This window comes from Strigops habroptila, chromosome 8 (genome assembly GCF_004027225.2).
Source record: "Strigops habroptila isolate Jane chromosome 8, bStrHab1.2.pri, whole genome shotgun sequence".
Classification (NCBI taxonomy): domain Eukaryota; kingdom Metazoa; phylum Chordata; class Aves; order Psittaciformes; family Psittacidae; genus Strigops; species Strigops habroptila.
This window is the reverse complement of record NC_044284.2, coordinates 23589756-23876236: the sequence shown is the minus strand read 5'-3', so window position 1 is coordinate 23876236 and position 286481 is coordinate 23589756. Positions and strand designations below refer to the sequence as shown.

Genomic DNA, 286481 nt, shown 5'->3' with positions numbered 1-286481 from the left:
CAATCATTCTGCAGTAAGTGAAGGTCACTTTTTTATGTAATGTTTTCAGCCTTTCGAGGAAGGATGTTTACAGCATTTTAAGTCCCCCTTGGAATTTCAGTCTGCAAGAGTTATAGTGCCTGGATCTGACAAAACTTGTTATGTTTGGTTTGAAACTGTCTTAATAGGGATGCTTGCTTGTTGTATCCTGGTGACAGCATCCGAACAAGATTTCAACAGTTTACTTGTTAATCTGAGTGCGACTCGACAGCACTTAGTTCTGTGGCTGGAATTTGGTCCCCAGCAATTGAAACTGAACTGCTGTCTGCTCAATATAGTTTTTCTAGTAACTGATGCATCTAGGTCAACAAACTGACAGGCATTGCTCATTTTACTGCTTGGCAAATATTGAACTAAGGTCTTCAGCACTGTAACACTGTTGACAATTGCAGGATAATGGCATTGTCCTCTTTTGTTACCATGAAGTGCATCTTCGAGTCCAATTCTGGCATAACACACTCTGTAAACAACAAGGGATGTTGTGATCTGGAGTCCCAAGTGTTTGCTCTGACAATATAAACTTACTGCCTGCTCTCTGAAACCAAACATCCTGTCTCTGCCATGGTTACTTCAAACTGATATTGAAACAAGCCATGCTCTTCCTGAAAACACTGGAGGGCAATGGCATAGCTGCTGTTGAAGGAGCTCTTTTCTCTTTTTGAAAGCTATCTGTACCACCCTCCTTTATTATGCTGTAGGTCTATGTTGAGGAGTCCAGATTAGGCTTCAGGAAGCTGAAAGTGAAGAATAATACTTGGAATTAAAAAAATCACTGTGGATTACTGCAGTTAACGCTAGTCCCTCTGGAAAGGAAATGTTATGTTGCAAGCCTATCAGTTCTTTCTTTTCTACAACAGCATGTAAGAAGAGACAAAATGGTTATGAGCCAAAACACAGCTGACAGTTCCAGTGCATGCATCCTGTTACCTGAACAGAGCAACATGCTCCTGGCCTCTTCCTTGTCCTCTCCAAAATTAAACATCCCCATGACTTATGTGAAGGTCCAGGGTCATTTCAGTGCCAGCCTCCATAGTTTCAATTCATGGTCTCTCCCTTCTGCTTCCTTAGCATCTCTGGCTTGCTCATTTGCTAATGTGAGTCATTACTCTGGATCAGACTGGAGTAATTCAGCCGTGTGTGATTCGGGAAGGGACATGCCCCAGAAGAATGGTGTCATTAACAAGATTTTTTTTTCCATGCTACCTTTGGTGTTTGTTCACTTTGTTATTTATTTCATATTTAGGTCAAGGGTGAAGATGCAAACAGATCTGCCTTTCCTTTGCTTCACATCTCTGCTTTCACCTACGGTTCATCTAGCATGTGAACTGCAAGGCATCTTTATTTCGGCCAGTTTGCAAGTTAAAATAGTAGAGAACCTAAATCACAGTGAATCTGTTTGAAAAGTGTCTAACTGCACATTTGCAGTTACAGTATTACATATGAAACATTAACCCAAATGCTGTTAGGAAGTGAATCTGCAAGAAAGAGCTTTCACAGGCAGTTGGACCCTGCTTCTCTAGACTGGTGCCCACCAGTTGCAGGATTGGTCCCCTCCACAGATGTATTCAGAAATTAATCCACAGCTTTTTATACCCTCAGTGAACACACAAATAGATATAGCATGTGCTGTTTATTGCCTTTTTGGATTGAACTAATGGTGTTTCTTTTTCCTTTGTGTGTCAGAGAAAAACCAAAACAGTTTTGCCTTTGAGGTTAATGCAGTCACATGCTAAAAAGAAGTCTAAGCTCAAAGAAGAAGGAAGAGGCCAGCGTGGATTTCACCACCAGGTGCTGAAATGGGGCAAGTCCTATGATATACTGTTCACATTTTGCCATGTTGCAGACTTGTCTTGGGTAATTCAGAGCTGAGGGGGGTGGTAGATGGGGCTGTAATTGTGCTCCCAGCAAAGAGGAAGAGGCGAAACTCCACACTTCAGGAAAATACCACCATAGTTCTTCCTATATTAGTTCAGAGTGACTCATTGATCATGAGGCTGGAAGCCTTTGTGGCTGATGTCAAGTGATGGCTTTTGGGGATGATTCACCTATTGTCTATAAGGTTCCTTTTACTAAACAGCAGCTGCTGAAGCCTGTATTCCCCTAAACAAAACTGTCTTGAACTTCCAGGGGAGAACAAGGCCTTCACTGTGTTGGTCGTGACTGAGATCCCAGCCAGGAGAGAGAAGTCAGACCTGTTTCTTGCTTTTGCAACAGCAAGTGGTTTTGGTTTTGTTTTGTTATTTCCCTAGTGATAGCTGTGAAATGGACAAAGAAAGTTAGCAGCCACCAGCCCTTAGAGAGAGAAGAGCCTGTCTGTCCTGTAAAGCTGCAGTATTTTTGCATCCACCTGCAAATGTGGATGGCAGAAGTGGCTGTTGTTCTGGCTGAGCCAAAGTTGTGTACAGCAGAAGCTGATGTCCCGGGCACTGCCCAGTTCAGGTGTCTTGGTTTTTCACATGTTCAAAGCTGATACTATCCTTTTTTATACAATAAGTTCAGGTCATCTGATGTTTTGCTTTTAGATGACACACATCCCTCTGCACTGTATGCTAGGAAAGAGGCTTGCAAGTAACTTACATATCCTGGCATCCCTTCTGAAGGAAGCAGTTCCCAGAAAGGCTTAGCCAGAGCCTGTGAGCTATTCAGGTGAAGGAAGCAGAGGGAGAAAGGACAGCCTGGTGCTTCAGTAGAAGACAGTAGCAAGTTCCTGTGGGCAAGGAAATGACTGCCTCCTAATGAACAAATTAGACTCTGTGTGAGGCAGCATCTTCTAGCTTCCGTGCTAGCAGGAGCTCATCAGGCCAAATGTAGCTGGCAGCACCTCTCCACCCTGTTGAGGCTTTGGAGTAGGACTTTTTGCATGGTAACAAACTACCATTCCTGTACAGGTGGACCGCTGGTGCTGTTGTAAAAACGGTCAAGAACATTATATATTGCCATTTAAAATACTAGTCTATATTTATTTAAAAGGTTTGGTGTGTTTTGGTTTGTGTTTGCTCTTTGGGCACTGCTTATATGTATATGACAACCTGGGACTGCCTGTATTGACTAGCATCAGTTCATTATATCTGGTCCTTCAGAAACTGTTGGCTTCAAATGTATTCTTCAAAATAATCCAAAACTGAATCTTAACCCCAAAAAAGCCAATTTTTTTGCTAAGAAAGTATTTGAGAGCTAAACTTTTCTCCTGATAAATCTGAAGTCCAGTTCGCAAGTAAAGAAGCTCTAGAGATTTGGCATTTTCACTCTGTATTCAGCAGCAGCAATGAAGTCATCTGGGGTCAGCCAACTAGCATAAGAAATTTTATCATGTTGGTAATGACTTTTCAGCCACTGATAATCAGGAGATACATGGAGATATAATAGAAAAGAACCAAGTAGTCTTTAAATGGCCTCCATCAGTTCTACCTTAGAGAAAATGGATATGTGCATAAAGCCATATTCAGAATGTATTGTAAGCATTCAGCTTGGAACTGTTGGCTGCACCGGTTGTTACCTGCACAGTTGATTTTTAGGATGAGAAGTAGCTAGAAATAAGACCTTTTCTCTATTAAAAATGTTCATTCGTGTACCTCCAAAATGTATGGCAGGAGGGTTTTTCCAGAATTTGTCAGGTTCCTTGGGCCTGATAATTTTACAGTAAGTGCTAATGTGAAAATTGCCTTCTGCCTTACAGAAGCAGTCACTGAACAAAAGCTTCAGTGTGACCTGAATGAAGTATTTCTTGGAGTTTATCAACACCTGATCCTAGACATTATCAGAAATACTGCTCAAGCGCAGCAAAGTAAAACCACAACTCTTTTCCAACAGCCAGGGAGAAACAGGTTTGTGTGGAGCAGAGGACTGCTCTGGGCAGACAGATCTGCAGAGAGAATAAGCATGGTATGCCTACTCTTACTTGCACTTACATAGGGCTATTTTGGACCTCAACAAAGCCCTGGAAGAAACTGTTGTGTTTTAATTGTGCAAACCCATGTGGCTGATGAGAAATAAAAGGGTGGCTTTTTTGCTGATTGGAATTCTAAAACCAGTGCTTTGGCATGGCCTTTTTCTCTGGAAATGCCTCACTGTTGAAGCATACTGTATTTGAAATCCCCTTTCTCTGAGATCTTCTGGAAATAGCTTTCCTGTATGTAAGGCTTAATTTACAGTCAACACACAAAGGGATCCCCTTGGAATTGCATCATGTTAGATGATAGAGGACTGAGGGGGTGTGCAAAATCGAAGTCAAAAGCCTTTTAGCAGAACGATGGCATAAATTCCCAAGTGTTTGTAGAATTCCTATTCTTTTCAGTAGCTTTGCCAGTGTTCGGGTTTTCAGGTCTGCCCAGAAGATCATTCCTGTTAGGTATGCTTTGCTTGGTTATCAGTGTGATAGTGCTGTGAAGTTTGCTTGTAGTTACTCTAATGAAGAACAAGGGCAGAATTAACTTGGAAAAGATTGTGCCAAACACCCACGTGCAAAACAGAGGGGTTTAGGTGGTAATAAAGGGAAGAGGGTTGGCCAGCTAGCTGTATGACTTTGCAAGCAAACATTTTCAAGATAACGCACATTGATTTCATATATAATGAGCTGAAAACAGACCTGTATCTTATCCTGAGATACACCTGAGGTGAATTGTTTGCTTGGCCAACAGGAGAGAGATTCTGCGGTATAATGCATACCAATGATCATCTTGGGGTTTTTGTCAACATTAATCTTGGATTTTCAAGGTTGATATTGATACATTTTGATAAGGTCAGGGTGCTCTGACTTAAGTGAAGTTTTTCCTGCTGTTTGTTTCCACTGATTCTGGAAATCAAAGGAGTTCAGTGATCCTTGGTGTGAAGTTTTTGAGCCAGTCCCAGATTTTGTGCTTTTTCTTGTTTTTTTGTCTTTTCAAGGTCAATTTCCAGTGCAAGATGAATACATCATAAAGAAAAGTATTTACATCTTAGATTTCTTCATTATTTTCTTGGGCAATTTAGAGACATCAGAGAACAAGTAAAAATCTATTAACTGCTTGTAAGCCATTTGCAAGTGTTTCAATCCCTACTGCTTTGTATTTCTAGGTGGTAGGACCAGAATGGGTCACTGTGATCATCTGCACCAAACTTCTAACTTCTGGCTGGCCTAAAAGGGACCTGCAATAAAGAAACATTGAGGGCTGCTTTAAAAATTCTCTGGTGGATCTTGTCACCAGGTAAGTTTGCTAAGCGTACTACAGTCACTGATAAGTATTACCACCCTACTTTGACTAAGTTTGTGCTGTAGCACTGAGATCTCATATTGCCTTGTATCTGCCGAATCAGGAGCTGTCTTGAACTGGATGTTTTCCCCCAAAGTATTAATTATGATTAAATGTTGAACTTGGAGGTTAGTAATTCTGTTCCCTCCTTGCCTAAGCAAAGGTATTGAATCTGGGTTTCTAAGGACACTCTCCCAGCTTCAGCCAGAACACTTCATGCTCTTGCTTTTCCGTGATAGAGTACTCTGTGCCCACTTTGCTGATGGAAACTAAGAGTGGCTGAATGCAAATGCAGCTCTGCAATACTGGCTGCTGCCCCTTCACTACCTGACCCCAGGCCCAAGATCATGGTCTGGAACTGGATCATGGTTTTACATCTATTGTGGCCGTATCCGGCTGGTTGCCATCCCTTGTGGGATAGACCTTGTGGTAGGCATTCCCAAAGGCTGGTGAGTTCCTTTGTGCAGTTAAAAAATCCTTGCTTAGAGCTAATGATTCCCCAGAGTCCCACCCTGGTCACCTGAGGGTGACTGTCAGGTGCGCCCCTTTCATCTCTGACTTTTTCAACCCAGCTTGCAGGGTCTGGCAGAATTTTAGATCACTTTTCATTCGGCATTAGCACACATGAAGTAAGAAAGTTTATGCCTGGATGCAGTTGGTCGAGGTCTGAAAGTAGAAAATATTAAATCCAGGCATGGAGAGCTTTTAAAAGAGCAGGAATTTCATGGAAATAAAAACAGTCTAGTCCATTAAGTTTCTCTCGTGGACTTTTATGAGGACAATTATTAATACTGTTGAAAATTATACTCATGAAACGTGTTAATGGGAGCTGTGCTGGCTGCTGCCAGAAAAACTGCAACCTTTACAGCTCATTTGGAGACAGAAATATTCGTCAAAGTAGCCTACGGGGTGCAAAGGTTTGCATGGTGCGGGCTTAGGCTAACTTAACATATGCCCTCTGTAGCCCTGGTATTGTCCAAAACCTAATGCCCATAATAAAAGAGAGAAAAATTGGACCCCGAGTGGCAAGGATTGTAAGCCCTTGGAATTCTTCTAATCAGAGATATTCAGCTATTTTTAGTTTATAATGTTTAGTCAAATAGCAACAATGATTTTTCTTCTTTTTTCCAACTCAGCTGCACGGTATGTTGGAGGGGGTCTTGATGGCCTGTGACCTTGCCTTTATGTCAGTCTGTCACCACTGGTCTTCAAAGTGCAGCTTAAAGGATCTGAGGCTTCTGTGTGGCCTTGATGTGATCTGCTTTCCTGGTAAAATTTTTCATTAACGGGTGCTTTTTTAAGCTGGCTGGAGCTTGCTTTGCTTGCTCTGTGAGATGTTGCTGGCTCTGGAGCTCTCCTAACCCCTGCAACCAGGTTTAATAACCCTGTGTGGCCCGTATTTCCAAGCTTTGTTTGCACGGTGGATGCTGCTTCTGCGTGGTGGATGCTTCCTGCCCCATTGTACAGGCTCTCTCTTTTCTCCTCCTGCCTCTAAAATCTCTATCAAAGGTTCTCAAAAAAGGAAATGTTTTTTGAAGTACAGTTGGTTAGATACAGTGACTGAGCAACAAGCCCATCCATCTGTGCAGTGCTTACCTGCCTGCTAATGGTACTGCCCTTCCCTCCAGCCTGGATTCCTATCGCTGCTGTGCCAGCTGTAGATTTCTTCTCCTCTGAATCTTAAGAGAGAGAACATACCTAACAAAAGAGCAGTCATGCTGTATCATACCCCTGGTCTGAATAGCCCAGTATCCTGTCTCCAACATTTGCCAGCGGCACATGCCTAGGGTAGACTGAAAAACAGGACAAGTTTGCATGATACTCTGTGGTCTGCCAGCAACTCGTGGTTCAGGAGCTTTTTCAGCCAGAGCTGTAGTCTCTGTATTCAATATAACTTAATGGAGTTCTCTTCTATGTCCAGAGGCCTTTTTCCAGCAGAATTTTAAGCTCGCTCCTGTCCTTTGTATTTAACAAAGGACAAAAGTCCATTCTGGGGATATGTGGTTCGCATACATGATCCCTGCATTTGAGAGGCTTTTTGTGGACACCTGGAAGCAATTTTTAGTGATGCTAAAATACCTGTCTCATTCACCAAAGGAAAGCTGTCTGTTTATACATCCATGTCTAGAGCAAAGGAGTTAGGTGCTCCTGTGCAAAATGACTGGAAGGGCTGAGTGTGAAAAAAGCCTGTCATAGCTGTGGCTGGGTCTGGGAGACACTGACTTTTCTCTGACATGGCAAATAGTACTGGCTAGTTCCTCTCAGAAAACCATGCCGTTCCTACAGTATGTTCTTGCAAAGAGGCTTTCTCACTCTGACTTTGCTGCAGCACAAAGATAGACAGCCAGTCCTGTGTATTTTGGTCATCAATAAACATATAGGACAGCAGGGATTGATAGACTGGTGTCTCTGCTCAGCCAGTTCCCCCAGAAATAGGCTTCAGCTTCTTTGCTTACACTGCATTTGGTCTCAGCCAGTTGGGAATCCCACCGAACATGTCTGGAGAAGTCCAGACTGGTTACTGGGCATCAGTGTGGGAAGATGCAATCCCTACCTGTGAAAGAGGATGCTGGGGCCCCTCTTATTGCAGACCTGACCATTGGCACACAGCAGCTCTTTTCCCTCCATTCCAACAGAAGGGTCTGACAAACACTAACTCTAAATCCAGGAGATGGGAATAAGGACACCTCCAAAATGTTTGGTTTGCTTTAGTGCAGTTTCTGTGAGGGGCAGGCCAGAGCAATTAGCAGCATGCAACAAGATGTCTGCTATGTTCATTGGAGTGTGTTTCTTTACTGTGTGTCAATACAAACCTAGAGCCATTTTTCAGAGTTTGCCAATGGCTATAATTGAAAAGGCATGAATTGCCCTCAAGAGATTCCCCACTGTTCTGCATTGTTATCTGCTGGATGGCAGCTCTATAGGCCATGTATCATTTTTTTTTTTCCAAATAACCAGTTAATTACTAAATAAAACAACCCAGCTTTCAAGCTGATTAGCCTAGATTAATGACCAGCAGCATGTTTCACTCTCCTCAACAATTTATCATGGAAAAGAACTATGTCTTTAATGATTTAGGTACCTGGCCTATTGAGGCTTGCTCCAATCTGTACAGGCTCCAATTTGATTTAATTGCTCTTCTTAGTTTGTGACCTGGAAAAAAACAAGTGACAGCTCCCATTAGTGAAGCCCAGCTTGCAACTCGCTTGCAGTGTTACAAAGGCTCACTGGGTGTCTTTCTCTGCTGACTTCATTAAGAAGATATATAGAGGTCAAGTGTCACTTTGGCATGGAACAAGTACCACGCTGTTTATCACCTGAAACAGGTTGAATCAACCTGTGTATTTTATTTAAGTTTATATTCATTCTCTTCTTCTTAAAGTTTCTAAGAGATGTTTTTAGAAGCTCCTTGTTTTGTTTAAGCTAAGATTGAATTTACAGACTCATCTTAAAGGCATTAATTGCAGTTCGTTTATTGTTACTCTGGCATGAAAACTTTGGCATTACACTCCTCTACAGTTATTCAATAAAAGATCTTTTGTTGTAAGGGCTTATTCAGGGCCCTTGAGTTTGCTTCCTAATTAATATTAGACTTCCTCACAGTTGTGCTCCAGAGTACAAACGCTCACTTCCCAAGGATGTTGCTGTAGAGGCACATTGAATGTGTCTTTAAGTGCATCCTGAATTACTGACTTATTATTGGGCAAATCCCTGAAGTCTTCACTTAGCCAAAACTCCCACTTAAGACAATGGGCCTATGGGAGTTGTCTCATCATTAACTGAGCTCCAGCAGTTGTCTGGCACTCAGTGAACTAAGTCATGGTCACTGCCCCTGCGAGTTTACCATCTACATTAGAGACAAAGACTAAACAAGGCTGAGAAGATAATGAGGCAGCATGAGCTGGAGCTGTGCTCCTGGAGCTGGCATTGCAGTTTGTTCTTGAGGTGTTTGTGAAGGGGCAGGGGGACCACTGCTAACATTGTAATGATGTATGTCCTGGGTTCAGCTATAGCAGTCATTTTTCTCCTTCTTGGTAGCTGGTGCAGTGCTGTGTTTTTTAACTTTCAGCCTGGGAACAACGCTGATAACACTGATGTTTTTAGTTGTTGCTAAGTAATGTTTGTTCCAACCAAGGACTTTCTCAGTCTCGTGCTTTGCCAGGGAGGAGGGGAAGCCGGGAGGAAGCAGAGACAGGACACCTGACCCAAACTAGCCAAAGGGGTATTCCATACCACAGCACGTCATGCCCAGTATATAAACCGGGGGGAGTTACCCGGAAGGCCCAGATCACTGCTCGGGTCGGGCTGGGTATCGGTCGGCGGGTGGTGAGCAATTGTATCCTCTCCCCTTGTTATTTCATTAATCATTATTATCATTGGTGGTAGCAGTAGTGGTTTGTATTATACCTTAGTTGCGGGACTGCTCTTATCTCAACCTGTGGGAGTTACATTCTTCCGATTCTCCTCCCCATCCCTCCGGGAGCGGGGGGAGCAAGGGGGGGAGTGAGCGAGCGGCTGTGTGGTTCTGAGTTACCGGCTGGGCTCAAACCACGACAATGTATAAGGCAGATTTTGGCATGAGCTGTTGCTAACAGGCTCTTTCATTGTGCTTTTCAGCAGAGAGGCCAAAACAGATTAAGTCGCTGCTATGTCCTCTCCTTCTAGGGAGATTTGTGGCCCTCCTGGGCTGGGAGCCGCTGGCTGCTGAAGGAGGTTGCTTTGCACTGTCTTGTTTTCTATCTATCTGAGGGAAAAGTACTGTCAGGCCAACACTCTCTAAGGTTTTCAATCCCTGAGGTTAAATTGCCTGGTGGCAAGGCCAGGACAAGCCCATCACAGACACCTGGATAAATGGTTGTGTGGTACTAAACAGTCTCTAGGGGCAGGTCCCTGATATTGGCTGTGCAAGTCACCAGACAGGTTACCTGGGGAGAGCTCTTTTGTGAGGAACAGACATAGCCACCATGTCAGTAACACTGGGTCAAGTGGCAGGAGCACATCCTGCCCATATCAAGGCTTACTGCATGGTGCTGGTCACCCGTGGGGGCCAGGAGGAGAAGCCTGAAGGACTAAGGGGTACTAATGGGCTGGTAAGGAGGAGAAGGATTTGGAGAGCCACAGAGTACTGTGGGGGGGTAAGCAGGCTCACAAGGCAGCCACCTAGCCTAACTCCCCTTTTTTTTCCTGCTATCAAAAGCATAGCAGGCCTAGGAGGGGATGGCTGAGACTGCCTGACATACATTCACGGGAAGCTCAGAAAAATCTGTAACTGTTTTCTTCCTTGCCACAGCAACTGTTATTGGTAATCCTTTTTGCAAGAAAGCAGGATCTTGAGGAAAGCTGGATGGGATTAATTAGTACCAGTGTCAGCGTCATTATCAGTGTCCTAGGATTTTTGTCAAGTGTGCCATAAAGATTCCTGCCAAGCCTACAAGAAATCTCTAAAGGTCCACAACCCCTTTGGTCTACCCTCTGTATAAGCCTCATTACTGCTGTGTCCCCTCAGTGCTGCCCAACATGAACACTGAGCTCTCACAGTACCACTCCTGGAGAAGGGACTCTTACCCCTACAGAAGAATCCCTTGCAAAGAAACACAGAATTATTTCATTTCATGTAGTCCTTACCACTACTCTCAGGGGAAAAATATGGTACTAGGTACAAAGTCAAACAAGGGAAAACCAGGGCCTGTGTAGCAGAGAAAGTCCCTGCAGTCAGCCTTGGGACTCCTTTTGTGCCATGGATAGGGACATGAATGTACCTCCCTACCCTGTGGCTGAATGACCCTTAGTATAGAATTTAACTTAATTGAGCAATCGAGGGTTGCTGGTTTATTTGCCAACCAGGTATGTGAAATATCTGCAAAATGTGATTAAGTTTCCAAGTTTTTCACCAATCTTTATATTCCTATAGGTAGAAACCAATACATCCCTATGGTCTGACCCAGTGCAGAGAAGCATAGTTCTGTTCCCACAACCAGTCCTTTCCTTCAGAGTATTGGTGCAGTCCTCATTCCAGAGTAGTGGTAAGAGTATTCTCAAGCTGTCCTCATTCCTCAGGGCTATGAAGCAGGACAGGAGACTTGGATGAGTGCTGCTGTTAGCAGTTGCAAAGCACAACTGCTTGCGGCTATGTCTGACGTGGGTCTGTCTTAATCGCCTTGCAATGGTCACAAAGCTTCATCCCTCTGACCCTTTCCTTCACCAAATCCCTCCTGCTGCTGTGAGCTATTTGATCATGCTATGAACCCAGCTGTGAGTGAATGCGGGCAGGTGTAAAGCCCTTTCCTAATCCCTTGGCCATGCACCTTGGTTCGTATGGTACACTTCGAACATGTGCCTCAGATTTTCATTTCGGGAGGTAAGAGCTGCTTCTCATCTGTACAAACTGGTGTCTTACTCATGCCTTTTGAGTTTTCCTAAAGCAGCCTAAAATCTCCTAATCCTCCCTTTCTACCTCATATTTCCTGCTGGTTGCACTCATGGGCCCTGCTGCCTAATGATGGCTCATTTTTGTCACAAGAGAAGGTGGGTGTTTGCTTTTATAGTGAACGTAGCTTGCCGCCAGCTGACAGAAGAGATGTGTGACAGCCGATGTTGTACCCAGCTGTTGGTGTCTGCACCATTTGGGTTAGGACTGACACAAGGGATGCTCAAGGGCAACAAGTCACCTTTGTTGCCTGCAAGCAGCTACTGGTGCTGAGCAGTACAGACCTCTCAAGGGAGAAAGATGAGAAGGGGATGTCTCTCCCATTTCAAACCCTCTATTGTTACTAATGGGGACAGGTCACAGCCATGGGAATAAGGCATGAGGCATTGATTCATTGAGCTTTTTCTTGTAATGCTGTAGATCTTCATTAATGTTCCCAGTTGTGCTTTCTGCTGTTCCCAGGGGGGCCACTTAATGACATAAAGAGCTTAATAAGGAGAAGCTGTGGTCACAGCTGAGGGGAAGGGTCTGACTTACTGCTGCCAAGGGTTGTGCTGTTTATCGCACACAGCATCGGCCTCTAAATATTTGTTACCACTGGGACTGAGAGAATCACTTTGCAGAGAAGGTTATCCAGTAAATCTGGCAGGGCAGAAACAGACATCCAGAAGGGAGCATGTCTTAGGACCATACTGGTCTTTAAGAACTTTTGGCAGGTGTCTGGAGGGGGCTATTTGCTGTTATGAATTGTGATTGTGCATTGGCCATGGATATGAGGTCTTATGAGCCATGCAGTGAGGTTTTCTGCTGGAGTGGTTTTCTGCCTGTTCCATTCCCTCTCCTGTGGAGATCCCAGAGATCTCCTGTGGAGAGCACAGAGCTGGGCTCACTGCTATGGAGCTGAGGGAGCCCAGAGTTCTGGGAAGGGTGCCTGAGCAAGCAGAGGGAGGACTTAAACAGGTTTGCTAAGCACTAACCTTGCCAGTAGTATTTCAGCTGGACAAGTTTACTTTCCTGCTGGAGCTTGGACAGGCAGATTATCCCCAGGTAGGTTATGATAGTTCCAGATCTGAAAGTCTTTTCTTCAGTGGGAGAAAGTCATTGTGTGAAGTCACAGCTCAGATACGTACTTCAGGGTCTGTCTTCTGGATATCCACCCCAACACCCTTCTAGCAGAGCTCGTTGAGCCTTTCCCATTATTCAGGATACCTTCACTGGGATATTGGTGTGCAGGTGGTCAAATCTGCAGCCAGGTAGCAGTGGGGTGCTGAGGACTCTGGCACATTAAACATGGCTACAAGAACAGTTTTCATCTTAGTGTGAATTGATGCTCAGCATTTAGTGCAGAGCAGGTGTTAATGGAAGGTCACCGAAGGCTTCTCTGTAGCATAATTATGGAGCTATTTCAAGCTTTCTTCTTTGGTTTTAATGCAGATCAATGTCGTAAATCGTCAAAAATCATGAAGTGAAAGTGTCCGTGAGGCTGCTGGACCACCTGCCTTCCAGAACTGCTTCTTGCATACTAATTTTAGAAATTCATTACCTGAGACTCAAAATTCCAAGTGTTTGGAATGCTTTCCAACACTGAAAGCATTACCAAAGGATAAAGGTCGGATCACACCACTAGCATAAAAAGCATACAGATGGAGTTGCTGCTGGCTCTGCAATGTATAAACCCTGCGTGCAGGCTGCATGTGCTGATTCCCCAAATAACACGGTTTCTCATGCCTGTTCGCATTAGTCACCCAGTCACTACTCTCAGGCTCACATCTCTGTATGCGCAAACTGGGGCATTGTATTCATCTGATTTGGGGCATACTTAAACTCTCATTCATTTCTACCCCATATACAGTACATCTGTCCCCTTGATTAAGAGTTAAAGGATCTTTGGATAGATTGGCTTTAATAACCTCTGCAGCATCAAGCTCTCATTTCAGTAAGTCCCACTTTCCTCTTGCAGTTCATGCTCTCTAACAGCTTTCTTTGCTCTTCTTGCCTTTCTTTACCCCAAAATTTAAAGGTACTTTATTTAATTTCAATATTCTTATTTTTTTTTAGGGGAAAGACGCGTTTATTGATTTAATGAAAACTGGAACTCTTATCTATGCTTTTTATCCTAGTTTGCAGATGTGGCATCCAGATAACTTTTGTGCCCTGGGATTTGCTGCGAGTCTAATAGCAGATCAGAAAAGCTCTCCCTGTCTGCAAGGCCCCCGCAGCAGGGGGCTGGTGATTTACTTGGTTGACAGGCATGTGTGTTGCAGCACTGCATGTCATAGCTCTGCTACATCCCTTCCACACCAGGCATCCTCCCATCACCCTCCTTCCACTCAGGTTGCTGCTCTCTTGTTGCTTAAACGTTTTTATCACAAGGAACAAAAGTAAGTCAAAGGGGAATTATTTTTAAAATCAGGACTAACCCCTAGACTTGGTGGGGCTCCTAAAACAGGGATTCCCTTTGCTGGGGCAACCGTAATTTTTCTGGGGTGGTGTTGCTATAGAGATGGTGTCCGATCTCTCTCTTAATATTGCCCTTTTGGAAGGGCCCTGAATAGGCACTGAGGTAGGTAAATTTATGCAGTGACACCGAGCGGGTGATTTTATTCTGACAAATTCCTGCAACGTTTGTTTCCAGGCTTGTCTGAGGGCCGGGACGCAGTGTTGGGCTTTTTGTCCCACGTGCTGCCCTTGCGGGTTCGGAGTTAATGGAAGCCTTGTTCGGAGCCACTGGGGCAGAAATTTTTTTGCTGAGGGAGACAAAAGCCGAACAGGCCACCTCAGAGGTTGCTTTGGGAAGGCCATCCCTTGTGGGCTCTCAAAGGAAATGGGAGATAACGCTCAGCCCAGGAGAGTCATCCAGTGTTTTCAAGCACCCTCTGCTCTGCCCTGCCACCTTAGGCTGCACATCTGCCTCTTGCAGCATCTTTTCCAGGCTGGCAGGGATGGGATTTCTCCAGAAGACATTAATTATAGTTGTTTATTTCACAGCCTGGCAAGAGAATAATTGCCAGCATTGTGAGACACAGTCTGATGATGCTGTTGGAGAGGGATGGCTGTGATGGGGCTAGCAGCAGAAAGCAGCAACAGGAAAGGAGACAACATACTCGTACCCAACCATGGGGCTGTGCAGACTCATCGCAGCACAGTAGGGCTGTCTGCTCAGTTCTGATTGTACCAGCAAGTACAACCAGGAGTTGAGCAGGAACTGAAAAAACAGCACCAAGGCTGCCAGCACCAAGGCTGCATGTCAGCAGCTCTCTCGGAGGTTTTGTTCAAGGTTCTGGATATTTGTATGTTTTCTGGGTGCTCGTATGTTCTCAGGAGAGCTGTAGCTCCTGGAGTCACTTGGTTAAGACAGATCATCTGCTGCATTTGTGGAAATATATTTATTCATGGGGTCCAAGAAATGTGGTCCAAGAAACCAAACACCATGAAGGTGCCCAGTGAAGGTACCGTGGGATCACATCACACAGGAACAGGATCCTCACTGACCTCCTTCTAACCAGACCATGCTCAAGGCCCAGCTTCTGCATCTTATCACCCTTGGGGCTGTGAGCACAGGAACAGCAAGGTCTATTAGGGCAGCTGAAAAATCCTTGAGGGTAGAAACAGGTTGCTCTGATGCAGAAGACCTCCAAGACAAGACTGAGTAAACCACTTTAAACCTGAAGTCAGGTTGGTAGTTCTCCATGTCTGGTGCTCTGCTTTCTGGGGACAGCAACATTTCAGCAAAAGGGAAATGCTTTCAGCATAAATTTATCAAAGAGTGCAGGATCTTCAGAACTGAGCAATGCTTTATCACTTAAAATATAGCCTTTCAATTCTACAGATTTATAAGAGAGGAAATAGTTTCTAATGAGTTAATTATTGGATTTAATTTGCTTCTGCTCTGTAAGTGTCCTAGTTTTTTTAAATGTACTTTATAAGTTTAGGGGGTTATTTGCTAGCCTGCCTGAGAGGGACAGTGTTTTGTGGTAAGTGGAATGTGAAACAACTTTTTTCTATTTAGCAATACAGTCAGTCATATCACTGTTCTGGCTGGGACTGAGCGTCTCTTGCAGTACAAATAAGCAGATCAGTCCAATTGGATGTTGGCATTTTTAATGCAACATATTTGAGTATTACATCAGTTGTGGTATTGATGCAGAGATTATTAATCAAAGGCAGCCTGTGGGCCTTGATCAATAGAAGGCTCCAGGCTGCTGGGTTTTCTTTTTTTATTTCTTCTTCTTTTTCTCCCCCCCACACCCCCGCCCTTTTCTCCCTCCTCTGCTTTTTCCTCCTCTCCTTTTCCTCTGCTTTTCTTCCATGCAAAGCTGCCATTCCAATGCTGCTTTTTTACAGAGGGAGGTACCGATTCTTCAGAGAGATCAGCATGTAACTAGTTGTATTCATACAGGAAATCAGGGTTAGCTCCATAGGACAGTCAGGATATTCAGACATACTCTGTAGTGTATGAAATGCTTTGAGGCATGTCAGGAAGAACAATGCTATAGAGGTATAAAACATGGCTATCATTAGGAATGATGTTGTGTGAGACAAGCAAGACCCTTCCTATTGTTAATACAAATGTAGTAAAAGCAAACTGGAAAATAGAAAAGGGGAATGTCTCTGCTTAGGTTTTGCAGTGGCTGCTGACACAGAGAGGGGAACAAAGCCATCTCAAGTGTCAGCTAATCTCTCCCTTGGACTATGCGTTTTGTCAGCCGGACAGCGGTTTGGCAAACACTTGTGTCTGTGATGTGGCATGTATTCACGTGAGTTATACCACTGACCTCAGGGAGGCTTCTCACGTGCAGAGGCTTTTGCAGAATGGAGACCCTAACCCAAGGGATTTTGTCGGGGTTACTAAGGACTTTTCCTGAGTCCCGTGTTACGTGCTCCTTTTGTTTTAATGAAAGGGTTCGTTCTCTCTAAATATACATGCATAACTCCTGTTTGCTGTTCTGGGACTGGTGGCCTACAGAGGACCGGGGGACCTTATTTCTGCTTGCACAATGTATGATTCCTTTGTAATGCAAACCTAGCAGAAGCAGAGTTACAACTCCAAACCCAGATTGTTTACAACCATATAGCTAAGCAAGAAATCACTCTCAGTAGCACTTAGCAACATTTTCAGCCCCTGTAAATAATCCCCAAAGCCACACAGCACTCTTATGAAGTAAGTCTGACTGGATGGCTCGGGGATACTGTGCTTTACAGATGACACTGTTCTACAGCCTGGAAGGTTTAAAAAAAAAAAAAAAAAGGAGGGAATAAAAAAAAGCTTTCTAATATAATACTGCCATTTAAGAGAAATCAGAACTGAAAAGCAGCTGTCACACTTTAATTTCCTGGCTAATGAATGACCATGAATCCATTCTTTAATGATTCTTGACCCTAGAAACAAAATGTATTAGCACTCTCAGATTTTGCACAGTAGTGCTAAATGGGGCATGTAATGTACTAATTTAGTGCCTCTTTAGCATAATCACAACCTACACGCACAGCTACATTTCCTTGGCAGGCAGCTTTCACAAGACCTGCAAAGAACTTACGTAGGACATTTCACCCTATTATTCATTTCACTGATGCCTGAAAATCAATATATGTGATTTTTTTTTTTTCCCCTGTCCTGTCCTTCTCCACAAAAAAGCTTAAAATCATCCATTGGTATTCATGGGGTGATTAAAATGCCAAGAATTCTGTGCTTTTCTCTACCTGCAATGGGGAGATATCTGGATTCACTGTGTGTTTAACCTGTGAATCTAAAAGCCCACAGAAGCCATTGAGTTTGGGTATAAATCCTACTTTCCAGGAGAAATACAGAATAAACTGCACTGGTCTAAGGCTATATTTAACATATTACTTTGAAAGAGGCACACAATTAATAGTTCTGGTAAAATGAAATTTTATTTTGAAAAATACAGTCTTCAGGATTATCGTCCTAAGAATAGATGTTTAGTGATGGCTTGGCTTGACTGTCCCATTCAGAAGGAAAGCAGCCTGAGAGCTGAAAGCACTCTGCTTGGTAATTGCTGGCTTCCTGGTTTTGGCTTTCCTTTGGTCCCTCAGGCTTTTGGGACACAGAAAAGCACAGCACAGTTATCTTGTGATATCTGTAAGCCAAGAACATTTCACTTAAGCATCCTTTGAAGTACCTGTGGCATGCCTTGTTCAAAAACTTCTTCCAAATTTTTGTGATATTTTTATTTTTTATTCTAATTTTAATCTCTACTCATGGAATCACGGAATGGTTGAGGTGGGAGGTACTTCTGGGGATTGCCTATTCCAACACCCTGATCAAAGCACAGCCAGCTATGGCAGGTGGTCTAGTACTGTGTCCAGCTGGGTTTTTAATATCTCCAAGGATAGAGACTCTACAACCTCTCTGGGCAACCTGTTCCAATGTCTGGCCACCCTCACGGTAAAAACGTATTTTCTTATGTTTAAGTGAAACCTGTGTTTCAGTTTGTGCAATTGCCTCTTGTCCTTTCACTGGGCATCATTGAGAAGAACCTGGCTCCATCATCTTTACACCCTCACAGCAGATATTTATACCCATTGATAAGATCCCCCTGAGTCTTGTCTGTTCCAGGCTGAGCAGTCCCAACTCCATCAGACCCTGAAAGTTCAAATGAACCAAGAGAGCGACTTTGGGTCGTTCTTTGCATTGTTCTAGCCAGGGTTTTCCCTTCCTCTGTCATCTTCCCTCTGTAAATTATTGCCCTTTGGATAAGCCCTTTGGAGGTGACATTTCCAATGCACTTTTGGAGAACATCGATCTGGAAGGAGCCACAAACATCCTGAAGATGTTATTGTAATACCACAATAGGATCCTTGTAGAGTTTGCCTGGTCCTACCTGATTTACACAGGTGCTTGGGGGGGGCCACAGGGATTTTGTTACAAGACCAGATGCCCCATTTCCACAATGCAATTAAGCTACTTGTTATTTATTATATTAGCTTTTACTTGGTCTAAATCATATCAGGCCCTCTGCAAGGAGTTTTGCATATCTGTGTGGTCTACAGCTGGAAGAGCACTGCACGTGCTGTGCTCCTACACAGGGTTTGTCATGAAATCGATCCTTCCTAAACCTCATTATCCCTTTGCATACGTGCAGCTCTATCTGGCCTGGGAGCTCAGGTAGTCCCTGCCTGCAGCCCCACATGGGATCAATACAGACCCATAGAGGCATCTGGGGGAGACAACACACAAGCAAACATACCTTGCACTGGAAGCAGACTGTCTTTGCAGTTACGGGAGAAGGTGTGAAGCTCCACACCTCTTTCCACTCCTTGAGTGTCTCAGCACTGCTGGAGGTGTTTGGCCAATTAGCATGGCAAATCCCTTTCTAAATGTTTTCATTTCCATGTGTAGGCTGTGCTTTAGAGAGAAAAACCTGGAACCACGCCAGGCTCTTTCCAGAAATTCAGGAAAAGGAAATGGGATTGTTAAATCAAATAGACTGTGCTGATCTAGGAGTTCCTAGGGCAGGCTGTACAGGCTCACAGCGCTTGTCTCCACTGTGAGTAATGTCCCCCATGTAGAGAGGCTCTGTCTGCAGAGAGCACCTTGCAGGGCTGGGGTCCAGTCAAGCAGCTGTCATGACAAGTGTAAGGTCTGCTCTTGGTTATTCTTGGGAGAACCTGGAGAACAGGCCAGATCACTCTATTACCTTGCATTTCCACTTCATGACTGAATGCTCAAGCAATGATCAGAGAATCATAGAATAGTTAGGATTGGAAAGGACCTTAAGATCATCTAGTTCCAACCCCCCTGCCATGGCCAGGGAAACCTTGCACTAAACCATGTCACCCAAGACTCCATCCAACCTGGCCTTGAACACTGCCAGGGATGGAGCATTCACAACTTCCTTGGGCAACCTGTTCCAGTGCCTCACCACCCTCACTGTAAAGAACTTCTTCCTTATATCTAACCTAAACTTTCCCAGTTTAAGTTTGAAGCCATTACCCCTTGTCCTATCACTATAGTCCCTAATGAAGAGTCCCTCTCCAGCATCCTTATAGGCCCCCTTCAGCAACTGGAAGGCTGCTATGAGGTCTCCACACAGCTTCTCTTCTCCAGGCTGAACAGCCTCAACTTTCTCAGCCTGTCTTCATACAGGAGGTGCTCCAGTCCCCTTATCATCCTTGTGGCCCTCCTCTGGACTTGCTCGAACAGCTCCATGTCCTTCTTACGTTGAGGACACCAGAACTGTACATAATACTCCAAGTGAGGTCTCACGAGGGCAGAGTGGAGGGGCAGGATCACCTCCTTCGACCTGCTGGTCATGCTTCTTTTGATGCAGCCCGGGATATGGTTGGCTTTCTGAGCTGGAGTTTAAGACGGCCCGTGTGAAAACCTTGTGTTTGGTGAAAAACTGAGTCCTGTTGCCCCCCCAGATAAAACTCTGACTTCTAGGGAGGGTCATCTGTGCTCAAGGCACAGCACAGTGCAGTATTTGATTGATAGTCATTCTCAGGGCTTGGTGAGTTGTCCCAGCTGTGTCTGCTGCTTCCTAGCCTGGAATTCCCACAGATGTTCAGGATGAGGTCTCTGGGCTTTGTGGGGTTTGAAGGAATCAATGCAATTTTTAAGACAGATTTCCTATATGTTGTTAATGACATTCCCAAACTGCAGAAATACAAGATATAATTGCTGCATCTGAAACTCCTGAGCTGCATTATTAGCAAGAGGTTAACAAGCATCAGAGGTCACAACTGTTGCAGCTATTTTTAATGACAAAGATGGAGAAATTGCATCTCTCCAGAGATAATTCATGAAGAGTAAAATTTATACTGAGTTGACAAGGTAGCATTTTTTCTTTCATCTCCAACAATAATTAATGTTAAGCCTTAATTACACAAACACTTATAGATCATAAGGAGGTTTTTTGTGATATGTGCTAAATAAATTAGTATTAGAATAATAAATAACTAATGCTGCCTTGCAATGTATACACAAATTGCAGCTGACCGTTGCTGTGGAGGTAGAAACCAGCTGCTTCTTACTGATGTCTGTTCTGCTCTGAACAGAATCAAATCTATCTACTCCCGTTAAAACCCTGCTTTTGTATACCAGTTTTTAAGGTGATGACAGTATCATCACATTGTCTGCAAGCCTTGAAATGCATCTGAGCCTGAGGACTCTCCAAGACCCATGGGTGCCTGTTCAGCAGGGCTGGGCACCTGTTGGTAGATGAGTAGGGAACACAAACTCCCTGCTGTACCTGGGAATGGGGTGGGAGGCTGCAACCCGGCTTCACAGAGCCCAAAGCATTGTGCTTGAGTGATGCCCAAGGCTCTGCTGTTGCTCGGGGGCTGGTACCCTCTCAAGAGGATGAGGGGAAGTTGTGCTGAAAACTGGATTGTCAGATGTGTCTTTTAGAGCCGCAGGCTACAGAGCCCAAACTGGGGGTCTCTGGGCCAGGACCATAAGAAAATCACAAGCCACAGATTTAGGATGAGGTTTTCCAGGCATGTTCTCCCCCTTGTAGACCCTGTGCTGGAAATTTCAGTACCTTTGACAAAAATAGGCTCTGCTCTTTTAGTAGCTGGACTCAGGCTTGGCCCCATCACACTAACTCAAACCTGATTTGCCTGCTAGTCCTCTCCCTACTGCAGTCTCACCCAGCAAAGGACCAGCTTCAGCTGATGGTGAACAAGTGCACTGAGATGTGGGTGACCATGAAGGCACTCTGAAATGCCACAGCCAGCCCAGAAAAATGCTGCCTGTCCCTATAGCTGGTGGCTTGGCTTGGAGGGTGAAGGTGGGAGGGAACAGAACAGCACCAGGGCCATGGGTGAGGTTCCCTGCTTGCAGCACTTACAGCCCTGCAAGTACTCTGTGTGATCCTGGGCCCAGCCCAAAGAAATACTCAGAGCAGATGGTGCTGGAACATGCCAGTATTTTGCATTGTGAAAAACAGTGTGTGAACTGGCAGCTTTTCATTGAGCTGGAAAGCTGGGGCTGAACCCTGTTCTCAGCAGAGATTACTCAGGGCCACCACACGTATTGAGGCATCAGCGCTCACCCACTGCAATGCTACACTCCTTTTTTTCCCAAGAAAAAGTGGATACTTTTGCGCATTTACTGTTATTTGGGAAACCTGGATGTGATTTCCATGGAGTGTTTCAGATGCATCCCGGTAACTATTTAGGAAGGTAGAAACAATATCCTGGGGTGCTCTGAGATCCCCTGGCTGATGCAGCAGATCCCTTAGGAGATGGAGTTGAGTGAGAAGCAGCCATTCTTACCCTATGTGAGCTGCAGCCCAAAGAAGTGGGTGCCCTGCACCCCTTCCTGGGTGGCATGTCTGTCCCACTCGTGCTCTCAGCAGCTCCTATATGTATTTGTGACAACAGAGGGCACCAGCGGCCCTTGCTAATGCCGGGCTCTGCCCTGCCTGGCTCCCCGGGACATGCCGGGCTGCTCAGGGCCCCGTCGGACCAGTGGGAGGAAGCAGCCTGCAAACCAAACCCATCCTGCTTCTCAGGTTGGAGCACCGAAGTAGGTGGATGCGCGGGGCTCGCTCCCACAGGGCCTGCGCTGGAGTCAGAGATAATGAGCAAGTGCAGAGAGCGATGGTTTAGATGCTGCTGGTGATGGATGGTGTGTGTCAGTGCAGTGCACGCACTGCATGGACGTGGCTGGGAGCAGGGAGGGCTCACACCCAGGAGGAGGGCACCTACGAGCCTTTCTGAAACCTCAGATGGTCATTCTGCGCCCAAGCAGAAGCCACTGAAATGTGGGAATTTGATGTTAATCTGCAATGAAATGGTGCAGGTCAGAGGCTAGGCCTCAATCTTGCCTGCATTACACCAGAGTTCAGCCTTGCTGACAGCTGTGTAACACACAAGATCTGCCTGCAGTGAAGCCTGTAGGGACAGGCCCAAGCCAGCTCCAAGCTGCTTCACTCCACCACTGGTGCCAAAGTAGGAAGTAGCCTAGAGCAGGCAGGCTGCTTGAGCATGAAATCTCCAGCAAATCTGAGCTGCTGAGGTTACATGGTTAGCAGTAGGAGAGCTGGTCCTTTTAGAGTTAACCCCTGTAAAGTGGGGAGCAGTCTGGGCATACACCTGCTCCATGCAATAGGAATGGGGCTGCTTCCAGTCTGCTCTGCCCCTGATGTACAGATCCCCACTCCTTCCACTTACGCACTTAGGTTTATCACTAAACTGCAGTGTCAAGAACTGCAGGTGCATTCAGCTCCAGGATGCTGGTGGAGGGATGCAGAGAATTTGAAGCTGTATTTGTTACTTTCCTGAAGCACAGCTATCTAAGCAGGTAAGCAGCAGGCACTTTCAGTGATAACCCACTGCTTCTGATCACTATATTATACAGCAAAATAATCAGGGAGTAGAGCAACAAAATACAGGCCCAAGCACTTCTGGTGAACAGCCCGTTTAGCAGAATGTCTTGATTTACTACTGTTGTGAAAGTGGAAACAGGCAGTGATTTTATTCCTTCTTTCCTCCATGCAGTACTGGGATGGGGTTCATCTCTGCTCTGGTTTGTGGGATGTTTTTTCTTTGTTTCATCTTACTTTGTGTGAGAAAGATGAAGGGAGAAAAAACAATGATGGAAGGGAAAGGGCTTTGAGCAAAGAAACAATGCATCACGCAGTGCTGAAAATGTCACCCAATATAGTGACATTAACAGGACTACTTGCAAGAAAAAGAGCTCCTCACTCAGTTTAATCCTTTGAGTAAGGGTTGAGTGTCTGAGCAGATGGATCCTGGCAGGATCAGCCCAAGAGCTGTGCATATGAACCATAATCTAGAGTTTGTACTACGGCCCTGGCCTCTTCAGTTCTGCAAATGTGATATATCTTGGTTGTTGCAGCAGGACTGTTTGCACACCAGCAGATTTACTCACATGAGCACAGGACACTGAACGATCTGTTTATCCACAGCCTACAAACATGAAGGTCCCAAGTTTCGTTCACTGCCAGGGGACATGTGAAAGCTTTAAGTGCATGCTATGGAGATAAGTAGAGACATATGCTTTATGCCAGGCCAAGATGTTTTTATAAAGAGTTTCTGGCCATGTCTGGTAAAACATTTAATAACTTTTCTGCCAGCAGCCATAAGGCAGTCAAATATTTAAAAGCAGTAATAAAAGTTCCTGTGTGAGTCAGAGTCCTACAGAAATCCTGCTAGTGAATTTCCCCCTGGTAACCTGCAGGACTAGCAGGAAAAAAGTACCACAGAACTCTGCTGGTATGAAGTATTTTTTAACAAGTCCTTGGAAGTGGCATGGAATGTCCCTGCAAAGCCCCTGAAACCAAATCCTTGGCTATGTGAAGCCTAAACAGCGATTCCAGTATTTTTTTCTTGAATTCCTATAGCCACAAATCCTATTTTACTCCTAGGAATCACAGAGAGGCCAATTTCAGTGTGACCTTTAAGTGGCATCTCACTTCCTTATAGAATAATATGCACAAGTGCATATTCCTTTAACCTGGAACCCAGCATACTTGAATGTCCATACTACCGATGGAGCAAAACGCTGCCTGACATGTGCATGGCCTGAGCTCAACTCACTGCTCTCCCTTCCTGCCGAGTTCTGCTCTTGTAGTGTTAATGAAGTACTACTTCTTTCCCTTTCAGTCCTCAGGTGATCCCTTTCTGCTTGGAAACTGCAATGAGACCCTGGACTTTTTTGTAAATTAATCTCATTAAGATCCAAGGCCGTGAAAGCTTCTCTGCTAATTCTCTGCTAAAGACCTGTTGGTATCCAGAGTGCCCTGGTGTGGCTCTGTTCTGGGCAGCAGTGCTAGGAGCCTGGGCAGGGCAGGCACAGGTATCTTACAGCAGCTCAGAGGCTGGCAGATGCAGGCATTCACCCTGCTCTTTCTCACCTGCTTGAGCAGGAGATGATGCTAAAGGAGGGAGGAAAAGAGGAGAGGAGGGGTGATGCTGATGGCACCCACCTTGGTGCTTGGGTACTGTGCAGCCTCTATACTGAAGTAGAGCTGGTTAGTCTCTGTTTGTGTTTTGCAAATTGCTTCCACACTGCAGTTCAAGTTTGGTTTGGATGCTCTCTGAAGTACACGGAGCTGATCTGGGAGCCCTGCTTGGCCTGATTTCCCCCTCCCTGGCCCAGGACCTTGCCACTTCTCCTCCAGCTGAAAATCTTCTGGGAGCTACCTCTGTTTCTTTGGTATTTCCACTGCTTTTGACCACCAAAATGGAAAGGGGAATGTCATTTTTTCCCCAACAGAACATCAGGAAATGTTCTATTTCTGCTTGGCTGTAAAAAGTGGGGCAGTTGGTGGGGAAAAGAAGTCTTTCTCAGAGCTGCTTTGCAGATCCTCCACAGGCATATTATGCCAGTGTGATAGCATCAGCACAGCACGAGACACCTGACGAGAGAGGCTTTGAACTACGCAGAATCAGGTTCCCAAAGACATGGGTTGCCACCATGCCTGCTGGGCTGTCTGGTCTGTCGGCAGAGATGCCTCCTTAGATGTTCTAATTCTCTGTCCTGTGCTCTAACTGCAACCCCCTCCTTCTCTTGCAGAGTAAAGCCTGACACATCCTGCCAGGTCCCCCTTCCCTGCTTCCAAGGCTGCTTGGTGTGAACATGTGGTTTTTAAACAACCTGCAGGCAGGATGAAGACAATTGCTCCCCCAGTTGTGTGTGGCAGCAGCGCTCCTCCCTGGGCATGGAAAATGGATTTGCTGCCTCTGGGCCTACAGAGGGGGCCTGCGAACCACAGCACGGGTGGTAAGGCTGCTGCTGGCCAAGGGAGCTGGGGGGGTTTTAGCACCCAGGGCAGGAGACAGCCTCTCCTTCCTCATGGCCTTGTCTCGGGCAGAGAGCCCAGCTCCCACAGCCGGCCTGGCGAGCAGCCATCCTCCCAAGGTGTCCGACCTCCAAAGACATGCCTGTGGCAGGCTGTTTTGAACACGCAGCAGAGAGAAAAGACAGCGGAGAAGTGTCTGATTACCCACCTCAGCCTCCTCCTTCCCTCTTCTCTAAGGCAGGAGGTCTGCCCTCCTGAGTGTTGGGAGAGACTCTTCCAGGGAGGGTTTGACAGGGCAAATTTATTACAAGTCTGTTATGACTTGCTGGAAATTTGGGTAACACTTGGGCAAAATGCTGTCAACGGCTGCGTGCTTCTCTCCTTGGAAACCCTGGAGTGCTTTTCTGGGCTCAGCTGGCTGCCACAATTCAGCCCTGCCAGCAGCTGAAGGAGTAGCTAGGTTTCCAGAGCCAGCCCTCCCTCGCAGCATGGGGATGCCTGCACACAGCTTGGCTCAGGGTCGCGCTCCCTCTGAGGATGGCCACCATGCCCTGAGCGGCTGCAACCTCTCCACGTCAGCATGGGTTAGCTGGTCAGAGGTGTGATGTTCAGCAGAGCAGCAAACAAAAGCAAGGTCCTTCCACCTTCAGACCGTCATAGAATCTCTTGAGCAATTCCGTGTGTTTATTTCATAATGATAGTGTAGCCCTGGGTCTTGTCTCTTAGGTCCTCACTGGTGCAATCCCTGGCTGTTACATCAGAACAGTCAGACCGATGGGGTCACGCTCCCTGGAGGAGGCAAGGTGCTGATCCAAGCTCTAAAGTTTGCATTTGTCTCCATTTGCATTGGCATTTTCAGCTGGAGAAGTGCCAGGGTCCTGGGGTGGACAGAGGGGATTTAGGCTGAGCAGGGCTACCAGATCACCTCCAAGTTTGTCATCTTCTATTTAAAATCATGCAACTCTGGGATGGCACTGGTGACCCCTACACTCGCTTCTGGATGCACACACGTTGCTCCTGGTGAATCAATAAAGTATACCCTAGGACAGGTAGCATGGGGCAAAGCCAAGGTTTTTTAGGCAAGGCAAAAACCTCTTTTTGTCTGTCAGATGCCTCAGGGGAAGCTGAAGTGGACATAAACAGTGGAGCAGCTTGCAACTGTCTGAGAAGACAGCATGCACCCCATGCGCAAGATCTCATTCCATCATCCTCAGCACCCCAACCTCTTAGCACCAGCAGGAGTGGATGGTGTCATAGATGGCTGCATAATCATGTTGGTCACCTTTTGCTGATGGGATGTACAGATGCTGGTGTTTACTGTGTAGTGGGGAATTCATGTTCCAAGCAGTCTGCAGGGTCATGGTGATTCATGGGGAACAGGAAAACCTAGGCTTATCTTCAGGGAGAAAACTGCTGAGCTTCAGGTTTCAAAGCCCTTGGTTCAGTGGAATTACAGTTTGAAATCCTGAGAGGGTCAAACAAGGTCTTTCTTCCTCTGAGACAAATGGAGTGTCATGCACTAAACGGGGTATGATTCTCTTTGTTAGATGCTGCGTTGCTTTGAAAACGGCATGGAGACAAATCTTAGCTTTCTGCAAAATAAATAACTGCATCATTTATCAAAAAAGTTTGCTTTCAGAAATGTCGCCACTCTTTTGAGACATCAGAGACTCCTGGGAATGAAGGAGACCAGAAGAACACAAGATGCCACTTTTCTTACTCTATTTTATTTGACATTTCACTCTTTTTGTTTTTTTGCTTATTTGAAAAAGCCCCAGTGAGGAGTGATCCCTGGCCATGGCATGTCCCATCGAGCAGACTCGGTGGAGTGTGACAGCAAGGATGTGTGCTGCCTGACTCACCCCTGGTGAGGTGGGGAGCAATAGGAACGCTTGCTCGCCACATCCTTGCTGACTGCAATCACTCTGATGCAGAACGAACTTTGAGATAGCTCTTCCCCCCATGGCAGCAGACATCACTCATCAAGGCCATCCCCAGGTTTCTTATAGTGGAATATATGGCTCCTTGGATGCCGTCAAAATCACGGCATCAGGACTGATCAGTGGTGAATAACCAGCATGTTTCTGCCTACTTAGCTGAGATGACACATCCAGACCACTGATACTGGCTGAAGCATGAAGTCTCGTGCTCATTTCTTACAGAGCATGCTCAGCTCTGCCGTGTATAGCAGTGCATGCAACATAGGTATGCTGCTCCAACAAGGCACTCGTCAAATGCAAATGCTACCACAGGTGAATTGCTCTTCAAAATTTCTACAGGGAAAGATATGTGCAAAAGAGTTGGGCAAGGCAGAGAAACACTTCTGAAACTTTATATTTCTCTTCTTTTAAAGCTGTCTCTGGTGTTCAACTGTTTCCACACACTCCTTGTCTAGGGTAGAGTATAATGCACCGGATGAAATGTGAAAAAGCAGCCACTGTATTCAGCATGCTCAACAGTAATTTATTTTACAGTATGTGCAACAATATCTTATTTCGTGCTTGACATAGCAAATATTACTAGTGTCCAGCCAGCACCTTACTAACTTTCTAAAAGCAGATGAAGCAAAAAGTACTGCAAGCTGTTTTTATGTCGTCTATGGGATGCTCTCAGTGCTCTGCAAATGCTTGGGAGTCCTAAGTAGCGGGCAGGAATTGTTACATGTGGGAAAACAGAAGTGAAAGAGTTTATGGCTTCTGTTTTCAAAAGCAGTCTCTAGTTTTGGGTCTCTGTCTTTTTGGTGCCAAACTCTGAGAGTTTTTAATGTTCTGGCATGTGTGCAGAACAAAGAGCAACTGTTCGCTGGTTTAACTGGTTTGACTTGTACACAGCTCCGTTGAAAAGGTACCTTAGTGTGCAGTCTGTGTAGCGCAGTGAAGAAGCAGATGTTCCCTCCATCCCCGTTGCCCATCAGGTCTGGATTTCAGAAGCGCCCCAATCGAAGCCAACAGTGTTTGCAGTGTCCAGTGCTGCTGAGAGCTGGGCCAGGTGTGAGATCAAATGTCTGGAGCGGGGCATGTAACATTTTTTCAGATGTGCTTCTCGGTGATTTCTTTCCAGACACATGCGGGAAGTCTGTGGTAGAGCTGGGAACAGAGCCTGTTCCTGTGCTGTGAGAGGCTGTGTGTCTGACAAGACACAGGCACAGCCCAACAAAGTAAATGTTGTGATTTCATGACTGGAGCTCAATGGCACCTGACAGTTGCACCAGGGGAATTTTTTCCCCTGTCTCCAGATTCACAGGCATTCACACTGTGGCTAAAGCCTCAGAACCTCTGAAATTCAACAGGAGCTTAGTTTTGAGTCAGTTGCACCACTGTGTCTTCGTACTTGTGTTTCTGTGTGCAGCTCAGTTACCGGGTAGCCTTAATAAGGAAGATAGCCAGGCAGGAAGGCTCAGGGAGCTGGTGAGATACAGGTGAAAAGCACTTCATAGGGCTGAGCTTAATAACAGCTTGCACTGAAGAGAATTTACACCAGGAGGAGGCTGTTGACTCCAACAGCATGTAATAAGCTGCTTCCTGGGCTTGGCAATGGAGTGGAGACTGAGCTTACGGATGGATGATATATGCTGTGGCATTGCTTGCTTGGTTGAGTTGTCTGGAAGAATCACACCTTTCTTCTTTAACTCCATTAATTGAGGTTATCTCAATGAATATGTTGGGAAAGCTTGTCATAGTCTATGTTTGAACACCATGTCTGCTGCCGGTGCTGGCTGTGTGGCAAACCCTGAGCACACTGCTGGGATTGCCAAGCCTGGGCTATGCCTCGCTGATGTGTCCACAGCAGGGCAATACTTGTAAGGGGTAGCCACACCATTGTGGTGTCGACTGCACGTGCAGCTCCCTGCTGGTCTTTGCAATGTTTGGATGAGTGCATCTCCACGGTGCAGATGTTTCTGGCTTGCTGTTTGCATGAGTTCATGTTGAAAGCTTGCTTTCTCAAGACATTCACTTTTATTTGTTTAAAATGTGCTGTTTCCATAGGTTGCACCTGCTTTCAAGGATACCACCCAAGGGTAAACATGGAGAAGGCACAAAGCCAGGATCACAAGTGCAGTTTCCATGGGAAATGCAGGCAGGTATATCTGTACATGTAATAAGATGCTAGGTTCTGGGTGTCTGTTCTATTCCTCTGCTCTGGGATGTGTTGAGGAGCACGCAGCCTCTGGCAGCAAAGAGGGCCCTAGTCTCCAGAGCAGTGAAACAGCTTAGGTGGCTGAGCTCCTTAAAAAAGAGCAGTTGAAATCACATCTCAACCACCCCTCTGCCAGCACAGGTCAGGAACTGTGCCTTTTCTTGAGTAAAATTTCAGCCAGGCTTAATTTTCTTTTCATATCTGTTTTAGAAAATGCTAAATATTGAGCTGTCATTTGGCAAAAGTAACGAGAGGAATTTCAGACTGAAAAGCAGGACTCGGGCTTTTCATTTAGAAGGGAAACTGGGAATTTTTTGCATCAAAATCGCTTTCATGGAAAAAAGTTGTTGAAGAATATTCTGGTTGAAAGTATTTCAGCCATCTGCCTTAAGGAGGAGGTGAAAACCCCTCAGACCCTTCCCACTGTGAATATGCCAGATTTTCTGCAGTAAAAGGCTAGCTCTTTCACCTGTGGTTGAAGCCATTTTTTTGTTTTGGTTTGTTTCTTTTATCAATATCCCCATCACTGAAACATGTAAACACAAGGAGTTTTGGGTGAAACTCTAGCTGATAAGGGGCAGGGAGCAATCATGGGCTGGCAACAGGCTGGAATCAGTGACCTAATCAGCCATTTCCCTCTCTAATTGCTATGATTCTACAGCTTAAAGAATTACACAACGTGTATTTTAGTTGGAATGAGATACTATTATTGAGTAAAGTGCATAATAATTGTGTTTCAGGAGGTGAAATAAACGTCTATCACCAGGCACTTTAATCCATCATTGTACTTTGCTGAATTACTGAAATTGCACTGCATTCAATACTAAAATTACATGTAATACAGTGATTGCTGAACTGACACTCACAAAAAGGATGTCTAGTACCTACATTTGTTTTCCTAATTGACAATTTTAGACTTTGATTTAGGGAGGGAGGAGCACCCACAGCCCTGATTTTGGTTGATAGGAATGGAGAGCACGTAGCTCCTTACAGAGGCAAAGTCTTTTAGCATGGATGGATCCTCCCTCTCATTTGCTATAGCTTTCAAGTCCTCGCTTAGGTCACTGGATAGATCCATTTTGCCCACATTTGCAAGAACATTAGATTTTGATACAAGCCTTTCTCCTAATGATATACCACTTGCTTATATTGCTTTGCAATTTCTTCACTGGTCATTCATTAATTAATGCCACATTTTGCAGACAGGGATAAGTGACCTGACCAGGCATACTTAGTACAGAGGAAAAAGGCATGTTTCTCATCTGGATCTCCAATGGCACTTTGGAGATACTGCAACTTTTGTTGTTTCTTCTTCCTGCAGTCCCTCCATCCTGCAGGATTCTAGTTGGCAAAAATCAAAATTAAAATCAGAGCTCTTGATTTCAGCTCCTGGATATGATATTTAGATCAGGCCCACCTGGAAGAACATTATTGTTTTAGATAGCACTCCAAAGATGTTAACAAACTGTATAATTAACTGGTGCTAAACTAAACTCAGTTGTTTTTTTAGACTTGAGCTAATGTATGTGATCACATGGGAGAATACATAGAATTTTTTTCCACAGGCTAAGCGATATCCTTTTGCAAAGGTGTATACCTCTTTTCTCATCAGACTGAGCGAACAGCTGAAGAAATATCAGTTTTATACAGGGAAAAACATTTTGCAGTAATACAGAAACATAGAAATGATCATTTGATTATAGTTTACGAGAATTTTATTACTGTCTCCTGCCCTTGGAAAATTGACTTGCTTTCTGAAGACCAAAACCACTTTTTTTTTTTTTTTTTTTTTTAATTTTAATCAGGGGTTTTCCCAGCCTAGCTGGGACTAGAACAGATCTTTAAGAAATTTAATTGCAAGATGTTAGAATTTCTCTTTGGAAGAGAAACACACACTCCATCCAGGAAACACTGAATTTAAATCCTCTCTTGATGTTTCCATGGCCTCAGCTAAAGGGATGAAACCTTTCTTCATGGCAGGTGACATAATCTGTAGGGTTTACCCACTCTTTTAGCAAAGTATCAAATGCTTTCATAGATGTTTTTCTTCTTTTTCTGTACATGAAAGAAGATGTGAATGTCTCCTTCATCAGCAGTCACTATATAACATTCATACTGTAAGGTCTATTAAAAAAGTTTCAATAAGCTAAGCAAATATGAGGAATTCTGATGGGGAGGAATTAAAGCTATCCATTTTTTTCTTCCAAAATAAATATGCAAGTTAATCTGAAAAAGTGAAGAGTGCCAAATATTCATCCTACATGTTAAAGTGACTCATGGCAAAGGCAGACAGTTTTATAGTGCAATTTCTTGTGCTGGAAATGGATAGCTTCCAAGTGACAGTTATGAAAACAATTAGCTGTTCAAGGATAATCAGATTTGTATGAAAATGTAAAGATAAGCGATTTAGCTGTGATCTCAGATAGAAAGTGACTGAGGGTGGTGGGCTATATTCCATGGTAAAAATCCCCTTTCTTTTACTAAATGGCACTTTTGCCGAAATGTGCTGGATTCAGGCAAGTAACGGCTCCCTTGACTTTCATTGCTAGGATGACACATGACTGATTTGCATCATTGGAGATCCTTGCTGATGGCTGAACTGCTTTGCATATAAATGAGACCTAACCTGAACAGCTGTTCAACTGGTGGATATGAAGGATTTACAGTTCTGGATCAGGTCCCTGTTCACCACCAATGGAACTCTGCTCTGGGCTGCTGGAAAGCATGTAGTGTTTCATACCTACATACCTGGAGCTTAGGCAGGGACAGAGGATGGGAGTTCAGACGGCCACGAATGTCTTGAAGCCTTTTTACATTTTAAAGTTAAAATGCTCACTTTTCAGTCTTGCACTCTCCATTGAAATTATCATGCACATGGTGGAAAAGTGAAGTGCTTTTTTACTCTCCATGTGTGGCACAGGTTTGTGTGAGTGCCTAGAGAATTGATGCTATTTGTAAAAGATGAGCTACAAAGGTAAGGACCCAGCCAGCCAGCCTCCATCACGCCCAGGTCAGCCAGGCTTTGGCTGCCAGTACTCTGTGGCCCTATGGATTTGCCAGCCCACACATGGCTCTGGAAATACGTGCACACCCCCTATGCCTGTACAGTGCCAAGATGGTTGCACAGGCTGAGATAGTCAGTCATAGGAATTGCACTGACAGCATAGCAGAGGCTCATTCTACATCTTAAGATGTTGCCTGTGGCATCTCACAGAGCTTTTCTGCTACCTCCACAGCCCGCTCATCTCCAAATTGCCTAGCGCTGGGGGGAGCAGCTTGAAGCCAGGAGAGCCTGGGGGATCTCCATTATTCCAGTGCCTGTCTGTATCCGTCCAGGAGTCATCTTCGATCAAAGTGGTTGTCTTTGTATTCCTGTTCACTGGACCTCTGCGTGTGGTTGGTCATGTGTTTCTCTTTAAAGTCTGCTCTATCTGCGCTGCGTTTGCAAATACACTTTGTGGAGGAAGTGGGAGAAAACGTGATGATGATGTCCTGACCCCAGCCTCTCTTGAGCTGTGTGGGAAGGCCCCTTAGAAAACCCTTTTTTGTGATATTTTCAGCTTAGTTTCTGAATCCCCAGAGACCTGGCTAAGACTGGTAGGCAGCCAAGCCTTGGGTGACTATTCATCTGCCTGAACCCTCCCTAAAGATTTGCCTGTCTGTGGAACAAACCACATCGTCAAGGGCATTGTTAATGATGTGTTGGAGATAAGAGTAGCTCTCAGCCCTGGGAGACCCAGAGAGCCTTTAGGCAGTTCGGATCCATGGCCAAAGCACCAGAGTTATATATCCCTAGAGCAGAGGTGGCGGTGCCCTAAAATGCAAGGACCAGAAAACACCTGCACTCTGCTTAATGTCAGAGGTTTCACCACCAGTAGTCAGATTCAGAAAAATATTTAGAGGGCTTCCAAGAAAGCATTCATAGACCTGGGTGTACAAGCCTGTGAAAGTGGTCTCCTGGCAATGTTCTTAAATGCACACAAAGCATCTTGGTCTTGAAACGGTGCTTTAACACTGCTTATTCCTCCACTGAAGCTGGCAGAAAGGGGAATGAGCACTATGACCCCATCAGCTGTGTAATAAATCCCTGATGATACGAAGGCTCTGATATGAAATCGGGCACTTGGTATCCTTGCAGCAATGGCAAAAAGTCCTTCAGATGCTGCTTACTGTGGAGGCAGAACTCGACCTGTTATAAACACATCCTCTTCCTGAGTGTGGTTGGTTTTATCTCCAGGTTAAGAGGATGTTCAGATCCCAGATGGAAGAGGAAGCTGTTTGGCTTTCAGAGCTTTGTTTACTTATAAAAGGCCTAACAGACATGGTTGTTAGGGCCCCCTAGGAGGTCTTTCTTATGAAGCTAGGGGCTATTGGATTAGGCAAATGAGAGCCAGAGATTTGCCTAATAGCTTGACAGGCCATGAGGGATTAGACTCTTGTGGGCTGGTGTAAACTTGTGGGACAGAGGTACTGTGGCATGGGTCTCTTCTTAGCTGTGGATAAATACCTTGTCAATGTGGGTTAATCTTGTTTGCCTTGTCTTCCATAATGCTGCATTACAGGACACAAACTCCGCCAATTTAATCACTGTTGGAATTGAATTGTAGGGTTTTGTTTCATGCACGTACCTCCTCCATTATGCAGCACTTTCAGCATTACAGGGGTCAGTCATTAACTCTAATTTTTAACTCACATTGGTTCAAGCTGCTGAAATAGTTGCTCCTTTGGGACCAAAGGTTCAATTGCAGCTAGCTGAAGGCAGGTCCCTCTGGTGAGACCCCACTGCTGCCCTGGCATGCCTCACTCCATGTTCCTTTTTCAAACACTGGTATTAACCATGTCTCTCCCTCCCCAGATGACCCGAATACCCTCCCCCTGAGCTGGAATCCTGCTTTGCCATTATGCTGTGCTCAAGGCAGTATGACAGCACTGGAATGGCACCCTATGAAGCCTGATGGACACCCCCAGAGAGCACCCACCCCTCTCTGGCATACTCTGACACCTTTCATTTGATTTGAATTGGGAATCAGTGGTCACTGTCATCAAAGACAAATGGGCAGTTAGCAGCAGGACTGAAGTGCCAATGCTGTTAAGGGAGTGTACATAAAGCGGACATGGGACTCCTCTGCTCCCAGGTCTCTTTACCTTGGTCTGATGGGGTAGAGGGCTGTGAGTGTACACCATTTATAGAGCCTCATGGCTTCTGCTGCAATTCTCACTTCTGCTCCTGGCCAACCCAGAGAAGACCAGTTGCCTCTGGTGGGCTGGGTTTGCTACCAGGCCACAGGCCATACTTGTCTTATTATGGTGTAGGTTCCATCCCATCCAGCCCCAGGTTTATCACACTTTTTAGATATCTTCACATTTCCTCACTCCACATCTTCCCCTTGTCCTCCCTACAAGTACACCGAGAGCCTAGCAGCACTGGGTCCAACAGAGGAGCTGGGGTCGTATCACCTGCAGCCACTGAGGGCACACAGCCTCAAGTCTTGCTTGATGGATTCTTGTTGAGGCTGAGGGAGCCAGGAAGATTCACTGCAGCACATCCCTGGGTCTGGAGGCAGCCTCCCCCACAGCTGATTAGCATCTGCAAGGCGCTGGAGGGGATAGTGCAGGTGGGAGGAAGACTCAAGCAAGTCCCTTCTGCCCCACAGTCTTGCTCAGTTGTGCAAATGGCCCCTGAGTTCTGGGGGGCCATAAGCCCAAACTGCTCCTTAGAAAGCCCAGACCCTCCTGGCACAGCCCCTCGGCCCTGTGCCCAGTGGGTGGCAGAGCTGCAGGGAACGGGACAGATGGGAACAGCATGTGTCAGTGGTGCTGAGTACCAGGTGACAGCTTCCCATCGACAGTGACAGGGGAAAGGCTGCCTTGTGTGCACATGCTAATGGCAGCCACCTGGGCTCAAATACTGCAGAGATGGTGGTGTGAAAAAGTGCTCTGGGTCTTGTCCCTGACACCTTCACTTGCCCAGCAGAGAAAAACTTCAGGTGCCAAAAGGGTTGTGAATAGAGACCTTGCAGGTCCTTTACTAACACATCCCCAAGACAACAGCATCGAGTCTTCCTGGGCGGATAGTGAGACCAGAGCAGTGAGATGTTGTGGAGGTAACAGCAAGACCCTCATCAGCTGCACAAGGCATGGTTGGTTGTGCCCATGGAGTGCTGGGCCAGGTCAAGCCCTGCGGCTTTCCCTGCTGTCCCACTACATGAAACACCATCCACCTCCCATCTACTTCTCTGCATCTTCCTTGCCTTACAGGGCATGGGAAGATCTAAATTATTACGTAAGCACAGTGGGGAGAAGCTTTTAGGAGAGGGTGTGTAATGGGGGATTTTCCCTCTGTGCTGCAGACTTCCATTGCCTCCCTGACTCTGCTCTTCACACACCACAGCATCCAGCCCTGGCCAAGACTGAAGGTGGGAACCCAAAAGCAGGCCAGCATGGAGCCCGAAACACACCAGGGCATCCACGGTATGATCTCAGAAGAGCATGTACCAGCTTATAAATGGTCCGTGGTGTATGACCTGGCAGAAGGAAGCACAGCCCAACTCCATGGAGGTGGCAAAGGTTTGGGACAGAAGCAGTAAGAAGTAAAGTTCACCCTGCACATGCATTACTGCCTGCACTTCTTCGTGCTACAGCTTCGTCATGGCTGACCCAGGCTTGGGAGAACACAGCTGGGAGAACAGAGCTGTACTGGTTGACATTAGCTCTGCTTAGGGCAGAAAGGCTTCATCTGCTGTGGGCCTCCCCTGCTACGAGGCAAACACTGTCGTCTGGCTGCAGATTGAAATATGAGCTAAGCGAGCCTAAAGCTGCACCCTGCCACAGGCTGGCTTTGCGTGGCTTTGGAGACAGACGCAGAGGTGGTCTAACGCACTTTATTACTGCTCTTTATTACCAGACTCCACTAATGAATTCTACTAATGCGCAAAACCCAGCATGACAAAGAGGCCCTCATTTTAATTCCACACCCTTCCTTTCTTCTAACCCCTGTAACATTTCCTGCTGTAGCTGTGTAGTCCTGCCTGGGATAGACAGCACAACTCACAGATGGCAAAAGGTGTATACTCCTGAAGTGAGCTAGCTGTGATATATTCCTGAAGTGAGATCCTTTCCAAAGATCTCACTGCTGGTCCTTGCATGGGGAGGAAACATTGCTCTTTAGCATGCCAGGAGCTAGCTTGCATTTTGGCCTGGAGCTCGTTTAAACCATGTTCTCTAGTAGCAGCTCCCTTCTTTGCAAGGCAGTCCCAGAGATTCCTGGGTTTGGGCAAGAGGGCAATTGCTATCTAGCTGATGGAGCTGTGCATATCGCTTAAGCTCCCACAGCCATCATTCCTCAAACACAAAGCTTCTGCCACCCTTCCATCCCTCAGCACAGGAGCCTCATGGAACAGTGCCATGAGCTTTTGCACAAAACTGACCCTGCAGGGAAAAGGAGAAGGAAGGAAAGGGCTCCTGGTGCCCTGGGCATGATGCTGGGCAGCCTAAGGCACCTATCATAAGAGAAGTCAATGTTTCTTCAATCTGAGTGCTAGGCTTTATAGAGAGAATAAAATATCATGCATAGGGCTGCTTATATATTGCCTGTGACTTTCGCATGTCTTAATTTAAGAGTTTACAAATTGCGTAGTCCTGAGCTAACCTTTCTGCCAAGCAGACATCTATTGAGTTCCCAGAAGGAAGTTCTTTGGCCTCCTCCATCTGTACTGCCCAAAGGTCTTTAGAAGAAATACCCTGGGAAGAGAACCTGTCACACTATCCGTCACTGAATGCAGGGCTCTTGCCTCTTGCTGTGCCTTTTAGCGACCACTTTGTTCTCCAATTCCTTTTCTTTAACTGGCTCTGTCTTTACTTATTGGAGCCCTTGTACTTAGACAAGATACATATTTTGCATAATAAAAGAGATTCCTAATAACCAGCAGTGCATCCAGCTGCTCCCTGTCTCTTGTTGCTGAAAATTAAAGAGATGTAAGATTAGGAGCTGAATGTCTCTGCATCTGGGGGTCCTTGTGCATAGTTGGAGATGAGAGTTTAAGATGTGCCCTTTTCCCTGGAATAGCAATTTAAGAGTTCAAGAAATGACAATTCCTAACAAATCTTTCTCCAAAGAATCTTGCTTAAATACTTTAAATCACACTGGATGTGTTCATTTTTGCTCTGAGTTTTCTTGGCTTCTCTTGACTGCACACTCCAGTGTAATCCCAGATCCTTCACTGAGAAATGCTTTTAAATGCTCCATCCCCACCTACACTTTTGGACCCCTAAGGGAGACAAGCAAACAGAAGGGAAGGTTCACTGCAAGCAGAGAAGTCATCAATTTTCCTTCACCACAGGAGACCTCAATGGAATTCAGCATCTGCAGGCTCTAGTGCTGTATTGCCTTGAGTAACTCATGTTCCTAGGCATGGTGTCCAGGCAGAACCAAGTCCTGGCCCAAAGCAATGCACATCAGTATTTTCTTTTCTTGGCATGCCCTAGTCCATCTCTTTACAACAGGCTCCTGACTGCTCGGCTTCATCTTAGGGTGGCAATAACATAAAGAGGCTGTAGTAAATGAATTTAATTTGCCTCCTGGTCTAGCAGCAGACCGTCTTGGGTGAATGGTCAGAGCTTGTATTTAAAAGCTCACTGCAAAAAGTAGTATCCATGGCTGATTGAGCTCATGGTGTATCCTGTAAATCTGTGCTTCCCTGCTGTATTTGAGAACACTGGGTGCTGGGAAGCCTTGAGAACTGTAAGTGGAGAAGGAGCCCCATTAATTCCTGTCTAGACTGGCTTCTGAGCCCAGGTCTCAGAGATGAAAGGGCACTTTATTAAGACAGGGCATAAATCCACCCTGCCAACAAGTCCACACTCCTCTGGATTATTTACACCTCTCTCCCTCCTTTTGGTCATTGCCTGTCCCTGTATAATCTACATTAAAGTTCTGACAGGATTAAGCCAATATATCTTAAGCTTTAAATATCAGTCTCTGTGTGCTTTCGTTTTCACTATGTCACAAAAAAGACTTCATGTTTTACAGATCGACTGAAGAAAAAAATAGGCGTCTAAGGAAAGGAGCTGCTTGTTATGACTGAGAGATAAAATGTGTGCTTAGAAGATTTTATTGCAAATGTGGCCTTCGCCGCACCTACAGCTCCTTTCCCTGGTGCGTCTGGCCCATTGTGTCACTAAGGGCCAGCCAGGGGCTGTATGAATGGAGCCATCTGGGCTTTGAGCATCACCTTTCTGGATGAGGGGTGACAGCCCCGTGTCAGGCTACAGCCCCTTTCTTATGCAGGACTGTCCTCCCTTGCAGTGATATGCTCACCTGCTGTGGACCAGGACTGAGGGGGTGCAGAGGGCATGGGCGGTTTGGGATGGAGGCTCTGAGGAAGACAGGCTGTTTTCCTTCAGAGATCTTACAACTTTTGATTCCTCTTGTGGTTTTGCTCCTTTATTTTCTATCACTGGAAATTTCCTTACTTTGGAACATAGGTTGTCTGTGGGTTTTTTGGTGTTTATGGAAAGAGCTGCAGCACTGTATGTGCATAGTAGATCCTGTCATCTCATGTTTGTGTGAGCTTCCCCATCTCCTCTTGCAGCCAGGCAATGAGGAGCAAACAGTACTTATGGCAAAGAGCCTCAGGAGGATTTTGGCACTAATATATTTTTAGGCTGAAAATGTAAAATGTGCAGTCACTCAGTGCATAAGTATCTCTGAAACCCCTGGCTCACATGGTTCATTTCTGGTGTAGGTCCTGTTCAGCCATAGGACTGAGGGGTGAGGGGTATAGCAATGCGGAGCATTAGTGAGGTGGGTGCTGTGCACTAATATGAAAGGCAGGCAAGGTGGCTATAGCTACAGTTGGCAGAACTTCTGGATGATGGAAGAGCTGCAGCCTGCAAGGGGCCATCCAGGCACTACTGCAGGACTGGAGGTCCTGCTTCCCAGGCATGTGTGTCACCAGCAAGAGGGCAGACCAATTCTTTGGCAAGAATGTCTAATACTTTGGATTAATTTGTTTGAAAGAAAAGATGAGTTCATAAGCACGCTCAGATGCAGGACTGCCTTCCTGTTGCAGGCCCTATGCATTTTCACTGTTACTTGATATATCCAATCTGATAATGGCATGTGATGATAGAGCTGCACAATGCTTAGAGCTGTGTGACTTGAAGACGTGCTGCAGATACCAGCACATTGTAGCATGGCAGGCTAAGGAAATGATGAGTGCTGTTGAAAAGACACTCTGAATTTTTGTGCAGCCAGACAGAGATCTCCATAGTGTCAAAGTCTGCTCAGGTCTGCATTTCAGCTGACTGCAGTACTTGCAACCCTTTTGTATTCATTTTCTGTTGCATTTTTAGCCAATGAGCTTACTGGCATCGTCAATTTGAAGTCATTAGCAAATGTTTACCTAAAGTGAGTTTGAAACCTATGAAAAGGACCATTTGAAGTGTTTCCAAGATTTGCACTCATTTGGCCAAAGAAATCATGACAACTGAGTTATGTGTCAAATCTAACATAACCAGGCTGCTCCAACTTTGAATATCAAGTGTTTGCACTGAACTTGAAAAACTGTTTCCAAACCAAGCCTCAGCCAGACTACAGAAATATTTCAAATGGACTAAAAAAAAAAAATAAATCAAAAGCTGTTCACATACCTGAAGAAAACAAATCACCAAGTATATTAATCAGGGGCTTACTTATTTATCACTTTCTTCAGCAGCATTAAAGGTCAGTATCATCTTCCCCATTAAACACCCAGCTTTGTCCCTCCATGTGCTACAGCAGCTGGCAGAGCAGGTAAAATACCTCGAGTTTTGCCTTTTTGACTTTACTGTGAAGTTTACTGTTAGAAATTTGGGGGCTCAGTAAACAACAGTTATTAAACAGTTCCTATCCTTTCCTTTCTAGTAGCTTTCTCTGAGCTGGAAGGGCACAGTATAATCCTCATACCCTTTCTGCTTGTACAGAAGAATTTCCTTTTGTCATCTTTTTCATTCCCAGGTTTGTGTCAGAATGGACAGAGGGCTCCAGAATGCAATTGAGCACAAGCCTGAATAAGACAAGAGCCTTATTGAGCCTATCCCAGCCAGGAGCCTGTTCCCCCACGTGCCTGCCGGACACAAGCCATCATCCTCTGTGTGGGGAGAGCACGTGGTGGCTGCTGGATGCAGGGATGGGGCATGCTGAGTTTGTGTTAAGGATAGAGCTGGAGCAATAAGCTTTTGTGTAGTAGAAATAGCCCACAGAGTCCCAGCATTACTTCCCACTGTCTTTCCTTTGGTTCATCAGTTTCAGTATCTCAGTGGGTAGAGTCAGCAACATGCCTTAGAAGCCATCTGTTAGTCTGGCCTGGGAGAGGAGACTGAAATACTCAAAAGTAGTCAGTATAGGGAGAAAAATCTCTAGAAAGTAGCAGATTTTTTTCATTTTATGGAGCATATTTTCACATTTCCACTAGTCTAAACTCACCAGGAATTTTAGCAGGAACAGGCTCAGTTACATTAGTCTCTTGCTTTTCCAGCTTTTTACACAGAAACCCTTGCAACAAAAGTGAAAGATGGCATATATACGTAAGGACTAAATCGCTATTTACCTACATGACTTTAGTCTGATTAACAGTGTCACTAAATCTTTATGCTCTCTGTTGTAGGCAGTGCTGTGTTGGCAGTGTGTGTGGATACACTGAATAGCTTGAAATTGGGAACTGTTGGCAGTGGGCTTGTCATTGTGGTACAGAGCACAGCACAGCACTCTCAAAATGCAAGTTCATTAGCAGGACAGGTGGCCCAGGAGGACCTTCATCTGTCCCTGATGATATCTGAGCTAGAGTGTTTGACAGCACTGTGAGTGCCCCTGCATCTCCACATGGTAGTTGGCTTCACTATAGACACGTTCCTTGTAAGTATTTTGAATGCCGTTCCCAAGCATGAAGAACAGAGGTTTTATTATCTAAAGACTTAAATACATCCTCACATAAGGGCAGCAGACGGGCTAGTGTGGATCACAGGAATGAAAAGCTTTCCCAAAACCTCTGTCTGCTGGATGTTACACTGGTTTACTTGCATGTACCTAGAATCATCTCTCCTTTCTGCAGTGCACAGCTCTCCAGCTCCTTACAAACCCAGATGAATGCTTGGGTACCTCTGTTCTGCAACAGCTGGGAAAACGGCAGGCATTTCCCATTAGAAGTTGTGAAATAATTTTTAAAATGTAACATTTGAGCAATAAATGGATACAAATATAATACTTTCCCATGAAACAGAAGAAATGTTTTATAAGCAACCATCCTTCATCAGATAATACTACTGAAGAACTCCTGCCAGCTGGCATGTGTACCATCTTTTATTTCCACCAGGAAGTAGGGAGAGAGAAGGAAATGGCTCCTTCCTTTGAGTTCCATTCAAATGGAATCCTCCAGGAGCGGGCTGACATGGAAAGCCCCACCACCTTTGTACTGGAAAGACACTGCAATCACCTCTTCTAAAACATTAAATAAGATATGGGGAGAATTATCCACAAGGCACAGAATTGTAGTAAAATTTTGCTATCTAGCCAGGTGGGGAGACATTTTTCTTCTCTGTTTAACTTGCCTGATATTTCCTTCTCCTGGCATTTATTAATCTGACTGGTTAACCATTGAGTCCAGCCTGAAAACAGATGTCATCACAAATCCTGTTCTCCATGACGGACTCGGAAAAGGTTCTGCTTGAACAAACTCACTTCTGTTTTAACTCTGAAGGGCAGAACTAAGTGCTGGAGATAGATGTTTACTATGAAATTAACACTAAAGGTTTCCTGTTTGGAGCAGCCAGGATTTCCGTTTGTAGACAAGCTCTGTTTTGACACAGCCCTTCAAAATTCATCAACAATTTGGGTGCTTCTGGCTATGCAGTATTCATTGCACCCATTCTATTCCTGATAAACAGATTCAGGAGACCTAATCACACAGGTAGTATATTCAATAACCATTGCTCTTTAATTGTTTCTGATCTTTATCTCTGTTTCCCCCAAGGGTTTTTTTCCTGTGGGAGGATCAGTGTTTCTCTTTGAAATGACTTTTCCTCTCAACATTCATCATTCTGGATTGTTCAAGTGCTGTTTCAGTGCAGAAGATGCTCACAAACAATTTGTAGCAGCTGCTTTTTTGGAAGTTTGCTATTTGCAGCATATGATCCCTCACTTAAACCACCTGACATTGCCTTTCCTTTCTGACTGAGCACAAGACCCCTGCACGACACAACATACTTCTGGGAGAGCCAGGGTTGACCCCAGACCTCCTGCTTCTTGTTTCATGTCTGACCCTGCATGAGCATTTCCAGTGTGCTGCAGGACCACAAAACTGTAAGCAAAATCTGTGAATGAGTAGGGAGAGGTGAACCACAGCCAGGTGTGATTTCCAGGTTGGGGGCTGATCCCAGCTCCAGTGGGATTGTCTGTGCTCCTGGGGACTGGCCTTTCTGCCTGGGAGTTTTGCAAAGAAAGCCTCAGAGCACTTGGAAGATGAACCTGTGTTTGGGATAGAGGAACAAGTTAAAAATAGCATGAGGCAGACAGAAAAAGGAAAGCTACAGACTGTTTCCATCAGCAGAGGGGTCATGTCCTATGGCTTGTGTGTGTTTTTTTGTAACATGGCAATAATTACTAGATAGCTCTTCCATTTGCATCTGATTATTAAGCCAAATAATGCATACATTGGCCTGAAAGTGATTCACATGCACAATTCTTACTATATATTGGTAGCCAACAGAACTTGTGTCTGAGGACCTGCGAAATCTCATGTTGCAGTCGTTGTTCCTGCCTGACACACTCTGTGAGTCCTAGTTTTTAATCTCTGCTGGTCCCCACCTGAGCAGTTCCTCGCTGCACACCTGGGAGCCCCAGCTAGGCAGGATGCAGCCAGGGCAGCTCTGTCAATATTGACTTTGCTGCAGGCTCTGGAGCACAGCGATGGTTATCTTGTTCACTAGGTAAGATTCACCTCATTAGCACAAGCGTCTTTGAAGCCATTAAATACACATAATCAATGGAGTTGAAAAGGAGGGAGGTGCTTTCAAATGGAGGCATGTTATCACCCCATGCAGGTTACACAGACCAAGATCTGCACTTGGACCGGTGTACTGGGCGATAACTGTGAATAAGACTTCTGCAGGATGGTCTCTGTCCACCACACTTGTTTGCTTCCAATATGTCTCCTCCTCTCCCCTGCATTGTGGGTACAGCGGCTTTCAGGGTTTTCTTTCCTGGTGTGGCTGTGCAGCCCTGCTTTCCCAGGGATGAAAACTTTCCATCTGTAAATGTTTGCTTTATGGGAAGGAGCTTTTTGCACAGCGTGAAACTTTCCATTGTATTCACAGTCAGTTTTGGCAAACCAATTCAAGGTGAAAAAATCCTGTCCACAGGCACTGGCACCCCGCACAGCCAGTCCCACTCCTCGCCAGAGCGAGGCCCCGGGCAGGAGTGCTGCCAGGAAGGGGTAGCACAGCCCAGCCTTTCAAGTCTGCCCACAGAGCTGCGCTGCTCTGAGGAGCAGGGTTATGTTGGCTCAGGTCATGCCAACTGGAAATTCAGGAGAGAGCCCACTGATGGTCTGGCCTGCTGTGTGCAAAGCCCTGGCTGCTTTCCCCAGCAGGGACGGGAAAGCTCACAGGTAGCAGGATGTGCACAAGCCAGCTGTGCACAAGCCAGCTGTGTTCCTGGTAATGGAGGGAGCTTGTATTTGGCAACCCCTGAGTTGCCAGAGGGATGGGCACTTATTTCCCAAGTGAATCCCGGCTCCTCACAAGTCTCTTAGCTCCCCCTTCTGCCAGTGCTTCCCAAATTTTTCTGCAGGATCCACAGTATTCACAAGGCTGCTTCCTAAAAGGGCTCTGTATTCACTGCATTTATCCTCTGCATGCTGAAATAAAAAGTGGGAACTCTCAAGGAAGACAATTACGAGCTTATGTTAATGCAGAAAAAGCGTTTGCATGGTGTAAGCAGGGTGAGCTCTTGCATAGTAACATACAGTGCTCTCCATTCATTTAGTGTTGGGAAAGCACAGGCCACATGGATCTTGCTGGCCTTTGACTGTGCCTGATGTGAAGGGCTGTGTTCAAACCAAGAGGAGGGACTGCAGCACTGGAAAATCAGGGCCGTTGGTGTGACATGTTAAGAGTAGTTGATCTCACCTGAGATGGGTGAGGTACACAGCTGTTCTGGCTACAAAAGGCAACAGGGGAGCAGCCTGGCTACAGAAGGGAAATGGTGTGTTCTAAGGTAGGCTTTTCTGGGGAGGGGGGATTTCTGTCTTTGGTAGCACTCCAGGAGCTTCTGTGTTAGGGATGAGAAGAAAGGGAGGTGAGATGAGGGTCTCTGAGATTAGATTTAGGGCAGCAGAAAAGTGATGGACTCTAATGAGAGGCTCCAAATAGAATATAGAGATAAACCTATGTGGGTGGCATCTGGCCTAGGACTGACTCATAGGTGTCTCTGGAGATACAGGGCTTCTATCTCACTGCCCTCTCCTACTGCAAATTGTCTTGTGCTCCTAGAGAAAAGGCTCTGAGGAGAAAGGCTTGGGGAAGTGGATGTGTTTGGATGAAAAGAGAGGAGTCAGGGAGTTATCAAAAGCTTTCTTGAGATGAACTGTGTTCTGGTGGGTGCGCAGTTTCTGTGCTCATCTGACCTATCCTACAAGGTGGTAGCATGACAGTTTCCATGCTGCCCAAAGCAAAATGAATGCTGATAGCCTTATATTGCTTTCTTATATTATAAACATGGGAAAGCAATATTCATGTTAATAGCTTGATATGGGACTTAATGTTCTAAATTAGAACAAAATACCAGTGCCTCTGTTATTAGGAGGATTTTAGTAACCAGAACAGGTTTAATCATTGAGTAGATAAATCTGCAGTTGGATTAAAGCCTAATTACCCTGTGATGAATCACTGTAATATTTCATACAAAGCATGAGGTTTACAACCAAGCCTAAGCGGGGAGGTCCATGTTGTCAATTGTTGTACTCGAGTCACTGATGCACATTCCTATTTTAACTTGATTCTGGTGCTTTAAAGGAAAGTAGGGAAAAGAAGTAACTTACCACTTCTGTCAAAGCAGCACAAACATATTTTACTCTAGCTTTTATCCAGCTGGAAAATAAGCTGCTGTGTTTTACACTCTTTGCCTGCTGCAAGCCAGAGGCCATTTTGGGACTGCATTTACACTGCTGTCTAAAAGCTTGGCTGTGAGTCTGGCTGGCTTGGCAAAGGCTAGAGCAGTGCTAGGCAAGCTAGCTTATGTGGTGACCTTAGGGCTGTGCTGCTCTTGCCAGAATCAGTTAATTTCCATAAATGCCATTCCTCAAGGTATTTTTGAGGGGCTTGTTGCTAATGACCTGCTGGCTGTGAAGTCCTTCCTGCAGCCACTGGGTCAGAGGTTTCTCTGTGATGTCCAAGGGTAAAGCCCACAGCTATGTCTTTGCTAAAGCTCGGAGAGGGAAACGTGGCCCTGGACTTACCCTGTTTGCTAGGGGAAGCAGATTATGTTTTGCTGGGTTTTCCCATTAAATCCCTATCTCCTAATAAAATACTACATGGAAAAATTCATTCTTTCTGCCAAATTTAACAGGAAATTGAGAATAAATATTTTACTTCAAGCTTGCTTTTTAGCAGCCCAGGCTTTTTCCGGGGGTAGGTAGACGCCTGCTTGGTCTATCCTTTAAGCCAGTCTTTGCAGAGCAACTTACTGCAGGGGACTGAGCCCTGCTTGAGACCACACTGGAGCCAGGTTTTCTGAAAGGGATGCAACTCCAACTGCTGTCACACTTTTCCATTCACCTTCTACAGGGCTTTTCTCACAGCTGAGCTTAAATATGAGGAGAGGAATATAAGTTTTGCCTCTGAACATGAAATTGGCTTTGTGTAATACCAGTTTGGGGCAAAAAAAAGAAGGTTTTTAGCCCTGGTTGTATTAGTAGAGAGAGATGCCAGGGCACTGCTGTGCTGTAGGAAAGGGGCCGAACACACAAAAGGGGGTAAATGAGCTGACAGAGAGCAGCAGTCACAGTGTGGCAGCTATTTATGAGCTCTAGCCTGGGAACAGCTCTGAGAGGAAGGTCTCTGCTGGTCTTCAGAATTGCTCAGGGTATGGCAGTACTCCTCATCTGTTGTGTTTTGTAGAGAGAAAGGAACAGCCATTAAAAGTGATAAAGAGTCTTAATGGCAAATGGGAAGCCCAGATAATAGAGTTGGGGGGAAAATGCATTTTTTTTTTTTTTTTTTCTGCATCTTCCAGAAAAATATTTTTAATTCAGAGAAAAACTACTGATGCAGCCCAAAAGCAAAGGAGAAGGCAAGTGGTACACAATGGGGTAAATAAACTATTCTGTAATAGCCTTGTTAAAGTAGCAAATGATGTTTTTTACATGTGGATTATTTTTTTTTTTTTGCGTAGGTGGCAAGGAGGCTGATGTGGGAGAGGTCATCCTGCAGTATGAGAGGAAGTCCCAAAGACTACGTGGGCCCATCCAGGTCTTTTGTGAGGTTGCAAATGGCTGTGGAAGCAGCCAGGGTATGGGGCAGGGCACAGCAAAAATTTTGCCAGCCACCCCCAGTGTGTGGCAGTGAGTGACCTGAAGGAGAGGTGATGGTACCTGGTACCATCCACATGTTCTTGTAATCAAGGCTGAGCCAGAGGTCATGTTTTTTCTAGCTGAAGGGAAAATCGTGCCATGTATTCAGTTGCCTCTCAGTGCCTGCTGGCTCTTAAACTGGGTGTTCAAAAAGTGCACATGCAGTATTTTCACCAGATGAGCAAAAATCTTCTCTAAGCAGATAATATTTTACTGCATAGCATCATTTTAGACCTTTCTGAGAAAGCTTCATCCTGGAGGAAGTCTCTTTAGTTTTCCTGTTTGTTTCTCTTCTGTTGCCTGGTGGAAGCAGGCCCACATCTTCCAGAAGACACCATCAAGCTCCACAGGCTTGAGGAGGCCTCTCATTTTGGCACATCTCCCAAGGGGCTAAACCCAAGGCAGCATTTCATCTGCAACACTATTCCAGGGTCCTCCAGGTCCATGGGACGAAATCCCAGCGATCAAGCCCATCTCCTCGAGCCTTTTTGCTCCTCAGCTGAACATGTGGCTTGTCCCCTCACTCCATCAAGCCCAGAAAGCCCATCTCTGGCTTGCCTGTGTTCCTGGTTCTTTCTCCTGAAACTTCTGCTTTGACACCACAGGTCTGTCTTGTGTAGCAGACCTACATGAGCCATGATACAGGATCTTAGCGCAGTCCCAAACTTTAGTCCTGTTGAATGTCCCAGACCAAACAAGCACCCTCAATTTTCACTTCCATAGCATAACAGTTGCTCAGCTGTAAGAGAAATGCTAAGAGAAATGGTGGGAATGCTTTCAGTTCCAGGGACACTAAGCAGGAGTGCTTACTTTTATATAATATTTTTAAAACAACCTATAAATTCATCCATGGAGACAGAATTCCCTGTGAAGCTGTAGCTTCCCCCCCCCCCCCCCCCCCAAAAACCTGGAGAAAATGCTTTGTTGGCTGTAGCGATAGGACAATGGGTGATGGGTTTAAACTTAAACAGGGGAAGTTTAGGTTAGATATAGAAGTTCAGGAAGTTCTTTCCTGTGAGGCTGGTGAGGCACTGGAATGGGCTGCCCAGAGAAGTGGTAAATGCTCCATCCTTGGCAGTGTTCAAGGCCAGGTTGGACAGAGCCTTGGGCAACATGGTCTAGTGTGAGGCATCCCTGCCCGTGGCAGGGGGGTTGGAACTAGATGATCTTAAGGTTCTTTCCAACCCTAACCATTCTATGATTCTGTGTATCTGTTTAGAGAGTTGAAATCCTTCTGTATGACCTGCAGGTTTCATCCCACTATGTTCTAGGGTGACTTTCACAGGCTACAAATGAGACTATATCAACAGTCTCATATGGACGCCAGAGAGGTAATTATAGCTATAAATGAAATGGTATTCCTACTGTGACAGCAGTAAAATGCAAAAGAACAGCTGAAACCAAAAGGGGATGAATATCAGAAAGAATGAAAAGTAAGGGGTTGGAGGGATTTAGACAAATGCACTAAAGGAGGCATCTTCCTCTGAGGGATTTGGAAATCCAACTAACAGCTTCATCAGGGAGGAACAGAAAAGAAATACTGTTGACTAAAAAGACCTGGCCTTTTTTGTTCTCTAAGCCCACATCAAGGATGATTTAGGCACCTTTCTAGAAGAGGGAAAATCCTTTGGCTAACATTAGTGAAACCCTGGATTTACGACATGCAGCTCTGCAAATCTCCATTTTCTGGCCAAGCCATCCTTGGGATTGGCCTGTATGAGGGAGAGTGGGAATGCTGGGGAAAGTTGCTTGTAGAGCTTTTCATGTGGTTTCCATGGCTGGAAAAGTGTGGCTGGGTTCCCTGCCTCCTTGTAAGTGGTCAAAACAGCTGTTTTATTTAAAGCGTCGCTTGAACTCTCAGATATGTTACGGGAAACCAGCATGGCAGGGAAAGAGAGCAGACCACATGCAATGTGCAGCTCTGGGAGAACGTTTCTTTTGCTTGAGGATCTTTGCAATGGACTAAGAAGACTTCATGCTGGCAGCCCTTTGCACACTGCAGGTTCCTAGGATGCTAGTAAGAGATTGTACGGATGCCAGTCCATACATGCTGCACTGGGATCTGAGCTGCTGCTTTTGTTTCGTCTGGTTTGGTTTCACTGTCAGATGGGAACAGGCACTGATTTGCTTCCAAGGGGTAAGGTCCATTCCTAGGTCTCCTTATTAGGGCACCTAAATGCAAGCCCCCACTGAGATACCTGGAGATGTGCTCAATGTTTTCTTGGTCCTCAATAACGGTGACCTCTAAGGCAGCAAATGAAATGTATGAGCTGGAACAGCATGCATAGCTCGATGTTGGGGAGAGAGAGATGCATCAAGTCAGGAAACCCCAGGAGTCCTCCAGAAACAAGAGTGGCACCCTCCAGAGTGCACAGGCAGTATTCCCTGAGCATGGTGCTGCTGGCAGCTGCTTGCCACAGCCCAGGCAGTCATGCTGAGCTCCCCTGTGCCTGCACCCTGGTCTGCCCATGTTCCCAGGAACAGCATGCTGGACATCTCCGGGTGCCGACCCCAGAGACAGCTCCTGGGGCACTGCATTGTATTGCAGCACAGGGCTGCTCTGCCATGGGGCAGAGCCATCCCTGTGCATTTGCTGCTCCTAATTGCTGATCTCAGCAATGACGGGGTTTTTTTCTGATTGCTCCTGCTCTTGATGTTTGTAGTTAGTCACCCCTGGGGGTGAGCAGGGCCCCCCACCAGCAGTTTTACTGCTGATCAGTCCCACTTGCTCTTGGCTGTGCTCCCCTGACTCTGTTTTCCCTCATTCCTACAGCTGTGTTTGCAGTCTGATCTGTCCCGCCGAGTCCCTTCCATAAAGGAGCAGGAAGGGAAATGAGGCAGGAAGATACTTTTTACCCAGCTCTCAGACATGAAGTCATCAGGTTATTTGGCTACCTAAGTCAAGCTTTCTTGAACTCATTGGCAGCACAGGACACAGTCTTGACAGACTGGACTTGCTCTTTCTTAAGCAGTGCACAATGCCCCTTTGTGCGGGGTTCCTGGACCAGCCAGGTTAGGTTTTGTTTGACAAAGCCTCTTTAAATTTCTTTTTTTTTCCTCCATGGAGTTGTGCAGAAAAAGATTTCTTTCTTCTTTCACTCAGACCTTGGCCCTGAGTTTGTGCAAAATAGGTCTGTGACACTAGAGCTAAGTTTCAGGTTTGCAAATAAACCTGTAACCAAAGCAGTCTGGGCATTTTGCAGTCAAATTTGTGGACAATAAAAATGTTATGATTTCAAACCTAGGGAAAAAAAATGGGGCTGTGGAGGCAGAGAATTACAATTTACTCCAGCATCTCCTGCAAGCTCTGTGTAGAAAATTACACCATTGCTCTGTGTGCAGCTTTCTTGTGTGTCAAGTGGCATGAAGCAGTTGCGAGATGTCTTTCAGGAACGGTGTAAACCTCTCCCCATGTTTCCAGAGTGCCTGAGGTCCTCTCGTAAAGAGGATGAGAAAAGTGAGGGGGATGGAGGGAGTTTCCTCTGAAACAGGGAATCCAGAATGAGAAACACATTCAGTCACTGCAAATAGCAAAAACACACGCGCTTTGATTCCAGGAGCCAGACCATGCATGCCTCATGTGCAGCTGCCCAGATTTATGTCCTGTTATCTTCTGAGGCAATTACTGGAGTTTGTTGTGGGGATCTGCATGAGTGATGCGCAGGTTGCCCACATAGCCTGGGCTTCTGAGAAATGACATGGTGCTCGCTCCGCCAGTGCTGGCCATGTGCTGCGGCTAGGAGCAGCTGTGCTGGAAAACCAGCACGGAGGAAATCACAAGTTAGTGAGTCACTGAGGCTGCTGCCAGCCTGTCAGGAGTCTCTCCATAACTCAGCTTTCATGTGCCTCTGCTTCTGCTCTGCAGCAGGCTCAGATGCCACCTTGAACAGCAGAATAGTTGCTAGCAGGTGAGGAAGGAGTGGGAGCACATGGAGAGACAGACAGACCTGGTTTTCACTCTCTGGTCCCAAAGGTAGGTGAGCGCTGTGGAGGGGAGAAGTCGCCCTGGCAGCCCTGACCAGCACTTCCCATACAGCCTGCAATGCACCCCTGGTGCACCCCACCAAAGCTCAACAGAAATGTTGCCCCATGTCCCTATGCCCTGCCCAGGGAAGGTGCTACTTGGACATGGCCAGGAGCACGCTGTTGCCAGGATACTTTTGACCAAGCTGCAAGCACCAATATTGAGGTCTTCCCAAACCTGTCTGTGGCTTCGGTCCAACTATGAAGTCCAAGTGGTTCAGGCTTTATCTGTGCGCTGGGACACCACTTGCTGCTGCTCCGGCCCAAGAACACACTCCTGTGCCTTGGGCTGGACTACCTCTGTGAGAACCAGGAGAAAGCCGTTGATGTAAGTGCATTAAACAGGCCTTCAAGCAGAAGCTTTGCAGCATGAAATGCAGGCTCTCATGCGTTAAACCAGACAGCAGAGTAAGGGCTTTCCTTTCCAAAGTAAGGGCTGTGCTGCCCATGGCCCCAGGGCAGAGGTGCCTCCTACACACAGAGGAGGCTTCTGAAGACCCAGCTGGAGAATAAACCCCTGTGAGAAGAGGGTAGTGTTGTGCTGCTGGGCACAGAGCTGGCAGAGACAGTGCTGCTGTCTCCTCCACTGCTTCCTCGCTGTGCTGGGGACACTGGCTACAGCCCCGGGGCTGCCTACAGCTGCTCCTGCCTGTGCCCCAGAGACAGCCCCAGCTCATCCCACCAGCCCACAGCTTTAAACGTCTCTCTTCCTTAATCCCTAACAAGTGAGGAGCAGGATGCAGAGCAAACCAGTTCCAAATGTTTGTGCTGGGGGCTCTGGGCTGGGTCTTCCTCACCTTAAAGCCAGTGGCAAAATCCAGAGGATGCAGAGGTGCTAAAATACTCCCTGGCTGAGTATCCAATGATGTTTTCCTTGGCAGTGAGAGGGGGTCCATAAGGTGCAGTTTTGCCTGTGAGCAAGACCAGGTATTTTCAACATCAAAACAGACAAAAAAGCGAGAAGCATTTTCTACGGAAACACAGTTGGATAAAGCCTACATTTGGGATTTGTGCACAGAAATGCTTTTACTGCTTTCTTTTACAAAAATGAAGCAATAATTCTTGTTTTGGGGCTAGAAGCTTTTCAAGCAATGAAACCATTCCCTTAAAATCTCAGTTTTAAAGCAGTCCAATCTGCCCCGAGTTCTTGGATGTGTTCTCACCACATTTTTCAGCTAGGTCTGTGTAGCACATGTTCCCCACAACAGCAAGTGGAGGGATTGCTGCTGCGCTGCCCAAGAGGCAAGAAGGGCTGGGTGATCTGCCCAGCACTCCCTCCTAGCCTTCCCCATCTTCAGACTCAGTTGTGCTCATGCCAGCAGTGTGCGCTCAGTTTGCCATCAGAGGAAGATCACCTCCACGCTCTGGATCTCAGCTGGTGACAACCAGGGAAAGATCACAGTGCCCAGGAGAGATGCTGAGGAGGACACTTGACAGCAGGGTGAATTCTTAGCCAAGAGTAATGCTGCCTAGTGTTTCTGTTGTTTGATCAAGTATGCTATAAATTGACACTTGGACTTAACTTGCCTTAACTTCCATGTGTAAACTAGCTCGAAGTAGACAGGTCCCTTGGACTGCTCAGGGATGCCTCCAGATGAGCTCTGGTGAGTCTTGACGAAGCAAACTCCGTATTTTCTACCTGCTCTGTCCCCTCATGGGAAGGACTCACCAGCATTTCTTCAGCTGCCCAAAACTCCACCCAAAAGCCCAATTTGAGACCTCCAGGTTTGAAAAATTTGGTCTTACCTTGGCATGGCAGCAGGCAATCTTCCCAGATGATGTCGGAGATGCTCATGAAGTATAACCAGGTCGCTTTCCTCAGTGACTGCAGTAGTGCTGGCTGACATTGTGAGTTGGTGGCTGATTCATTGAAAAGACAGCACAACCAAAGCTTGCAGTGGCTGAAGCCATTTATGAACTGGGATCACATTCTGTGGGTAATTTGGGAGAAAAGAAAAATATGGAGAATAAATGTAAAAAAAGAATATAACAAACATACTTTTAATTGATAAAGTTCCAGGTATTGTGTTGATCTGTTGTTCCACTGTGAAATGTCGAATTCCCCATTTTTGAATGAGCTTAGTATTAAAAAAACCCCACTATAAGTGAAACACACAAAAAGGAAACAATCTTTTCTCTTGGATTAAGTGTTCTGTCTTGACCAGGTATGATTGAGGTTTTCTTGCTTTAGATTTGTTCAGTTTGCTGTCTTGTTTTGGAAAGGGATAAAAACCAAGCCACCCCCCCACCTTTATGCTAGATACACCCAAAAAGAGAGCTTTCCAAGCTAAAAAACATTTTCCCCTCTGTCTCTGCTGTGACCTTCTGCAGGGGCCCTTTAACATGGCTGCCACCTCGCTGTGGGTATCTGCACTCCCCTGGCCAATGCAGGGCTGTAGGACCCTCCCAGCTGCAGCCGTCTTCTCCAGGGCACGTGGCTGGGACACACAGTGGGAGGAAAGGGAACTGGCTGCCATGTGTCATCCCTCTGAAAGTCTCACCACAGCCCACATCGAGCCTGGAAACACTTCTCACAGCTCTGAGTAGCTGTAATTACTGTGTGCTTGGGTCTTCTTTTGTATTAGCTGCTTACTTTTGAATTCTGCTCGTCCCATTCCCTGTCCCAGTAGATATGGTCTCCCTCTCCACTCAGTGGCTGCTTCTGCTGCTCAGTAGATGCCACTGTCTGCTCTGGGGTTGCTGCATGTCAACAGAGGTGACAGCTGAAAGCATGGCTGGAGGACAGTCAGGGCTGCATGGGTAAGATGAAAGCTGGGTGTCCTGGCACCCCAAGGCCACCTCCTACATGTCTGTAGGCAGCAGTACAGGTGATGCTGGTTAAGCATATGACTTCTTGGTGTGAGTTAGTCTTGATCTTCTTACTGAATGCTTACACAGATGTCCTCTGGGCCTTGTGAACATGTGTCCTCAATTGATTTTCATAAGCAGGGCTAAAGTAAAACACTTTTCCAGTTGGAAAAGGAGATGCCTGGTATACTCCAAGCAGATTTTCAGGCCATGTCTGCTCCTATTCAAACTCCTAAGGGCAAATTTTTTCAGCATGCAGAGAAGCAGCCACAGCTAGTGGGACAGCTAGCACAGAGATGTTGGCATCCAACACCTAAGGGCAGAACAGTTTGGGTAACATGGATTACTCTCCCATAGCATCATCTCCTGGAAACTGGCTCAACACAAGTGTTTGAAAAGAAGAATTTCTCTTAGGTGACCTGCCTGGATGCAGACACCTGTAGCTCTTTCTACACTCAGTACCCACAGAGGGTTTGCTGTAAGAAACATTTGGGTGCTGATGTCCAAGACATTAGAGCATCCTTCTTTGTCCCCCACAGCTGCATTAACAAAAAGAAGGAATCCATTCTTTTCAGCCATGTTAGACTTTAAACTGCATAATCCTAAAAGACACCTTGATGAAGATGAAACTATATGCCTCACGACTCGAGCCAGTCACTGCCAGTAATTCAGATGGGATCTGTTTGGGGCAGATCTTCCCACCTTTGTATTTTGTGAGGCTTCTTTCTCCTCCTGAAACATCTGAGCTGGCTCTCAGAGTGGGAGCTGTCGGCCTGGCCCACTTGAGAGATGTCTGCAAGCAGCAGGTAAAACCCATAGTCCAGGAAGGACTAGGTGTAATAAGTAAGACTGGGACATTGTACACTACAGTCTCCTCATTATAAGTGCTTCTCAAACAAACAAAAATAGATCCAGGGGATAGCTCCCGTCCTGCCTCTCTGGCTGGGGTCACCCTGTCTGCTAAGGAAAGGGCTAGAGTGCATTGGTAGTGCTTTAAGGTCAGAGGTTATAGGGGAAACTTGCAATCCAAAACACACCATGGTACCACTTCACATTTTGATCTGAACTGCCAAATTCTGGAGGGATTTGAGTAATATGTCCTGCTTCCAGGCCATCTTTAGGATTTTATAATTTTCCTTTGAGCTAGAAAGCCAATCAAACAGCTGATTTAAATGGCAAGTCCACAAAGGCAAGGGACCAACGGAGATCTGGTGAAAATGTAAATAGCCAAAATCTCAATCTCTCTCCAACATGCCTAGAGCTGTTAGCAGCAAATACATGAGAAATGACCCCTTGTCACTCTCAACATACTTCTTACTGTTGAAAATTACTGAGCATGCCACCTAATGCTCTTTATTGCCATCACTCTGATTTCTAATTTCTCTGATCCTAACCTCTGGATTCCCTGCAGCAGGGCAAGGAAGAGGGTATACAAATTAGGAATTAAAACCAATGAGCCAGCCAAGGCTGGCAGCCTGTTAATCAATCTCCTTCAGCTTGCACTGAAGTCAAAATCGCATCCATGGTTTAAGGTCTATCTCCATTCTACACACTTCAAATCCATATTTTGCTTGCTTTCTCATACCCGAAGGATGGCAATCTCACTCAGAGTGACTTGTTTGCCTTTGAGCAGATGGTGTAAAGTGTTGCCCGTGTGATCCTGCAAAGCAGTCACACAACACCCCAGCTTTGCTCAGCAGAGTCCCCCCTGCCTGGTGAAGCCCGTGCGGTGTGGAGATCAAAGCCAAATCTTCTCCTTCACGACTTTCCTGTTACAATTTTTTTTCTCTCTTCTACTTTTTTTTCCCCCATAATCAGAGTCTTGACTCCTTTTTCTTCCATATTCAGGTTTGAGATCAAACAGGCCAGACATCTGCTTTGGTATTTTTTAAATCATTTTAATGATTTAATAATTTCTAGGGGAGAGGGAAAAGAGGGAAATGAAAATAATGACAAAGCCAGAAAAATTACACCATTTCTTTAATTCAGGCACAGTCGGGAGTGCCTGTTCTTCCCTCTTCTTTTTTTTTTAATCTTGAGGAAATCATCATGATGATTGCAGCTGATGTACACTGGCAAAGCATTTAAGCAGACATGTGCCTGGAAGCATGAATCACACCTATTTTCTTCTTTTAGGAAATATGTTATAGTGATTAAGGCTTTTTCATCTGAAAATGCAAAAAACCTGTTGCAAACACCTCATCCCTTTGAGGCAGGTAGAGCTTGTGTGCTGGCCGGGCAAATGGAGGTGGAGAGTTTGGGTAGCTTTCCCAATGGGACACAGGGAATGACCAAAAGAAAATCAATCTCCTCTTCAAAGATGGACAATATTGTCCCTTAAAAATCCAGCAATTTCTCTCAACTGCACCTTATCTGGGGATGAATTGCTGCCACCACCCAAGACACTCAGCAGAGGCATGATCTCATGCCACGCTTACCCTCCCTCTCTGAATTTTGGGAGGATCTGACCCAGATATTTGAAGTCCTTCCAGTATTAATGAGTCACAGGCTGAGGTTGTGGGAGGAAGAGCATGGCCGGGAGGTGCGAGGGGGACAGCCGCCACTATGGGGAAGGAAGCAGTGCTGCTGGCTTTATTCACAGGTTGCCTGTGTGTTGCAGGGGATCTTCAGCTTGCCACAAGGTCTCATTTTTCACTGTGTGACACCATTCACACTCTGAAAGTTACAAGCATCTTTGGGTTATGTATCAGCACTGGGCTGAAAGATTATGTGCAAACTTATCCACTCTGCTTATTTTCAGTGAGAAGGCACTCAGCCTGCCAGCCATATCTGGGAAGAGGTGTTTTGGTGAAGAGCGGTGGATGATGAGAATTTAGGATGTCATTCTAGTTCCCTTATTTAAATTTAAATACATGCTAAATGTTTTGTGATTATGGAGTGGTCACTTGAATGTACACACTACATACCGTCATCTTGCTTTCATTTTGTAGTGTAAAAGTTAAAAAACTTAAAGCAGAAAAGTTGATACAAACACAGTATCCAAATGTGGTCTATAATCCTCCTCTTATCTGCATGCCATTGCTCAAAACAAATGCACTAATGTATTTTGTGTTTCATGGTTATGAGGATAATCATGGCCCTGAGGATAACCAAATCAGAATCAAATGCACCTGCAGAAGATAAGGTTGCTGATACTGTTTCCCACCCTTTCCCACTCTGGCTGCTAGTTTCACTGCAATCATATTTATTACTCTCTCCTAGTTTCATTGCTGTTTCTTCAAAGATTGCTTTTCCAGATGGATAGATTAAGTATAGGGTTTTTTTAAGCTGTACGCTTTGCAGAAATGAGGCTCGATGACAAAGCTGGCAGTCATAGATGTGATCCAATGAGTGAGAAATAGCAGGGAGAAGTGGATTGCAGTCTCTCAAAGGGAGGGGAATTCCTTGGAGCACAGTCTATTGAAGTACCCCTGTCTCCACCTTGCCTGCCCTTTAATCAAGCGATCATATCAGCCCCTTGCTCCTTTCAATGGGGGAAAATTTGCAGACAAATTCCTGCCAGCGGGATGTTGGAGGTTTCCTGTGTGGTGGGATAAAGATACCTGTCACCTCCGTCCAGTCCTGCCGCCGGCTCACACTGGGAGCATGGCTGGGGAGCCCCATGCTGGCTGCAGGGCCAGTCCTTTCCAAATTCCCGTCAGAAAGTGAAATAAGACCCAGCTCCCCAAAGGCTCAGCAGACCCATTGACCAAGGCAAACAACTGTGTAAGTGGTCCCATATGCTGTAGGTACATTAGAGGGACATAAATTGTGCTTTGTGCTCGCAGTGGTGGTGGTTTGCCCCTGCTGTGGAATTGCTCTTGCCTTTTATTTATTGGAGGGGCAGCTACTCTTCCCAAAAGATGTGAGAATGGCACTGCAGGTCTGAAAACAGGATCTTCCCCAGATGATTAGACAGAAGAAATATTTGAAATGATGAAAACAGCAATGTTTCAGGTGGTGAGCACTGCTGTCATGGGGTACCTGCCAGGCAGCAGCTCTCTTCTCCAGTCTTTGTCCCTCTACCGCTCCCCCATCACCGAATGAAGATTGTATGGGCATGGATAAACAAAGAGCCTGTTCATATGAGGGAAGTTCTGGGCGCAGAAAGGACTGAAAGGCTCAAGATATGGCGAGGCTTAATGCCGTAAATCTGATTAATTTACCTTGTGACAATCGTAACAAAAAAGCGAGGGCTGGGAGCTGGGGTTGTGACTGACCTTTTGCTTGCCCTGAAAGGCAGCACAATAGGGGCTGGGGCTGGTCAGGGGAATGACCCTGCCTTTCACTGCTACCTGCTGCTTCTGACAATGCAATCAGACACAGCTTTCGGGGTGATGAAAAACACCTTCCTGCCAAAGGCCCCTTTTACCCTCTGCCCTGGACAGGGCCAGCCTGAGGGTGTTTGGCTTGGGCAGAGCTGGCTCCGCTCAGTGCATAAATGGGCATCACTCACTAATGTTAATATCCACAAGACAAAACTCCCTGGGGAACTTCAGGGTCAGACCCTGCATGGACATGTGCATGGCTATGCAGGAGGTGTAGGGGAAGCCTGTGCTGGGCTTCCCTGCAAATAGCAAAAGGCTTTTGAGGGCTCTTGTCCTGCTGCTGCATGGTGCAGAGCCAAAACCCCAGCCCGCAAGCTGGGATGACCCTATGTGCACAGGAAGAATTTGCTGTACCAGGGAGTGCCCTGGCCACAGCTGAAGGCAGCAGCTGCAGGAAAGAGTTTTTCTGTGCATCCGCTGGAGAGCATCTTCCTTCCCTCATACTGCCTGATGAGCACAGGATTTATTCCTCTCTTGTCTCTTACTAACCATGCCCTAAAGCATACAAGGAGGGCATGCACTACTTTCAGTAGCAGCAACACATCCTGGTAGGAATGCCTGGCCTGGAGGCATCCCAGAATAGGAAACAGGCTTAAGTTTTGCTCAGCAGAAGTGTATTTATCTGAGAAATTAACCTTTGTGGACAACACTTGTTCTCCAGACTTATCTTTGTCTCCAGCACCTGTTTTATCCTGAGCAGCAGCCATTCCCACCAGATACAACTTCTTGCTTGATTGAAGCAGGACCTGAGAGACCTTCAGGTGGGGGACTGAAGCTGGGCATGTGCTCCTGCATCCAGGATCATCCTGGCCCTGCTCCTCTCCCAGGAAAGGGAGATGGAGTGATCTTGTACTCCTTCACATTTCAAGCTCTCTTCTTTACACTGCAATGGTTTGGCTTAAGTTGTTCTCACAGAGTCTCTATCACAAGGAAAGTTTGAGGGATTTCACAGTTTACTTTAGATTTATCAGCTTAAAAAAAAATAAAATATTAAAAATCAGGTGGAAAAAAACCCTCTAAATCGTAATTGGACCATATACCAGTCAGGCAAAATCTATTGTCTGCCTTTAAATGCATTGGCTGGTATCTCCTAATATGCATCAAAAATAAATAGTTAATAAAGTTATTTTGACTGGGACATCTGCTGCAATTTTTGGTTGTGGAGGCTTAACTACAGAGTAGAGTATCAAACTTTCAGAAGGTTTGGGGACAGAGATTGATTGGGGTCACCAGGTTATTTGGAATAAAATCACAACCCTTATCTCCCAAACGCAGTGTCCAATTGATTTTTCCTGGACCATTACACACCACACACTGCCGCAAAGCCCAGAAGGGGAGTGGTAGAACATCACGCTTCTCGACATCCCTCTGACAGGCTTTTTGGGAGACACAGCTTCTCTCCATAAGGACTGAAGAATGGGTGATGGAACTATTGTGGCAAAGGCTCAGCTGTTTTCCAAACTCGGGCTGTACCCAGAGAGGTGTTGCTACCCCAGGACTGGGTTTGCAAAGCATCCAGCCACACGTGGTGGGCCTGGGTGATTAAAAACACCAACTACTGTTTAGACAAATTGAGCATTTCCATACAAATTGCTGAATTCCTCTTCTACCAGCATTATCAGCCTGCAAAACTGGGAAGAGCTTCAGTCAGTGAGCAGAGCTGGAAGAGATGGGGATGCATGTGGTGCAATTTGCTTAGCAGGAAAATACTCTAAGGTTAAGGAGAGCTCTTCATACCAAAGCTGTGGCTCATTATCTACCAGGTCCCAGGCAGACTAGATTTGCCAATCAAATAATTTTTAATCAAATTGCCAGCACTAGCCCTAGCTGCCCTCTTCCCATGCAGCTCAGGGCTTTGTTGCCCTGGGGAAAGCAGGCTTGGACGTTCCAGCCACTCATGATCATCCTTTGCTGCTGAAGCTCAGGCTTGCTACATGGGTTTTCTGGCATCCTTGTTTGGTCAACGAGTTGCCCCCCTTTTCTCCAGTCTCCTGATAGGAGCGGGCTGGGGTGCAGCCTCCCCAGGAACAGGTTTGTGCAGACCTGGGTAAAGCCCAAGCTGGGAGGGGTGGTTGGCAGAGCAGACCCACTTGCTTGGAGCCCTCTCAGCACGTTTTGTTCTGCAGCCCCTAATCCTCCCCTGTGTGCTTCTTGCTTTTATGGTCTCCCACCTACTTCAGGTTTGGGGAAAGCAGCTTTCCCTTGTGCCTCCATTGATTTACCAGCTCCAGGGTATGGCCGTTGCTCTGGGAAATTGGCAGCAGTGACATATTTGGGCTGAATTTTGTTGTGTTCATTAGGAAAAGTCAGCAAACAGAGTTGAGTGCTATGTCAAGTATTGCCTTTGACTTTCTATTGCAGCCATTTGGGGACTGTTTTGTCCTTGGACTGAGAAAGCCTCTGTTCTGGTTGAGCCTTTGTCTGAGATGTTGGAGGTAAGTCTGAGGAGAGACGTCTGAGAGATCCTGTTAATCCCTTTTTACTCTCTGAATAAGAAAGTCAAGTGTTTTTTATAATAATAATAATTTGAGCTAATAAGTAACATGCTGGCTGGAGCTGCAGCTGCCTGGGGTGGAGCAGATTTGTTTTCTCCACCTAATTAGAAAGCCTTAGCTAATGTCACACATCTTCACTTGGAGATTTTCTGGAGAGGTCTGGACTCTCACAGCTAAATCAGTGCTGGCTTAGGGTTCAGGCAATAATGCTGGCTTCCACCATCTCGGAGCTTAGCCTCCTCCCTTCATTTATACCATTCAAACCCTGTTCTGCCCTTGCTGCTGAGCATTTTTAGGAGGACTTAAGGCTCTGGTGTGGCTCCAAGGCAGGACACCCACCCATGAAACAGCCAGGGGTGCTTTGTGAGGGTAGGTTCCTCTTTCTGTGGGTAGAAATGTTTATTTTATTATGCTTTTAATTCCTCCACGCTGTGTTCCTACCTCATCAAAATGCATTAGATAACTAAATCTTTGTGAGGGAGGTCTCACTTCCTTTCAGGAATAATAATTCTTTAAGTCTGTGAGAAGATTAAAAGTGTGGTACTAAGTAAAAAATCATACAGCTGAGGAAGGCAAATGCCCATGACTATGTTCATTAACAATATTGTATATCATCTAAATGAAAGAATGTTTAAAGGCTTAACGATTTCCTTCTCACCAATACATGCTGTTCAGTGCCAGCTCAGACAACGAACCTGTTTTACCTCTGCCCTGCTTTGACGGTTGTTTTGCAAACACTTGAGGAAAGTGTTCAGATTCCTATAAAATTGATTTTTGGTGGAAGCTGCAGAGAAAAAAGCCAATATTTTCTACTGAGTGACTTTTACAATAAGATTAACTTCACAAGACCTAAACTTTGGCCCTCGCTGGCCTTGACAATGCCTCCCTTTTAAGAAGGTGATACAGCTATCTATAATTAGCCATGGCGAGTTAATAACTCATCTGTTAATGTCCAGGCTCACAAATGGAAGTTTTCAATGTACAAGGAACCAAGGTTAGGCCAACAAGGATAAAATCATGTCTATTTTAGTTTAATGGAATTCCATTTCCATTGTTGCTGTATTTTGTTTGGGCAGTCAGATGGATAGCTGGGCTTCGGGACTGCTTTCGGAAGGGTTACGGTTTCCTGCAGTGCAACAGCTTGGGCTCCTTCCACGAGCCTCTCTGGCCATAACGTCATTGCAGAAGATGGTAAGAGCAATATTCTGCACTCTTCTAAGCTTGACTTCCAAGTTGTCCAAAGCTTTGTTGGTGGTACCTTGTTTAAATATCACATTACCGCTTTTAGTATCCCCTGAAAAAATGGGAATGAACAAAGCAGAGGTCTCCAATGCTGGGTCGGGGTACTGCCTCTCACGGCCAGTGTGGGTCCTCACCCTTCACTGCAGCTCAGAAGAAAGGGCCTCTCAGTCTGCATTCCCACTGTGGTAGGTGGGGGCCCTGCAAGGACAAAAGCCAGGCTTTTAAACATAGTCCTTAACACTCTTCTGAAGAGATGCTGTGGCCTGGTTATTACTTTCTGCCTTTCAAATCAAAGATAAAACCAAGGTCCTGGTGCTAGTGCATCCTGGAAAGATATTCAATCTTTGTTTAAAAATACCCCCAGAGCTTTGAGGCATTTGGCACAGGACAGCTGAACTTCAACTGGCTTTGAATAATCATGATTTTCAGACACCTCGCCTCATTCATGATGAAAACCAGCACATAAGCCACACAGTGCTGTCAAATACAATTCCTACTGGTGCTAGCACCGGTTCTAGCTAGCAGTGAGAATTGGCAAAGACCTCTTGTCTTGGTAAAGACTGTAATATTTAGTTGCATGACAATCATTAAATACCAGAAGTGTCCATTTTTCCATTTTAAAAATTAAAAGAAAAATTATATGTAAAATCACACCAAAACTGCCCCTTTCCCTGAAACTTTCTGCTTTAACATTCTCTTGAAAAATCTCCTGCCTGGCTTTAGCCATGGGAAAGAATTTTCTCCTTAATGTTGTTTTGGTCAGGAAAAAAAAAAAAAAATAATCTTTGTTTGCATGACTAGGTCTCAGTCATGAAAAACCGACCCCAAAAAATGCTGCTAAGACTTTCCTCTGACTGTAGAGGCTCAAAACTGGGTATGTTATTTGAGAAGATGTATGCTTGAGTGGAGTGGGGACTGGAGGGATTTGAGGAAGGAGAAACCCCTTGGAAGCTCCTTGTTTCTCACTGAGTGTTTTTGTTTAGTGCAGAGCACTTGAACCAAGTGAGGTGCCGGAGGCCGGGATCGTGTCACATAAGGCAGTGTGTGCAAGCCTGCCCTTGCCAACACTGCCTACAGGGAACTCTGGAAAACAAAACCTTTCCCAGGCCACCACATCCCTGGATGGGTGGGAAGCTACTCCTTCCCCAGTGCCATCCAGTGGGAGCTGAGGCCATCTCAGGAACAGGCAGTTTTGGGTCCTCTGCAAGGACTAAGCTGTTGTCATCCTACATCCCCCAATGCCCAGCCTGTCTGTGAGTCAGGCAAGCACTTACCAAGGTTTTGGATGATTCCTCAGTATTCTCAAAACCTCTTAGGCTTGTAAAGCCAGACCAGGAAATCTTGTAAGAAATGGATTTTCCTGTCTGAATCTCAGCCAGGCCTGTTTTGAGGACTACCTGGAAATAGCTGGAAGACAATCTTGGAAGAAAGATTTCCCACAGCTTGAGCCCTGGCTAGGGACTGGAAGCTGAACAAAGATTAAATCTGGTTTTCTCAAATTTTAGGATGTCCTGGGATATGTAGAAGAGTGAGGATATGAAGACTAGTATCTCCTTATCGCTTTAGGCTGGGCTTTCTGAAAGGCGTGAGTGTCAGATGAACTCGGCTCCCCCATGTTCCTGGGACGTGAGAGGTGAAGTCCACGTGGCTCCTCTGGAAATTCCCCCACATCCTTGGGCACAATGGGGGCTTTCAAGTGGTGATTCCCACCTTTCTCCTTCTGGAAACCACATTAATTTTCCTCATATAATTGTGCTTCTCCTGTCTTGGCTTCAGTCTTTCCAGCACTTAGTCCATCTTCCTCTTTGGTTGCATGGTGAATGCCAAGCAAACTACCCTCGCTGGAAGGATGGAAAAGTTGGTCTTTTTGCCCAATAAAACCAGAGCAGCTTTGAAATCTTGTTCCCAAACCTTCCTGCCATAGCCTGACAACAAAAGTTAAATGTTAACAACATAGGTAGAGCTACCCTCATGGAGGCTGGTAGCTGTTGCTGGTTTTTCCCACTGGGAAAATACCACCAATGGACAAAAATTGTAGAGGTTTTCAGTCATTTGGCTCTGGTAGGGTACCAAGCATGCAAAGTCATTTGTTGCATTAAGACCAACCTAAGCAAACTAAATTGCAGTTTCCATGATTAATATTCAAAGCCACAGATAGGAAGGCAAAAACAACAGTTCAGACCTAAGCTGTAAGCATCTGAACTTGAAAGACGCCCACCAATCAGCCTTCAAGAGCACTTTTGAAGCTGCCTGTAGAGAAAATAATTAAAGAGATGAAAGATACAGTGACTGATAGTAATAAATCACATGCGTCTGTCTTTGCCCTCTCAGTGAACATAAATCACTTTTGCCTTTAAAATACAGCAACAAGCATTCTTCCCAGATTGCTTAGAATTTATTAGACAAGGTCATTAGAAATGTATTAGGGCAAAATCTGAATTTATTAACTGAGTTACTTAATAGTCTGATTGTTAGGTTAGTGATGGGTATATGCTAGAGGTGAGAAGGAAGACAGCCAGGCATGCAGGGTTACTTAGGCAGGAGGTGCCAGCGGCCCCAAAGGCAGACCACTGGGAATCACCCCATAGTGCAGTGAGCATGGGAGCAGTGATGTAGCTCTCTGCTGTGTCCTGAGCTCTGCCGATGGGGTGTCTGAGGTGGTTTGTAATTAGCATCAGGCAGGTGTTTTTTGCTCCTGGTAATTGGCTTAAAGTTGGCCTGAGCAGCTTTTGAGAAGGAACCTGCAGCTAGGCTAGTCCAGAGCTTGTTTTAGGCTTTTCTGTGTGTGCTAATTTGGGAGGGCAGTTGGGAAGCTGAGGGTCAGACAAGCTCAGCTCTGCTCTGGTCCCTGCTGGGACCAGCCAGCAGCGCACGCATCGCTGCAACTGCAGGGAAACTGTCTTCTATGGGACTGGACAGGTTTGAAGTCAGCCGAAGTTTTGTGTGCGCATGCAGGGGGCTCTTCTAGCCTTGAGCTTTGAAACATTGAGGCTGAAGCTATGCTGCAAGGAGCTCTCCTCATTGGGCTGCCAGGCTCACGTTCCAGCTTGAAGGACACAGTGCACTCCACAGCGTTGCTCTTCCCATCAGGGACCGTCTGCTGGTCCAGGCATTTCTGGAAGGAGCTAAACCCAACAGACTCATTTGCACATGTCCTTCTCTTCCTCTGGGACAGGATGAGGGAGGAAGCACACAGCAGGCCTGACTCACAGGCACCAATGACATGTCTGAGGTTTTGGTTCACCAAAGGGTGGTCACCATGGCTGCTGCGAGAGCTGGGGAGTGCTCCTGTGGTGTTGCTGGGATAGAGTGTGCAGCACCCACCTGGGGCTGTTCAAAGCAGCACAGAGCTCAGCTCCTGGGATAGAAGAAAGACTCCAAATATCATATTTAGCACAGCCTTCAGCTCACTCAGAAGCTGCTACCATACAAGCATCTGCAGGCTCCAACTGATAAAACCTCATCACCTGCATCTTCTACTCACTCTTTTAGCTTAGCCAAACATAGCTTTGCACTTGTTCAGCAGGCAAAGCCTCTGCTGAACAGATGCTGTCAGATGGGCTAACATCTTCCTGTGAGTCATGGAATGCACAAGTGGAGGCTTCCAGTGAGGACCAGTTCCTCATGGAATGTTCAGTTCCTTGAAACAACAGCTTTTGCTTAGTTTTTCTCCATTTCCAGGTAGAATTTGGAGTCTCTTCTTCCTCTTTCTCTCCATGCTTGTTCTGCCTGCCCATGAGAAGCCAAGTACCCCAGGAGTTAATATATGACAGACTGGTAGATAACTCTCTTTGAAATTGTGGGTATTTTGCTTCGTGGCAGACTTCATGGTTAGACCCCCGGATTTTTCACTGCGGCATTTTTTCTCTTTCTCCCTGACACTGAGTAGCTCCAGAGTAAGGAAGAAGATAAGAGGAGAAAATGTGAATTTAATGACTGCAGTGACAAACCTTATTAGAGCAACTTTATGGGGGGAAAATGTCTTGCATCTTCACTGCATAACAATGTCCTGACAGACATGATGTCATTGCATTTTAAAAGGTGTTTGAGTTGGAAAATCTTTTCAGCAGCATTTTAAGAGGCTGTTTAAATGATTAATAAGGTTTATGCATGTGATTTATTATTTCAAAATAAAAAGGTACAGAGGGCATAAAATGTATTTGAAAGGGATTATTGTGTTTATTAATGCTACAGGTGTTATATTGCCACACGTTATCAGAATAAATATGCTTAACTGTAAGAGAAAAATGTAGCATCTGGTCAAATGTTACACATCTGTATGTGTAACATAAATACATGCTCTGACAATTTGTGCTGAAGGAAGAAGTATCTGGGCAGAGTATTATCATAAAATAACACAAAAATGAGATTTCATCTGTTTTCCCTGCTCACTAGAGATATGCCTACAGTATATGTGATGTATATTTTGATTAGGTGCATCCATTACAGCTCTTTAATGGTGTTTATTATTGCAAATCTGAGAATATTTACCTAATGGACAGTATCTAAATTTCCTCCAAATGGGGCTTGTTGGAGATGAACTGTTATTCTCTGCTCAATAGGCACAGGGAGGGACAGCTGCTATGAGTGAGTACAGCACATGACCGGTACCAAAATCACGGTCGACTTTTCAGCCTTTCAGTTATTTTTCTTTGAAATTCCTCTTTCCCACATGTCGTGTCTACCTGCAGGCACAGTCAGAGTTTTGGCAAAATCCTTCTTAACCAGAGTCCCTACTTTTTTTGGCTTAAAAGTTCAAAGAAAGACTGACTACCTTTATTTCCAGTGGAAGTTTTTATTATGGGGAAGTTTTCAGTGGCAAAATGGATTTTGCTCAAACAGAGCTTATTTTGTAGATCTCTGAATCACAGGGAATTGGTTTAAATTGTTAGAAATGAGAAGACTTGGGACATTGACTCCTTACTCTCTCTTCTTATTAACTCTCTGAAGGTTACAAATGCCCATGCAGATATTCCTATGCTCCATTCGAACACTGTCTGGTCCCTGGCACTGGCTTGAGGGTCTCTGTAGTGCCATGGTCCTTGATTACTGATGGCTCAGGAGTGCCCCAGCTGGGCTGTGGCATTCTAAACGCACAGGCTGACTTCAGAAACCTCAAAACTTCACTTCCCTTAGACTCTCCTTCCCTCCTGTGTGAAATGGGGATAAGTATTTTCCCTGATCTGAATGGCACTGAGATTAAGCGTCTAGGTGAGAAGTCCGCATTCCTCCTCAGGACTTACTTTCTTTGTGTTCTCTCAGAGGACACCAAGATGCCTCCTACCTTTCTTCCTTCTCCATCCTGGGCACCCTGGGAAGAACTGCTCAAGAACACATCACTGCTAAGCATCTCCACGGCATCTGTCCCTGCACAGTAACTTCTAAAACTGAAAGTTGGCCATAGAAGCAGAGCCTCTAAAGGAGATTGGATTTCTTTATCTATAAGTGTTTCATTTTCAACTTGCATCCCTTGGGCAACAAGTACTGAGCAGGCAGTCACCTGTGTCCTGGAGGGCTGTGGTCCCCTCCTGCTGCCCTGTAGGTGCTCTACCCCACACCAAGGGCCCTGCTCATGTTGCCAACAATGCAATTTGGCATCTTCCTGGCATTTATAACTTTTATTAAAATAAGCCCAAACGGAAATTGCATTCTGCCTCCTCTGGGGTTTCCATGGAGCAGATCTAATTATCTTTCTCTAATAGCACTAATTGGCGAACTTATAGCCCTGGCTGTTCAGCCCACTCCTCCACACTCCCTTTATCCCTTGCACTGCCCTGGCCTCTTGGGCTGGATGGGATTTTAGCATGGTCTGATAGTTTGTGAAACCACTTTGACTTCTTGCCCTCAATTCGCTCGCGCTACCTGAGCTCCCCGACCTGTTGACAGAGGAGCTTTTCTTTGTCTTTGCAAATTGACACAGCTGCACACTTCGCAAATAGACTCAGATGTTGAGCTTTGGGCTGAATGGATCCTCCAGATTAGCGCAGGGAAGAATTAGCTTTAAAAACGCTAAGCTGGAGCCAGCAGCAGGAGAATGGAGTGAAGCTCTTTATCAGGATTCACTGCCATAGAAAGGGGCTCCCTGGCTCTGCAGTGATATTTACGCCCCTTTGGGGAGGACATTCCTGGAGCCGATAGCTCATCATGACCCTGTACCATGGACTGGAGTTAATTAGCCTACTGTATAATGGGGAGATTCGCCTGGAGATTACATGGGGTGATCTCTCACCACACATGCTGTTTGCTGAGTGGTTTGGAGCTCTTGGCAAGCACAAAAGCACAAATGCAAGCAGCAGAAAATCTGGCATGGGAGGATTGCTGCCACAGTGCTCAGCAGAGCTGCAGGCAGGGGCTGAGGCTGAGCCCTGCCGGGGTCCCGTTCTCCTGGCATCCTGCTCCCCCATCCTTACTACATACATGGATATGGGGCATGTAAGTCCTTGCAAAGCTCTTTTGCAAATGGCTTGGAAAGTTGGCCACAGAGATGAATTTGCCAAACCTGGAGCAACAGGGTAGAAATGAAAGGTGATGGTCAACTTTGCCTTGCAGTAAAGCCAGGCTGTGAGCAGGGAGAAAGTGGCTGTCCCGGGCCAGGCAGGGGAAGCCATCTGCCTGCCCTGCCTTGTCTGGAGGCGAGGGGGGCAAAATCGGCATTGGAGGCAATTAACACTGAACAACTTGTTAATGATTTTACAGGAGGTTAAAGTAAATGCCTCAAATAAAACTATGGGAGACCTATAATTCTACATGGCTGTAAATATGTATTAACTTAATTGCTATCAGCAATTACAGCTCAGTTTGGGAACAGTTAAAAGTGGGTGCACACAAAAAGGATTATCCTTAGAAAATGAGTGTGCAGATAAAAGGTATTTAATTCACATTAGCTAACGAGCAGAAGTAGAGGTGCAGAAATGGCATCCCCCGTGCTTTACAGTGCTCATAAAGGGGACAGGGAGCAGGCAGGCTCTGTGTCCCAGGGCAAGCAAGGGCCATGTGTGTGCCCGGCGAGCTGAAGGGTTGACACTTCCAGGAGGGTGGAAGGGAAGAGCCTGGCACCAAGTGAACCGTTTGCCCCTCCGAAGGGACATGTGCCTGCTTGAGTTACACCGTCATGCTCAGTTGCTTCATCCTCAGCCAGTTCTTGAAGGGGGCTCAGGACCAGCTCCCATTACCCACACATTCTGCTCCTGGATGTTATCTTCCTCATTTTCTCCTTGGGCCTATGAGCTTGTATTGCCTGTGGCTGCAGGAGCTGGTTGGACTTGTTCGTGATGGAAGGTCTGCATTTTGCCCAGAAATGCCTAAGCTGGCCCCAGGAAAAGCAAGAAAAACATCTCTCTTTGGACTGAGCATCTGTCTCTCCTTTTCCTGGCTTGTTACAGTGGTTTCTCACCCTATCCTTTAAAGATAAATGTCTGACTTCCTGTTAAATGTGCCCTGATTCCCTTTTCTGGTTTTGAGTCTTGTTAAAACATTCTTTATTAAATCGAATATTTATTCTGTTTCTTCTTCCTATCATGACTTTCAGATGTATAATCAAACACTTATTTTTCAGGGTTGTGCAAAATCAGTTGAGCTCTGCCAGAATGCTCATTTCTGCCTTCAAATAGTTTTTGTGACTCTCTTGGTACTCGCCAACATTTCAGCACACTGTTTGCAGTGTGAGCACCAGAAGGTGATAAATACTTTGTTGTGACAGCTCTCTCCTATCTGTCCCAGGACCTCCTTGGTGTTTAGCCACAGCAGCAGCACTCTGCTGGGGCCAAATCCTTTCAAGGACCAGAAAGGCCTCAGTCCTCACCCTGAGCCCTCCCTCACCTGCTGGTTCCCTCTTCCTGTCTCAGCTCCCCATCTTTCATTAACATATCTTAAATATTCATTCCTCACTCTCTCTGGCATGCTTGAAAGCTGAATTTTCAATTAAATATTAACTAGTGCTTAAAAGCCAATCATTAGTGAAAAGCATTGGAATATTTTGCCCTCTGCATCTGTTTCTGGAGAGCTGATTCTCTCACTAAACCAAGTGGGAGTTGCTAGTGGTGGTCGGTGATGCACAGAGCATCTCCCAAGCACATCCTTTGGTATCTGTCCAGCTGCCTGTGGCACATGTGGACTCCTGCTCCACAACCCAGGCCTGGGTTTCAGACCCCCTTGGGGCAGGATTGCTGGGGTCTCCAGGGCACCCCAGGCTGAGCCTGAAACTGCTCCTGTTCTCTGAAGATGCAAAATGCCCTTTCTCACAATCCCCAGCCTTTGAGACTTGGGAGCAGAGCTGGAAACCTGGTGAGATAAAGCTGCTTTTTGATTGCCAGTGCTTTTGTCATGCACTGAGGCTGCCAATACGATTGCAATATCCCTCATCAAGTGCCTAGCCCAACCTGCCCATCTGGGCCCAGAAGAATGAAATGCTGCCTGGGAAAGCACAGGAAAGTGGGGGACGAGGCTAACAGACCATTCTTGTAGCCCTGGAAAATTGAAAACTTAAAACCAGGCAGGCTTCAAGAATGGGGAAAGGACGAGGGATATCTGGACACTCCTGGGTTATCCTGACTTTCTAAACTTGGGCACAGGCAGCCTTTTCAGGCTGGCTGCCTAAGTGTAGGTGCTGCTGCCCCAAGACCTGCCTCTTCCAAGGTCCCCAGCCGCAACCCACTGTGCTGTAAGCACCAGGACCCACCTGAGCACCCAGAGGTATCCACTCTGATAGAGTGACCTTACCAGCACCTGTAAGGCATAGACAGAAACTGGAAAGCTCGGACTCCCCAGTACACGCAGACATGTTGGTTTACTGTCTTACAAAACACATTTATCGCTACAGAATGTGACTTTCTCACCTATCTGTTTTTGCTTCCTGATCTACATCTTCAACTCCAGCTCTGTTAACTTCTGTTCAGCACTGCTTTACTGTTAATTATCCCTGCAAATGACAACTTCTTCCAAAGAGTCCTGCCACCATATCTGGTAAGAAACCTGTCGTGGGAGAAGCTTAGGTCCGGGCTCTGGAATGACATTTGGTGCAGCAGCAACGTTTGAACGCAATGGTATTTCCTTTTGAGCAAAAAAAAGGACCCTTCAACTTGTTTTCTCTCCCTCACTCCCTCCTCCTGGAGGAGATATTCGCCAAGAGCCACAGATGGGATCGTTTACAGTTTCCTTTTGAGCTGCCTTGGCCCTTTCAGGTTTTGTTTATTCGAGCTGGGCTCTCAAACAAGGGAGGGTGGGATAGGGAAGGCCTCCCTTCCATATTCCAATTTGGATTGGGGTTGCTCAAGTTCCCCATCTGACAGAAGATGATTGATGAGAACAATGCTAGCTGTAAACCTGGGAGGGTTTGGAGACCAGGCGGCTCTGCTTTTTGCAAGGCCTTAAATCCTGGTTGTTGGAGCAATGCAGGGAATGCCATCCTGGGGTAATTATAAACTGACAACAGGAAAAGCTACTGGAAATGGCAGGCACTCCGGCGTTGTGGTGGGACAGCTGATGGGGTGGCTGGGGATTTTTTGGTTTGCTTTGCTTGTGGAAACATGCACACGTGGTCCCGAGCTGAGGTCAAAATGTGCTTACGGAAAGCAGAGTCTAGAGATGATGGGGAGATCCGCAGCAGAAAATTGCCTGGAAAGCTGCTGGAAGAGCTGGGGATTGCCTCAGAGAGGAGGCTGCAGAATCTTTGGCAATTTCCCTGGCGGCAGTGGGCTAAATACACACTTGTTAAGAGCATGGAACCAGCTGGCAACAGTTCTAGTCCACCCTGATGGCCAGAGGTTCCCATACCCTCCTCTCCTGACAGCAGCTCTTATTGCGTAAGTGCCAGTCTCAGTTTGCCCAAAGCAAGGCTTGGAGAGAAAAGCCTCCAGGAGAAGACAAGATCCCCGTTTGACTCATGGGCCCAAGCGGCAAGGATGGGAGGCACAGGGGACTGCCATTGCATGTGAGTCAGAGAAGTGGCCCTGCTCCAGGGCTCTTCAGGGCATGGTTACAGGGAAGCTAAACTTTAATCTGGTTTCTCCTTTCCAAAGAGAGGATGGCTGGCATGGACTGGTGTGAGTTTTCATTGCTGCAGCTGAACAGACCTGTCCTGGCATTAGACTTGCTGAACTACAGGGTGTGTGACCTGGGTTAGGTCTCCAAGAGCTTTATTCAGAGCTGTAAGCACCCTGAAGCCTCTGAACTGGAAATTTAACAAAACCAGGAGAGCTGGGCTAGAAGAAAGCAGCCAGGGGTAAAGCAAGGTCCTAAACTAGATGTACTTAGAGAAGTTCCTCCAGTTAGACTGGATGACTCCATGGGGCTGGGATGAGAAGGAGGGGATTTCCCCTCCCTATGCCTGTGCTGCTGGTTTAAATCCAACCACAACTGTGCGGTAAATAGGAGTTACCACCCGGCTGCTGCGGGGTGACCTGTGTGCAGTGAGTCAGTGAGCTCTGGCCACACAGCCCTGCAGACATCTGCCGCAGAGGAAGCCTGGGCTGAAAAGCATATTTTCTTTGGGAATGTGCTCTCAGCTGGGTGAGCCCTGCAGTGGTCTCTGCACACCAGCACTGCAGTGGCACCCTGGGATGCAGCACTCCTGCACCCCAATGCTGCAGCTGCATCCCAGGATACAGTGATGCTGCACACTAGTGCCAAAGACACATCCCGGGATGCAGCCCTCCCTGCACACTGGAGCTGCAGCAGCATCCCAGGATGCAGCTCCGCTACCCAGAGCAACAGCAAGTTTCTGCATGTTGCAGCTCAGCAGTCAGGATATGCAGGCCCAGCAGCAGAGCAGCATCAGTGGGACCATGTAACTAGAGTACCCACGGTTGAAGAGGAACCAGTGTCTTGTAACGCTGCTGAGCAATCTGTAACCAGCTAAAGAGAGTCATGGTGCTGCAGTTGGTCAGGCTGAGCCTGCAGCAGCTTGGGCACATGCGTATCTGCCTTAGTGACAGTGGAGTTACTCACAAGGGAGCAAGGTAAATGTTTGAATACAGGGAGGATGCTAAATGTCTGACAGTTCTCCAGTGTCTCACAGAGCTGACAAACAGAGAGGGTTTTGAGCAGACATTTGAAGGGCAGAGCAGGTTTTTTACAAGGAACTTCCTCTCCTGGGCAGATGGGACAAAAGGGGATAAAGCCAAACAAAACCGCACGGCTGCTTATTTATCACTTATATTCAGGCGAGCTGAGGCATACACACCTCCCACTGTGCAGGGGCTGCACAAACACATGAGGAGACTCAGGTCCTGCCCCAGAGTTTCCAGTCTAAAAAAAAACCCCAAACTTGGAGGAGTAGCAGCTCTGAAATCTCTCTGTAGATCTCCATCTGGTAAAAGAAGTGCAGACAGGGGCATGTTCTCTCCACATCAGCTGCACAGCGAGAGCGGCTTAGATGAACTCTCCTGGCTGGTAATAAAATGATTTTACATATGTAGGAAGCAGGATGTGCAAAGCCCAGGAGTCTGATCTTGTTTCTGAGATCAAACAGAGTCTTATTGTACAGGGGTGTGGAGCTGATGTAACTGTCTAGTGTGCCGGACACAATCGCCGTGGTTACGCAGCTGGACCGGAATAAAGCAAGTCTGTATCTGAACTCATTAATTTTTACAACCAACTGAACCGCTCTGCCTTTTTCTTTTGCCTTTTCGGTGGCAGAGGACCGTCACACGGCAGCGGAGGGGCTCCCCCAGCCATTGGCCCCTTGCCTGCAGTGTGGCAGGAGAGGGCTGGCATGGTGGGGAGCAGCCAGACCTGTGTGGCTCCCCTGGCCCAGCCGCCCACCGTGCCGCTGGGGATGCTCAGCCAGCTGCACGAGTCCATTGCTGAGACAGGCCAGGAGCTGGGGGGATTAGGGATGAAAACCCAGGCTTAACAGGAGCAGAGCTGTTGCTCTGTCAGCTACAGGTTATGTCAATGTTTCCATTAGAAGCCCCTCTGTGCAAGGTTTGTAGCTTGGCTGTGAAAGTGCCCTCAAGGCTGGGCTCTGGCAAGCCAGGGAAACCCGCGGGTTTCTGCTGAAATATTCAGTGCAGCTGCTCCCATGCTTGCACATTGCTTTTCACCACATGCAAATCAAGGGGCTCACTCGGCAAGCAGGACTCGGCACGCTGAGCTTGGGAGCACCAGGAACCCTGTGTGAATGGTCCCTGACTGCCTTCAGTCACAGTGCTGTGTCCCCGGGGCAGGGCAGGCAGGGTTGCCTGGCCAGCTCTTGCACCGTGGGATCCCAGGCTCCCAGGCAATGCTGCAATGCAAACAATGAGGTAAATTTACCGAGAGGCAAACCAGGGGTGCAACACCAGAACCAGGGGCCAGGGCCGCTGGTGAGCTGTGGCAGGATATGGGTGTGGGACTGGGACTCCTGGTCACTTCTGGCCATTGGACCAGGACCAGGAAGCCACCTCGTGCTCCTTTGCAATAACCATCCTTGTGTTCCCATGGTGGCCCTCCCCGGGAGCCCAGCCAAGCATCCCGGTCCAAGCTGATACACAGCCATGGCCCAGGGATGGCGCCAGCCCAGCGCTTGGCAGGAGGATTTTATGCAGCAGCCAGAGCCCTGTAAGAGGCTCCCCTGGCCGGCAGCATGCTGAGCCTGGATCTGACCGTGCCCTGGCTGCTTGCTTCCCGTGGGGGTGCTGCCTGGCCATGGGACAAACACACACCCAGGCCTCCTCCCTTCAATCCAGCCCTTCCCACTCCTGGGAAGCTGCTCTTGACACATACACGTTTGCCTATTTTAAAGTGCTGCCAAGAGCACTTGCAGGATGAGATTTCACTGTGAGCATGACGTCCCGGGGCAGGCAAGACTGCTTGCTTCCCTTGCTCTTTCTGCCTTGAAGGCTGGAAAAGAGGAGAGAGAGAGATGTCAGCAAGTCTCTGAGAACGGTGCTGGGCTCCCCAGTGGCACAGCCATCAGTGCTGGCATGAGTGGTGGTCCACCTGCCCAAAGCGACCCTGGCTCTTGCAAATAAGGGATGGGTCTATAAGCAGTCCCTGAGAGGCAGGGAACCCCGAGGGCGTGTCATGGCCCCAGCCTGTGTGTTGGGAGGATGCTGGAGGGATGCTGCTTCCCTGGCAGGTGTGCAGGGAGATTATGAGGGGTTGTAGATGGGGCAAATCTGGTAAAACTAGCAGCATCCATCAGCGTCCTGTAAGGGACTTGGCAGCCCCCCACTAGCAGCGGGAGGGTGAGAGCCCAGGGCAGAGCCCGGCTCAGCCTGGGGCAGGCAGCAGGAGGGCAGGGAGCAGGCTCCAGGGGTAAGAGCTGCAGCACCAGCCTTGGGACATAAAGAGAAGTATAAAATACTAAGGAATAAGTTTCAGCTTTTTACTTCCATGAAATCAAAGCATCACCATTAGATTTATAGGCCACACTGAAGCATATAATGCATTTTAGCATACAGTCTCAGGCTATGACACATCCCCAGACAGGCAGGAGTGGTGCAGCTTGGGCAGGCAGTGAGGGGGAGAGGGCACAGAGCAGCTTCTGGTCCCAGTATGCTCAGGGTTCCCATCCCCAGCCATCCCACTGGACTGGGCTCTTCACAGGCAGGCTCTCTGCTGCCCTGCCATGTCCATGCCTCTCCAAGCTGCAGGCTCCACTCACCCGACAACCAACAGAGAGAGAAAAAAATGGGGGGAGAAGAAAAAACCCAACTCCTTGCCGTTTTTCTGCTACCTTTCCAGTATGCTTGAGTTACCATGGTTAGTTTTCCACTGTTCTCCTTGACCCTGCAGCTTTCCCTTATGAGTTAGTGTCCTGGAATGTCTCTTTACGAGGTGCCTAGAGAAGTAAAGCTGACCTGATGCCAGTGCCCCCACACTGAGGACTTTATTAGTTTTTTAATTTTCTGTCTGGGTGCTCTCACTTGCCTCAAACTTTCCACAGCTGCTAGGATTTGTTAACAAGGGAGGTTCGTTTGTGTCCTGCCTCCCCTTCCCCTGCTTGGTGAATTGGTGGTGTTGGTGTGCCAGCTACTATTTTTAATGCCTTTTGGGGAATTTGGGGAGATCTAGTGGAAGATTTTGCTTGTGCAGAATCTGCAAAGATCTCCTGAAAACCAAAAAAGTCCTAAAAGAAATGTGGGCACCACAGAGGGGAGCAACCAGCATCCTGACGGAAACACAGGACATGGCAAGTGGAGTCCAACCAGGAGATAGATCGTGCTGGGACCAGGAAAGCCAAAACCAGCCACATTGTTGCTGCTGGGATGCAAATCCCAAGAGTTAAGAGGTTAAAATCATTTTGGTTCCCCAAAATGCATAAATGCTTAAATATTGGAGTGGAGAGAGCCTCCTTCTCTCCCACACTGGAAGGGCCCCATGACGCTGAGCTGTAGGCTGAAGGGTGATGAAGCACATGCGGATATGTGCTGTATGGTCAGGAGTGAGGATGAGCAAGGCTGAAAGAGCAGAGAGAGCCTGCAGTATAAACATGCAGAGGTCCAAAAGGGTACAGGGAGGGGAAAGAAGGGACAGACTTTTAAGGCAAGAGGAAAACTGGCCAAATATTTATTTGTCCATAAAGTAAGTTTCCATAGCAATGAAGTGCTTCACAATATATTTCCCAAACAAGCCCAGCCATGCGGCACGCAGGCAGAGCTGCAACAGGGGGATGTGACGCCTGCCTGGGCACTGAATCCCTGGGGATGGCCAGTCTGGCACAAGGGGCTGCCAGCCTGGCACAGGGACACCAGCAGGGGACAGGGAAGGGATGCCCCTTGGGGGACACCATGCAGATCCAACCCATGCCCTGGGGGTTATTCCTGTGCCAGGGTGGAGGTGGAAGGAGTAGGTGGATTTTTAAAGCTGTGTGTGTCAGGACATCTCAGGGTCAGGTGAGTGCAAGATGCACAAGCCCAACCAGGGTTAGGCAGGCAAGGACGAAGGACGTGCTGCCCCAAAATGCTGGGAAGACAAAGAGGCTGTGGGATGGGATGAAACGCTGGCTGCTGCCGAGGAGCTGGAGATGCTGCCCAGACTGGCAGCAGCCTTGGGTGAGCAGCACGGACCCTGTCACACCTGGTATGTGGCTCTGGGGTTACGGGGCACCTTGAATTCATCACTGAGCAAGCAGCATCTCCTGGGCGGGTGCCAGCAACAGCAACGCGTCCACGCTTTGCAGCTGGGGCAAGTCCTGCATGGACCACACAGACAGCGGATCGCCTGCCCTGCGAGGCGTAGGGGGTTTCCCACTCCATCCCACCCCAGAGGATGGGATATGGTTGGAAGGGGCCTGATCCTGAGCCCTGGGTTCCATAGGAAGCCCTCCCCAGCTGCCTCCTGCCTGCCACTCTGCTGTGTGAACTCGGCTGTTGCCTGACTCCAAAATATCTCAGCAGCAGCATCAAGCACTGCTCCCAGAGCTCGTGCTTAGACAAATGTCACTGCAAATAATTTGGCACCAACACACAGGGACATAAATTCCATTATTTTGATGTCAGCTGCACAATTTGTTCCTGTAACAAGGTGTTTTAACCTCACTTCATATTCATTGTTCTGCCCGCTTTGATTTTACTGTAAATGACTGAATTCGCTTTTGATGTGGTGCCAATGCCCCATAAATCTTGACACTCACTGTAAGAAAGGAAAGAGCCCTCCCCACTGTTTGGTTTGCAGAGAGTGGTGGTGGAGGCGGGGAGGGGGAACTGCTGGGGCACCAGGACAGTCCATGCAGGGATCCTGCGGAACCCAAAGCAAGGTTCGGCTCTGAGCATCCACCTGATTTTTCCTGTCAGGGAAACAGAACGTAAGAGGGGAGAAGGCGGTGGGGCCGAGGAAGTTGCAATCCCTCTTAAAACCACGAGCTGCGAGCCAGCTTCATTCAGAGATTCACAGCTCCTTTGAGGACCCAGCCGGCACTTACAGCTTGCAAGAAAACCCCAGACCAAGCGTGATTTGTGTGGTTTGAGGTTTCATCCTGAGCTGCTTTTAAGTGTTTCAGTTCCCAGCACCTCTTCCAGAGTGTGGTGGAGGTGAAAAAGCGCTATAAAACCACCCCCCACAAAACCCACACTTAACATTTCCAAGCCCAGCAGCACTCGGGGGACGTAACCTTCCATTACTGCCATTGCCCAAATTCCTTCTAACCCCAGCAGCAGTCGTATCAGGCTCCTGCTTTCCAGCCAGTAATGCTGCCTCGTTTTTGTTCCTCATCTGCCTGAGTGTTTCTGCCCCGGCTGCCTGGTAATGCTGCCTGGTGAATTCTGGAGGTCTGTCTTGCAAGACATGCTGTTCCCTGGAGCTGCCTGCCCTGGAAGTGCGAGCCCCCCACCCGCACCTGGCAAGGATTGAGGTGCTGGCCCCAGCGCTCACACCAGGGTGAGGGTCGGACTCGTGACCAGCAGGAAGCTGTGGCCCTGCCACCACTGAACAATTGGTGGAAAGGGGCCGTGGCCTTGGCCAGCCTCCTGGGATGGGGATGGCTGCCGGCTGGTGAGGGCAGGGCCTGTGCTGCCTCTGCAAGGGGGCAGACCCAGTCCTGCCCATCTGCATCCCGGCCAGGTGCCTTACCCTGGTGCTGCCACACACACATGGGCTCCTTCAAAGGGAAAGGCTCCTTCCCCCGGTTGTGGCAGAGGAGTGTGGGAGCACAAGGAATTGGGGTGGTGCCTGGTATCAGGTGCACAGTGCACAGTGCCTGCTGTGCATGGTGCATGTTGCATGTTGCACAGGGCATAGTGCAGTGCCCATTGCAGTGGGGTACGCAGTGCACAGTGCAGGATGTGCACAGCATGGTGCATGGTGTGCAGGGTGCAGTGTGCAGCGCAGGGTGTGCACAGCGTGGTGCATGGTGTGCGGTGCACGGTGTGCAGCGCAGGTTGTGCACAGCATGGTGCATGGTGTGCGGTGCACAGTGTGCGGTGCGCAGTGTGCAGTGCACGGTGTGCAGCACAGGGTGCGCACAGCGTGGTGCATGGTGCGCAGTGCACGGTGTGCAGCACAGGGTGCGCACAGCATGGTGCATGGTGTGCGGTGCGCTGTGTGCGGCGCAGAGTGGTGCCTGGTGTGCCCGGCATGGTGCCCGGTGCGTGGTGCACAGCGTGCGAGGCACAGTGCAGGCTGTGTGGTGTGCAGCGTGCTGACCTCTTGCTGCCTCTGGCCCTGAGCAGGGGCCAGGAAGGGAAGTGCTGCCGGTCCTGCTGCTTTCATCGGAGATCTGGAGCACCGAAGCCTGCCCAGATCCTAATCAGTGTGGGAAAGCAACGGCAGGGCCTGCTCTCGCCCTGGCCTGCTGGAGATGCCTTTTATTTTCATAAGCTTTATCACAGCCCGCAGCCCTGATAAACCACCGTAAATAAACGGAAGGGAGCGTGGCGGCTGGCCAGGGCCACTCGCAGACGCACGCGCTCGCTGCCGCCCCGCTCCCCGGGGGGACGCCCCATCACACGCCAACTTTCAAAGCCTTCCTTTTATTTCTCCGCCACCTCCCGGCGCGGGGAAAACCACATGGCCCCGCCATCGGGGACCGGCCAGCACCCGCCGGCAAATTCCTGCCCTGCCCCAGCCTCCCCCGTGACCCCAGCCTGTTGCCAAGCCGGGGTCCTGCTTCCAGCGCTCCGCACGAGCCCTCTCAGGGCCATGGTAGCTCAGGATGTGGCAAGCCCCCACCCTGGCACTGGAGGAGGGCAGTTTTGGGAAGGTCGCATCCTCTCCAAGTGACAAAAAGGGGGTCGCATCCCACCAGAGGGCTCAACCAGCAGCAGATCTCAGTGCTTCTCCCCAGGGAGAGATCCTGCTGAATTTGAGGATTGCTGGGGTTTGCTACAAGTTACCCCTTTGGGCCGTTTCTTTCCCTTTCTTTCTTTTTTTAACTTTGCTAAAAATTTTGGGTTTCGTTTAGAAAAGTTTACATTCTTCCTGGAGCATGGAAAAACAGGATCCAGGGGTTTTTTTCCACACTGGCTCCGCAGACTGACAAAGGCAAAAGTTAACCCTTTTCCATTCCTGTTTGGAGTTGCTGCAGGTAAAAGGCATCCCTGCTCAGGCTGGCTGCTGCCCCACAGCTCCCGGCAGTTGCCAGCTGTGTGGTGCCCAGCTTTCCTGTAGCCTTATCTTCCCTTCAGCATCTTTCTTCCATTGCAGGCAGGGGCTGGGGGCAGACGCGTTTGCTGTGTTTCATTTTGCACCGTGACTTACGGCAGCTAATTTTAAGCCATACTTTATCCCAGCCTTTGCAGAAAGCAGCTTGCTGCAGCTGGGTACCAGGTTTTTGCTTCTACACGTGCCTTCCCTCACTGCAGTAGGACAAGCTGCCCGGGACCAGTGCAGGAGGGTTTTGGTTACTGCTGGCTTATACCTAACCTGCCTGCACTGCCATTTGTAAGGAAGGCCACCCAGCTGGTGCTGACAGCTTCTGCTGTTAAACCCACTTGATTTGATACAGAAATGGCGCAGACCACAGCACTAATTAAAGGTATATAAATTTCATGCCACATCACGTGCACCAAAGCTTTGGCTGAGCTCAGCTGGTCCAGTTCACTCCAGCCAAGATGTGGTGGGTGCCCATGGGTGGCTGTCATCTGCGTTTGCCCAGGCACTGCAGGGTCCGTAGGGCTGCGCAAGAGCCTCTCCTGTCTGCACTTGGACAGTCAGCAGCATCTCTTGGGGCTCCCTCAGTAGCTCCAGGGCTGCAGTGGAGGCAGCAGCAGGCAGCAGCCTGGGGGACATCCTCCCCTGCCAGCGTCCCTTCTCGCAGGAGCATGCCACAGCATGCTCCCCACCTTCTGCAGCTTCCTCCTGGCTTTTCATCCCATTTCTCCAGTTTGCCACAATCCTTTTTCTGTCTGCGGCCCCAGCCTTGCATGGCATGCAAATTTAATAAATACGCTCTCTGTTTCTCCACGCTGGCTGTTAATGGGAGTGCTCAATAGCACTTTCCAGCCCCACAGTGAGCCATTGAAAGCTGCTCTAGAAATACTGTCCCCCTGCTCCCTCCGCATCCATCCAGCAGCACCCATCCTGGCCCTGGTGCCCCACCACCCTGCGGGCAGGGCAGGCAGAGCACCCTGTGCCTGCCTGCAGCTCCTGTCCCACAGCCACTGCTCCTCCTTGGTCTTCAGGCTTGTTATACCCCGCTGCTGACGGAAATTAAATTGGACTAACATAACTCATTCTTGACAAAGCCATGTCAGGTATTACTCATCTCTGTGCTAACTTCCAGATGCTCACAAAACTTCCTTGGATTATTCATGCCAGCATTTTTCTGGGACGGGAAATGTGATGGCTGGGCTGCAGCCCCCCATTCCTCCTTTGTCCATTGGTAAGATGGGTACAGCTGGTCTTAGGGTACCAAGAGAGCACCTTCACAGTGCTCTTACAAGTACCACTGATGGCTCTAAGATCCCAGCAAGGAGTTTGAACCTAGTTTCCTCCTAAGGTGGGTCAGGCCCAGCCAGTCTGAAAACACTAAACACGACATGTAACACTGTATAGTAAAAAATTGAGGGGTTGTTTCTCCTACTTCCACGATTCTTTTGCCTCTGATAGAGGCATGTTATGGTGAGACTGAATCCTTCAACTATTACAAATGAGAACTACTTTATTTTCCAGGCTTACTAGAAGAAAATTTTGCAAAGACAAACACACTGACTTTCTGCAACTGTTTCCACTCTTGGAAGAACATCCCCTTCTGTCAACAGGAACACTTTCCTGTTGGATGTTCCAGTTACGCTCCATATAATCTTTCAGGAGAGAATCTTTAGATGCTCTGTTCCTCCTTGTGTAATATCTTGGCTCTGGGTCTTGGCTCTGTTGAAAGCAAAGTAGTTTGAGGGCTCTTGGGGCCTTGAAGGATGTGGCCCATGGGACAGCAGTGGAAACCATGCAGAATTAAGGCTAAATTTATGAGACTCCTTAGGAGGGACATTCAAAAGCTGCTGGTTTCTCAACCAGGAGTCCTCCAGGGGAGCTGGGCAGCATGGCGTGCTGGTCCACCTTGCAGTGACCCTGCATGAGTGGTGGTCCACCTGCATGCCAGGTTTGTGTCCACAGCATGAGCCACCTCCATGTCCTCACCCTGGATCCCAAGGGACTTGGGATCTTTCTGGAGGTGTCCATTAGCAAGCCAAGCTGAGACCCTTCTCCGATGTCTTGCCTGTCTGAGAGCCTCCAGGGATGTTTCAACAGGATGGGCATTAGCCACATGACCAAGGAGCGTCCTTGATCTTTCCTCCCTGGGGTTTTGTTCTTTAAGGTGCTGGCAATGAGAAAACCCTCGCCATGTCCTTCCCCCACCCCACAGAGTCCTTTATAAAAATAAAGCTCCCAAAATAGCCCTAGACAGTGCTTGACATTTGCCAGACAGCTGCTCTCGAGAGCGCTAGAAAGGTTATGGATTGCTCCCTGCTTCGCTCCTCCTCCCACCCCACGACTGCCCGCGTGAACCTTGGAGCAGGGCCAGGTTCCATGGGAGTCCCATGGTTTGGAAAAGCCAGATTTGATTTGAGAGGGAGCTGGGACGCTGGGGGATGTTTGTGCATCGCTGCCTCCTGTCCTGGCTGGGCAGCTCGGAGCAGAGCCGGGGAAGGGGGACTGAAAACCCTTGTGTGAGCTCTGCCCATGCCTGAACTGGCAGGATGCTGCCGCAGAAGCCTGGTGTCTGCAGTGCAGAGTTGTCCCCACCTGTGAGGTGCTGGGCAGCTTTGCTTGGTCTTCCAGGTGTCTGAAAACACAGAGGGGCTGCCCCATAGTGTGTAGCTCCTCCTGTGCAGCCAGGGATGGGGTCACACCTGCCTGCAGGTCCCCAACAAATGCACAGTCAGTCCGGGAGGCCAGCAGTGCCTGGGAAAGTCATGACATGAAGGAACACTTGTGAGTCAAAGCCCCAGCTCAGGTGTAAGGAGTCATGCAGCCCAGGGAAGGAGCAAGAGGGTGGGAGAGCTGCAAGGATGTGGTGGTCGGTGCTGGAATCAGCACATGGAGAAGGATGCGGGGACACGGTGAGAGGCCAAAGGAAGGGCCCGGCCTAGTGATGAGAGGCAAAAGGGACACAGCTTAGTGAAGAGAAGGTTGAAAGGCAATTTAAGCACCTGAAAGAGTCAGGGGAGACCTTCCTTCTGAGGTGGCACTGGCCTTGTGCAGCCTGGAGGGTTTATCATCTTCCTTGGGAACACCCAAAGGGAGTTGCTGCTGGGGTCAGGGCACTATCTGTGGCCAAGAGGGGATCTGAAATTGCGCTGGAAGTCCCATTCCGATGGAGCTTGACTGGTGCGTCTTGTAATAGGACAATGTCTCACCATGGAGTAGGAGGAGCCTCTGTTTTGTGGGGCTGCTGTTTTATACAGTGAACAGAAAGTCACAATCTGAGCCTGAAAAGTGAAAGACGAAAGCATGAACTTTTAAATTAAATACATAGAGAAATACTTGTAATCCATGATCTTAACCAAAATGAGAAGTCAGCAGCAGCAAGAGATGACCCATTTTTTTAATTGAGTAACCAAATAAATATATACGTGTATTTTAAGCGAAAGAGTCAACAGTCTTTAAATAGAAATTAAAAAAAAGCATACAGGCAGGAAGGATGTTTATCACTTAGGACAGAAGAGTGTCTTTGAAATGTTAAATGCAGTAAAAATTTGTCTTACACTATACAAGTTAGGAATAGAGGCCTCAAATAGCAGCTAAGTCCCAGCAATTTCACCAGGCTCATGCTGCGCTGAACTGTAGTCAAGGAGGCAACTAGCCATCAGGGAAAGGTACAGGATCACTGTCAGCTCCATTCATGACCTTACCAAGTTTGGGAGATATCAAATATCATGAGGTCTCCAGGTGTGGGTTTGTTTTCCCTTAGCACAACTGTGGGGCTCACTCCTGCACGGGGCAGGGCTGTCCCTGCTCCCTGGGCAGCCCTCGGGGCTCTGCTGTGGCTGAGATGAGGAGGTCAGAGAAGTCACGGGAGTTGGTGGGTCTGGCAGAGATGCGCGGCCCAGAGGAGCCCCATAGACAACCTGGCTTGGCTTTTTTTGGCTTTTTCCTCCCACTTTTATGTTGACGTAAATGAAGGTTTCCAAGGAAGTGCTGGTATCGGCTGAGGCCGTGCTGCCAGTTTTCTGCAGGATCTGTCTTGTTTCCTGGGACGTGAGACTATTTTAAGGACTCTTCAGATCTCTGAGAAAAGTCACTTCTAAGATGTTTTTCTGTGCCTGTTTCTCCAGTGTGCACACTGATTTGTCCCTGCAGTTTCACCACCCAGCAACTTTGATGTCTACAAGTCTGCCACGCTCACCTCTGAAGCATTTCCCATCACATGTCTGGCTGTTTATACCTTCAAGGCACGCAGCCACCCTTTTCTGTTTAAGGACTGACTTGACCACATCAGTAGAGCGAGAATTTCTAAAAATAGATGAACTGGCAAACTTCACAATCTGGAAAATGACATGCTTTTGAAATCTCTGGAAAAGAATGGATTTCTTAAAGTATAGTTTACAAATACTGATTTCATTATTTATGGTAGCTGTAAAGTGCGTACAGAAAGCATTGTCCCATTGAAGAAGTGTGTTACTCATTACCACAGCTTTAGCATTCCAGCATGTTCCTCAACTGAAATTTAGCCAAGAGAAAAAGATGGGGGCATATACAGGGGCAGCCTGGGGGAAGCTGCTTCTTATTTCATGTTGGAAAAAGGCGATGAATAGGAGAATGGGAGACACGAGGGGACTGCCAGAGCCTCCGCTACAGTCTCTTGCAGCACCAGACCAAGAGGGCAATGCAAAAAAATCTAAAAAGTAGCAAATTAAGAGCAGAAATGAAAAGGAAATAGATTTTCATGGAGTGAACACCTGGTGGGCTGAGGATGGAGCTGGGTATCAGAGCGGCGGGACACTTCTCTGCCTAAGGTGCTGGGGACAAAACCCATGAGTTTTGGAAAGAAAGACTAATTTGTGAAGCACCCAGAGGATCTCAGATGAGTAGTTCTCCTCCATGCTTGCACTCAGTGTCCTCTCCTCCCATCCCTTGTTGGTACACCAAAAATTTCTCATTTTTGCTGTTCTTCCTTCAATATTTTGCTCAAGTCAGCAATCTCTGACATTTCTTTTCTTTACATTCTGTTCTAAACTGAGACTACCTCTCTTCCAAGTCTTTCGAAAAGCTCCCAGTTTGCCCAAGAATCTTTCTCAGGATCCCAGCATTTTAATTTCTCTAGGATCACTGTTTTTCCTCTGCTACTATGTTGTCCCTCACGCACTCCACTTTTTTCATTCTTAAAGCCAGTGGTAGCCAAGGGAACACACTCCTTTTTATGCCAGCTGTCCTGGTCTTATTGTTTCTTTTAAAAGCTTTATTGCATCATTGCTCTCTGCTCCTCTCACTATTTCCACCAGTGTATTTGTAGACACGGGTAAGTATTGCAAGACCGCCTGCACCTGTTCCTCCAAGTTCTCCTTCTTCTCTGCATCTTGCCCTTCTGTGGAACCCTCTTGCAGGAATTCCTTGCCCAGGCTTGTGTTTCACCCTCAAGCTGTACCTTTGGAGCTCTGAGACCATGCTCTGAAGTCTTGGCACTGCAGAAGCGAGAGGTTTCTCAGGAATGTTCTCTGTGGATTTGAGGTCTGCTTCAACTGTTACAGCCATGTATAGACATATAAGTGTGTACATGTACATATATACACACTGGGGAAATTTCTGACATCCCACCACAATGGCAAGCGATTGGAGGATAACATCTTGGCACTGAGGATGGTATCCCCAGCCCTTCTGCCAGTGCTGGTCCTCTGTAGGAATCCTCCTCCGGTTGCTGCTCCTGAGCATCTGCACGGTCCTTTGCTTTGAGAACACTGCATCTGTTTGGTACTCAGGGAATGCTGAGTCTCCTAAGTCCTTGTTCAGACGCTGTGTCAGGGCCATCTGCATAGTGGTGGCTGGAACTGGGATCTTCAGGACTTTTCCTGTTCCTCCTTCAATGCATGTTTACTGGGAGGTGCGTGAACACATCCACAGTGCCCCGCTGTACAGCCGAGAGGAGGCTGTTCCTCTCACGTGTTGAGAAAATCCCTGCTGTTAGAACATACTCCCCCTAAAACCTTTTGGGCTGTGTCCTCAGCTGCTGCCTCCCATGGTCAGTGTGGCAGGGCACATCTGCCCTTGGCTCTCACTGAGCTAATCACACAATGGGGCACGCTGCTGGGAGCTGGCCAGGGGGTAAGCAGCACTCCTGTAAGGAGTAAGAAATTAATGCCACACTATAATTATTTGCTTTCTGATGTATTTATAAGTTTTACATCTAACTGACATTTTATGGCCAGGCAACATTACAAGAAACAACAGTTTCCATTGCTCACTGCCCTGGACTTTCATGTCTTTTTTGCTTTCCTGTGACATGTTTGCATGGCACAGGGTGCTGGCCCCTATGGCACAACCCAGGATTCCCCAGGAGCTGAGCAAACAGATTCCCACCACACAGAGATGGACCTCACCTCCAGCCAGTCCCTGAGTGAAGATTTTCTGGCAGTAACACCCCCTTAAAGGTGTCAATAAATCTCATCCCAGAGTGGCCCACTGACGCTGCATGGAAAAAGCAAAATAAAAATGACTGTCGAGGGGACAAAAGCACCTTCTTGGCCCACTTGTGAAGAGAGATGACAAGGTTTACAATTTCCCAGAGGAGGGGAATGTGCACAGCTCCCTGAAGCAGGAGCCACATGCAGCACCCCCCTGCCTGCCCGACCCTCGCATGTGGCCCCATGGCCATCCCAGTTTCAGTGTCAGCCACCAAGTTGCTATCCTCATCCCATGCCTCAGCTGACACAGGGACAGCAAGGACTTTGCACCATCTGGGCATGGGGAAAGCGTGACCAAGGGACAAATGTCACTTGTACGCTGATGGCACCAGACCCGGAGGACACAGACAGCTCCTCCGGCAGCCCTGGCGCGGCTGTGGAGGGAGGTAAGAGGACACCATCCCACCACTGACAGCTCCTGGCACCAGCCGCCTCTCCTTTCTCCTTCTGACTGAAATTTTCCAGCCTGCAGGTCCTGCTGTGGCCTGGGCTGGGGGCAGATGTCACACTGCAATTGCACCTTGCAGAACGCTGGACTAGGAGCATTCTGGCTCTGCTTCCAGGCAGCATGACCCCAAAGCAAGACCTGTCTGCATCCTGTGGGCAGCCTCACCCCTGCACACTCCAAGCCTACAGAAGGTTTTACAGGGGCAGCTGCATGCTGTGAGAAGGTGTCCCAGGGGATCAGTGACTCCTTGGGCTCAGAGAAGCTGGGCTCCAGCCACTCTCAGTGCTGCTCAGATGCTTGTGGCCAGATGGGATGTAGACTCTACTGCCTGAGCATCCCCCTCCTCCTTCTCCTGTGTTCTCCTCCCTCTCTGCTGCCTTTCACACACCATCCTCATTTCTGGATGCTTCAGAGATGCTGGTTCCCTCTGCCTGGATTTGATCTGTGCCCGTGTTTGAGCTGATATCCAACCTTTCCCTCCACTCTGCCATCACGGTGACACATGGGGGCTGCCTCACAGCTGGAGCAGTTTGCAGCCCTGCAGAGTTACAGCCCACTGGTGTCCCCCTAGGGTCCAGGGTTCTGCAAGGGGTTATGACACAGGCAGAGGTGCATCCTTGATCATGAAGCTTCCCCCCACCTTTTGGGGCCATCCTGATGTTGGGACTCTGATATGCCAATGTGCATTACCAGATGACACATACGCACATACACATCTTCTCCCTTTGCTCTGAGAAATGGCTTTGCATTTAAGTCACTTCTTGCTAGCTGCAAAGCTGCTGCTGCTCCTGTTCCCCCATCACCGCAGAGGGGGCTCCATGTCTGACATCCCACCACTCTATGCCTGAGTCCCAGCAAAGACAGCTTATAAACTAAAAAGGGCTTCTCAAAGCTTGCCTTGCAAAGCCCATTGCTCACCACCAGCTGCAGACAAGCTGTGTGTGTAAATGGAGAGAGCCAAAGAGCAGCCGGAGCAGCACGCTGAGAATTAAGGGAGCGCAGGCGAGGGGGGTGCCAGGGCCTGTGGTTTGGTGGGAGAGCCAAACCCACCACCAAACCTGCTCCCCAGAGCCCCTGGTGTCAGTGTTACTGTGCCAGAAGCTCTGCAGCTTCTGCTGTTCTGGCAGAGATGAGGCAAGGGCAGCCATCAGCAAGTCTGGGGTGTCCCACCACCCCACTCTCCTGGCCCACACAGCTCCTCCCGGCTCAGGGACAGGGACCAGCAGGTCCGGGGGGGTCTGTGCTCTCTTCTGGGGCCAGGGGCTTTGGCCAGGCAGAGGTTTGTCCCTGCAGCTTTTGGGAACAGGGCCTGGGACCAACAGGGAAAAAGAGGGGGCAATAATGTTTCTCTTTGGAGGAGAGCTGCTGATTGATAGGTGATTAATGGCCATGGCCAGACCACTGTGCTTGTGCCATCTGATAAGAGGCCTCCTGACAAAACAGACCTGTTGCTGGGGAATTCATCATGCCTCACTCAGCAGCTATCAGATAAGAGTGGGGCTGGATACATCCCATTCATCGTCTTCATTCCCTCTTCTCCACCCTCTCCTTTCACCCTGTTTGCCAGAGCGTTTCATTCTCAGAAGTAAACTGCAAAGGCACTGGGATGCTGTGCCATGTGCAGGCAGAAAGATACAAGGCTGACCTGCTTTTAGGGTTTAGGGGCAAGTGTTTCCAGTCCTGTGCTTTTTATTTGTCTGCTTGTAGGCCTTTGCCCTCTTTTTTCTCTCTTTCCATGAAAATCATTTAGTTTTAATCCAAGGAGTCACACTTATAGTGAGAGGGCATCTCTGGGGGTAGCAGTGTCTGATCATGCATAACACACCTTTTGTGAGTGAAATGCTGTTGGGTGGCAGAACTGGTTGTGTGTCAAACTCTGCCCATCCCACAGGCTTTCAGCCAAAACCCAAACTTGCCACACTTTAGTTAACGACTTCTTTTTTTGCCTCGTACAGGGAGGAGGGGGTTTTTGGGAGACTGGTGCTGTGGACCCCACTGGCACATGGTCTCTGCCACAGGGCTGAAGGCTGTGCGTGCTCATGTGTCAGTGCAAGCCAGACCTCCATGCTGGGGATGGGTGCAATCCCAGATCAACAGCATTGGAAAACCCGCTTCTACCAATGGGTCCCAGGAGGGGTACCCAGGGCCCATAAATGGCCCTGTGAGTGTTTTAGGGCAGCAAGCAGGGAGGGGGCCAGCTGGGCTGTGAGCTGCTGCTGGGCTCAAGCTCTGCTGCGAACACAGGCACATCTGATAATGCTGCAGGCTTCACAAGCCTTTCAGCCCCTTCTCTCTTCCAGCGCAGAGCAGACTCAGGCACCCTGCCCTGCCTGTGCTGGGACGGGGCAGGCTCCCTGGCCCCACACCCAGCCATTGCTGGCCAGGCTGCCAAAAAGACCCAGATTTCCAGCAAACCTAGTCCTATAGAAACACATATATGTACATATATATACATGTATGCATGTCTAGCTGGGATATGGTGGGGGAGGATATGCCATCACGGATCTTCAGCAACCCAGGGGTCAGTCACAATTTCCTTCGCTGCAGGATGAGGAATGGAGAATGGACCCCAGCCAGGGCAGGGACTGCCTGGGATGTGCCACCACAGACCATGCACCAGTTCCACGCCAGGACACTTCTCACCATTCCTCTTCAAAAAGGCTTTTGCAAGCAGTGTCCTGGAGTGGATTGAATTAGAGCCTAATAAAGCCGTGGTAATTTGCAAACTAGAAATGCTCCAGAGTGCCCAGGACTCATTTATTAAAGTCTTCCTCCTCCCTTCGCTTCCCCTGGAGTTATCTGGTTGAAGGTAGATGAGCTCTAGCCCTGCTCTCCTGGCTTTTCTTCTGCACCCCTGCTCCTGCACTTGCTGTCGCTCTCACATTTTCAGTTTTCTCCCATCCTGGAAGTAGCTATTTGCACATGATTTTTTGAAATGCTTTCAGATTAAAGATAGGACTAAAGATTGATCAAAAAAAAAAAGCATCAAAGAACTATTTTGGTTGGAAATTTTTTTGGCATTGAAAAAGTAGTTGTTACAGAAAGCATTTGGTTTTAGGGTAAAGCTTTCAAACCCAAAACAACTTTTATTTTTTATCACACTAGTATTTCAAGAAAACCAGATTTTTTAAAAGATAACATTTTGAAGCTTTTTTTCCTTTTGAAAATAAATTAGAAACTAGAGTAGGAAATATTCTAAAAAATCAAAACTTCTGTCTCAAATGGTTATTGTTTACCAGTTAAGCCAAAGTCCTTCCTTTTCCAAAGAAGCAACAGCTCCCGGGAAGGTTGGGTTGGGCCCTCGTCACAGCATCCTGCTCTTCCCTTGTCATGGTAGGACAGTGATGCTGAGCCCCAGACCTCTCCCATGGCCAGCGGTGTCAGGCAGCTCATGGTGACACAGTGCTGACATCGGGGAAACCTGTGCAGTTTGGGGAAATAACAGTCCCTTGCTCCCTGCATGGGCAGAAGACCAGCCTCTTGGCGAGAGCAACCCAGCATGGGGGCTGCAGGGTAAGGTGGGAGCAGGACCACCAGTGCCAGCTGGGCACCCGTGGGTGTCTCACCACGCACCTGAGTTTTGCAATTCCGGGGTGGCCCAGGGGCTGCTGTCCTATTTGCCACCCTGGCCCTCCCCACACTGCACAAGGCAGTGCAAGAACTGCTACAAGGGTTTTGATTCCACTGCTGGGGGTTCAAGCTGCAGCACCCTCTTGGCTGGGTTTCCTGAGCTGCCTTATGGCAGCAGGTGCCTTGAATCTGAGCCGTGGGCTGAACTGGGTGTCAAGAGGTTGGGGTGGCTCTGCCATCCCAGCAATGTGCCCGCTAAGCAAGGATCAGCCGTGAGGAGAAACGTTATCCTGACGGGCCCTGCATGTGCTCAGCAGCTAAGGTCAGCGCAGAGGGGAAGCTGCCGGAGCCCTCGGCCCGCCGGCAATTCCCTGTCAGCATTTTAGCTGTGCTGCCTGCCAAGACCTGTCTCCCAGTTGGCTGAAAGGGAGGGAGCTGTGGGGATGTGCCTGCAGCGGTAGGGCCGGGCTGCATGGTGGCACCTCCGGCAGCAAGGGAGGACCCCAGCCCCACGCATGGAGGAGGTGGCTTGGAGCATCCTGGAACCAGGTGATGGAGGGGAGCCACAACAGGCAGCTGGCTGTAGGAGTCCTTACACGTTGCACCAGTGCTGTGCAAAAGCCAGCCAGGGCACACTGCAGAGCGGTGAAATGGGATCAGACTGTGGGATTGTTTTGTGAGAGATTTAGGGTAAAAAATGGGCTCACACACACAGCCAGCAGCCCCAGCATATACCTGTGCTGTAGCTCAGCCCTTGCATGCACAGTGAACCATCTCTTAGTTCGCTGGTAGGGGATGCGTATTTAGTTGCTGCTAAGAAAGCACTTAGGTATCTCCTGATATGAATTGGGAAAAGTGGTTAATTCATCTTTAGGGCTCCTGACAACCCCTAGCACCCCTGAACACCCAAGTTATGAAATTACAAACTATCCATCATCTGCCTTCTCCTTGCCCCCGATTTCTGAGCCTTTAGCTGACGCTGCTGTTCCCTTTTTCTTGGGATGGCTCTGCCCAGCTTAGCCAGGCAGAGGCTGTCACTGATAATGTTTTGGTGGCCCTAGGTGCTTCCAGGCTCCTCCATGAATGCAGGGAAAGTTTAAGCAAGCTAATTCTCTCTTCCCACCTTGGCATCACATGAGAGTCAAATGTTGCCCAGCAAATATACCCAGTCCATAACCACAGTCATTAGCACTTATATACATGTATGCACACACACTCCAGTGAATCACTGAGGGGGGCAGGCCAGACAGAGAAGGGGAGCCCTACCTGCCTTTACAAGGGAGCTGGTCCACCACTAAAGGGATGAGGTGGAGTCATAGCAGAGGGCTGATTAAACCTCATACCCCCCATTTCTTCCTTCTTCCAGCGCAATCAAACCTCTGCAGAGTGACAGTAAGGCCAAGACTCATTTGAAACTGGGTTTGCAAGCCTTGGAAAGATTTGTCTGATACATTGTGAATATTTGACTGATGTGTTTGGAAAGTGTAACAAAATCCAAACCAGAGAAGTGCTGCAGGAGCTGTTTGCTTTTCTTCCTCAGCTCTGGCAAGGAGAAACTGCTGACCCCAAGCTTCCAAGTTCAGTTCCTCCTCAAGAGAGCTGCTCCGTTTCAAGGGCTTTCAGGAGAGCAGTTCGGGTCTATGCCTAATGCCAACAGCAAACATTTTCTCCACTTGAGAGGCTGTGTGGGGATACTTGCAGGCAAGCAGCAAGTGGCAGGTGCAGCTTGCAAGCAGGGTCTGCCTCCGCTTCAAACGGGGGCACAGCTTGGCTCTACAGCAGGTACATGTTGGATGTTGTCCTCACAGCAAGGAAGGCTGCGAGCCATCACAGCTGTGGCCATGCAGTGGAAAAGGTGCCCGTGGAGTGCTGGAGCCCCAGAGTTTCTCACTGTGCTGGAGCTTGTCTACAGCCAAGGGCCGGAGAGGCCACGCTGTTGTCCTGTTTGCAGAGATAAGCCCGAGCCACCATGTTCAGTCAGTGCCTGGGTCAGAGTTTTCCCAGAGTCTGGGAGCGTTCGCATCCTATGTTTGGTTTGGCCCATGGTCTCTAACACGCCATGGCCTCGTTTCGTACCCACTAATATCATTGTCTGTCTGTCTGCAGTACAGTCACAATTTGCACGGGTGCAATCCAGGAAAGACTCCAAATTAATTGTATTACAGCTTTGGTTTGTTGGGTCAACAGGTTTAGAAGGGGCTGAAAGCACGAGCTCTGCTGCTGCCTGACCCTCCGAATTTGTGTAGCTCTGACCAGGTAGTCAGCATCGCTCTTCAAAGGTTTCTGAAATAGCAAAAGGTGCACTGCAGGCTGACTGGAGTCATAAAGAAGTCAATGGCAGGGCAGTATCAGGGATATTCCAGCTCTCCACTGGCTGGGGAAAAGGACTGACTCTGCCTCTCTTCTTACCTCTTAAAGCTATCATTGGCAATGGATGCATCATAACATTTGATTAAATACAGCAAGAGCTTTGGAATCACATCTCTGGTGAATTGGGTATGTCAGTGTGACTGTTGGCCAAGCAGCATGTCCTAGGCACTGCGGTGTCTGGGGAGCTGGCTTTGCCTCCTGAGCACAGGTTTTACTTTATGGGACTAGGAGGGTGATGTTGCTTGGGGCCTGCAAGGACAAGCTCAGCGCTGGCCCCAGCAAGGAGCACCAGGGTGGCTGTACTAGCAGGTACTGAGGGCACATCAGCATCTCTTGGGCAAAGCGTCTGAAGACCAAAGTGGGATTTCAGACTGCAGCCATCCCACCCTGCTTGTGCCGTTATAAATACCTAGGCTGCCCCGACAGGAGCTTCCAGTGGCTCTCACCGACCCAGCTCCCCAAGAGCAGGCAGGGCACCCAGTCACTGGTGCTAATGTGGGCCAGGAACTATGGCAGAGGTGGACCTGGGGCTGGCAGCACACCTTCAGGACATGCTGTGGGTTGGGGACTGTCATCGTTCTGCCTGGTCTGGGTCATGGACAGGAGTAGGAGAGTGGGGCAACACCGCAGCAAAGCAGAGGGCAGAGAAGCTAAGAAGCTTTATTTTAATTGATCCCAGTTGACTGAGCCTGCCAAGTTAATGAGTCCCCAGCAAGAAGCTTTAACAGGAGCCTGTGGCAGGCTTAGGAGAAGGAGATGAAAATGAGGGCAGAAATAGATGCTTGTCTGCAGAGCCTGATCGGCTGGGGCCAGTACGGCAAGGAGGAGCCGGGGAGTGCTGGCAGCAGGCGTGGGGGCTGCCCTCCCACTAAGCCCCAGCCCTGTTCTCCTGTGCCCCAGGCCAATAATTAATTCCCCGGCAGGGGGCTGGGGGGGGGGGGGGGGAAGGGGATGGGCTGTTCCCCACCCGCTATTCCGCTTGGTCTTGCTTTTGTTTGAGTTTAGAGCTGCCAGCATGGGGGCTTCTGCAGTGAGGCAGCCAGCCACTCCACACGAAGCCGAGTGCCATGCTGGGGCTCCAGCACCAAGCCCCTCCAGGAGATGATGTGCTGACAGCCACTGCAGCACCCGAAAGGGCTGTGGTGAGCATGGAAGATGCTGGAGAGGAAGAAGGGTCTGGCTGTTCCCCCAGGAGCTGGGTTGGGGGCTGCAGGAGCATCCCCCCATAGCACCCAGCATGTCCTGCCTTCCCCTTGCAGCCGGGGACAGGCATTGCCTCCGTGCTGGAGCCGAGGCCGAGCCCCATGCCAGGCTGAGTGACCACGGCCAGGGCGCTGGCCGGCTCCAGGCACCGCGGGGCCTGAAAGGGGCCATTGTCTGCCCAGGGCTTTGAAGACGAAGACTCTTGTACAAGTGCCAGGTGGTGCGAGCCGCGGCATGGGGGCAGCTCCCAGCTCCCCGGGCTGCTGCTCCTGCTGTCAACACGCCCCACACCCTTCGTTTAGGGGGAAAAAGCCAAACAGTGTGGGGGAAAAAATGCTTTCTAAAGGGAAAAAAGGGCTGCTGCCCTTCTTTCCCCACCCGTGGTGGCCGCGGCAGGCGCCGGGGGTTCAGATGTTCTTTGCACCCGCGGCGCTGGGGGTTGGCAGCGGATCCGCACGGAAACGAGCAGGAGCAAAGCGCCGTTCCAAGGGCTGCAAGCCCCAGCTCCTGTTTCTCCCGCGGCGCGGCCGGGCTGGGGCAGGGCAGCTGCTGTGAGTTCACTGGAGCAGCACTTTCCCACAGTCTGGAGAAGTGACACATGGCTCTCACACATTCCTGCGCCGGCAGGCTCGGCCGCGCTTGGCCAGGAGTCAAGGCAGACGGAGGGCTGCCGCTGCTGGGAGCTGCTGATTAGCAGGTTCCGACTTTGGCACCAGCCCGGCCCTCAGAGGGTGAAGGAGACGGAGGGGGCAGAGCAGCCCTCGGCTCCGGGGTGGTTTGTGCAAGCTGCTTAACTCTTTGGAGGCAGGCATTGTGCGAAGCTTTCCTCTGGGGATTTTGCTCTGCTTTGCCTGCCTTGCCTTTGCTGAGCCCGCAGCGTGCTGCTCAGCTGCCTGCGCTCCCTGCCCGCAATGCAGGCGTCTCCCTTGCGCTGCCCCATCACCCTCGCATCCCCTGGCATTTCCCCCCGAGCACAGGTGGGATGTGCTTGCAGGACGGTGTTGGCGCCCAGAGGAGGCATCTGAGCGTGGAGAGCAGCGGGTCTGATCCCGCCGGACACAAGCCCCACTTCTCACATCCTGGTCAGCTTGTCCACAGAGCCTGGCAGGGGGTCAGGAGGGCTGGCAGCGTCCCAGTGCACCAGTGGGTGCTGGGGCAGCCTGGCAGACCAATTGGAGAGGTGTCAAATGATCTCCTGGTGCAGGAAGGAAAGGACACCCCCATGTTCTCCCCAGGATGGCAGCACAGAAGCAGCTGCCCAAGGTCAGGGTCCTCTTTACAGGCAAGGTTTGCCCTCTCATGAGCCTAAGGTATCTTTTCTGAATTTGTGCTGACTTCAGAGCCTCATCCCATGCATGGGGGGAGGTTTGGGGTCTGAGCTCCCGAGCCCATGGAAGACTTGCACGTTCCCAGAAGAGCCAGGAGGACCCTTCCCCAAAGGGTTTTGGCAGTCCAGCGGCTCGCAGCCCAGTCTGCAGCCAGGAGACTGGTGGGCCTGGGGAGGATGCTGGACTGTGCCACAGGGAGAGCAGCAGCAGCCCTTGCCCGGGGAAAGGCCGTGGGGGTGAGAGGTGTTACCCAGGCGCACTCGGCACCTGCCCAGCCCTTGCCGCTGCAGGTGAAGGACCTGGTCACACGCCAGCACTGGTGATTCACTGTGTGGCATAACCAGCATCAGCCTCTTCTGCTGGCGGGGTTCAGGCTGTTCCCAGCCTGCCTCCACTGGGGCCTCCATCCCACAGAGCTGGCAGGGGTCCCGGGGCAGCAGCTGTGGGGATGGCGGGGGGAAGCTGCTCCTCACCTCTGTGCTCAGGCAAACCCTCACTTGCGATAACATCAGTTTCCAAACCCTGCAAAGGCTGTGATGCTCATTCCCGTGGAGCACCCACAGCCTCAGCAGGAGCCCAAAGCAAGGACATGCATGCCTTGGTCCCCACTGCATCACATGGGGGCTCAGCTGGCTGTGAGGAGGGCAGAGGAGGCTGGGGATGGTCTTTGCCTGCCACCCCCTTCCTGTGTCCTGGGGGAAACTCCCAGGATCAGCTTTAAGAAGGATGACAGTGTTTCACGTGCTAAGGGTACCCTGTTCTGCAGTCAGGCCAGAGAGTTGAGCAAGTTGATGATGCTGCTGACACCATGCTGGCCTGGGCATCCTTGCCCCACTGCCACATTTCAAAGCCCTGCCTGGCACCCATGGATGCGGCATGCTGAGTTCTCAATGGCTCCTTGGGCTGCTCCAGCTCTTGCCCAGGTCCCCATGTGCTAACACAGCTGAGCCCTGACCCTGCTGCCTGAGCATGGCTGCACCAAGGTGATGGCAGCTCCAGCTCTGCCCCACTCTGCCGGTGGGAAAGTAATTTCTTGCTTGTTTCCACTCCTGTTTTGTGTATTCAGGCCACGAGTTCTCTCCAGAGCCTGGAGCAGCTCCAGCCTTAGGTGGGGTCTCTCGGTACTGTCATGCAAAAGCTGTGGCAATCACAGTGCTACACCACCACCACCACCAGCAATTGCATTTACAAGTTTCCCAGTCCTCCCAAAAGTCAAAGGAGCTGGTTTCATGCCTTCCTCTCCCCCTGCTCACCTTCGCTTGCTAGTTTTGTTTTATTCCAGACTAACCATGACCTCCTCAAAGGCTGGAAAGAGCTTTTTGCCAAACAGCTGGAGGCAAATCTGGAATGGCCGGGGTGTTCCACACGATGCAAACACTCTCTTTTATCTTACCTAAGTATTTCTGCTCCTTGCAATTAGCTGCCTGTCCTGTTTGCTCCCTATTTCCCTGTGGTTCCTCCCAGCAGCCCTGCCTCAGACACATTTTGCCAGAGAAGCACATCTCCATGCCCTTTAGCTCTCCTGGCAGCTCTCTGGCGGTTGTGGGTGTTGGCCCTGCATTCCCACCCACCGCAGGCACCAGTGAGGCACAGGGGCCAGCACTGCAGCTTGCAACAGCCCGAGCTCTTGGCTGCCTCTTCTGCAGTGTTCCCTGCAGGAGCTTCTTCCCCTGTGCTCGTTACAGGTGACAGTCACGAACCAAACACCTGTGATGTCTGGGTGATGGTTAGATATTCCCCAGAGGTGAACCGGCTCCCTGGCAGGACGTCCGCGAGTGTTGGCTCCTGGAGCTCTGTCTCCTCTTTCTGCTCATCTTTACAAAACCTCTGAGAAAAACTGAGGGGAAAATAGTTGAGTGAGGTTGTGTCATTATGGCTGTGGGGGTATCTAGTCTCCAGCACCAAGCTTTGGGGATGGCAGGCTCCTCCAAGACTTGATGGATACAGCCTGCCTTTCCGCTTTCCTGCATCAGGAGGAGGCAAGAGCATCCCCATGTTTTTTCAAAAAGATACATTAAAAATAATAAAAAAATCAGTGCTCCCAGTGGCACCACTGATTTGATCTCAGAGAGGGTTCATTTGCCAACCATGGTAAAGGGGACCACAATTTTCAGTCCTTCTCAAAATAGCAAAGGAAGCAGAATAGCCTAAAACCCTTCATAGTATTTGCTTTTACAAGAAATCAGATAGCAGGATTGCTGCTATATGAGTGCTACCGATACATCCTCTCCCTGCACTTGGCTGTTACCTGGCCATTTCAAATATTATTTTTTGAAAACCACTTCCATAAATCAACAAACACAGCCTAGCAACAGCAGAACAGCCCACACAGCTGGAGAGGTGGTGGCCACTGCCAGTCACTGAAGTAGAACAAACTAGCAAGTACGCAAAGAAATGCGATTAATGAAAGACAGACCACAAAGCCTATAAAAACACATTTCTTGCTTTTATGAGACCAAAGCAACTGCATAAAAAGAGCACACGAGCCCAAGATGCCCGGATAAGGGAGGATGAGGATTGCCACTGCCCTGTAAAAATGAGGCACCAGGATCACCTCCCTGCACCTCATGCTTCCTGCAACCCCCCAGACGTGGGGGAGAGAGGCTCTACCATGGCATGCTGAGCTGACAAGGACACTCATCCCTGTCAGAGCCAGCTGGGATGTGGAGAAGGGCTTCAGGGGAGAGGCACAGACAGAGAAATGTGAGTTAATCACAGTGGTATAGCAGTGCTCATGAAAGGATGGGTGTTGCTGGGTGTCCGGCACTGATGCGCTGGCACCACATGGCTGAGGGGAGGATGCCATGGCATTTCATCACTTGTCTCTCATTCACTGGGGCCTCCAACCTGCAGAAATGTTATTTTTGCCTCCCCAGGCACTTCTTTTCAAGCTAAAAATAAAGTCTCCCAGCAGCGGAAGGGAAATGTTTGTTGTCACCCCCCATTCAGCTTGGTAGAGACAGTAACAACAGTGGCAGATCCAGTGCGGGATCGGCACGACACCTTCGCTTCCTGGGGTAAATAAAAGCTACTCCACTTCCCTGCCACTGCCATGGCCTAGGCATGGATATTAAAAAAAAAAAAAAAAAAAAAATAAGGAAAGAAGAAAAGAAGAAAAGAAAGCCCCTTTTTCCACTCTTCCAGGCAAGATCTCCTCGGCAAGTGCTGGCAAAGAAAGGCATCTTGTTCAGGGGCTCTGAAAGGCAAGATGAAAGGGGAAACCTACATTTTTCAGCCCAGCCTGTTTCTGACATGGGAAAATAGCGCAGACAAGAATAGATAGCTTGTTGGCTCATTTTTTCCTTGACAGATTATCTGTGTGAATGCACCGTATTAAACTGGGAGTAAGACACCAAGATTCCCCCGCCCTCCCTCTCCCCCTTCCCCAGCTACCTTGAGGGCAGCGAGGAGTGAGGAGCTGTGATTTCTGAGTGTGCGGGGCACTGGGGCTGTGAGGGCAGCCATCCATCACCGGCCACCTCTTTCTGCCACCTCTCGTGTGCTCAGCAGCCTTCTGCCCACACACTCAGGCTCCTGCATGCCCTAAAAATGCAACCATAACTGTGCCGAAAGCTAAGCTCAGGTTAGGAGGAGCTGTGCTGAGACTAAGTTAGTGACGCTCCCTGCAAAACGTGTCCCAGCAGCACATGTGGGTGGCGGCGTTGGAGCAGGACGTCTTGTCATGATGGGATGGGAGAGGGTGACCCCAGCCACCAGCAGCCCACAGGGGTCCAGGCTGGTGCCAGCGATGCTCCCAGGTAGCACTTGGGTCCCCGAGGGAGTTCATTTTGGCTCCACATCGCAGCTCCCTCCCATGGTGGCTTTTGCTGCACTTTCGGTAGCTCAGCAGCCATCGTTTCTACCCCGGCGCCGCTCGGAGCACGGGTCATTGGCTGCGGCCGGCTGTGTGACCCACCAGCTCTATCACCCGTGACAGCTGCTCTCCGCTGCCTGCTGCGGGTCGCCAGGCACCGGGTTATTAAAACAAATGTGCAAGTGCCACACTTAGGGCTCGAGGGAGGCTCATACCAGCCTCCTGCCCGCCTGCACCCCGGCTGAATCAGGTTTTCACGCTGCAAAGCAAATGAAAATGGCCCAAGCAAGGGCCCTGAGGCTCCCTGCAGGGAGGCTGGCACTAGTCCCATGGGCAGTAGGGACATGGCACCATCAGTCCTGCTGCTCCCATCAGCAGGGTCACGCTTTTTGCTTCTGTTTATAAATGAATCCCTGTCAGAGAGCAGAACTTGTGGCTGCATTGCCCAACCCCAGGGATATGCACCAAAAAGCCTCACTTGGGCCAAAAGCAACACACTAATTAAAAAAAGTGCAATTAAAAGTCCAGTGCATTTTGGATTGCCTTTGTCCCCTTCTGAACCATTTGGGTGCTGTTGCCAGGCTTTAGCCCACAGTTCAAGGAAAGAACTAGCAAAGGGCTTAAATGATGGCTTTCCCCTCCTCACGGGATGCCAGCAGCGTCTGCAAGCCACCACCCCTCAGCTGCAACAGAAAACCAGGCACCAGAAGCACTGAAATGCTGCCACTGAAGCATGACAGGATGGTTAGGGAACGTGCCTGGCCGGCCTGTGGGTCACTGGGAAGATCCCTCCTCCTCCAGCACCTGGGACGCTTTCCTGGCTGGGCAAAACGCATCCTGGGTCCCCCTAGATCCCACCACCCCTTCAACCCCCAGTGCTGCTCTGCGCTGCCCCACCAGCCATGCAGCCATCTGCACGCATGTGCGGGTGCGTCTGCCCAGGCATGCTGCAAGGTGCTGCATCCTGCCCGGGAAGCGTGTGTGCGCGTGTGTGTGTGTGTACCGGGAGGCCTGTTTGCATATGAAAGTGGCCATGTGCTCCGGAGGGCTGTATCATTTATTGTATGATCTTATCTGGCGCGTGCCTCAGCCGCCCTTTCCCACACTCTGCATGCTCTGCTGCCAAGGCCCCGGGCTTAGCCTGTCAGCATTACCCGGGCTCAGCAGGCAGGCAGTAATTCCCTGAATAAAGAAAACATTTTAAGGTTTGACAAGTCCAGCATTTGCATGTCTGTTTTCAGAGAAATAACCATCTCAGGGGATTAAGCCCTTTTTTTTTCCCATCCAGCCCAAAGTATGAAAACATTCTTGACATAGTTGCCTGAGAAAAGGATTTCTATAGAGTAAAATACCTTGTGTCCTGTGTGAGTCCAGTGATTTGCTTTGGGGGGAAGGAAAAAAAAAGAAACAGAAAGGAAGAAAAGAAAGAAAAGAGACGCTCCAGTCCAATAGATTGTTGGTTTTAAAGTGGGCGAAATGCGCCAGCAAGCGCTGTGGATCCCAGGCGACGCACACACTGGGAAGGATTTGCATCCCTCCGTCACTGCCCACCTCTTTGTGCAGCACCGGCAAAGCCTGTTGACTGGGCTCCCCATGGGGCTTGGGCCACGCTGGCTTGCAGCATCGCTTGTGAGCTGAATGAATCCTTCCCAGCTCAGCAGCCCTAGCGTGGCAGGCAGCTGCCTGGGAAGGAGGGCTGGGAGGTCTGGGGGGCTCCCCGGGGCTCCAGGGCTCAGCTTGCTTGAGATGTGCCCTGACCATGGCTTTGGCCACCCATGCCAGGCACGTCCCAGAGAAGCACTTGCTCACTGCATGGCTGAGGCAGGGGACGCACTGCTGCAGGAAATCACCAGCCCCTGGAGGACTGGGAGCGGGTCATAGAAAAGCAAGGTGGCCAGGTTTAGGGTGCTAAACACTTATTTATTTACTTGGAATAAACTGGATTTACAAAGGGCTAGTCACCCTTTGACTCCAAGGAGGAGGTCACGCTTCATCAGATTCGGGCTCCTCAGGATTTGGCCCTCTGGTGCACTATTTGGGGGCATTGTGAAAGGCCAGCCTTTGCCCTGGTACCACCTGGCAGCTCTGCACTGGCAGCTGCCTTCAGAGCCTTCAAGCAAGAAGGTGCACACGGGAATTACATACATGCCAGCCCAGGGTCCAGGCTGATGATGAGCATCCTTCACTCCTCCGGGCTCTCTGTCGTGGTGCTGCTCACCACACCTGGGATGCTCCCAGCCACACTGGCCACTGGCTCCCATCCTGCCACAGCTGTTGATGCAGCCTGGTGTGGCTGTTTGTAATTTGTCAGACTGCTTTGCCTTCCTTCCCCTGCCCCGCCACGAGTACACTGGTTTTCTTCACAGCTAAATGAGGCTTTAAACTGGGGGATAATACAGCTTTAATACGGAGAGGCTTAAAAAGCAAAAGTGAATCATTTCTCAGTTCTCCTTCCCGTAATCTCTCCCGGTAACATTAATTATGAGTTTGCGCAGAGTGCCCCAAGGCAAGCGCTGCTTTCCCAGGACAATTAAAGTTACTTAATTATTAAAAACCATGTGTGCTGTTCCTGTGCGTTCCCCAAAGCACCGTGAGGCAGGCGAGCCGCCGCGGCTCACACACTTTCTCAGAGCAGCGATTGAAGCATCTGTGGGAAAGTCTGCTGCTTTGTAATTCTTCCGGCATAATCTCCGCAAATCCCACCCCTGTCCCGCACCCCAGAGGGTGAGCGATGCCGCAGCCAGGCCTCTGCTCGCGGCCCTCATGTGCGGGACAGCAGCAGGACGGCAGTGCTGCGGATGGCAGGGCGCCAGGCTGCGGGCAGAGGAGTGCAGGGGGCTGCCTGTGGATGCGCCTTTGCGGGGGTCAGATGCTGGTGTGGAGCTGTGGAGGATGCTGAGCTCTGCTGCCTGGTGCTCCAGACTCAGAGCAGGGCTGGCCAGCCTTATAGGCAGCAAATGGCTTTGCACCAGAAATAAATAGCTTGCCAGAAGCCACACCAAGCCCTGCTGCCCTCCTGCCTCACTCCACTTGCAGGTGCACCAGGCAGTGCATCCGGCACTCACAGCCCAGGTGCCCAGGACAGCCCCGGTGCGATGCAGGGGCAGGTTTGGCTTCTTTTTCTTCCTGACTCAAGATATTTTTCAATTTGACAGAGAAAAGCTCAGTCAATTCTTGCTCATAAAGCCAGGGAGGGGCGAAGGCGCTGTGCAGCAGAGGCAGCAGTGGCAGGCTGGGGATGATTTCTGCCCAGCAGCTCAGAGCCAGAGAGCATGTCACATGGGAAGCAAAGCACTAGGGCACAACTCTGTGCCCGACTCTTTGCATCTCAGAAGGTGTCTCTTTGTGCTCAGTTCAGCCTCATGGTCTGGTGTTCTGGTCACTTCACCCCTTTCTGAGGCCAAGGATTGACAGCTGGCGGTGCATCAGGAGCTGAAATAACCTTGCTTCTGTGGGAGTGGTGCCAGACCCCAGCTCCCCACTGGTGAAAGTGGCAGGTCTGGGGCTGGCGGGGGAGCAGGGCAGTGGGGCGGTGTGAGCGAGCTCATCCCAGCTGCTTGCTGGTGTGTCAGGCTGACTCAGAGCATCAGTGGGTGCAGCTTTCCCCACCTCATGCGCTTTTGGCTGCCGCAACAGCCCGCAGCAGAGGGTTCCGCAGCTGAGCAGTGCCCAGTGAAGGCAAGGGCTTCCTCCTCTTTGCTTTGGATTTGTTCTCACTGTTATTTGACTGTTCCCAGTTTGATACTAGCTCTCCCTCCACCTGCCACTCTGGCTTCTGGGACCTTTATCATCTCCCTTCAGCTTTTCCAAGCTTGTGTGACCTGGACAACTGATCTTTCCTCACCATGCCTCCAAACTCTACTTCCAAGCATCCCTATGGTCCTTTATTCCTGTTACATCCTTTATGAGAAAAAAGACCTTCACGTAATACTCAAGAGGAGAAGGATCCCTTTAGTAGTTCTCTATTCCTTCCATAATCATGCATTACGCTTGCTGTCCTGGCTCTCACCCAGGATTGCTGAAGGGAAGGTCAGCAGTCTGCCTAGCTAGTTAGGTCTGCTTTTCTGTGGGTTGTTGCTTTGCCTTTATCAATACTGAATTTCATCTGCCAGTTTACCAGCCTGAAGTTTAACACTGTGAGCTCCTGCTCCAGCTTTACAGTCTTTTAACCAGCTGTTTCCTCCCTGCAAGGCAAATGTCCCTCCAGTCCATTGCGCGTTCAGGGACTTTTGGAGAGGTGGTGAGGCAAAACTTTTGGAAGTGCCACTGCCCCATGATGGGCACATTGCTCTGCTCCCCATGCTCGCTGACCTGGCTGATTTGCGAGGCATGTCTTCCTTCTGCAAGGTGGTGTTGAGCCTTCCCCAAATGCTGCATTGACCCAGACTGTTATAGATCACTTCTCTCAAATTGCCCATGACACCCCCTGACCCCTCTGGCTATGGCTAGTGCCACCTTCCCCGCTCTGCCCCAGGCTGGCAGGAGCAGCTGATTACCAGCCCCAGCTGGGCTGGCATTGCCTTGTCCCAGACATGTGCCACTCCACAGCTCCTTGCTTTGCTGAAAGACATCTCTGGCAGGCCCCTGCCATGGGGTGGGCCCCCCGGCACAGCCCCATAGGAAGGCTGCCATGGGGCACTACCTGAGCATCTTCCCTGATCTTCAAACCACCCTTCAGCTTTCCTGATGAGGCTTTGCCTTCCTTGGGTGCTCTGTTCATGCCTCCATCATCCACAACCTGCACTGGCTGGCTGGCTGGTTTCCTGTTCCTGGCAGGTATGCAAACATGCTTATTTTCAGCTTTAAATACCTTTAGCAAGTTCTTCCTCGAACTTTAAATCACCTTTATTGTGACTTTACTTTTAACTTGCCAGTGTTTTGTTCTTTTCCTTTTCTCACATTACAGCACCACATCTACTTTTGAAGGCTGTCTCCATCACTTGTTAGCTTCTCCCTGCAACTGCTGGGTTGCTTTTAGGCCCTTCTCAAGTCGCCAAGTGAGCTGGGGGCTGCACAAGCCCCAGCTGCTGCTCAGAGTCACGCGAGGAGAACAGGGCAGCTTGCCCCAAATACGCAGTAGTCCTCTCCCCTCCAAAACCCCAGCCACCCCTGACTTCTGCTCCACATACAGTAGAGGCTTCTTCCCCCCCTGTTACAAACTCAGGCACTTCTTTCCTTCCTGTGACAAAGCCAAACCCGAAACAAAGATTTTCTCCAGCGCTGCCAGCAGCTGGTTTGACTCCTTGAAGTAATCGCTGTAATTGACCCTTGCAGGCGCTGAGCGCCATGGGAGCGGGGCTGTTCATCAGGCTGACAGGGTGTGAAAACCATCAACTCTTTGGCTGGGCTGGCTCCAGGCCCTGTCAGGCTGTGCCGGGCTGCCGGCAAGCCCCACAGCCATCTTCAACCCTCGGTCTTGGTTGGGGGGGTGCTGGATGGGAGGAGGTGAGTGGTGCCCTCATCCTCCTGGGCATCCCCATGGCACGTGGGGAGTGGGGCTGGAACGCTTTCAAAGACAACCAGCTTTCACCCCAAACCTGACAAGTTTTGGTCAGCAGCTCCCTGGACCCCCAGGATACGGGGGTGGACCCAGCTCAGCACTGTGGCTCTGCACTACCAGCAGCATTGCAGTGTGCATTGCTGTGCACCATCCCTTCAGTGCAACCCACATCCCAATCCAGGGTTGCTGCTGTTCACCATCCAGGGTATGGAGCCTCTAAGTGGCTTTTCCTTAGGCAAGGGACATCTTCAAGACATAGAGCTGATATCAGAGGTGACGCATCCCCAGTGGGGATGCAGGGACTAGCTGCTCCTCGCCTCTGCCTTCAGCACCTCCTCTGCAGGCTCAAGCTGAAGAATGAGCTTGTGCTCCTGTGCGAGTAGTGGTAAATGAGGACATGGAGATATGGCACAGGGGACACTTGTCCCTCATCAGCCCATGCCAGCTCATCCTCACATGTGGCTCAGGCCCCAGCGAGCGATGAGGTCGTTTTCTGGCTGCTGCCACTCCCACCAGGAGCTGCTCCAGACCCTCACAATCCCAGTGATCATTTCAGCCTCGCTTGTCTTCCTGGCAGTTTTGTCGTTCCCTTCTGCAGTTTTCTTCCTTTCACTCAGCTGCATACATGTAGGAAGCACATTGCCCAGCTGCCCACCCTCACAGGCAGCCCTGGGGGACAGGCAGTGGCTCCCGGCCCCACACCAGCCTCCACATCTCACTTTCCTGGCTGGGGAAACACATTTTGCAAACAAATGCTCCCTTTTTGTGTCCAGGTCACTGATGAAAGCAGACCAATGTCCTCCCCCAGACCCCCAAGAACAACTGGCCGCCCTTCCTCATTCCTGTCCCTGCCCGTGCTGCAGCTTCTGGGCTGGATTCTCACTCCTCCTTTTCAAAGAGCATCTTCCCGCAGCATGAACAGCACTGCCATGCATTGTAGGGGCCAGCAATCAACTAGCGCTGCCAGGTCTAAAAATGGTGTTTTAGAAGCAGATCTCAGATTAGCATGATGGAACTCTTTATCCCTGCCTGCCCTTCAGTCTTATTTTCCATTTACACCTCCTCCTTTAACCACCTTTCTTCCAAAAGGCATTGAACATGTTGACACGAGTGAGAGTAATTTAAGTAACCGTCACACTGTGGGCTGGGATTTCATGGGATTATGGCTTCCTCCCCCCCTATATCTCACGAACACACAAGATTTGGGATCCCTGGCTGCTGCATGACTGTGGGAAGGCAGTGGGAGGAAGGTTCCAGATGGGACCTGCCTTTGCTGACCTGCAAGTGTGTCTCCTTCTGGGACAGCACCAGCAAACCTAGTTAGCAGGGCCAGCACGGGGACTTCGGTGCCTGCTTTCCCCTGCTGCAAGCAGCTCATGGCTGTTATCCCTGTGCCTGTCCAATGTGGAAGTCATGGACCTCTGCAAACCCCTGTGTATCTCACATTCCTGTGTCAGCAGCATTGGCTGTGGTGCCATGTTTGGTACCCAGCATCCAAAGGCAGATGTATGTGTGCTTCCCCTGGCTGCCAAGCACTGGGGAAAGGCTGTCGTGCACCAAGGGTGTCGGTCTGGTCCTCTGCTGTGACTGCGGGACAGATCTGCTCTCCCTATCCTCCAGAGGCCATTTGCTTTACGATCTGTGAACATCAGGAAGAAATGAAATAGCAGTGGAGAATTCCCTTCAGCAAAGCTTTGATGGTGAAAAATGTGCTGTTGGGTTGTCTGTTCCACAGAATTCAGGGGGAAAAAAAAAAAAAAAGAAATAGAAAGATGAGCAAAAGAAGGAGGAAGGAAAGAGAAACCATCTGCTTTTTACAGGAGTTCCTCACCCACACACTCCATTGCTGCTGCTCGGAAAGCCTTTTCTCCTCTCCCCTCCGTTCCTGTGCAATCAGATAGTCCCCACACTGCCCCTGGGTTAATTGAAACCAGAAGCCGCTGTCACTTCTAAGTGTTACAAGCACAGGGACCACGAGGAGCTCAGGTGTTTTAGAAAGGATGATGTCAGTGGGGTCTGTGATGAAAGGCCCACTGACAGCCTGCAAGGCGATGCCGCAGGAACAGCCGCAGGTAGGGGCTCAGCTGCGGCAAGGCTGGACACGAGCTCGGGGACTGCCCCATCCACTCCCCATGCTCATCCCCATGCTGTTAGTTTTAGGGCAAAAATAGATAGATTTTTATAAAGAAAAAAAGCCCAGTGTGAAGAGAGGCTCTGGATCCCTTCCCGGCAGGGGACAGCTGGTGACGGTGTGTGCCCAGCCTCCCTTCAAAGTGCGGCGAGTGGATAATCTTGTCTCAATAAAACCACCATCGTGTCAGGGTAATCAGCAGCCGTCAACACTTTAATGGCACTGGCAAAGCCCCAGCAAGGTCTGGGGGTTATCCTGGCTGCACCATATTCCCACGGGAAAGGTAGATAGCAAGCTCCCTCCTTCAGGTACACATCCGACGGCTGTCAGGTGCCATGGGGCACGCGTAGTGCTGCCGGCGCCTCTGCTGCAGCTCCGTCTTGGTTATTAATGGGTTCTTTGCTGCCTGCAGCCGTGCCTCCCGGGCATCCCTCCTGCCAATGCTGGAGGTGACAGGACAGGGCAGGATGGGACAGGACAGACGCCTCGCTTGCCAGTGGGCAGCGTAAATCTCGGCTTCCCAGGCGGGGCAGCTCTGTAAACCGCAGCAGTTTAGCACTGGGTTTATACGCTTTACATTTACAACAGGCAAATTGACAGATTACGCTGTGTACACAGATTGTGTAAACTGCTGTCGGGTGCTGCCCCGTGCCCCTCACCGGGCGCCAGCACCTGAGCCTTTCTGAGGGGATGGGAGGGAGACGGGGGGACCTGACGGCAGCACAGCCCACGGCAAGCCCAGCACACTCCCTCATACCCAGCCCCGCAGCCTCAAGGGCAGGTCCGGAGGAGAGCGGGGTCGGGGGGAGCACATTGATTTAAGATGTGAGAAGGTCAAAAGTTTTCTCTAGCGGGGTTGCTATCACAATGCTGAACAGTTCATCCCCCTTTTTATCTGCCCCAGTATTTATTGTCCATGAGCAAATACTTGTGTTTTTATAAATTCCTTTAGAGTGAATCACCCTTCTCCTGTTTAAACCAGCAAAGACCACATCAAACAGTATCACTCCATCTAGAATTAATCATTAATTTGAAGTATTTGACAATATTTTGCCAGCATTATTTCTTCCTCTCCCCAATTAATAAAGGTTAAGCCTCGGTACCAGCACTTTTCCAGGACACTCGTGCATGGCGGTGTCACCGCAAGCTCTCCGGCCCCAAACTCACCCGGGGCAGCACAGGCACAGAGGTGCAGGTCGGGATCCAGCTTCCAGGCAGGTGTAAGTGGCCTCGTTGCTGCCTGCTCCTGGTGTGGAATGCGCAGCTGAGCCGCCATGCTACCTGGTGCGGCCACAAGACCCTCCATCCTGCAGCCGGGGAGCTAACACACACAGGGGCTGGTGTCAGAACCTTTCTGCTCTCTAGCAAGCACAGAAAGGCTAGTCTGGTCTAAAGGATCATAAAAGGACATGGAGCCTTTCTCTGCCTGCTCTTGCTGCAGCCTTTGCAAGCACAGTTTCAAATCAGGCCAAAATGTGATCTGAGATGCATGCATGTGGCTTCTATTCACATGAGACACAATCCAGCCTTTAAACACCACATTTTGTACTTTGGTTTTGTTTTATGTCTCAGGCATGTGTTTTGCTAGGACACTGCATTTCATTTAAAAATTATTTTTGACAAAGCCTTATGGTTCACAAATTCCTGCACGGCAGGTCCTTCAACACAATCCTGGATCTGCTGGCCTCTTCGGAGGGGTGGCTTTGCTTCCCACTCACAAACAAGCCATAAAATGACCTTGGTTTTTCCAATGTCTTTGTGGCAGGGCATTTTCCTGACACTTTTCTGACATTCTACTGAAGCCTTTGGATGGTTTGCTATCTAGCTTGCTTGGATGCTTTGCTATTTAGAGAGCATGGCTGGTTGCTTAAGTCATATGGCATTGCTTCTTGCTTTCGAACAGATGGGTAAAATGTATAAACACACAACAGCACATGATGAAGGCAAAATATAGCCTGCTGTCCACAAATAACATACAGAAGGAAAAATCAGGTATGGTAAGCTGGCCATGCTGACACCACTCAGGCAGGGCGAATGAGCTGTGGGTCTCTTGCGTTTCATGAGCACGTTTAGCTATTAATCTGGGAGTTAAAAAGGGCAGACTTGGGACCTTTTAGCATGGTTTCCACATTGCAACACTCTGCGAGGTCCCCTCCAGCTCCCCTTGCTGAAACAAGCTGTTCTCCAGGCACCTACAGCAGATACGCTCCAAATCCACAGGTGCCTTCAGCTCTGCGGAGAAAACAGGGACAAGCTTCCAGGTGTGCAGCACAAGCAGTGTCTTCTCTTGTCCTCTCTTGCCTGTGGCATCCAGAGTGTTTATGTCACAGAGGACAGAGAAGTCACCTCCATGTGCTGCACTCCTGGCTGCGGCCTGTGCTGCTCAGGAGTGTGATGGAGATGATGCCAGGCAAGGAATGAGCATTGTTACCTTGACTCTCTCCAGCAGCAAGATTGCACAGGCTGTCTCACCTGTCATAAAGCCAGTGGCCAGGGCTGCTGCTTGCCCAGGAGGAAATCACCTGCCAAACTCTCTCCAGATTTACACCAGAAAGACCCTATTTTATTGCAAAAAGAGCAGGACAAAGCACTCTGTAACAATAGACTGGGCCACTCACTGTGACACCCCTTCAGCAAGCATCCCTGCCCACTCTGGCTGCTGGCATTTCTCCACCGGGTTTATCACTGCATCAGCTATGTGAATACACCTGTTTTATGGCATGAGCCTTTCAGTGGACTTTCTGAAAGACGATGATGGGCCTTTGAAGGTTTGGCTGATCCTGTTTCCTGTATGCTCCTGAGCCTTGTATACATTTAAATTTGACTTGTTAACTTTATAAGGATACTTCAGACTTGTATTGTACTGAAATTGGCTGGGATCTCAGTATCTCACTTATTCCCACGTACTTTTTTCTTAGAAATGCTTTGTAGTCATGTTATTGCTGTTGGGAGGTTTGGCTTTAACAGCCTCCAATAAAGATATGAGCCTGCGAAAGGGCACCAGTAGCCCAAGATTATTCAATAGCAGCAACTGAAGTGCAGGTGCCTGCTGTTTGCCTCTTCCTCAGGGCAACAGCAGCCAGTCCCAGCTCTGACACCCAGCGTGGCAGCGGGCAGGCAGCGGGCAGGCAGTGTGCAGGCAGCAGGCAGGCAGCAGGCAGGGCTCCTTACACCCCAGAGGATGGGACCTGCTTGTGACAGGCACCAAGTCCTGCAGCCTCCAGTGCTGTGAGCAGCGGCATGCACGGACAGCAGTGGGCTGCAAAAACCCCCTTTGCTGGGTTTATTTGCCACTGCTTCTGTTTGCATCCTCGTACAGAGCTGAAGCCTCACCAGTGCTCAGGCAGCGGCACTAACACCTCCCCTCCATCTTCAGAAGTACTCCCAGCCTCTTAGCCGTCCTGCTGCCAGCTAACACTGATGTGAAGCCTCCCAGCCCACCGCAGGCATCCCCGATTTTTGTCTCTACATTCTCTCTTTGCAAAATAATACTGTAGTATCTAAAAAACTGCACCTGCACGAACCTAGGTTTGCTCCTCTGCTCTCTGTGCTGCTCCTGGAGGATTCCCGCCTTTTCCTGTGCTCCCAGGCAGCCTGAACGCATTTCTGGAGCAGCTGATGAAAACACTGCCCTTCGATGCAGGGAAGGAAGGACAAGGCCCTTGAAATCTCATTTCGGGACATTTCGTCATTTGGATTACATGTGAAAATGTCATTTCATACGACATTCCAGATTACTTATCAAATAATGATCTGCCTCTTAATGCCTCGACGACTGGAATCTGTGCAAATTAAATTTTGTACTTGCAAATGTATTTATTCATTACGCTTAGCAATTAACTCATGATTTAAGTAATTTAGATGTAAATTATCCCCTTGTTTATAAAATAACAACATCCTCTGGGGGACAATATTTTCTATTACAGCAATTAGTAGCACATCAATTCTTGACTTGCGTGTTAAAGATTTCCACCTTCCCCCCTCTTGTATTAGCTCGTATGAGAAACACAGTTCTTCGGTGTGGTCTCCAGCTCACAGCTTTGGACTAGCACACGTGTGGCCATGTGTAACCAAAGCAAATGGAAAATGCACGGGAAGTTTCCAAAAATCCTACCCCTTGCTAACGCATGTCCAAGGGGCTAATGGAGGGGTTTGGCTGCAAATCAGCAAGAGAAGGAAGAAAAATGAGGGAGAAACCCATCCCATCCTAGCACACACCCTGCTCTGCTATCAGAATGCGTTAATTGAGGATCTCAAATCACCACCTCCCACGTCAGACGTGAACACCCTGTGCATGAAAATAAACAAAACCCCAACAACCCTGTGTCCCCCTGGCGCACCGTCCCGGGTCGCCTCGCCTGCCATCGCGGCTTAACTCTGGTGTAATTCAGGTGGCTCACCAGGACTGCCGCAGGCAGGAGGCAGGGCAGGATCTGCCTCCCTGGAGAGGCAGCAGGGATGATGCTGAGAGTGTGCTGGCACCCAGCTTAGCACCAAGCCCTGGTGCCCTACCCACATGTATGAAGACATGTGTCTTCATGAGGTCGCTAATACTAATAACACATGATCATCCTGATATTCTTGATAGAGCTAAAGGACTAAATTTAGCTCTGCTATCACCTTGAATAATGAATATTGATTTTAGGAATGCGGCATTCAAATTACATACACATTAAAATATTAGCGAGATAGGCTAATTCTCTCCATAACTCTGCCAAGCTAAAACAAAACTGAAGACAGTGGGGAGATCAGGCGCCACATGCAAATGATTCATCGTACTCTGGATTTGTCAGAATCCATCTACTTACCACTTCAAGAAAGACGCTGGCTGTGCAAAGGATCTATTCTGCAGAAGCAACACAGTGCACCCTGAAGTATCCTGTGTTTTCTTGAATAAATGGATACAGGAATAATGGAAATGGGAGGGCTGGCAAGCTGTGACGGATCTCATCTGTCGAGGGGAAATGCCTGGTATCCCAAGGGCTCTGGGACCAGGTCAGATCAGGGGGGCTGACACCTCTTTACTTGCCCTCAGCAGGGCACACAGCCCCTGTGCTGGCCATCCTGCCTGCCTGCCCTCACTGCCCTCAGCTGAGTTTCCCAGGGCCAGGCAGGGCTGCCTGCTGCAGCACCTCCCAAACGTCCCAAATATTATCTTGCTGCATCGCTATGGTTGCCAGGGTTTTGAGGATAACATGCAGTTTACACAACTGCTCTCCCCACTGCCAGTTCGTGGCATCAGGAATAAGAGAGGATGATCAGCTGGTGAATTTAACAGAAAGTTCCGGGTCTGTGATCAGTCCAGGCTGCCTTCTTGGACTGATTAACGCCAAGGAGAAGGAATCATGCTGGGAAACGTGACTGATCACTCTGCAGAAGAGCACAGATGCTGAGGTCAAGGGCTGGCCCTGTGGGATTTATGAGCCTGCAGATGGTGAAGGTTGAGTCCCCAGGGAGCTGCATGCCATGGCTCCCACCTGCCCTCGGCTGTGTGTGCCAGCAGGGCAGGGGGAAGAGGGCAAAGGGGCCATGAGGGCTTGTGTGCTGGGACTCGAGGGCACTCTGATGCACCCAGGCACTGTTTCCCTGCACTGAGGGTGGCTGGCGAGGCTCCCACCTTGCCACGCTCCCGCGTGTGTCTTCCCATCCCCAGGCCGCGCCAATCCAGCTGTGCACAGCTGGGCTGCAAAGCGCACTGCTGGTCTGATCTGACTTAAAAGCCATGTTCTGGAAAAGCCTGCGGGGCTTCTTACAGCCACGGCATGCCAGGGATCACATATGGCTCAGCACACAAATGCTGCAGGCTCAGGGCTGGACTCAGTGGATGTGGAGCTGATGCACACCCACCTTCGCCTGGAAGCTCTCAAGAGGGTGCCTTCTACCCCGTGTCTGGGTCAGGGACATTTTCTGTATAATTAGCCTCCTCCAGCCCCACCACTGCCAAACTCAAGGTATTTTCATATATGGACCAAGGCTCCACAGCTTGCAGGGTCTCCCTGTGTGCTCTGCAAGCACACAAGCACCATGGCTCCAGCACAGAGACAGCAGCCACAGGCAGCAACACAAGTGGGATCTTATTAAATAAATAACTTGGCTCTCACTACCAACACCTCCCACCACACAGGGAGAGGATGACAGCTGAGAGACGCTCCTTCTCCTCTTTGGAGCACAGCAGTGACTGCGCATTTATTTCTGATTCTCTGAGGGATGCAGCCTCAGCCGTATGTCCCTCTGCCTGAGGCTGCTATATCATGTCAAAGACGCTGGCTGTTGTGCTGGAGCGGGACTGCCATGCCATGGCCAGCAGACCGCAAATTCGTGGTCCAGTGAACTCCAGTCATGTCACATGGAAAGAGCATCTCTAAGAGAAGGGTATGAGGCAGCTCCCAGCCTCTTGCTGGCAACTGCAGTGGCAAATACAGGTCCAAGCCTTGCAAACAATTTGGAGATGCTCCCACTGCCTGTTCCCAGCTGCAGCGCCTGCCAGCACCCAGCCCTCACTGCCAGGGGAGGACCAGGCTGGAGCCGGGGCTCTGCAAGGGCACAAAGGGGAAAGCTGAGGCTGCACCATTTCATGCCCATTGGCACATGTGGCTGCTCCAGCCCAACCAGCAATCTCTGAAGTAATGCCGTGGGTATCAGGGCAGGAAGGGAATTCCCATCCACATGGGTGGCATTTCACAGCTGCCAGAATGCCCTCCCCGCCAGCAACCCGGCAGCATTTCCTTGGTTCAGCAGGATAGGAGCCTGCCAAGAGGAATCAGCTTAGCAAGAGGATCCAGGTATCCTGGCTCTTGTCCCAGAGCCCTCCTCAGTGCAGAGCTGTGCTACAGCCTGTGCTGGAATAGGGAGATGAAAATGGTTTTTCAATGCCTGTCTTTAGTGACGCCAGAGTTTCTCGGAGCGGTACTTCGCTACTCCAGCAAAACTTTGGCCGCTTCATCCCACAGCTTCCCGTGCCATTCCCAGGATGCCTGCCTGGTAGTGTGGGCAACAGAAGGAAGGTTACCAGTTCCTGGAGCCCACACATGCCCTCCCAATGCAGGGAGTGTCATCATAGAAGGGCCAGAGCTCCCCCACACCCGGCCTGACTCACACAACAAGGACTAAAAATGAACAAACACTTCAGCCTCTCTTCTGCAGTGGCAGCTCAAAGAGCTCGGCTCTGGCAAAGCACATCCTTGCCAGGGGAGCAGCTGCCATGCGAGCCACCCGAGGCTTGCCTGCCAGTGCTGGCATCCTGGATCCCAGCAACCCCTTGGGAAATGGGTCACCAGTGGAAAGGAGAGTGCAGGATCTGCCATAAAACAGGGCTGCTGTCCTACCCAGCAAGCTGCTCCTGCCATCAGGAGGGCTGGGCAGTGACACTGCTGCATGAAAGCTGCCCTTTTTACCATGAGGACTGTGTGTGTAGGGGAGCAAGGTCTATGAAAGCTTTGCTTCAGCTAGGGAGCTTTGTCAGGAAGTCAGTTTGAAAGTGACCTTGTCCCAAAGATCTGCCAAATGTTTATGGAAAGGAAATAAACCCTGAAGCCTGCGCCCAAAGTTTCTGAGATCACAACTCCCAGGGGAGCTGGTTGGGTACGGATTGCACAACGGCTTCTGGGACGGGAATCACGAGTGGAGGCATGTGTGCGGGGCTGCCCAGAGGAGACATCTGTGCCAGGAACATGTCCCTGAGACGCAGCACTTGTTTTCAGCCTTCAGGGTGGTGATGGCTTTGAGCTGCAGCCAGGCTAGGTTTTCAGTCCATGACCCAGAGAGGAAAAGCTTGGTGTGCCATTCCTGGGCTCCACTTGTACCCCAGCTCTTACCAAGCAACTTGGTTTCTATTTTCTGTATTCAGGATCCTGCAAGCTTTGGAAATAAAGGATCACGGATCTCTAGAAGAACATTTTTCTCGTCTTGGCTGCTTCCTAAAGGACCCAGAGCACGCACAGCCAGCCCCGCCACCTCCTCACCTCCTGCATGCCGCACCAGTGGCAGTATCCTATTTTATTCCACCTTCCCACCCCTGGGCCTGTGCCCAGGACTAGTCTAAATTTTCTCGCCAACATATTTTTCCTCTAAGATGTTCTGCCAGTCAGTAATGTCCTAAAGGTTCTTCCCAAATCTGTTTTGGCCAATTCCCAATTTGTAAGCCAAGACGTCTGCCTGAGCAAAGAAAAAACCGTTGCCAGAGGACTGTGGAACAAGTGACATGCCAGTCCCTAGTGCAGCCCCTTATTTTGGGGCTTCAATCCCACCGTGACACCTCTTCCACAAGAAAAGGTAGGGCTGGAGAAGCCTAGAGGATCTGTTCCAGGCCCCTCCATGGCTACAAACCCCTTCAGCACCCCCTTCCAGCCTAAGCTTGTCCTCAGACACTTCATTTCCAGAGACATCCTTCCATGCAAATCCTCCCCTTCCTCTCCCCATCCCCAAGGAATTCACGTGTATACGCGCTTCCTTTTGAGGACCACGACCTTTGCATGTGTAAGGCATTTCGCAGCAGCAGGCAGGTGGAGGAGAAGATATAGAGCGGGGGCACAAGTTGATCTATGGATCCACTTGCGTCCCCGCTCTTCTGTGGATGCCCGATCTTCTGTGGATCCAAGAAGCCTCCACAGAAGCGGGTGCTTTTGGAGGCCCAGTGCCCCACAGCCCGGCTCCTCACACACCCCAAAAGCGAAACCCTCCCCATGGGCTCTGCAGCGGGCAGCGCCTGGGCTGCGGCAGGGTGGGAGTCCACGCAAGGGGAGCTGCTGCCTGGCACTGCCCAGATCCCCGGCATGGGCCAGTTCTGGCGACCCCGAATTCCAGCCTGTTCTCGGTGCCTGCCCCACTCTCATCCCCCAGAGGCACTGACTTATTGCCAGCAATTAGCTAGCAGATCCTCGGTGACCATAAACTGCAGCCTGTTCTCCCGCTCAGCGAGGAGGGCCCGGGCTGCACAGCCCCGTGCTTCCTGAGCCCTTTGCAAATCTCCGCAGGAGGGAGAACACCATCCCAGTAATGGAGATAACGTTCTTTTTAATGTTTCTTTATTTTTACCCCAAATATACATAAATAGCAGCATTAGAAAAAACACTGGTCCACCAGAGAGCTTCGGAGGCTCTCCAGAAATGTATTGCAGTTTTCATGCTAATGAGTTCTCTCCGATTTCCCCATAAAGGTGGCTGCAAAAAGGCGTTTTGGTAGTGCCTTCCCCGCACAGGCTTGATCTTTTCCTCACTGGAGTTCATCGGACTGTCTGGCTAATTGAAGCTTACGTCAAATACTGCTCGTCTGAAGTTAAATCTCACATGCTGAAGGCTGCTCTTTGTTTTTAAATCAAAAGGCTTGTGGCTCCATCAAGGAGCGGAAAGAAAGCCTGGATTTGTACTTTTCTGCCGTTTTAAACATGACACTCTCTCTTTTATTTATTTTCCTTTTTTCAGGCTCAGCAGGCAAGCCTCTGCAGGGACGGGGACTTTGCGCCGGTGAGATCTGCAAACATGTCTCTCCTTTCTTGAACTTTATTTTTCTCACGGTCTCTGAAAAGGCGAGATCGGGTGATACGTGTGGGATTGGCCCTGTACAGGTGCAGATCAGGTACTGGACTGGAGGAGGTGGAAAAACATCACTGTGTGTACTCAAAGAAAAAAAAAAAAAAAAGAAAAGAAAAGAAAGACGGAGAGAAAGGGCGAGTGAGCACATTTCTGAATAGGCCAGGTCTAGCTCTTGGCAGGATGACTCAGGCTTAGCTGGCAGACTATGGGAATAGGAGTGTGAGAAAGTCAGTCAACCGGAGGGGAAAAAAAAGATTCGAGTCCCCAGGCAAAATACTTTTTCTTTTTTTTTTTTTCCGTTTTCCTCTCCCAGGTCACCACAAGCTGTCCGAGCCGGCCGGGGCAGCCCGAGCGCGGCCGCCCGGCACCGCCCCGCGGTTTCGCCTTTGCCCGGTGCCGTGAGCGCACCCGCGGCACAACGCGTGCGAGCGCGGGGCGCGTCGCCCACAGCGGCGGCTCCCGCAGCCCCGCCCGCCGCCGCCCCGCAGACCGTGCCCGGCCCCCGTGGCACCTGCATGCGGGCGGGGGCAGGCGGGCACGGCAGCGGGGGCCGCGGCAAGCCCCGCACACGGTAGCCACCACAGCTGGGCGCGCCCCAGCCAGCGCCCCGGAGGGCCGCGGCCCCCCACAGCGCAGCCCGCCGCGGGGCCGGTGGCCAGCGCCCCCCGAGGGGAGCGGGCGGGGCCGCGCCCGCCACGGGCGCCAATTAACCCGGTAATTAGCGCGGAGCTCCCCGCGGTCCGGGCCGAGCCCCCCCCCCGCCCCTTCCCCGCCCGTCTCGCGGGCGGCGCCCAAGGGGTTAACCGCGGCCGCCCGCCCGCCCGCCCCGCGCCATTGGCCGGCGGCCGCCGTGCGGCGCCCAGCCAATGGGCGGGCGCCGTCCACGAGCGGGGCCGCGTGCGGGCGGCGCCCATTGGCTGGGCGCGAGTGTGGGAACGGCGGCGGGGGACGTTTCACACGAGCCGGGCGCGTGCGGCGCGCGCTATAAGTAGGGGCGGCCAAGGGCGCGCGGCACCCGCGCCCCGCCGCCGTCCGCAGGCAGCGCGCGCACACCCGCCCGCCGCTCCCGGGTGCCCCGGTCACACGCACATCCCTACCCCCCCACCCCCCCGCTGCTGCCGCGGCGCCTCTCCCGCGGCGGCGGGCGCGCAGGATGCCGGCCGACCTGATGGAGAAGAGCAGCGCCTCGCCGGTGGCCGCCACCCCTGCAAGCGTCAACGCGACCCCCGACAAGCCGAAGACGGCGGCGGAGCACCGGAAGGTAAGGGCGGCCGGGCCGGGTTGCGCCGAGCCGGGCAGCGCCGCACGGAGCAGCGCCGGGCGCTCACCGCCGCCTCTCTTGCAGTCCTCCAAGCCCATCATGGAGAAGCGGCGGCGGGCGCGCATCAACGAGAGCCTGGGGCAGCTGAAGACGCTCATCCTGGATGCGCTGAAGAAGGATGTAAGCGGGGCGGCCCGGGACCGGGGCGGGGGGCGCGGGGAGGGCCGGTGCCGCCGGGCCGGTCTGAGCCCTGCCTATACCCGCAGAGCTCGCGGCACTCCAAGCTGGAGAAGGCCGACATCCTGGAGATGACAGTCAAGCACCTGCGGAGCCTCCAGCGAGCCCAAATGACTGGTGAGTCCCGCAGGGAACCGGGGAAGAGGGGCTGGGGATATCGTGCTCCCTGCCTGCATCCTCAGTACTGAGGGTACCTGGCTCCACACCTGCATCCCTGGTGATGGGGAGACTGTGGTGTGCCTGTATCCCTGGTCCAGGGGGACACTGGGGTCCCTACCTGCACCTCCAGTGCTGACTGTGCTATGTACTTGCACCCCCAGTACAAGGGGACTGGGGGTGGGCATTGTGGTCTGTCTCTGCATGGGTCCTGGAGAGCACTGAGAGAGGCTGCAGTCCTGGCTTGAGTCCTCTCTACCAACAGAGCTGTGTTCCCCACCTGGATCTGTTTTGATGGGGTGGGAGGCATAAGAGCCGCAGGGGAACTGTGTGCCCAACCTGGATCCCCGGTACTTAGGGACATAAGAGACTGTTTGGGGTAGTCTGTTCCACACATGGGACCCTGATGCTAATGGACTTGGTAGCGGAGGGGCCATGGTCTCCATCTGGATCCTTGGCACCCAGGAACACAAGACACCCTACTAGAAGGGCTGCACTCCCTTCCTGGATTCCTGGCTCAGAGGGGCTCCAGGATGCAACACCAGTGGGCTGCGTACCCCCATTCCCTGTGGAGCTTGCTGACTGCTGTGCGCCTCTCTTCCCTCTGCAGCTGCTCTGAGCACAGACCCCACGGTGCTGGGCAAGTACCGTGCCGGCTTCAGCGAGTGCATGAACGAGGTGACACGGTTCCTCTCCACCTGTGAGGGTGTCAACACCGAGGTGCGCACCCGGCTCCTGGGCCACCTGGCCAGCTGCATGACCCAGATCAACGCTATGAACTACCCTGCACCCCCACCACCACCACCACCACCGCTGCCACCAGCCGCAGCCTTTGGGCCACCCTTGGTGCCGCCGGGCAGCGCTGCAGGGCCACTCCCGGGCATGCCCTGCAAGCCAGGTGCTGACACGGCCAAGGTGTACAGTGGCTTCCAGATGCTGCCGGCCTCCGACGGGCAATTCACCTTCCTCATCCCCAGCACCGCCTTTGCTCCCGGCGGAGCTGTGCTGCCCCTGTATGGTGGCCCACCCTCGGCTGCCACCGCTGCCTCACCGCCCGGCCCGCCACCCGGCACAGCTGACTCGGTCTGGAGACCCTGGTGAGGGTGGTGGGCACTGCACTGGACTGAGCACTGCACCCTGTGCTGCTGGCACGGCTGTACATAGGTTATATGTTCATATTGGATTGTGCCTTTGTACCATAGCACTCCTTTGACAGTGTTTCGTGTTTTACACGAGATCTTTTTTCTCCCTTCCCTCCCCTTCCTCATGTGACACCAAAGATCGGGGGGTTGTTTTTTGGTTGGGTTTTTTTGGTTGGGTTTTTTTTTTTTTTTTTAATGCTCTTAAAATAAAAGTGTCTCTTCCATTTCGGAAGGCCTTTGGAGATAAGTTGGAGTGCTGGCATGTGTGCATAGGAGGGAGCCCTGCTACTGGCTTGCTCCCGGCTGCCTGTGGATCCTGCTGTTCCAGGGCTGCCTTATCCTGCTCTCCAGGCTGGAGCTGTCAGTCAGACCCTCTGTCCCCTCTCTCTTCTTGTGAAATCACCTGGCCCCTCTCCCTGCCCCGGGGGCAGATGTAATTACTGCTTCCTTGGGAGCAGGCAACTCATCAGGCTTGTTAAAAAAGAGCTTATGTTTGCAGAGCTGGTGAAAGCGCTGAGAGAGGCACCTCTGCTCTGGTCCTGGCTACTTGGGCTGACAGAGTGGAGTAGCCCAGGTAAAGCGAGGCAGATTTCGGCTCCCAGCCCAGGCTGCCCGGGTCAGCCTCCTGCCCCGGGCCCGGAGGGGCCCGCTCCCGGGCCGTGGTGTAAGTTGCGAATGACTGCAGTCAGTTGATGTGGAGAGCAGCTCCTGCCAGCTTCTCGAGTTACAAAACCAGCGGCTCTCCGCAGGACCTGACACCAGTGCTCCTGCCTCCTGGCTGACAGGCTGCAGCAGGCACTGGGCACCACCTCCACCTGGACTTAAAAGCACAGAGCTGTTCCCAGCCCTGAGCACCAGCCAGGCTCTGCGTGGTGATTAATGCTCTGCATGTGTTTCTGATAGAGTTGGGCATTTCCTCTGCTGTTATATGGAAAACACGTGTCTAGGGGAGTGATGTGGGGCTGTGTGGACTATCTCTATAACTGTGAGTGGCAACTGACCCCTTTGATTTGGGGATGCCCCATTTCCAGGCAAGATGCAAGCCCTAGATAGAGTGAGCGGCAGTCTCGGGTTACAGCTTGCATTGCCCTTCTTAACAAGTCCTAACCCAGAGCGGACAGCTTTAAAATGTGCCAGGATGCACTGGGGATTCCTTCCAAATCCTGTTGCAAAAGCCTGTTGGATTTTTGTCTGCATCAGCCAGGTGCTTGACTGTATCCAGGTGCTGGGAAATGAAAGCTGGGGAGAGTGTGAGACCGGACAGATTAAACCTGCTGGGGTTTGAATCCTTCCCCTTCTCCCTGTATACAGACATCCTCCTGATCTGAAAAATACTTCTTGGGATGGATTTTGGAGGTGGAGAAGAGTTGTCCTGGATGTCTTTACGTAGGGTGTACTGATGAGGTTGGAGCTCCCTTTTAAAAAGGGTCTGCAGGGGCTGATCTCCACAGGTGATGTAGAAGAGCTTCCCCTCTGTCTCCCACCACCTTGCTGACCGGTCTGCATTGCCACCCTCACGGTGGCATCTTGCAGCCAGGTTTTGTGTGCCAGGCTTGGGAACGTTGGCTTTGCTGTCCCTAGGCAGGTGTGTGGCCACGCCGGCTGAGCCTGCTTTCCCTTCCACCACCCATACCATCACCTTTCTGTGCTGCAGATACCAAGGGCGGGACTGAGCCCACGTTCAGAGGAGTGCTCACAGGGCCTGTATGGGAATCACATCAGACCAACCCCTGCTACTTCATGGCCTATGCGGAGCTGATGCAGACCGGTAACACATCACCTGTAAGAGCTGAGGCTGTTCCAGCTTAGCAGAGTCTTCCTTTTCTGCTGAAGCAGTTGGTTTGGAAAGTGCGTTAGAGAGAGAGGAAAAAAAAAAAAAAAGGGCTTTGCTGTAGGCTAATGGACAACACATAGCAGATCCAGGAGCTAAAAACAAGAAGAACCTATTTGCTAATGGAGTTTAAATAGCCTAGTATAAAGCAGACATACCATGCTTGGACCGCTTTCTCCAAAGCTTTCTGTGTTTACTCTATCCCACAGCCTGTTGACATGAGAGATCTGCTTGAGTTTGTGAGCTTTGAGGGGATCAGAGCAATTCCCAGGAGCTGTGCTCTTGATGCCAATTCACTGAGCCCGTGACAAATTGGGATGACAAATGCAGGCTGTGGTCTGCGGATCATGATGTGCAGGAGCTGCCCTTCAGGTGCAGCAAGTGCCTTCAAACTGGTGCCGTGGGATGAGCAGGCAAGGGTAAGGGAGGGGTGGGGAGGGACAAGGAAGGGACAGGGCTGAGCTGCTGGATGGCGCCTCTTGTTTGGCCATGACCCCTGTGCAGGGTTGTGCAAGACAGGTATGAAAAGAGACCGGACTCGCTGCTGCTGGACGGGGTGCAGCTCCTGTTGGCTTCCCTGAACACCGCGGTGGGCGCTGCCCCTTAGCGGAGAGGACCCCGGGGAGGGCTGCAGCCAGGGCTGTCCGTCTCGGATAATCACTCTTGCGTTTGTAAGCAGTTTGCCACAATTCGGTGCGTGCATTTGCAGCCCGAAGAGCGCTGAGCTGGAGGGAGCAGCGCTCCATCCCTGCCTGCAGCACACCTGCACGGGGGTCCGGGGGCAGGGGGCTTTGCTTGCCCCCCCCAGCACCCTGCCATGCCCCCCACCCACCGCGGGGCTTACATCCCCGGCTGCCCTTCGCATCCCTGCAGCTCCCTGCCATCGGCCGCTGCTGCCGTCCCGGGAAACCTGTCATTAAAGACAATTAACTTTTCCCACACTCCTCGGGAGCGGTGCAAAAACCCCTCCTCGCTTCCTCCTTGGCTCTTAAGTGCTACCATATGGCACAGGCCCCCGCGCCCCCCCCCACCCGCCCTGCCTTTGATTCCAGCCAGACAGCCGGAGCTTTATGATTTAAGCCGGGAGAGCCCTCGTACCAAGCCCTGGGCCGCTCTGCGGCCAAGGTGGTTTTTTTAGCAGGCAAGGCTGTTTTCTGGCAGGAAATGAATAGCTCCCAGATGAGCTCAGGAACCTGAGAGGTCGTGAGAAAGGAGCGAACCCCCGGCGCGGTGGCGGGCTGCCAGGCGGCGCGGGGAGCGCGGGAGGGAGGGAAGAAGGCAGGAGGAAGGGAGGGAGCGCGCTGCCGCCGGCACACGAGCCTGCCCCGGCCCCCGCTGGCAGGCGGCGAGGCCGAACGCCGGCAGCCCGCCGCCGCACGCCGCCCGCACGCCCCGGACCAGACCCGGCGGCACGGCCCCCCGGCCGGCTGTCCCAAACCACCGGCCTGGCTCGTGCCACGGGCCCGCGGCCGCCCGCCGACCTTGGGCTGGGATCCAGGCATCCGGCCTGCGGGGAGCGTGGGGATGGTGAGAGACAGCCCGGCAGCCGGGCTGGGATATGGGGGCAGCGAGGCAGGTCGCCTGGGGGTGTCAGGCGCCCCCCAGGACCAGCAATGCACACCTCCCCGGGGGCTGCATGCCGCGGGTGTGCGGGCAGGCTGGGGGTAGCTGCCTCCTGCGGCATCCGGGATGCGTCAACCCCATGGCTCCTGGCCCTACGGTGGGGCCAGATCCTGCCCAGACCCAGGCACCTTGTGTCTCACGCTTGCACCAACGCCCCGAGGCCAGCGCCCGCCTTTGCTGTGCTGCTACCTCCCAGGGCAGGGAAGGGGACCTGTGATTTACAGGGGTGACGTGTTTTGCTTAAAAGAAATCAAACAAAAGGCCGGTTTGTTTTGTGGAGCACCGACTTCCGGGGGGGGGGGGTGTCAGCCCAGACAAATGACTCCACTCCCGTTCATTAAACATTCGCGGCCATCCCATCAGCTGACGCTGGGGACAGCTTTCCGGGCTCAGTTGGGACAAACTTCTTCCTTTCCTAGCCTCTGCAGGAGGAGAAATTTCTAATGTCCCCTGCCCCGGCAGAGCTGTGCGCCAGGCACAGCTATGTCTCAGGGGTAACAGCTCCCCTTACAGTGCCTTGCAAGTGTCCGAGGACAGTGATTTGACTGGCGCAGGCTGTGGTCCGCTGCTCTTGTGCGCGGCAGTGGCTCAGCCCTTGGCCAGTGCCCGTGGTAAGCACTGGGAACAGAGTTGGGGGCACATATCCTTCGTGCCAGCGCCGCAGTGAGGGTGGCACAGGGGCTGTGCAGCACCGGATGGGTGCGCAGCTGGAGGGAGCTGCCCCTGGGGTGTTTGCCAAGGGGGGCATGGGGACAGCAGGCAGGGCAGGGCAGAGGTGCTGTTGCTGAAGGACATCCATGGAGGTAGGGCTACCTGCAATCTGTAATGATTAGGAAGCTGTTTCCAGCCAGGGTTTACTGCCAATAAAGCTAGCTCAGCACAACTGCTGGGGCATTAACTCTTATCTGCCCAGTGCGATAATGAGCCATGGGCTTCGCCTTGGGGCCCAAGAAGAGCAAACACCTGTGACAGGGCATGGCATAGCCTGCACCGTGCCCTGTCTCCCTGGGGACACAGCCGGTGTCCTGCACGAGTGGGACATGGCCCCAGCACATGCTTCCAAAGCCCCTGTCTGCAGCTCCCTTTGCCTGCTGCCCACCATGCAGGGGGAAGCATCAGGAGCCCGGCTGCAGGAGTGAAGGTTCTGTACCCAAACTCCTGAGGGGTTCAAATGTACAAAGCCGTACAAACCCGCTTAATTAAAAGCAGACCTGCTGTAATGAGCCTGCCAGCACACCAGTGTGGCTCAGGCAGCTCTGCTAGAGCGGAAGATGGGACTCAGCCTCACAGTAGCACTAGGACATGAGGTGGCCCAGGGGCTGGGAGCCAGGGTTGTGACTCCCTGCAAAGCCACATCTCCCTTTTGTCCTCCCAGCTCACCAAGGAAACACAGTCTGTCTCCAATCCAGCCTGCTGCAGCTTAACAGCTCAACAAAAGTCACTGTCATCCCTAAAATTGCCCCTGGAGCGGGGTCTCCACTGAAACCTTCCATCCAAGTCGGCTTCCACACCATCCCCAGGCTGTCAGCTCCCATCACACCACGCAGCCACGCTGTCACCGAGACTGCCAGTGAACATTCCTCTCCTGCAAGGGAGACATCTACGAAGGCAGCACTGGGAGGAGGCTGCTCTCTGCTTTGGGTCCTCAGGGAGTGGGACAGCACACACCACGCTGCATGTAGGCACACCGGGGTTCCTTGCAAGAGCCTTTCCAAAGGTGCCCTGCATTTGGTTGGGGTTTTTTTTTGGCTGCTGCGGATGTCAGCGCTGTCAGCAATGACTGGAGGCTTCCACAGATCTTCCCACTGCAGAAGATGGGCTACAGCTCTGTTTTCTGGAAAACATTATGAGTTCTTGAAACCGTAAAACAATCTGGCTGGTGTCTCTCCCTCTGACGCTGGAAATCTGGACAGTGTTTGTACCAAGAGAGGGAGCAGGATGTAGAGACACATGCTGAACCTCACAGCTACGTATCCTGCCTGGCTCTCACTCCCACAGCCCTGCTACAGCCCAGGCACAGATAAACCCCCATCTCTTTTGGCAGCACTGACACGCGTAGGGCATCTGCCAAACAGGGGAAAGAGTTTTGGGCTTGAGCCCACCACAGCATCCTCACTGAGTCTAACAGCTAGTACAGAGCAGGACAAACACAGGCTGATCCTGCCAGGCTCAGGAAACATTTGGTTTTGTTTGCAGCTCCAGCATCAAGCCAAGCCCTATCCCTGCCTCCATCAGCGGCAGGCTCTGCTCCGGACCTGCTGCACTCAGGGATTCAACTGCAACATGCAAATGCAGAGAAATACCAGAGCCCTTCCTGGCTACAGAGGAGAAAGCAAGGCATCCTTCAGGGCTGCATAGTGGTGGGTGCTGGAGGAGATGAAGAACCTGGAAGGGGATGGGGGAGCTTTGGGATGACGATGTACTGGGACAAATCCTTCCACTAGGCCGTGTTGCCAACTGAAACAGTCCCACGTATGGTGAGTGGACAGGTAAATTGGAGCTCTTATCCCCAGCTCTGCATCTGGGAGGGCTCCATCTGGTCAGTAGCAGCACAAGGTTCTCATGGTGAGGACCCTGGTGGGCCCGATGGATTCTTTCTTTATCCGTCAGCCAAGCCTCTCTCCTCGCCATGGGGTCAGCACTGGCTAGTCCCACAGCACAGAGCTCCACACTTCCCATGGGGTGGCTTGCTTTCAGCCATCCTTTGGCTTTCATTGTGCTCTGAAACAGAGGGGCTGGCAGCTGGACAGCCTGGGCTGGTGTTTCTGAGAGGGCTCCAAGCAGCTGTTTGTGCTCGCAGATGGCACTGGCACTTGCTGCATTCCCTGCTGGGCCCAGATGCGTGCGGGCAGGCTGCCGGCAGAGGCTGTGGGCAGCCCCTGCCCATGGTGCTGCCTGTATGGGCCAGCTCTCCCTGGAGGTTTGAGAGCAGGTCTGGTGTTGAGCACTGGGTAAGTGGGGTCACGTCTCCCCAAAGGGAGCTGGACCTCCACGGCCACCCGCTGCTGGACAAACAGGCGAGGGCAGTGGGAAGGGAACAGGCAAAGCGGCGAGTGGCATGGTTGTGAGCTGCATTGTACTTGTTCAGCCAGTGTTACAGTGAGCATGAGGGTCACAAGGCACCTCCCGGGAGCTCCTCCTGTGCTGGGGCAGCCCACAGCACAGCCACTGCTCCCCACTCCCACTCTCAGCCCCACAGCAGACCTTGCACGGGGCGAGAGCTCCCTTATCTGCTGGTGTTTGCCTGTCTGGGGGAGCACTCTGCAGACAGGGCTGGTTAACCATAACCCATAGGAAGTAGGACAGGAAAAAGTCTGATGGGCTGGGCTGCCCATGGCCCACATCCTTCATGGGGGAGGCTCAGACCCCAGCTGCCCCCATGCTCTTGCTGGTGGCTGCGGGCTGCTCCAGCGATGGCTCCGGTGTCAGCCATGTTTCGCAGTTCAGAGCTGTCCCTCCTGCATTAAAGCCCTCTTGAGGCCCCCCTCCCAAAGTAAACAGGAGCCAGTTTATTGCTCACGGGAGTTGTTTCCCGGGAGGTCAGAAGGGCTCTCCTTGGAGCTTGTGACAGCCTGCTAAGCTCCGCTGAGCCAAGGTGTTATGAGAGCACCATGCGCTGGGAGGAGCAGCATTTAGCCCTGGGGATGCTTGCAGCCTTCTCTAAACCTTGGGACAAAGTCCTGTTTATCTTCCCTTGCTCTTCAGGGTGCTGTGCTCTGGGCTCCCCCCTGCCTGCTTGTTTATGGCACTGATGCAGAAAATTGCGATGGCTGTAATTACCAGCGGTTTGCTGATTGCGCGCCCATCCAGTTTGTCAGGCCGGAGACAAAAGTCCTAAATCCCCTTTTCAAGGTTTGAAACCGTGTCATCCGGACAGGCAAGAAGGGGAAGGGATTTACTTATGCATTTGCTTAGAGTGCCTGGCCATGAAGTTAGACTGGTGCACCTCAGGGCAGGAGCAATGCCAGCATCCCTGGGGACTGCCCTGTAACACTGGCTCACTGCACCCACATGTGTCGCTGTGCCAGAGAGGCAGCTGGGCACCCCTGTACCTCCTCCGGGCTTCATGTGCAGGAGGCCAACCCCCGTGCAGGCTGCCAGCTCTTCTTCTGGCACCAATCATAGAATCATAGAATGGTTAGGGTTGGAAAGGACCTTAAGATCATCCAGTTCCGATCCCTTTGCAGCTCGGGCAAATTGGCAGATAGCTTTCCCTGGGGGCCGAGGCACCACAGACGCAGGCTCCGTGTGCCTGAGCCAGCCCACCATGCCGAGGGACCGCTCCTGGCAGGGCTCCTGCCTCCAGCCGGATGCTGCCGGGAGGGTCCGCAGGCTCTTGAGGGGAGGGGAGCCCCACCCTGCGTGCGAGACCCCAGCGGGAGCTCGGAGCAGCTGCAGCGGGGCCGAGCAGAGCGATGCAAGATGTGTGCAGACGGACGGCTACCGGCAGGAGCGTGTGGGAGAGGAGCTGCCGGCCGCGGGGCTCTGCGGGCGCGGGAGGGACCACACAGGCGCTGCGCGATCCGGACCTTCGCGGCCGCGGGCTGCGTGCAAAGAGCAGCACAGATTTTCCGTCCACCCCCGGGCTGGGTCCCCCCTCCAGGGCTGCTCCACCACACCCCACAAACGGCAGGGTGGCTGGATATGGGGGTCTGGGGGAGCTGTGCTTGTGCTGCTGGGTGCTGGTGCAGGTCAGGCACCCGTGCTGGACTGAGGGGAGTCACTATGGCGGAGATAGCTTTGCATGGGACCCTGGGGAGGACGGAATGATGATTTTCGGTGAACAGAGCCCCCGAGGGCTAGCTGGGGAGAAGGGCAGCACAGTGACAGGCACAGGGACACCCCAATGCATCATGCAGCTGCAGCCTTGCACTGTGCAAGCTGGGGAGCAGCAGCTTGCCTGCAGCTCTGCCAAACCTTTAGGGCAGGACCCTGTGCACAGCCACATTGGAGCACATTTGCGCAGAAAGAGTAAAACTTCAGACACTGGGTGTTGTTTCAACCCCGGAGCCTCCTCAATAGCGGGCTGCCCTCCGGAGACCTCCCCTCCGGCCGCAGAATGGAAGTAGCAGGCTCAGCACTTTGGCAGGAGCAGCGAGCTTTCTGCCTCCCAGCCCTGCTGAATAGCAGCAGAATTCATTATAGCTCCGTTTCACTTCTCCCTCCAATTATCTCCCTGGACAAAGGGCTGGGGCTGCGGCGGAAGGTCCCTTTCAGGAGGTGCTGGTGGCAGGACATGCTGCTGGGGCTCAGCCAAGAGCCCCTTTGCTGGAGAGCAGTGACCTGAGTCCGGCTAATGCCCCTTTTTGGCCTGGGCAGTGAGGATGCACAGGACAGCAAGGCCGGCCTGGCACTGAGGACCAGGGGATGCAGGGTGGGAAGTACCTGTTAACAAGAGCTAGCCCCAATCCACAAAACAGCTGCGATATCGGGGTATATGGGTCAAAAGTAAGATATCAATGATTAATTAAGTACTGGAGTGTCATTTTATCTTTACAAATACAACGATGTTTCGGCCCATCTGGCACTTTTCTGCACACTGACTTTGGAGCCAGCAGACCACAGGTTCTGCTTGCATTGTGGCTCTGACTGAAGGGCCTGGGCTTCTGCAGGTGACATGCTGTGTCCAGGGACCCAGATGTCTTCCTTGCTGAGCTGTGGCCACCCAGATCACCACTGTTCAGCCAGCCATGTGTAGTCCAGCCCCCTTATCATCCTCGTGGCCTCCTCTGGACTTGCTTCAACAGCTCCATGTCCTTCTTATGTTGAGGACACCAGAACTGTAACAATATTCCAAGTGGGGTCTCACAAGAGCAGAGTAGAGGGGCAGGATCACCTCCCTCGACCTGCTGGTCACACTTCTTTTGATGCAGCCCAGCACACGCGTGGTTTCTGGGATGGAGCGCACACTGATACTGGGTCATGTTCAGTTTCTCGTCGACCAACAAACCCAATACTTCTCCACAGGGCTGCTCTGAATCGCTTCTCCGCCCAACCTGTAGCTGTGCCTGGGATTGCCCTGACCCAGGTGTAGGACCTTGCACTTGGCTTGGTTGAACTTCATGAGGTTGGCATTGGCCCACCTCACAGGCGTGTCAGGGTCCCTGTGGATGGCATCCCTTCCCTCCAGCATATCAACCGAACCACACAGCTTGGTGTCATCGGCAAACTTGCTGAAGGCGCCTCAATCCCACTGTCCATGTTGCTGACAAAGATGTTGAACAAGGTCAGTCCCAACACTGACCCCTGAGGGACACCACTTGTTACTGGTCTCCACTTGGACATTGAGCCATTTACCACAACTCTCTGCGTGCGGTCATCCAGCCAATTCTTTATCCACCAGGTGGTCCATCCATCACATTTATGTCTCTCCAGTTTAGAGACAAGGATGTTGTGTGGGAGAGATTAGCATCCTGCAGTCAGGGAGAGCCTGAAGGTTTGTGCAACCACCCCGTCCCTTCCACCACTGGCTTTGCAAGAAGTAGGGGCTGTTTTGGAGGAACTTCACCCCAGCAGGTCCAACTCTGGCACGCTCGAGGCCATGCACATCGCCTAAGTAGGCTGTGCCCCAAGTTGGAGAGCCTGCTGGGAAAGCCTGGGAGAGCAGGACAAGGGCTGAGGACATTTCTGATGGAAGCAGACAGGACACTCAGCCTACTTAGTTTATCAGGAAGAAGATCAAGAGGCGGCTTGATTACAGTCACAAGGACCTTGGTGTAAGTACCTTGGCAGAAATAACAAGCCAGGTACTTAAGAGCTCTTTAATCTAGTGGGGAAAAGCAAAACAAGGGCCAATTGCTCCACATTTCTAGCAGTCCCGGGTGATTAACTCCAGAAGGAGAGGCAGGAACTCAGCCTTCCCTGGGGCTGCTGCAGGGCTGGCTGGGGGCTCCCACCCCAGTATTGCCTGGAGCAGTGTATTTTACCTTAACATAAGGGACAAGAAACAGAGAGGATGCAGGGCTGGGCAGCATGGGGTGGCCCATTAAATGCTTTGTCTGCAGAGGGCACACCTCTTCTTCTCAGCAGGCAAGATGGACACTGCTGGTCCATGGGACAAGGCAGGGTACAGGCAGCATGGCCTGGGAGCAGTGGGTAGCATGGCATGGAGCAGGTGGCTGTGGCCACGGAATCTGCAAATGGCATTTATGTTGAGATTGCAGCCAAAAGCTCTTTGTGTCAGAGGGATCTCCAGCTGCTGAGGTTTGAGCTCCGGAACAGAGGGACAACTGATCCCCTCTGTGCAAGCTCACAGACCCGACCAAAAGCTCCCAAGGCCACAGAGAAGCTGGATCCCCAGCAGCCAACGGTACCCAGGGCTGATCCTGGTAACATGCCCCTTGGATCTTCTGCTGGACACAGCTAACAGGTACCAAGCAGCTGTGCCTCCACCGTGCCAAAAGCACGGTGAGCACTTCTCATGGTTTCTATTTAAATCCTATTTCCCCCTTCATTTTTACAGTTTTCTGGCTAAAAATCAACAATGGGGCTAGAGCCCTGTTGCAGAGCAACAACAAGAGCCCTGGCCTGGGGGTGTTGGCTCAGGCCCCCCCATGCAGTCTTGACACCCAGCGTGCTGCCAGTGGGGCTAACAAAAGGCCAGCAGCAGGGCCAGCCTGTGCTGGGATCGCCACGGTGCCGCTGCTGAATAGCTCTTCCCGCACAGAGGAAGGCATGAAGAGGCGTAATCAAATAAGGGTATCAGCATGGTGCTCCTTGAACGGCACTCCCAGCGTGAGCCGGCGGCGGGGCCGGGTGGAGGTGACAGGTATCTTTATCCCGCCACGCAGGAGAGCTCCAACGTCCTGCTGGCAGGAATTTGTCTGCAAATTTTTCCCCATTGAAAGGAGCGAGGGGGCCAGTGAGACGCAGGCTGAGATGATCGCTTGATTAAGGCTGGGGCAGGCGAGGTGGAGACATGGGGCAGCTCCCAGGGAGCCGTGCTCCCAGTCCTTAACCTCTCCTCGGGAGACCGCAAATTATATCTGTTATTATATCAGCCCCCTGGTATCCTACAAATAAGTCGTCTGGCTAAGTGTGTGTCAGACATTCACAGGAGGAGTTGTTACCTTTTCATCACTTAATCATTTTCATCATCATCATTTAATTTATCTTGCAGTAAACTTTAACCCGCTGAGTCCCGGGGAAGGCAGGTAAAGAGGCTTACCAGCCCAGCTGGACTGTAAACATGAGCAGGAGGCACCAGCTGTAAAAGGGGTTTGAAGAGCAGAGGGAAACAGTTTTCCCTGTTCCCCCATGGAAATGGGAAATCCTCTGCCATGGGGACAGGAGTATTCCCAGCCCCGCTTCCCATCCCGCTCCCCTGCCAGCCTGGGACAAGGGGGTGCGCTCCCTCTGCCAGGGACTGGAAGCGGCTGGAGGGAGCATGCTCCCCTGGTGTACTGGGGCTGGGGAGGAGGGCACGTCACGCACTTCCCCTGGGTGCCAGAAGTGATTTACACAGTGCACCCGAGAGCAGAGTCAATTAAGGTCACATTTCTGTGTTGCTAAACAACAGGCGGCTCTGGGTTCAGGCCCACTGAAAAGAAAACAAAAGCCACCCCTTGAAACGGGGGCTTTGAGAGGGTTCAAAGGAGCACGAAACAAAAGGCGGGCTTTGTGGGCTGCCCTCGCCCGCGCCTTCCCGGGCCCTTCCGCCACCAGAGACACCGTTAATGTGGCAAGGGGGAGTTTTTAATTGTCCGGCACAAACAATGCTGGCATATTTAGGCCGGCCTCATTACAGAGCCATCCGAAATGCTTGAGAAGCATTCCCACTGCTTAGCATAAATAGCAGAAACGTTCTTTCACGAGCAGAGCAGGTTCCATCTGCTCCCAGCCCATCCTCACCTTGACTTGCAATGGTGAGCCTGCGGGGTCAGCCCCTCCATCCTGCTGCTCCCAAACCCCAGTGCGGGAATCTGCCTCCCAGCCCTCGGCTTGCCTCACCATAGAGTGCTCCCTTCATCCCATGGGAGCAAAGGGCAGGACCCCTGGGGTTTTGTGGCGAGGGGTGCTCAATGGAATTGGCCAGTGTGGCAGCCCTGGCTGGGGTTTGCTCTGTCTGCCTGTCTGCAGCAGCTCGGCTATGGTTGCGGGGGGTCTTGAGGGGCATCACTCACGGCTCCTGACAGGACAAGGCAGTTCACATGTGGCCCTGCTGGGTGCTGGCTGATGTTCCTCATGGGAATGAGACAGAGGAGGTCTTGGGGACCTTCCCCAGGTGGGCTGAGTCTGAATCAGGAATAACACTGACATTTCCTAGTGAGACCCAAACCCAACCGGGAACTGGGGTCTGGCCTCTTCATGGCTATGGCTGTTTCAGGTTTACACCCCACTGCACTTATCAGAGCTCCCTACCAGCTTCCCAGCTGGTGCATGGGTGCCCTAGACCCCAGCAGAGAGTCCCACCAGCCCGTCACAGTGAGCCCTGCTGGCAGGCTGTCCCCCAGGCCAGGCAGAGGAACACAGGGAGGGGGCTGCCCTGGCAGGGACACAGCCCCTGGCGCTGGGGAATGGCATGGCTGCGGACACCACTAGGTCAGCCATGTGCCTGCCATTTCCCAGGCAAGCAGTGCTGACAGGTTGCAGCCTGGCAGCCAAGGCGAGGGCAGAGCTGTGCTGAGTGGGGCAGCACCACAGGGCTGGACAGCCAGCGCTGTGGCACAGACACAGACCAGCCCCAATCCCCTCGGAAGTGGGTCCCTGTGGGGTCTGAGCTCCCCTCCTGCACCAGGGTGCTTGGGAGTAGTAAAGGCACCGCGACCATCCAACCTGTGTGTCCCAGGTGTTCAGGGAGCACAGGGATCACTTTGCAGCCTGATCAGTTTCTGCGCACCCTGCCCTGCCTGGCTGACCAGCACAGGGCAGCTGGGGCAGTGAGCCTGTTTTCACCCCGTGGGTCCTGGCAAAGAGCCTGGTCAGCACACAGGGATCAAAGCAAGCGGTGTTTCCCAACCGATACCTGATCCCGGAGCTGGAAGGGATCCGTGAGGCTGCTGAGTGCCTCCTGCACCGCTCCCACCACCATGCAGCGCCGAGTGTGCCGAGGGCCCCGCGCTGCCTGGCTGTGTTTTATGGCACTGCAGTTCCTGCCAGCTCTCTCTTCCCCCGCTTCACCTCCCCTTTCTTGGAGGCAACCAGCTCCCCATACCCCACAGTTTATTAAAAATCCCGGGTACCTTGGATGAGACAACACAATAGTGTACTTGTTACAGCTGCCTTGTATTAATAGACTGCCCCTTTTGATTTTAGAGTGAAACTTTTGGCAGAAAACCAGCATCCAAAAGGGAAAATGGCTGTAAAACTCAGCAAAAAGGGGGGGGGGGGGGGGGAGGGGGAAGTCCCCAGCTTTGATCAGAAAGGCTTGAAGATGAATTGCAGTGATACCCAGGCAGATTTGCTAGAGGTGATGTTCAGCTGTAAAGAGGGGAGCCAGGGCAGGAGTGGAGGGACTGGCTGGGGCAGCAATGGGGCTGGGTGGAAGGGAGCCACAGCAGCCAGAGGTTCAAAGGCCCCTGCAGTGAGGAGCAGAATTGGAGGATTATTCACTTTCTATATTTTCACTCCTGCAGCACACATGGGAATCTAATTGGCCAGGATGAGAAATACAGCCAGACAGCTTACAAGTGGGCTCGAGAAGACAGAAAAATATTTGCAGCTGCAAGCCATTAAAGGCAAACCCAGCCTTGCTCTTACTCTTTAATTACCCTGCTGTACATTCTCCTTCGTGTACCAGACCTCATGTCAGTTCAAAACCCTTCCTGATCTTAAAAGGCCAAGTGCAATGCCTGGCTGCACCAGGACGGCAGTGCTCCAGCACGGTGAGGGCTGCTGCACACCTTGCAGGGCGTCCAGGCATCAGCTCTTCCCCATCATCCCACCACATACCCAAACACCACTCCTGCATGGCTGACAGCAGCCCTGAGCCCCCCAAGAGGGGTTAGTTTGGTTTTTCATGGGATCAGGGTTTTCCCGTGCAGCCCATGGTCTGCAGGGTCCAGCCAAGCTCATCCCATCAGATGACTCCATCTCCCCATCTCCACCACAGCAGCCACACATCGCAGGTCACTCTTATCAGTGCTACAGACACTGCAGTCTGCCTGGGGAACCACGCTGCCCTAAGCTGCAGTGCAGCTACCCCGGGGTGCCGCTGGGGGGGGCTCTGGATTCGGCGAGGCGTGGCAGGGCAGCAATCACAGCCCAACCCGCCCGGCCACCACCATGCTGCTCCCGGCTCCTTGACTGCTCATTTCCTTTTCCGCTCCTGCCGTGACACCAAAAATGTTATTGCAGGTGCCGGCCACAGCCCCGCTTGCTCCCCCGCACGGTTCACCCGCTTCTCCTGAAACCTGAGGAGAACTGAACTCGGTTTATGCCATTTTATTTCAATGCTTGGAGGGTTAACCTTGTGCCAGGCATTTTTAATCCAGCCATAAACACGGGAAAGGAGGGGGCTGCAACTTTCCTTAATAGGGCAATTTTTTATTATTCTAAAGCTTTGATGCAATCTCCTTTCGAGTGCGTGTGCTAGCGGGGAGTGTGGTGTTTGAGTCTGGACTAATTTTAAATTGAGCTTAAAGTTGCTTGGCAGCACCAAAGGGACATTGCAGGATGTAGGCAAGGACGCCAAAAGATGGGGAAAGACCCTCAAGTGGAAGATCTCAGATGGGTATAAGGCGTTTGCACTAGTTTGAGATGTTAAACCCAGGTGCGTGCATGGGACAAGGGGAAGACCTGCCTGGAAGTGCTGGTGCTGCCTGCACCAGTATATAGGCAGGCAGGTCTTGAGGTCTTGTGGTCCTGAGCCCCTGCAGTGCTGGTCCTGGGGTGCTGAGAGAGCTGCCCTGCTTCTGAGGGAGATGCTTCTGGGGGAGAAGCAAAGTCCAGCAAGGAACTGCAGGGGAAAGCAGGCTCAGGAGTCTGGCGCTGCCTGGGGACATCTCTGCTGGTGCCAGCCTGCAAGGGGAGTGAGGGTGTGACGCTGGCCGGGGGCCAATGGGCACAGCACAGCAAAGCCTCGCAGGCAGGATGGCACAGACAGGGTGGCACAGGGGCAGCAATGTAGCACTGCCAGCAGCCCCGCCAGGCCTCTGCATACAGAGTGCAGTGAGCAGGACCTGGCCTTTCTCCCTCCTGCCCCAAACCCTGTCAACCTGGCAGGAGCTGGCAGGGAGGACAGAGAGGGTGCCATGTCCTGGGAGCCCACCTGTGTCCAAGGGCAGGGAGGAGGAGGCCGTGGCCCTGGCCAACAGCTGGAGAGAGTGAAATGAAGGCTAAATAAGGATGCTGGCTGCTCCTGGCTGCTATCCCAGGGCTGCCCCCACAAATCACCCAGTGGCAGATGAAAATCAAACCCCGATGGGAAGATGATGCCCGGGGCTGGGCTAAGTGCCAAGGGAGTGATGTTAGCTCCTCCACAGGTCATGTGCCAGCGAGGATCATTCCAGGCATCATGTCACCAGCAGGAATTTACCATGAGACAGCCTCATCTCTTAGGGGATACTCTCTGGGGTGGAGGTTCCCTGTGCTCCCCAGGAGAGGACTGGTGGGGGGACACATCCCAGAGTTGGGAAGCCACGTGGCTGCTGTGTGCCCTGGCCCGTGTCGGGGCTGCTCCCAGCTCTGCCCCGCTCTGCTGCTCCCGGCCCCTGCTGAGCCCCGGGGGGCAGCGCGGGGGGAACGGGGGCTCCAGATTGGAACCACATGGAAACACATTTGCAACGAATTAGGCTGGGAGCCAGCAGCTCTTGCTTGGCCGGGTGTGCAGCCAATCTTTGGGGATTGTCAGCTCCTCCCAGGTTTCCACAGCGGATGTTCCCCGGCCAGAGCACAGCTGGGCTCTCTGCAAAGCTGCAGCCAAGGCAGCGCAGAAGGAGCTGAGCACACGAGCGGGCAGGGACCCCCACCCGCACACACAGCCCTGCTGGGTTGAGCGGACCCCATGTGCTCTCCGCCTCTGCCAGGGATGCTTTTTTGGGGTGAGGTATCCCCAGTGCTCCGGGGGAGAGAAGGTAGTGTATGGGAGAGGTTATTCCACTGCCTCCCAGCCTGGCGGCCCTGGGGCAAGGCGGGCAGCTGTAGCAGGCATCATGTGTCCCTGCCTGCCCCGGCTCACCAACCAATCGAGCTGCACTCAAAGTTCGGCAGCTGAGGAGCCATGGCTCAGGCGCTGGTGTGAAATCACATCTCTCCGTGGTACCTGAGAAAAGGGCTGACACAGAAGGAGAGGAAGAAAAGCTCTTCCTGGTGGCACTCATGGGAGGTGAGAGGGTTAACTCAGTGGTACAGAAAGGCTTTGAGTGTGCATGTCAAAGAATGACACTAACAACTCATGTGACAACCTGCCAGGAAAACTTTTCAGATCATAATTCGCATAGCGTTTGTATCATGTTCCCTTCCTGTTTAAAAAGGCAATATGGAAACCGTGCAAGGGGTTATTTGCTGGTCAGACTGGTTTGCTGGTTACGCTCTCTGTCATGCGCGTCCCTTTAGGAAGTGATGCCACCACGACAGACATCATTCCTAAAAATAACGCCATCCCATGCATAAGTCTCCAGTGCCATTTGTTTTCATAATTTATTCCCAGTTAAAGAATAATGCCTAATGATTAGTGGTGGGCACATTACTAAGCCCCTGGCAGAGCAAGAAATGACACTGTCCCACCAAAAACCACACGACCATCTTCCCCAGTGGCATTTCCTATGGACAGCAGAGGACAGAGAGGGGATGCTGCTTTCCTGGCCCAGCTGTTTCAGCCCTCAGAAACCTGTCAGCAGTGTTTCACCAATCCTGCCCCATTTCTAAAGGACAAATCCCCGGGTCACCCAGAGCCCCCATGCAGCCGCAGAGCCACAGCACAGGTGCTCGGCTGGATGCGTGGGGGCCCCAGCAGCCCTGTGGCTCTCTGATAAGGCCGTGTCTGCTGTAGAACAGCCTCTTGCTTTGTGAGTAAGGATATTTATGAGATGACAGGCTGCATTGCTAATCTCTCGCTAGCAAGCGAGGACGCCAGCAGCACAGCAGCCGGGCACAGCCTGCAAAAGCCTTTTGCCACAGCCCTGGGCAGGGAGGTGCTTGAGGAGGTGCTGGAGATCAGCCCAGCTGCCGGTGGGCTTCACCTCCGGCACTTCGCATGGCCCCTGCTCCCCAACACCCGCGCTGCCGGTGCCCAGCTCCTGGCACAGAGACTGGGGCACAGCCCATCTGCAGAGCTGACCTGCGAGCCCCCTGCGTGCTCCTGCTCGCAGCCCTGCAGCAACAGCGGCCCAAACACGACTCCCCCTCGGGTTTTTATCACCCACATAGTGCTGGTGAAGGAAGAGAGGCCACCACCAGGGAACATCTGGGCTCCATTGCTTATTGTCTGGCAATTAATGTCAGCACTGAAGACAGAAGGGACGTCAGATATTAAATAAACACGACCGCACTCTGCAGACCAGAACAGTCCCCCGGGGAAAGGCACACATGCACCCTCACCCGCACTCCTCCCCCCGGCATGGCCCCGGCTGGGGTGCAGGACACGGGCGGCTTGCCGCACACACGTGTGAGCAGAGCCACACATGCTCGCAGGCTCCCACACAGCTTGGGTTTCACGTCAGCCAAGGCAGAGCAGGGGAGAAAATAGAGCTCCTTTTCCTTTTTCGTTTTCCAGCTGGCAGACTGCATCTGCAAGTGCAGGAACCATGGAAAACTACCCCGCACAACAGGGCGGTGCAGGGAAGGTGGTGAGAGCCCCTGGGGTCTGGGCTGGCCGGTACCCTGCAGCCAAAGCTCCTGCTCAGGGTCTCACCCCGAGGCTGGACACATGCCTTTGGCCACGTGTCGGTCCCGGTGAGTGTGTGTGCTTTACATGCTGAGCTCTGCCTTTACCAGCCCTCCCAGCCCCTCCTGTGACCACAACAGTCCTGGCACTGCCCGCCGTGTTGAGGAGCTGATGGCAAATTAGGCACAGGGCCCTGCCCTACCAGTTTCTGTGCATTCTGCTGGCCAAACAGCAGGGATGGGCAGTGACACCCTCCCACCAGGCTGGTTTAAAGACTGTATTTCCCCCCATTCTGACCTCAGTGGATACCAAAAGCCTTTTCTCTGTGCTTTCCCTGCCTGTGCTCACACGCAGAGCAAGCGTGAGAGTGGCTGGACCCCCAGAGAGCAGGGAGGCTGCCCGGCCCCTGCATAATGGCAGACATATGCCTCAGTGCTGCTCCTGTGGGCTGCAGACCCTGGGCTGAGCGAGCTGGGGCACTGTGTTGTTCCCAGGCTGGGGCAGCTCTTCCCCATGGCTGCCTCGTGCCAGGCAGTGGATGCAGAGTTGGGCCTGCTCTCGCAGAGCTCAGTGGCTGGGTCGCTGGACCACAGCAGGGCTCAGCATTACTCGAATGCAGGCTGCGGCACCAGGCTTAGCTTGACTTCACACTGCTGCTTGGATTGCTGCTCTCATGTGTAAGAGCCACACTGCAGCACTGGGGCAAGGCATGGACTGGCGCTCGCCATGCAGGTGTGTGTGATGTTCCTGACCTCTCCTCACTGCTGCTGCTGGAGCAGTTTCCTGCATCCTGGCATCTTCCGTCAAACAGGAGGCGCTTCAGCAAGGCACTTTCACCCTGCACAAGTGCAGGAGGAAAGCAAAATGCAGCAGGCTGGTAGGTGCCCAGGCTCAGCCTGGGTGGTCTCCCATCCCTTCTGGCCTTAAACTTGTGGATCCTGTAAAGGGCAGCAAGGAAAGGGACAGGCAGTGAAAAGTGCCCTGTTCACACAGGAGAGGAGTGATGCACCAGCCAAGGGCAGCGCAGAGCATTTTCTGCTCCTGTGTGCAGCAGGGACTCATTAGCTCAGGGCTGGCTGTGCCTACTTTATTCTCTGGAAGCTTTTGTTCTCTTACAGAAATTTAGTCTCTCTCTCCCTCGCTCTTAGCCCCTTTTAATATTAAGGTCAATAGGTTGACGATTAAGCAGGAAAAGGGCATGAAGAATCAACCAAATTAAATCTTGTGTGCAAACAGGTGGGTGTGAAATTTCAATCAATGGCTGGTGTTAGCACCGACCTCCGGGATCCCGATTTCCCAGGGGAAGACTGGGCAGCCCCAGGGGGATTTGGGTACAAAAACTCCAGACATGAGAGAATAGAAAAAAGTCTTCTCAAAAACCAATATTGACAAGGTCCCTGTGTTTGCACCCCGGCTTTCCCCAGCAGCACAAAGGGACATGATTATCCCGGGTCCAGTGGGGAGGGGATGACGGGAGCTCAAAGGTGAGCCGGGCCCCCCCTGGCTCCCCCGGCCCCAGCCCCTCTGCTTAATCCCCCTCTCACCCAAGCTTTGAAGTTGCCAGAGGTTGAATATGGGATGTAAATCACGTTAGCCGCAGTGTGTGATCACAACGCCCCTGTGAGACAATGCCGTGCTTCCCCAGCACCCGGGCATCCCGCCGAGCCCTGGCCAGCACCGTGCTATAAACAGCCCTGAGCTGTGGAGGAACGCGGGTACTGAGGGTGGGCTGCAGCAGGGGGCACCCATTGCGGGCGGGGGAGAGCCTTGTGCCCTGCCACAGAGCCGGGAGCTGCGGTGGGCACTGCTCACACCAGCAGCCGCGGGGCTGCCAATAGCAGGAGGCTCATCCCTGGGATTAATTAGCAAAGGCTGAGGCCACAGAGCAATGTAAAACACGAGCTGGGGCGTTGGTTACCAGGGCTGTCCCACGGCACTGCACATCTTGTAAGCATTAGCATCACGTAAGAGGAGCCTGCACAGGACATGGGGTTTATTGGGTTGTAAACTGCGTTGTTCCCATTACAGTAACGACATTGCTGGTGAAGAAATGTGCCTTTCGCACACGAGGGTTGGGAACCAGGTGTGCTGGAAGGAAACAACAGGGTTTGGAGACTCTGCTGTCACCACTGGTATAACAGGGAAAGAAACAAAGCAGGCGTGGGAGAAAGCAGGAGGAGTAGCACTACCCCCAGGGCTGCTGTCCCTTTCAGCCCTTTGCATTTATCTGCCCCAGTCCCAGCCCGCTGGTGCTCAGCCCTCCCTGCTCCCCAGCACGGGGCTGCACACCGTGCCTGCTGACTGGGGAGTTCAGTGCCGGGGTGTGAGGGGTGACAGGGAGACAGCAAGTATCTGCCAGCCCCTCGGTAATGTTTTGATGGCTTTTGCTGCCTTGCTCTAGCGCTTGCACTGCCTCTGGCGGCACCTGGGAAGATGTGACACATGGCGTTTGCTGCTCAGCATAGAACAAGGCCACTGCTGCCCAACGGAGCAACCCTGAGCACCAAGGAAAAATCCCCCGTGCTTAATTTTCCTTTAGCTAAGGAAGCAGCCTCCAAAAAAAGGTGATGGTGGACCCAAATAATTAACCCATTTCCTTTTTCACCATTACCAAAAATGCCTTCTCTGCAGGCAGCAAGTTGGCTGGTTTGATTCTTTTTTCACCATTTCATACCCAAACCTCGACTGATTGTCCAAGACCAGCACCACAGCTTATCAGGCACCGTTATCCTGCTGGACAGATCTGGATGAACTGCGTTACAGGCATGTCCCCACCAGCCTGGCTCCAAATGCTGCTGGATTCACCCCGGAGCTGCTACCTGCCTTGGTGGCCCCAGCAGACCTTCCCAAGCAGTGCCTGGTGCGAAATGCAGGACCTGTCATCCCCCCGCAGTGACGAATGGCAGAGAGGAGCTGGGTGATGCCATGGATCTGAACCGCATGGCATTGACACGACCACATGACCACAGGAGCCAGGCATGGGTACCAGCCCAGCTCACATCTAGGCTCCCCTTGCTCCTCTGCAGCTGGAGGGGTTGCTCCATCGCTGCCCACTACTGCAGCGCCTGAGCACAGGGCCCTGGCAGTCAGAAAATAGCTGCTTTCAAACCTTTTTCTCTTTATTCTTAATTGGGAGACCAGATGATTTTTTACTCCCCCCCCCCCCCCCCCCCACCAAAATATGTTGTTATTGTGGAAAATATCTGCTCTCCACAGAAAATGCCTTGTGTTCACTGTACACATTGTGGGCCATACCAGAAAACATCTGATGTGCTTCCAAAACCACCGGGGCATTTCTTTTCCTATTAGAGTGGAAATTTTCTTCAGGAAACAAGTTTTACCTAGACATTTGCTACAGCAGAAAGCAAGCAGCCCTGTCCCCATATCACCCTCATAGGGGCACCCTTTATATGACCAAGCACCCAAACCTGCAGCACAAACCCGGGCTTCGACTCAAGCTTTGACCCAGGTCCAATGGGCTACAAAGCACCAACAGCCAGCATCCACCCGTGCTGGCCTGAGCGTAAACCATGGCTTCTCAGGCAAGATGATATGTGTTTGAGAAACACAGAGTAAAATAATACATCATTTTAGTCCTGTCAACAGCTCTCTAGTGCCATGCATGAGCCCACCAGCCTCCCAGGGTCACACTGGCCCAAGGACAGTTATGGAGATGTCCTTTTCTGTCCCACCTCGTGAGCTGCCTAATACTGTGGCACTGCTCTTTGTCCCAGGTTGGAAGAAAGGTGTGAAATTTGGTGTGGAATAGCAATGTCTGACTGTTAGATCTGGAAAAGTGACCTGATATTATCACCTCATCTTCTGCCTGTATTGCTGGTATTTCACAGGGTGATGTACCAGCACTGCCCAAGACAAACATCTAATATATTTAACATTAGCCAGTACAGCTGTACAGCATCAACAGTAACCAAAAGTTTAAAAAGCTATGTCAAAACCAAACACTGCCATTTCAGTTTAGCATTTTCCATTATTATTATATATTAAAAAAAATAAAAAACAAACAAATCAAGCCACAAACAAAAAAAACCTGAAAAATTTCACTCATGTCTTTACTGTTCATCTGTGATTAGCGTAGATGTCAGGATGGTGATTACAGCAACTGTACCCATCAGTTTTCCTGCTGTGACCATAGCACAAGCTAAGAAGCACCTAGAACTACTGCCACGGTCCCTCCACAGCAGCTCTGGCTGGGTCTGAATCTGACAGCCCAGGACCTAAACTCTGTCTGGCTCAGGAGCAGCTGCACCCTTTCCAGTTGGGGGCTATTTCTTTAATACTGTTCCCCCCAGCAAAGCCTCTGAGGACAGTAAATAAAATCATGTAGGTGCCTTCCCACCTGAAGCACGCCTTGTTTACTAACTCATCAAGTGTTTATAGGTTCAAACCCAAGGTGGCTCACCTCGCACACTGGAGAACCTGGGGGTTCATTAGTCAAGGGCTGGATTCACGGGCAACAACGGCAGTGGAGATGCTGCAGTGCTCCGCAGCTTGGCCGGCCGGGGACAGCCATATTCTCAATTTCTTTCTTTTTTTTCTTTTCCAAGCAGACTTCTGAGAAAACATCTGCTGTGCCCCAAGCCCGCACCAGAGCTGAAGATCAAAATAAAGGACTTTTGTCTTTTTATTAAGCATTTTAGCAAACGTGACTATTACATTCATATTATATTTCCCTGTTTTGTACAAACACGTTTAAGTCAGCACTAAGAGGATTACCTTTATGGCACACCAATCTCTGCTCAAATGGGCTGACTAAAGAAACTCTTGTTAAACAGTATTTTCTCTAATGCCTGTTGCTTTTCTTCCTTGCTTTAGTGCTCAGACATCTATCCAGGCTCCCTAAATCCACCCTCCTCATAAGCTTTCAGATCAAGACTCTTCCCCCCTCCACCCCCCTCCGCACCCTTTAATACAGCTGAAGATGAACATTAGTGCTTGGTTCAACTGCACTGGAAAGGGAAAGGGCAGATTCATCAAAATCTTTATACCTCCATAGAAAAATGTAGCCTTTTGCCTTTCCTCGAGTGAATGCCTTTTCTAGAGGGTATTCATTAGGGGTTTGGTCTGTTTTTGCAGACAGCTCCACAGATGTTGACATTTTTTTTCTTTGCTGGGTTAAGACGCCTTCTATAGGCTTTCAGTCTTCATTTGTTACTTCTTTATTATCCAAGAGGGGTTTTTCTTTCTCTTTATTTTTTTCTTCTTTTTTTTTTTTTTTCTTTTTTTTCCTTTCTTCCCAAGGAGTTGACTCGGTTCTCTGAAGAGAGCAGTGGTAGTCAGGCTCATTATTATCTTGGGCCCTTTTTCATCGCCCCGGCAGGCCGGCCGGGGCCGCAGGGCCATTGTGGCAGAGCAGCAGGTAGCTGTGGCACGGCGGGGTCAGCGCTCTGGCCGGCACAGCGCCTTTGTGCGCCTGCCTCGTGCTGCCGGCTCCGTTTGTCCAGCGGTGGGAAAGGTCAGGAGCATGCTGATGCTCCATACCTGAGGTTTTGTCTCCAGCCTCTGCTGAGAGCTTATGGAAATAAGTTGTTGGAAGGCAATCACTGGACCCAGAGTGGAAGCAGAGTGAAGGGGTGGAGGTGCACTGGTGGTACCGGAGCTGCCTAGTCCATCAGACATGCTGTGTCTTGGCCAGAGCTGCTGTGTGCTGCTTGGGAAGCCACAGGCTTGCCATGGTCCAAAAGGCTCAATATCATCACCTTTACACATTGAGATAGCTGATTTCCCACAGCAAACTTTGCAAAGAGAGTGATTTGGCATGAAGGAATGAAAGAATAGCACAGGCAGCACCCTATGCTGGTGTTCCCATCTCCGACACCAAACACACCACACTTCACCCAGGACCCATCGCCCTTGCCTGCAGACATACACCAACCAAATACTCCATCCTAGTGCCATCCAGGTGTCCAAATACCTCTACCTCAGCTCCTACAGAAAATTTACTGTGTATCTAGAGAATTTTCCCCAGAAACATTGCTGGGACAGACATGGGCGCTGGCAAAGGCATCGTGATTCAAGTGGTGCTTTGGGACCTGCCGCAACAGAAACTGGAGGTAAGGGCTCCAGCCTATTCACAGCTGGGATCACTGTGTCACCGTGCATTATTCTGGGGAAAAGGAAAGCCCTCCTTCTCCTGCCGGGAGTCCTCCCAGCCCATTCCCACACTGCCCACAGTCACCAGCCCTGCAGCCAGCACGGGGCTCCCCAGCCACACTCCCAGTGTGAGCCGGCGGCAGGACTGGATGGAGGTGGCAGGTATCTTTATCCCACCACGCAGGAGACCTCCAACATCCCACTGGCAGGAATTTGCCTGCAAATTTTTCCCCATTGAAAGCAGCGAGGAGGCTGAGGTGGTCACTTGGTTAAGGCTGGGGCAGCGAGGTGGAGAGACGGGGCAGCTCCCAGAGAGCCGAGCTCCCAGCCCTTAACCTTTCCTTCGCAGCCTGAAGATTTAACGCCTTAGTGGGGTACGTCAGCTGCAGCCATGGGGCAGCGGGTGGGCATTAAGGGTAATGTGATCATGATCCCCATTAGCACTTGCCATCTAAATAGCACCAGCTGTGGTTGGGAAGGAAGGTGCCTGGCCAGCAGGCACAGCTCCCTCGCAGCACCGCAGGGCTGTGCTGCTGCTGGCTGCCTGGCCAGGTGCCCAAGTACTCCCAAGATACCCTTGCCCAACTGAAGGTGGACTAGGAGGGGAGCAGCTCCCCCGCCAGCTGCAGCCCTGTGTCCCAGCCTGGGACACCGAGCTCACTGGCTGGAGTTTAGATGGGAATATTGATGGGGACACTGAAAGCCATCACATTCAGTCCCCATCAGTATGCTAAAAGCTCCTGCCATTTTCCCTTTTTATCACAGCTTTAGCAGGAGAGCTTACATTAGCTTTACACATCATCCTTGGGGAAATAGTGCTGATAGATGTGTGGGATCAGGCAGGTGGATTTTCTTTTCATCACTTATGCTGGAGAAGCCTTCCACTCCTAAAAGCATGAGAATGAGCCAGCTCTTACAGCCTGCTAGTGATCCACCCAGTGGGTCATAGCTGGATTTCACACACCTTGCCTGGGGCAGGGCAGGATCTGGCCCAGAACAGCTCTTACTCAGCAGCACTTTCCTTGGGGCTGGACTCCCCATTTCCCCTGCACAGGGATCAGTCCCCTCCCAGCAAATTTCCAGCACAACCACAGGCCAAAAGCAGCTTTTCTGTAGAAGTGGAGTGATGGCATCCCTCACTGTGCCTGTCTTTTCTCACTCAGGTCTGTTTGTGTCAGCCATTGTTGCCCCCTGAGCTGGGTTGCGCAGTCCGGCTGGCACTCACACCAGCATCAGGGATGTGAAGGAGCTCCAGGCGCGGGATCTTTAGCAGCCTTCATATGGACATTGTGAGTGCTGAGGTTTATAACCCAGAAAATGCGGGCTCTGAAGGGCTCTATCTGGTGGGGCAGGAGGCGTGCCGCCCTGCCCAGAGCCACTTTTATGCCATTGTGCCTTTTCAGCACTGCATTAAGGCAGCCAAAGAAGGGGGATTTTTAATGGTTCCAGGGGAACAAAGCAGGAACATTCGGCCCAACTTCATTACAGAATCATCTGAAACGCTTGAGGAACGTTTCCCACTAATTATCATAAATAGCCGAAAAAAATCTTTCCCTCCCAAAGCAGGTCCCAGCTGCCCCTCTGTGTTTTCTCACCTCCACTTCCAATAGCCTGACCCTGCCCCCACACAAAGGGGAGACCCCATCTCTGCTCCCCCCACACTCTCGGGCTCTAAAGAAATACAAACAGGCAGCAGATTAACAGCTCTTGTTTGCACCTTAAACAAACAGGCGACTTCCGCCCCTCTGGGCTCTCCCGATGCCCAAGGGAGGATGCACCAGCTGGTTTTCCTTGCCCTTACTCTCATGCCCTGCCCATATCCTGGATAAAAGCATGGGCAGCACCAGGCATGAAGCAGGCAGACCAAGGATGAGAACGCTGTGGGTGCCAGCCCTGCACTCCCTGGAACCCCATCCCCTGTGCCTGCTGTCCTCTCCCTACCCCAGCTGCCCTGGAGGAGGTCGGGCCCCTTCTGTGGTGGGACATGGCTGCAGCCCTTTTGCAGGAGGACTGGGAGATGTCAAGGCCAAAGCAGATGAATGAATGTCTCAGTTCAGCTCCTGCCTCATGCGTCTCACAGGGTTTCAAAGCAAGGAGCAGCCTCACGTGGTTGGATGGATACTGTGAGTGGGCACAGGGAGGGATGATGTGGGTGAAGGATGCAGGGGAGAGAGACCATCCAGAGGACACACAGAGGAGTGGTGCTGGTGTTCAAAACCATCACCAGCATTGAGAGGGCACAGCAGCAACACTGAGCAATGACTGCCAGCCCATGGTCATCTCTGCCGAGCACAATAGGAGATGGATGGATGCATGCTGGACATGCCATAGCTACTAGGCTGGTCCTTAGGCTGATCCCAGCAGGTACAGCTGCCTCTGCCAGGAAGCTGCCCCAGCCTGGGTCCTCACCCTGTAGGTCCTGTGTGGCACATCCCACCTCTCCAGGAAGCACTGCTTGTATAGGAGCTGGTGCCAAACCAGTCCCACCTCACCCTGCCCACAGCATGCAAAGCAGCCAGCCCCCAGCCCCAAACCCCGCTGGGGCAGGCTGTCATGGGAGACATGGGGGCTCAAACCACAGCAGCAGCTGGCAAGACGCTGCTCCCGGCACAGGTATGGCGTGTGTTTGGGGTCGGCACATGAGGCAGGTGCCTGGGAGGAAGCTGTGGCAGCATGGCTGTGGGTTGGGGCAGGTTCCCAGCAGCAAGCCAGCAGTGGGACCTGCCTGTCGGAGGCCCAGGTTTGCTCCCTGCATGGGTTATTGTGCAGATCCTCACACGCAGGTGTTCATTTCCCCCCCTTCGCACCAGCCACAAGAAAGGGCTGTAGCTCACAAGCCCCCTTCCTGCCCATGGGGCTCCCAGGACAGGAAGGGGAACTGGAGGCAGGTGGCAGGGACAGGGGGCTCCCGGCAGGGCTGACGGGCTCCAGGGTTACCGATCGGTACCGTGGCACGAGTGACAGGGCTGTGGGAACCACATCTCCTCTGCACAGGGCAGGAAGAGAGCCAGCGGCAGCCATGCGATGCTGGAGACCCCTGGTCTCAGCACCCCAAGGACACACACACATGGTATCTTGTCTCTGCTTCTGTCTGTCTGCCACCTGCAGCTAACTATGAGGACCTCAGGCAGTCACTGCAACTTGGAAGAGGTTTACAGTGTCCCAAGTAGCCTGGAGACACCACACAGGGATACTTACCTTTTTTTTTTCCAATGCAAGAATCAGGAGCATCCCGTTCAAGGAGCAGCAAGCAGAGGGAGGGAGAGCAAAGGGACGTGCTGCCTTGTTTGGTGCATGGGCCATCCTAGGCACTCCTCGCCACAGGGTGCTGTGGATGTTAAAATCTTACCTGAGTTCAGAGAAACCAGCAAAATTCCCAGATTTAAAAAACCATTGAGTGCAGCTCAGTGCAGTGGTTGTCCTGCAAAGGGCTGCCCAGGCTGCCCACAGCAGAGCAGAAGGGTGGTGGCTGTGCACTCTGGGGCACCTGCCCTGGCCATGTACCTCTCTGCTGGGAGGAAGGCCTCCTCTCCTTGGCATTGCAGCAAGGTGCAGCTCCGAAGCAGCAAACCTGTGGTCTCCCCAGTGCAGATACTCCATGCTCTGCCCCATCCCTGTGTGCTCTCTGGCTGCTCTTGCTCAGCAATGAGGAAATCCAAGTGTGTTTCCCTCAAGGCTGCCCAGCGACATCACCCTCAGGACACCCAGCATCTCACCTGCTTCTCAGCCCTTCCCTCCCAGAGTGAGCAGGGGCTAATGGGAACAGCTGCTAATTCCTCCCAGCACAGCACAGCCGTGGCCCTCCAGGGATCAGCCCCACAGTGATGGAGGAAGATGACTCCTGCCTGCGAGCCCAGCCTGGCCCTGGGAACACAGGCTGCTATATTTTCGTTGCAAATTAGAAATCAATCATAGCAGGAAATTCCCGTGCTGAGAACACTCTGGCTATTATTATTTTACAGCACTCAGCAGTGTTCTGGGCACTTAGAAAGGCATAGCCCTATCAGGGTATTATGGGGCAAATTAGTTTTAGAAGTGGCTGTAGGAATTCTGGCCATTTGGCTTCCGGAGCGGGGTGGGCACAGGTGGAGGCTGTGGGCTTTGTGCTGCTTTCAGATACACCACCACCCTGCAAAGAGGGAACCAGCACGCTCCAGAGTGAACACCTCTAGCCTGACCCCAGCTTTATTAATAACAAGTAATTAATATGAGAGCGGACGTGCTTTGTGTCTCTGAAGACCTTTTAAGATGTGATTATGTTGTGCTAATCTCACCCCGAAGTACTTCCCTGTTTAGACTGCGCTGGGCCATTAAATATCTGAAAAGCCAGCGGAGACCCCCCCTCAACGCCCCGGGAAGCGCTCGGGGTCTGTTCCCCAGCAGCCAGGCCCCACTTTCAAACCCTCTAAATCAAGTATAAAGCCGAGCCCATCTGGACTGCCAGGAAAAACACTGCCTCTCCCCATCTGCCTCTCATTACCCACCGTGCCAGCCCGGCCCCGCTCCATCCCGCCCAGATGTGCTGCCCCGCACTCGCCTCCCGTATTTCACAGCCGTCAGCAGGACTTCAAGGAGCAGCCGAAGGGCCTGTAACACTGCACAGGCTCTTAGCAAAGACATATATCCAGGTCTTTAATGCGTAGCTGCAGGCACATACCCTAACGAAAAGCACGTTTTCACCTCCCTTGGTCTTGCACCAGGCAGGGAGCCGGGGCACTTAGAGCTTACCAGCCAGGAGGTTTCCGAGCCACTTCCTCTTTGCCCAGCACATGTCCAGGCTATTGATTTTCAGGGGTTCTCCTCCCTGAGACCCCCCCAAAGCCAGGCAGACTCTGTTCCACACCTGGGGAGGGGTACCCAAATGCAGGGCAGGGCAGGACAGAGCAGGTGCCAGCAGCAAAGGCGAGGCATTGAAGATAGACACCTGCACCCCTGTAGTGACCAGGGTGATTAAATTTGGGAGCAGCTTGCCTGGCACAGGGAAAAGTCAACACAGCCTAGAGAAAATAACATACCCAGAGACCCAAACCAAGGAACAACCCCCGTGTTCATCGGCTCAAAATATCTCCTGGGTTAAAGCTTTCCAGTGACAGTTTCATAATTTTCTGTAATGGCAGAAAACCTAAAGAAACAGACACTTTTGTTTAAGTTTGGTACCTTCCTGGCCCTGGAGGCAGCCCAGGACTGCAGAGGTGAAGGCACACATCAACCCTCCAGTTACAAAGAGCATTAACCCCTTCTTCCCAAGCTTCCAGTGCCAGGCAGTGCCCAGCCCGCAGTTGGGGCTCAGCATCAGGTGAAGTTGTAGTGTGAAAACCACATAACAGACCATGCTCAAACATTACTCTTCCAGGAAGGCCAGGGCAGGCAGCATCGCAGAGGTTTTGGGGTATTGAGACTTAAGGAGGGAAAGAAAAGTGTGTCTATTGTATCATTATGCCACTGCCTGCAGGAGGGTGTGTAAACCTGGTCCTACACAAGTCCCTGATGGCCAGCACTGACTTGAGGACCCCACACTCCAGCAAGCAACAGGAATCCTCCACTGCAGGTCATGGCAAGAAAAGCCCTGGGATGAAAATACTCCTCTTAGCAGCCCTTCAGTGCACAGCAGAGGTGCAGGGGAGGCTTTAATATCAGTGAGGAGGAAAGGGAGAGGGGAAGAGGTCAGAATGTTATGACAGACATACAGGCACCAACATATCCGGTAACGTCACGTGGGGAAGAAGCCAAGGTGTGAGGCAGGAAGCCTTGGGATGTGCTTCCCTAAGGACCACTCGCACCCCACAGGTACCTGCCAGGGATGGGGAGGAGATGCAGGCAGGATCCCCGAGGCTTCTGCGGGGAGGTCTAGAGAGGTCTCCAGGTGGCCGGGTCCACGGTCTCCAGCATTTTGGTGCGGTACCTCGAGGGCCACAGGTCACCCTGCCCTCTCTGCTCCCGGTGGCCCTGGGCAGGCGGTGACAGCCACTGCCTGTGTCGTGATGCCATCTAGTGTCGCTTGGCAGAAGGGCCCGTCGGGCAGACACGGCGCACATGCTCCCCGGGCTCACAGCATCTCCAGGGGCCGCTGGGACGCACCCAAAAACACCCTGGGTGCTGGGACACCCACCCCTGGGCAACGGCCCGCACCCCATGACATACGCACCCCATGACATATGCACCCCGTGGCTCCAGACCCCAAGAGAGGACGATGGGCACTGCCCCGGTCATGCAGGGGCAACAAAGCTCAAAGTGGTGCCCAGGCTTGCTCAGGGGACCCCGGGGTGGCCAGGGCTTGGAGACTCAGCAGCCTCACCGGTGGCACGGGGCGGTCCCGGCGGCTAGCGGCCTGTTGGAGGAGGAGGGCGAGCATGCCCCACAGCAGTGTGCAGCCTGCCTGCAGTGCCAGTGCTGCCAGGCCCAGTGCCAGGGACACCCGGCACTGGTGTGGGCTGGACCACAGGGACAAGCCCCAGGCGTGATGGATACTGGGGGCCGGGAAGGGAGGTCGGGGGCTCATATGGTCTGGCACCGGGGGGACGGAAGGCACCGGGGGCAGGATGGTGCCTGCAGTAGTGGGAGTGTGTTGTGGGGCAGTGGGAGCGGGCTGGGTGCCAGCGGTGGACAAGCCCCATGTGGTGGCATGGTCCCGCTCTCTGCCTGGTGCAGGAGCGTGGTGGGATGGGGAGTGTGAGGCTGGTGGGACAATGCCTGGAGCAGCAGCCCTGGGTGGTGGCGAGAGTGCCGTGGGGGGTACTGAGACAAGGGAAATGCTGGGTGTCCTCCATGGGATGGTGACTGGCCTCTCTGTGGGCACCAGTCTGGTGGTGGCTGCCAGTGGGCTGGTTGGTGCTGGTGTGATAGCAGAAGCTAGAGAGGACAATGCAGGCTCTGGGCTGGTGACCCCAGGAGGCTGTAGGCTTATGATGGCTGGAGTTGGACACAGGCTGAAGGCCTCCTCTGGCACAGCTAGTGATGGCATGGTGATAGAAGTCTTGTGCAGCATGGTTGATGATGGAGGGGCAATGGAGACCTTTGGCAGCACAGTTGGTGATGGTGTGTTGATGGATGCCTCTGGCAGCACAGCTGGTGATGGAGTGGGGATGGATGTCTCTGGCAGCACAGCTGGTGATGGAGTGGGGATGGATGTCTCTGGCAGCACAGCTGGTGATGGAGTGGGGATGAAGGTCTCGGGCAGCACAGATGGTGATGGTGTGGTGATAGAGGCCTTCAGCAGCACAGCTGATGGTGTGGTGATGGAGATCTTGGGCAGCATGGTTGATCGTGTGGTGATGGAGGTCTTGGACACATTCATTGATGATGGTGTGGTGATGGAGGTCTTGGGCACATTGCTTGATGATGGCGTGGTGACAGAGGTCTTGGGCACATTGCTTGATGATGGCGTGGTGACGGAGGTCTTGGGCACATTGCTTGATGATGGCATGGTGATGGAGGTCTCGGGAAGGACAGCTAGTGATGGTGTAGTCATGAAGGCCTTGAATGGCATAGCTGGAGATGGAGTGGTGAAGAAGGTCTCTGTTGGCATGGATGGCAACATGGCAGAAGTGGCGACAGGTGACAGCATGGTTGGCAGTATCATGACAGGAAAGGCTGCCAATGAAAGTGTGGTTGGTGCTGCAGTGGGCAGCAAGGTTGACATCCCTTGTGATGATGTGGAGGTGGATGGCAAAGATGGGGTAAAAGAAGATGAAAGAGGCTGAGTAACTGGGCAAATTAAGTGGTTTTCCTTCAGCGATGTCACTGCTTGCCCTGCCAGGTGGGGTGGACTCTTGCATGACACTTGGGTGGACAATTTGACCTTCTCACTGTTGCTTAGGATCCAGCTGTGCAGGTAGCAGAGGTTGCAATCACATTTCCATGGGTTCCCACTTAGATACACTGAGCTGAGCTTCTTCAGGAGGTCCAGAAGCCCTGGAGGAACACTCTCTAGCTGGTTCTTCCGAAGGTTGAGGGTTTTCAGATTTGGGAGGGAAGCAAAGACCTCATTACCCAGAGCAGAGAGATTATTTGTGTCCAGCTGGAGGTCTGAGAGCTTGCTGAGCCCAGTGAAAGCTCCTTTTGGCAGGGCTGCTAGCTGGTTGTGGGACAAGATGAGTTTGCCAAGAGATGTGAGGTTGATGAAGATGCTGTCTGGAAGCGTGGCCAAACTGTTCCTGCCCAGGTCCAGCTCCCGCAGGTCTGCCATGGTGTCAAAAAGGCAGCAGGGGAGCTCCGTAATGCAGTTTGAACCCAGAGTCAGAAGCTTCAATTTGTTTAAACCGAAGAAGCCCTGAGGTGGGAGAACCCTGATGAAGTTGTTGTCCAAGAGGAGTTTCTCCAGGTGAGGCAGGCTCCTCAGAAGCATGGGTGGAAGCTCCCTGAGCCTGTTCCTCTGCAGGTTGAGCTCCAGCAGCCCTGTCTGACTGTCCAGCAGCCCCTCTGGGAGGTCCTGCAACTCATTCTCATACAGCCGGAGGACGCGCAGCTGGGCAAGTTTGCTAAAGGCATCCCCAGGAAGAGTCGTGATCCTGTTTCTGGCCAGGTCCAAAAATGTTAGATTGGCAAGGGAATCAAAAATGCCTTCTGGAAGAGAAGGGATTGCACTGATGTGCAGGGAGAGCTCTCCCAAACTTCCCAGCCCATCAAACAGTCCTTTGGGGATGTATCTGAGGTGGCTGTCTCTCAGCTCCAGCCTCTGCAAGCTTGGGAGGTTTTGGAAAGTTCCCACAGCTAGTTCTTCTAACAAGGCACCAGAGATGTCCAAGTCCTTCAGCTTGTCCAAATTATCAAAGGCTCCAGGCTCAATTGTCTTGATCTTGTTGCCAATAAACAAAATCTTGGTCAGGTTGGGCATGTACCTGAAGGCACCTTTCCTTATAGCAGTGATGCTGGTTTGCACAAAGATCATCTCAGAAACAAAAGGCTTGGCAATCTTTGGGATCTCTTTGACATCGTTTTTTGTCCCTCTGTAGATCTCCTGGTAGTCTTTGGGTATTTCATATGGATCTTCACTCAGGGTTTGATCTTGGCATTTATGGGGATGGAAGGAAAGGAAGAAAAGGAAAAGGAAATGCTGGTACATTGTCCTGAAAAAGAGGTTGCAAAAATCAGTTATGAAGAACAAAAAAAAAAAATCTCTTTCCACAGCTCATGACCTGTGGCACCACACAGTTGCTCAGCTCTTGGGACTCTTCTATTCACACATCATAACTCATGAGAAAAAGAGAGACCATACAAGCCAATATATGCTGCATTTACAAGAGTTCACTGCTGTTGGTATCCAGGGATGGAGAAGAAGGGAGAGCGAGCCAGCTCGAGGCTTGGCACTGGGAGACGCTCCAGGAGGGACAAGGGCTGGACGGTCTGCTCCCTGTCCCTCCTTCTCCCATGTCTGTGCTGTAGCTCGGCATCTGTCTGGGTGAAGAAGGCACAGCGCTGCTGCCCCATTAGCACTGCCCCAGTGGGTCCGGTTACCCAGCAGGGCAACAGCCTATTCGTGCAACAACAGAATCAGTCAGCCCTGTGCTTGCTAATGAGGGATCAGCAAGGGTCCCTGGAGCTAGCCAACACCAGATGACCTTGTTTACTTGGAATTTCCACACTGTGCTGGATGCACTAGCTATTTCATTGGCGCTTTTCTCAGTCCAGGAGGTCAGTTAAAACACAGCTTCTAAGCATCAACTTTTCAGGATTCTTGCTAATTGCATCATATTTTGGCCTTGGTTATACAGCTCTGTCAGATAAAAATTGTTAACTTTTGAGCAGCAACCAAGTTTTAGAGCAAGGCTCATTAAAATACTACAAAATGTCCCACAGATGAAGTCTTTAATACCTAAGATTTAGGGCTCTGACCTGCAGTTAGGAAGTGAAGTCACAGATGCACACCCACCAGTCATGTAAAACCCACCGCTTCCATCCAGTCATTTGGAAACACTCAGCTAGCACATTAGCTGGAGTTTAACTGCCATGAGCATCATACTGGGACTGTAGTTTCCAGCTTCACAGCCTTGGGTGGGAGCAAGGGAAGGGCTGTGGGTTGCTTCTTGGGTGTCCTTCAAAGCTGACCATGCAAAAAAACTTGTGCTGGGAGGGTAAATTTGCTAGGAAAAGTTGTTTTTTTAAAAAATGCAGAGAGGTCAGCAAGTACAGGAGGCAAAAAACCGCTGGGTTTGAAGAGAAACCAATCTCTTCAGGAGGTCAAGTGTGTGCCAGCTGCTCCATGGGGTTCCCCAGGGCAGAAGCTGCTGCTCATCCCTGCCCATGCTCTTCCCAGGGAGACTTGGGTGCAGGAGCCAGGGCTGCAGGTGCCTAAGTGCCTGCTTCACTTCAGCTGTAGGGGCAGCACCATGGGCTAAATGTGCAGGTGGGAATGGCTGGGCTGAGTGCATGGGCATGAAAATAAACAGCTCGGAACTGCAAAGCTCTTGAAGTCCTCCCTTGCCCCGTCTGGCTGCAGTGAACCTCAGTGTGGTCTCGTACTTGTCCCACCCTCCAGCAGCACAGGGACACTGAGGATCAGCCCCAGCTCACAGTGCTCAAGCCTCTCCTGCTCCTTGCTGCAAGGAAGCCATCAGCAGCCCCCCAGAGCCGCCCCTCCCAGCACAATTTAAACAGCAAAACACAGCAGTTTGCATCACTTACTTGGTGGAGCACTTGCAAACACGTCCAGCTGCCGGAGCGAGGCCACCAGATGGTGGTCCATCACCTGGCCAGCTCTTTATCCACAGCCCAGGCGCAGGGCTTGGTTTCACATGAGGTCAGGGCTCAGGTCTGGGTGGGGAGATAAGGGGTGGCCGGGGAGCAGGCAGTGGAGCTGTGCACCCCTGCAGGAGGCTGTTGCTGAAACCCCTCAGAGAGGACGCAGGCACGTACTCACCGGGCATTATCTGCTGACACCACTTGACTCACCACATCCAGGGAAACGTGAAGATCTCCAGGCCAGCCTGTTTTGTAGACGATGGTCTCTGCAGTCCCATATATCCACCAGTGTAACCCATCAGCTTCGCCAGCACCACCCCCACTAACACAACAGAAAGGAGTTTTCCTATTTGAAGCTTTTCCTGTAAAAAATATCCATCTGTTTCCTTCCTCAGGGATTGGCTTATGTAGCTAAAGGTGCTGCTCTGAAGCCATTTGTTTAAGCTTGTGACAGGGTTGACTTCTGTGGCCAGACAGGTATGCTGACACCCAGACTCTGGGCTCAGCCCCACACCTCCACACCTCGCTGGCCTTAGGGCTGGGGCTGTGTTGTGCTCCCCTCCACCTTAGCACAAGCCAGAGACCCTCCCACAGTGACACCCAGGGCTCCTGGCTGGTGCAGGGCATCTTGTGGAAAGCAACACCCTGTTTGTTGCAAAGACTTAAAATGACAAGGTATGCATCGCTTCCCAATGGATAATTGCACTATTTCTTCTTCAGTTTCCACCTGCTCTTACTAAGGCTCAGCTGGTGCTTGCTGGGCTTCATTATACCTTTCCTGGCAGATTTAAAACCACTCAAACTACTGCACATTTTCAGCAGCCTTACCCCTTCCCAGCATCAAAGCCATATGCATCCAGGTCCCCACTTGCTTGGCAGCAGCTTACTCCAGAGGCTGCAGGGTGGTGGCAGCCAGGGTGGTTGAGGGGACAGAGCTCACAGCAGGAGTGACATCAGCCTCCCCAGGCCTCAGCTGTGCCAGAATTCGGAGAGCTGCAGCGAGCCACAACATCCCTGGTCCAGCCTTTGAGGTGGCCATGCAGCATCACCTGGGAGATGGCAGCGGCACAGTGGCAGTCCCCTGTGCAGGACAGGGAGGCCGTGCAGGACCGTGTCTGGGGGTGCAGCATTGCCCACCTGCCCGCCGGGAGCAAGGGGCCAGCAGTCCAGAGCACGACCGGGATCGCAGCCCGCTGCCGGGGCCGGTCGGGCTGACACGACACGGACGCTCCAGGGAAGGGGCTGGCAGGGACGCGCAGCCCCAAGCAAGGACCCCGGCTGCCCTGTCGCTGCGGGCAGGGCCGGCAGTGCTGGCTCAGAGGAGGGTGCGTGGCCGGGGCTGGCCGGGCTCTCCCGGCGCTGCCTGGTCCCGGAAAGCCCGTGTCCCAGCGGCCGCAAGATGGTGCCGCAGCTCCGCACCGCAGCCCCGGCCCCGCCCGCCAGGAGAAGGGCTCGGGCGTGCGCCTCGCACACACGCACACGTGAATGCACCCACAGAACGCTCCTGCTCTCTTAGGGGAGCACCCACCGTACCTGCCACCCCTGGGTGGGCAGCGCCGCGGGGACTCTGCGCCCCATCTCCACGGTCCCCGGGCCTCCCTGGGGCAGCGTGCGGGGCTGGAGGCCGAGCCTTGCCGGGGGGGTGAGAGACCTGCCGATGCACAGCCCCGAGCTGGAGCCTCGCTGCAGCCAGGCAGCCCGTGCCCCTCGCTGGGCAGCGCTTGCCCATGTCTCCCTTGGACACCCCAAATCGACGCCTTGGGGGTTAGTGCCAGGCTGCAGCTGGGTCTCTGCAGCGCTGAGGGAAGGTGGGGCAGGAGGTGAGTCTGGAGAGCCACAGTAGGCAGGGATGAGCATGCCAGAGTGGCACCTGCACCCTGCCAGGCACCTGCACCCATGCCACACCATGCACAGCCCCAGGCAAGTCCCCATCGGACCACAGCGACCTTCACCATTTCCCCCAGCTACATAGGCAGAGGCAGGAGAAGAGTGTTTCCTCTCTTTGCCATGGGAAATGGTTACACAGAAATAATATATACATTTTAATTATATTTGCAATATACAGGAAACACACAGCTGGGAGAATAAATACCACCAGGCCAGCTCTTGTGGAGAGCTCAGTGACAGCTGGTGACCATGGTAGGGGTAGTGAAGCAAGATGGGATGCTGTTTTCTGGGCTGGTTCAGAGGTTGTTAATGCAAGAGTGGAGCAGAATCAGGCACCCGCCCAAGCTCTAGGGCGCAGTGGGAGGACCTGGCGATGTGGCCTCATCCCAGCTCTGTGCCGTGACCAGCACAGTGACCTGCAGTGTGCCACAGCGGGAGTGCAACACCCAGGCACCCTGGTACACCGGCCCCAGCCCCGCTGCCTGCCTGGGAGGAGGAGGAGGAAGGTGAAGGCTGAGCTGCTGGCAGCTTGTGGCATCACAGGCCATGCTTACGGTGCCCTCGGGGTTCTTGTAGATGCACTGCCCCGGAGCATGCTCCCCCACCTCCCCATCCCATCCCTCCTCCGGGGGGACACCGGGTGCTCCCGGGCACTGCAGCTGCCCCTGGGGGACCTCCAGCAGGGACCGTCCCTGGAGAGCGGCTGGGCTGGCACAGGAGGCTTGTGCATGGGTGAGGGGCTCGGCGAAGCCCTGGAGCCAGCCCAGGAGATAGGCAAGGCGGCAGTCACAGGTCCAGGGGTTGCTGGCCAGCCCCACTCGCACCAGCTCCTCATTGGTATCAAAGAGCCCGGGAGGCAGGCGGGCCAGGCGGTTGTGGTCCAGCATCAGGGCAGTGAGGAGGGGCAGCCCGGCCAGCAGCCCAGCCGGCAGGCTGGAGAGGTTGTTGTGGCTCAGATGCAGAGTTGCCAGTCCCACCAGACCCTGGAAAACCCCGGCGGGGAGGTGGTCCATGGAGTTGTGCGACAACACCAGAGTCTGCAGCGCAGACAGGTTGGCAAAGAGTCCCTGGGGCAGCATCTCCAGCTCATTGCGAGCCAGCGAGAGGTGGAGGAGGCGAAGGGTGCCGGTGAAGAGGGTGTTGGGCAGCCTGGCAAGGCGGTTGCCCTCCAAGCTAAGGACGGTGAGGTTGGGGAGACCAGCGAAGATGTCAGGGGCCAGGGTGCCCAGCGCATTGTGCTGCAGCTGCAGCCGCCGCAGCGCCCCCAGCCCCGCAAAGGCGCTGGCTGGCAGCTCCTCCAGCCGGTTCCCATCCAGGTGGAGCTCGGCCAGCCTGCCCAGCGCCCCAAAAGCGCCGGGGGGCACCCGCGCTAGCAGGTTGTCACTGAGCTTGAGGAGGCGGAGGGCGGTGAGGGGCGCCAACAGCCCGGCCGGCAGCTCGGTCAGGACGTTCTGCGAGAGGTCCAGGGTCTGGAGGTACCGGAGCGGGCGGAAGATGCCGAGGGGCAGCGCCTCGATCCTGTTCCCCGGCAAACGCAAGTCCTGCAGGCGGCAGGCAGCAGAGAAGAACCCTGGCTGCAGGGAGCGGAGAGCATTGGCACCCAGGGAGAGCTTGCTGAGGCTGGGCAGCCCCGCCAGCACCCTGGGGCTGACTGCCGGCAAGGGATTGCCTGACACCTCCAGCTCCGTGAGGCTGGGCAGCCCCTGAAAGGCACCGTCCTCCAGCTCCTGGATGTTGTTGTTGAGGAAGACTAGCTTGGTGAGGGTGGTACTGGAGCCCAGAGCCCCGCTGCGGACACTTCTCAGGGCTGTCTCCACGAAGAAGAGCTGGGTGGCGTTCCCTGGCAGGCCCGCCGGGATCTCCCGCATCCTCTCCTCCGAGCAGAAGATTTTGGAGGTGTCGTAGCACTGGCAGGTGGAGGGGCAGGGTAGGGGCAGCCCCCCCACCAGCAGGGACCCGAGCCCCAGCAGCGTGTAGACCACCAACCTGCACTAGAGAAGGAGCCGAGCCTCATTCCCTGCCTGTGCGAGGCAGAAATCCATACCCGCAGGCAGGCGCTGCTGAGGAGGTGGCTTCCGCGGCCAAAAATGCAGGAGGAGCAATCTCCGGGGCACTGCCAGAGCGGGCAGCTGCCCGGCCATGGGGCAGCCCTCCAATCCCAGCTGCCCGCACCACCCAGAGCTCCCCTTGCGGCAATGGAGAGTGCTCCCCTCCCACATTTCTCCCTGCCTGCTCCATGTGGTGGGTCAGGGCTCTTCCCCTGCACCCCAGTCCCACTCCAGCCTGCCCTGTCACAACCAGGGTGGTGCCACCCTCACCAAAGGTCCCCACATCCTTTGGGAGAAGCATGTGAAGCACGGGGATGTGCTGCACACACGGGGTGATGGGGACAACACTGCAGGGCTGCTATTCACTAAGTGACAGCGGGCTCCACCAGCTAGCTGTATTTCTAACTGCTCATCAAGTACTTCTTCCTCTGCAACCAGAGCAGCATCAAACCTGCCTGAGGGACATTTAGTTTGACCGAATGCCTGTTCGCAGTCCATGGGATACACTTTTTGAGGCAGTGGCCTCCAGACCTCTGCCAGTCCATCCCTACTTGGGATACATTGCCACTGCTGCTACATGACAGGGGATGCTGCGCACCCCCAGCAATGCCCACCTGCAGACACCCCTCACAAGCGGGGCTATCCTGGACTTATGCTGGTGCTCGAGAGCACTGTTGGGCTTGGCTTTTCCTTTCCACTTCCCACCATCACACTTGTTTTCACTAGAGCCAGCAGTGACTTCCACCCATCCCAGCCCCCCCAGCCACCTGAGTGGCATGGCCACCACTTACCGATTGTAGCATTGTGGAGACTGCCACCGAGCCCGCAGCAGGTTTGCAGGGAGGCTGCTCACCGAGATGGAAAAATGTTTTCTGGGGCAGATGGGAAACCTGCAGGGAGCTGTTCCTGCTGGGGCGGAGCTGCCCCTCGCTGCTTATCGGCAACAGCAACCCATGTCCTTGGAGTGCTTCAGAAAATAACCCAGCCACAGAGGGACAGGAGGTGAAGCCAGAGGCAGCTGCCAGCGAGCATCCTGGCAGGGAAGTGGGGTCCTGGCCCCGGACATCCACTGGCCTGGGGTGCTGCTGTCACATTTGGCACTAGTCCCACACCAGGGTCAGCTTGCTTGCTTCCCCCTGAGATGTCCCTGGACTTCATGAAATCTCACTGGGAAACTGTGCTGGCACACATCTTTTTCATGAGAGAGGGGACCAGGCACAGCTTAGCAAGGCAAAGCAATGCCATGGGGAGGGGACCACCCTGGACCATCACTTTGAGATGCACAAGGTGTTTTGCATCCCATGAAGTGCACCCAGCCAGCCATGGGGTGGCCAGAGGGACCTGTGGGCCAGGCTGGACTCCCTGGGAGCTTGCAGCCTGCTCAGGAGAGCAGCATACACTACTGTAAGGGCTGCTTTGCAAAGGTCTGTGTTGGAACAGGCTGGGGTGGCAGCTGCCACAGGGGCACCCCGAGGGGCAGGAGGAGGGACACTTACGTGCATTCAGCCAGGCTGATGGAGCAGATGGTGCTGCACAGAGAAACTCAGCTGATGCAAGCCCGCAGCAGCCAGCTCTGAAGGAGCCCGGCAAGCTCCCACCACCCTGGGGCAGCGCTGGTAAACTGCGCAGGAGGCAGTCAGTGTCTCCATCAAGAAGCTTGCTGAGGTCTCAGCTCACTCTCCAAAATCTATCCCACTACTATTAGATGTCTGAGCCCTCCTTGGTCCTGCACCCCAGGTTGGAGTCCAGGGACCAGCACGATCTCTGCAACCACAGCTCACTAACCCTCTCCCAGCCCCACCAGTTTGTATGGGCTTGTATGAAAGAAAAATCTCCTAGGAGTGAAGATCAGGCACAGCTCCTGTCCCTGCTGGGTCATTGGGTCATTCCCCAGCTGTGCGCCGTGGATGAGCAAATAAACAGTTCTTGGCACTGGGAATGGACAACTGCACTTTAATGGAGAGGTCACAGAGAAGCACCCAACAGCCCCACGGCACAGTCCTGTGCCTCCTGCTGCCATGCAGGTCTCAGCCCAGAGGAGCATCCCATCGTGTGCACGAGTGTGGGGTTGCTTGTGCTCCCACTGGCTCCTGGGGCACTCGTCCCATGGCAGCAATCCCCAGGCAGCCCGGCACCCCCACACCGTGTGCAGAGGTGAGCTGGACGCCTCCGTGGCCGTGCTACAGCTGGAGCAGGCAGGGTGGCCGCTGGGTGCAGGTGCTGCAGGGGAATGGTGTGGCACCCACCTGCAAACTGCAGAGCAGCAGCGCTTGCTGACCTCCCCACTGTGCATTGCCAGCATCCCTGCTGCCCGGGGGATGTGCAGGCAGCAGGGATGGGCACATACAGGAGGGTACTCGCAGGAGAAAAGGAAGAAGCTTTGGCAGGCAGAGCAGGGCCAGTTTGCTCACTAGCTGGTGGAGGATGCGCAGGGGTATTGAGGCAGCGAAGACTTGGGAGGAGGCACAGCAGGAGCCGCCCCGGCATGCCCCCGCTGCCTTGGGGCACAGCCACAGGAGCCTCTCCCAGCCCCTCCCTGCAGATACTTCACTCCCATCGTCCCACCCGGTAATTCCCCCGCACACGGCAGGGGCCAGCGGGCGGGGGCAGGAGGCTGCGGCGGGGCAGGGAAGGTGCTGGCTGCCTGCGGACAGGGCGGCAGCGTGGAGCCGTGCGGGTGTGCCAGCCCGGCGGCAGCAGCGCCCAGCCCGCCGGCGAGGGCACGGCAGCAGCGGGTGTGCGGCTCCTGCCCGGGCAGGGGCAGAGGCTGAGGCTGGGGCATGGTGGGGGGCAGCAGGCGGTGCAAGGGCAGGCAGCACTAGAGAGGAGAAAGCAAAGTGAGGGATGGGGAAGTCCTGTTGTTTGGGATAAGCACCATCATGACCAGGCTGTGGCTCCCTGCTTGAGGGGTCCCCTCTCAGCGCCCCAGCTGCAGGCCCCCGGGTAGGGGATGGGCACAGAGGCTGCACTGGAGGCAGGAGGGGCTGGGAAGAGGGCAGCCATGGGAGGTCACCCAGGCGGACACCCTACTGCAGAGCAGGGGCAGGGCAAAGCAGAGCGGGACAGGGGACATGCAGCACGCTTGGTGATTGTGGCCCATCCCAATCAGCAAGGGCAGCTGATACAGAGCCACTGTCATGTCCCTTGGCCCCGTGGGGAGGAAATGCCCCACCAGTACCATTACCCCAGGGTCTTCCCGGGTGCTCATGCTTCATTGGGTGCCTTCATCCTCATAAGCACAACGTGGCTCTTCTTCCTGCAGCCATAGACCACCAGCGCCACCAGGGCGGCGAGCAGGGCCACACACACCAGCACGATGACCGCCACCACCACCCCACTCTGCGTGCTTGTCAGCCCCCATTGCCCCCTCTCCTCTTCCTCCTCCTTCTCCTCCTCCTCCTGGGGAGAGACCGGCAGCCCCATGGGGGGCTCCGTCCAGGCACCCTCCGGCAATGCCACCTCAGAGGGGCCAGCAGGGAGCGGGGTGCTGGGACGGGGGGAGGCAGTGGAGGGCCGGGGGATGAGGAGCTGGTCCTGCAGCAGCCCGGCGATGGGGGTGCCCCGCAAGGCAGGGGGCTGGGCACAGAGGGGGGGTGTCTCGCCCACCTTGTGGGGGTTGTCCTCCAGCCAGCCCCGCAGGGGCAGGATGCCCTCGTCACAGCGCCAGGAGTTGTTGTGCAGCTTCACCTCTCGCAGGGCAGCCAGGGGGGAGAAGATGCCGGCGGGCAGGTTCTCCAGGGAGTTGGAGTGCAGCTGCAGGTGCCGCAGCCCCGGGGTGGCGGCGAAGAGGCCCCGCGGCAGCGTCTGTAGCTGATTGTGGTGCAGGGAGATGTTCTGCAGCTTGGGCATCCCCTCCAGTGCCTGTGCATCCAGGCGGCGCAGGGTGTTGGAGTGCAGGGACAGCTCCAGCAGCTCCCCCAAGCCCTGGAAAACCCCCCGCGCCACGGAGCGCAGCCGGTTCTTGCTGAGCACCAGGAGCTGCAGCTGGGTGAGGTTGCCGAAGACAGCAGCAGGGAGGGTAGAAAGCTCATTATCGTAGAGCCACAGCTCCCGCAGGTCAGGCATGGGCCCAAAGGCAGCAGGGGAGATGTCCCGCAGGCGGTTGACATGCAGGGTGATCTTAGCGAGGGCACGCAAGGGCAAGAAGATGCCACTCGGTAGGGTGGCGAGGAGGTTGTTGGACAGGTAGAGCTTCTGCAGGTTCCCGTTGTGCACAAAGAGCTCTGGGGACAGCATCTCTAGCTGGTTCTGGTGCAGCCCCAGCTCCTGCAGCTCTGGCAGCCCATCAAAGGTGCCCACCGGGATCTGCCGAAGCCGGTTCTCATAGAGCCGCAGCACCTGCAGCCGCGCCAGCCGCTCGAAGGCCCGGCGCGGCAGGTGGTCGATGTTGTTCCTGGCCAGGTTGAGCTTGGTGAGGCTGGTGAGCTGGTCAAACACCCCCTCCTTCAGCTCCTGCAGGTTGTTCCCGTGCAGCTGCAGCTCCTTCAGGTTGCTCAGGTGGGAGAAGTGGGAAGGCTCGACCTGGAGGATCTGGTTGCTGGAGAGGAGTAGAGACTCCAGCTTGCCCAGGCGCTCGAAGACCTGCACGGGGAGCTCCTGCAGCTTGTTGCTGGACAGGCTGAGGTAGCGCAGGTCAGGCAGGTGCTGGAAGGCCCTGGGGCTGATGCGCGACAGGTTGTTCTTCTCGATGCGCAGCCCGATCAGCAGGGAGGCGTTGCCAAAGGATGCGTCGCCCAGCTCAGTGATGCGAGTGTTGATGATCTGCAGGGTCATGGCGTTCTCAGGGATGGGGCTGGGGACTGCAGTGATGCCTGCACCGGAGCACTCCACCTGGGCAGTGCGGACGCACTGGCACTGCTCTGGGCACTGGCCACTGGCCAGCTGGATACCCACCAGCAGCAGCAGCCACCGCTGCCAGTATCCCAGCTCCATTAGGCCTGCAGGAGAAACAAAGGAGGAGGGCTGAGCAATTTCCGAGCTCCCAGGGCCACTACCAGGGATGGGTGCTGCTTTCTCCCTGGGAAAGGCCACCGAGGCTGTGGCCATCCTGCCCCCAGCATGGCAGCAAGGCAGAAGAGGGTGGGCAAGAAGGGCTGGGGGCAGGCACAGCACAGGCAGGAGTACAGAGCAGGACAGAGCTGGGGTCCGCAGTGCCTGGCTGCCATACCACAGCTATTAGTGGCATCCCTGGCGTCTCCCTCGCTCGGCTCCTGCAGCGGCCAGGAGTGTGGTTTCCTGTTTTGCAGTGAGTGTGGTGAGCGGCTACCAGCGGTGCTGGCCTCCCGGCACCACCAAATAGCCCAGACCTTCACCAGAGCTGGCCCGCAGCACCCGCAGCCGGGCTGGTCCTGGGAATGCTGTGTGGGGCCAGGAGGAAAGGTGCTCCCCAGTACATCCAAGCACCCTTCTGACTCTAAGCTCCTGTTGTGGAGCCAAGAGTAGCACCGGCACCCGCTAGCAGGGCATGCTTTAACTCCAGTCCTGCAGGAGTGTGGGTCAGTGGGACCCTCTGCCAGCTGCCCAGCCCAGACTGGGTACAGGGGTGGCTCTGTCTGCACCTCATCCCCAGCAAAAAGTCTCAGCCCTGGCCAATTTTGACTGTGAGAGTGGGGTGTCTGGTGTCCAGGCTGGTCCCGGGGTGGTGCCCAAAGAAACCCTAAAGCCCAGGAAGAGTGAGGGCTTTACAGTGAGGCCCTCCATCCCCCTATAAAAAGCATGGCCACTATGGACAGCCCCTCCTCCCTCCTCTGGCCTGGGAGCTTCCTCCCTCCCTAGATTAAAGCTAGCAGTGCCAGGCTGGCACAGTGCAGCCCCTTCTAACAGCTTCAAGGGGCACAAGGGAGGGAGAAAACCTGTGGCTCCCCCGTCTCTGAACACAGCTCAGCCAAACAGGCAAGTCCAGCAGCACAGGGGTCCAGGCACAGTGCCCCGGCTGGCACAGCACCCCGGGGTGCTGGGGCACAGCCCCTGCCCTATGCCCTGGGCTCCTTCCAGGGAACACGCTTGCTCTCCGGCAGGGAGGGAGGAACCCTTCACAAGCCAGCACAGTTTATATTTCCCATATGGAAACAATCTGCATCCAAGAACAGCTTTGTTTATAGCAAGCCACTTATAAACTTCCCCAAACACTGCACATCAAAGCCCAGCTCATGTCACTCCCTGGTAAGGCAGCTCAGAGAGCATCCACGCTGGAGCGTCCTTCAGGAAAGACAGCTGAAAACAATTTATCTCCTCTTTTCTTCTAGGGACAAAAAGCAGCTTACAGACCAAGGGGCTGAATATTCCCTACCACTCAGCCCCTCGGCATCCCACTGCTCCTAACCTCAGCCCCCCATAATCTTACTTTGCCCCTCTTAATTTTCTCTAGTAGTTATCATTTAAGATACGTTGCCTATATAACTATTTCAGCTCCCACAGTGTGGTCTTGCTTTGTTGGAGAACCCTTGCAAGAGAAACATCTCCATCAAATCAAACGATGCTGAACATGCAGATCTCACCACCCCTCGGAGCAGCCCCAGGAGTCCCCCCGGCCCACAGCCACTCACAGGGGCAGTAGTGGAGAGGAGACTTACCCGAGTGTCCTGCAGCCGCGAGCGCCGAGCGAGCACAGCTCCGTGCTGACAAGAGAGCCAAGTGTGGTTCATGCTTCCCCTCCCAGTATATAACCCGTCCAAATCAATGAATCAGCACAGGGGCAGCGGCGGGGTTAGGAAAGGCGCTGGAGCAGGGCTGCTTCCAACTCCTGTTTCCTCGGCAAATAGACCAAGTGTCTCAAGGATGGAGTTTTGGGTTTCCCTCTCTTGAAGCCCAGTGCTCTTGTTTGAAGAGAAGCAGGCAGCCCCGTGAACATGCTGCTCATGTCAGCCACTGCCCAGGTAGCTCAACTCTGGGAACCCCTCTTGGTCCCTGGTGGGACAGGGGTGGGTGCCCCCACCCACGGTGACAGGCAAGACAAACCCAGGCCCCACGGCACGATCCTGCCCTTCGCTAGCACACATTCACACTGGTCTGCCCCATGGCATCACCTTGGCACATGCACAGGTCTTGCCTCTCCAGCTGTGGCTCCTGGCAGTGTCAGGACCTCCGGCTGTGCCCCAGCCCAGGGCCAGCAGCACAGGCACTCCCCCGGCACACTGACCCTGCCTGGGGTTCACCATCCCAACCGCAAACAGGCCGGGAACTCAAGCATCCACCCCAGGCAGGGCTCTGTCCCGCAAGCACCTTGCCCAGCCCAGCCAGGGAGCAGGCACCAAACAGGGGTCAGTAGCATTGCTGGTGCCAGCCAGAGGCCAGGCTGCTCCAGAGAGCCCTTGGCAAGCCAGATTACCTCCCGCTGCCGCCACCATGCCTGTGGGCACTGAGAGACCCCCTCAGCATCGACTGCAGACAGCCTTGCAACCCCAAAGTGGTACATGCTGCCATTTCCCAGGGGCTGCCATGGCTGCACTGCAGACCATGGGCTGCTCTTCATCCTCAGCAGACCTGACACTTGGGTGACACATCCTAGCACCCAGGGGTGTTCAGGAAGCAGGGTACAAGCCCATCCCATCCACTTGTTCAGGGGCACCTGCTGCCACCTATGTCCTGTCCCCTCCAGCCCACATGGGTGCACAGGGGTGCCCTGGGTCCCCACCACCTAGCCCTCATCACTACCCTGTCACCCACCTCTCCCAGGCAGCCCTTGTCCAGCAGCTGCCAGGAACGGATATTGGGGCGGAAGCAGCTAAGGACAGCCAGCGTGCGTGAATGCTTTGGGCTTCCCGGAGCCAGAGCAGCCCCGTGCTAACCACGGGGCAGCTGGAATGTCCCTGACCATGTCTAATCCCGTCTCAGCCCACCCATAATTTCCGCCGGCTGCAGCAGCCCCTGCTCATGTCCCAGCCAGTGGTAATGAGCTGCTTGCAATGGGAACAGCACGGAGCTGCCGCAGAGGTGGCAGGACACTGCCTCCGTCCCCGTGCTGCAGTGTGTCCTGCCATGATGCGAGGGGTGGGAGGGCATAGGGCAGTGCAGGGGACCAGGCACCCTGCTCAAGAAGGGGATCAGACCAGGATGAACAGCAGACTAGGGATGGAGAGGGGAGTTTCCAGCCAGACTCCGAGGAAGGCAACAGGGATCGTGGGAAGAGTAGGGAGTGGGACCTCGGTTGGAGGCAACCACTGCTGATAGGGCAGATTGCATAGGGAGCCCAGCTGCCATGGGACATGCCAGATGGCCGCAGACCCCTTCCTGGATGGGGAGTCAGCACCAAGGCTGGGGCTGCCACCAGCCGTGCTCTCTGCCTGCTCCTGGGGCAAAGCCCAGGCATGTGGGCCCAGAAAAGGGGCATTTTGAAAACACCACCCACAAATGCTTTAGCTCACGCTCTATTGACACAGCAGATTTTCCCAGCAATGTGGTTCCCAAAATAACCTTCCCGCTTCCTTGACAGCAGTGCAGCTGGAGGTCAGGCAGCGGGCTTGGGAGCTGCCCACTCCCTGCAACCCTGGCACAAGAGCAGGGCTTTCATGGCCTTATCACATCCTTATCACCGGCTCTGTCTGCCCACTGCCAGCGCTGCTGGGTTCCTGCCGGCTCTGACTCATCCCAGAAGCACACAGCTTTTCAGCAAGGCAACAAAGGAATTAAACCCCAGCACTTCCGAAAAACCTCCACCCCAAGTCCAGTCCAACAGAGAAATGTTGGACTCAGCTTCTTCCAAGTAGCACTGTCCAAGGGCAACAGGGATGCAGTGGTGGGTACCCTCAAACACCCTGCCCCCAGAAGGGGGTGATCAGGCCATGGTCCCAATGGCCATGCAGAGTGACCAAAGCTTCAGAAGAGCCCAGCTGACAGCCCTGCCAAAACCCCAGCTGCCTCTACCCAGGCCTCGGGAACCCAGCTCCAGCTCCTGGCTGGGAAGGACAAGTCTGATTTCAAGACATCCCTAAAAATAAAGCAAGGCTGAGTAACAGCACAAGCCTGTGCACAGCACCCACAGTGAGGAGAGAGCCGCTCCCAGGCGTGAGCACACAGGAGCTTGCCCCAGGCTATGTACCAGGGAGAGAAGCAGAAGGTGTGAGAGCCTGGGACAGCCGCACAGGCACGCTCTGCACATCTGGAGAGGAGAGGCAGCTCCCCGAGACAGCATGCGGATGTGATTGAGGGTGACATAAGTGTTCTGCAGAGGGAGGCTGCTCCACATAGCTGCGAGCTCTCACGGTGCTGGATGGAATGGTGCAAGCATTGCATGCATGAAGTCCCAGGGTCCAGCAGTGCCCTGGGAACCTTCCCCACCTCCAGCCGCACCAGCCAGAGAGATGCTGAGCCCCCCACACTGAGCTCAGGACAATGTGGAGTTACTGCCATGTCCCTACACCTCTAAAGGGATGGTGGAGCTCAAGCGTGGGCATCTGCCAGACCCTGTGCCCCCATGAGACGTGTCCAGCAGCGAAACCTGCAGTCATGGCTGGCCTGGGAAGTGGCTCCTTCCCCCAGAGCCCCCAGCCCTCCTCACCTGCACAAACACAGTGTTCTGTTGCTATGCCGTTTTCTGTACATGGATGCGCAAGAGAGCCCCCAAAACTTTCTACAGGTATTTCTCTGCGTGCAGCTGAGCCCACAGGAGGGCTGGAGATCCTGTGGCAAAGCAGTCCCAGTCAGAGTTACCCACTGCACTTTGACACAATTCTGCCTGGGGCTCCTGGAGGCTGGCAGGGCCAGGAGCTGGCAACTCCTAGCCACGCTCTCCAAGTCACTTGCATTAACACTGTCTGGGTTCTCTGCCCCTCCAGGGCTCCCATCTGTCCTGTGACCTCTTGCACAAGCCCTGGTGCTCCCCCATGCTGGGTGCAGCCCCAAAATGCCACCATCTGGGAAGGTTCCAGGAGCCCCCGCAACAGCAGCATCACTTATTTCTGGGGAGGTCCGCCTCACTCCCGTGCAGCAGGACAGCCCAGGGTCCATCCGCGCTGGCTCAGCTCCAGCGCATCCCCACAGCAAAGCCAGGCGGCTCTGAATCACCAGGGGACTCGAGACTGCTTGGAAAAACTCATGTAATCGCTAAAATTAGCAGCCTGTGGGCTGGTCCGGGAGACTGCAGCGCTCATCTGCCAAACAGCTGAGCACGCTCACCCAGGCTGCCGCTGCTGCTCCCCGCGCCCCTGTTCCCTGCGCCCCTCCAGCTGCCGGCCGAACCGGCACTGCTGTGACGGACAGGGTGTCCCCGCGCCCCGCAGCGCTGGGACCCCCCATCGCTTTGCACTGCTGCAGAGCGCCCGCCCCGCCTGAGGAACCCTCTCGGTGGCCCCTGGTGCTCAGAGAGCGGCTGGCCCAGGGCACCCGGCCAAGCTCTGCTCTGCTGAAGGGAGGAGAAGGGTGTTGGCTGGGCCGGGGTCCAGGGGAGGGGGTCCCCGCAGTGCTCTGGTGTGGGCAGCACCTCCAGGCCGGGGCCGTGCAGCAGCAGGACACAGGCTCGGATACAGCTGAGGGGTGAAGGAAGGAGCATTAGTCCCTCAGGGACCAGCTGGGGCCCACACCACCTGTAGAGAGTCACCAGCAGCTCCTTTCCCACCACATGCCCATCCTGACCCTTTGAGGAGCCCAAACCTGAGAGCTCCTCCACAGGGACAGTGACACAGCCCCCTACAGCAGTTTCAGCTCCCTGCTTGAGGAATGCAGGGTCAGGGGGGCCGTGCTGCTCACAGCTACAGGATTCCCCATCTCCATCTGCCCCAAGGGATGGGGACATGTCCTGCCTTCCCTGGGGAAGTAAGTGCATGTGCAGGGTGGGAGCTTTTGGGAAGGAGGAGCAGACCTGGACCCTCCAGGATGGGCAGGAAGGATGTCCATCAGCCTAACCTACGTCCAAGCACCAGCACAAGACCCACCACAACACTCCTGGAGCTCAAGAAAATGAACATTTAGGATCTCAAGCAGCAGTGGAGCTCGCCTGGCCAGCAGAACCATGTCCTCCAGGCTCAGTCCTGGCCCGAGCAATAGCAGAAGCACGCTGGGCTTGGCGCAGGCTCAGGGCAGCGCTAGGCTGGAAGGAATGCAGGGCCTGTGGCCAAGTCCGCCTGGAGAGATAATCCAAAGCGGAAAGAGCTTGTCAGATGGGCGCTGTGAGAGGGAGGAAGGACCGGCTGGAGCAGGAGGCAATGGTGGGGGGGCTGTCCCTGCTCATGCACTGCTGTGTGTTTGCTGGACCAGCTTCACACAGTTCTCCATCTCTATAAAGCCATCCTTGACACCAGGGAGGGCCCCAGGGACCTCTTCCTAACACCCCAAGAGGGAAGGGGCCCCATGTCTCCCAAGTGCCCAGGAAAAGCAGGCAGAGGAGTGCACAGCAGGACAGGGAGCCGCTGCCAGCCATCACTGGCTCCCTGCCCTGGGCTGTTTTCATCTAGAGGGACACAAAAGCACAGATGGAAGCCTGGCAAGTCCGAGAGAAACATGGCAGTCCTAGAGCAGTGATTGCACAAGAGGGGCTGGGCCTGGGTGGCAGCACGTCTCTGGGTGCTGCTGGAGCAGCAGCCCCCCACTCTGCAATGAAGCGGGACTTACCATGGACCAAGCAAGAGGTTTTGCCAGGGCTTACCTGCCCATAAACACCCAGGAGGAAAAGGGATGTGAACCCAGACTTTGGCTAGGAAAATGGGGCATAACACCTCCATACCTCCATCTCTGGCTGGAGCAGGGGCAAAGCAGGAGCTTCAGGCCTCCTGATCACTGTGAGAGCCTGTAAACACTCGCAAGCCCAGCCTTGTCCCATGGGTATGTGCCTTTGGCTGCATCTCTTCCCAGCTATTCTGTCATCCCTCGGAAATGCCGTGCTGTGATACTGCAGCTGCTGCATCAGCATCCCCAGGCGAGATGTGCTGGTTGAAAGCCTGGAGGAGACACGGCCAATGCTCTGTAATGTCAGGCAGAGGCACACCACAGACACAAGCACAGGACATGGGTGCTTGTGGCTTTGAAGGGTCCTGCAGCAGCTGTGAAACAGGCAGAAAGTTGCTGGCACTTACGGCAGTGGTTAATTCCCTCCTAGCCACCCTGCTCTTCAAGGACTCTGTCCCAACAAGCAAAGGAGAATGGTACCTGCAGTGACATGAGGCTGGAAACATGGAGCATTCTCCCATGGCCTGACATGGGGGATCAGAGCTCGCACTGCTCAGGGATTTCCTAAAGCAGGAACAACTGCCACAGAAACAAGCGTTTGAGGGAACTGAGCAAGTTACAAAGACCCTTGGCTAGGCTGCATTAGTGACGTACCCCAAGCACTACTGACTAGGATGTGACCCTAGAGGCAGCTCCTGGACTCATGTTAATCATGACTCTGCATCCCATGCAGAAGCCAAGAGTGTGCAGCCAATCCCCTCAGCCACTGACTGCAGATGTGCTTTGCATCCACCCTTTTTCCAGCAGCAGGGGTGCCCCGGACCAGGGATTAGATAGCTCCATTCTTTTCCAGCCCACTGTCCCTCGAAGCCCAGCCTGGTGTTGAAGGTTGTGCAGTAGATCTTGGAGGTGTGGGCTGCAGGGACTGGGGAAAACCTTGCCATTACGCTGGTGATGGCAAGCCATCAGTGCCTTGAGACAGTTGCAAGGCAATGCTGCCCAGAGAAGGGCTGCACTTTTCCCAAGGAGCCTCCCTGCTGTCTCCCTGCCCACCACAGCTGCTGTCACGCTGACCTGGAAGACATCCTTTCTCTGGGCGAATCAGAGATTGGACATAGACAAGCATATCCTTGGATTTCCCAGGCCAGGGAGTTTTGCAGGAAGGGCTGAGTTCTGCTGGGCAACAAGCAGTGAATCAGAGGCAGCTCAGAACAGGACACCTCAGAGGAAGAGTTAGTAAGACACCCCTTATTGCTCCAGCCTTTTGTTGTCTGCTGACTTCACTTCCCCGTCTGGCTCAAGCATGGGGAAAGCCCGATGACAGCACATAGAGACGAATCATCCTCCTCTGAGCACTCGACTGCACTCAGCCATGTGCCAGAGCCACCACGTGCCAGAGGTCAGCAACTGTGCAGCAGGAGCCGAAGGAGCAGCACGGAGACTGACCCCACTGCGGGGCTGGGGCAGCCAAAGGAGGGCTCAGGAGGATGGCAGCTGCTGTTATCCCACTGCTCGTCCAGGGGCTGGACATCAGGGGGTCGTACGCCCATATGGCAACCAAACCATTGCTTTTTCTTAGAAATCAGACAGTGTGCATCCGAGTGCCCATAGCCACAAGCACACTTCTTCAGTGTCTCACCGAGGCAAACAGTAACCAGCATGGTTTGTAGAACAACTTCCTTGGTAGTTGAGATTATACTTATCTCCTGCCTGCTGCAAGCAGATGCTTGCGTGGCACCGGTACGACAGCGCTGGAGCGGGCACAACACTAAGTGGTCATTACAGTTGTCCAACCAAGAACCTAAATTTGTAACAACTGCCTCCTTTTAGGCACTAGCATGCAACCACCCAGAAAGATGGATGTTGGTTTTGTGCTTCTCTCAAATATATTGCAGTAAATATTCTGGAGTTGTGTTTATGAATCCAGTCCCAGTTTGCTTTGCTCCAGCTGTAGTGACTTGTATTTCTCCTTCTTTAGAAATGGCTTCCATTTAGCCAGGCTTGCTAAATTTTATTAAACCTCACACCAGCAAGACAACAGTTATTTAACACCACAGAAGCATACTGTCTCCTTTCACAGCCTAGAAGAGGAATTGAAGTCCAGCAGCAGAGCACCCTGAAACAAAGCAGCCTGTAGAATAACACACAGCCTAGAGTAGCACACACCAGGGAACAAGCCACGAACCTGCAGCAAATGCAAGCTCTCTTCACCTCAGGTTTTTAATGAGCCATTTCAAGGCCATCCAGGAAAGACCTCAATAGTTAGAAAGTCAGTAAGGCTACAAAAGGACTCCTAAAGTATAGTGTCTCCTGCCTAAGGAGCCACAGATCCACATCCAGAGGCTTTTAAGTACAACATCAGAGCTTTTAAGAACAAGCTAAGTCACCTAATTAAGATAAAAGCTAATAGTTAAGTCCAAGAGCTATCAAAGCACATGCAGTCTGACAGCCTCAAGTCTACTTACAAACTAGAATATTCGTGTAATTCAAAATATTAATAAACATTTCAGTATGAAGACTAAACCCCACACCATTGCCTCATAGTTGCTTTTGCACATCAAACACTTGAAAGGGCTGGAAGTCAGGGATTAAGACTTTGTAATAAGAAAAGTTAAAAACTACCAAGAGCGAATGTGCTACAGCATACTGCTGTTTGATGGAGATGCGTATGTTCCCCAACCAACTTCCAAAGAGGTGGTGATGCTTCAGAGCCCTCAGCTCAGGAAGGCTCCCTGCCATTCTGCTGCACACCCGTTTTGCCAGCCAGGCCCAGGAGAGAACATTCCTTTCTTTCCCAGCTCAGTCAAGACCAGCTCTCAAACCAGCTATGCTTTTGCAGAGTCAAGGCTCAGTGCGGGACACCTGCCTGGTGCTCTGGTTTCAAGACTCAGTGCATCATGCAGCGATTAACACCTTGCTTTTCAGACCACTGGTCAAGGTTTAAGGATGTGTTTACTTAAAATTCAAAGTTGTAGTAACTTTACAAAGTTTACAAACAAACAAAATACATCAAGTATATATTTCCTAGCCCAGCACCTTACTTACCTTCCTCTGGTTAAGCTAGAGGAAAGCACTGTTAGCTTTAAATGGTACCCCTGACTTCTGCCATGTCCTGGAAAGGGTCTGAGGACATAAAGCGAAAACTAAGACACTTGGACTATATCATTCAGCCCTACCCTCATTTTTAAAAGGTCTTTTCTAGCATCTCTTCCCACAAATACCATTTGTTTTCCCAATAAGCAGACAAAGCATTGTAGGTAGCATAAGGAACATCTGGAGTATTACGGGCAACATTTAAAGCATAGTTAAAGCCATGTTCCTATGTGGACTTCCCTACGTTGGTGCCACATCCATGTGAGCAGTGTGAGCATGACAGCAGGCAATGGGACCTTGCAGGGACAGTCCAATGCAGGTAACTCGTAGTACACACGTAGAGGTGACCACAGATGATCTTTCGCTCTCCTTCTGGGTTCACACACCAAGTGCTGTAGCAATATACAGTGTTTACAACCACTTTTAGCAAACACTAAGGTACATAAAAGTGCGTTTTCATTATGCTGTAAAGACAAGGTCTTTATGGTTCTTGCTATGAAGATTTGTAATCCATCAGTGAACCAAGTGTCAACTGCCCAAATGCTCAAAACGCATCCAAACCAATGCTTCTAATCCTCTCTTCAGCTGGTGTTCTCTACCTTCTTAAAAATTTTATCAGAACTACAGGCTGAGCGGGAGTATTTCTGGAGTGCAAGAGTTGCCTGGTTTTACCCATCACATACAGACTGAACACAATGGTTACAGTCTGGAGTGCTAAAACTAAACTGTAAAGGCACAAAAACAACTGACAATAAGCAACTCTGGTATTAAAATAGGGTTTAGCACTCCTGCGGGCTGGTATCTCATCCAACCAGGCAAGAGTAGTTAAATCTATTCCTCTGACACTGTTGGTTTGTACAATGACACTGGGTGAAGTTTGGGTTGGAACTTCTGAGAAATGAAACCTAGGCTGCCCAACATCTTCAAGATATGAGTAGGTAAAACCTGGGGTTGCAAGAGGAATTGATGTGGGTGTGCTGGTATCCATGTCGGGCACTGCTCTCACTGTAGTCTCCCAAGATGATGTTAAGTGCTCCATCACAAGAGAAGCCAAAGTCCGGGAATAAGATGAGCTGAACATCTGGTATGTAATGGCTGTGGTTGGCGGGCACTTCAGGTGATCAGCTGTTAGAGCCACAAGAGAAATATTCTGTAGCGCCAGTGGGCTCTGACATGTTAGAGATGGCACATTTATAACTATCTCCATGCTCTTTAGGAGCCACTCTCGGAAACCAAGAATTTGGCAATCGCATCTCCAAGGGTTGTTGTCGAGGAAGACTTCTTGCAGCTCAGACGAAGCAGTAAAGAAGTCTCCAGGAAGAGACTGCAGCTTAGTACTATTCAGGTAAACTTTCTGAAGGTGCTTGAGATTATGAAAGAGGTTTCTAGGAAGAACCTCAAGCCTCTTATCAAAAAGGGAAATGTTCTGCAGTTTCTGAAGGCTCAGGAAGATGCCCTCTGGCAAACTGGAAATATTATTTGTATGCAGAGAAAGGCCCCGCAGTTCATTCAGACCACTGAATACATTCTTAGGAAGAACACTAAGATCGGGATTAAAACTCAGCACAAGAAGCTCTAAATTTGTCAAGTTACTGAACACAAAATCTGGTATTGTTGAGAGCTTTGTGTGATACAGCCACAGGCTACCAAGATGCCTCATTTCTCCGAACAATACTTCTGGAAGAGACTTCAGTGGGTTCCTGTACAAGGTCAATTTAGACAAGTCGTGCAAATGCAGAAAGAGCCCAGGGGGCAAAACCTCAAGCTTGTTCCTGGAAAGTGTTAGGCTTCTCAATTTATGAAGACAACAAAATGCATCAGGGGCAATGGACTGGATGTTATTGGAATGCAGGAAGAGTTCCATCAGCTCCTTCAGGCTATCAAACATACCAGACTCTATTGAAGACAGCCTGTTAAAATACAGCATCAGCTTCTCGAGCCTGGTTAATGCACTAAATATATTTCTAGGCAGTGCTGCCAAATAATTCCTTGACAAGTTCAGTAATTTGAGTTTGGCAAGTTTCTTCAGCACACCACTGGGAAGTGCTGTTAGATGGTTTTTGTTCAAGTAAAGCTCCTCCAAACTAGCTAGTTTGTCAAACAGGTTTTCTTTGATGGATTTCAACCTGTTATTTTCAATGATCAGTTGCTGAAGCTGTACCATGTCATCGAACACTTCTGTGGGAAGTTCGACCAGCTTATTCTCTAGCAGTTTGAGGGCTTTTAGCTTTCTCAGGCCTTTAAAAGCTGCTGGTGAAATCAGAGAGATGTTGTTTGAAGACAAAATGAGATGCTGCAGTTCCACCATCCGAGAAAAAACATCCTGCAAGTATGTTACATTAGTGCCCGTTATGTGAATTTCTGTCATGTTGCAAGGCAGATTTAAGGATTCCAGGTCTTTGATGTGGGGACCAGAGCAATGAATTGCATTTTTTGAAGAGCAGTTGCACTTCTCGGGACAAATAGATGCATCCAACTGGAAGAAAAGCTTGATCATCACTGACAAGCAGAACACCAACATCTTTGTTGAAATGCCAGAAACATTAGCTGTTACAAGAGACAAGAGAGAGTCAGGATTTGATCACAGTTAACTTAGCAGCACTTGTGTGAACATATCATAAAACCTGCAAATGTGTGCAAAATTTCTCTTGGCTTGAAAGCAAACTTCAAAATCTCTATTACTGTTGACTGCAAATATTTCTAAGGTGCTCAGCTTACACTGAGAAGTACAGATAAAGCTCTTTTGTAAATCAAGTATTCTTTGTTTATATTTGTACTAGTCAAGTATAATAAAAGCATATGAAAATCACGATGAAATCCTAAGTAGTCATAAGGCATGTATTTATTTGAACAGAAAAGCAGTATACTAAGTTACACACAGTGTCTTTAAAAAAAAAATACCAAAAGGTCCTGCACCCACTGTTTTTTATTGTAGGTTACCCAAGGTTTAAAAATAAAGTTTAGCCTGCAAAAATAGATAATGGACGTAAAAGGGCGTCCTATATTTCAAGTGGCCTATATTAAAAGCAAAGCAGCACACAGTTCTGTTAAATTATTTCCCAGTATTTGCAAGTATTCACTTCTTGGAACAGCTCAACAACACACAAAAAGCAACAGGCTATTTTTGACATAGGCTGAAATGACACACAAGAACTCAGAGCACAGGACAGTAATGATCCTCTAACAACCAACAAGTCTCATTTCAACAGCTTAACACAATACTAAGTTTAATACTAAGTATTAAAAATATAATGAAATGAGAGGAAAGAAGTGCCATGAAGTTAGCTGGAAAGCTGTAGCAATAAAGGTAGATCAGCACAAAACATACCATGAAGTTGGAAAGTTGTATAGATTTCCAAACAAAAAAAGGAACAGGAAAGCAATCATTGTGGCTATAATGCTAATATTTAAAAGAGCATGTCAAACAGAAATCCACAGTTTAGAAATACTTCCTTAGTGAAATCAACAAGTCCAAGTGTACCAGAAACCTGGAAGTCAAGCACCTGGCTGATCAGTAGGAGAAGCAACAGCTGGGACTGCAGGAATATCTGCACGAGTTCTACAGACACAGCAGGAACAGCTGACGCTGTGTTGCTCTTCAGCACTGAGAACACTGGCAGAGAGGAGGGCTCCATCCCCACATACCCTTTTCCAGGGGAAAGGATGAAGCTCTCCCATACCAAGCTCACAGACACGGGTACAAACCCTATCACTGAGATAACAGAGCTTCTCACATGCCTGAACTGCTGACAAGAACGTATCACCATGAATTAATAAACAGCTGCTGCATCCAAAAAAGGCAAAAGGAAGTACTTTAAACATAATGAATAAAAAGATTCTTGGTTAGATTCAGAGTACTGACGATTGGCAAAATCTGCATCCCTTCTTTGGGAAGGGCAGAGACGTGGTATCAACTACCAGCAACAATGTGTTGCAAAGCAAGCTCCTACTGGACTTTCTGCAATTTTTTGAATGAGACTGTAAGTCACCAGAAACAGGCTGTAAGATTTCAACCTTCCAAAGGACTTTTCCATGTCAAACAAGAATCTGTCAGAGAATCCTGTCCTCCTAGTAATACCCCCACCCCAAAACCGACCATCTCTTAATAAACCAGTGATGCCTTCACCTTAAACTCGGAAACCATCCTGTCCCTGAACCCACTTATCCCACCTTGGCATGCTGATGAGCACATCCCTGTCTACCCAGGGCACCTCAGCCCACGGCACGATGAGCAGGCAGCTGGTGAACTGCTTCCTGGTGGTGCTCGGGCACAACCTTCCACGCGCAGCAGAAACACACCAAGAGGTTTCTGTTTCAAACCCTAACTGGCATCTCAGCCTTCCCCAACCCAACCCAAGATCACAGCAGAACTGCAGGATTCATCGAAATGGAGAAATAAAGATCTAGAGAACCAAACAGAGGAAAAAAGCCCAAACTAAATTGTTATGTTAGAGACTGCAAATGCAGGTCCCTCAGAGGGCATGACTGCAGACCACAGTCTGTAAAATAAGAAGCAGGCTTATGCTAGGCTAGACTTGGGATGTCCATTTTCCTGGTCTCATAACAAAAGAGTGTATGCAACGAGACGTTAGACACTCAGAAGTGCTTGAAGACATACATTTTCACAAACAAAATGGTAGAAATTCTTGCAAGAGACTAAGACCACAAGCATATGACTGGCACAGGAAGTGGTTAATCCTATGGATCTCAAACATCTCGAGCTGCTAATGGTATTTTTAAAAGAAATATTTAAACGTCTATACCTGAAGACGCAGCAAGATCCATATAATAATTGTAATTATACATTCCTATGTATTAGTATCTTCTTAAACCCTTTTGTGAGACACCTGGCATTCCAGAAAGGACACCAGCCTGGCTGGTCATTTACCATGTCCTGGTCTAAAGCCTCTTTCCCTTTCTACGACCCCCTTAATATTTCCCAAGACTGAAAAAGGATGCCAGAAGCAATATATTAATAGTGTTGCTATATTAAAAGTCACAGATCCGTTTTGAACTTAATTTCATAGGATAGTGAGCACACATATCATCTACCATGGTGCTTAACTTTTCTACTTTCTTGCAAGTTTCTAAACTCATTTGAGCATGAAAAAGGAATTTTAAACTGTACCTTATAAACTTATCTGCCTTTTAGATGAACTTACTAGGAGCATAGCAGGCAATCAGGCTTCGCCATGATTCTGCACTTTAAATGGGAAGTAAAACAGCAAAACGCATCCTCTAGATAACACTTTCACCCCTATTTGCGTAACTACTGTGAAAGGCCAGAGTATTTTAAGCTTCAGAGCAGATTTTGTCTCCATTTAGTTGTGTAAGCAGCCAGCTTCCACAGGTTGTATGCAACTCCAAAATTAGAATTTGAGACCACCCACAGAACAGAAGAAAGTCTGAAGTCACACACGCAACAGCACAAAACACACTTGCAGTTTCTTTGACAGCGATATTGGAGCATGTGCTTCAGCCAACCCAGTGCAAATCTGAGTGAAGTCAGAAATCTACATTTCAATATGAATTATCATCAGAAATTACAAATTGGTTAAGATTGTTTCACTATGGTCTGCCACACGCTAGGTTTTGAAGGAGAGGACACATCTTCTTTAAACAACCAAGTGATTGATCTGTACCTTTGAAAGGCTGTTCTGACTTTTACCTTCTTGCAGGATTGGAGTCAAAGCAATTTGAGTAAAGAATGGAGAGTGTTTTATTTAATGCTTTGGCTAAGCGATCCAGGGTTGGCCCATCTGGTTTCTGTTTTTCCTCCAAGTCTTCTGGCCAACAAAGCCTAAATCCAGAAAGATTCTGAAGAAAAAAAAAGCTTTAAGTTACCAAAATATTAGCTTGAAATTGAAAGGTTAAGTTTTGCTAATTAAGTAACCAGGTATTACAAGCATCTTGTCTTCACGTTTGAAATAATGTGCTCTGCCAATGAATATTTAAATGGTGGGTGAGCCACAGGATGGAAAAGAAGTGTTCATTTCTGTGGGATTCTTCTGAAGGTGACTGCGGCAAAAGCGACAGCTTATGACCAGGAACATTTGCCCAAGAGTCTGTTCAAGATAACGCCTCCCACGTGTCAAAGAGCAGAAGGAACATGTGGATAACAGGAAGTGGAAACCAGCTGCTATCACATGTACAAGGTCTGGCTTTGAAATGGCTCTCATGAGCCACCAGGTAAAAGTACGGTCAGTATTATCCCACTGCAGGACAGCAGTGCTACCGTACCACTGCTAACACACAGCATGCAGACTTCTCCACCCCGTCTTCAAAAATACAGAAGCACTGAGCAAGATACCTATGACATCAAGGAGTAAGCCTGTATTCTTCAACAAGCTTTTGATCTAATTGTATGAAGAATAATTAAAAACAATTTCATGAAACTAATGAGAAGAGTTAAAATATCTGTTCATTTTAATTTTATTTTCAAAGAGCTTCAGTCACAAAAATGATTTACAAGTCTATTTACAATTCTATTGTACAGTTATTTATGTATGCCTCTTGACAACAGGGTACCATTATAGAGCAGCAATACATATTTTAAATACAAAGATGTAGTATCATTTCAGATCTAAAATTAAAAAGGAAGCTGAGCTTCTAGAGAGCGCTGTAATGATGAACCTTTTAATCTGTGTTAGGCTTGAGGAATTCATGACAAACTGGGTAGTTTCTGGTTCACATAATTATCAAACAAGCAGTTTGTTGAAAATAGCTTTAAAAACCTGAAGCTTTACTGTATAAAATCAACATATTCAAGACTCTAAAAACTGTCAAAACCCCACAGCTTTCCCTTAGACATACAAAAACCTAAGTTTACAATTCAGAATTCCATGGGAGAAATCCTACAGAACTTTAGCTCTCTCATTCTGTGATGACCAACATAAGCATTAAAAATTTGCAGCATAAAAAGGACTCCACATCTGCTTAATATTATACTGTATATACATATACAGTACAGGATTATTTACCCAATTTGTAATGACTGTTCAGCACAACCTTCATGAAGAAAGACAAAAATAAATAGAATTAAAAATCCAACAACTCTTAAAAAGTGCAACAGTAAGAGTTTCCAATTGAAGTTACAATGAATATGGACAGTCAGTGCTGTGGGTTTCAGCTGCTTCTACTCAAGCATTACTCGCAGCATTTTTTTTGTTTTTACAGTAGATTTCGTTCTATAGTACATGAAACTACAGTTTCTGCTAATTGAATCTGAAGGGAAGAGGAAAAAACCTTTAAAAATAACCCTGAGGGATACACAATTTAATGATCTTGCAATTTACTTCTAAAAAGTAACATTTATTATTTAGCAATTGCTTTTCTGGATAGACCAGTCCTTTAAGTATGTGCATAAATAATATTTAAAAATCAGTAATATTTACAAATCCTAATACATCAAAGTAAAATACGTACAGATTAAAGTCTGCATACACAAATAATTTAATAATAAATCAAACTCCTCAACGTAAGGCCAAAATATACAGCAGGAAGAAAACATCTACTAAGTATCTAGTGGAGCTCACTAAATCAGTCTGTTCACCTGAATTTAGACTTCCAAGATGAACATTAGAAGAGATTCTTTTCACTACAAACTGAATTTCATTTTATTTCAAAGCAGAAACTGAATACACTAGTGCAGATCTAGTTTGCTGCATTTCTGAAAACCAGAAAAACTAAACTGCTCAAAATGAGAAAAAATTATAGGTGGCTAAACTCAGCTCTTGGGCAGGAAGGCATAAATCCCAATAATTGCAGAAGATGCAAAAGCTTATTTTGTGGCTGAACTTGCAACAACAAAAAGGATTCTTAGAAAAGCTGATTTATTATTCTTGACTAAGCATCAGAAGCAAATAGGTCAGAGCTCAAGCATGCAACCTCAAGAACATTTACCAACTCTGAACGCATACCTTGAGGAAACCAGCTCCCATCTGCAAAATATTCAAGTTTAATAGGCTCATGACCCATGAGTCACTCAATCAAGTGGAGACGCTTGGCAATCGAGTTCCCTAAAATGTTCTCCAAAGTCAAGCCCACCTTAAAAAGCTGTTTCCTCCTTACTTTCTAGATAAGTCTAACTAATTAGAATCAGATTGAAAGTCTAGCTTCAGGAACCAAATATGCCAAGAGAAATTATCAGTTTAGAGAAAGTATTAAGCAAAAGTATTTAAAAGGGAAAGACACAAATAGTTTCTTTCACTTCTGATGGAACAGTCAAGCTATAATGGTCAATGAAATGGAAAGCAAAAGCATTTAAGCATAAGTCACAGCTCCCAGGTCCAAGATGCATAGCTTCACAACATTTTTCAACTAAAATATTGTGGTTTTTTTAAATTTGAATACTACTTACGCAGCTAAGAATTATTCTTCATCAATTATTCCATGCTACAAAGATTTTGTATAATCAACATTGACAGAAATCAGCCAATTGACTCAAGTTCATGATTAATAAATTTATCCAAGTCCACAATTGCAGACCCCTTAAAACTACTGATGTTGTTCTATGTTTACAGCCTTAAGAAGCCAGAACTTTTACACTGCTCTGTTGAATGAATGCGAAGAAAACCACTTCCCCCTTCCTCCTGCTCCACCCCTCAAAAACAAACAATAAAAAAAAAATAATCAGGAAAAGATATGACAGCTGGACCGGAGGATAGGACACCATATGCACACTATTTATGAGGAGCAAATGCTAAAAACTTAAAACCCCAAGTTCTAGGAAAAAGTCTTCCAAACCATTTAGCACCACTTTTAAATTCCTCATTGGCACAGTATGTTCAGTGCTGTTCAAAACCCATAACCTGAGCAGCAGGGGACACTGCCTATACTGACTTACAGAACAGCACAAGGGAATTAAGTCAGACCTGAAAATTTCCCCGTATTAAAACAATGCAGGAATGGAGTTGTCTCCACAAGAATTAAAACAAAAACGAACCCCAACCAACAAAAAAAACAAACCCCACAAAACAAACAGTGAATACCACGCAACCTCGAATTCCACCATCAGAATACACACACTTCAAAATGATCCCAGCCAGCCAGGGAGTTTGGGGCCCTCCTTCCACAACTACTCTAAAGGACCCAACTTCCTTCTCTGAAGGATCTCTAGAGAATTGTGACTTCTCCAGCTCCCAGATTCCCTCCCAAAGCTTGGAGGTGTCTGAACCAGTCAGTTGCATCTGGTCAAAACAGACTGATCAAAAGTCCTTATTTTGTCATCTTCTTAAAGATACCAAAACCGACTTTTCTAAGAGTTTAGCAAGTTGAAGATGGTTTGGAGAGAACTCATTTGTGGCTTTAAAAAACAAAAGTTTCAAACTCTGCACGTGAAGATGATGCCTGCTTCTACATCTTTGCAGACCTGTTTTTCTAGTGGTCTTGTATTTGACACCGCCTAACGGCAAAACGATGTATCGCTACCCCAAGTGCTTAAGCAGCATTATTGGTGATGCAAGCTTTTCTTTTTATCTTTTTCTTTGTTTTTTTTTTTAATAAATAAAATACACATAAGCCTTACAGTTCTGCAGCAAGACAGATTTTAGCTCATCTATTTTCTCTTAGTTTTGTTTCATACAGCTACATATAGTGCTTAAGACACTGCCAGACTCTTTGAAATGCATACGTTCTTAACATGCACAAATTCCAAGCATGGGCATGTGAAAATATTCTTCCCTCCTACCCCCATTTACCTTGCAGCAGTAACTCTGGCCTTACTACTTCAAGGTATAAAGGAAAATTGTCTTAAGATTTACAAATAAAACATGGTCCACAAAGGGATAGTCCAATCCTTCTGCTGGAAAAAGCAAGGTGTGTGAAGAAATGCATAGCTAAATGTAATAAAACATGACACAGAAGAAAATGTTAAGATTCTCCAGCCTTCCTTCTCCAAAAACTTTAGAGTGTAGCCAAATGCCTCCTCCTCTGGAGGCCACTTAAGCCCTTCCTTGGGGTTAGCTACAAAAGAAGCTAAGAACCCACTTGAAAGCAATGTGCTTTCTTCTTAAGGACAGAGCATAGTGTTTCCATAGCATTCCCAATTCCTGCTGTGGCAGACTAAAGAATTAAATTTAAACCCCAAACATTACGCCTGGAAACGCTCCTTAATAGTAGGGACAAAATTCATGGTACACACCCCAAAACTTCAGAACCATTGTGAGGCACAAAGCTTTTCAACAGCCAAGTGTGAAAATAGAAAAAAAAAAGAAAAGCATGGTAAGATTATTATGTGCCTCCAGTACTATCATGAAGCCATTGCATTACAGGGTTTAACATGAACACGTGCCCTGGTAAGCAGGTTAGCACAATGATTAAGATACTCCAGGCAAATATAACGAACATGTTTTCACTGCCCTGCAGTTTAAACCTTCAAATACATCTCATTTAAGAATAATGAAATTTGAAAGAAGGTGGAAGGAAACAACCAGTTTTGTTCTGCCTAAGGAAACCTACATTTTTAAAATGTATAGCCGTAAGATGTCTGGCTCTGAACTTTGTATTCAGGGAGACAAAACAGTTGGACATATCTGCATTAGAATTTGACATTTAGTACACTGCAGTTTCAAATAAAGCCTTAAAATTACATTTTTACGAATACTACTAAAGACACATGCCACCAAGATCCACTGTTATGTTATAGTGATGATTTGATATGAACCATTTTCTTGGGATGGTGCTTTTGCTTCTGTTGTTGTTCTGGGTTTTGGTGGCCATTCTGGATCAACCAGCAGTTCCTGAGCTAGATGCATATACTTGGCTTTTGGTGTCTTCTCTCTGCAACCGAACAGGGAAGAAAGGAAACACACTCCACAGCGATCCACAGCCTCCTGCAGAAGTAAATAGATTTGAAAATTGGATTACCATAAGAAAAAATTAACTAACACCACAGTAAAATGCTAGAACACCACCTATTGTTTTAGTTTCTAATTTACTATTTTGTCATGTTGGTTCTAGAAGATGTAGTACAGAAACTCTTCTGTTGTGTCAACACTTCTACACTATGGTAGCAATGACATTTAAAAAAGCATTAAGAAAACCCAAGTATTCTGCATTATTGCAACATTGAAGGTCACCAACAGCTTTTATGCATATTTTATAATAGTTTCCATAAACAAGGGTATAACAGGCACAATTAAATGATGTTACTGTTGAAGAATAAAAGCCTGGTCTAGAAAAAGCAGTCAAATTCTCAGAGTCTCAGAACACTTTTAAGCGATGAATTGTTTAACTGAAGGCAGGCAGCCAGCCAAAAGTGGTAGAATTCAACTTGCTGATACTGTGAAACCTAAGTCTTACAGGTATTAACAGTTATTAAAACAGACACAAATTATTGAGTTGAAGTCTTCCTTCCTATTTTTCCTCTCCCAGTCCTAAATGCACATAACTAGCTGAAGAAGAGGAACACCATTCCTCATTCTCAAGACTGGATCCCTCTCATGTCTCAGAGAGCACATATAGTCTACAGGGATGACATTTAAATGATGATATATTCAATGGTTTTCTTCGTGCTCTGAATTTCTTTCAGTTGGTGAACGGAACCAAACATGAGCCTTAAACACAACTTCCATTCTTCAGTGAACACAAGGCAATTTGTTCCTAAACAGCCCCGAAAGCACAAATGTAAACTGAAGTGAATACATTTAATAAAAATTAGTGCTGAGAAATAAACCACTGTAATTCTAGCAAGAACAAATGTACAACCAACTAGAAGGAATAAGCCAACATGCCTAAAGAAAAAGCTAATTTTGATGTGTTTCACATAGATTTCCTTCATGTATCATGATCAAGATTCATGGTGACCTGAAAAAGCAGAAGCTAAATCCTAATGTCTCCTAATGGCTACCTAAACTATCTGAAGTTAATAACATACTTTCATTTACCGTTTTGTTTAATTTCATTTATACATGCTATAAATTACTGCTCTCAGACGATGATCTAAAACTCCCAACCAAATTAATTTAATAAAGAACTGGATTAGACCCAGCATCAGCAATTCTGCTTTCAAGCAGAAGGCATCAAGCCTTTCCCAGTCCCAGCATGCTAATTTGTGAAAAAGCAAATAAAATTTGCTAATGTGCAAAATGAAGATAAAGTGAGAAAAATCTTAAAAGTCATCCTCTAGGTTTGCTTCACAGTTCTTATATACAGAGCTAACTTCTTTAATAGTCAACAAGGAGAAAAATATATAACCAGAAGCCTTTCTTTCTAATATTCTAGTAACAGAAATCTAATTTAAGTAGCTTAAGCTTAAGATAAGGCAACAGACACTTAGAGATCATAAAAAGATAACACTGAATTAATCCGCATGCACTCAAATGACGACAGCAAAATACTAGTCTCCAACCTGAGGCGGCTGGGGCATGGTGAGGCGATACTCTCCTTGTTTGTCTCGATTGAACACAACCTTCCAAAGGATCATATCAAGGAGGACATTCTGTGAGACATTATAGTGAGCAGGAAGAGTTAAAGAAACTAACAATCATTTGTTGTTAGTGTGCATATTACAAATAAAACCTGAAATAGTGTTAGGCATAACTAATTCAGTGCCAGGCAAACCAGAGAACTTACACTACTTGTCAGTACTTAAGTGATTAACATTTTCATTCTTAAAGTGCTCACATGAGATGTAAGAATACAAACATGTACTTTAAATCACTAGCAACAGTGACCAAAACTGCATCCATCAATATGGGTGTATCATAAATACAAATTCTTAAGGTGTTTCAATACTCTAAAAGAAACTGTGAAGTATTGAAAACATCAGTGCTTAAAGCACTTTCCCCTCAAACCATCTTTAATATTACTGTGAACTTCATGCTGGAGCTATGCTTTGTTCATAGTTTGTTTTAAACCAGTCACACTCCCAGAAAAGCTTTAGTGTGGTGGCAATGCTGAGCCACCAGCAGGAAGTCTGAAGGAATTCTGTAGGAGCCATTCCAGATTTTGGAAGAGGGCAGAAGTTGAACAGTATGTTCACTGCATCTGGTTACTCTCATACTGCTGTGTCGGAGGACTCAAGAGCCTTGACAAATCCAGCAACACAGGTGTGAACCTCTATCTTCCATGGCCTTGAGCCTACAATTCTGATCTTTGGAGAGATGCCATTTTTAACTTCTGACTAACTTCTGGCATTGAGAAAGGGGAGCTGATTAGCCAGTCTTTTATAATAGATTTTATAATGCTTATGATTTTATAATATACCAGAATTTTATAGCGCTTTTATAAACCATTTGCCAACAAATCTTCAGATTGTTAGATGTTCATTTTTGAAGCCAGTCTGTCCCAGGCTGTAAGGAGGTAAAGAGAAGCATCTGCTAGGACCTTTGTTTTGCAATATATTTCCATCATCTGGTAGAAAGAATATGCATGCTTTGTGAACCTAGTCTGGGACCCACATGGAAGCAAAAGCTTTACAGAGCATTTCAGAAAACATGTCTGGGACAACCGCAGTCAGAAACCATTCCTGTTGCAGAAGCCATGAAGAAACTACATGGGACCATAGTGTGACACAAAAGGTTCAAACTGGCAAATGTGACAAAAGATGATAAATCCAATCCCTCATTTATCTCATCATTGTAAGACTCTTAAAGGTGCAATTACTGAGGGATTAGTCTCAGCAGAAGAAACTCTAGGTGATATATATAACAGAGTACCTTGTTAAAAGAAATAAGGAGATGCCGCCAGCAGCTTTTCCTAGATACTCAGAATATGAACCGTAACTCTGTTCCTCAGTAACTCACACCCAGAAACTCTGTAGTATGAAGCGTAGTAAGCCAGACACACAAGGGCAGAAAGGCAATGAGCTGTACTGGAAGTGAAGGAATCAAATAGCCTGGGATTTCTACATGACACATTGGACCCAATGAGTTGGCACCACATGAAAAAGCTTCAGAGAGCCTAGAATAGTACTGCTGGAATTGGACACAGTTCAAAAGGTGGGACAAAAGCAGGCTGAAGTTAAGGAAGGTGAAATGTGTATCATAAAACAAGGTTTGGGATTTGAGGATCACAAGACAATGCTTCTATGGGTCACTTGCTGTAAAGTAAGACAACTTATCTGTCTTAACAAAGCATTCAACTAATAGTGAAAGTGGAGGAAATAGATTGCAAGTCAATGCAGAACACCGCAAAGAATTAATGTCAAGAAAACTAAATTCTATTGGTACTTCTATTCCACTACTAAAGTATGGGCAACAAGATAAATAGGTATGTCAGTCTGAAAGGAATGCAACAAATCATCCTACCAGTTTTGGCAATGACAGTTAAGTGATTAAAGTGTCAAAAGACGATAAATCAAACCAGCACAGGAAAAAGAGTGGGGTGGGGCTTGAAATACTGGGTGAGAGCAAGGCCCAGGAGCGGAAACTTATGAACATTTAAGTCAGAGGAGAACCATTTGTCCTCAAGAGGCACATGCTGATACATGAATTGACACTGTACAGACTGTCTACTAGAGCCCTTACACTTCCACAACAGAAACATCACCCGCTTGTATAAAAGTTAGAAAGATCACCTGCAAGAACAAAGTAATTCTTCAGCAGAAGGTAAGTTTATTTCTCTCAGTGACGTTTAGCACAGGACTGAAAATTGTAACCAGCACCTACTTAGACTTCATGTATCAACACAAAACTCAATTCCAAGGAATAATCTTAGTGCTTCAAAAAAGCTGATAACCCAGAGATGGTAATAAAAATGTTTAAATTTGTCAGAAGATAAAAAAAGCCACGGCTCTGCAACTTCAGAATACCTGATTTGTTTCAGTACTAAAGACAGCAATATACATAAAATTTAACTTAACAAATAAAAAAAGGAGGCAAAAAAACCCCAGACTATTAAGAGTTTAGTAGTACAAAACCATGGAAGAATTAAAGGGCATAAAGGAAACCACCACAAGCAGGGTTAGAGTAAATACAGGACAATGTAAGAAAGACAGGATCTTCAAGAGAGGATAAACTTGTTAACAACAAGGCAAAGGCCAAAAAAATTAGTAGCTATTGCCATGTTTTGGAAAAGACAAGTTACCACCTATCATGTGAAACACTTGAATACATGTTCCCATAGGCAGCAACATAAAAGCATATATTGCAAATTCTATTTGGAACACATTTTGAACACAAAGCCTTCATAATTTTAATTAAAGTATGCAAAAAACCTCTTTGGTTGATTTATTTTTACTAAGTCATGAATAACAGGGAAAAAACTAGTCAACTGGAAAGAACAGTAATGCTACAGCAATCTTCAAAGGCCAAACTGGCATGATCCAAGCAATCATTATGCTGGTTACCCTGATAGCAATCCCTCATATAGTAATGGAAATACTGACTAGAAGCTGACGAAAATGTTGTACAGTAAAACCAGATAATTGTAGTGTGCAAGTGCTAGATAATGTTGAAAGGTTTTTTCATCTTGCAGGAAAAAAGGTGACTAATGGCTGCAACCAAAACCCAAATGTATTCAAGTTGGAAATAAGGCATCAATTTAACAAGGAGAAGAACTAACCACAGGAATAAATGACTGACTTTGAATCCAGACTCCTTCTGGAAGATGTATCTGTCAAACTTCAATTCTTGGAAACAACATAGGTGTAATTGGAGGAAAGGTAGGGCATATTTCTGCCCACATTAACTCTGGAATTACAGCAGAAGAGGTCAATATCCAGAGTGACTGACCTTGGACAAGCTCAGGGCTGGAAAAAGCAGGTCTGAATGAACATCTCTACTTCTGGACTTGCATCACATCAAATGAGCAAGTTATATAGGCCTGCATTATTCTCAACAATAAACTATGCGTATGAATCAACTCAATGAAGATGGGCTCACCTAATGATTTTATATAGTTCTTTACTATATTAATTTATTCTGAACTGCATTAACTCAGGAAATCAATATGGAGAGTAGTGTACTTTAAAACAGTTGAAATAATTTAGAAATTTTTCAACTTTCCTCTGCTCCCCTTTTTTTTATTAAAAAGGTTTTAAAATTATGCTTTTAACATAGAAAACCTTGACACCATAAGTCTAGCCTAAAAGGACATTTTTAGGAATACAAACTTAACAAGAACAGAGTGGCAACTTACATTGTGAAGAGAGAACTCCTAAACAAAAGACAAACATCTACCCTAGCAAAATGCCCACTTAACAGACAAACATTTTTTCCATTTGAATTTCTTACCTCCGTCAGCACGGATACAATTGCATTGAGCACAACAATGATGAGAATTCTTAGGCGCCACTCATATGGCACACACACGAGCTGCGTGAAAAAGTTGCCAGAGGTTAGCAACACACACATATGAAGTAAACACATATTCAAAGCAGGCTCACAGTCGCTAAATTCTCACTTCCTTCTCCCAGAGATGCAAAGTTAAAGCTCTAAAACAGTTCAAGCTTGCCCAAAAGGCAGCCAATCAGCTATCCTAGGAAGTACAGACACAGGCTGTAACTGGTGAATCTTACCTCAAGAAATGCGTCAATAGATTCAACAGGATGCAACATGATGAAAAATATGAAGGCATAAAGAACTATCACAGATGTAACAAACAGAACTGTAAAACAAGAAAAAATATTTTAATCTGACCATCTCACACAGTTTTGGACAGTTTTTCCATGTATCATGGGTTCATTACTCTCTGGAAATAACCTATTTTCTCCCTCTAGACCCCTTCCTGGTGGATTTTGGCAATAGAAGTTGTGCTGATAGCCATAAAGAGACAGAAGGCCAGATTCAGTTCCTCTCTGGCTCACTTGTGATGCTGAAATATATATACACATATACTTCTACAAACAAAGCAACTATTAACATAAATTTCTCCATACAGTTTAATACTTCCCTGTTTTTATCTCTGATTATCAGAGGATAATTGTACTGTATTCTTCCGGCAACACCATTATTGCTGAACTGGCACAAGAGAATTGTAAGCAAGCCATGGATAAACAAGTGAACAGTCATTTGGAGTTTTACTTGGAACTGCATACAGTAAGAAAGGACTTACAATTTTTGTAGCATGGTTGTCTAAAGGGCTTTCCTTTAGAAAAGACAATTGCCACTATGAGGTACTGAAAGCTGGATATAAAAAACAAAGTTGTGTTTTCGTAATTTTTAATGTAATGTTCATCATGAATAGTCTCATTCCCATGGTGTGCAGAGCTGGTGTTTGTGGCATCCAATACATTACATACACTGCAACATAAAAAAACCCCAATAATTATCACCGTGTTATGGAGAAGATACAAACCAGGCCAACTTACTAACAAAAGCAATGACAGAACAAATTGCAACAGTAGTAAAAAAGCTTGTCCTTGAAAATCTATTACAGTAAGAAATAACTCAAAACTATGGCAGGGAGGTAGCAATTCTTGTGAATTCTGAGCTTTGAGTTCTTTTCTGCTTACAGGTTTTAAGTTCACTACATGAACTCTTCAGAAACTATCACTGTAGATATACTTTGAAGACATGAGAGAAAATATTGCAATCTAAAAAAAGGTATAAAAACACCTCTTTGTTTTCAGAAATATCAATTTGATTTACTGTAACTCTAACATGAAAATAAAACTTTATAATACAGAAGGGTTAAAAATAGGTCTGAACCATTAATTTACAATTTTGATCTCAACTGTCCCAAAGCTGAGGAGTCTTCAGACCCTGCAGTCTGGCTCTGACCCAGTTTTGCATTTCAGCCATTGGCTAACTCCTATGTATTAGTATGCTTTTCACAAAAGATTTAACAGACTACCTGCCATACAGACGCTTGAACTATCAAGTCCCCAAAGGGGGTCAATAAAGACAAGCAATTATTACTTATACCTTTCCAATCATTACTGTATTCCACATAGAACCACTGAAACACTTACTCAAATTCTGCTCTCCAAGGCTCATACCAGGACTGCTGTTTGACCCAAAAAAACCCGAAGATTTGGAAAGCAAGGCAGATGATGATCTGAGACAAAACAGAACACAGAAGTGGACCTGAGATAAGACCTGATGGAGGTCTTCGAGCAACAAGCTCCTTCCAAGCAGGGTTCAGACTCACTGCAAAGAGAACAAAAAACAAATTACACATTCCATCATTATAGTTTTCAAGAGTTACCCTGTTCACATTCTGTGGAATGAGAATGGCTTGCTCATGACATCACTTTAAAAATCAGTCCAGAACTGCAACTGTGAAACCACCTTGAAAAGATTACACTGCTCTAGAATAATGCCACACTGCCTTCTACAGGCTGGTTACCTCCAGCAACACAGGATCCAGGGGACAATAACAGAAGCCATGAGACTTAAGGAATTAGTAGCGTCTGGCCAAATTCCCTTTGTCTTGCACAAGGACCTACAGCTCGTCAGTTTGGGTCTGCCATTCAAAGAACCGCTTTCTATTAAACTTAAAAATTATATTCTACCATTAGCCAGTAAACTGAGTGCTAGGTTCCTATGTGGAATCAAATACTTCACTAGATAATTAGTTTGGAGTACAACATTTTGTGGTCAGGATTTCAACCAAAAATGCAAGAAAATCAAAACATGTGAGAAAGATTATATTGTAACAACTCCTGTTTTGATGCCAAAACCAATTTCCTCATGACAGTAGAGATTTATGACTTCCTGTACCATGAACAATTACTTTTCTAAGATAGTGGCCACAACCTGCTTTTTGTATGAGGACATTTCACAAACTTCAGATGAATCTAACTCGGTACACAGTGGTTCGAGTTTTTAATGCATATAGCATAGTAGTTGTAACATCTGAACTGTATGTCACAGTGCTTACTTCAAACAATATGTAATTTAAAAAAAAATTAACCAAGTAAAACCTGCTTTATAGAAGCCAGCAGTACAGCACAATACTTACTTGTAAAGACAACCACCAAAATGATTGCCAAATCAATGAAGAGAAACTGGAAATCTCCCAAATTGCTCAGGATCTAGACAGAAATCACAACTGAAACATTGGTAATTTCTTCACACCAAGAAATATCTTACAGTGACACTCCTACAGCATTAATTCTTTAAATTTGCCTCTACAGACAAGAGTGTCTTGTCAAACTGGTTTCCTTTTTCTGTAGGAGTCTTAAGTACTCCGCAATTCACAGGTCAATTCCTGAAGTATCAAGGCATAAAACAATTTCAGTTTTAAGATGCGTAAGCTATTTGTAATTGAAATTTATAATAAAACTTGTATTGCTGAATCTTAAATACCAATGAAATAATAGGTTAGGCCCACAGTTCTTGAAACACCATAAGCTTACTATGTAGTCATGCAGTTGCCAAAATATCCACCTCAAAGGTCCTTTAATGCTTTACACGTTTAACTTACTCAGAATACAAATTAAAATCCAAGATTTCTGCCACATGCCATATTGTGAATCCAATCATGTTAAAAAAGAAACACTCCACCTTGCTCCCCTCCCCAATATTTGCAAGCTGCTCTCTTTCAATCCTTACATAAAAGGAATGCGTTGCCCTTTAAATCAAGTTAGGCTATTTTAAAATGCTGAGAGTTTTTAAATAACTGAAAATCTTACTTTTGTTTTACATGCTTACTTGGACTTCCCACTGTAGTGACTTTCAATACACAGGCATTAATTACTGCCTTTTCAAAATAGATACTACCATGTTTTTCATACAGTTAACACTGAAAAAGGCAAAAAATACTAACAATACCTTTACTCCAAAGACAGTTTTTAGAATGCTGGTGTTGTGTACTCAAAGAGACTTGCAACAATTTATATTAATTATCTATCAATTTTAAATCTCTGGATTAGGTTGACACTGCTTAAGAATTTACAGAATACTTACAGAATATAGCAGAGTAACACTGATGTACTGGATAATGCTGTATAATGCCATGAACTTAAATACACAGAAGGAAGTTATTAAAGCAGCACGGCCTTCCCTGTCAAAACAAATGCAATCCTATAACTAGTAAGTTTTCTGTGCAAGCAGTTACATTCTACTTAGCAAAACGTTAGCTGCACTTGAACATACCAGCAAACCCTTTGAGAGACATTAGGCTGAAGACATACAGAGAAAAAGCGGTCAGAATGGTACACTTTTGAGTATATAAAAGTTGTGAGCATGCCTTCTGAAGTGAGCCACCACCTTACTCTGGCATTATTTGGACTTTATATGGTTTTCCAACAGAGGTTTTAAAATGAAAGCCTGCTTGCAAAAATATCTATGGAGCCCTAGTTTACTACATGCATTGAACGAATATGCAGTCAACCACAGAGTTGCTGACCAGAAGTCTTTCTGATTACACATTACTTCATTAGTTCCACACAGACTTAACTAGCTTCTTCTCTGGCTGATGTTTATCCAAAATTACCTAACTTCTGATTCTAGAATAAAAAATTTGTCAAACCCTATTTAGAAAATCTGTTTTCTACTTTGTATGGTGCCAAGCAGATACCTGAAGGATTTTACTGTTTGCAATTATACACAACCTTTATGAAAACCAGCAGAGTCACTAAGACATCAGATTAAATACCAACATGTAGAAGCTCATTCATGGTCTGAAAAATTAACTTTACCTGGACAAAAGGGTTTATAACAAAATACTAAATCATGCTATGGGAAGCCTTTGCTCAGAATAACTTCAGTAAAAAAACAGAACTACTAAAAATGTGTGGCTGCTTCTTTAATTCAAACTGGCCTTCTACAGCATCAAACATATTAACATAGGGCATGCAAAAAGAGTTACACAGACGCATTTAAGTTCACAGTAAGTCACATTACCTGATCAGCTTTGGCACGCAGGAAATACTAGGTGTTCTGGAAGTGAATGGTGATGCCACAGAAGCCTCAAGTTCAGACAAAGATATACCACCATGTGCCCTCTTCAGCGCCTGCCAGTTAACATTGAAGTAGAGAACATTTTAAAACTTGCTTTCAGCTGTAAAATTTAACTGAACAGTTCTGTATAGGAAATAAAACCATACTTACCCCACAGTCATTTGCTCCATCTCCACACATGCCCACGTAATAACTATAAAAACCAAATGGATGTCAGCATTCTGGACCACTCCCTAATTGTCCATTTAGCTTATTTCATTAAATACTTTAATATTAATTTGACTTATCCAGAGTTTGCATAATGAGCGATCATTAATGCTGAAAGCAATTACTGTTGCCATTATACATATAAGGAAGTAGACAGAAAAGTAACATGATGTAGACAGGTCAACCAAACCAATTACGGTTATCAGCCCTCTATCATTCCAAGGTGGTCTGAAAGCATCTTTGCTCTAGGCAGAGAGACTTTTGTAGTACTTTGTATTGCTGCAAGGCCTGAAACCAACAGACAGTAGTATACTGATAGTATGTGAATAGGAAGTCATCCCATTAATACTTCTGTAACACACAGAAGACATTTGATGGATTTTTTTATTAAGCCAAGCAACCAGATTTATAAAATATGTTAGTCAGTTTAGCTATTCAGCATTTATAACTTCATGAAAAGCCTGAAACTTTCACAACTAGCCAGCAGATGGTACTACTCTCATTCCTGCTCAGCTAATATGCCTATTTACCAACTCAAGGAAGTTATATTAGCACAACTAATATATACATTTTATATATATATATATATAAAAAATATATGTAATTATATTAGCCCAGCTTTTTTTCATTTGGAAGAACAGTTAGCAGCATACATAATTTTTTCCTCCTATCACACCAAAAACTCTGTCAACCCTCCCTCTTGCTATGCTTGAGCAAATACTTACTCTACATTTTGTAAAGCTTCCACCAACTGAGTTTTCTGATCCGGTGCCATGCGAGCAAACACAGTGCCATGCAACACAAGCTGGAAGACAGAAGATTTCTTAATGGTCACAGGGCAAAGTTTCTTCACCATCGGAAGTGTTCATACTCAAGTGAAATGCTCACCTTGGGTACCAGGTCCTGAAAATGCTCCAAAATCACTGCAAATGACTTTCCATTCATTGCAAAATGGTATTTGGTCATCTGGAGATCCTCAAGGCTTTCATGGACCAATTTAACTGGAATATCCTATCAAAAGTAGTTCAATACTCTAGTAGTGTACTCTAGTGTATTTACACAGATACCTTGTAATTTCAAGCTAATACTCAGAGGGGTATTCCTTGAGATCCCACACTAGAGGGGAGGTTTCTAAGAATGTTACTTGAAAGGAAACTTCATATAATGAAAACACTTACTTAGTAGCAAGAAAACACAGTTTAATGTTTCAACTACAAACAGTTAGAGCAGTCTTAACAGATTGAAATGTGGGAAAAATTCTGTCTCCTGCAGAACTAAAATATCAAATGGCATATCACCATTGAAAAACTAGCTCCCCCAGCTGTTTTGTTACTCTGTGGTATTTTAAGATCTGAAAGTTAAACAGTACAACAATTTTTATTTGACACTTAACGGCAGATTTGCTATTTGATGGAATAAGATAAAAAGGAAACTCAACAGTAAAACTAACTGCATACACTCTTAAGGCCATCATAATGCTCATGTTACCTCTGAGTTTATGGCTGGTGATGAACTAGTGCATTTTGCGAGGGTATCTGCATAATGCCAGTTGATCCTGGCAGCCTGCCCATCCTTTGGAGGTAGTGCTTCAGCAATAATGACCTTATCCTGAGGTAGAATCATTCCACAGTCTCTGGCCACAGAGATAGCAGTTAACATGTTATCTCCTGTTAAACAATTGCATTTAAAAGAGTGTCAGTTAGAAAAAGATCAATAGCATATACTGATATTCCACATCAAGAGAAAAGCTAACAAAGCCAGTTTTAAACTATGATAAGGACTGCCTAACGTACCAGTGACAACCTCAGGGCAAACCAAGCCTACAGACAAAATTGAAAACCTAGCCTGTAAAACCCTTCCCCTGCACTAACATCACTAAAAACTAAAATGCTTCTTTTAGCCATAAAGATTTCTTTTTGGCCAAACCTTAGGATATATTGAAAATCTGGCAGAAAACATGTGGCCATTTAAAATAGCACTTTTTAAACACAGTCACAGAACATGCAAATACTGAGTTGTATTGCCAGCCTATCAAAACATTATTCTAAAGTTGCAATACCTGTGATTTAAAATACAAAGACACTTACTGCATGGAAAACACTGAGCACAGATACCTAGCCTGCTTAATGGGGACATAAGTCATTCTTTAAAAAAAAAGAAAACACCACCGCAAAACAACAATACAAAGTGACTTATCATAATACAACTCAAAATGGTAGGGACCCTCAACAGGTCATCTAGCCCAAACCCCTGCTCAAAGCAGGGTCAGTTATAAGATTAGACCAGGACTTTCACCTACTCTGATCTGGAAGACCTCTAAGGTTTTTCATCCTTCAATTCAGTATAAAGTAACTTGTGCATGGAGCTAGGGAGAGAACTAATCCCTATACCAGTTTCTGATCCCTGACTTACCAAAGCAGCTTTCATCCAAAAAGAAACAGCAGACTGGTGTCCAAATATTCTCACAATAGTTACTAAACTTTCCTCTTGCTATAAATACAGTGCAATCCCAGCCTATTGACACTAACGTTTGACTTCATACACTATAATTAAAATAAGACCAGAATTAGATGGATTTTTATCTTTTGAGTATGAATGTTTACGTGCTAACCTGTAACCATAACCGTGCGAATGTTGGCTTTATGCAAATCTTCAAGTACAGCAGGGGTTTCTTGCTTTAACTTGTTTTGCATTATAATTAACCCCATAAAATCCATGTTGCTTTCAATAGCATCTCTGTAGAAAAGGAGGCAAGGAAGAGAACATTAGAAGAATTACAATTATTATATGTAGCTTAAAGAGCTTGATTTTCTGTTTATCAAAAGGGAAATGTATATTTTTAATCATGAAAAGTGAAGAATTTGCTTTATAAAAAGGTCACCTGCGAGCTATCACCTTTCACAATCATTTATATTTACTTCCCTTGTTTTAGTTGAAAACCAGTATGAGAAAATGTTTTCCTCAAGTACAATTTTTAGTTTCTTCCACAAGAAATCTTTCTGAAAGAGATTACATTCTCAAAAAAGATACTCCTAGAAAAAAAAACGCTCCAAGGCTAACTGCATTCACAGCCAAATTTTAAGATTTGTTTAGAATCACATCTCTAATTTCCAAATTAGCTGACCCTTAACATACAACACATCAAACAATGTTACCAAGGCTAGTAGGATTAATAGACATTAGCTAACTGAAACAACTAATTAACTTTGGTTTACATGAAGGTCAGTATTTACAGGTCTTGGGTATTTTGCTGGTACAGTGGATTTTCACACCTGAAATTGGAAAATCCATTTGTCCGCTTTGTACTGCTTTGCGGTCATCTTGCACACAGAGCTGATACAAAAGAACACAAAGCTGGCATTTTCATGGCAATACTACACTTTCTGAACACTATGGAAGAGATAGCATTACCCACAAAACTAAGGCCAGCTGAAAAACAATTAAGATGAAATACTCCTCTTTGAAGGAAGAAACCTTTCTACCTTCTAAACCTTTCTGACAAGTTCTACAATGACAAAATGGACACGTTGCCCATAGCAGATGAAGAAACTACAAACACACAGAGGAGAGTTTCCACTACATGTCATTTCATTATCTTTAATAGACACAGATGATGTAAGTATTATTAAGTAACAAAGAAATCGGATGAAGTTTTCTGCCACATTAATATAAATCGAACACTGTAAAAATACTACAGTTCATTTCAAGCTTAAAGATGTTCCACATTATTGCAGAAAAACTTCCTTATCTTAAATTTCTATGTATTGTCCAGGGTACAAATAAAAAATGCACAGAATTATATTTGTCAAGACAGAAGAGGAGTAGTAATTGATTTAAACAAAAATCAACATTACAAAATTAATCCAAAGCATGCAGCTTTTAAAGCCTTTAACTGGTTATTAAAAAAGTGAAGTCACTCTTACCTATTAATAGTCTGGACTTTGTGCCATGTAAGCTTAGACTCCAATTTTCTGTGAGCAAGAGCAATAACTCGGAAGCCCTGCTTAGTGTATTCTTCCAGGACACACTCAAAGTCAACAGGAACTTTAAAAAGATCAAGTTTTAGAGTTAGTAAAATTATCAATATTGCAGCTGAGCTACACAAAAAATGAAAATATAGTTTGTTCCTTTACCTGTTTCCTGCTTACACAAGCTCGCAATAACTTCAGGGGCACCTTTCATGTAAGCATCCATTCTCTTCTCCCCTAGAACTCTGGCTATTACACACATACGTTGCAGAACTGAAGAAAATGGAAACTGGCGCACAATTCCAATTTCGTAACTGGTCTGTGTCATACATGAAGGAAGAAAAGGGTCACATCCACATACATTCTAAGAAAAGAGTTACATACTTAATTGAAAAGCATACTTACCGAAAGCTCAAACAATTCCTAAAATAAAAAAAAAAAAAAGAAAACAACACATTTACTGTAAATATTAAATATTTTTTCAGCTACAAACTATTTCAACAAAAAAAAAAGTCAATGAACCTACACAGCACTCTCAGTATAAAGCCACGCTGTATTTGCAATGGATTTGTTATAGCTGAATATGAATACATTAAATCTGTTTAGTATCCTTTAAGCAGAACTTTAGAGCTTGATTTCTTGATTACAATTTGCAAGACCTTTCACAGTCCAACCTGTGCCCATTTAGCCTATGTAAATGATTAAAGTACTATGGATTTCAGAATAAGGCCATGATGATTAAGTATGCCCCCCCAAAAAATCATTTAATAAGTCTCAAGAATGTTAATGACAACTGCTGCACAATAAGTACTGCTGTGGATGTACATGGAGTTCTGAACAAAAAAAGACACTTCTATCTACTAAAGAATAAGACTTACACAGAGGAACCAACTTGCTATAACCTCCCAGTACCCTAAAATCATATGCTTAAATTTCCCCTCCTGGAGCATTAAAAAATACTTCAGAATGCAGACAGAAGAAAAATTTGAATCTGCCAAGTATGTTTTATTTTTCACTCAGTTATAGCACACATCTAAGGCACAACAGTGGCAAGAATTCTATACTGTGCAGTGACATTAACAAACGATTATTTTAACTGAAACTGCAAAGTGAGCACACCTAAGCACTTCATTAGCACAAAAAGGATTTGGTAATGATACTAATATTAAAATGTGTAATGATACTAATATTAAAAGGTGTAAGCTCAAAAAGCATTACAGCACTTTACAACTAGTTCATAAGGGTAATAATGCTGACAATCAGCCTGCTCACACTGCAAGGGGCATATACTGAACCACTACCTTAAACAACAATTTAGGCACATTTTCCCTATCTTTGCCGTCAAAAACCATACAGTTTTGATCCTCTTTGAATTATATCAGCCAGAACCACAGCAAATGGTACAATGTATTTGTTTAACATGAAAGATTACTTTAACTCAAGTAAATGCTCTGATTTTTCATACCATTTCTTGATTTGTTGCTTGCTTGGATTCTGGGAAAAGTTGTTTTGAAGGTCGAACCACTGTTGGCATGATTTGATTATGAAGGGCTGTTTCCTCTTCAGTTGCTTCTTCCAAAATCTGTATTAAAAATAATCAACTAATTTATACATTTATTAACTTTTATTTTCTCATAATGTAATTTTCAGGAAAAAACCCAAAACAACAAAACCAAAACAGAACAAAAAGAAAAAACAACACCAAAAAAAACCCAACAGGCCTGGAAGTCTGCCCAAGGTGCCATGACCTTTCTGAGCAAGATTTCCTATGAGAATTAAATGTCTTAATTTAGCAGTTAACATGAAGATTCACTTAGCTATTTTACACGTTTATCATATGTATTGATACTTTGCCACAAACAGCATCAGAAAGCAGTAAATTAGCTCTTCAGATTCTTTCAGTTCTACGAATGAAAAACACATTTTACAAACATTTTCATATTAAGACTTCCTTTGACACACAAGCATTGTCAAAAGCCCACCATTTTCCAGTTACATCTTGAAAAAGTATATAATGGCTTTTCTTGGATATAACCGGATAGGAAATTTCAGATTACTGATCTTGAAAATGCTGAATCTCTTAAAACAAGCAGACACTTACCCATCCTGTTGCTTCAAACATCTTCAAATCAAGTGGATCCCCAGAAAGCACCCCTTCAATTTTTGTAAGGGAATGACAAGTTGCCATGCAAGCAACAAACTCGGACTTCAGCAAGCTCTCACTGCAAGCCCTCTCTTCCGGCAAAAGGAAACTAAAACAATGAAGTAATAATATACTTAGCACTATAATTATTTATTATGAGCCAATTCAAAAGGTTTGTTTATATTAACAGAAGAAAATTGACTGCACAAGTCTCTTCACTTGTATTTTCACACATCACAGAAAATAGATTAAGATTCTGGGCTGGAATCTTCCAAAACGGTCACTACTTCTGTCTCCTTCAAAAACTGTGTTCATTCACTGTGTAGTTTGATTCCTCATACAGAGGTCTCTTATCACTTTGTACTTAACTCAATTAGCTAAGCTAATTCATTTTAGCAGCCCAAAAAGTCATCACTTGGGAGGACAGGATTAAGAAAACGTGCTATACTTTAATTGCATCATTTCTGCAGTATGAACCTAATGATGTCTCAGACTTTTAACAAATTAAATTTCACCTCAGCCTCATAAGAGACCTGTAACTTTCATTACACATAAACCGTATTTCCAGTTGCATTCTTACTGCTCATTACAGAAATGCAAACATATATGAGGTAACTTGGAATTTTCTATTCTACTTTGCTGAAGCTGCTAAAGCACAACTAGGTATCATATATGCTATCAGCTGTGAGCTTATCCTTACCGAGCATTTTCCACCCGTTGAATTCCCCAAAGATCCAAGCCATCCTCAGTAAGTGTGCCAGTCTGCAAAATAAACCAAGGGATATGGCAAGAAGAAAAAGCCTTCAGAAACAAATTTTCCTCAGGTAAAGCAAAAATTAGAGACTAATTAACCAAATTGCACCTGCGCAATGTATTTTATTTTATTTTCACTAAAAAAAAAAACACCAAAAAACCAACCACCCCTCCCCAACCCCCCGAAAAAAAACCAAACAACAACCAACCAACCAAAAAAATCAGGACTTCAGGACAGGAAATAAAGTATCTCCCTTGCTTTTGGATAGTAACTTAAGTTCCAACTCTGTTAAATAATTTAAAAAAAAACCCAAAAACATTCAAAGCAACCATGCCCCTCCTTGGAGACATGAAAAAAGAAATAGACCCTTAAATTCCAAAGATAATAGCTCAACATCTCTATGTTCAGGGGTCGGGGGCAACAGAAAATGGGCACTAAGCCCTTAGTACTACTTTCTTATATAGCCAAAATGGTAACTGGAAAATCTTTACAAGGGAAATAATAAATCTAGTCTGGGTACTTAAGACTTCAGCTAAAAATCTAAAGAGGAAAATAAGTTTTATCTAAGACATAGCTATAAGCAAAGGATTCTGGCTAGTAGCATTACTGTCTTACACTCATGTTTCTGTTAACGAGTAATATCAAAATACACTGGTTTGGCTTTTCACTGAAATAAATAAAAATGAGAAACAAGTCTGACCTCACACTTCCATTTTCCAGAAGATGTGTACTAAATAATACTCCTAATAGACCTCAACTCTCACATTTCTGAGGTGCCAGTAGTAAGTTAGGACTTGGGAGACTTGAGATAAGAAAGCAGTTCTGTATTATAACAGTTTTTCAGAGCAAACTAAATTAAGTGAGTTAACAGGTGGTAAACACTGAATACCTGGAAGCTAACAGGACAAAAATTATCTGACTTATATGAAAGTAATGAATTTTCCTGTAGTTGCCAGTATATACAAATTCTATTTTATAACACAATGCCTCTCCAGGTGGCAACACAAAGTTTCAAAATTCACCTGACCTTATCAAAACACACAAGATTCAGTTGGCCACAAATATTTATCCTTTGTGGGCTGATGCAGAAGATGCCAATTTTTTTCAGCCTTCTTTGTGCATAAACAATGCCAGCAGTCATGGCAGCAGGGAGCGCGGGAGGCACCGTGATAGTGATAATGTCAAGAGATTCGATGATGATGGTATGAGCTGGAACCTGTAATAAAGGTCAGAGTTGATGAACAAGAACTCACTGTTTAAAGATTTACTATCTCACTGAAGCGTTACATCACTGTTACCAAAAGCAAAATCCACACATTGCTTTCCCCAGTACAGCATATTCTGGATTGCCCAGAAACCTAGCGCAATCTTCACCCACCATAAGCAAACATGATAATCCAGTCCTAAATTATCCACAAGTCACTCGTAACTTAACATTTTTACTTTTACCTCAGCAAACACATTACTTTAAAATAGTAACTGAGTAACTGAAAATTTTTGGAGAGACAAAAGTTACCATTATTAGTTACCGTAATTGAAAATTTTTGGAGAGACAGAAGTTACCGTCATCAGGTACCAATTTTTTTGCCTGCAGCATGCTTTAGATATGCTCTATCCTATTTCTTCCAAGTGGATTATCAGTCAAATAGAAATCTTACATATAATAAAAATAAAAGTGTAGTAATTAGGTCAGTAGAAATAGAGGTAAACTCAAATTTCACTGTAATATATTGAAGTCCTGCTTCTATGCTGAATTTTGTTCTCAGTAAGTTTGTCTTTCTCATTCCATGGATATAAAATAAAGCAAAGAAATTTTCATTTAAAATTTCATTGTTTCTCATTATCTGAAGTGTTTGAAATCATCAACCCTTTTCTAAAATAAGGCAGTTCTGGACTAGAAATGAAAACATACCTCATTTAAGATGCTGTTGACAACTGTGTAAAGAAACCCAATGCCTGCCACCACGACCAAAGACAGAAGAAACAAATAGGCATCTCTGTAGAGTTTAAAATCAGTTGGCTTTGGATACAGTATGGAACGAACAAGCTGTCCTTTAGCAGTACTAAAGCCTAGAAATAAAGAAAAGTTATTTAAAGTATAAACAAGAGCAAAGCTATTCAAATATATTAAAAACCTCAATGAAACCCTTAAGCTACTAATTTCACTACTATTTCTCAATATACAGTAACAGATATTTTGCATTACTGTAGTTAAGGTGCTTCAAAAATACATGCACATATACTAAGTGCTTCTCTCCAATGGCAAGGACATGCAGCTGATGCCAACAAATCCCTCTTCTACAGCAGCAGTAAACCCTCAAATGATTTGGCCTGGAAGAGTTTGCTGTACTGCATTTTGTCCCTCACAGTGCAGAGCTAGTGGGCATATTTTTCAGTTGTCCAAATAAGCCAGTCATTGCAAAAAGAAAATGAAGTTGTTCATAGAGTCCAAACTTAAGCACTTAAGTGACAAGCCTCTGTAAGCTCACAATGACATATGCACTAACATATTCATGCACTGAGTTTCAGAAGAAAAAAAAAAAAAAATACATTTAGTTCATCAGTACATTATATATATTTCAGCTCTAATATCAAACATTTCATGTTAAAGGCTTAACTCTGAAGACTGCTGTAAGCACAGTCCCAGTAGGTGAATCTTACATCCCGATTTACGACAAGATTAAGACAACATGTCTTTGCATACAACCATATGTAGTTCAGCTCTCCTAGAATTCTTTTAAGGACTAAATTATCTAGTATCTTACATTTTTTGCATCCTTCTCCCTCAGATAAAGGGATTTTTACTTGTATATCACTAGGTAAGAATTACTTTAGTTCTTACTATCAGACACCTTAGGAACAAGACTACAAGCGCTGTGATATCTGTCCAGTTCTGTGGAGTGGGAAATTCCCTACTTGCCTAAAAGTTGCCCCTATAAACCAGACAGGAGAATAGAGAGGATTTTATACCCTTTTGCTCCTCTCTCTCTATGTAGTCATAACAGGAAAAGTGTGCTTGTCCATACATACAATCTGAACAAGGTCCACAGAGCTAAATTCATCCTGTTTACAACATAGGTGCTAACTCTGACCTGTCATGGGCAAAGAGCAGATTAAAAAAGTAACTCTAGATGTCAGGGCAGTAAGACTCCATGTGTTGAGTCTTTCTGCAGAATAGGAGAAATAAGTCTTCTGCAGTTCATTTCTGTTGCTGTTTTGGATGACCCATCTCTGTGTATATATATATAGATATACATACACACACGTGTCAGGATGGGTACATACAATTTCCTATTTAAGGAATAAAAGAAATTGAGATAGATGTTATTAAAGGGGAGATATGTCCAAGGGAAGGGAAATACTTTCCTCTGGGGGAGTTAAAAAAAAAAAAAAAAAAAAAAAAAAAACCACCACAAAACCAAAACTAATAAAAGCTTCTAGAAAGACATTAATGGATTTAATTTAAAAAAAAAAAAAAAAAAAAAAAAAAAAAAAAAAAATCAGAATATTTACTGCTAAAACAGACTGAAAGAAGGTAAAGACATAAGAGAAAGAAGAGGCTAATTAGGATGAAGATGTTAGAAAACTTGCTTTAAGTAGTATTCTAGTCACTGTAGTCAAATTTATTCTATCCAGTTTTCCTATATCTTGATTATAGCCTACATTCCTCTATTTTGTGGTGGTTTTCTTAAGATCATCTTTGTAAAGCAGAATCCTGCAACTACACCAGTCTCTGCAATTTTTTGCAATAGAATATCTGTATTATCTAAAACCAAACCTCTAACGTATTAGTATGAAGAGGCACCTCTGTAGAAAGAGCTAGATCAAATGCAGTTCCTAAGCAAATGTTATGTGCTTTGACAAAACTATGGGCAATGAAAACCATCTGACATTGCCAATGTTTCCCCTAAAATAAGCCATTCTCTGCTACCCACCCAATCCAATGGAACGCCAAACCTCTTCAAAGAGGCCTATGTAGTTCAACCAACACACTGCATAGAAGACATCTAAAAGACTTTAAAACACATTCAGGTAAGTTTTAAACTGATGCTAAAAACTGTTTCACTTTCTTTCTTGCCAGTTGATATTCTCCAGGACATTATCTAGTTCTATTACTGTTGTAGACATTTATCAAATCATTAGGGGTATAGTCATTTATCCAAGCTTAGCAACATTCAATACAATACTCCAAAGTATCAGTTAACAAGTGATAAACTCAACAATCAATACCTGTTCTCACTACTAGAGCTTTGACCAATTCTCCAGTATAAAAACGGGTTTGAATTACATTGGTTCCACAGAACAAAGTATGCCGCTTATGCACTTCTGGACTGTATATTTCATCTCCCACTGCTTTTGGATATTCTGAAGGATTTGGTAGATTAATCTTTGTGACAGGAACACTTTCACCTTAAATGGAGAAAGAGTGTCTAAGCAAGATCAAATAAGAATATACATTTTCCTCCTGCACAACTTCCAGTAGATCAATATAAATCTCACTTCATCAGCACAGAAGCTGACTTAAGGAGAAAGTCATTTTCCTTTCAGCACATTACTAAGTAGTCTCTCACCTATTAGTCTCATCTCACCAGATTACTCATCCAAATCCTGTTTAACTCTATTTGTTACTCACCAATACAGGTTTTGTACCTCTTACTTCAAATCAGACAGGCGTAAAATACAGCTTATTGAAAGAAAACAGGATAAACATCCTTCTGCTACAGCAAGGCATCAACCCATCTTTAATCAGAAAAACTAGAGAACAAATTTCTTCAGCTGCAGCTCCTTTGGTAACTGAGTACTCTCAAGCTAGGGCTGCAATCAATTTATCCATTGCTAGCAGCAGCAAGAGGTTTAAGTATACTCAAAGAATTTAACATGATAAAACACACAAGTATGCAGGCACAACTTGAGATAATAATTTCTGTTTTTAAATACAGCAGAACACTCACTACCTGTTTTCATGGAAGCAGCTAAAAAGTTTGGGCAAAACAAGTATGAAGAAACACACTTCAGAACTCAATCTGCACTGAGAACACCAAATCAAGAAGCAGGGAGACAAGCTATCAAGAAGAAAGCTTTTCAACAAGAAACCATCACTGATTTTTCGAGTTGCCAAGCAGTACCAGGTAGCTGTTGCAGATACGCAGAACACAAATACGTAAGCACTTAGAAGCATATGTAAATGCAAGAACATACACATTTCACACAAAATAAACATATCTACTTCTGCTAGAATATGACTGCAACTTAAGCATTAACACAGGTATAAACTAATAAATTTAGCCAAACAAAACTGTATCAAGTTTACTTTACCTGTTAACATACTTTCATTTACAATGCAAGTACCACTGAGAAGTACTGCATCACAGGGCATAATTGTCCCATTAGATGGAATCAACATGGTATCTCCAGGCACAAGGTCGGTGGAAAGGATTTCTTCTATTTCTGAGTGTTAAAACACAAAAAAGTTTACCTGAAAATAGCCACCACCTACAAAACCCCATAAAGATCCTCACAGCCAAGATGCAGGGGGACAACTGAGATTATACTCCGTTCTATTGATAGCATTATGAAAGGTTTTTTAAAATAGAAAAAGCCACTGTTAAACTAAATTCCACTGCAGATTAAATTGTAGATCACCTGGATATAGTTCATCATAACAAATGAAAGGAAACAAGGTTGTACAAAAGATATTAACAATCAGCTACAGCATAATGTCTGTATAAAGATATAAGTCAAATACAAATGCATGTCTTACAAAACAGTATCACACCACAACCTAACCATCTTCAACTGCTGTGGTATCCAAATAAGCAAAAGCCCAGAAATCAATTTGCAGTCCCTGCTGGGTAACAAATTGTAATGGAAATCCAATGCATGCACATCTTTAAGCTGAGAAAGAAAATACAGTGACAGTTACATATGATATGTAGTATATGTGGTACATAATGAGAAACAGGAATAAATCAAACACCTAATCTAGAACAAACCTGACACTTGCTAAGAATACCATCTACAAAGATAATCCTGAACAGATTATTATCCTATCTAAATTCCCCTTGGCAATTTCTCCTTTTCCCATACAATTTTGCTAAGAAATCAAGCATTTCAAGGTGATCAAAGAAAGAACAGATGCACACCAACTTTACACTCACTGTTAATGGACAACTTAAACTCAGCTTTTCAAATAGCCTCTGAAATTTACCTTGGTTTCCTCTGCAGACAGAAACCCTTACAATGCTGTGAGCTGCTACCATGTCATGTAACATAACATATTGCTGCAAAGGGGAGAAAACAGTTCATTATTCAAAAGCCCAGCATGTCTTCTTCTATATGCACATTCTATTTCTACAAACCAAAGTGATGAGATTCTTCACCAACATTCTTCTACAACAAAATGTTACTCAAAACATTCTCTTGAACATAGTTTAGGAAACTTATAGGCAAATAGTTTGAGTGCATCAATCTGTACAGATTCCTACTTTTATCAGCATTCTGGAAGCAAACATACACTGCCAGGCAAAGTGTTATAAACGTTTGGTCATTAACATATGTAAGAAAAAAACTGCAGTAGCTGTATGAACTTGGATTAAGGTAAGAGGGTTTTTTTTTGCCTCTAGTCTGAATTCAGATTGCAATTTAAGGATAATTGCTACTTTGATTTCCACCAGCTACAGCTAAGTCTACAGAAACAAATGCACCACCAATTTAACAATCCACGCATTTGGCTGGTGCTCAATTCTGTTGGACTTTTTCAAACGGAAGGAAACAATGCAAATGGAATCACTACTGTCAATATAACTTGGCATATAAACTTGTGTCTGGGTTTTATTTAAGTGAGGTAGCATTTCTATTGTCTGAGGTCAACCTACTGATTCAACAGCATGGAAAGTGAGCAGAGATGGGTCTTGAAGAAAACTGTAAATCTGAATTCTTTCAGTTCAAAAAGAGAAACCCTGTAACAATATTCTACCTGTATGCCTCTAAAAAATTCTTGAAGATTTGTAGGCAATTTCACATCAAAATAACCCAATCAGTAAAAAGCTGAAAAGATGCATCTGTTTTCTTTGAACTTACCTTTCTAATGGTGTAGAGTGAGCTAACAATGGATATTACAGACATGATCACAATTGCTAATGCATAGTAGTGATATTCATCAGTGATCCACAATATCACACTGAACAACTGAAAAATGTAAAAAGGGTTGAGAACCTAGAAGAGTGACAGAACATTAAAGTTACACCACAGGGTCACATGCATTCTCCATCAGAACAGAGTCAGAATCATCCTCCTCCTCCATAAAAAAAATCATGTGTGAAGAACTGAAAGGTTTGCCTGATTTGCCAAACTAGCCCTCTTTTTCATTACTTCCTTAACCCCTCAAAAGCACAGTTCTCGCTAGAATAATACAAGAATATGTACTTTTAAGATTGTGTGAATTTTCCCCTACACCTCAAAGCAAAATGACAGGTACATCTGATGCACCTTAAGTTGCAATTCTTAAATTAAGTTGGATCTTATTATCTACTTCTTACTACAAAATGCACCGACACCTCAAGTTTTACTCTGTTACTTCAGGTTGGAAAGTTTCTTTATTCAACAGTTTCTATCATACATTATTATGCACATGGATAACAAGTCAACTATGCAAATCCACCTGATAAAAGGAAAAAAAGAAAAAAAGAAGATATCGAACAAGCCAACAAAAGTGGATTCCAAACCAGGTTTGATTTGTTGTGTATGTTGTAATGTACAATCCCTGGATTGATCATGGAGAACATAATCCGCCACTTTATGTTTGAAATTAACAATAAAATACAAATAAGACGCATAACCTCTCAAAGAATTCTGACACATTTTCTGACATCCTTGCTAAAGCACCAGGTTGTGAACTCTGAAGAGGGTACAGCTAAGGCCTCTTAAGTTTGGAGAGCTCTAAGATAAAGGTCAGTATCATTTTTCTTTGCAGTGCTGGGCTCTAGGGGAAGGCTTCTGGTTTACATTATTATTTGAAGACCAGTCCAATAGTCATTGTATTTAAAGGAATAATTAATGATACACTTTTTTTTTTTTTTTAAATTTGTTAAAGAGAAGATCTTACCTCCTTAATCAGAAGCTTAAAAATGGAAGGCACTTTCACAGCAATTTCATTTACTCCATAGAATGCCTTTCTGCATTACACAACAAAAATATAAAAAAACAGTTGAAATTTTTGTTAGAAATCTTATTGACTTCAAAGCAATTTCATTAATATGAGAAAGAATAAAACATTACCTGTGGCCCCCTTTATTCATTGTTTCAAAACATGTTTATCTGAAAACATTTACCCAGTGAGATGTTCAAATACAAAGATAATTATTTTATACTCCAATTTAAACTGTAACTTAATTTTTAGATTCTTTCATAACAAAATTTCCCTGTAAACTGCATATAGGTGCAATGTTAAACATGTCATTCTGAAAGCCAGTATGGGGTTCTCATTAACTTAAGCTCAAAGAAGTTACCCTGCAGTAAGACACTGTTTTCATAGTTCTGTATCTTAATTTTATTCTTAGCATGAAGAAAGGCAAATCATAGAGGAGGGGGAGAAGGAGACAAGAAACAAACCTCTGATGGGATCTGAGATAGTTAAATTACATGGACAGGAAGAAGCCCTTACTGGATGTTCTTAAGGAACAGGCTTTTATTGTAGGAAAAGACACAAACTGACAGAAAATGGTACGATGAGCAAGCTTCCATATTTTAAACTGAAAGAAGGTCTCAGTTGCAAAAAAAAAAAAACAAAAACAAAACCCAAAACCAGCCAGTAATGCAACAGAAGCCAAACTATTCTAGTTCAGGTAGTGTTTCAATAATTTAAAACACCAATAATTAAGTACATACCTACATTTTCCAGCTTGCTGTTCACATTTGAGGAGTAAGAAATCCCTGAACTATGTACCATTAAAGTTATATTTTAAAGGTTTCTTTTCTAGACTAAGTTCTTCGCTATCTATGCACTTCAGCTGTGCCCCTTGACAGGCATATCTACACCATCAGTCTAAAATCGCATGTTAAAAAATGTTTTTCCCCTGTTACTTCTTGACAACCAGAATTACAAGTGGGGAATGCATTTAGCCCCAACCAACCAGAGACAGATGCGTGTCCACATGGGACACACCTTGATATCGAAAATTAGAGCCAAATTCCTGAGACCTGGGAAGTTTCAGCCTCATCTTCCTAAAATAAGAAATTAGTTACAGTTTAGGCCAAGTTTGCTGCATCCAATATTCCTTATTAGCCATCTAGCACGCTATCCCCTCTCTCACAATGACCACTAGCCAAGGATGGGGAAGAAAACAAGTAGCAAAGTGAGCTCTCTCAACATTCCCTTCAAATCTTCAACAATCTGCAGCTTGAGACAAATGAACATCTTTCCAGCTAAAGAACTTTAGACGGACTTTCCCAGTGGGAATCAGTCTCTTTGTCTCTCAACCCATATACATCCTTCAACAATAGTATGTTATGGAAATATTTTATGCCCCTTAAGGGTGAGTTATGTGGAAAAAACAACTTCTTTTTCATCAACCACCAAATTTCACCATATACCTCTTGATGTGGTAGAAAACGTAACTCCTTGCTGTTCTTTTTGTACACTCATCTTATTTCAAAATGTTAAGTAGTAAATACAATTTCAGAAATACATTCTGAATTACTTCAAGCAATAGTTCCAATTCCCATGGTCAGTGTAGTTTGAAAAATGTAAGTCAAGACACTATCTGAGTTTAATTCCTACTCAGTGTATAGGTAAGAAACGCAAGCATTTCATACATCTAACAGCCTTTAAAGAAAGCATAAAGCCTGTCTGTAAACACTTATCACTCAATTGTCTTCTAATTTTGTTAACACTTTGAGCACAGGTAACGGAATTAAAACAATTATTCCCTCAAATATTGTAATATTACCTGTAATCATGCATTCCCTTTGTCAGTCCTGTGCTGTATTCGTTATGAATTGAAGAACATAATGTAGATTCATCTAGACCTCTAAGTAAAGGAAAAAGCCAATGAGTTAAGAAACCTGACATTTAAAAGTAAGTATTCAGTAACTCAAAAGGACTAGGTCTTTGCTAAGAGTTACACTGCATTATAAAAGAACAAAAAGTCTATTGATTAATGTTTTTCTAGCTATTTTTGTCACAACTGCAGATACCAATGAGGTGTTCAAAGCAGTCCTCTTGTTGTCATGTCTTATTCTTCCTCTGATCTTATTAATCAATTTATCGAATCTATACTGAAACTATTTTGCAGCACCCTGCTATCAAAATTTTACCCATGACTAGGTAAAGTACAGTCTACATCTTAAGTACTTCTTTATCACTGGAAGACGTATCTTCACAGGACTTCTCTACATGCTGTGGAAGCAAATGCTATAATTTAGAAGATCTACAGATAAGCAAGCACACCTGAAACATCATTATGCTTACAACTACGGGATCATTTCAACTACCAAACTCAGTAAATCAGACATATCATGCCCAATATCCAGGGATTTTCTAGTGGACATACTTTGGATGCACAGGAAAATATCACCTTTCAAAGGGCCTTCCGAGATGGCAAAACCAAGCACTATTCAACACAAGTCTTTTTTATGCTGGATATCTATTAAGTTAACTACTAAAAAGGATTCTGGTGTGTCCCAGTGAAGAAAAACCTCTTTATGGTGCATAGATAGTAACAATTGTTTCCATTTGCTAGAAGAGAGGAAAAGTTTTAAACATCTCACTAGTGCTAGGACCATGTTTCTGCCAACTTCTAGTGAATGAACAGGTGAAAACATTAATGTGTTAATTTGGCCACAGGTTTATAGGGTTTCCCTAAAAATTTTCAAGTTCAAAGATTTTTAAATCATGATTTTTAGATGAAGAAACATTCAATTCTCTATTAATAACATCTTTCCTCCCATTCTATGCCAAATGGTACTTTTTTCCTGCATAAAAGGAATTTAACAGTAGGTTTAAGGGTCCCTAAAGCTAAGAGCTTTATATGCAGATATGCATATCCGTGTGTGTAACGTCCATGCAAATACAAAGCTTCTAGCAGGATGTTATTTGCTTATTAGAGTACTGTTACAGTACTGAATTCCCAGGGCATTTGAAAAAATCCCTGTGTGCACAGTTTATTACATAAAACACTCATCAACTCAAAGATTCAGTTGACACTAGCTAAAACAAAACAGACATAGAAGGTCAAAGTTGCATCCTCTTTGGCTATGTGACCAAGTCTGACTGAGTTTAAGAACAATTACACTTGCATTTCCTGTGTTTAACACAGTGATCTTAATATTACGTTGTTACAAAGAGAACAATGATCTGAAACCCAAGCTCTCGTAACAGAATTAGTTGCTCAAGAAATCTTCATTTGCCTCCCTTGTATTATGCCAAGTCTTTAACTATGTGATCAAACTGTTCTGTCTCTGGATACTTGCATAAGTAACTGCACAGAGCGACTCTATCTTCATGATGCAGTATTGTAGTTAGATCACAGCTATAACTGTGTTACTTGCCTTACAGATATTACTGTGAAGCATTCCAGTCTCATATACTGTCTCTTTACAAATCTTAACTTGATTCTCTAAGATGTTATTAAGCAATATCGATTTCTGGGTTTTACATAAACTGAAGAGCATCGAGAAGAAGTATCTCGATGAAGGACAAATTTTTAAGACTTCTTTTCAGAATATTTATCATTCATAAGTTCGGCTACTATTTTTCTGAACTTATGATCATCATACCTAATTCACTTTAGAGAAATTTATAGCAAACTCTTTATTTGACCTTGTGCAAAAGTGACTTTGTACTCTGCCAGTATTGGGTATGCCTCTGATTCAGCTGTTTCTCCTCTTTATTATCCAATTGCTAAATAACGGCATCCAGCTCAGCTACAGTACCTGACTAAACAAGTGGTCTGGCTCAGTCATTGCTAACACATCAAACAAATAAAAGTTTGGCATATCAGCAAGAATGTGATTGAATAAATGGTCACATAACTTCACAGGCATATCTGAGATTTTTCCAGGGCTTATGAATTGGCTGGGTTATCACAAGAACATCAAAAGGCACAGTCAAAGAGCCAGCAAATGCCAAGTTTCAAATCACTGCTTTAATACTAAGGAACAACATTCTTCCTAAACACGTGGAGCTATATGATTTTTTTTGCTCATACCTGCTCTTAGCATAAAAAAAACCCCTCAAAACTATACTTGTAATCTCATCTGTGGGAAATATTCCCTTTGAACAGTTTAAATTAGCAACACTATAGGCATGGAAACAGGATCCTCTAATGCAAAGTGACAAGTGCCCCTACCTGCACCACTGTAATTCATGGCAGGCTTAACATAAAAAATATGCGTACAAGACTTTTAATTATTTACACATGAACTGAGACATTTTCACCCATTCCCCCCCGCCATTGAGGGGGACTGCTCGATTTTGTAACTGCTTGCATTATGATAACTTCTTTAAATTGTTGTCATTGTTGATAACTTCCCATACTATTCGCGCACACTTTTTTTGAAAACATAGGAACAGTTGCAAAAAATGTTTCTTCTTACAGAAACTCCGGCTATTTTTTTTTCCCTTCAGCCACTAGTCATTATTTTTTTCCTCTATGTAGTGCTTGGACTTTTCCACATGATAGGTCAATGTAGTGAACACTGATTTAAGTTAAACAAGTTATATTATTGATCTGAACGTCTTATTTTAACAGGCAGTTGTCAAAAGCAGAGAAGCCTGTGCTCATTTAACTTGTTAGCATCAAAAAGGTCTTATCAGTAGTATGAAAAAGAAGAACTTTCTTCTTCAACCCTAACATCATACAATGGTGCTGCTGGATAAAAGAAAATACAGTGCATCACATTCAGTGAGCGCAGCTACTACTGCTCACCAAAAGACATTTTCTATCAATGCAAAAGACCTGTTTTTGTTACCAAAGAGTAACAAAAGAGGGATCAAACTCAGTTCAACTGTACTAAAACATAACAGCAGACTTACAGAAAGGTGAACAACAAAGTATTTGGTGAATTCCCCTCTTCCCCTCTGCCTAGCTCAGCAGCAATGCAAAAAAAAGCATTTATTCCATGAGAAGCAAAGTTTTTAAGAGTTTATAGAAGGAGAACTACTGTCTATAAACAGGTGCTTTGATTCTCAAAAACACTCCAAGAACAGGCAAAAAGCCTGCAGAGGCATTCAGCCTGTCACCCTATACAAATCATGCTCAATAAAGGTAGATTAAACACATTCCTTCCTTCCAAAGACACAATAAGTTAAAACCTCCCTGCTCTCACTATGGTTGCTCTCACTAAACAAAGACTCAGTGAGCTAAAACTGGTCAGAATACAATACCAATTTCCACCATGTTCTGAGGCATGCGATAGAATATTTTAAAAAATGTAGTTTGAAGCACAACACAAAAGAAAAAAATATTCTTACCGTACAACATCAAAACTTTGAACTGAATCATTCCAGAAATACTTCACGCTGTGATGGGTGAAATAACGAATCTGCAGGGCAACAGACATAGCGATTAAACCAGCAGCACTTAACATGTCTCTTCTCACTGACTTTATTCTGAACAGTGATACAAAGTACATTTAGAAAAACTCCACTGAAAAATAAATACTTTTCTTTCAAAATGATCTTTCAAGCATTCCACAATATCCAGTAACAGGTTATTAAGGAAAAGATTTGTGCTCCACCCAAAGAATGAGTTAGCCTTTTAGACAAAAGCAGCAGCTCACACATACTGTATTACACATGTTTACTCTAGATACTATTTCAGATAATTTGAAAATTACCAAGTGTAGTATTGCAGGTTTACTTACAGGCAAATACTTTTTTAAATCATTTTTATTCTCTTCCGAATCAGATTCACAGAAATGAACAGCATGGCCGTTTGAAACCTTGTGTACAATAGGGTTGGGATTCTGTAAAGGATTGGCTCCCGAAGAAGGCGTAATGCGAACCTTTGCACAAAACCATATCTTGAATTCATCCTTAAAAAGAGGGGGAAAAAATGAGCTGATTCAAACAGCATTTAAACAGCATTTTACTACAACAGCTGTAGCAAAACATGTCAACAACAGATGACAGATTAGCAGAGCCCGTACATAACTACAAAAGATAGCCCCAAGTTAATATCAACCACCATATGAATACATTTCTTTTCCACAATTCTAAAAGCCTATTTTCTGTATTGGAAATTTTTTTTTTTTTTTTAAACAATGAACCTTGGTACTTGAATTTTTACATCTTTGGCCCGTCACAATTTAGCATAGTTGTTCTGTGGCAGGAGGAACTGTGGTAGTTGTTCTGAGGTATGATTCCTATGCAATCAGCTGCACCCACCCTGCGACTTCAAATAACTGAGGACTTAACACAAGCGACTATACACAGCAAATGTGCAGGAAGAAAATAGCCTGAAATCAAACCATACTTGGGGCCACAGTTACACTTTAATTCAATAAATGTATCTTTGCTGAACAGGGAGGGAAAACCTGATTAACCATGTTATCAGGTTATATGAACAAGGTATCTGTTCTGTAACTTTTGATGACAACAGCATTCATGTATTTCTTAAAATCCAAAAGCAAAGACTTTCTTTTTGCTATGTCCTCTGCAAAGAGCTGTCAGTCTTCCCATACAGGCAGCAAAGCTATGTACAGCACCAAGGAGCACAATTCTGCAGTGCTGTAAAACAAAATCATGTCTACTCTGCAAGCAAGAGTTTGTGTATTTCAGCAAGCAGCAAGAGGGATGCAAAACAGCTGCACACTGGGAGAAGCACACCCTCCTATTGGCTTACAGTTGTTCTCAGCAGAACCACTTCACAGTCTTTAAGCGTAGTCCTTTTGCATGTTGCTTTCACACGCCACTCAGGCATCCAGTAGAGGAGGAGGAGGAGAAAGCCACCAGAACAGATCACTCCCATAGCAACTAGCACCAACTTCCAGCGACACAGATCATAGCCATAGATCTCCTGCATGGAAACAGAGAAACAAATAACAAACAGTGATCCTCTTAATTACTCTAGCATGGGAGGACAACATTCATTTTTCCTAAAGTGTGGTATTTAAAGTGAATCAAATTTCAAAGCCATTTTCTCCTTTTTCTTATCTGGGGGAAGGAAAGATTTTAAAAAATTTATACATGATGGAGTGACAACAAAAAGGAACAGTTTTGCTTGGTCAGAAATATAAACATTAGTAAAAGCCTGACAAAGGCAGAATATCCTATCTCCTCTCTGCACTGCTCCTTAAGTACTGAAGTTGCAACACAACCTGCCTTAACTCTCAGTGAGCAACAAACTTTTTGACCATGGCACAGCACAAGTCAGCTAAGCATTTAAGAGCAAAAGCATATGTGGTTTTGTCAGATGTTGATTTTACCACATTATAGCATTTGATTAGCTAGCATATCTAGTGTTGAGTTACTGGTGCTAGCTGAATTTTGTACTTTCTAAACAAGCCTGTGAATATATTTACCAAACGCTACTTTTTAGTAGAGAACTGGCTTACTTTGCCTGCCATTTAACAAGAAATGCTATTGTGAAATATCAGCAACTGCAAGCCACACTGTCAAAGGTTCTGTAACTTGCACCAGCTGGAAAAATTCTCTTCTTCCATTAAAAAAAATTCACAAAGTATTAAGTGTGCCTTGGCCAAAGGCAAGTACCAACTTAACCTGATGACAGCCAGGAAAAGAAAATAATTCAGTGACTTAGTAAGATGCTGTGTTACATTCCTGAGTTTCACATTACATCATTAGATTATATTTCCTGCTACAAAAGGGCAATGAAGTTTCCCATTGAGTCCCACCCACATTGTTCATATTGACAATATTTTTTTGTATTTTTTGTACTTTTCATTAAACAGTATTAGAAATTGTTTAAACTCCTTTCCTAAGAAAAGGCTTTTCAAAAAGTTTGTTTTGCAGCCTTCTCAGCTGACAAAAAGCAGAGACAAAACCCATTCTCTGTTATTTTCAAAACACTGTAGCCAGTATTCACTCCTTACCAATAAAACCAGGTGGGTGAAAGGTAGTGGGAGAGGCCGATGCTTCTTTTGCGCAAAACAAATTATTTCCTCTGAAAACCATTTATTTTTAGTGATCAGACCATAAGCATCTCAGTTTCAATTTTTGTTCTGTGGTGTATTTGCCTACTCCCTATGCTAGAGCTGGTGTAGTGAAGAGCAGCTTTTCCTAGCAGCACGCACAAATATAGAACAAGGACTTCAATTCACAGGAATCTAACATGTTTTAAAACAAAAAACCCTATACACCCCAAAGAGTTTCTGCTGTCTCTAGAATGAGCTGGAAATTTAAAGATCAGCTGCCACTATTTCCCTGTCAAAGCTAACTGCTGTGTCTTCCATGACAAACATTTGCAATATACCCCATTGAGAGAGAAAACCAGGAAAATGCGAGTTTTTTCACTGTATAAAAATAGATGAACAGAATTTTATTACCATCTCATCTTCCTCTGTTTTATTGACAAACTTCTTTTCTTCTTTCTCCATGTTTAGGATGATATGGAACTTCTCAACTTGAGATATGGAAGACCTTTAACAACAAAAGAATTAAAAATTGGAGCAACATTACTGGGTTTATACCCAAGTATTTAAACTTATTAAGATAATCTTAAAATTGCACTGTTACTGGTTTCCAGTAGTAACAACCTGTGGAGCTCTAGTAAAGCTTTAAGATTGAACACTGGATGAGTACAAGTGAAATATTGCAGAAACAGTAGGCTTTGAATGAGGGAAAAGAGCTTGTACCAATATAACTTGGTTATATTCTACATGCTGCAAACAATTCTTGGTACATTCTACAAACGACATGATGGAAATGTAAATTAAACCTGTTAAAAAAGCTTAAAAGTACATAAAGATTACATATTTCTATCATTCTATACTTAACAGCTCAAATCAGATGCTTTTGGAAGCCAGGCTATCCTTCAAGAGGAAAGGCACTGTACCCCCAAGATGCGCATTTCTCACCTGTGCAGAAAAATAAGTACATGCTAAGCAGTTTAGTCCCCTGTATTTCTAAATCAAGGCATGCTTAATGGTCAGTTTGTCTTCTCCTTTCCAACACTTTTACCATTCGATTTGTATCAATAGGTGCATTTCTTATTGTCATCAGACTTCAGGTCAGATCCTCTCAACGCCAGCCCCTGAATCCATGCACTTATATTGAACAGCAATGACAACTTCAAAAGGTACTTCCTCCCAACTCCTGCAGCTTATCAACATCATCACATCCTCATACGCTTTCTGCAAGCTATCAATTAAAGACAACAAATGAAGCAGGCACCCAACAGAACAGGTTTCTCTTGCTGCCCAAATCTGGTCTGAGAATCCTATTTCCAATGCTGAATAAAGCTCTAGTGGAAGAAATACACACTCGAAGCAAAGAACTGCATCACAACAAAGGGCTGTCACAGGTGAAAAACTACTCAGCACTTCATAAATTGAGTGCTTGACACTCTAAATTTGCATTGGTTTGTATGGAAGAAAGCTAATTTGGTAACAACTGTCTCCTTTGATAGAAACACCAGTTCACATGCTCTTTGCTTTAAGCTGAACATTTTCTGTTACTACCCAGTACTGAACTATGAATACCTTTCTTGCTGCAAATTAATTTGGAAATTAAGCCAAAAGATATGTACCACTAACAGTTCCTTATCTGTTACACAAGTCATACAAGTTCTAGAACACATTTTTGTTTAAATTGCCACTTTTCCTCACTAAAAAACTTTTTTATCCTGGGAAAGATATATATATGAGGAACTAGTTAAAATCTGTCTTAAACCTACACAGGATTGCTGAGAAAGCTCCTGAAAAACAGGCTTTGAATTAATAACATCAAGCAACTTTATGTACACCATACAAATCACATTTTCAATCAAGAAGTCATGCAGCCAGAAAAAGTTTTTGTATTTACAGAATTATACTTGTAGCACAGTTCACAGCTCCATGACAGAATTATTAGATTTATCATACTTGAACTAGTCTGCTCTTTAACAAACACGCATTTCCTCACTATAGCGTACCACACCATTAAAAACAGTGCCTGCAGGCAAAACTCCAATCTTGATGAACATACCTAGCAACAACTGTATTGATACAGGCAAGCACCAGGTGGCAAAATAAATGCAAACAACTTCAAGATCAATAAAACTCAACTGAGATTTCCATGTGGCAAACACGCCAGAACAGGCACTTTGTGGGACACAGCAGCAGCATGAGAGAGACGTACAATTGCCTTCATTTAGGGCTGTTCCACAGCTAGGAAAGAGCGTGAAGTTTTCGGTCTGAAGCAGCACAAAGGGAAATCTGAGAGCACCAGCAATAATTCCTGTGATTCAATGAGTACTTTGAACAGCTGGGTAGAATCACACATGGAATACATGAGGAGCATTAGGAGGCTATTTCTGACTCACATCATTAGCTGCATCTGCATTATTTTATACAGACTCATTTACTGAGCAACCTTCAACTAACACACACATTCTCAGTATTTCACACTCTGCTCGTAATTTTCCATTTTAAACTCAACTGTCTAAACTTAGAAAGAGATCTTTTCTTAGTTGATAGGTCATGAAAATCATTACTATTCGGCAACAAAGAACAGCAAGCTTTCTCCAATCTTCTCTTTTGACACATCACCACCCCAAACTCATCATCAAGAGTTCAAATGCATCACTGCTTTGGGTTTGTTTCTCACTGCTCATGGTTGGGGTTGAACACCACCACCACAGGCTCCACAGGGTTGCCCTCTTTGGAGGTGACTTGAGGCTGCTGGGTCAGACTGAAGAAATAAGTAGCAGCATCCAATCAATTCAGAAGAGACTTCAGCCATCTGCATTTGATCTTTACTTCCTTCTTTCTATAACACGGTGTGGAATTAAACATGACAATACCTAAAATATTTAATCAAATATTCAAACTTAATGAAATAGTTGATTAAATATTTAAATATAAGCCTTGGACTTTTCAGACTACAAGGGAGTATAACATTTTACTAGTACTTGAAGTGGGGTTGAAATCCACTCAGAAGCAGCAATGCAGACTCAGGAATACTCAAGTACCAAGTGCCTCTGCAAGGGCTGCCACTCACCTCTCTCTGGCACAAGTTCCCAGGAGTGAATAGCTGGAGAAGTCCTTCCCCCTTTAACAAACTGAAAATATCAACCAGAAAGCACTATTCATTCTTTTTAAAGAAAGGGGCCAAACCCAGTGGAAATGGTGAAAGTTACTGTCACTCCACTTACGTAATTTTTTCTCATTGCACAGCTAAGAGTATTCTAGAGTCAGAAAAGGAGGAAGTATCAAAAATGTCTGTAAAAGATATGCTGTTTTCCACTGAGACTAAGAGAACAACTTAGGTATAAATTTAATAAATGGTAGAGCGATCAGCTGAGCAGTGTCTGAACTCCAAGTACTTGAAAGAACATACATCTGAATCACAAGCTGAAACAGTAAATCTGCTACTTGGCAAAAAAAAGTACACCAAAATTAAGTGCAACTGCATTTGCTATTTACCTGTGCCCAGAAGAGTATGTAGCTATGAGTAGGACAGAACCTGCAATTCCAGATTTAAGCTGATATTATTTTGGAGCTAAAGTCCATCACAAATTGCATCACTGGAGAAATTACAGCCGTGTACACACCCGAAAACTACATGCACCCTACACAGTGAACAGAGTGTTGCACGTCTTACTACTCCAATATCTATTTATTGATCTATCCTGACTAAAACACCAGGATACCAAGCAGTTCTATCAAAATATTTATAGGCAATAAACATTTGTAGTAACATTATAAAAGATGCAAATGAACTCCTGGCATATTTATTGAGGAAAATGTTGTAAAAGAGCTACAGTAAGTCTCAATCGGTATGCCTGAAGATTTCTGCAAGCTACGCTTTCAAGGGACTATCTGATCTGAAGTCAGTTTTCTAATAGTTGGCATAATTAACAAACTACTTCAGTGCAAATTTTACCCTTCAAGTTTGATTTGAGGGGTAAGAAGAAAAGGGATCTTCCCTCTGTTCTCCTCAACATTTGTCCCAAGACAATAATTCTTAAAAACTAATTCTGCTTTAGCATACACACATTGTTGCCATCAGTTTATTGTTCCAGTTTTCCAATTTAACTGGAAATTTCATCATTTCAAGAGAAAAATCCCAAGGTCTGGAAAAATTACTGCTATGAAAGAAAAAACTTTTGGTATCTCCTGCAGTCACCATGTAATTTAAATACCAAGTTTCTCAGATGAAGATACACTTTTGACAGATCAAGTCTTTAGTAAAATCCATACACTATGCATTCAAAAAATCATCAAGCTGTTACATGTGCTTACGCTCTGTCATTGTCTGCTTAAAATATGCAAGTAAATAAGCTTACAAACTTGTATGTTAAACATCCCCTATTTTACTACTTTCAGATATTTGTAAAAATCCTGAGATAACTAAAAGAGTTTCTCTTACCAACAAGCAGTCCAGCAGCTGTCCTCTGCACTTGCTTTTGTTATCATGAGTTAGTGAGGCAGTTCTTAATAACTGAGACCCTATCTACAAGGGAAGTCCTGACAAATGAACTATTTTGTCTAAAATCTAAAAAAAGTCTCCAAGGGCTTTTCAAACTGTTATCAAAAGATTAACATATCAAAGAAAATTGGCACTGCTTGGAATGCCTTTTTTTTCCCTCTTCCCTCCAGGGTGGCTGAACAATTGCAAGACTGTGGCCCGGCTGGCGCGGAGGCTGCGCTTCCAGGCATCAGCCCCCCCGGTCCAGCTCCTTCTATTCAAACCACAAATGCCTCACCAGGAGCGCACAAGTCCTCATACTATCTGCCCAGCTAAAAGCATACATGCTTCTGACCAAACCTTTCCACGTACTTACAGCTGTTGTGAGTGAAGACAACAACATTAATTTTGAGGAGCTAACCAATGATACAGGCAGCAGTTAATACACACATTTCTCACTCTCAGCATTTTGCAATTTATCACAGAGCATGATGAAACAATCACATACATCAAATTAGATGACATTTAGAGATCAAGTGTTAGAAAGCTAAAAAAGGGAACTTGGGTCACTACCCAAATGTCACAGAAACAAGTTTCTTTTCTATACAAGACAAAGCTCAACCAGCACTGCTTTGGTAAGAACACAAAGAGCAGATTAAAAGATCCAGCAAATCAGACAGGAAAAGCAAGAGACATCCATGAGAGACAACAAATTTAAAAACCACCTATGTGCAAGGATTAATACAAGTCATTCCTTCCATATCATTTAATGACAGTGATTCCTATGTAATCACTGTCATTAAATAAACCAAGCACCAACTTCTACAGGAAGAGAATTAAGACCAAAAAACCTGACTGACCTGTGTAGAAAATGATCATGGTATAGATCAAATGTGAATCATATCCCTGAAAACTGATCTAGTGCCTAAGTGACCTGTCTGGCTCTCCTTGGTCCAAAAGGGAACATTGTTACCTTAAAGCACTACTGAAAGACTAAAAAACCTTTTCCAGAACTTATTTACAACAAACACAGGCTTCATTAAGAGATACTTTACAGAGCTTTGGAGTTGAAAATAAAAGTTTCTAAATAGCCTGATGCCATTACAAGTCTTTCAGATTTCTGAATTAAAAAGTATCTTGAGCAGTCATTCCCAACCACAGATTATTGCACAGCAGGCAGACATCATCTTCAACTGTATCCTGACCAGCTATCAAAACACAGAAAAGCCCTGTTTCGCTTCGAAGCTAGAAAGCCAAACATTATTTGTCATTCAGAAATTAAACATTTCTGCACTTAAGAGCCATACTTCCACCCCTTTATCACAAGAAGGAATCAACCTTGCAAGATAACAGACCTTAGAAAGGCAACTTTTACCATCAGAGTTTATTCTCATTCCAGTAACATGTGATTCCCACACATCAAGAGCAGTTACCAGTCAGCCAATTTTTTTCAGGCATTATGGTAAAGCTTTCCAGCATTCATGCAATGGACATACAGGAGGTAAGCAATTCCTTTACATACACAAAACGCCAACTAATGCTCCATCTCTTCCATACTGGCAGTTACAAAACTAAAAACTGAAGAAGTATTCACAACAGAAGAGCAGTAACAGGCCAGGAAGCGATATGAATGTATCTTCTGAGAATACACTCAGTTTCAAAATACACCCGATTTCTCAGGAAAGATGAAAACACAGCCTGGGCTACAGCTGACCATTAGTAGAAGAGGATGGCAGTTAATTTTACAAAGCAACTGACAGGAAAAGTGTATTCTTCTGCCCTGCCACAGAAGCCAGCTTTCCCCATCACTCTACAAAGGCTGTGTATCACGTGCTGCACAGGAGCACCTGGCACATACAAGGACATAGTAATTCGAAAGACAGTTCTGCACTTGTACCTTGGGTCAAATACCAAAAGATGCTCTGAATATTAAGTGTATTTTGAAATTTTAATGTTATAATATGCCTGTATGCATATAAAAGTACTTCTTATTTAACTACCAGCAGTAAAACCCAATGAAAATGCTTCTTCAAAATTATTCCAGAAAGATTAAAAACTTTTTTTCCCCACAGACCACAGAAACATTTCTCAGGAGAAAAAACCCAATACACAAACAAACAAGCAAAAACCACACACACACAAACAAACAAAACAAAAACCCACCCCCGTTCTTGACCCAAGATCTCCTTTGCCATCCTGCTAATGAGACCTCCTGGTCTGCACAACACTTTGCAGCACTGACCACGCAAAGTTGCATTCAATACATCGCTTTCAATGCGTGTGTAACACTTAACCTGATGTCAGAATTCCCAGCAGTCGAGGAAAGACATTCTAGGTATAGCGCAAGAGGCCATGCTCTAGAAAAAGCACTTTTATATGGTGCTACAAAAATAGAAGGAAAAGTCTTATCAGCTATTACTACTTGAGCTTGCAGCTCCTGCCCATGCCAACTGCCAATGAATTCCACATACAATACCTGAAAAGCTAAATCTACAACAATGACTTAATTTAAAATGTGTTATACTAATAAATAAATGGACAAGGATACAAGGCTAAGATGATGCAAGGATAAAAAAGAAAAAAATAGAGCACATTCTTCTCAAGCAGCATCACATAACACGCTGCACACATTAAAAATCACCAACTAAAGCAAACTTGAACAGAACATTTCAAGCATTCAAGAGCTGAAACCAAAGCTTTCACCCACAGTGTCTTGGACTTAAGTACTGTATTTATTTTCCAGTTCTTCTCCTTTACGTAAGAGATCCTACTTTAGCATCTATAAAAATAACGTACTATTTCCTAAGATTTCTCCACTGACCGCTTTCAAAACGTACTGACAGAACCTGCAGTCACTCAAAATTAAAAAATGCCCATTTTTAAGTAGATGTGCAGTAAAAAACTAGGAATATTTTAAAGGTTCTAAGAACGCTCTGCTAAATTCCACATTATGACATCTTGCCTCCAGTCTGTTACCAGGATTCATCATCCCTCCCTCATTAGTCTCAGTACCTCCTCAAAGGAAAGAGTTTCCGAAGTTCCTTCTCAGCATTTTTGCTTCTCTGATGTGCACCACTTGCAGAGACAACTTCCACTTAGTATCTAAGAATTGACAGACGGGATTACACTAAACCCTGGTCTCAGAGGGTTTCCACACACCTGAGCTGCAGCACAACGCTAGAGACTTCTCAGAGACCACCTGGCAAGCCTAACACCATGTACGAGAGCCTGTCTTTGCCTGCTCCCAAAACATAAAAGCCAAGCCACTCAAAGACCTCTTCAAAACTGAAACAGATCACTTCACACCTGATATATGACTTAGCCAAAAGTCTGGAGATACCACGTTTTATAACCATGAAAACCAAAGGTTATCACATTCTACTTCAACATACACTATGAGCTTACACTTGTAGTTTAAATTTATTTGTAATGCTTTCAGCATTAACATATCCATATTTTTTTGTAATATACGTTACAAATGCAAGATACTCTCCTTGAGAGGCACTCTCTCCTTGAGAAGCAGGCTCAATCTAAGAAATGCACCTTACATGGATGTAATTTATAGTTCTCAAATAGGTTGCAGCTGAACCCTTGAATACAAAATTATCCACATAATGTACAATAAATGTTTGGGTAAGACATACAAGCTACAAGAACTATGGAAGAACAAAAATGCTCGAGCTATATTTTGAAAGGAGTTAAGGTTATAATTTGTACTACAAACAAAGCTTAACACTTTACTCAAGTAACCAAGCTCTAACAATAAGAATGACATAATAGTTTAATGAATACATGGAAATTTTACAAGTACACGAGCTAAATTTTAACAAAGCCCTCCACTCAATACCTATTTTATCACTTCCCATCTTGGGCTTTCTGTTATAATACAAGCTTTTGTTTCTGTGTTTAGGCCTAAGGAAGACCATTGTATCCAACAATCACCAAACCAAAATTGTATTTACATTTGTAAAGTGTATTCTTTGTAAAGTATACTTTTTGCAGGCTGTAATAGCAATTGCAATGTTTATAGCAGAATACATGCTACAGTAAGAAAAGATAATTCTACATCTAACAATAAACTCCATATCACAATTCATCATGATAACAAAGTACTACAGCCAATACCATACTCGGAACTTAATTTCTAACTGGTCTTCAGATCATTATTTTCAGACCACCTAAAAATTTGTTATTAATATGACAGCACCTGCACACTTGAAAATGTATCGGAAGGGAATTTAGGAAAGCCGGTGGTTCTATCAAGGACAACTAGTCAAGCACTTCACCACCTAATCTTCCCAGCATCTCATTTATCTTACCTTCGAGCAGCAGCTATTTACATTAATGAAAATTTTCAACTCATAAATCAAGCACCAAAAGTCAAAATTGCCCAAAGATTCTTCCTACTCTCAGGCACACGGAAATACAGCCTCTCCACGTATCCCTTTTATTTTTCTGGGTGTCCTACCTGGCTGCTATGAAGAAAAGATGACCTGTCCCACAGTCAGGGAATCCAATAAAGCACACATTTATTTTAGATGCTTATTGTCTCTTTCCTCTCTTGGAAGAGTATACCAGACATTTGGGTTAGAATTCACAGACTTTGACAACAGGGACAATGAAACATTTTATTTATTCTTGGAAGAGAAAGTTAAAACTGTTTCAAATACCTTGAGTATTTGAAAGGCATGGCAGCATTACACCCAGAGTGAGTTTTCAATAGCTGATTTCTGAAGCTGTTTCCAAAAAGACGTTCCTTTCTCACATGGGGTGTGAACTTTACTCAGTCCTTCTATTTTATTAAATAACTGAGACTATTATGGTTAGATAATGGAGATGGCAAAGGTGCCCCATCCCAGCACCAAGAGAACCACAAATATTCCAGTGGAGAATTGGGAGTCTGAAGACCCAGATCCAGTAACAATGGGTCCTTTCAAGGAAGCATTTCCCCTCAGGGGCTATGCCAAGAGCCCAACCTTTCCTGTGTGGCTGCCGCCTTATTGTGAGATGTAGAGTATCTGCTTCCTGGGATATATTTGCTTTTGTAGTATGGATGCTCAGTAAAAGGAGGCAATGACTTTTTTTCCTCTTCCTCTAAATTCTTGGAAAATATTTTTTAGGTTAACGTAAGAACATTTGGATCAAATTTCTGTTCACCTACAAGGAAATCATCAAGGACAACCAGAACAATCATAAGAAATGAACTTTCCTCTGAAGTTTAGACATTTAACTTTTGTTTCCTCAAAAGTACATATGGTTGGCATACAGCTATGACTACAGCATAGTTCCAGAACCAGTCATACTCTATATAAGCAATCCGCTTTAGCATCTTTCTTTTCTTTCTCATCCTAAGTATGACTTAGTACCTTTTGTTACCTTCAGCCGAGCATTCGGAGACAAAGCTGCAGTATTTCTTCACACTTTTCTGAAGACATGATGTAAAACTTAAAGTTCAACTATATGACTACTAAATGCACATGCATAGAGCATCTTCCAGATTAACAGAAAGAGCACCAAACTGTACTCAATTCTAAAACTTTATTCTCTAAGTCTATACATGCAAATAGGTTAAACTTCAGCACTTAAGTTTCTAAGTTTACAGACACTTAGTTTCTAAGTTTACAGCACTGGGGTTTCTAAGTTTACAGAAAGCACAATTCTTTAAAATAGTCGCAATAAATTGATACAAATTGGCACATTCACTTAGAAACACTTCAAGGAAAGAGCTCTCTGCATGTGTGCAACCAACCCACCAATCAATAGAAATACTATGCATTACAGAAATTGCTAAAACTCTAAATACCATATAACAACACTAAAAATTACAAATAAAAAGGTTGTATCAAAGAATTTAACACAATTTAAGATGTCAAGCAGGACCATTTATTTGCCTTGATGAAATTCTAACTGAATATTTGCAGATTTTTCTGTTGCTTAAGTTCCATTCAGAGACCAGACTGCTGTAGAAGACAATTTTCTTATGCACAGGAATTTATGCAACCTGACAGCTTAGCTCCTGAAAATTATTCCTTTACTCTCGGAACTACCATATGAGGTTAAGATGAGAAAAATGGAGGGGAAAAGTTTCACTCTACATCCATGAACAGAAGTTTGACAAAGACAAGAGAAGAACAGATGTACAGGACTGTAACATTTAACTCAATGCCTCCATGCCTGTAATGTAAACTTTGGCCCACATCCGTCTAGCTATTATGTCCCAGACATTCAGAGCAGTCCTACAAACCCAGAAGAGCTTTATCAATTTAGTGAAGTTATCCCTCAGAGAACTTCTACAATCCATGACATTAAATGAACTCACAGCAGCCTACTACAATACGTTTCATCATTGCCTTAAATAGCTCAGTCTAAATGACACTTTGCAGTGCCTGTGTACCTCTTGGAAATTATTTCCACAGCATCAGCAGTGGGAGACATCTTCTGTATAATCGAAACAGACTGCAATAATCTGACATGTCATCTCCCTTCAACTGCTGCAATCTTCTCAGCAGTGATGACAGTCAGTAAATGTCTTCAGACTTGCTTCTTCTCAGTGAGCAACAGCTTTTAGTTATCAATCCATTTATAGTTAACTTTTAACCCATGCACTTACCTAAAAGAAAAAATTCTCCTTTAGCATATCATGTCTAGAGCAATATTTATGTCTGCATGTGAGCTACCTTTTTAGCTTTTTTTTTTTTTTCTTTCTTAGCCTATAAATCTTCTTATACCAGTACTAAGAGATGTAACTGTATCCATCTTCTCTAAAGAGAAAAGAAAGTTTTTCTTAAAACCAAGACGGAAATGTTGTAAGCAAGTACATTAAAGGTACAATAAAGGAGCACTCTTTCCCCAAGCACTAACTGAAATATCACCACTGTCTAGCCAAATATTCAGAAGAAGCCTCTTTTCAGATACCTCTGGTCTAGATGCTCTAACTCAGATTTCCCCCACCAGCCTTGTTTTTTCATAAATGTTATGTGAAAACAGACCAGCTTTCTAAAGCACTGTTAAGGACTGCCACTATCCTTCACGTACATTAAAAGAGTAAGTTGCTTTTACTCTATACCCTTTGAATGAAACTAACAGAAGAAAAGAAAGCCTGGCTGAAGGCTAAGAAAGCAAGAAAATAACAGTCCCAAAAAGGTCAGATCAAATGTGCACTTAGCCCAGCACTCCGAAGAACAGCAGCCACGGAGACATCGAAGGTGAAGCTGTATAATGATACTTCCCAGTAGACTCTCTCCAATCCCAGTGACTTGCAGTTCAAGAGCTTTTGTAAGCCAAATACCATATCATCTTATTTAACATTAAGTGGATTTTTCCCTCATCTTTTAAATTATTTTGGGGCACATATTAAGCTTGCCAACACCCTGCAAAGAACTTTGAGTTTGTGGGGAAGGATTTTTTTTTCTGTATTTTAACTGTCCAGCTACCAGCTTCAGCCGAATCCTCCTACTCATTGTATTTGAAGGGGCAGTAAAGACATGCCCTGCCACCTGTGATTCTTTTATGAACTGTTTTATCCCACACCCTTCAGTCCTCTACTCTCCATGCAGAAACAGCTTCCCTTACAGAGGTCATTCCATATTTCTGATCACCCTTGTCAGAATCTTTCACAGTTCGCTATGTATCTTTCTTACAATGTCTCATCCCCTGTAAGAATTCGCACGTGGCAAATAACACATTAATGCTACAAATAAATTAGAAAATAGTACACTATGCAAATAGCTAATTAATATTGGGGGGGGGGAAACACACCCAAAAAAAACCCCACACGCCAAAAAAAAACCTCAAACATTTTTCAAACAGCAGAAGTGTGTGTTGTCTCTCAAACATATTCTACTCTTTACTCATATGCTTACTCTTTACAGGTAAGTGGAAGACAACCTCCAGAGGTCTCTTCCAACCTCAACCATCCTATGAGTCCCTGATTCCACTTATACCCAGCACGTTTTCATAAAAGAAAAATGGTGGCTCACAAGATGAGAGATTTAAACCAAACATTTAATGAGTTTTCATAAGTCATCAAGGAATTAAACTGGCAATTATGTAAATACTAAACTCCTCCTCCTCAAGTCCTGGATCCCTGAGATCTCTGTAGAACATGCTACATTCCCATCGGGACTATCCCCACATGCCTTTTGTGATGAGCACAAGCCTTCCTGGATTTCTGGTTTACAGGATGAAGCCAATGCTTCTGTTCCATGTGATGCCACTGCACCCAAATCCCTACGTCCATCTTACACTTTGAACCCCACAGTAAAGAGGTCAAGGGCAGATCACAGAACATATCTGAAAACACTTCAAACACAAAGTAAGCAATTTTTTCAGCCTAGCTTTCTACACAAAGGAAGAGGGGGTGGACATGCACAGTTTACGTAAGTGACCAAAGGGCACCTCCGTCAAAGTTGACACTTCACCCTGAAGCTTCAAATGAATCATAAGACTTAAGCATACACTGAACGCCTTGTAGAGGCTCTGCAGAGTCCTCAAATTCATATACTCCTTACAGAAACCACAGCAGAGTAGCCCAATTCCAGATGCAGTAGGCTTTACCCAAGATACTTGGCAAACCAGTACGATCAATACGTGCAATTTTCTAACAGACATTAACTTAACTCCCACCTTACCTGCAAATATACCAAATATGTTCATTTATCAAGGTAGAACAAAAGAACTTAAGAAAGACCCAACTTAAACACTATCACAACTCACTGTATGAATATACACTTGGAATTCTCCTTGGCCACAGCACTCAGGAAAGCAAATTCACAAGCAATTTACCTGAATGAAAACAAAATGATCAACAAGGTTTTGAAAGAGACTGAAGCTCTGAACATTAGCTAATTTCTATGGAACATTAGGAAGGGAATTGGCCACAAGTTACTGTATCTGTACTACCTTTTGAGCTGATGTTATAGGTATCAAGCCAAATTTCTTAGCCGTGTTGAATGGATACACTATCACACTTTCAAAATTAAAGCGATATTAAACTTCACTAAAATCAAAATCAGCATCTAAGGAATGAGGATGTTCCCTGATGAAGGCATAAATATAAAACACACACTTCAGGAATCCAGCCAAGGCAAGATGGGAGGATAGAGTGAAACACCAAGCAGATGATTCACCACAAAATACTGTCTCATGAACTTAGCAAACTCAACTGCCTAGATATAGCTCAATGTCCACAATACAAAGTTACAGCCTCCAAGAAAAATGAGCTTTACCAAGAGTGAACTACTTCAATTTAGCAATAAGACATCAGAAAGCATTTTCCCAGGGTGCACACCAAAATATTCTCAACCTGATAGAGATTCTGTCGACAGTAGCTAATCAACCAGTACAATCACTGTATGACTACAGTCTGTGTAAGTTCTCCTATCACATCCATCAATGTTACACATAACAAGTGTTATCTGACTTCAGCTGGACAGACAATCATGGCATTTAATGCACTACTGCTTCCCAGACATTTATGCCATCGGAAGATAACTGCTATCAGAAGAAACTGAGGCACTCTGCCTCTGTTCCACATACAAGATGCAGACTACACAGATTAAAAATACTTTGCACTGAAACCTCAGCAAAACACTCCTACGATCCATTCTTCCAGTGTGGACCAGCCATCTCCGGCAAAGAGACAGCAGCAATTTAACGCACCAGATGATCACTACCAAAATGACCACAGCCTAAGAACTGGCATTACAAATGCTACTAGCATACCAATACCAGCTTGAGGCACAGAAGTCCTTCATAACACATGCTCAGAATGCAATCATGCCAACAGTCTTGCTACTGCCAAAAGCTGTCTCTCTAGGGAAAAAGATGTTGCTGGATAAAGGGTGGCACAGGGAAGAACATTATAAGGATACCTACATTTGCATGCCATAGAGCAAGGACTGTCAAGCTCGCAAGGCCGTAAGTTACTTTGCATTGTGCTTTCCCCTTACAAACGGCATACCGTTTGTGTGGTGAAACAGTATGTGTGTTCCTACATTTTTGCCTGTTTATTACTAAAGTAAAGCTATTTCTGTTGGAAAAGACACAGTCATAAGAAAATATAATTTATATTGCAAACCAAAAAATAAAATTTGTAGATGAACTTAGGAAGTCAGGAGCCCAAGTACACTTTCAACCAACAGAGACTGCACAACGGTGGTTTTCCAAGTACTTCTGTTTCTTCACACATTACATCTGCCTCTGCTCCAAACACATACCCTTCACCATGGGTTGATCACATGCTTTATCCAAGCACTAGGTAACTGTTGCAGCAGTACAACTGTACAGAACAACAAACAGGCAGAAACTGTGTTTCATCCATACACTGTTGGCATTTAAAGCCTGACTGCCCAAAATGGAGTCAACATGATTACTCCTTTTCACACAAGTCTTCAGTATTGCCAGTATTAAGGCTCAGTAGACTGCTTCCAGCAATAAAGCATGGTTATGATGCAAGAAAGCAATGTCAAGACTCTCTCCTGAAAGACAATTTAACTTTTTTGTGGCCCTCGACGAATGGACTGACTGAAGATAAGGTTAATCCAAAGAACACTCTCTTCAAGACTGCACATTTGACAGCTCTTTTATGTTCCTGTTTGAACTACCAGTTCGTCTGAAAAGAACTTTTTGCTGGCTTGTCAAATCTGGAGTACTGCTATAGTGACAGAAAGCCCAGTTTTAGACAGCAGCACCCTCAGCCAAAGACTGCTCGAGCCAATGGAACAGCCCTTTGAATTCACTGGGCTTTGGATCAAGCCTTCACAACTTAGTGACGACTTAGTGGCAGATACGTTAAGATCCTCCACTCCTCTAAGATAAAACCAGTTGCCCTTTTGAGAAACAGAGGTAAGAAAGACTATCCTTCTGCTCAGAGAAAATATTCTCTAGCAATTCAGCAGCAAAAGGACTTATCAGGAAATTAATCTGTTCCCAAAAGTTATGCAGCTCAATAAATTACTTGGTGAAGGTAAAGTCAGGCAGGTAATGCAACGTAACTGCCAACACACCACACAATCTCCACATTCGAGGCCAACCCATACCTACATCATTGAACTTTCAGCTGCTGCTATCTACTACTGCATTAAACGTATCCTCTAGAAGATAAGCTCTTGCTATTGTTGATGTTTAATGCTGTGGCAGATCTAAAGGCCAGAGTTCACAAGGGTAACTGTTCTTTTCTTTATTGATTTGGAGATGTGGTATGACAGCAAAATGCATAGGATTAATTTAAATGCTTCCACACATTCCAGTTATCTTACAAATCAATCACTGAAATAGAAGGGACAGTTGGATCAGTTGTTCTGTCATGCAGTCTACTGTAGGCAATCAAAAGCAATTATAAAAGTGCATTAAAATAATGATACATAAAATAGCATGGCTAAGCTCACAGTTGGACTTTAAACTTCAAAATCTGTCTGTCCTCACTCTGGCTCCCTGTACTGCTGAATATACCAAAGTACGTGTCGTTCAAAAGATCTTCAAAGCCGAAGGTGGACCTTTTTAAGTATGGATCAGAGGCATCAGGATTACCACCTGAAGCTACTAAGACTACTAAAATTATTGAAAATTCCTCAGTGCTCTGTTACACTGAAGTTACACCACATTGCCCATGTGGACATATGGAAGTCCCACAGTACCTTCACTGTGGAGGTTTAGAACATCCTGACAGCGTAAGAAAACTTGCTCCATTTGCAAAAGGCAGCATCTTAGAGAAAAGAGTAACATCCAGAACACTGTATGTTTCCAAACTCATATAAGCACCACAGTCTACCCATTTGAACCTGTGCAAGGTCTGAACTTGCATGATATGACCAAGTGATGGACAAAAAGAATCCAGTGTATTCCCCCCTCCTTGGCCCAAACTTGACATAAACTAAAACAAGAATCCCATCAAATGAGATGAAAGAGACATCAATAGAGAGCTTAGTCTATTCTCCCAGCTAAACCAACTATACCAGTCTTTCTCAACACACAAACTTGTTCTTCATGGCCACCAATAAAAGACTGCTTAAAGTACTATTCTTACTGTGAGAAAGCTGAAAGCTTAATTGGCGTTTTCCTTGATGAAACTTAATCTCATTTCAACCTGCCCATCATGGTCACTGAAAATAGCATTTCCTTCTTACAAATCTTTCAAATATTTGAAATCTCTTACATTCCATTTAACCCCCTCATCTCTTGCCAAAATAACTCAGATTTTCTTCCATCTTTATGGAGTTGTTTCTTCAAACTGATCACTTGCATTTCTCTCTTCTGAACTCTTTCCAGCTGGTCCAAATTCTTCTTGAATTTTGGCACCCAAAAGAGATGCTGTCTTTTGAGAGTATACCAACAGCAAATAAAGACGGCAGATTTAAACTTTACATTTCTCAGACAATACTCCCATTTAAACATCTCAGTAAGATATTTGCCTTTTCTGCAAACAGCATGACACTGACTCATATTCAACTTGTGATCCAGTACACCCCCAGGTCCTTTTTCTAGTACCTAACCAGTTATTCTTTACCCTGCGTTTGCACAGCTGATAATGCCTGCCTAAGTGCAGTACTTTGCATTTCTCCCTATTGCATGTCATCCTATTTTTCAGGTCATTTTGAACTCTCATCGTGTCCTACAACACATAGTCCCCGAGAATTTAATAAGCACATTTAATCAGCCAGTTGTCTCATGCTTTCGCTAAAGACAACCTGACCCAGAACGGAGCCCTTAATGTAACCTCTCATTTCAACACTGAATCATTAATTACCGTTCTCTGAATAGAGCCATCTACCCAATTTTGCACGTTTCCTAGACTGCTTTCCCCAGATCATGTCTCCATTCACTTATGAGGCTATTAAAATGTGGAAAACCTTATTCAATCAATCAAGCAGGAGACAAGATTTCACTGCTTCTGCCACAGTCACAAAACCTGCTCTGCTGGAAAAAGGTATTAACTTGGGACGCAGTTTTCCCACAAATCAGTTCATACTGTTGTTCTTTTTGTAGTTATCTTCCAAGCACTTGAAAACAGAATGTTTGCTTATTAATCTCCACTGATGGAAAAAACTGAAATAAAGTGAACTGTCAGACTTCAACTCAGCTCTCTTTCACAACTCTCTGAAGACACCCTTTGTCATTCTTCTAGTACTGCTGAGTATTTATAGGTAATATTTTTGCATGTTTTAAGCTGTTCTGAGAACTGTACAGTGAAGCTTACCAGGGCCAGCTGATGCAGGAACATCTAATGGAAGTACACTGCAGTGCAAAATACCACCTCATCACAAGTATTTATAAGATTAAGCACCAGCATGACACCTGTTAGAGAAAACAAGCAAAAGAGGCAGCAAGCACTTTAAATGTTCTGCACTTTCTGTAGATATGTATGTTCTCCACTAAGTCTAGAGAGACATTTCCCAATCTTCCTTCTGCTATTAATGCACTTCTACAGGAACCTTGCTAGCTTTTATGCCTCTTCCTAGTTGCAATTCCATTTGCACTTTAACTTTTCTAATATCTGCCTCTACTATTCTTTAATACATGTTCTTCATAACATGACTTCATTTCAAGTGCTACATGTATTTTTTTCTCGCATCTAAAGTAAAGCTCATAATCTAAGTTGATCCTACCACTTTCTCTATTTCTCAAAAGCATTCCCATTTTGCCGTTCTGTTTCCTATCCTTTATAAGTATCACGAGCTTTGATTTCATAGCTGTTGCCATTTATCACCTCTCATTTTGACATTCTCTAGCTAGAATAAAATCTCAGAGTTGCCACTTTTCTAGCTGTAGGTACCTTATAAACTGAAAATGTCACCATCACATAACTTTGACAAAGGTCAAAAAAGAAAGTTATGTTTTTTGATTTTTAAAGATGGTCTTTTGATCTTAAACACTACATAAAATCTCAATCAAACTAAGTAGAAACGGACATACTACCCTTTCCAGTAACTGGTCCTCTTCCAAAGAGCTCGTTTAAGATGAACGATGTAATGCCACAATTCCAATAAACCAGAACTATGAAAAAGAGGGCTAAGTTCTTTCAAATGAAAAATACACAATGAAAGAATGAAAATACAGGATGAATGCAAAATGCCACTAATTCTGGTAAGATTGATAGGATTATGAACATGATTAACACTGCACCACTTCAGAGCAAGTAACTAGATGCCATGGCTGTGAAGACCTGTGCACAGCACTCCATTCAGATGGTGCTGAAGTTACATACTTTACAAAAGGAGTAGCAAGATACAGCACTTCAAATTTTTGTGTGGATCACATCCAAAACTCCTGAGAAGTAACTGTGAATCACCCATCCTTCTTTTATTTAAATCTGCCTTTCAGCTACCAAAGATTAAAGTTTACACCCTTATTTCCATCAGGAATAAAGGTGTCAGGCTTGAGGCTATAATATAACTACAGTTTACTACAAACTGAACTTTTGTTCTCCGCTAAGCAGATTATTTAACAAAGGAAGTAGCTTTTTTTATGAATGAAAACTATTTTTAGCTCATTGTCTAACAGTGAAAGGGAAACACTTTGGCATTACTGTTACTTTAAATTTTTTTTTAAAATGTCTAATTGAGAAATTAGGATTTTTGGAACTCTGATTTAGTTTGTACAAACATCCCCAGATGTTTGTTATGTTTAAACATAACCAGATCCAAGCATTAGTCAGAATGCTGGGGGTTTTTCGCCAATGAAAGAACACAAAACCTACTAATTTGCAAAATACTGCGCCTACAGACCCAAAGCAAGCTTGGCCATACTAGATGCCATGCTGCAGAGACCGGTAACCCCTGCCCAAAAAAGCATACACACTCCATTCTCCAGTGCAAGTGTTTAAGCCATTCAAAAAGTGAGTCTAAACGTAGACTGCAGAAGCACACATTTCTACTATCACACTGATACTGTCTGGGCATTGAGAAAATTAAATTTAAGGAAGCCCTTTAGTTAATTCTCCCAAAACTCTGAGTTATGGAAATTAGACAAAATGACTTTGCTTCACAAAGTATTAAAGGAATGAAACCTCTTCTCTCCATGCCAGCTACCACCAGGTTCATACCAGACAGACATTGAATAAGGACAGCGTTAGGACAGTTCTCCCTGGCCTGCTGTTAGAAGATGCTTAAGAGTACTGCTAAACTCAGACATTTTTCATACCAGAAGCAGTAATTCCTACAACAGACCTTGGAGAACCCAAGTCAAAGTAATCCGCTGTTGGTACTTTACAGAAATAAAGCAAACAGTACCTGAAAGCTTCCAGAAAAAAGAACAAGAGTGTAATGGTTACGATGCTTAATAAAAAACTGGCCTTTCCATGTCAGTTCCCAGTTCTAGTACAGACTCCCTCCATGAGCTGGGCAACCCACTTGGACATGGCTTTAACAATGAAAAGGTATTTTACACCCATGGAATAAATGGAATTTGTCTCCATGCCACTGAAAATCTTTTGTCTTGCTGACTGTTTTATACTCCACACAGAAGACAGTGAGGATACTACCACTTTGAAGCAAATGAGCAAACTCAATCCGAGAGCTCCGTGTCAATAGAGACTTTTTTCCTTCTTTTTAAAAACAATGTATTAGGACGCCAGCAAAACAGCTTGTCTGATGCACCAAGCCTGTCACAAGGCACACCAGCAGAAGAGGACTGAATTGCAAAGTTTCTCAATCATACTCAGCCATCATGATGCAACTTCCCTCCCTGCTATGCAGCCCCCATGCTCCCTTGTCAGCACTGCAAGCTGCTTCACCAGGCAGCTAGAACTTTTCATCCCTCTCTCTTCAGATTAGAGATGAATCAGTGCCTGCCCAAATCATCAAGTCCTCCCTAGAGAAGAAGGGGATGAATGAAAAAGATACACATGAATACCAAGAAGACACTTCATTCCGGAAGACAAGTAACAAAAAAATTAAGAGGTGGGAGCATGCTGAGCTCAAACTCTAGAGAGCACTGTTGGAAGACACAAAAACCAGCACCACTGTTCCAGGGAGGTATTCGAGAAGGCAGCAGCTGCTGTCCAGCAGCTCTGCCAGAGACAGTGTCTGCGGAATGGATCGGATCCCTTTCACTGCTTTCTCTTCCTTGTGGCAGGGACAGCCAGCTTCGGCCAAATCCAAAGTTAACAAGGTCTCTCTTACACATTTTCTGAAGCCCTTTAAAAGCCGAGTACTTTGGAGCACATCAGCTTTTCCTAGCTGACCTAGGTACTCACACTGGAACGCTCCATGCTGCCAGAAGCCAGCGTTCTTCCTCACAGGTGACTACACCCACAATACACCACATTCTTATTTCACCAAGCCATCTTAACAATAAGCTTCTCAGAAGTCAGGAGAGTTAAGTCAGTCCTAATAAATGTCCAAGTCAATTCTACAGTTCAATTACACAATACGTCTTCTTTAAACTTTGTAAAACTGTTTTTTTCATTAGGCAATGAAAAAAAGCAGCTTACAAACCCAGCAGTATGTAGCCCCTACTGTCATGCTACATACAACACAAATGCTTCTTGGGTATAAGCGCAGTCGAGATCTATTGCTGTCACCTGCGACACTGCTACTTGGACACTAAGTTTATGAGGGCCTGACTTATACCATAGAATATATCTAAATAATGCCCCCTCCAAAAGATGTTTCTCCGCAGGTTCAAAAAAATCAGGACTCTACAGGAAATAACAGTGCTGTATACAAGTCAGCTTTTCTTTAATAAAAGGTAAAAGTAGTGACTCTTTCAGATATGATGGAAATGATGGCAGAAAAATACAGCTAACCTGTCTGAAGAGCCAGTGTGTGGACAAATCTCATACATGCAATGGCTGAGTCACCTACAATTAAAAAAAAAACAAAACAGTTAGAGGAATTAATAGACTAATTGAAACTTAATCTTAATTGCCCTGGCTAAGAAAATATCATACAGTTCTAGTGAGTGTGGACAGCAAAGGGAACATGTTAACAAATTCTAAAACTGGAACAAAATTCTAAGCAAGCTCAGATGAAGAGGAAGCAGTCAGTCAGTGTGGCCAAACAACGACCAGCGCTCACATAAGAACAGTTTAGAGTTAACAACCTCCCACTGCTGGAGGCTATGCTGTCTTAGCTGAGGGAGACAACAGCTTCTTGAAAGGCTCCAAAAAAGCATCATCCAACCACAGCACCTACAGGGATATGCAGCTCCCGAGGAGGAGGCAAGCCAGAGCACCAGCGGCAGCAGCAAGCTTTAAAGCCAATATGGCAGATAGTCAAGTTATTCTTCTTCATCTCCAGTACCACTGCAGTTTTAAAACTGCCTTGTCAATTCTGTTTCAATTCTCAGTGTTTAAATCACTTAGTAGTGTTTACCCCCGAACAAGCATAAACAGGCCTCCCCTTTGGGATGATGCAGGGGCTGCCAGAGGTCCTTGCAGTGTGAGATCACCATCTCCACAGCTCAGCTGACAGAAACCCCTCTATAACCTCTGCCAACAGCAGCACAGCGCACCGACTCATCTGCTGAGAAACGGGTGAGCCGCATCGAGCCCTCATCTTGTGCTTTACCGGGAAAGTTTTCCTCTGGTACACGATCACTAACGCTTCACATCGACCCCGCCACTACAAAAGGCACTAACGTATACCCGAGCAGCGAACGCTCTACGCGCGAATGCGTGGCAACCAGAGCCCGCAGGCGGGACAGGGAGCCGGGCAGAGCGGACGGAAGAAGCGCGATCGCTCCGCTGCCCGAGCTGCTGACGGTGCCGCCGTGAGCCCGGCGCAGACCGGCGCTGCTGGCGGGAAGCCGAGCAGCGGGAGGGGGAACCACTGGGCTGCGGGAAGCGCCGCACGTGTCCGGACACCGGCGGCCGGGAGACCCCGGGCAGCCGCCACACGCTCGCAGCCACACGCCCGCCCTCTCCCGAGCGGCGGGGGCTGCCCCGGCCGCGGGACCCGCTCCGAGCTGACCACGGCAACGGCCCCGACACGACCTCTGCGACCGGGCCGGGCCGCCCCGCCCCGCGGGGGCCGCCGCGCACGGAGGAGAGCCCGGCGCGGCTGAAGGGCGCTGCGGGCGGGCGAGCGGCCGCGCCGAGCACGAGGCGGCGGGAGCTGAGGGCGTCGCCGGATGCCCGGCCCGGCGCGGCCCGCGGACCCTCCCTCACCTGCCGGGCCGCGCCGGGCCCGCCGCCCCGCGGCCCCACTCACCGGCGGCGCCCTCAGCTGAGCCCCATGCCGGCGGGGCGGGCGCGGGACCGGGACCGGAGCGGGACCGGCTCTCCCCCGCCCCACCCCGCCCGCCCAGCGGCGCGCCCGCGGCTGCCTCGAGAGGCGCGACCGGATCCGCCGCCAACCGGCTCCACGCGCCGGCCGCGCTGGGCGGGGGCAGGGAGGGGCGCGGAAGTGACGTCACCGCGGCACGCTCCCCACCCCGCTCACCCCCCACCCCGATTGTCACGCGCCGGAAGCGCGGGGTGCCGCGCGACACCGGGGTTGGGCGGGGCCTCGAGTGGGGAGGGGGCGGGGAGTAGCGGGGGAGCCCGCGTGGGTGCCCGCGTATGGGGCGGGTCGGGGGGTCTGTGGGGCGGTCGGGTCTGGGGACAGGGGTGGGGGTCCCGGTGGGGCTGGGGCTCCCCAGGGACCCGCATCGGTGGGGCAGTGCCGGGGTTCTCAGCCGGGAATGAAAGGGGGCGCTGGGCTGCGCTCCAGGGTGGGAGCAGAGGCTCCCCGTGTGCTGGCTGCGGGGCTGGACGCGGCCCCTAAAAGCCACAGGACAGACAGCCCCGTGGAGTCGGGGGCCGACTCCTAAAGTTACCCACCTGAGTTACCCCCAGACCTCGGCTGCTGTGGGGTGGCGAGCAGCACCGCGGGGGGGACCAGGCCAAGACCTTCAAAGCCTCAGTTGGAGGAGCTGACCCTGTCCAGCACAGGCGTTCATGTCATGGCGGGCTTGACAGTCAACCGCAGGGCCCAGAGGAGCAAGCCACTACGTACATGAGCGCCATGTATGTTACACAGTGGTGAGAGGGTGGGGGTCAGCTCGTGGAAACCTCCCTGTAAGAGAGGAGCGTTTTCTGAGGGACCCCTGGCACACCACAGCAGAGGCACCACCCACCGAGGGGCTCCCTCACAGACCCCATGCCAGGGGTGGGACACAACCCACCCCTCCAGTTTGACAAAGCCAGTGGGTCACTCAGCTTCTCTTCCCCGCAGCCCAACAGGAGTGCCAAGAGGTCTTTCCACATCTCTTCTGTCCAATGTACACCTGCTTTTGATAACCCATCTCTGCTTCCGTCAGCTGCCTTTGCTATCTGCTAACGATACGCTTATCTGGAAATGTAATGGTGTCCGAGGAACGTGCCTAGCGCTCAGCTGCCTGTTGTTTGCCTCCTCTCCCTTGTCAGTGCTCCCCGTGGTGTGCTCAGCTGGGAGCTGGGTGCGCACAGCTCTCGGTGCCTCTCAGAAACTGGCGTCTAATTTTATAGAACATGCTCAGAAATGCCCAGCCAAGAAATCCAGCTGGGGCAGCGTGCCGGACGGCCTCTCCGTTACTGTCCCACTGACTTGGGCATCTTTCCAGACACCATCAGAAGTTATTTTTACTACTTCTAGGTAACTTATAAAGATGATCAATACTGTGAGGGCGAGAAGTGTGTGACTGACTTCACTAAACATACCTTCAGGTGGATGACAGGTATCCTGGTTCAAACCCAGCTGGCAACTCTGTACCACACAGATGAAACCAGGACACAGTTTAAGTTTCCAGATGCATCAGTTAAAAGAGTTTGAAAAGCATTGTAAACCATTTAGGGAATCAGTAAACCACGATAGGGTCAATATTTATTTTCACATAGCACTATTTTTTTTCACAATAGCTCTCCACCATTGCAGATTAAGGGAGCCTTTGACTGTCACATCTCAATCCCAATTGCTGCATGCAATCCCAGCAGCAACTGAACAGGGACTACATCTGTCTGGCAGAGCAGCCATGCTCTCGGCTTCCCGCACAAACTCCTGTGACCCCACAGCTCTGGGTGAGTCAGCCCAGCACAGGGATCCAGCAGGAAACTGCCAGGAATAAAACGAAAAGAAAAGCCACAGTTTTCTGTTGGCCTAGTGAGTTGAACTGATTCACAGGGCATGCATGTGACCACTATTTAAGGGAATGAGAGGAAAAGGAGAAACAAAACTGCCCCTTTTGGCATCCACCCACAGATTAGGCATAATACTGACCCAAACCAGAATGGAGACCTTCCTCTCTCTCAAAAATAAAAATATAATTAAAACTATCTATTTTCTGTTAACGTGTTAACTCTTGTACTGTCACAGTTTGTGTTGACGGCACATTTCATCAGCCTCTTTATCGCTTCTGCCCAAGGCTGGCATCAGCCTAAGCCAAGATTCAGTTCGTACTTATCTGTGCTACATCAGTTACTGGTTTTTGTATAATGATGCAGCAGTTACTTCCCCTGACTCTCTGGAAACTCAGTGATGCAATATTTGCTAAGAAATGAGTACTAAGGGTTTGGTGTTCTTCTGAGGCAATTTTTAAAATACTTTTGTATGCAAGTTTTAAAGATGGGTATTAACTGGTGGTTGTCATCCACTCTGGTTATACATGCAAGTCAAAAATTAAATATGGGGACATCGTTCTGTCCATTTGCCAAATGAAGAACAGGAAAATTCACTAATAATTTCAATTTGGTTTTTTTTTTCACTGAATTATTATTGGGTTTGTCTAACATCCAACCTAAATCACTGTTAGGATTTTCTTTGTATCTCAAGGGAATGTTGCTTGGCCATATGTATCTTCACTGAATTTCCCTAATTCATTACCCCTATTTGCAAACTGTTGATCTATCCATTGATATCAGCTTCCAGATTTCCACTTACATAGTCTTTATTGTTGCCTATGCCTTCCCTTTTGAGCAGGATGTTTTGTTTCATCTTAGAACCAGAAAAGCCTCCTTTGATGACATTGAAATTGTCAGCATTTGAGTCATCTAATAACACATTTGTGAAGAACTCCCCCGATTTCCATTTGGATCATGCTGAAGTATTTCCTCAGGCTTACTTTTGCTTGTAACTGCTTTTAGCCTTGCAAACTTGGCAGCAGCGTCCCCACTAGAGTCATACCAAGGCAGGGAGATTGAAATGGGTACCATTCCTCCTGGATATTGGTGGAAAGAGAAAAACAGAGAAACAGAGGCAAAACACATAAGCAGAAGTAGCAGACACCCATACAAACCTAGGAACATGACTGTGATGAGAAGCCAAAAATATTTTTTTTTTTCGGACTAAGTGTTGGCTGATAAAAAGAGCCTACCATGTAACTGAAAGGAAAAACGTTATTAAGTTATTAGTGCTATTAAACAGATGCTTTTATACTGCTATTCTTTATTAGGAAAAAGATTTAAAACATAGATTTCTTTGTCCTTCATCAAAATTCCTTTAGTCATTTTCAATTAAAGATTAATTTCTCATCACATTTTTCAAACCATTGCATACATATGTAAAACATATTCCAATGTATTGTCTTTATCCCCATTAGAAGGTTTCCCTTATCACCTTGACATGGCTTAACCCAGCCATCAACTAAGTACCACGCAGGTGCCCGCTCACTCCTCCCTGCCTTGGTGAGATGGGGAGGAGAATCAGAAAAAAGTAAAACCCACAGGTTTTTATCTATCTTATCAGAGACAAGAACAGTTTAATAATTGAAATAAAGTAAAATATAATAATAATAATAAAAAGGAAAAGAGAGAGAGGAATAAAACCCAAGAAACACAAGCAATGCACAATAAAATTGCTCACCACCCACTGACCAATGCCCATCCCACACCTGAGCAGAGATTGGTGGCTCATGGCCAACTCTCCCCAGCTTATATACTGGGCATGACATGCTGTGGTATGGAATAACCCTTTGGCTAGTTTGGGTCACCTGTCCTGGCTATGCTGCCTCCTGGCTTCTTGTGCCCCTCCTCACTGGCAGAGGATGGGGAACTGAAGAGCCCTTGTGTAAGAGTAAGCAGTACCTAGCAACAACTAAAACATTGGTGTGTTATTCTCATACTAAATACAAACACAGCCCTGTACCAACTACTAAGAAAAAAAATTAACTGTATCCCAGCTGAAGCCAAGACAGTAGCCACCCCTTATTCCATACCCTTTACATCATGCCAGGTCTCACACTTTCCAATACACCATCACTTTTCCTGTCTTGTGATACATATACACAGATGTCATTCTCTTAGTCTGTGGATCATCCCTACAAAAGTCCACTGAGCTCACTCGCTCCATGACTTTGGGCTCCATCTGTCATAACAGTCTTTCAAGGCAGGAAAGATGGTGTGTGGTGTTCTATTGTTGCATGCTGAAGCCAGTTCCAATTCCATCACCACTGTGCTTGCTTGGTTTCATCAAAGTTCATTCCTCATTAATGTGGTGATCAAAAGGGAGTTGGGTTCAGATCCTCAATTGCGGAGTGGTGGAGACGGGCACCATGAGGCACCTAGTGAGGTGATGGGCATATACTTGCTGTAGAAGCGATAATATACAGTGTTACATAGCTATTAACATCAAACAGTTTAATTCATTGGCTATTGTCACCCAAAATCAAATCCCCTTGAGGTACACATCAGATTTTCCCAGCCTCCTGCATTACCCACCAAGTGCACCCAGGTCCTTCAACAGAAACAATCTCATAAAGGAGTTTGCATTTTCCTGAGGCAGGAACAACCCAGATTGTTCTCCCTAGCATATTCTTTATGTGCGCTACGGGATCTTTTTCCCCTTCTACAGTACATAAACATTTTAATTGGGCAGTGCCAGCCCTGCCCTGAGTACCTTTCTCACCCACGCAGTCCACTTGCCTGAGTGACGTATAACATCTTCCTTGAAAAGATACCTTTCCTTCATGCTTGAAAGGAGTCACTTCCAGAGGCTGAGGACTTCTATCCCTCTTCCAACTTCCTTGTCAATGCCCTCTTCCCTAGCAAGTGATCCTAGCTGCTTGGCTTCCCTAGCCTCTAATTCTAAACTACTAGCCCCATTCTCCCAGCATCAGAGCAGCCAGGTGATAATGTCCTCACCTGGATGACAGCTGAAATTGTTTTGCATATCTTGCAGCTCACTCGGGGATAGGGATTGAGAGGTTACTTCTTGTTCTGCCTCCTCCTCCTGTTCTAGCAATGACCTTGCTTTGTCCTCCTTCACTAAATGACATGTCCTTCATGTGCATTTCTTCTCACGCATAGGGGCGACTGATACCAACATGGGTTAGTCCTCTAGTTCAGTAGCATCACCTCTCACCAGGATCTGAGCGTTTGTAGTGCTTGCCGCTGGGGTTTGAGCAGCTACAATGCTTGTCTCAGGGATTAAAGTAGCCACAATGCCTGTTGCCAGAGTTTGAGTAGCCACAATGCTTGTCACTGAAGTTTGAGTAGCTGTAGTGCTTGTCACAGGGATGCAAGCAGCCAACAACAGGACACACCTAATTGCTTTTCTTTTTCAGTTACTGGCAAATCTGAACTAGTTTATTGCTTCACAAACCTCAAACCATGCAGACTTTTATTAATCCAGAGATTAATTTTGTGGTTGGCACATTCTTTCCACCCGCCTCATTAAGCTGTTTCTCAGCAGCTTTCCAGCTGTCTCGGTGTCACTCTGGTTTGTACTGCTGGAAGTGCCTGGCAACCTCCGCTCTCCTGCAGCATCACTGGCTGTGCTGTCTCTAGAGATGGGATGTGTCAGGGGGCATCACGAGTTATTGCTAGATATATACCTAGAAATCATTGTGCTCGGTGCTTCTAAAGCATCGAGTAGTTGAACCCGGTAGAAACAAGAAAAAAATAAATTAGAAGAGAAACAACAGGGTTTTAGTGTTCAGTTCACCTTAGTGAACTGGTTAACAGGAGGAAGTGAGCCAGAGCACACATTCCAGCACTGTCACTACTCCTGGAAATGTTACCACCATTCACAGCCAGTGTAATTCCTCACTTTGCTCAGTAATGTGGGAGCAGGCAAGCAGCTCAGACCTTGAGGACAGGAGGAGAAGCAAGTCCTGCAGCCTTTCTTAATAAGCTTCCCATGACTATTTTGATTTCATAGTTACATACATTCCACCTGAACTGGGTATAGGTCCCACAATAAAACTTACTAGCTCATTTACAACTTCCTGTGACTAGAACATTTTTCATGCGTGACATTTCTCAGTTGCTCCCTCCCATCACCTTTTCCCCAGTGTCAAGAGTGTACACTGTTTTCCATGTCCAGCTTTGCCCCACCAAACCCTGCATTCTGCCAGGCAACGCACATATGTGCTGAACGATGCTTGTTAGGTGCATGGCATTTAGTGAGCCTCAGGTTGGCTAATCACATTTTATGCGCTTTTTCTCTCTGACTGTATCCACTGTTATTTCTCATCTTGAACTGTAAATCCTTCAGGGCAGAGACCAGTTTTGTTACCTGTTGCATATTACCTAGCTAATGGGGGTCAAGGATTTTATATGCTTCAGCAGTAAACAGCATAAATATTATTTTGCTTTAAGAATATTTGCAAAGTTTTTCTCCTTTGCACATGATTTCTGAATCAGCCAGGACAAGAACCTATCTAGAGATCGCATTTGTGTACAAAATCTATCTTGAGCCAAAACTAGGATATCCAAGTAGCAGAGAAAATAAATCAAAACCTACTGTTTATTTATTCAGTCTCTTTAATGTGTATATATTAGCGTGTTCCACCCTGCCTTTTCTGATAGAGCTGTATAAATACATGCCTTAGCTCAGAGGAGGTTATGGGCCCACCTCCACAGTGTACAGCCACCTAGCTGGCCACATTTGATCCCTGATGCTGCAAGCACACCTCTGCTACCCCTGTGCCACCAAGCCCTCCCCAGGGACAGCTGTGGGGCCTCCTGTGGGACATTTCTGGCCCTGTTTGTTTGACTTTCCTGGCAAGGAAGGCAAAGGATCCCTGCTATGCTTAGAGGATGAAGTCCCCCTGACCCGCTCTCTCTAATCCCCAAACATCCTTTGCCAAATAAAAAGAGCCTCATAAGAAAAGGAGCTGAGAGTGGATAAGGGTCCATGCCTTCCCTGAGTCACAGAGGGGAAGGAATTGGCTGTGGGTGGACATGACATTCCTCCTCCTACCCTTATTTATTTTCCCTGACCTCAGTTGCTTGCAGGTTCTGCCAGCTGAGATTTTCAAGTTCAGTAGGTTGGCAGCGGCAATGCTGTGCTGGGCTCTCAGGCACAGGCATGGGATCCTATGGGATCTGCACGGGAACATCTAACTCTTGAACCAAGTGCCAGAGCTCATGAATACACAGACAGGTATATGATGATCCATGAAATGGTGGTTAACAATTTGCAATTACAGTTTCACTCTTCAAGAAGATGATTCATATGCAGTTGAAAGCCACAATTCTTTAAAAGTCTCTTTTGAAAGCTCCTTAAACTACTTTGGCAAGCCTGAGTTGTTAAACAATTTATTATCACTTCTCTGCCAGAAGAGCTTGCAAAACATCTTAAAGAGCAAATTGTACAAAGTGCCCAAGATTGTCACAGAAGAAGCCTCTCTTTTCTTGTGCCACTCAATCCTCTTTCCCCCCTTTCCCCAGACATGCAGTTCTTTTTGGTTTAAAATAGTCTGCCTACTTATTTCCATTACAACAGCAGCATATCTAATAAGTCACATGCCTTCAGCAACAGTCAGAGTGAAAGGGGAATTCATTGCTTCATTTATGTGAACAAGATCTTAGTCACTTTTTATAGTAGATGGAATAAATAATACGGTGCTTTCCCATTCCTCTTGCTAGCCCCACAACTGCCATGGGAAGCAGTAAAGGAGGTCACGCCTGTCTCCAGGTTACATCTCAGGCACTTTGAAGGCTATTCCCTCCCAGAAGTTACCATCCCCTCTCCTGTACTGACTCTCTGCTGCCACAAAGCCATAACTGAATCACTGTGCAGCTCCTTGGCACATCCTTTTTGATGGCATTTGTCCCTTTCCCCCCTACCCTCTCTATTTTAAATAATGCAGAAGTCTTTCAGTCAACAGGACTGACAGTCTTTGTCTAGCCTGTATCATACCTAACAGAAAGTGGGATCTGAGTGTCTTTACCCACTTTCGCGCCTCTACTGTATTATTTCGTAATGCTGCCATGTATCACGCACCCAAAAACTCACTGATGGATTGTCTCCACTGAGGACACCAATCTCCTGATTGCTTGCGCAGGGCTTGCCACATCTGCGTCGGGCTGAGGTCCTTGGCACCACGTCAGCACTGGTGATGCTAACAGCAGAGCAAAGGCTGCTGCACGATGAAGGATGTTTGAGTTTGGTAGCAGTTGTCCCAACCAGAGGGAAAAATTGCTAAGGGGGCCCAGCAGGTACCTGCAAATCTATTGACTTCACTGGGAAGTATTCCAGTAAATGGGGAGGCCCTCCACCCACACCAATGGACAGCATAAACACAATACTAGGTAACCTATTTACAGATAAATTACTTCAGGACAGCTGGGGGAAAAAAAAATAAATAATGAAGTAACTATCTAAACAGAGATTTAAAAAAAAAAGTAACATGCAGCCAAACCTCAAATGCACGATTCTTGAAAAAACATCACTTTTACCTAGCAGAGTACAACTGGCAAAGGGAAAGTGCTTGTGCATTTATTATTTGGCTGCAAGTAAGCAGGCTGTGAAACGAACCTGCCTGTCACTGCCCACCCAGCACAGAGGACAGATTCAAGCTCTCTGGCAACTTTCCTAGCTGGAGAAGGAGATATCCCCTCCAGCTGAAGAACACACACACACCACTAATGGACCTTGCCATCTAGCAGCATGATGTTTTGATTTCATATTGGAATTGCTTGAAAATAGGGCCTTTAATACCTCTATTGTTATACTTTTCTCCCTCAAAGTATGTTTAAAGGACTTAATCAAAATCATTTCCTTAATTTAAAGCATATCTCTGAAAATGTATTATCTCAGGCTGATGGCATCAAAGAGTAAATTAGGAATAAAGCCAAGTGAATAAAAACAAAGATATTTCCTTTCAGTTACTGTGCAGACTTCACAGGCTGCAGACCGTTAGAGCTGCTGAAATACCACTGGCACATTCTTCAAGATCTGTGAATTAGTGTCTTGCTTTGACACCCTTGGCAGAAAACGAGGACACGATCTCCATTACACTTAGCCTGACAAGGGCTGTGCTGTGATGGGGAGATTTAGATTTGTAACACTAGAAAGATTTCTTTGAGCCATTGCTGTTCAGGTTCTCAGTTTCTGGGACATATTTATCATGGCAAAGTTCCCCTATTAAAACAAACAAACAAAAATTGATTTGATCTTTATAGCATATGCAACACCCCTTTTCACCTTCTGTCCTTCAACATCAGTTGCAGGGAAGCAGCAGATCTTGCAGCCATCCTGGGCCAGGCTGAAGGTCTCTGCAGATTGCTGTCCTGACCATTTCTGACGGGAGATGTCCCAGAGCAGGCAAACATGCAGCCAGGAGCTGAAGTGCACTGAAACCTAGGCTGAGCTCTCATGCCTTCCCATCAGGGTGTCAAACACAAATCTCCCTTTTACTGCCTACCACCAGGGACTGTAACACAGGCAGGACAGGGGGTGTTTGACATCCACAGCTTCTCCAGGGGTTCATCAGAGACCTCAAACCAAGATACCCCTGTCCTGCCAGGCTAAGGAACAGCTCCTAACCCCTGCCATGCCTGGAGACAAGAAGTTTAACAGCGTGGGCCAGGGCAGAGCAAGCAGGGTTACTGCTGAAGTGACTTATGCAACCTTGTTCTCACAGCACCTCCCGGGAAACTGCCCAGCAGACAGGCAGTCGGTGCTGTTACAACAAAGTGGAGGGCTGGGAAGCCTTTCTTCTGCTTTGTGCACTCCAGAGCAAGGCTGGGATGTGCTGGCTTTCAGAGAGCACAGAAGCCAGAACCTGCGTGCATCTCCTCTCCTTGGCACAGTGCCTTGGGGAAGGAGGCAAGGCGGGTTATGCTGTCTGGTCATTTGGCCTGCCATCAGTCATCCTCATTAGTAACTTTTTCATCTCCATTATTTCAACTAAAAGGGCAAAGTCCACAAGCTTATTACAGTCTAGGAAGCTATGCTTCTGCAATGCCCTCTGCCGCCCTGGTGGCTCCCAGTTCACCCCACAGACCGGCGGCGTCGCTGCCATTGGGACTGGCGTGCCCTGCCCGCATGGCCCAGCACCAGCTGGAACAGAGTGGGAATTGAATGTGCTGATGGGCAAAAAACATCTTGTGCAAGGGCCAGAGGAAATCAACTCACCCACAAGACACTGAAAAGCAGTTTCTAGGGTGGGCAGAAAGCCTTGGGAATACAAGCAGCACAGTCTGGTGACTGCAGAGTGACAAGGGGCAGGCAGCTCTGCGCAAGGGATGCCTGTTGTAGGCATTGGCTGGGGGTACCTGTACGCTGGGCTGTTGGGCACAGCAGCATCCAAATGCTCCTGCTTGTGAAAGGCTTGAAGAAACCCAGGGCTACCTGCCATGCAGCCCGAGCCTTCCTGAGCTCCCCAGGCGAGGCAGTGGAGTGTCGCCAGCATGGAAGCCCAGTTCCCCCAGTCGGGGAGGCTGGGTTTGCTGATGGGCGGCAGGCAGAGCTGCACAGCCAGAGAGCCCCCCACCACAGCCAGCCCCACACACAAACGCACATGAAACAGCTTTACAAAACATGAGGTGAGAACATGCTTAAGGGTCATTTTGCTTTTTTGAAACTACAGGCTTCAGAAGGTACCTGCTTTTCCTTTGTCCCCTGCTTTCCAAGCCACACTGCTCAGGCTCCCTACGTCTCTCCAGCTGTTCCTCAGCAAAAGCCAGGCTTGCAGACAGCGCTGCAAAGAGGGCAGGGAGGATGGTCACTTGTGGCTGACAGGACCCAAGGTTTTTCATGCCCTGCCATGGTATCACCATGACAGAGCTCAGCAGTGCTGCAGCCTGACAGAAATGGGCAGCTGTGGGTTTTTCCTTTCCCCAGCCCATGCCAGAAGAAGGCTTCCCCATGCTCTCCTTCCCACAGTTCAGCAGGATGCCAACTCCAAAGCCACCACATATAAGCAGCAGCTAATGCTGAGGGAGAAACTACTGGATCCTTTCCACCATTCCTTGCCCTCTGGGAGCCTTTCTTTTGCATCTGTAAGGTATTAGCATAAGAAATGACTACTTTTGCAGCTCCACCCTAACAAAGCAAGCACATCTGCCCCCTCAGGACAGGTCATGCCCGGACAACCATCTGGCTGCTTGATTGCTTCAGACACCTCTTGGGGCTCTGTAGACAGTGTGGACTCTAGGGCATGAGGAGACAAGTGGTTGCTGAGCAGCTACAGGGTGAAGCAGTTTTCAAGCCCCTGCCCTGGGCTGAGCAAGGAGCACCACACTCTTGGTGGCTGCGAAAACTGAGGAAGTGTGCAAGGAAGAGGGGTGCCTGCATGCCACCACATCACACCTACTCACACACACGTGCAAAGGAATGCATCCATGTGCACGTGCCTATGCACCACACTGCGGCTTCCCGCAGCTTTCTTGTGGGGCAGCACAGCATGTGCTGATGGAGACCTCCCCAAAGGGCTGCGTCTATGGAGAGGATGTTCTTGGGGCCCTTGAGGGCTTCATCCAAGACATCTGGTCATACTGCTCCAGCAGCTGGACGTGGCTGGACCCTCCTTCCATCCTGTCCATACCTACAAAACCAGCAGAGATGAATGTCTCTCTTCAAGCCCAAAGCCTCAACTCACCCTGTGGAGCAGAAGACACCCAGCGAACGTACTGAAACCACTAGGTCTGCCCAAACCTGACATGGTGCCACCCCTGTCCCTGGCCAGGCTGGTGAGCTAGGCCGAGCACAGCATCCCCTGCATAACTCTCGGGAGGGGGAGCCGAGCAGACAGATGCAGCTCCAGCCCCTCAGGAAAAGCTTCCTCCAAAGCTGTGCCCGCTTAGAGCACTCCCACCCTGGCTATTGTTTTGGGAAAGGCTGGAAAATATCAGCAGGGCGCTGGGTGCGGGTGGGGGGTCAGGAAAAAGGAAAAACTGATGATTAGATTTTTTTTTCTTAAATCAGCCCATAAATTATATTAACTTTTCCATTGACCTTTTGTCGGGTCACATTATCAGACTGGTGAATGTGGTTCATGAAGATAGTATTATGCTCAGATTTCAAACTGTGCAGAAAGTGCATCCCAAGCAATATGCCAAAATGGAAACTTGGGCTCTGCCAGAGGGGTGTGCTGCTCATTGCCCTCCTGAGGAAGGCCAGATCCAGCACCTACCACTATAATATATCTTACTGAAAAGGTCTGTTTCCCAGGGAGGTTGGGGATTTCTTTAGCTCTGGCTTTGTCAGTGGTGCTGTTTACTGCTTTCTTCTTGAGAGTGTGGTGGCACTGGAGCTGCCTCCAAAGAGGCTGGCTTGAAGCAGGCAGCTGAGATCACCTTCCTGCCTGTGCTTGGCCAGCAAGCCACAGTGCGGACAGCTGAGAACAGGCAGCTTTCCTTGGCCAGCACATGAACACTGTCCTTGCATCATGGTGCTGCCTTCAGAACAGGGTAATGTTCAAAGCATGGGACGGAAGAGGGTGTGAGGGTGCAGCTACATAAGCTGGGTGCCAGCAAGGGTAAGGGGGACCACTGGCCATGCTGGCTGCCCCAACCTCAGGCCGTGTCTCCAGGTGCTGGCAGGACTGCAGCATTGCACTGTGTTGTATTGGCTCCATATCACAAAGCCAGTGGCAACAGCTCCTTCCACAGCCATGTGGCACCTTCCAGCACCACTGACAGGGAGTGTGCCAGCCCATGGGAGACAGCATGACCTTGCTATCCCTGGGCTGTCCTGGTCCTCTAGGCTCAGAGAGCTGCTCTGCCCCTTGGCACAGACAGAAGCACCCTCTCACCTCCTGCCAGCCAGCAAGGCCAAAATTAGCCTCCCCTGCGTGTGTGGCAGGTCGAAGAGCCACAATTGTGTCTCAGAAAAGCATTATTGTACTCCAGGAGCCCTATCTTATCAGGGAAAGGAAAATGGGACTTTGACGAATTGCCTCTTTTGCAGCCGGGGTAAGCGCATGATTTTCGGTAATCGCCCACCCTGGCTGCAGCACTGCCCTGGCCACTATTGTTCCCGGCCCCGGCGCTGTGCTGGGCAGGATCCGGCAGCCACGACCCTCCCCAAGTTGAAAGAGCACATGGACCCTGGCCATACTCACTGTGGCTGTGCCCCTACATTGTGTTTGCAGGTGGGGATGCAGCTGAAGTTAGATTGATCCCCTTATCAGGAGCCTTCAAGTGCTGATAAGGTGACATCACCCGCCGGGAGCAGGGACTTGAACTCTTTTGCAAGGGGAGATGGTTATCAGCAGGCTCTGGCAGGGCTCTTCAGCCCTGCAGCTGGAAGCAGAGCCACCCTCAGAGCCTCTGACACAATAGGAAGGGTTTGTTTGGCTTTGCACAATGGCTGCTCAGATCCTGTCCAACAGCAGAGGAGAGAGTACTTCAAAGCTGCTCAGCTTCATGCTGTTGTGGCACGGGAGACCCAGCGTAGCCAGTGGCCATCCTCCCCCGGGACACTCAGCTGGTTGCAACAGGAGATGCATTGTTCCCAGTCCTGGGGCAAAGAGCATCATTGCCTGAAGAGCTTATGTCATCTCACTGGGAAGCCCAAAAGCAGCCCACAAGCCCCTTTCCGCCTGCAGAGCATCCCTGCAGGGAGGAGAGCAGGTCAGTCCTGCCGTCTCTTCACTCTTGGCTGCTGCAAGACCACTTGGGGACCCTCAGGGCTTGGAGGGCCAAAAGAACCTCCTGAGTGAGTCCAGATCAAACACAAACCATGTCCTCTGGCAGAGCAGGGAGCAGCAGGTACTTGGCTCACCTTTGCTGCAAGCCACAGGGCAGGAGAAGATCCAAAAGGCAACCGTAATGGCTTTGGGACAGCCAGCACAAGCCCGCAATGATGTCCCATGGGGGAAGCCTGCCTGGCCCACTTGGTTCACCAAGTAACAGCACAGGGACCATGCTGGGTGCATGCAGCCACCCTCATCGTGTGACTGCTTGTGCAATGTGTGGCTGCAGCAGGCCTGGCCTGGCAGCAGTGCTGAGAATGCTCCAGCGCGCTCTGCACTGGGAAGAGCTCTTCATGCCCCCAACATGGCTGTGGTTGCTGGTGGGTGATCTCCATCAGAGGTGCTGGTACTAGAGGTAGCTCCCCAAATAGCCCAGCAGAAGCAGGCAGTGAGGGCTACAGGGGGTTGCAGAGAGGTTACAGCAAACCACGCTGCACAGATGTGCAAGACCTGGCCAGTGCTATGGTGCTTTGTGCCCTGTTTTGCTCTGCTGCCAGGTCCTGCTTCCCAAGAGAGCATAAAGGGAGGCACTGCAAGTGTCACAACAATCCAACCAAAGCTGCTGCTATCCTGATTCCTGCACTTCTCCCTATGCCTGCAGCTCAGCCCTCCCCTTTCCAGAGCCATCAGCGTGAAAACAAAGGGGAAAAAACCCAGGTGGACTGAATACAAGATCTAAAAAGGGCTGAGACCTCTGATCTCCCCTCACTGCACCCCAGAACAAAGAGCAAATGCAGCTAGGAGAGCTGCAAACCACAGTAATGTGTGATATGCCAAAGCCCCAGAACCCCTCTGCACAGCTTCTCCTTTCACTTGATCCCTGCAGCCTGCAACATCCCTTCTCTCAGCCTGAACTAACACCATCACACCCCTTCACAGCTCCCATCCTGGGACCCCACACCAGAAGGGAGCACCTGTCCTGCTGTTGTCTGAAGTTTGGCTGTTAATGACAGGACCCCAAAGCAGCCCCTGGGACACAGCAGAGGCTCACCTCCGAGGAGGGCAGCACAGGGTGACATTTCTGCAGCCAGCGCTGCCGCTACCAGCAGCCACAGCCCAAGGGCTTCCTGAGCCAGAGGGGCAGCCCTGGCCTGCCTCCCTGAACTCCCCTCATCATTCATCCCAGCCTCGCTGCCCAAAATAGCCCACAATGATTTCCACAGTTAATTTGGGCCTGCTCTGAGCCTGCAGGCTGTAATCTTAATTTGTCTCTGGCCAACTTCATTTCAGAGCTCCCTATGCTTGTGCTCTGAGATGCAGCAGAAGCACTCATCCTTTCCTCTGCTGCCCTGATGGTACCCACCCCATTACATTCCCTCTTCAGGACAGGACACCTTTTCAGAGGCTCACCTCCATCCTTATTCAGATACCATCTGTGTCACTTGCTCCTCTTATTGTGGCCTATGTAGCTCCAGGTGCTTTGGGGGATGCCCGGCTCTGTACTCACGCAGGCATTGCACAGATTCACTTGCAGACCTTGCCCAAGCAGCTCCCATACAGTGCTGTGCTCCTCTACGGCAGGAGCTAATTCTGCTCCCAGCCCTGCCCACATGGACACACTCTCTGTCCCTGTCCCCGCCACTCTGACATGTAATATAACCTGTCACTCTGTCCCCCAGCCACTCAGCAGTGCTAGAACTTTTCAACCCATTCTGCCACCAGCTTTGGGATGTTCATACACCCAATTATTATGTATCATTAGCTAATGTCGCAGCCTTGCTTTTCTCAGCTCTTTCAGAACATGTAAAGATTTCTCCCATCAGTGTGCGAATGAAGGACACGTGGGATGGAGTAGGCCAGGTTACCTGTTGCAGAGAGCTGCAGACACTGGTGCCGCTGTGCACGGTGTGACAGGCACACACGCTGGCTGTGCTCCACTGGCTCGGGAGATCCCAGCTCTTGCCAACATCCTCCTGTGCTTTAGAAAGCAGCTGAGGTGCCCACCCCACCGTCTGCAGCAGGGACTTTTGTTTCACTTTGGGTTATCTTATCGCTATAGGAAAGGCAATACAGCAGAAGAATTTCCTTTCCTTTATATTTCCAGCTTTTGCATTGTCTGGCGTCTGGATTTCTGAGCCTCGCCACTCAGCAATTCACTCAGACCCTTGGAAACAAGAAAGCAGGCACTTCTTATCAGCAGGAGTTATGCAAAGGCTCCTTTTGCTGCTGCAGGCAGACCAGGCAGGGTCTGACCACCCCAGGACCCCATTGTCACCCTGCTAAGCCTCACCCTGTTGAGGAGCTGTGCATTTTCCACTGCTGAGCCATTCACCTGGAGGGATGGCAGTGTTTGATGCGGTTTGACCATGGCATTAAAACACCATGGTCTCCCATTTCTTTCTTCCTTCCAGTTTATTCATATGGAGCACAGTCCAGAGACCAGGGCAGGACGTGTGCCATTGGGAAGGAAGGACAGCTACAAGTCACCAGCAGCTCAGAAAAGACTGCGGGAGACACCATCAGCCCAGGGCAATACCAAAGGCTCTTTTCCTGATGTGCTCCTTGTAGCACATCCATCCTGGGGCAAAGAGCTAAGCTCCAGCTGCAGGGAACTCCTCACTGCTCTCCTGTGCAGGAAGCTCTTCTCTTCCCCTGTGCTCTATAACAAAGAAGAGCAGGAGAGCATCCAGGCAGGTCCCCAGGTTCCCATCCTAGACCCTCTTGCTCCAACCAAGTGTCCAGGCCACCTAGGGCTTATCTCCCAGCATCTCGGGCCTGGGGCAGCAGGGCACAGCACAGCATGTGGATTTGACAGATACAGACAAAGTTTGAGATAAACCAGCACTTCATGTGCAACAAATCCATCAGTGTGGGCTGCGGGGTCCTGGGGATCCCCGTGCTGCAGCTGCAGCCTCACCACTGCACATGTGGCCCAAGGCACTTGAACACATCCAGCACAGTGAGTGAAAACTGGCTGCTCCCTCCTGACCTTTGCGTGGGCTCCTATGTTTCTGCAGCTTCCTCTGCTCTGCACCACACACATTTTGAGGCACACAATCATCCCAGGGCAAGAAATCCACCTTCTCAGCACAGAAATTGGCAGCACTATCCTTTACAGCAGCAGGCACCTGCCAGGCAGACCAAGAGCAGTGGATCAGTCCCCCACATACAGCACTTAAGGCATTTATAACCTTTCCAATGGGTGTCTGTCTCACTGGTCCCTGGCTAGTGTTAAGCAGATGGGGATGATGGTGATGACAGGAAAGCATGGCAGCCACCAGCAGGAAGCCATGGTGGGGACTGTCCCTATCTCCTGCCTTGCTGGGCAGAGCAGCAGGCTTCAAGAGCCTGCAATGCATGACTGGGCAGGGCTTGTAACCCCGAGTGCTGGGGAAAACATGAGCCTAACCAAGAGGAGACAGCTGGGTTTAAACTCAGCCTTAAGGCTGCATCTCTGCCACAGCCCCAATTCCAGGGAGTGCAGCCAACAGTAAGGGAAAAAGGGGACCCCCATGCCCCTTTGCAGCAGAACAAGGGCGAAAGGAGATGCTGGAAGTTGTCATTGCTCCACCCAGCAGTGCTCCAGGCACAACATGGCATGGCAGCATGTGATGGCACCCCAGAGCTTATCACCTCTCCCAGGGCAGCCCTGAGGAACCACCTTGTGTTTGCTTGGTCAGGGGAGTGGATGCTCGGGATGTCTCAGAGGTTGTCTGAAGGTGCCTGGGCACAGCCCAGAGCAAGGCTGGGCAGCAGGGCTGAGCCGGCTCCACTGCATTGTCAGGTCTTCAGAGTCCCACTGTGAAGAGAAAGGAGCAGGCAGTGGAACAGCTGGGTGCAAGGGAGCCCTGGGCAGCACCGCCCCCAGGCACTGCTCCCTGCGGGGCACAGGGCCTGCACCACCTCTTACAGGAAAGGAGAGTTGGCTCTTGAATTGAAGGGGAATTGAAACCAGAAAGTGTTTGGTTCTCCCTTTCTCCACAACAACGCAAGCAAAGCTCAAAGCAGAACAACACTGGGTTCCATTTTTCTCACGTGCTTCCCTCCCTGCCCAGGCAACATGAGGACAGGGCTCAGGAGCACATGGGGTGGTGGTCAAGTGAGACATGGAGTGTGCCAAGAGAGGGAGAATCCCTTTTCCCCGGCTCCCACAGCAATGGTTCCTGAACATTCCCCTGCAGTGCCATAAGCAGAGCTGGTTCTGAGAGTCAGTAAGCAGAGACAACCCTTGCTAAAACCCTGCAAAACCCCAGACGAAGCTCAGGCTGGTTCACCAGTGCCAGCCAATACAGGAGCTCTGCAGAGGCTTCCAACTTCCCTTTGCTGTGTGCAGGCTGCAAAAGCCTGGCTGGCCTGAGGGAACTTCCCATCAGGGACATGATGTTTCTGTTTCTTTGCCTCAGCTGCTGACTCCCAAGAGACACGGGACTGGGGACCTGAGTGAGACATTCCCAGGAAGGCAACCCAAGCCTACTCCACGCGCAAGTGTGGCCCTGCTGCCCTGACACCACCCACAGGACAGACCCTTTTCCCACAGCCGCAGCAAGAGAAAACACTGGGGCAGAGTTCCTCTGACTCAGGAGCAGTTTCTTTTCCTGTTGTCCTCACCATGACCTCTCATCATGTCCCAAGATGTCTTGGGCACCCCAGGCATGTAGCTCAGAGAGAGCATATTCTGAAGCGCCCTGGGGAGCTGCTCCCTGCCTCTCTCCCAGCAGCCCAGTCATATTTCCCCCAATATTTTTGCTGCAAAAGAAGGAAGAAAAAAGAGAATTAAAGAAAACCACCCCATGAAAAAAGCTGGACTAGAGCCACCATGCCAGGGGTGACAGAGCACAACACTGCTCCTCGCAGACAGGTGGGTAGAGAAACCTCCTGGTGCCAGGCGATGGCATGAAGCTCACAGGAGCATGAAAGAAGCAGTGAATAGAAACTGCTTCTTGCTTTAAAGTACCGGTGTTTCAGGACAGCCAGGAGAGAGCTGCTTAACTGAGCAGCCCTGGACCCAGTCCTCACTCACCAGGGCACGACCTGCTTCTCCCAATGTGGTGTTCTTGACCGCGTTCTTGCCAGGCTGGCTGGGAACAGCTCGTTCATGTGCCACTCTGCAGGGTGCGTGTGGGGGGACCTGCACCTCTGCTGGGACCCCTAAATGGAACAGGACCCCACTCTGTCGCGCTGGGGACGCCCGCCTGCGCGGCCAGGGCTGCTCTCCCTCTGCCTTGGAAAGGCCGGCCCCTAACGGCAGGAGGGAAGGATTTCATCCTCCTCCAAAGAAGTAACGAAGTATTTTTGGACGAGGCAGTGAGTGCAGAGAGCTGGCGGGATGCACGCGTGGCAGCCCCGTGCCGCAGGACACCCCAGTGCGAAAGTCATCATCATCCCACCGGTCCTTGAGCTGAGGCATCAGGACACACCTGACCCTGACAGCCACACAGCGTGGTCCGCAGCAGGGTAATGGGCAAGGGACTCCTGTGTAGTGCTGCAGTGCTAGAAGAGCCACAGCACCCCACAGCTCAGGGATTTGCAGTCAGTGAGTGCATCCTGGCATCCCCTTCACTTGCTCACACGTGATGCTTCCATTTTCAGGAATAGAGTAAAAAAATATTGCTCTCCCCCCAGACAGGCTCTGCAAAGCACATTTTCTAGTAGATGGATGGCCTGTAGGCAGCAGCTCTGACATGCAGTGTCAAGTCCTGTGTGTGAAGGACAGCTCCAGCCTTATGGACCTCTGGGGCAGAACTGGGGCCAGTATTGCACCAGAATGACCTGCACTGAAACCTTCCTGCAGCCAACAGCAGCAGGCTGAGTGGGAAAAGCTCATGGGAGAAAGTAAGAAAGACTACCAGGAAATAGCATAGAAGCTCTGAAAATGTATCAGTCTTGCCCCTCTTCTAATAATAAAACTCCACTGACTAGTAGGCAGACAAAAAAAGAGAGAAGGGCCAATGTAACACCAAGAGGAGCCCTGCAAAATCCCCTCCTTTCACAGCAGCTTCGCTTACAGGACCACATCAGCTACAGTTCAGAGTAAAAAGATCTTTGAGTAAGCTTGAGACAGCCTGGAGCTCACCCTAGCTCCGGCCTTTTCAGGAGCAGCCATGGATGGGGACTCCAGGCAAGGCTGCAAGCGGGACTGGCACATGTGTGAGGGGATGTAGAGATGCTGTGATGGTTCACCCATGCCTTGACATAACAAGCTAGCCTCCACACTCCTTTTCTGAGCTCTGCTCTGCAGAGCAGCCCATGAGCCTTGGCAGCATCCTGGGCATCACTCTAGGATGGACCTGTCCGAACAGGACTCTAGATCTGCCCACAGCACCAATGCTGTCACTGTGTGGGGTGGATGCCTTCATGTACACGCTGCAGCAGGGCAGAGCCATGCCATCTGGAGCCAGGCAGCCAAAATCCTCCCCCCTGCATGCCCAGCATCCCAAGGCAGCAGAGCAGCACCTCTGTCAGCAGATGTGTGGCCCATGGCCACCGCAGAGGCTGGGCAGGGTGCTGGGGGTCTCCCCACCCAGCCATGCCCACACCTGGATGCTGAGCTGGCTGGCGAGCAGCACCCCGATGGTGTTGCAGATGTGGCCCAGCAAGCTTCCATACAAGATGCAGAGGACAGATGCTTGCCACCAACCATCCCCAGGCAGCCTCAGGACAGGTTGGACTTCCAACCCAAACCACTCTTCTATGATTCTGCTGCAGGTATCAGTGCAGCAGGCAATTACATCAGCCAGGAAAAGGAACTGCTTGCATTGGAAAGAAAAGCTCCCTAAAAAAGGGAGGCACACTGCTGGGGTGCCAAAAGCGCTGCAGATCCCAAAGAACAGACTGGAGCTGGTTGCAGCCTGCACACTTACTCCACACACACGAGGCACTTTTAAGTAAATGGCACTCAAAAATGGAAACTTGCCTTCTGTAGAAAGCAGCGGGAGTAGCAGAGAAGCTCATTCAACAGGTGGCCAGGGCAAAGCACAATGTCTTCTTTGTGCAGGCTTCTCACAACAGAGCAGTCCCCACATTGCCTCATGCCTGCCAGCTGCTTGTGTGCACTGTACTGAGCTGTCAACACAGCCCAGCTGGCATTCCCCAGCAAGGGTAGGGCAGGGCAGGGCAGGGCAGATGCTGCTCAGCAACAGATCAAACCACCAGAGGAAAGCATTAATTTAACCATGGTCCTCGCCTGTTACTTAGATTGCCCACTGCTCAACAGCAGCATAAAATATTAACAAGCTTTTAAGTCCACAACTCTTGCTTATGGTCCTCCTCCTATTGAGGCAAGAGTCCTTCAGCACAGCAAGGAGCAGCCTGAAATTCACGGAACTGAGCAAACACTATTTGCTCGGTTGTATTTACGTTATCCTCTATTCACTCACACACGCTGCAAGTGGTTTGGCAGGTCTTGTGGCCAAAGGTTTCTGCAAGCAACAAGCAAGAGTTGTCCCAAGTCTCAGGCCCTGGAGATTTCTGTTACTGCCTAGATTTGGAAGGGCCTACAGCAGGACACAGCGTGTCCAACAAGGAGGTTCATGGAGACCCAGCTGGCAGGAAGAGGCAGAGAATGCAAAAGAAGAAAACTCAGGTACATACAACATGAGCTAAGAATCCGAAATGCTTTGAAAGGAGAGAAACAGAATAGAAAAAATATTTCAGAACCTCAATAAAGGACTCCCGAATTTCAGTTTGACAGGTAATACCTTCACACAGGACACGACAAAAAGAAATGGGCGCTTCTTAACAATCAGGCCCCTAAAGTATTTTAAGATACAAAGGCAGAAACTGTCTCTCCAAGGAGGGTGGGGAAGTCTCATCAGAGACCAATGTGGCTAGGGCACAACCTCTTCAGGAAACAAAGGCAAAGATCACCTTCTCCAGGAGAACCAGATTAAACAGTCTCTCCTGAGAATCTACTTTCTGCTATGGTACACTGACTTAAAACACCAGTGACCATATTCGTTCAGTATAATTATGCTTTAGTCGTACAGGTGGCAGGGAAATATCTTCCCTCCAGTGATGTAATTGAACTTGAGAGTAGAGACTTTAGGGGAAACAGAAGCCAAGGTGAGAGCTCACTATGAGGGTGGTGAGGCCTTGGCACAGGTTGCCCAGAGAAGCTGTGGCTGCCCCATCCCTGGCAGCGTTCAAGGCCAGCTTGGACGGGGCTTTGAGCAACCCAGTCTAGTGGCAGGTGTCCCTGCCCATGGCAGGGAGGTCGCAACTAGATGATCTTTAAGGCTCCTTCCAACCCAAACCATTCTATGACCCTCCGCATACACACTGCAAACTGGCTGTACAGTACAAGCACACAAAGGGTCGCAAAGTCAAGATCAGCTTGGTTGCACATCCCACATCTGCCGTGTCTTTGCTCAGCAGTTGCTTTCATGTATCCATCCACACGGCCTGGAAAGCTCAAAATTACAAGACAGCAATCCCTTTTTTTAGCATCAGAGACCAGCATCATCTGTTAGTTTGCTTCACCGCCTAAAAACAAAGCACAATTTGTCTTTGTGAGCTCTTCTAGTCCTATTATTACTCCCTGTGTGGTGGACTAGGAATGAACACCACTCACCAAGTGCACATTTTCTCAGCAGGGTAACCAAGAAGTAAATCTCACTTAAGTCTGACCCAAGTTAGAGTCAAATACTAATTAGTTTCAGAGACAGTTAAAATCTGCTATTATAACACTTCCGTGACTAGGTCAGTGTGACAGAACATGACACCATATAGGAAGTAAAATCTCAAATATATTTAAGGACAAATTAGCACCAGATTTTTGGCCAGTCACATGGAGCTCGTGTTTTAAAATACCAACAGGAAGTCACACAGAAAAACAACTGACACCAGCTCAGTGTGAAGGACATAAAAGCAGCATTTTCCTTGCACGGTGTGCTGTGCTCTGCCTTAAGCTGGGAAATAGGGAGTGGCTTCAGTACCGGATTGTACAGAATAGGGTTCATATAGCAGAGAAGGAAGAGGGAAATAAAGATCGTTTTACTACATTTTTCACCACAGTGTAGTATTCTCACAAATCAACAAGCTTAAAAAGAATAATGAGCAACAGTGTCACAAAGTGTAACAAACATCACTCATTGAAATTCAAATGTTCCAAAACTTTAGTCAGTTTTACAGGTCTTGCTTTGATCCCAGCTGCTACAAAATACATCCTTTATGGAAGGAAAAAACATTCCCCCACAGTTCCATCTGCTCCCATTGAAAGGACATTTCAGCAGCAGACAAACGCCTGGGCTGGCTTCCAGATAACACTAACAGCCAGGTCTCTTTTGCTCTCAGAAGGGATGAGCTCAACTATCAGAGGCCAGCCTCACCCCCTGCCCAGGACAAACCACAGCACGGAGCTCTCAGGTGAGCCAGCGATGCCGACTTATCTTCTCCTACTCCCCTCAGTTTCAGGCCTGTAGGACAGCACAGTCCCTGCCTGGAGAAGGCCAGACACCAGTGCCACAAGCTAAGCCTCCAGGGTGCTTAGTGATCCTGCGGATTTTCTCCTTCTTGTTCCTGTTTCCATGTTTTTTCACAGGCTTTCCTACAACATTCCCAGGATTGGGGTAGCCACCAGGACACAAGGCCGCGCTGGGCCGGTATCCCATTGCAGCCCCGGCCCCATTCACACGAGGCCACGAACGTTCTCCTGGAAGAGGGAGACAATCACCAGTGACCGTGAGAAGTTAACCACAAGGAAACTGTGACATGTTAATAAAACCAGATACAGACAAGCTCAAACCCATCAAGACCTGCTCAGCCCCAGCTCCAGAGCTGCAGGAAAGGTCACACCACACAGCTGAGTAAAGCCTGCCAACAAGCTCCAGTTCTGTCTGCAGCTACGCCTCACTGCGCCAGGTCCTCAGCTTCTACCGCTGGCAAGCACAGGACAGAGCACTGACGAGACATGAGCTCCAACAGACATGATCTATGGCACCAGGATTGATTCTCACAGTCTCTGCACACAACAAAATTGGCTTTGCAAATAAATCTGGTGTCTGTGAAAGCCAGAGACTAAAATAACTTGCTCAAGTCTGGAGCGTGGGATAAGCAACTGCCGGGGCTCTCAGCTCACAACAGCACTTTGGGCAGCCAGAGGAAGGTCTGGTAATCCCAAAAATCTCTTCAGGTCATAGTTTCTGAAAACAGCTCAGAGTTTTTTTTTTTTTTGAAGAGCGCCTGAATTCTTGTTTCCAAAATGCTGGCTATCTTTAGCTGTGCTGAAACAAATACTGTTCATATCCAGCTAACCAAACAGAACGGATCATGCTACCTATGACCCATCCTCTCACTGCTAAACACTCTGTTATGATCCTTGTCAGGTATGCAGACTTAAATCAGTTATGGATTTGACATTTCATTATGAGTCACTAACCAATTTTTCTGTAGTGTACAGGCAAAACAGATCCTGGGGACCTAACAAGAAGCATACAAGTTAGAAAACGTCCCTTTCTCCATTTCGAGATTTCTCAATTAGATTTTACATCAAGTTTGTGTTCTTTTAATCTCATTTCAGGTTTTGAGTCAAAACAACCATACAGTACTAAATCAGTTGTCTTAAAAGAAGCTTACCACATCACCTAATTACATCATCTCAAGAAAGGAAGATTAGTTTGAAGGATCTGTTAGTCCAAAAACCATGTTCCTGGTAGGTTGTTGTGTCACACCACCCTCCTTCGTTGTCTTTCCTCCCAGTCACTCTCCTGACTGCTCAAGATCGATGTCAGGCCCATGATGACAGGTGTCACCCTGCTGACCTTTTAAAAAATCAACTATGTCTTCCACATTAGCCATCTTCCAGTCAGCCAGGACATTCCCAGTGACTTAGGGGATAAAAAAATGAACAGAGAGGCCTTGGGTAGGAATTACATGCAGCATGTAATACCTTTAACTCAAGCCAGCACTCCTCCATCCTCAAAGCTATGTTTTCCACTAACTATGACACGCCAGCGCTGCAGTAAGAACTCCTAGAATAAGTCTCCTCCAGAACTTACCTGGTGGAAAAATGTTTTGTCCACCACATTTTCAATTTGTTTTGCTTTGGTATTCTTCTCAGGCTTCACCTGTCCATTGGCCTGCACAGTTCTGCTCTCTGGGCACCTTCGATGCTGGTGCTGAAAATCATCCGGGTCGATGCCAGGAGGTGGATGGCAATATAACAGCTTCCCCTGTGAAAGCAATGGGATACAGTTATTACAAGAAAACCCAACCCCAAAAACTCAGAGATACACAGAGTAAAGTAGACAATGCCAAACCCAAGAAGGGCCCTGGAAGTCCAGGTGCTCACACTAGCAGATTATCAGTACACTCTATTTCTCCTTCCAGGCAACAATTGCTACTTCAAAGCACCATTTCCAGCTGCAATGTACAGCTACAAACAATATTGTGCAAAACTCTGAGGAGTACTGGAGGATCCTATTAAGAAATACCCAACAATAAGTTGCTAAGAGGTGCTGTAGAAGCATGCGGCATTACAACACTACAGTCCTTAGTGCCAAATACTCGTCCAACTATACAATATGGGTTTGTTTCCTGAATATCTGCTGCCTGTTTTAAAGACACAATTTATTTAGCTGGCACCATATTTTTAAGCAATCATCTTTTTAATAGTAAGCAGCTTGAGAAGTTCCATTTATTATTTTAAAACATAATAATAGCCCAATTTAAAGAATATTTTGATATATAGTGGTTTTATCTGGAGAAATAGAATTAATTTTACTGTGCTTCTCATGCTCTAGTGAAACCTTCAATTCACGTCCTAGCAGGAGAGAAAACCCAGATGCAGGATGCACTTACACTGACATAGTCTTTTAACACATATCGAGCTGATCTTGGCTGGTCTGGCTGTCCATGAGCTGTCATAAAGCCTCTCATATCTGGAAACCAAATCCAAAGTACATTCTGTGTCAGTACAACCAGAGAATTAGTAATGTTGTTCTCTGCTGTCTAACTGCATATTTGTATCCTTTCTCAAAAACAACTCCCCCCAAAAAAACAAACCCCCAAACTCCCTTAGAAAGAAGCTTCTGCTGAGGAAAGCAGGCTAAAAAAGAGAACTTGGTGACTGTAGAGGTACTGCAGAAGCATCCTAACCTGAAATGAGCTGACATTTCCCTACCACCAGAAAACCAGCTCGGTTTTTATTTCTATTTTAAGGCCAGAGAAGATTTGACTGACTCAGAGAATCAAACAAGGGAGATAATCCTTCACTGTATTCTTCAAAGTCTAATTCAAGACAGAGTTGATGGAAGGTATCTAAAAGGATGAGAGCATCACACTGCACAGACTGGCAGGGCACATCAACATCCTCAACACAATCACATCGTCTGTCTGACGAAACTGGCAAAGCACCACTGCAACAGACACATGAGATTAGCTGTTAACAAAGGCCCTTCCTGAGAGGAGGGCAAATCCTAAGGGGGAGGTTCAATGCATGACAAACGTGAGTTGGGCCTAACTTTAAATAGTTCTCCTAAGGACCGTGCCCACAGCATAGGCAATAGGTTTTGAAGGGATCATCACTCACATCCATATGCTGTTAGCAGCTCTTCAGCAGTTGGCTTTCGATCTGGATCCTCGTCTTCCCTTGGCCTTATGATATTTATTCCATAGGTTGCTTCCAAAACGTTTCGTGGGATATGCTGGCAAACGTCAGCTAGTGAAGGAAACCACCTGGTTGATTTTCAGCTCCACAAATAATCTTGCCCCAGTCATTCCAAGAGCGTACATGAAGAATGACTTTCAGGTTTTGTTGCAAACCAGACCAACAATGTAAGTCTGACAAGACAAACTTGAAATGAGATGGTGAAAAACCAACACAGCAGGGCTCGTTTATCCAACGTGTGTCCCCACCACCCTCAACACATGAGCATGTGTGCCCCTAGCAGGGCTGGAACATCTACATTGCATACTCCCGATCCAGCGCTTGCAGACAATCTCACAAACCCCATGCAAAGGATATTAGAGAAATAGGTGGGACATGGTCCCTCATCTGGTCTATAGGCAGAATTCCAGAACAAATCATTTCTGCCTTGGTAGAGATGAAAGATGGCATCACCAGACCAGGGCAATCACAAAGACACAGGCCAGGCTCCACATATAGGGTCTACACAATAAATAACCAATTAGTTCACCAAGGCAAGTCAGCGTCCATGGAGGAAAAAGGAACAAAAAAAATTACATGCATAGAAGAAACATAGATGCAAATGAGAATAAGCAGAAATTCTACTAACACAGACATCTGCCCTGCTGGCCTCAGCCAATGAACTAAGGAAATAGAAGAATCATAGAATAGTTAGGGTTGGAAAGAACCTTAAGATCATCTAGTTCCAACCTGCCTGCCACGGGCAGGGATGCCTCAAACTAGACCATGTTGCCCAAGGCTCTGTCTAACCTGGCCTTGAACACTGCCAGGCATGGAGCATTTACCACTTCTCTGGGAAACACATTCCAGTGCCTCGCCACCCTCACAGTAAAGAACTTCTTTCTTACACCTAACCTGAACTTAACCCCTGTTTAAGTTGTTAAGAAATCTGATGTGGAAGACAGCAGCACTTCTAAAGTTCATAAATAAGGTGTCCGGATGGGAGCAACAAGATCTTCAGCTCTCCAATCTGATGGGAGAGAAGAAAGCACTCCAGAAACCCTTAGACCTTTTGAAACAGGTAGGAGATTGCACAAGTACAAATCCCACAGTGTTCATTATAGCACTGGAGTTGCTACTTCAAAATTAAAGAGCTTGATCAATATGAAAACAGTAGCATAACTAGACTTACTAGTTATGCAATGACTCTGGACAAGGAGGACAGTTTGAAAGCTTGACCGTAAGCTCTTCAGAGGAGCACTCACTTTTCAGAGGTGGTGTTGGAAAAAAGAGGGCTAAACTACCTAAATAAAATCAGGAGATGGAATATACCTCCCATTGCAGAGCAGGTCTCATGAGCAACTCTCAGACTGTAGCAAGAGTTTGGAAGCAAGAACTAAAATTCCAAAACCATATACATAAAGCCCACCTCTCTCCAACCTACTCTGCTGGGCAGAGTTCAGGTTGGCAAACAGGGTTCTCAGTGAGTGCACTTGGTTGCAACTAGTTCACAATGAAGCACTTTTCCACTGGAGAAAAAAGAAGTAATAAAAGGTTCAATGCTCTTTGTTAGCAATACCTGAAAGTGTTTTGTACGACCTGGTGTGGCAGACACTGACACCTTCTTATTTCCAAGGATTGTGTTGATGGTCGAACTTTTGCCAACATTAGGGTAACCCACCTAAATGATAAAGAAGTGGAATGGTAACAATGCTATTGGGCAGGGCAATGCCAGAACACTGGCAGAGCTCTGACACAAAAGTACCTTAATAAAATGTACTAAAAAAAAAAAAAAGGCAGCAAGCAGTGGGGAAAACTGAGCTTCAGGAACTTCAGAATTAATCTTTGTACAAAACTCTCAGTAATTTGTGCTTGCTAACTTTTTTACCCTTACAGGAAGCCAGGCTACAGGATGAATTTTTCCCATGGAAGGCATATGGAATTAAAATTTAGATTAAGCAAGTTCCATTTAAACACAAAGTCCAACTCACCAGCCCAACATTTACTTCCTCATCCTTCACCTTTGGTCCATTGTGCATGGTTCTGAATATCTCCAGCAGCTCATTTCTCTGTACCAGATGGCTGAAGTTCCTGATGTTCCTGTTCTGCTCCTGCACTATATGCTGCACTTCAGCACCATCAGTCCTGCTTTCCATCCTCTCTGGAGCAACAGCATTTACTTTGTCCCCACCTTCGTCTTCAGAACAGGTTTGCCAGGCTTCCTGTTCATCGTCTTCACAGTCCTCATATTCATCATTACTGTCATCATCACTAACCAGAACTTGGTTTACAGTTTGCAAAGAATTGCCTGGAGATGTGCTTTCTGCACTATCTTGTGCTGTGTCATCTTCTTCTTGACTGGAGCTTTCATCCTGAGAATCACCTGGGTTCTCTGCTACATCTTCAGCATCTAGTTCCTGTGTGAACAGTATTTCATAGGTAAAATGCAAAGACAATACTAAGTCTTGCTGCTGACTGCAGCTGCTGCAGCGCAGTCCACTGTGTTTTCATCAGCCAGATCCCAAGGACTGACAATTCACTGCTTAAATTGCAGAGTTTTTTTACAGGTCTTAAATAAGATGTAAAAAAAAATTAGCCTGTTTTAGGAGAATGACAAAAAGTATTCCCAAGAGGGACTGTTAGCAAAACAGTTCATATTCAAATAGAAAGACCTTTTCATAACAACAGTATTTTGACTTTTCTTTCCCAAAAAGAAACACAATTAACACTTTAAATCAATCTGTAAAAAGATTTTATCCAAGGGCTGTAAACCAGCTGAACAGAATAAGTATTTTCTGGAAGGAGATATGGGATATTCTACAGCTGAGTAGCAATGGCGGTAACAAATGAACCCGGTAAAACCTGAAAGTGGCACATTATGATAACATGTTAACTTGGGGGTAGCAGCACAGTTTGTTCCGGTGGGCAAAGAAAGGCCCTCAAGTATTTTTAGGCCTCTCCAAGAAACACCTCCCCTCCCTAGGAGAGAAAGATCCTGTGTACAGATAACCACATCCCTCACAGCATCCCTCTTGGAAAGGATTCCAACTCTTTCAACAAGTCAAGGGCTTGCAAACAGATCTACAAGGGATGTTTCTGTAGCTATTCAGCAGCAACCTCAAGGAACAGTTACATTTAGTTCAGCATTACTTATCCAGTCATCAACCTTGAAAGAAAATTGTAAGCATGCAGTGACCAAGGGTGTACCACTTTGTTCACAATTTTACTGTACTCACTTTTGGTCCCGAATCAATCATTAAAATACTGTTTATAGCTACACAGGTTGTTACAATAATGCTTCCCTGAGATGAGGACCATACCTTCCCTAGAAAGGTGAGCAGGTATATCACAAGCATAACTGCAATGGAAGTTATCAGAGGCAGCCAGCACATACCCAGTTTGAACTGGTCACCCACAGTACCTTTGTTTCTCCAGACAGCCGTTTGCACTCTGCCAAAGCTGACCAGAACACCACCTTAACACCCTCTTTCTCAAAGAACTGTGCCCAAGCAGCCCGCTGCTCCTCACTCAGCAAATCTGCTTTGTTTATCAGGATCATGTTCTCCTTGTCATTGCTGACTTCCTTAACATAACTTTCCTGAAGAAAACAAGAGAAAGATCAGTTTGTACTCTGGTTTGGACTCCTCCTCCCCTCAAGGTGATATAAACGCAGCAAGACAAGTTATCCCATCCGACTCAACACCAGTGATAGCTAAGCTTACCATCCCCTGGGCTAGACGGAACTGGTGTTTAGCAGACAGCTACAATAACAAACCAGAGCACGCAACTACAGCAATACGGGCTGTTTCTGGCCACATGTGCCAACACCTTGTCTACTTAGAGCTATGACAAAATATTAATCAGCACCTCATGGCAGGAACTCCTGAGATCAGTTATTTGAGCAATTGCATTAACTCACTGATGCACAGTGTTCTAATTATTAAAAAGTTGTCATTTCAATAATTATTGATCCTCCAATTTCAGTGCAGTAATCCTCATCCATTTTTATTCCACCACGCTTTTAAATAGGATAATTCCTTTAAGTGCAGACAATTCTAGTGAGTAATGAGGAGCAATGTAATATCTGTAATATAATATCTGCAGAACTGCCTCTAAATCCCCAACATTCCATGTAAAATATCAAAAAACATTGAAGAAATATAATTCGATGCCAGAATACTTGCATAAATAAATACATATCCAGTTAGGCACAACAGAACGGCTTTAAGGTGGTTGAGTGTATTAAACAAAAATAAATCACACAAACTATAAGAAATAAAATGAATACAACATTCAAGAAAGTGATTTACTTACCAGATTCTTGGCATCTAAACAGAAGGGGGTTTCTAGCATCTACTATCTGGACTACGATATCACTGCAAAAATAAAAGAAAGCCATATAAACTTTCTACCTCCTTTTGAAAAAAAGACTAGTTTAACTACAGGCACTTCCATTAGGAGTCTCCAGGCAGACAATTTGCTTGCACATACTGTTCTATTTTCTTTGACAGTGATTTCTCTAACTCAGGACAGCTTCAGAACACGACAGGTTGAATTAAAGAATTTCAAGCCTCACTAGGCACTTGGTTACATATAAAAAATAAAATACACAAATATAAAATCAATACCCCCTCAAGGGAGTCATTTAATAAGCCACATGGGTACAAAGAGGTACTGAACAGTTACAGAAATTCCAAAATCAACATGAGAGAAAGCTGACACCATGGTAGTGGGATGGGATACCGAGAAGTTACTGAATCACGCTCCTGAAGCTCACTTGAAGCAAACACAAGAAAGGCTGACAAAAGAATCAAATTATTCTGGCAAGGTACGAGACTTGGAAAACTTTTATTTGATTCTGAGACAATATTTTCACTCTACATGAAATAAAAAGCTCCAACAAGAGCAGAAAGGCACTAATAACGTATTCCAGCCCCCCTCAAAACATACAATATGTTCACACTGCACATAGCGATACCCTGTAGTGGATGCTCCTGACCCAGCTCTGTCCCAGCCAAAGGCCCAGCAGCACCCAGCACAAGCCACTTCTGTGAAAGGGGCCAGCTCACCCATGACCCACTGGTGAAGTATTTTTCAATTTTAGGAAAATCAAATGAGATGATCTCAAACTTAATTACTAGTGAAATTTAATGCCCCAGTTAGATTAACAAAGTCAGATAGCACTCTTATTGTATTACAGCCTGCAGAGCAAACAAAGCTATTTCTGTGATATGACAGGCTTTTGTCTTTTGTGCACTGCTGCAATTCCTCTGCATGGCAAGAGGCCAAGGACCAAGAGGCTCTTTCTTTTCCTAACGTGAATTTGTTGATCTCTCTTGCCTCCCGCCCAAGAATATCAGGCTGCAGCTGTGTGGCTGACAAAGAGGGGAAAGGGTTAATTTGGCAGAAGACCTCCAAGATGCATTCTCAAGAGGCCTCCCACACAGAGTTTACTGCAGAGGCCAAGAGCAGCAGGATTCTCAAAAGCCATCACAGATTCAAGTGAACCGCCTGCAGAATCACAGTGCTGAGGGCAAGCATGAGCCACTAAGCAGCCGCCTGCCTTCACATCACATTGTGACGACTTTAAAACAAATCACTTCAGTGCTGATAGAAAACATTACTAACTGTAATTGTTTTTCCTGTGCTCAGATACTGAAGCTTGACTCAGAAGCTTTAACTCAGGAAAAACACATTAAACATCACTTTTAAAAAGCAGAGAGAGATATACTTTACCTTCGTTCAATGACTCTCCAAAGCTGACGCCAAAATTCCAAGTTACGTTCAAATGGGGTTTAGAATTAACTTTTTTTCTTCCTCAAGGCTAAGGAAAAACAGAAAAAAGATCCTATTTGGCCCATGTCAGGCAATAAGCACACCACCAGTTCTTTCCCCAGATCCAGAAGGCTTTAGTTTCAGAGATATTCTATCAAATCAGACACATATACAGGTACTATTTCTGCTAGCTTTGCAAACAGATTTAGCACCTGGGTAAACTGGTGTCAGTGGCCCTAGTTCAGCAGTGACACAATGGCCCCTCATCATACCAAAGGAGAAGTGGTAAATTATGGAAAGAGCAAAAACTCATCAAAAGTCTGCCCATGAAATTTCAGAGCCACAATAATAAGCCAGAGAAGTTATCACAAGTGCCAGCAGTTATTATTCAATCAAGTACCACCTGGAAAATATGGGGATGGTACCTGAAATGGGCTTTATTACAACCCTTGAGCTGCTGTTACCACCAGCTGAACAACTTTACTCAGGGCAAGTGTGCGTGCTTGCAGGGTGTAAGCAGATATCACCTATTTCTCCAGGCCAGCAGATGCAGAACCAGACCAGCACAGGCTGCTGTACACGGGCTGGCAGCACTGCACCCTATTCAGAGCAGTACTGTTGCTCTTAGAGGACACATTCACCAAGACTCCACTTCACAGGCAAAAGCAGAACATCACACTCCATCCTGAAAAATTGTAACTGTAAACAGTACAGGAATACACACACAAGAGAGCTTTGCAGAGCTCACCACAAATACATGTCTGGACTGTGGCTAGGATGTCCGGCCTTTCAGAAGAAGTACAGGAAACTACTGATGTTAATTTTATTGGCCCAGCAAGGATAAATACAATCCACTGTTTCCTGTGTCTCCAAATGCCAGCTAGTCACAAGTAGCATACTCACTGGGCAAGCTGTCGCCTCCATTCAAGAAAGCTCTCCCTCTCAGCTTGCTGCAAGTCCTCCGCACTGGTTGTCCGATCCCAGCATGGCCTGTGACAAGCGTATTTTGGAGTGGTCAGAAGTAGCAGTTACACCAGTTTCACTGCAGGAAACATCCATAAAGAATGCAGGCACCACACATTCAGCTACACTGAGATGGTTACAGCTTGGACGTGTGCATGCCTGTCTTCAGCAGCTTTAAGCACACCTTTTTATCTTGTTCCTTCCAAACTCCACTAGCTGAGAGGACACTATCCTATGCACACCAGATCTCACAGAGCTGTTTTTTCAAGCTAAGATTTTCAAAGCATTTAAGATGGGAGATTCACCTCTCTGCCCAGCATGCAGAGAGCTCTGTAAAGGTTTATAAGGTGAGCTGGATGCACCGGCTCCAGCAGTTCAGTTTCCAGGCTTTGCGCAGGAAACCCACACAATCAGGACAGATGGCCTGGTGCTGGCAGCACCCATATGGCGCGCGGGCACCTGTGCTGCAGCTTACAGCAGGCTCAGGCAGGCTAGGTAGTGGCTTCCCCAAAACCAAAGCTGGACGCTGTCCCCATGCTCACAGCCACCGAGGGGCTGAGCCCACCCAGCAGAGGGGGATCCAGGCCCCGCCCTGCGGGGATCACCTCCGCGGGATGCGCAGGAACTGCTGGTTCTCCTCATGCAGCTGCCGGACGTGCTGGGCCTCCTGTGCCGTGAGCAGGCCGGTACGGCTCTGGGCAGACACGATCTGGATGTTCAGACGCTCTGCAGGAAGGGAGAGACAACGATCAAAGGCAGCTGTCCCCATCCCTGCCTGCCACCCCCAGCCCGGGCTCAGGACCCAAGCTCCTGCCCCCTGGTCCCCCACCCGGACAACCCCATTGCCAGCCCCAGCCACAGTCCCACTTCCCAGCCCCGCGTCCCGTCCGGCCCCGCCCAGACCCTGTATCTTCCTCCCAGCCCCAAGGTCCCCCCCCGCCGCTGCCCAGGGCCCTGCCCGGCCCCTCACCGGCCACGAAGCGGGTGCCAGCCAGCTCAGCCGTGGCCAAGAACTCCTCCAGCGGGCTCTGCTCGGGCGCCGACCGCAGCTCCGGGCCGCGCTCGCCGCACACCTCGCTGGCGTGTAGCTGCGGGGACAAGACACGAGGTCAGCCCGGGCCGCCCCCGGGACCCGCCGCGCCCGCCCGCCCACTCCCGCCGTACCCACGAGGAGGCGCCGCGGCGCTCTAGCCCGCGCTGCCGCTGCAGGGACCGGCCCAGCCCCGCGCCCCGCTTCTTGCCCATGCCGCCGCCGGAGACGGAAGTTCCGGTCCCCCCCCTCCGCCGCGCCCCGCCGCCCGCGGAGCAGCGTTCCGGGCAGGCGCGTTCCGGGGCGGCCCCGCGCTCCCTGCGCCCGCCGCCGGGCGGCGCCTCGGCACCTGCACCGCCACCGCATGACCGGCCCCCGGGGCCCCCGCGCCCGCCCTGGCGCTCCGCGGGTCCATGCCATCCGCCGGCGCTCCTCCGCACGCTGCCCTGCCCGGCAGCACGCCCCTCTGCCAGCACCCCTGCGCATCGCGCTGATCATCTCCATGCTGCCCTGCCCGTCCATCCGTCCATCCATTCGTCCATCCGTCCCTCCATCCCTCCATCCAACCATCCACCCATCCGTCTGTCCATCCATCCATCCATCCATCCATCCGTCCATCCATCCACCCATCCCTCCATCCAACCATCCATCCGTCCATCTGTCTGTCCATCTATCCACCCATCTGTCCATCCGTCCATCCATCCATCCACCCACCCATCCATCCACCTGTCCGTCCGTCCACCCAACTATCCATCCAACCATTCATCCAAACATACATACATACATCCGTCCAGCCATCCAGCCATCTGTCTGTCTGTCCGTCAGTCCATTCATCCATCCATCCACCCACCCACTCATCCATCCACCTGTCCATCCGTCCGTCTGTCTGTCCATCCGTCCATCTGTCCGTTCACCCCTTCGCCCAGCCAGCCAGCCAGCCATCCCCATGGTGCTCAGCATGGAGACATGCCTCTCTGACACCCATCTCTAACTCCCTCACTCCCACAGCAACCACCACCCCACCATTAACACACAGCACTAATAAAGCCTGGGGCACATCTAAACACAACACCCTGAGCCCTGCGCTGCTGCAAGGAGCCCTGGCAGAGGGACAACACACAGACAGCGCTGCGAGCCCCGGCAGAGCCCATGGCAGCACCGACAGCTGCAGGGGCCGGTTTCACTCACCGGTTCGGCCTAGCACAGATACTATCTCCGGGAAGCAAACAATGCTGGCAGCGAGGCGTGCGAAACCCTGTCCCGGCAGTGGGCAACGGGGGCAGAGGTTTTGTGCATCCCTCCAGGGAAGGCTGCAAGCTCCTGAGCCAAGGTTGCCCCTGTACCCTGTAGCACACCCAGCCCCACGCAGGATCCCCATCCCCAGCACAGCAAACAGTGCATACAAGGAACGATGGTGACTAAGAGGGACCTCAGATGCGGTGATGGAAGGTGTGCTATGAGGTAGCTGCCGAAATTTAGTCAGAGCCTGGGCAATCTCTGCAGGATGGAGAACATTGCTTGCCCAGCCAGGGAGCCATCAAATGCAATTTGGCAGCAGCCTTTGTGGCCAGTCCGGGTCAAGATGGGAGAGAATGTTAAATTAATAAACAACTTGACCTGTTCTTGCACAGTGAACTGATTTATGAACCATTTCTCTTTTATGGGTGTTGGGTTAAGGCCAGACATTTTTGACTGTAACTCTGTAATGTGTGTCAGTTGTAACTGGAGAATAACCTGGCTAATACCTGGAAAACACAGGTACTGCCTACACAGGCAGTCAAAGCTTAACTTCAGATGCTGTCCACCAGCAGCACAGCAGTGTGCAACACCCTGTGGGCAGGAGTGGTCTTTTCACATGCTCAGCAATACGTGATGCCTCCCCATGATAAATGCTCAGTAGGAAGACAAAGTTCTTCCTTTCTTCTCATTCTCAAAGCCAGCAACCATACAGCATGAATTTCCCACGTAAATTTGAACCCTTGCCATGCTCATCCCAGGCTCTGCCACCACTGCCAGCCTGGCCCAGCCCCTCCTTTGCTTCCTAAAGGCAAATGAGACAGATGAAAGGGGACCCAGTATTCACCTTTACATTTACGTGAGGTGCTTCAGTGAAAGGCTTGTGGGCTGCAGACAGCACGCAGTGATTTAGTAAATTCATTTTAATCAAGTCATCTTTAACAAAACCATTTCAGGTCTTTATGTGGGCACCGAGGCAGTAATGTAAGTGCTCATTATTGTATTTCTTTTGTACTTCAGTAAAAAGTTACCTTCCTTCTACACTGCATAATCATCAACCAGAGCAGCCAGCAAGCCCGGCCTTTCCCCACACCTTGGGTCTGGCAGCACTTCTAACCCCACAGCCGAGGCACACGCAATGCTGTTCCCAGGCTGCCCAACCAGGGGCAAAATGCTTTAATAATCCCATCGGCACAGCCCTGGCAGCATGGCCGCAGCACCAAGGACTACTAGGGTCCTTGGCTGGTGACACAGCCACCGGTATGGAGTGCGGGGCTTGATGCACCTCCATGGGACATGGGCAGCTGCAGACAGTGGCATGAACTGGAAACAGAGACACTTGGGGACAGGCAGAAGTGCTGGCATGGTGGGAAAAGGAGGTTCAGGCTTGCTCCATGGCCTGCAACCCTCTGTGCATCCTGGGGGCAGTGAGGTTTGAGGGTAATCTGAAAAGCAAAGACCTGTGCATTTTTATTGGAATGTTTTTCCCACACATTGCCCTTTTCACCGTACTATTCCTTATTTCCAGACTGAAGCGCTCTAGGGACAGTCACTGCAGATATTTTCTGCCACCTTCGTGGGAGCTGCTGAAGAAATGCCCAAATTGCCCTCATTCTTGCAACAGATATATTTCTGAGCACTCCATAAACACTAAGGAATTATTTCTGTTCGCTGATGCCAGCAGCCCAGTGAGGCTCACTTTGAGCAGAGCAGTGTTGAAGGAGATACAGATTGGGTGATCTGAGTGACAGAGACATGAGAGCCTTGGCTAGAGTCTTAATTGCCTATTTCTAACTGTAATGTTTCCCATCCTGCTCCTAATGCTCTGCTGTGCCTACCTCAACACAACAGGGTGCTTCTGGTTTTACCCAAACACAACAACCTGCTTCTCCTAGAAGACATTTATGCGTGGATTAATTGCATGCAGTGAAAAGGGCCACAGCAGGAAAAATGCTGTCACAAGAGCATTGAAGAGGCAGCTTGGCACCTGCGTGTGCATGCTAAGAGCACAGGCAGCCAACAAGAGCACAGAGGAGAGAGGCATGCTGCTGAGAAGTCCAATAAACCTGTTGATTTGCAGCCCACTCCCATATGATGCAGCAGCTGCAAAATGAAGACTATTTTCACTGCTGGGCCTTGTTTTACAACTCAGCTCTTTGACAGCAGTGCTCAGGCTGGATTGCAATGCTGTCCCGGGAGAGCAAGCACCCTCTGTGCATCACCGAACCTCTTGCCTTTCCTTTGAAGCGTGTTAACTGAGTGCCCAGCACTGCCGGCTCTTTGGAGGGTAGCCATAGCTTTGGGACTTCTCACAAAACTATTGCATAGATGAAATAAAATCTGCTGTCCTTCTCACACATTGTAAGTACTGACTTGTGTCAAAAGGGCTGGCTTCCTTCCCAACTTCTTCTGCCTTCAAGCCAAACCACTGTTCCAGTTTTTGATGCAAATCCTGAGAATTATTTAGCAGCAGCAACTCTTTTCCAAAAGCCAGCTACACGAGTGCATTTTTGCCTAAAGGAAACATCGTTCTTTCTGGACAACTTTTCCTCCATTTTCCTCTAAGGCAGCTCTGGGAGATCTCAGGGCCGTGTCTCTGAAATATTCATGTGATGGCTATTCATTATTCATGTAGGCTCACAATGCTTGGTTCAGCAGTACTGCCAGCCTCAGCCTGACAAGCAGACCCATTAAGAACCCCCCCAAAGAACTCCTGCAAGAACACCAAGACAATTTTGCTCTGTGCACAACAGCAGCTGCTTGAACCCCTTCTTTCCAGCCTTAACCAGAAGTGTGCCAGCATAGTAAGAAAAGGGAGAGCCTGCTCCGCAAGCTCCCCCATCTTTTGGTGAAGGTCTTGGTCCTCTCTAGAAAGAGCAGCACCCTGGGGAGGCTCTGCCTGGCCCAGGCTGAGCCCTGTCAAGGCGCCAATCCTGCTGGAGCCCTCAAGCAAGTGTTTTAGACTCCGCTAAAGATAAAATCACATCCCTGCCTGGCAGGGTGGGGGAAGACTAATTAGAAAGAGCTGCCTGCATCTTTGACGGTGCAATGCACCGGGCAGGAAGCTGGCAGGGGATTTCTCTAGCTCCCATTGTGCTGGCTCTGCCTGGGCAGGCTCATCCCACTGCCCACCACTGCCTGCACCATCTTCCTCTCCACACAGGCAGTGATGGCCCCATGGTGGCAGCCCCCAGTATGGGGCGTCAAGCAGAAAATGCTGCCCCTACATCACCTCTACACATGCTGGCTGGCAGCATGGTGGGAGGGCAGTTACCTGCACAGCCCCACTGGCGCGGCAAGCACCCCCGAGGGTGCTGTGACCCCTGCGGGAGGAGGGGTCTGCGCCCCTGGCCACCGGCTGCCCTTCTAATTATAGCTGCGAGTGCAGGAAGTGCCGGGGCCGCCCGTGCAGGAAGCGGGTGTGCCGCCCTCAGCGGCTGAAAAACAACCGCGGTGGAGGTGTGCCACCGCTGCCACGGCCCTGGCGACCCTGGCGCTGCCCCTGGGCTGCGGCAGCCTGACCTGCACTGGCATCACCCTCGGTGCACACAGCGGGAGCCACGGCACCATCGCATGGGCTCCCCACAGTCCTCACACCACCCACCATCACCCCAGAGCCCTGCCAGGGCAGGGTGGCTGGCAAAATGGGATGCTGATCCTCTTCAGAGGGGCAGGAGGGCGCCAGGGGCGGCATGAGGCATCCATTATGGGCTGTTAAGGACTCTTCTCCCTGAGCAGGAGATGCTGTCCCCTATCCCACCAACTCATCTCCGGCTGCCCCAGCTCACAGCAGCATACAGCCATCTACAGCCAGTGTTGGTGAGACCTAGCTGACGGCTGGCAGGGCTGGGGGCTGTAGCATCCTGCCTGCCCACATCGATGGCCCGCAGGGCCCAGGTGCTGCTCAATCTTTCCATTACATGGAAAATCCTGACAGTTCAGAATTTCCTTTGTCCCAGTCCGGAACAAAGAATTGAAATGTTGACATTTAGCGTACAGAGCCTCTGAAATACTTTGTTTTGGAAAATACTGAAATGCCAGTTTGAAATGTTTCGCTTTGACTGTGCCACCTCAGCTGCTGTGGCACAAGCTCCATTGCTATCATCTGGGAGGTTTTCATAAGCTGACAAAATCAATACATTCTCATGAATTATTTTGGTCTTGTCATATCAACTTTTCCCAGCACCTTTTTCCACTATTCTCCCCAACCAGAGACTCACATCAGCTCCAATTCCAGTTGCTGGGCACAAAACCCATCCCCAAAGCAGGGCTGCTCTCACTAGGGTTTTACCCTCTCCCATCGGGCAGACCCTGGACCTGGGGCAGCCAGCACAGGCAGCCTGGCATCCCCCTCCAACAGAAGCGGTGGGCAGCTGCCCACCTGCCTATGCCCCAGCAGGGCAGCACGCACCCTGGAGCCTATGGCCTCATTCTAGGGTGCAACCATGGTCTCCAGCGGTGACTGGAGCGGCCAGGGGAGGAGGAGGATGGAGGAGGCAAGGAGGGGGGGTCTGCCAAGAGCCAAGTGCAGCACTCGCTGCGCTCCTGGCACGGAGCCATGGGGAGAGATGGTATCTGACAGACTTTCCCACGCCTCGCACAAGCTCTCCTGGCGCGTGCACGCAGGCAGGTGATGCTCGGGAGCTGCTGGGGTATTGCATAAATAGAGAGCAGGCTGCTGTGCTCCCCCTGGGCTACAGGGTCGTGCAGATAAGGCCCCAGCATCAATGTCCTACACAGCATGGGTGCTGCTGGCCCCGCAGGCAGGGAGTGAGCCTCGTGCTCACTGGGAACCCGGCACCCTGGCCCCGCAGGGCAGGCTCCCCTCTTACTGTGCCTCAGTCTCTCCTCCTGGTAGTGAAATATGGACATCCAGTGTCACAGGAATAGTGCCACACTTCGGGCAGGTGTCCCAAGCTTCCTGCTGCTGGACTTCACCCAAACACTGTGGAACAGCAACTCAGCCACCATGGGGCAAGGAGGGGGTCAGCATTTTGCTTTGGAATTGCCATCCGTCACAGGCTACCACGATTTGCAATGTATTATTCTGTTGCTGAAGCATGCGGCAATCCTCCATGCTCAGGACTGAAGCAGTCATTGCACAGCAGGAAATAGACAGTCCTGAAGATAACTGGGCCCATTAACGAAGCAAGGAAGGCTGCAATGGTCTGGCACACCAACTGGTGAGAAAGCATGGCGAGGAACTGAACTGCGACAGTTTCCATCCTCGAGCAGGGCTGTAACCACAAGACACCTTCCCTGCCCTGCACTTCCAACTGGCCCAGAGGCAGCTACGCCAGGGATGCTGCTGCTCCCTGATCACCTCTTGGAGCCCCCAAGGGGTCTCTGAGGGGCTGATAAGGAAACCTCTACCCCAAGAAGGCAACGCAGAAGGAAGTGCTGCTGACTTGGGAACTGGGGAGGTGGTGTGGAGGGCAAGGGGGCTGGGGCTCCTCCTCACCTTACATGCCACTGAGGCTTGCAGAAAGGTGTGCCCAAAGGCTGTTGGAGAGACACAGGGCTCACAGACTGAGCAAGCCACGTGTGATCATTTAAGGTCTTTGTTCCTGAACATGGGTCACTTCAGTCAGGACAGCAGAGCTCAGCATGGCTCTGCAAGCAGCTCCGTGGGAGTCATTATCACAAGTGTCTGTGTACCAGACCCCCAGCACTAACCTCCCTCCAGAGGCAGTGCCACAGGGAGGTGTGGGGGGGTCCTCACCTGCTCCGTCCCACCCAGAGCAAACCCCTGCCTGTGGAGCCACCAGCCCCAGACCCAGGAAGGGCTCCTCTGCCCAGAGCCAGAGGCAGGCAAGGCTTTGGCAAGGCAACTCCCTCTCCCACAGACAGGCTGCTGGGCCCATGCGTTTCAGAGCAGCAGCCGGGGTTGCTCTCGGCCTTGCAGCTCATAGGTACTGTTCAGGGAGGTGGCAGCCGCCAAGCACAGGCATGAACTGCGGACTCTCACCACGCTGGTTCAGCAGCACAGCTCGAGGGGAGAAAGCAGCTCTGCGGGCACTGCAGGAGAGCTACACTTCGTGTGAGTGTCACATGTCACCCTAACCCGCTGGATTTATTCTCTGTGCACAGCAGTGTCTTCCATTTTCACCTTGCAAGGCAACGGAGGCAACAGAAAAGCACCTCAGATGCTTCAGGGGTGAAATGAATAAATGGTACAAACTGTCTCCCCGCTACACAGCAGGATGGTCCTGCAGGCTGTCAGGAGCTGCCTGCAATGGACTGCAGCATGGCACACATTCCCTCCTGCCCTCTGCACCAGCAGAGCTGCAGGGGGTCCCAATGAGTGCCTGGCCCCCAGCCCATGTCAGGCCAGGCAGGGCTGAAAGCAGGGACCCCCAGCTGGGGTGGCTGCTGCTGGGCACCGCTGACTGGGATGGACCTCAGCCCCTCACCAGCCCCCCCGGACTCCTGTGGAGTCCCCATGGGACTATGCCCCAGAGGCCAAACAGGCATCTCAGTGGGCCCTGGGCTTTACACCAAGGGGCACAGCCAGCTTCCTTCAGCTGTGCAACAGCTCCTATGTGCTGACCAGTGCATGCCCAGCCCATGCAGCAGTTTTCCCATAGGAAAATGAGAGCATCAACACGTTCACTTCTCAGGGCCAGCCACAGCCTTCCTAACACTGCAAAAGTGCTGCGCTAGAGCTGCCGAAGACAGGAAATGCAGCGTGTTGCAGATCCACACCCACCACCCGCCTCTGGAACCGTGGATGCGGTCAGGCGTCCCCGGGTACCGGCTGTGGCCGAGCAGCCTCAGGGGATGGCGCTGACGACGCTGCCCTCCAGGGAGGGGGGATTTTTGAAATGTAAGCAAATGAGAGAGTGCGCTGAACAATTTGACGCCCATCTCAAGTAGTCACTTGCAGTTCCCAAGTAATCTGCTAGATGGCATAATGCTATAACAATAATAATGGTAATAACGATAATGATAACTATACACGGGTTGATTTTAATTGATCCAAATTCCAGAAATGATTTGTCAGATACTTTAAACAGGCCTTCACATATTTCACTGCACTTGTACGTACCGCTTCCCTTTTGTCGAGCGTTTATTCAAACACTGTCGAAGTGCCGTTCTCCACAACCCTGGAATTTCTGTTCTTCTGGCAAACGACATGATACATGACATGAGAAGCTATAGCAACGACACAGAGACCAACTTTCTCATTATGTCTGTGACTGTACTCGAGCAACCCCAGCAAGAAATTACAAGACAGCTTCTTGTTATTCGGCTGCTGCGTGTAAATAAAGAGCAAAGCATTACTCATACATAATAGGTTTTATATGCTGCAGGCTCTTCAGCTCTCAGAGCCGGACTAACCAAATCAAAGGGAAGATTATGTTGCAAGAGTGGGGCTCCTGCACGGCACGCCCTGACCGGGAAGGCTGCCGGGGTTCGGGTTCTCCCGAAGCGTGGGGCCCCACAGCGGCCTTGGGATTTTTATCATTTTGGGAGGTTTTGAGCTGCCGGTTACAACCACCACCACCCCCCGGGCCCCGCTGCCCTCTCCATCCTCCCCGCCCCGGCAGCGTGGCCGTGGGGAGCCGGGCGGCAGGTGGCGGGGGGAGGTCGTGCTTATCGCGGGCCAGGTCCCCGCGGCGCCCCGCTCTGCGGCCAGGGGCGCAGCGGCCGGTGTCCCCGCTGGGGGCCGCGCTCCGCGGGGCCGGAGCGAGAGGGGACACGAGGGAGCGGCCCGGCCGGGCTGGCACCGCCCCGTGCCCGCCTCCAGCCCGCCCCACGGCGCGGCGGGGCCGGGGCCGGGGCCGGGGCCGGGGCGCCGCGGCGGGCGGCGCAGAGCGGCGGCGGCGGGCGGGCGGCGAGCAGCGCGCCGCCGGCTCGGCGGGCCGCGGGCAGCGGGCGCTCCGCCCTCGGTGCGCGGGGCCTCCCCTCTCCGCGCCCGCGGAGCGCCGGCGCCCGCCTATATCTACGGCAGCGGCGGCCCGCCGCCCGCAAGGATGTGAGGCGGGCGGGCAGCCCAGCCGCCGCCGCCGTGGCATGCCCCCCCGCGCCCGGAGCCGTCGGCGCGGCGCCTAGCCGCGGCTCCGCGGGGCGATGCTGCCCTGGAAGCGGAGCAAGGTGGAGCTGGTGGCGGGCGAGGCGCGGCGTCAGAGCAAGCCCAAGGGGTACGCGGTCAGCGTGCACTACTCGGCGCTCACCTCGCTGGCCCGCGCCTGCCCCGAGAGCGCCCTGCACCGCGTGGGCAGCATGTTCCGCTCCAAGCGGCGGAAATTCCGCGTGACCAGCGAGGACCCCACGTACACCGTGCTCTACCTGGGCAACGCCACCACCATCCAGTCCAAGGGCGAGGGCTGCACCGACCTGGCCGTCTGCAAGATCTGGAGCAAGAGCGAGGCGGGCCGGCAGGGCACCAAGATGAAGCTGACCATCAGCGCGCAGGGCATCCGCATGGCCCACGCCGAGGACAAGGGGCTGCGCCGGCCAGGTCACCTCTACCTGCTGCATCGGGTCACTTACTGCGTGGCCGACCCGCGCCTGCCGCGCGTCTTCGCCTGGATCTACCGCCACGAGCTGAAGCACAAGGCGGTGATGCTGCGCTGCCACGCCGTGCTGGTCTCCAAGCCCGAGAAGGCGAAGGCCATGGCCCTGCTGCTCTACCAGACCTCGGCCACGGCGCTGGCCGAGTTCCGCCGGCTGAAGAAGCGGGACGACGCGCGGCACCAGCAGCAGCAGCTGGTGGGCGAACAGAGCATCCCGCTGGTGCCGCTGCGCAAGCTGCTCAACGGGCAGTGCTGCTACAAGCCACCGGTGGAGCGGAGCCGCAGCGCGCCCAAGCTGGGCTCCATCACGGAGGACCTGCTGGGCGAGGAGCAGGAGGAGCGGGCCATGCACTGCGACTGCGAGGACATCCTGGAGGCGCTGGGCGAGCCCGAGGGCGAGCTGCTGCGCGCCGGCGCCGGCCGCGGCGAGGGCCCGGAGCTGGGCCAGCTTCTCCGCGACCTGGGCGAGCTCAGCCTGGGCAACGACCTGCGCTCGCTGCGCGCCGATCTCCGCGTCCGCCGGCTGCTCTCCGGCGAAAGCACAGGCAGCGAGTCCTCCCTGGAGAGCAACGGCCCGGACGGCGCCGCCCCGCCCTGCAACGGCGCCGAGCAGCCGTCCCCCGGCGACCCCGAGACCGGATGAGCGCTCTGCCGCGCCGGGGGTCCGCGGGCCATTCCGGGAGTGCGCGGCGCCGCCGGGGCGCACCGCGTTCCCTCCGGTCCTTCCGGGAGTGCATGGCCCCGTCGGGGTGCACTGGGTCCCCTCCGGGAGGGCACGGCCCCGCCGCGGCGCGCTGGGTCCCCTCCGGCTCCGCCGAAGTTGCACGGCCCCGCCGGGGCCCCCCCAGGAGCTGACGGTCCCTCCGGGCTCCCCGCGGCGCCCCCGCGTCCCGCCGCATCCCAGGCAGCGGCACCGGAGGCACCGGAGCCGGGTCCCAGCCCATCGTGGCCCGAGGAGGAGAGGCGGCCGCCGGCTGTTTACCTCCGGCTCAGCCCTTGAAGATCTGCCAAATTCCTGGAATAGCTTTCCCCGGGGAGGGCGGCGGGAGGGAGGTGTTGCACCTTGTTTACAGTCAGAAATCTCACATCCGAGGGCCCCCCCAGCCGTTTTCTCCATTAAAGTCACTCCATCGTGCTGTCGTGTCAGAGAGGTTTGCACTGTTGCGAAGGTTTTGTTTTTTAATTATTGTTATTTCTAAGTTAGACCCTTTTTGGGGCCCCAGTCCTGTCCCCCGGCCTCAGTGCTCTAGATCTTTTGCTGTGCAAAAGAAGACTCTACTTGTGGCTGTTCACCTGTACATAGGGAAATGTATGCAAATACATTTTGTTATTTTTAAGAACACCACCATTGCGATCTCCTCTGTTTGCACATACATGAAGAAAATAAAGATGACAGTAATTTAAAAGAAACTGGGGTCACTGTGATGATCTGGCCTCTCTGTGCATTCCTGTAAGGAAGTAGGGGGGAGGGAAGAGGTCCCATGGGACGTGTTGTAGCTGCAGGAGGGCACTGCACAGAAAGGCCCTTGAAAACACTGATCACAATTCCTGAGCCAGATGGAAATCTTACACTGGGGAAACAACACCGGGGACTTAAAGTCTCATGAGACATAGGGATGAGGTTTTCTTTCTGCAGCCTTTAATGACAGTCAGGAACGTGCGAGCAGCCTCGTATTGGGGGCTCTGGCTGGATCCTCGGCTTGGCTCAAGCAGCCCTCATGGGGTTTGCATTCGTGCGCTGCCACTGGAGCTGGTCCCTCGCTGCTCGCAGCACCAGCCCGAGACAATTTCATAACCTCACCCAGGGTAAGCAGTGAAGTTGATTAGCCACGGGACTACTGCGGTATTTTTAGCTGTAAATCTGTTTGTAAGTGGCAGGCTCCCGGAGCAGTGGAGATGTTCGGGTTTCATTTGTCCCCGAATGGAGGTATCAATTAAAGGGTAATTAATCAGGCATTTCTGATGTCTAAATGTTTTCCACTGTGCTGCAATGGGGCGAGTTGCAGGAATGTCAATGAAAAGCCCAACCAGCTGCCAGGGCCAGGCCGCACTTCTTGTGCAAGGAGCCAGCCTCCGAACTTGTAAATACCTCATTAAAACAGATTGCAAAATCTGCCACCGCACCAGGGAGAAGCTTTTACCATTGCCTCAGTGTGAGTCAGTCTGAGGAGGGAGGCACGCTGGGGTGGTGTGCACGGGAAGGGGTAATGGCAAGAAGGGGAGTCCCCATCCAGACGGGCACCTTCTTGCTCTGGTCACGCTCAGCCTGTAATGGGCAGCAAAATGCAGCAGGTGACTGTGGCCGCTGCTGGATTTGTCACTGCTGAGACATGCCTCGCAAAAGAAAAAGCGCATCTTGCTGCTCCTTCTCAGGCAAAGCTCCCTTTGTGCCTTTCCTAGGGAGGGAAGGGGCAGGTGATGAGGGGGAAATGCAACACCAGAGAAGCTTTATCCTGCAGTGCTTTCCTCAGAGTGGGGGCTGCCTTGGTTACAGCAGGGGACCCTGGGGATCACAAGTGCCCTAGGTCAATGCCCAGGGCTCTCTGTCACTGCCTGCTGTCTCCTGGGGTGGGAACACATAGTACTTGGAGCAGGGCAGTGATAAAGCACCCCAAGAGCAGGGCACACCAGGGAATTCACAGGCTGGGTTAAGCTTAACCCCAGTTGCTGAATGACCGGGAGGTGTTTGCTTTACATCATCTGTGTGTGCTTAAAGGTGGTTAATGGCATTAGCTCAGTCAATGCCTTTCCTCTGTCCAGAAAAGCCATCATGTCTGCAGCAGTAAGGAGAGGTTTTTGTTGCATTCGGGAGCTAAAAGCATAATTTCCTGAGCAGCACCAGAAGCAGCCAGGGCCTGAAGCATTTCTACTCGAAGCCATTAGCAGGGATACTGTGCAGTTTCCTTAGACGCCTGTACAGATCATTAGGTGTAAATGTAGGGTCCAAATCCTTTTGTGCCTGAGATATTTTGGCACTAGAACCATTGGAAAAAAAAAACAACCCCAAAACATACAGATATCTGCAGTGCTAGTGCAAGGTTATTATGTGTGCTTGAGTGCTGTGCCCTCTCCCCTGCGAATGAGAACAAGTGCACATGAGGAGAAAAAAAGGTCGTATTTTCTGCACAGCAAGTTTAAGGAGCATCTCCCAGGATAAAGAGAGGAGGAGAAAGCGAGACCTTCTCTGCAATAGGTTTGAGTAAAGGGCTGAGCTGCTAATGATTTTTTTTTTTTTGAAACAAGTAGCTTCTTGTCGAGCTGATGGGGAGGCAGCCCAGGAGAAGCACACGGCTATGGAAAAGGCTTCTTGTGGGGGACACAGGACT

General features: G+C 48.3%; 6 protein-coding genes across 10 annotated transcripts; 2 read left to right on the top strand and 4 right to left on the bottom strand.

Moving 5' to 3' along the window:
* Window positions 1-117452: 117452 nt before the first annotated feature.
* On the top strand, window positions 117453-119305 carry HES1 (hes family bHLH transcription factor 1). 2 transcript variants are annotated; one of them, XM_030496409.1, is made up of 4 exons: window positions 117453-117694; window positions 117779-117874; window positions 117961-118048; window positions 118698-119305. In XM_030496409.1, exons 1-4 carry the CDS (start codon window positions 117587-117589, stop codon window positions 119186-119188), a joined length of 783 nt encoding a protein of 260 aa, XP_030352269.1. In that variant the 5' UTR covers window positions 117453-117586; the 3' UTR covers window positions 119189-119305. The 2 variants fall into 2 exon arrangements, with proteins under 2 accessions (XP_030352269.1, XP_030352267.1); XM_030496407.1 differs by having other exon boundaries at window positions 117473-117874.
* A 29849-nt stretch (window positions 119306-149154) lies between these two features.
* Window positions 149155-159023, bottom strand: LOC115612289. Its single transcript, XM_030496404.2, has 4 exons — window positions 158962-159023; window positions 156477-158113; window positions 154179-154295; window positions 149155-152623 (listed from the first exon to the last, which is right to left on the bottom strand). Exons 1-4 carry the CDS (start codon window positions 158971-158973, stop codon window positions 149785-149787), a joined length of 4605 nt encoding a protein of 1534 aa, XP_030352264.2. The 5' UTR covers window positions 158974-159023; the 3' UTR covers window positions 149155-149784.
* Window positions 159024-160103: 1080 nt separating this feature from the next.
* On the bottom strand, window positions 160104-163216 carry LOC115611694 (leucine-rich repeat-containing protein 15). Its single transcript, XM_030494992.2, has one exon. The coding sequence runs from the start codon at window positions 163214-163216 to the stop codon at window positions 161375-161377; it is 1842 nt and encodes a 613-aa protein (XP_030350852.1). The 3' UTR covers window positions 160104-161374.
* A 16048-nt stretch (window positions 163217-179264) lies between these two features.
* On the bottom strand, window positions 179265-239634 carry ATP13A3 (ATPase 13A3). 4 transcript variants are annotated; one of them, XM_030496400.2, is made up of 34 exons: window positions 239441-239634; window positions 238036-238089; window positions 217229-217322; window positions 215566-215739; window positions 214586-214756; window positions 214194-214264; window positions 210670-210750; window positions 208827-208896; window positions 207803-207937; window positions 206931-207003; window positions 206039-206170; window positions 204953-205132; window positions 202635-202792; window positions 201750-201938; window positions 200669-200730; window positions 199927-200077; window positions 199291-199407; window positions 198231-198248; window positions 197991-198144; window positions 197781-197901; window positions 196469-196593; window positions 195346-195524; window positions 194746-194868; window positions 194583-194662; window positions 193801-193843; window positions 193594-193703; window positions 192655-192751; window positions 191708-191780; window positions 190716-190893; window positions 189857-190044; window positions 189321-189409; window positions 189037-189117; window positions 185211-185300; window positions 179265-183693 (listed from the first exon to the last, which is right to left on the bottom strand). In XM_030496400.2, the coding sequence occupies exons 2-34, from the start codon at window positions 238071-238073 to the stop codon at window positions 183496-183498; spliced, it is 3843 nt and encodes a 1280-aa protein (XP_030352260.1). In that variant the 5' UTR covers window positions 238074-238089; window positions 239441-239634; the 3' UTR covers window positions 179265-183495. The 4 variants fall into 4 exon arrangements, with proteins under 4 accessions (XP_030352260.1, XP_030352261.1, XP_030352263.1 ...); XM_030496401.2 differs by lacking the exon at window positions 239441-239634 and adding an exon at window positions 238332-238851; XM_030496403.2 differs by lacking the exon at window positions 185211-185300.
* A 22139-nt stretch (window positions 239635-261773) lies between these two features.
* Window positions 261774-273643, bottom strand: LSG1 (large 60S subunit nuclear export GTPase 1). The gene is given in 16 exon segments (XM_030495572.1): window positions 261774-262678; window positions 262681-262698; window positions 264044-264217; window positions 264846-264925; window positions 265576-265699; window positions 266011-266154; window positions 267212-267313; window positions 267624-268049; window positions 269054-269225; window positions 269943-270008; window positions 271369-271427; window positions 271429-271456; window positions 272311-272397; window positions 272976-273096; window positions 273341-273458; window positions 273535-273643. Coding segments are annotated over 16 exon segments (2022 nt in total). The 5' UTR covers window positions 273616-273643; the 3' UTR covers window positions 261774-262456.
* Window positions 273644-282524: 8881 nt separating this feature from the next.
* FAM43A (family with sequence similarity 43 member A) lies at window positions 282525-284565 on the top strand. Its single transcript, XM_030495796.1, has one exon. The coding sequence runs from the start codon at window positions 282710-282712 to the stop codon at window positions 283796-283798; it is 1089 nt and encodes a 362-aa protein (XP_030351656.1). The 5' UTR covers window positions 282525-282709; the 3' UTR covers window positions 283799-284565.
* The last annotated feature ends 1916 nt before the right edge of the window (window positions 284566-286481 follow it).

What these genes read in the sequence shown, in the direction of transcription:
- HES1 (XM_030496407.1), top strand. Translation starts at nt 117,587, where the DNA reads ATGCCGGCCGACCTGATGGAGAAGAGCAGCGCCTCGCCGGTGGCCGCC. An exon ending in TGGATGCGCTGAAGAAGGAT is followed by an intron (nt 117,875 to 117,960) that starts GTAAGCGGGGCG and finishes CTATACCCGCAG; the next exon opens with AGCTCGCGGCACTCCAAGCT. An exon ending in CCAGCGAGCCCAAATGACTG is followed by an intron (nt 118,049 to 118,697) that starts GTGAGTCCCGCA and finishes TTCCCTCTGCAG; the next exon opens with CTGCTCTGAGCACAGACCCC.
- LOC115612289 (XM_030496404.2), bottom strand. An exon ending in TCGCCAGGTCCTCCCACTGC is followed by an intron (nt 154,296 to 156,476) that starts GCCCTAGAGCTT and finishes ACCTGAGCCCTG; the next exon opens with ACCTCATGTGAAACCAAGCC. An exon ending in GTTTGCAAGTGCTCCACCAA is followed by an intron (nt 152,624 to 154,178) that starts GTAAGTGATGCA and finishes CCTCTTTTTCAG; the next exon opens with GACAATGTACCAGCATTTCC.
- LOC115611694 (XM_030494992.2), bottom strand. Translation starts at nt 163,216, where the DNA reads ATGGCCACAGCCTCGGTGGCCTTTCCCAGGGAGAAAGCAGCACCCATC.
- ATP13A3 (XM_030496400.2), bottom strand. Translation starts at nt 238,073, where the DNA reads ATGTATGAGATTTGTCCACACACTGGCTCTTCAGACAG. An exon ending in AAACAGAGGAAGATGAGATG is followed by an intron (nt 215,740 to 217,228) that starts GTAATAAAATTC and finishes GTTTCCATGCAG; the next exon opens with GAGATCTATGGCTATGATCT. An exon ending in TTAAGCTTCTGATTAAGGAG is followed by an intron (nt 207,938 to 208,826) that starts GTAAGATCTTCT and finishes TCACTCTTCTAG; the next exon opens with GTTCTCAACCCTTTTTACAT.
- FAM43A (XM_030495796.1), top strand. Translation starts at nt 282,710, where the DNA reads ATGCTGCCCTGGAAGCGGAGCAAGGTGGAGCTGGTGGCGGGCGAGGCG.